The sequence below is a fragment of the Lepeophtheirus salmonis genome, chromosome 5, assembly GCF_016086655.4.
Source record: "Lepeophtheirus salmonis chromosome 5, UVic_Lsal_1.4, whole genome shotgun sequence".
Taxonomy (NCBI): Eukaryota; Metazoa; Arthropoda; class Copepoda; order Siphonostomatoida; family Caligidae; genus Lepeophtheirus; species Lepeophtheirus salmonis.
The window spans coordinates 21502947-21765264 of NC_052135.2; the positions used below are offsets into that span (position 1 = coordinate 21502947).

The 262318-nt window shown below is 30.3% G+C and overlaps 2 protein-coding genes and 2 long non-coding RNA genes across 7 annotated transcripts; 3 read left to right on the forward strand and 1 right to left on the reverse strand.

Moving 5' to 3' along the window:
• Positions 1-26364: 26364 nt before the first annotated feature.
• Positions 26365-30969, forward strand: LOC121119007 (uncharacterized). The gene is made up of 4 exons (XR_005864644.2): positions 26365-28345; positions 28867-28969; positions 29035-29323; positions 29384-30969. It is a non-coding gene; the product is annotated as an uncharacterized lncRNA (long non-coding RNA).
• A 57805-nt stretch (positions 30970-88774) lies between these two features.
• LOC121118415 (pikachurin) lies at positions 88775-181181 on the forward strand. The gene is made up of 13 exons (XM_040712999.2): positions 88775-89268; positions 142978-143094; positions 151897-152442; positions 152515-152716; positions 162154-162298; positions 162647-162839; positions 162893-163032; positions 175753-175976; positions 176046-176298; positions 176364-176659; positions 177361-177600; positions 177659-177762; positions 178145-181181. The coding sequence occupies exons 1-13, from the start codon at positions 89178-89180 to the stop codon at positions 178312-178314; spliced, it is 2721 nt and encodes a 906-aa protein (XP_040568933.1). The 5' UTR covers positions 88775-89177; the 3' UTR covers positions 178315-181181.
• Positions 181182-197991: 16810 nt separating this feature from the next.
• On the reverse strand, positions 197992-202100 carry LOC121117750 (uncharacterized). 3 transcript variants are annotated; one of them, XR_005864238.2, is made up of 3 exons: positions 199315-202100; positions 198741-199258; positions 197992-198332 (listed from the first exon to the last, which is right to left on the reverse strand). XR_005864238.2 is itself a non-coding variant. In XM_071888383.1 (3 exons), the coding sequence occupies exons 2-3, from the start codon at positions 201110-201112 to the stop codon at positions 198807-198809; spliced, it is 2250 nt and encodes a 749-aa protein (XP_071744484.1). In that variant the 5' UTR covers positions 201113-201762; positions 201821-202078; the 3' UTR covers positions 197992-198806. The 3 variants fall into 3 exon arrangements, 2 of the variants coding, with proteins under 2 accessions (XP_071744484.1, XP_040568169.1); XM_071888383.1 differs by having other exon boundaries at positions 197992-199258; positions 199315-201762; positions 201821-202078; XM_040712235.2 differs by having other exon boundaries at positions 197992-199258.
• Positions 202101-202241: 141 nt separating this feature from the next.
• LOC139905374 (uncharacterized) lies at positions 202242-204459 on the forward strand. 2 transcript variants are annotated; one of them, XR_011780049.1, is made up of 3 exons: positions 202271-202781; positions 202864-203510; positions 203566-204459. It is a non-coding gene; the product is annotated as an uncharacterized lncRNA (long non-coding RNA). The 2 variants fall into 2 exon arrangements; XR_011780048.1 differs by having other exon boundaries at positions 202242-203510.
• The last annotated feature ends 57859 nt before the right edge of the window (positions 204460-262318 follow it).

The following is a 262318-nucleotide window of genomic DNA, read 5'->3' on the forward strand; positions in this document are numbered from 1 at the left end:
TACTCTAAAATGTCTCTTAAGTATCTTGTATTTCTCAAGAGTAGTTCTAGACCGTTATTGAGTCACTAAGTGAACTTAAACAAAATGAGGGATAAGAACAGAGATAATAATCGGATTGATGAATAATTACCTTTCACTAAAAAGCTGTAAGTTTCAAATGAAGGGATTTTTTCATACTCTAAATAATCTTTACAAGCCAATTCCATTCTTTGTCTCAATTTCTTTAAGTAAGCTGAAGTAGCCGTAGATACGGGTGGTCTCCTTGATGTTAAGAGAGCTGGAATGGATAAATAGCTGGGTTAGTTTGGGTTAAATGGAAGTAAAGGCATTTTCTTTAAACCGCGGCCTTTTCACTTTCCCATCTCGGATTTCCTTTTTCTTTCTACTAGAATTCGAGTCATTTGACTCATAAGTGAAATCATAAAGGGGGGAAATGAAGTGAACACACGATTATATGTATATCTTTTAAATCTTCTTGATAATCCTAATTGTACCGAACTTAATTAATGGCACCAATCCACTTTCGTTTTCGAATTGGAATTATTGAAACTGGTACGTTGAAACATGGTGTGAGATTTTCTTCCTCGGCTTACCCACAACACAATTAGGGGCAGCACAGGTGTTTGGCATTGTTAATCTATCACCTTAATTAATAATTATAACATAGGTCTTTATTCAAACAATTAAAATTGATGCCGCTTGAACTTTAACATAATACTAGAGTAGGTTTTCCCGGCGTTGCCTGGGACATTAAGAAATTATAATTAATTCTGAACTCTTCTACTTCATAAAAAACAAAAAATAAAGACCGTAAAGTTGTATAAGTTATTTTCTCTCTATGTTGGTATCTTTGTACACTTTTTTTTACCCTTTCTCATCAACAGGACACTTGGATCCCATATTTTAATTCATTTGTCATTGCATTATTCCTCATAATATTTTTAAAATATTAGAAAGAGTAATAGCAGATCACTATAATTTATAAAAAGCATTTTATCATAGAACTATGCTCGTGCTATATAAGTCTTCAAACTATGCAATTTTTTGGAATTCAATAAAATAACATTTTACCTATCATAGTTAAAATTTTTGATTGTTTATTTAATATTTGTCTTGTCTAAGGAATAATTGCTACAAGTTTCGCTTTGTTTCGATAAAAAGTGTAAAAATTATGGCAATTTAAAGTCGTTAACACACTGGTGTCCCTCTGGGTTAGAAAGTTATAATTTTCTCTTTTTTATCAGATTGAAAAATTTGTTCAAGGTTAGACACGTATGTTTTATTTTTTTGAAGGTAGTAGATGATCAGTGATCACTACCTTGGTTCATTTAGAATTTAGAGTACACTTTATTAGTGGTACAAACATAAAAGAAACTCCAACAATTATACATATATTTTTTATGAAATGAATACTATATTATTGAATGAAGAGTTGTTCCTAAACTAAATAATGAAAAGAACAAGGTATTTTAATATTTTTACAGGATTAATAGTGACATAATTTTTAGCATTTTAGAGGAAGTAGACATTGCTGATCAACAACAGATTAACAATTTATTAAATAACTATGATATATGTCAGATAGGTGATGAAAAAGTTAGCCCAGAAACGAATGCATAAGATGTTTTATCGAGTCCTGAAGCCAACATTCACGTCGTTATAAATGATACTACGAAATCTCCACTTTTATAATAATCTCAAAGATGATAAGTGTGAATGAGAATACAAAGTAAGACCACGTACTGATAGTCTATCAGAACGAATATTCACAAAATTATTTTACATAATTTTAAAAGCAATATATACAATAAAAGCATATGGGAGTCGATTTCCTGTATCAAATAAGCAATATATTTTCTAAATATAGCAAGTATAACTAGCTATATCATTTAAAACTTTAAACATCCAAATAAATGATCGCTTCTTGACTAAAAAGTTTTAATTGGGAAGAGTCTGATTTTTTATTTGTGTTTATTTCTTTCTTACACTTAAATACCGATACGTAAAAAAATATATAAATAACCATTACAGTTTAAAATTAAATCTTCGGGGTAAGATTACATCGCAATTTTACTAAAATTTACAAAAAAAATACGAACTGGTAAAGTAAAAAAAAAAAAAATACGGCATTCACAATAAAACAAAGATAGTGTATGAAAATATTAAAAACAAGTCTCAAATTTAAATTTTAGATTGTCATCAAATCTTTTTTTAAAGCCTTTAAATGGTATGTTGAACTTGACGGAAGGTACTTAATTTCTTCTCCAGCCAAAGTCCATGAATTATTCCCCAGAGACGGGACTTTAATGGAAAGAGCAGCATATCTTACTGCTCCAGCAATATCATTTGCTCTCAGCTCCTGAGGATGCAACACATCATTATTTGTTACTCTGTTAGCTATTTAGTCTTTAGAGTTTAGTAAAGCAAAATCTAAAGTCTCGGTTTCAGATGACACTCCTCTGTTCCTTTTGGAAATCCAGAAAAAAATCTTACCTTTTGCAACTTTAGTATTAACATGTTCTAAGCCTTTTATATTTAACTTTACCAGGGACTTTAAGATACCCAAAAGCGGGACAATCAACGAAAGCATGTAGTATAATCTTGGATCTATATGCAGAAATTGTGACATTAACTATAGAAGCTAACTCGGAGCCCCAGTTAATCAAAAGGATAGAAGTTAGAAGTTCTGTTTAGTTTATTTACCATGTTTAGAAGGATATCTGGGCTGGATCTGATTAAACATTATGAAGGGCGTCAAAGGGCAGACCAATCATCTAGAACAGCGAAAATCAAAAACTGTTTCCCTTATAATGGACAATATGGTGGATATTTACTGGAGTTTGAACAAAAAATAAAAGATGTGTCTATTGTGCAAGCAAAAATATAGAAAATCGAAGTTTTGTCATTTGTATCGGTTGTAATCTCGCTTTATGCTGGATAAGAGATAAGAAACGCTTCGTTATGTTTCATATGTAAAACATTTATTATATTAATATTTTTCAATTGTCCTAGTTAGAATAATAAATAAAAAGTATATCAAAATAGTGAATAACTATAAATAATTTTACTCTATGGCGTAACTTTAGTCTTTTGTTTATACATAATAAAAATTTCCGCTCATACCCAGAGGGATACCAGTGGCCCATCAAATTCTGGGGAACCTATTCAAGTTTTTTTTTTACATAATTTGATCAAAAAGGTCAAGAATTGACTATAATTATGTTTGATTTTCTTTTCAATTCCTTGTGAGTTTGAAAGGGTTAAAGGAAACTATAAGGTTTAAAGAAGAAAAATATTTTAGTTGAATTGCCGTTCGCTCAATGTGGTGGATGATAAAAGTGAGTCTAAGATTCTAAGGAATTTAACTCAAAATGTAAGATTTGCTACTTGTAAACTGGGGCTGGGACTATATAAAAGTGAAATAGCATCTTATTTTTATACTATGCCCTTGTAGATAAGAAAAATAAAAAAGAGGTTCTATCTACTATCTATCTATCTACACTTATGAATATAAGACGGTAGACTACTACTACTATTAGTTGCCTTTTAACTTTGAACAACTGCATCTAATCATTTATGAATATTTTTCTATTTTCTTTAGATAGGGGATATCCGTCATTATCAAAACATTAGGCATATTTTTATTATACAAAAAAACCATCAGTATAGCAAACAAAATCAATAATATATTAAGACTATGTGGATATTACAGTTGAGCTCAAAAGATTCTAACCCGTTCAATAATTACCATATCTATATCAAAAATCTTTAACAATTGTTTTTAATTTTCATTTTAGTACTGTTTTTCATAATAATTACTATTTATTGACTAAAAATATCAACTTCAGCCGCTGGGTAATTTAACCGTTGACCCCATGTACAACAAACAAAATCCATGGGTGGTATGCTCTGGCAAGGCTGACAACTGCATCAGGGCAGTCAACAAGACCAAACATCCGGCTTCTGTGATGATGTTGGGGGTTGTGGCATCAGCTGTAGAATAAATGCCTCCAATTTGGTTTCCTGTTGGATACCAGTTATCTGAGGCCGACTACTTGATGTTGTTGAAGGAAAATGTGGTCTCATAGATCACCAAGACCTGAAGAAGTCCATCAAAGCAACGTACGTATTTCAGCAGGACGGGGTTCCGGACCATACTGCTAATATTGTACAAGAGTTGATGGTTAGCAGCATGAACTTCTGGCCCAAGAACCTTTGGCCCCTCAGAGCCCAGATCTAAATCCACCGGATTACACAATTCGGTGAAAAATTGAGAAGAAAGCCTGCAAAGTCCGCCACTCGAATATTGATGCCCTGCAGATCTCCGTTAACCAGCAGTGGAGCATCATGAAATGAAAATGGACTACGTTGCCAATGTGTGCAAGGGGTTCTGTAGGCAGTTGGAGGCTATCATTGAGGCTGATAGTATCCAGATTCATAATTAATGTGCATTTTTATAGTAAAAAATATTATAAAATAAAATTTTCCATGTACTACAGCATTCTGATCAATTATGAGTATTTTAATGACTACTTAGAGGCAGGTCTCAGTATTTTTCTACACACAGTATGTCATTCATTCATGCATCTAAGTGTGAATACTCTGTGCACCGAGTGGTTCATTAAAATCTGAACCCTTGGAGTTTTTACTTAAATAAGATATACTTTATTAATTAAGGATAGAATTTCAACAAAATTAATAGTATAAATAGGTGTGTATCTGAGCTTTCTTAATCATTCATGTATCCACATTTAGAAGCAATGACGGCTTTTGGCGGCGGTGGAAGGGCTGGCACCCGCTACAGATTTATTCCTTTGCGTGGCGTCCTAGTGCTGGCTGACAGTATCTTTGAGGGCCTCTAGGCGTGGGTGACGGACACAACAGGCATTTGCCTCGACATACAATCAGAAGGTATAGTCGAGGGGGGTGGCATCAGGGCTTTAGGGTAGGGAGGGGGGGGGGAATGTCATAAAATAGTTCAAAAGAACTCAAAAGACTAATTCAATAGAGTCTTGCAGGGGATAAGATAGGTTTCTTTCATTGCTGGTGTCAAAAGTAGTCTCTCCACCCTCACAAGGTTCTTTCCATCCACTTTTTTGATAACTCTCAGGATAGTCTGATGTGAAATCCCGAGATCTTTTGCTTTGATTTTATGGACTTGAGGGGATTGACCTGGGCTGTTTTCTTTAACTCCTCCGGTTCAGTTTGGCCTTTCTGATAGACCCCTTCTTCCTTTCCAACGTTTCAGACTTGCTGACGGCGTAGACGGTGGTCCTGGAGACATCCAACCTCGATTAGGGTGGGCGAATAGAGAGTATTCGATCATGTTCAAGTGCCATTTTCTCGACTTGTAGGTAAGGTAGAGTGCTCAAGTTTTTTTAAAAACTTTTTTGCTCATGTGCGTTTTAGATTCCACATAATTTTTTAGAAGTTTCTTAAAAGCTCAACATTCTAAGTAAATACAAGGATCCCTTAAGATTTCCATTAAGTTTTTATATGGGAAGGTCCACTAAATCTACGCTTTAGTACGAACCTTGTTAGATCCTTCACGGTACGCAGTTTGGTTTTCTACGGTATAAAAGTAAAATGTTTTTTTTAAAAGAATGAATGTAGTTTTTCAAGTTTTTTCGATATTTTATTCTTTAGTCATTTCTTTTCTGTACAAATAAATTATTCTTAAATATACTTAACTTCTCTAAAAAAAGCTTGATATAAAATATGGACGGGTATTATTTAAAAAAAAAAAAAAAAATTCGCAAAAAGGTGACCTTGTCTACATTTTCTCGTAATAAACAAGACCGATTAGCAGTCGAAAAAATTATTTAGCTTGATAAAGATAAGCCTATAGCTCAAAGGTATCGTAAAGCTAACTTTAAACATTGGGAAATTTATCTAAATTATCATTTCACCATACCACTGGGTTTATGTCAACTGGGATGCATTTTATCATTTTGTAAGTCAATTTTTTATTTCTTTTGACTCAGATTCATAAGTATCACTGAATATTTCTGCTATGATTTTTTTTTTTAGTAGGCGGTGATCTATCATATACTTCACCAGGAGGATGAAGTATTGTCGAATTGACTTCTTCAGGTTTTGATTGATGGATCTGTTTAGTGAAAAAAGGATTAAATACATAAATTATTTTTTATATAAAAGGATGTTTATTGATTAAAATCTTACCCCACTATCTAAATGTATGAATTCGTTGGTTAAAGATTGATAAATTTAATTAATGTTTTGTTCATCTGGGTCAAAGGGTGTACATTTATAGAGATTATTTTGAATATCAGGGTCTCAATATCAACTTGCAAATTTGGCTTTTTTATTGTCTCTGAATTGTCCTGTCTAGGTCTCATAGATTGGAATAATTTTTTTAGCGGAATCATGGTAGATACAGAAGATGTCATTTCAGTGCTCATAATTGTTTTAATTTGTTGAAATGTTCGGATAATTGTTAAAAAGTAATGAGATTAATTTTCAATTAAGATAATAAAGCCACCGATTTTATATATTTTTGACGTCTGCTTCCATTAATTTTGTATGAATTGGGGATTGTTGTTCCAAATATCACTCGAGCATATCATAAGTTGTATTCCATCGTGTTGGAATATTGTGAATTAATTTGTGTTGAAGTAACAATCATAGTTTTTGTTCATTTTTGAAAATTTGACTAACAGTTGTGCTTGTAAGAAAAAAAAATTACAACACTCCTTACCTTGCAAAGGAGTCACGAAACACTATTTAGAGATATCATATCTTTAGAAGAGAAGTTTAATGTATGTGAAAAGGAGCTAATCTTTGATGGCATTGATAATGTTTTTAAGATTGTCCGTTGTCACAGGTATTGTGAGATTTGATCCCTCTAATTTCTATTCTTCTTGACTTCTTTAAAAACCAAAGAAAGATTCACACTAGAATATCTTTTATGTAGAGGTCTTGTCTAGAAAACGGATTATTTTAAATACCAATTCAAAGTAATATAGAGTGCAGTGACAGTTAAATAGCTCTCGGTTTCTTTAGAGGTCCATCCATCGCTTGTCAAGGATATATATTTTGAGATAGCGAGAACTTCTCTGGCAGATCCTATTAATTTCACTGATAATATTAATTATATTATAAATTATTATATTGCACTTAGGTAGACGGCGAACTATCCTCTAATAAATAATCAATCGTTTGCAACCTACCTTAGTGAATTATAAATGTAATAATAGAGATTAGCTACACCAGTAAATATGACAGGTTCTCCACTAAGGAATTTAGTATTGAATAATAATGCTGATACATTTTACTAGAATAAAGTTAGTATGTTTTGTGAGTCTAAGTAATTAAGAGTACTTATTGAAACAGTCAATTTGGTGACCCTGACGAGATGGCTAGAAGTGGGCGAGTTGTAGAAGTCCCTCAAGTAGTAGGGCAATTTAAAATTATCCCCTTTGGCCGGAAAACCCCAAGTCCTGGTTTCGCCGACTGGAGGCTCAATTTGGAGTGTGTAAGGCCTCAAAAGAGCTTGAAAATTTTACCATTTGCTGTTGGCAGTGGACGACAAAATTCTTGATGTCTTCGACGATGAGGAGGAGAGTTGGGGTGATACTCCTTACTCCGATCTAAAGTCTAAAATTCTCAAAGAATACTAGATATTAACTCAGGACAAGATGGAAAGACTTTTTAAACTGATAATCCTGGTGCTCCCTCTGTGACTGAGAGTTGTTAATCATGTGATAAATTATCTCTCGAACATAACCAATCTGTGGGAAGCTATAATCAAACAGATTCTCGTTAGGAGTATTCTATATACCCGAAGGAGTTTACTCTTAGAGCAGTTCGTGGATTTGAGCTTAGATGAATTTATAAGAATTGTAAAACTCAATTCAAGCACGGCAAAGACCTCCAGCATATTAATCACGATCAAAGATAATCAGAAGCCCTAACATCGTCGAACTGGTAAGGAAAAAGAATTTGTCTATCATAAAGAATTGGGGAAGAGGGCATTGAAGTGTGAGACCCACATAAGTGTCACAAACTCCTGTTTCAGAAAATACTAATATGTTGTCGGGAAATCGTCCCGACGTTAATCTCTAAAATTCTCCTAGCAAACTTGTCTTTATGACTAGAAACGGAATCAAATTTCTCAATGATACGGGATCACAGTAGTCTAAGCTTTCAATACCATTTGCTCCTGATAAACTAGTATTTCTTCAACAATGGTGATCCAGTTGAAACGTATGGAGTGAGAAATCTCTGTGTTAGGCTCGACCTATAGGTATAATGGGAGTTTATTGTCGCCGATGTCGGTTATGGTATCATCGGAGTGGATTTTCTAATTCCCTTTAAACTCTGTGTGAACATAGAGCTCTGTTCGTTAGAGATTAGTGGATCACTATAATCTTCAATAGGAGTGAGTTATTACATTGTTAAGGAGATAGTTTCTCAGTTCGCTACTCCTTAGTCAGAGGATTAATTTTGTCAATGTTGCGTCTTGACGAGGGAGAGACGCAAGCTTATTTCTAATAGGAGAGATCCAGGATGACCGGGAGAGATGAGAGGAAGAAGGACGTGGAGGAATGATACTACACTAGATCATGTGTGTTCTAATTATACTCTAAATATATTTACAAAAGACGACACTATTTATAATACATAAAACTCAGTACTTAAATACATAAACGAATATACAGGAAGATAACAACCAGAAAGGACATATTAAATACATAACAGTCAACAACTCCATCAAAGAGTCAACCATGAGATATGTACTAAAGGAGCTCCTTGCTTCCCCCCATACGCGTCGTCTTACCCCTGAGAAGGAGGAAATTGTTATAAAGGAAATATCGAAAATCTTGAAAATAATACTTTTTGAAAGTCACAGAATCAATAATCTTGACGAAACTAGAATCACATCAACTCCAAAAATGGCCAAACTCATTGCCAAAAAAGGATGCTCAATTTGGACAAGTTGTGTATCGAGGCCCTTTTCTCGAGGCAATTGTTACTATGGTTGATATTGTAAGTGCAAGTGGGACTTGTATACCTCCTGTATTTGTTTTTTCCACAATAAAATTTGATAAAACAAAAATTATGTCCGGGCGACTAGTGAGTCATTGGGACTCCTACACAAATCTAGTTGGAAGACACCTGAAAACTTTGTATTAGTTATTAAACACTTGATCAAATATTTCCATGCATCAGAAAGCAGAAGAAACAGTCAATCACGTTTTGAACTGCAGATATGACAAATTTATTGTAGCACCACAGGAGGAAGTCCAGTACATTTTCAGGACAAAAAATTCGTCCCAAACAATGTGCTTGGGAGTCATGACCTCTTATGGGACAAAAATGGATCATTTGTTCTTCAAACACAATAAAAAATCGGAGCTGAGACCTACTATAAGGGCCAGAGGTGGCAAATCTCGCCTGGCTGAAGGATAACTATCCTGAAAACAACTATTTGTGGACCCAAGACGGTGACCCCACCATATGGTCCTGATGATACATAATATTTGTAAGGATCCCTTTGCTGACTGATGGGACAAGACCTTCTGGCCCTCTTTCAGTCCTGATCTCAATCCCCTTGACCTCAGTGTGTGGAGTGTCATAGAGAGCAAGGATGAGAAATCATCAAACAGAAATGTACAAAAGCCTAAGGCCAGCATCAAAAAGTAGAAGGCCAATATGTCCACCAATTATATTGTGGTAGCCTGTGTCAAGTTCAGACCTCGTGTGGAGGCTGTGATAGAGGCTGAAGGCGGCCATATTGACTAATTATTTCCAATATTGATTGCTAAAAGTTTTCTTCAATAACATTTTTCATTATACTTTTCAAATAAAAAGTTACTAAGGTTTTACTTTTTGATCCCAGAAAATTTCCCTGTTGTACTCTGTAGAACAGACCTGCTTTGCTCAATACACATCCGTCACATTAAAACTTTGATTTGCTTATAAACATATTTTTGTTATTTGTTTTTGAGTCTAAATTTTGACTTTATTTACCGCAAAAATTTAGAACTGGTCACAAGTAGTACAGATATCGCTGATTTTATATCTACAGCATATTCGATTACTCCGTCGTTTTATTTTTTATATTTTTCATTGTATGTAGATTGAAAATCTTTATTTTTGATCAATATAGTCAAATAACTATTATTATTTGCTTCTAGATTGAACTTTATAGGCTCGATATAGCCATTAAGTAATCTCTTTGCATAAAATTGACTCCAAAATTTATATTCATCTCTCAATGAGAGATGTAGGGATCGTACATTGACTAGCCACATATTTTAAGGGCCGAACTCAAAAAAGTTTGGGAACCACTGCTTTAAAGTAGTTCGGGTTGAGCCATTCTCAAAGAAAAAAACGGTCTAAATCGGTTTCATCTAAAATTCGGTCTAGACCATAGAATTTTAGACACATAAAATGCATGCGGCTTAGCTTGAAACCGGTCTATGTATTGATACCAAAAAAAAAAAAAAAAAAATAGGCTAACGATTAAATATCGGTCCCGTCTCTAAGATCCAGATCTTGATCGAAATAGCGTTCCAAGTCGATCTAAAAAAATCACTTAAAACCGAACCTCAAAAAAATTGGTTTATGACCGAGTCTCAATTCTAGTATGTATGTATTTATAAATAAGAGAAAGCCTGAAGTGAGTAATGAAATTAACAAAATAGGCAATAATCCTCATCTTCATATTCCATGGGTACTTATAGTATATTTAAGTACTTAATATGTACAGTATACATAGAATAGATTTCTCATTAAAAAAATCCCATAAAATAATTGTTTTCATTTGTCAACCAGAACTAATCTCTTGTGACTTTTATGTAGTTACAAATGCTTAAAACCCTAAATAACTTTTTGTAATCTTTTAAGGTGCATTTTAAATTACTTTGTTGTGCATTCAGGCTTTTAATTTTTGCCCTTCTCTTTGAAATCTAAATAAATACACAAAGACATGCATTGCACATGTACATGTAATGAATGTGATTCCGTGCATAAAACATATGTACATACAGGGAATTGATCTAGGGGAGACTGGGGATAGTTGGAGCAAGGAACGGTTGCAATTTTCCCTTTTGTCGAACATCAAAAAAGTTACTACGGTCAATTTAAATCACAATATTATAATATAATGCAATTTATTGATAAAAAAATATGTCCATTTTTCTTCTAGATATTGGGTAAAAACTGTTATTGAGGGATAAAAATAGTTTTATTAGCGATCATTCTTTTCGTAATAATACAGTCTGTTTTTCATTGTTACATCCGCCAACGAAGTAATCAATTCCGTTTGTTTATTTGTAAGCAGGATTACAAAAAAAGTTAAGGATTTTGGTAAAAAATTGTAGGAAGATTATAGAAGTTATCAGTAAGAGGCCATTAAATTTTCAGAGGTAAAATTAACTAAAATTTAACGAGTCTAACTAAAACTAGTTCCGAGTAATTGAGCCAAAAAAACAACATTTTGGAACTGTCCCCGGTCTACCCAACCTACGACACATACTATTAAAATAATACTCGTTGGTAGGTATTTTTTATACATTTCATAAATTTTTTGAAATAACATGATTCAATACGTAATCAAAGGAGGACGGAAGAAAGGAAATAATAAATTTAATTAATTTCTAAGGTCTGCATATTTACATTAGTAAAGAGTCTCTTATTAGTTGTTATACTTTGGTCATACTCTTGTTAGTCTTACGTTTCGGCCTGAGACCCTTAAAATTTTTGATGAACTGAACCGAAGCTTGAAAATCATTGTAAGTTAGTAGAGTAGAGGAATAAACATCTACTGTTATTTGAGCAATTAATAAAAATATTGACACACGACAATGCTGACCTTTCCAAAGAATCCAAATGAAATTGTCAATTGATCATTATTGGGTGTATAATTCAATCTATAATTTAAATTGTGTAAAGAAGGAAGCTGATGAAAATAATGACCTCACTCATTACATAAAGCATGAATGTGCAGCCAACATATACCATATATTAATATACTCTCACGCCTTCTTGCTAAGTCTCTTTTTTGGTTGAGGCAGTTAGCAAAAGTGTTGAGTGCAAAAATGTACACATAATGCATATATATAAATATACTAGTGGGAGTACCTGGCATTGGTCGGACTTATTAGAGGTCGATGAACCGACAAAAAGAAATACAAACTTTGCTTTAATAATATAGATATGAGGAAATGATGTCATCAGTGGAAACTGAATCTAAGAACGTCTCCGATAGCCTTAATAACAGAACCGTAATGTAGTCGTGAATGCAGTCCATGGTAAATCTGGATCAACACCAAGGCCTGCAATCTGCATTCAAACTGATAATCATTTGCATGCCTGGTTTGTTCCAGAACTTTCTAAAAAAGATGTCTGCTGAGTATTCCTTAAGATGGACTAGTCTTATACGTATATTTGTCCAAGTATATCTTTATCAATTGCTATCAGTTGAGAACAAGAAAAACCTAAGTCTCATTGAACAATCTGAACATTTAAAAAACCTCTGCTTGTGGCCATGGATTCTAATGCTCACAACCGTATTTGGGGTAGTATATATTTGGACACAATAGGAGAAATTCTGGTGTTCGATATTGAGAAAATAATCTTGGAGGAAGGATGAAGGAAATGAACCTACCTTAGTTACACAGTGAGCCAGTTCGACCATCGATATTATAATTATAAATCAATATCCCTTTAAAAAGTTTAAGATGACAGGATAGCATGTGGATCTTTGACCATCAATGTCAGATCATCGATATACAGTATTTTACTTTGAAAAATACAAATCAATTGCTGAAAATTCGAGAAACTTGAACAATGCAGACTGGAACACTTTCAGACGCCACACAGAAAACCAAAATACTATCAGAAATACTTCCCAACCCAAGTGTGATAGACCAATGCGCGGAATCACTAAATAAAGTTTGACTTTTCCTGCCCCATGAAAAAACAAGATCAGTAGACAAAAATATTGCCAGCTTAAGCCGAGCGAAATCACAACTTACATAGGGAAGAGTAATTAACTACAAAAAAACAACAAATATGTATATTGTAAAGCACTCAGGAAAGAGAAGAATGATTCATGGATACATTTCTGCAATAAGGCTGAAAGTCTTAAAGATATTTCAAAATTAATTAAAGTGCAGAAACCAATTGCTGTCTCAACTAGTCTCCTCAAAACACAAAATGGATAGGCACAATCACCTGTTGAACCCTTACAAATACTCATGGAAACTCGCTTCCCAGAATTTAGATGTGATTCCACACCTATAATACCTTTGCAATCCACCAACTTTGACATATAATTCGTGGAACGTAGCTAGCTCTGGGAATCTTTCAAATCTTTTAGCTCACTTAAAAGTTCATGAACCGATGGATTTAAACCAGCTGTTCTACAACAACTTTGGGATAACATAACCTGATACATTTCAAAACTTTATAAAGTTATTCAAAGCACTGGCTATGTGCCAAGGAGTTGGCGAGAGATCAATATGAGTTTCCTTTAAAATCCTACAGGTCTCTCAAATTTTATACCTAAAAGACTTGAGAGAATTGTACAATGAAAAACGGATGAAGTTATTCCCATATTTCCCTCTAAATATGCCTACACTAAGGCTCTATCAACTGAGATGGCTTTGTCACAAGCAATATACATAATCGAAAAGTGTATTTACATACAAAAATGTACACTTGCAGTCAGTTTTGACTGCACTGGTGAGTTTAACTATATACAATTATCCTCAGCAGACATATCAATAGCAAAACTTGGAGTACATAGAACATCAGATCCTGGTATAACAACCTTCTAAGAATTTGAACAGTTGCAGCTGAGCTAAAAGTTAAAAAAATCTCGTCAATCCTACGCGTGGCAATCCTCAAGGGGGAGTACTATCGCCAGTTGTCTGGAATATAATCATGAACACTTTTGATACTCCCCTACTTGATATATACATCAAAGAAAAAGGAACAAAATTAAGATGTAGAACAAAATACTTTCTAAGGGACACCTAAATGGGCATTTCGTGAAATGGAGGCTATACAGTATTGAATTCTTAGTAATTGTCTATATTTTTGAATTCACATTGAGATCCACTTTTTGTCTTGGAACAGTCCTCTCCCATTTGGATTCAAGTTCCAAATTAGCAGACACATTGAAACCAAGAAAACTATTGTATAAGATTTTAGGATTCTTGCGGGTGCCGTCATAACCTTGACGACATCCGGGGGTACTGCACTTCCGTCCCATCACCTTAAACTTAACAGTCACGGTCGGAATCCTGAAGCTATAACTACTCAAAACAATGACTAATAAATTTTAAAAACAAGCCATGTCTCAGAGCCGGTGCTCTTTTTTATTCATCTGCCTGTAGTTCAGATAGCTCTAGAGTCCATGGCACAACATTAAATTAGATTATAAGGATGAGTCAAAATTGATGTTGGTATGATTAGCTTCTTAACTGGCTGATCTGTACTTATTATGATTATTATTTTTTCAATGTTTCTACGTAATTGTTATATTGATATAAATTATAATTTTTAATATATTTTCACCCTGAATTCCCCGATTTTTTCTTCATCTATTAACAATATCTCTGATATCCGAGGTTTGAACCAGGGAAACGTCACATTTCTTGATGTGAATGTAGAAGGAATTGAAAGGTATCTCAGAATGGTTGTTCATGTTTTCTAGGAATATTGGATCTATTAAGAAACAAAAATCTTTGTTTTAATGGGTTTGATTACGAATGTGATTCTTATGGCAGAATCAATGTCTACTATGTCTCTTTTGAGTCATGAAGCCTATGTGTCTGGATATTTTGGTGCCTTGGATAGGGAAGAACAAAACATAAAATTCAAAAAATTAGTGGATGGAGCGTTTGTCTTACAATTTTTTCTTTCCTCATGGATATGGCAAAAACAGAGTTTATGGTCTTCGCACTCTTTAGTTGAAAAATAAGCTAACACATAAACAACATAGGTTGACTGAAAATACAACTAAAAATTCGTACAATCGAAATATTCATGTAAGAAGAGAAGGTATTAAAAATTATATGGGGAACCTAACGAATGACTCATGGTATTTTTGTACCAGGAAATGTTGGATCTTAAAATTTATCTTAAAACAATTCAATTAATTGAAATAGGTAATTTGTGCATAATAAATATAAATAATCATATTTTGATCAAGAGGACCAAATATTGCAGTATATCCACTTTTATTAGTCATTTGAAGTCTGTTTGTCCCGAAGCAGGTATTATGGGACGGCGAAGGGATTTTTGCCATATTTGTTATGATCATTCTCAAGAATAGATCTCATTATTTAAAGAATATATGCAATAAAATCCTTTGGTTGATTGGACATTACATAATAACGACTGTATTAAGGATCACATGCACCATGTCCAAAGTGAACACAGAGATTACAATATGAGGATTGAATCATCAAGAATTTGTTACGTTTGGACATTAACTATGGACTTTTTTGAAGCTAAATCAATTTCTTACTCGTCAATTTTATTAGGAAAGACACATTTCATTTCTCTTTATTAAGTTAACTTTTTGCTATTGAGAATGAAGGAAGAAGAACATTGAATATAATTTTTTTTTTGAAGAACTGAGCAGGTACATTTTTATCTGATGTTTTCAGCCTTTGTAATCTTGTTCCAAAATAATTTTAGGAAACTATTAAGGAAGACTCAAATTGTGTGCCATCTCTCTTATATTATTAAGCATATAAGTGGTTGAAATTCAATAAAATATTTGTTGGTGAGAAAGTAAGAATAAGATTGGAAGTTCTTCTACTTTTAACAATTAATTTCCTTTACAGAGGCTACAATAAAAATTAAATCATTATTCCTTTTGTAGCATACATGGCTTCAAATCTACTTCTGGAGTTGTACACGTCAAATGATGGTCAGATATTTAATAACCTCTTTCTGTGAATTTTTTCAAGTGAATCGCCTCTCTCGATTCCTGAAGAGTATATACTAAAGTTAAAAAAAACTTATCAGATGAAAGAATGGAATATCTTATAAAAAATGTCGTTCCTTTACTTTCTAGTAATGAAAAGTAACAACCTTTTCTAAAATATATAATAAAATAAAACGAACTTATTCAACACATAATCAATAAATGTTCATGTCACTTTATTCAAAGATTCTTCATCAGTTTTATCTTCCCCATCTAATTATAATGGAGAAGATACTCCATCAAAATTATTGGGTAATTTATTACAAGGTATCACTAAATATTAAGTTGTTTTTTATTTCATAAATTTGTAATCCACACTTTTTCTATTGTCCGACTCAGGATGCTATTTTGATTGTACAAATAACTTATCAAACCATTTTGATCCAAAACAAGGACTCCGCCATGAATATGCAGCTGATGGGCTTAAATTACATGCGAAGGATGTGATTTGCACAGTGAATATTTGTAACAGGATATTAAAAAAATGTGAAACTTGTAAACATTGCCAGGAAATATATTTTAAAAATCCTGCAAAAGATGTTTATGTACAAAATACAACTGATAATCTCTAGATGAAATTAATGTACATATAGTTTTTTGTCTTATCGGAGGAAATTTTTAATAATTTGCAATTTAAAAACTATTTCTAAAGAATTACTTCTATATTTCGAATTTTCAACAAATGCCATTTATCCCTCTATATCAGAGTGTTTGTTTTTTTCTCTTCATCTACATATTCTACGTCAATTCTAACCTAGTTTAAAAAATGGTAACCATTTTTTCATGATTACTGACATATTGTGATTGACGATTTGCTTGGTATGAGGTAGTTTAAATGATTGAGATTGGTCGTAAGCTAGTTCTATATAAATTATTAATACAAGGAAAATTACACTTAAATTTGCTTCTAACATTTCATAATATAATAATTAACTCATTAACTCCATAATTAATTATTTTTTTAATTTATTTTAATAGCAAATATGCAAAGGAAAAATAACATTAATAGTAAATATCGAAAAAAATACACATTTTTTTAATATTATGAATGATTAATTTACTTAAATCCATTGAGAGGTTAATATTTTAAGGGAATTCTAGCAATTCTAAATATAGTATTTTTAATGAAGGAATTAAAATGTATAAGACAAATTCTAAAAATATTTTTTCCTTTGTTATTTTTGTTGTGATAGTAACAGTACAAATTTTTTAGTACATATATATATTTTTATCACGTTTAAAATAATATATTTAGTTGTTTTAATAATAAATCAAACATTGATTTATTTGTATTGTTTATTTTTGTTTTATTTTTAAATTTATGTGTATTTTTTTAAAATCCAAGAATATACCTATTATGAATAAGTAATAATTATTGAATAGTTTATCTAAATCAATTTAGTGTTTCACCTAAAGGCTGGTTACACTTAAATTATATTGTCATACTAAAAAAATATGGAAATTAAGATAATCATTCCATACATATATTTTCTAACAGGTCACAAGATGTAACTTTGTAAATCTAAACGTAACATACCAACTAATTAATTAATATGATGGCTCATGTTAAAATTGGGTTTAATGATCTGAAATTTATCTTAACTTATGAATCATTATCAGTAATAAAGATTCATCTTTTCCAAACAAACATAAACATTAATTAAAACTGGATTACAGAATAATATATTCTATTATTATTTTAATAATAAAATATAAAAACATTTATGAAGATATTACCAATGTTACAAATGAATTATGTTCTGAATTCATAATGCAAGTTTAAGTAATAATGTGACTAGTAAGTAGCGATTCTATATTTAGTGAATAAAATTACCATTCTGAACCTTCAAATTCTCTATTAGGCAGTATTCATACCTAGTTGTTAACTCTATTACTAAATTCAAATATTAATTGAAGAGATAACACTAATAATGTCAATTTACTGAACTCAGAGAGGTAATTTTATATTTTACTTGTAATATAATTTAAGATTGATATGCATGAAATGATATAATTTAAAAAAGTAAACACTTTAAATTAAATAGGATTAGTTACAAATGTTAGGTCATATCCCTTTTATTCATTATATTTTATATATAGGGATTCCATTATTCTTAGAATTGTATTTAAAGTTAAAAATAATGTATCACAATTTTGGGAGAGAGGAGGCTCAGGCGACGATTTACATGAGATCTTTCCAGTTCGGAGCACGGATTATTTTTAATCAAAAGCATACTATAATAATTAATATTAATAATATATATATATTAATATTATTAATAACTTTTACTGAGAAGCAAAAACCATCCGAAATATCTCTCAACAACTTGGAAACAAATTTTGGACCAGATAACAGATAATCTCATTGCAAGGCACATCCATATTTTATTTTAATTCAAAACAAAATGACTTGGCACAAATTTAATTGACGAATTTGAAAAATTATGGTGAAATTTGAGATTTTTTGCAGTTCAATTCAACTCAGATTTAAAAAGACTTGTTGTTATTACTCGCAAATATAATGTAGGCACCTCCCATTACGTTCAGCTGTACTAACTATTATTGCTACATTTTGTTTGTGGCATATTTTAATAATAATTAATCCTAATTTGCGCACAGAGGGTTAATTAAAATATTTATATGATAGAAATTGTTGAACATTATACAAAGAATAGTAAACTAACATCGACTTAATTTTACGAAAAACAATCGTATCTAGCTTTCCTATAGTTTTGCCTCACATATATAAAAGAGAGATTGTGTGTACATGTCCTTTATACGTTCCCACGCCGTTGAACCTATAAAGATGAAATTTTGTATACCCCCCTTTGAGCTTGGACATGCTAAGACGGGGGTGTCGATTTTTGGGGAGGTAATATAGGGAGGGGGGCTATACACAAAACCCAAAAACCGTTTTTTGTAGCTCAAGGACTCCTAGATAAGGGGTTGAGTTATTTATCAAAAAGTGATTGTTGCTTAAAAAAACTATACGAATAACTACGTTTTCTAAATTTATTCACACTCAAAAAGATTATGGGCTATAAAGAAATCGGGGAAAAGTGCAATTTCGTTTATTTCAGTTTAAAAAAAAAAATAATAATTTCCAATGAAATATGGGGATTAGTCATAGAGTTTGTAGAAATTTGTGCAGAGATTCGTTTGGATATAAATTTACCGAATAAAAATTGATGTTTAATTGAAATATCTGTCATTTTCTGAATAATTTTTCATTTTTCTCTCTTTTTCCCCATTTTTTCATTGAACATTAATTTTCAGTTTTTTAAGAAGACAATGCTTCTTGCACAAGAAAAATGGCAAAAATTGTAATTGTATGTATGCATGTTCTCCCCACCCTTTTTTAAATATGACGCTCTGAGTTTTAACTAAATAGGCTCATTGATAAAAATGAGTTATCCACTGACAAACAGAGAGACAACGACACTTTGGTATACTAGTATAGACTAATCCTGGGAAGGGACAAATTGGAGCTCCAAAAAATGTCGAGGAAAATATATTCCTCCGGTAACAGAACACATGGCCCTGTCATTCCATTACCTAGGGACATTCATAATTTGGTTAGGTAATTAATACATTTTTAATAATTTGATTCTAAATGATAGCCCAAATAGCATGTAAGACATTGTCGATTATCCTGATTTTATGTCAACGGACCAAAACATCCTAAAATCATAGGTTAAAACGAAATCCTTGATGAAAAAATCAAATTTGTAGATATTTAAATGTTGAGTAAAGAGAATATCGCACTTTTATCCGGAATAAGAAAGTCTCCAAATGACCAAAAAGATCATTCGATGTACAAACTAAAAAAATGAATAAACAATTATGAGACAGTAATTCTAATCGATTTAAAATCAAACAGAAAAGAAGTGTAATACAATATTTCTGATTAAACCAGCGTATCGGTTTGTGGCTCTGGTCAAATTCACAACTTAATTAAATGTTATTATTTATGACTGCTGAAATTACTATAAATAATTATTTTGGCATAGTTTAGTATTAAAAGGATGCCAATGCTAATAACTTTAAAGTCAATCGCAGTGAGAGATAATTAATAAAATATCAAAGCCCAGTCAGTTATTGGGTATCTTAACTCATCCCAAAAATCTGAATACAAAGCCTCTAGTTGGCTAAAATATATCTATCATATATTGGGCTGTATGTACATTGTACATATTTATGAAGTAAAAAAATGAACTGGGATTTTCTCCTTTTTTGATTTTTGTTCAATATTTTTTCATGTTGACGTATCACAAGTAAAATTAGTGAAGTAATGTTTTTATATCTCCCTTTAATCTACTTCATACATAATATGTAAGTGCAATAGTATCCAAGTTTTAATATTTACCTAAATTTGTTCTAAGTAGGTCTAATATATGTACAATGTACATAGATTGATAATGATAATTATAGTTTTACTCGATTGTACAGGGGCAGACTATTAGAAAAAGGGGGGCGGAGGTAGGTTTTTTAATTGTTTATGTTTTTTTACCTTCAAGTAGTACGAGGCATACATAATAATGAGAGCCACTAATGAGACTTTTGACACAGATTTCATAAGTTCCTCTTTATGAAAGTGTCATTGACATTTCTAACTATGGGATATTCATATATATATATTAATGTAATTAATCCATGTTAAAAAATGGCTTATACGTGTAGGAGAGTTGATTTTTTATATCATCTTGAAAAATACATTCCTTGATACAGATAAAAAAAGTTATGGATACCTTTTTTTTTATAAAAATACTTTTGATGACCTTTTAAAAAAACGAAATTTTTACGATGACTTTAATTTTCATGATGACATTTAATTTAACTTTTTTAAAGAATTCTTTTTCAAAATATATTCATGCAGTTGATTGAGTAAATTAAGAAAAACATGATTTTTATGTTATCAAGGAAAGACACCTGAAAAACAATTTGTGATAGGTGTAATTCGCTCTAATTTTATTCATTATGTTCTCCTTCATATGCAATAACAGGCACACCACGCCGGAAAAAAGATTGGCAGCTCTTGACAATGAAGACTGTGTCCATGGCGTACCAAGCTGTCATGATGGCAGCTCGGAGCGAACACAAATTTGGATGAGATGTACACCAGGCATTCTTTTTTAAGACGTTCCAAACTGGAAAGTCCTTGGGGTCAAGGTCAGGGGTGGAGGAGAGCAATATAAAGGCAGCAAAAAGTTAGCCCTATTGTTGTAGCGTATGTTTGGTCCTTCTTGGCTGTATATGGATATAATTGACTTTTCTATGTTGTGGGCAGGCAGAATGGAGATGCAATCGGTCATGGATCGCAAGCCAGATATGACTCTTTTGATGACTGTGTCTGGCTGGCAGATAAATCTAAAATAGGGGTAGAATTATTTTAAGGATTTTTTATCCGGGCAAATTATGGAGGAAGGTGATTTTTTAAATCCAAAAGCCAAGCCCAAAAAAAAAATCCTGCAGATACCCCTACATATAGTTCTGATATCCTATTGTGTGAATACGGCATGCATGTTATGCACTTTATTAATAAGAATTAAGAGACTTATTATACTTTAAAACGGTTGGTCTTATATAAAATGCACACAAAGTGCTGAAGATATTGTGTGGGGCTCTCACGGAATTACATTTTAAGATATGTGACGTTCATGGTTCCCTCAGCCAGAAATGTGCCTAATTCTTACTTAGAGACATGGGATGAAAACAAAAATGTTTATTTTGTTTCAGCTGTCGTTTGGTTGCGTATTGAAACATCGTAATTAAAATAGCGGGATAATATCGTAATTAAATGTTATTGTAAGTTTGTGGTCCCTACTCTGTATACATGCTATTTGCCCAGAAATATAAGTATATTTATAGTTCTCACAGAATTGGCCAACGTTTCCAATGCCTATGCTTATAGACGCATGTAAAAACATGTTGTTTTTTTTTGGCAAAATCATTTCCAAAACGTATGAAAGCTGTTTAATACTTTTTGAATATTTATATGTATGGATTTTGAGATTTAAAAAAAAAAAATCTCCGGCCGTTATTAATGAAATGATATTTTATATCCAATTTTCCATTTTTTTTGAAAGAAAAGTTTGAGCTTCAAATTAATTAAATTTAATTAATTTCTACTCAAATTTTTTTTAGATTCAATGTGTAGTACTGCGTTATTACTAAATGATTTTAACCTTGTTAGAAAAAATATGTTTAAGTTTTAACTTCATTAAAGTTTTTATTTGTATTTTCTAGGTGTAATTAGGTATTTTTGTTAAAAAACACAATGAAGTCAAATGGAATTTTCGAAAAAATAAGTATTGTAGAACTGAACATAATTTGCCCTAAATATTATTCATGCTTTATCTCAAAAATTGTTTCTTCCTATTCAAAAAATGATTAGAACTATACAGATTTTTTGAATTAGTGAACATGGAAAAAATAGTCATTGTTTAGTTTTAAATTTATATTCATTTGTATATAAACATTAATATTTTTCATTTCATAACATTAATTTTTGTTAATTTTACTTTTTCTCTTCATTCTTTCTTATGGACCAATCCATTTCAATTTTTTATTTTTTCAAAGTTCTATCTTAGACTATTCTTAAAATTATATTTTATATCAAAACCATATTCTTTTGAAACATTAATTCGAGAAGGAAGTGTAATATATTCACCATTTAACAATTAACTGCCAAGGTATTATGCTTCTTTGGGCTATTATGGAATTACGACAAGCTCAAATTACTTTTTTAACATTTAGCTAGTTTTTGGAAATTTTGTATTTAATCAGAAAACTGTCTGGATATATTTTTGATCTTTTTCTTTTTTTTTTTGAAGGTCATAAAATGTTTTATATCGGAACAGTAACTACCTAAATCGATAGAATTTGAAATTCAAATTTTGTTCAAGTGGACAATTGCTCGAGATTTTTGATTTTTTTTATAGATTTATGATAAAAACTTGACTATATAACATGTTTGTCATTCACAAGATAGTGACTTTATTCATAACTTGAATTTTATTGTGATTATATGGCCAACAAATAAAACTTTAATGTATACGATTCTAAATAATTTTCTTTTGTTAGTTATTTAATGAATGCTTTTAACATAAACAAACTATTTATATTTCAAATAATTTCATGATATAAGTTAATTACTTGATGCCATTTTTGCTAAACTCAGATACTGCAAATCCAAACAGATATAAATAATATTATCCTTCAAGTTTTTGTAGGTACAATCAGTACCTCATTTTGATAATTAAATGTTAAAAATATTCTACAAACAACCTAGTTTTGAAATTGTTGTATTTAAATTATGTTCGAATACGGTTTGACAGGTTCGGTCTCCGCGATATAATATAAATTGGACAGTTGCAAAATACATTTAAATTTCAAATTCCATTCAAACCTTTTATAAATTTTCTTTCCATAAGATCAAAATGCTGGCAAGCTATTTAAAAAGTGATACCTTCGATCTAGGTACAAAAATGGGCAGTATCGATCTTTCTATTTCTCAATCAATCCATTAATATCCATTATTCAATGATATACTTTGGGCATTGATGGTCCAATATACAATATTTAAAAATAATATGTTCATACACATGTATTATATTATATATATGTATTTATATTGAGTTGGGAATATGATGAATATATCCTTATCTCATGCATCTATTCATCCATCAATCAAACGAATATGTACATAAAAATCCTTATTATTCTTATTAGTTTATTTAAACAATTGTGTCTCTTCTAGATCCATTCATCCATTAAATTAAGTCTACAAAAGAATACATAACTTTGTTTAGAGTACTACTATGTAGCATCAGCCTTTTTGAAAGGTTTTGTCTTTTTGCCATTGAATCTCATTGTCTGTTCTTCATCTTTTTTTAGATTGTTATTGGAACAAACAAATTTAGTCCTTTGAAGAAGTTTGCTTTTAACCGGCCTCTAAAAAAAAAGATCAGTCCCAAAGAAGAAATCGGTCAATAAGTCTCATATAAAACTCGGACTAGACTGATTCTATAAATAAATTTTTGATGACGTCATCTATAATTCAAAATGGTTGCATTAATTTTAATTTTACTGCTCATAAATTAGGAAGATGGGAGGAAATCAGTCCCAAACATATTGAGATCCAAAAAAATTGTCCCACAATTTCATAAGATTACATTTCTGTTTAAAATCGCGGTCTGAGTGGAAATATCGTCCAAAATTGGTATATAAAAAATCACTTTAGACAGAACTGAAAAAAAAGAAAAAGATCGGTCTTGAACCGAATCTCAACACTAATACCTATTTTACCTCAAAACACTAACTTATAAAGTTGTTTATGAGATAGATATGTACAATAAATAGAAATGCATCTTTATGCAGACAAACTATGTAAATATTCGTTAAGAAATGTTTACATTTCATTTAATTTTTTTTTACCTTGAATAAAATTTTTACTGAAGCAATTCCATTGTCCAACTGACGTGTGTAGGTAATTCAATTTAATCTATGTAGTCCGTGAAAACAAAAAGAAGCTACAATAATTCATCTAAAAATAGAGTGGGATTACATATGTACTCTTCGACGAATTATTGTCAACTTCTATTTAAAACTATTCTTATTAACCCTTTGAAGACGTCACAAATAACACTAAAAGTAGCAAAAATTCAACGGCACAAAGAAAGAGTAAGAGAAAAATAGATATATCGCACGATTGAAAGGCTATATTGGGGCCATTATAAGTATCTTAAATTAAATAAAGGTTCTAAAATATAGCCAAAATGCTTAACTATCTAAACCCATATCACAAATTTGAATGCACACCTTATAATTGATTCTAATATGTATATTAAATATTCGGTTGTAAGACCAATCAATATATGAAGTAAAAATTAAATAGGGATTTTTGTTCCAGATTGTATTTTGTTGACATTTGTGAAAAGAGTGAAAAATGACCAAATTGCTAAATAACTTTAAGTTTGATTTTAAGAAAAACGAATTAACAGACAAATCTTGTCTGAATAACCTTTTTTTAGACGATGACAAATTTAAAAAAATAGTTTTTGAGCAGTTTGACAGAAAATATCATTTTAAGAAAGATAATATTTTGAATACAGAAAATTCTTCATTTTAAATTTCACGATTCTGACCAAGGAAAATAAAATTTATAAAACTTTTTTTATACTACAAATTTGACAACAAGCTACAACTATAGGAAGATATAAGGAGTTTACCACCCCCACTGTTAAGAATATCATGTAAGAGCCATTTTAATTAGTAGCCATGGGACTTTTTCAAGAACTGATAACAAGATTGGGACTTTCCAAATTTTTTATAACCTCATCTCAGGTCAAATTTACTCACCTGAATTCTTTTTTTTTTTAAATTTTAAAATAATATTTCATTTTCTCGTGTAGACGTAAGCAAAATATCACTTATGGCTAATTGTGAAACTTTCTTGAAATGACTAATTAACGATCTATTTCTAAGGGTTTTACTGCATGACTTTCAACTGAAAAAAAAAAGGAATAGATTTTTACATCAACTAGACAAATGTATTTCATTCCAAACACGTGCTTTTCTATTCCAGGGCTCCTTAACCTTACCAGTTCTGTTTCTAGGTGTGCTGTAAACAATTCTTAAGTGTGTTGCATTGATTAGGTATAGGTAAGCATTATAGTTAGGGATAATGGTTAAATGGAGGTGAATGAAAAAAAAAAAAAAGTCTAAGAAAAATTTCATCTTGTCAATTTGAAGAATATTCGAGAGGAGAGTAGCTTAGCTATCATGACGTTTTATTAGATTAGTTGTAATCAGCTATGAGAGGAAGAAATAAGCACAAATCAACAATAACTATAGCTGTAAAAGATAGCACCTGATTAGGGGTTATAACATTTTCCAAAGCGGTCATAATTATTCCTTAATTCCTGAGTAGGAAACATCTAATTATAAAGTGTATGAGTTCATGGATAATGGAGAGGTACACTCAGAATTGGTTGGGTAGTTATAAGTGTAAGTCATTGAAGGCCACGGAGTAGGGTGAAGATAGACATCGTAGTAATTTCTGCCTTTATCCTTGCTAGGTCAGAGTGGGACTTGTGTTCTGACCTAGTGGATAAAATTGATTAATCTATGAATTGATATCAAGAGAATTACTTCTCCTGATCGAGTTCTCCTCTATACTTTGTCGATCCATACCATTTTATTAAACTGTCGATTTTTTTACAACGTGACTCAATAAAACAAACTGACGAAATGAACCTTTTTACTTCAGGAGATTTCCTTGGCTACAATAAAACTTTTTTTTTTTTTACAAATTACCTTTTGAGAACCACAGATGATGTTATAACTTTATCCTTTTTTATCATGACGTATATCATTATCTCTTCCCTTTTCAGAATTTACCTTGTTAACTCAATTGTAAGGGCGAATTCATGGACAAAAAAGTATTATTGTAGACAAATAAATTTTAACGAAAATTGATCACGTGGTCATCATTTCACCACTTGGTTTTTACCTTAGATGTCCTTTGACCCGTACTTACGGCAACATTTTTAAAGTGGTACTGTATTTCTTTTATTCGGATTCTACAAGTTTTGCGTCCACTGGTTCGGGTGGTTAAGATCCTCCCTGATATTAGTCTCAGTGTCTAGGGAACATTCCCCGGTCGCTTCAGGACGCTATGGATTATTGTGTGCTCATCAAACAAAATACGCGGCGCTTCTGGTCGATCTCGAAAAAACCTTTGACATATTGTCTCATAAGTTCATAATTTTTAGGTAAGATTTCCTTTTTGGTGTCGTAAAAATGGTTTCAGCAATTCTGCGAAGTGCTTCGTCAAAGATTGATTTACCAGGAGCCGAGTAGCTCAACAAATTTTTGATCGGAAGGGGAGCTTGGCAGGGTGAGCTACTTTCACTATCCCTCTTCATCATATCAATGAACAGAATATACGAGATGCTTATGAATGATTCGAGTATTGAAGGTCTAAAAACGGGAAACATGTCGTTAAAATGCTTGCGGTATGCAAACGACCTTACTGTATTTCTTACAGGGTACGAAAATGACTTACTTAAATCTATTAACTCTTCCATGGAGGTGCTCCAGATTTTCTGTAGGAAGTCAGGACTTACAATTAATCTGGGGAAGACAGAAATTTTGTCGAACTGTGAAGAATTCCTTAGGCCACACTTTGGTAACTTTGTGTTCGTTACGTCAACCTCTCTACTTGGAATTGAAGTCACTTTGTCCAGCCATGAGTCTAGAAGCAATAACGAAAATAAAATAATGAATATGCTCCTAATAAGTATCATGATTTATAGGATCACTCCTCTCCCTAGGTACGAAGCAATGTTAGCATAGAACATTAACACCCTTCCAAAAGTTTTTCATCTAATGACGTACCTCCCATTCTCAGTCGAACTGTGTGGTTAAGTATATAAGATTAGAACAATCTAGCTTGGAAGCTTTCGAGGGCTTACATAGCAGAAGATAGAGCTAATACTCCAACAAACGGCTGGGGACTTGGATTAGTCATTAAGTCAATGTGGCAAACATTAAACTTCTCCTGGATCAAAATACTCCTTGACTGTGAAGATTTCTGGGCTAAAAGAATTAAAGAAAAGTTTATCGAAGTTACTAAATACAACTTTTTGGGCAGAGTATGTATAGGGCCAACGAACTCCCTTCAGTGACCAAAAAATTGGACGGTATTGGCGATACATGGGATCATCATGGGCCGGTATTTTCAATTCCGTAGTTCCCCTTCTCGGCCCTAACGAGCCATTAAATTTTAACCCGAGACTGAGGAGTGGAGATGAGTTTGCCAACGAGGTCTACTTATATTCAGGTTGTTAATTCCTCTGCCAGGGGGTAGTGGATTTGAAGGACTTTATTCTATCATGGAGGGCTCGAAAGAGTTTTTCACAGCTTGGGGGCCATGTGTCAAACGGGCCCCCGATTCCATTCTTCTTCGCTGTGAGCTGTCTGAAAAATCAGAAAATTAGAAGAACCGTATTCAACAGTCAAAGAAGTACTAACCCCGAAGTCCACGAGAGGAGAAGAATGGAGATGCTTGGTCTAGACTGGAACTCTTCAAATGTGAGTCCGCGTGTGGTTTTTTCGCAACACAAAGCAAAAATGTTTTATATATGAATTAGCAACATCATCTATCTTTACCAACAAGATCGAGACCCCCTGAGGAGTGGCTTTGTCATTTTTGTGGAACTATCACCGAGAATTCCTTTCAACTCTTTTATTTTTGCACTCGTATAACCCCTATGGTGAAGGTAGTAGAGGCTGAGATCTGGGTCATTATAAGAAGAGATTGAGAATTCCGTGCCTTACAATAGGAGAGTCTGGACATTCTACAGATGAAACGTAAGCTGAAAATATCTATAAAACTCTAGTTTAAAAGAATAAAATTAATTGCTTATTAAAAGGAATAATTTTTTGTAATGTGAAAATGCCTGCTTGTGCTACTTTTGGATGCCAGAGTTAGTATTTTCCATGCACGGATATACCTTTTTTTTTGTTTTCCAAAAGATTTACACCAAAATTATGCATGGTTACGTGTTCTGAGGCGGAAGAACTACGAACCAAAAGGCTCGCATGTGTTATGTTATCCTCACTTAAAAGAGGAAGATATTTTCATTTAATAAATCGAAAACAGATGCATTTAATACCTTTAATTTAAATAGTTAATTTTCATAGACTTCGAAATTAACTTTAATTTAACTATTTATAAAAAAATAAAATAATAATTAACTTTAACTTAACTAGTGAAAAAGATAAGTTAACTTGCCCATCACTGGTATTGACATCTTATAAAATGTATAAATTGTTTATATAAATTTAATTTTTAATTATTTATTACTAACACTGAATTTTATTTTTAATAGTGGAACCAGTTTCCAAAATGACAACAACTCAAACTACTGAATTCTAGCCTGATATACGATAGTGTTTCACACAAACTGACGAATTCTGGCCTAATTCAGGGGAGTATGTCACATCGACTGTTCATTCTTTAGGTAAAATGAACACAAATTGTTTTTTTTTTGTCATAGCTATACATGCATATGTACATATTAAAGACATAAATGAGGCAATTCATCGTATACTCAATTTTAATGATGAAAAGCTAAGTTATCTGTGCAATAATATCAAAAATATAGCCGCCTGGTTTCCTTGCACCATAAGAAAGCATTGCAACCCCAAAATGGCTTGTGGTACCACAAGATACGAGATGCTACTTCGACGAGAATTTCCTGTACAAAATTTAAGGACCTTGAGAAGACGGTTGGAAGTTGTGAACTTCAATCCTGGTACTTTAGAGGACGTAATTACTTTGTTGAAGTTAGTTTTAAATTTAATGTATCATATATTTAGTTTACAGTCTTTTTATACTTTTTTAAGTTGAAAGCTCAAAGTTTCCCTACTAATGAACACCATTGTTCTTTATAACCATCTCCACTTCTAGAAGACAATCTAAGTATGCGTTTAATGTCAGAATATAAAGAGAACATGGATTTACATTATACCTTCCGAGATCTTTTTGCTAAGTTACACATTAATGGCTATGTTGGATGAAAGAGATAAAAATAAAAACTTGAAGGTGCCTCAAATTTCTTAGTGGTAAGTAATGCAATCTGGTTATTAGTGTTTTATACGCTAAAACGTTAAGCTTTAAATTAGCTCTTGTAAAGAAGTAAACAATTTCTTACTATGCAAAAAGAATTATGGAAAAATATTCTCACAGTAAGAAGAATTGACTTACTAATTTGAACTACCGACTGAATTTGGGTCTAAAATGTATTAATTTTTTTGGAAGAAAGGGACAAGAAATACAAACAATATAACATTTTGATAGAGAAATAGAAGGTGGAAAAATAATAATAATAAATACAATATATGCACAGTTTAAGAACTTTTCAACTACATATTATACAAATAAATGAAAAAAAAGAACAAAGTCTTAAGAAAAAACTTTAAAATATGTGGGGTGCATCAATATATAAATAATTTTGCTTTGTGTTGACGGTCCAAATATGTAATATCTATTATTTTGGCCGCTTAGAGAAAACTATGTTAATATCCTGCATATTTATTATAAAGGAATATATTTTATTTCCAAATGAGAGATTTTATATTTTCGCATAAAATTTGGATAATTAATAAAATGAGAATTTAAAAAAATATAATCTTTTAAAATACATTTTTGTAGCATTTATGTATATTTCTTGACTGTTTCCATGCGATACCCATTAAGTCCAATGAATTCTTAAAATTATAGAAAATTACTTCATTATGTAGGATGCATAATAAATTCAACATTAATACATAGTAATAATATGAAGGAAAGAAAATGTAGGTACTAATATAAACAAGAAATATATTAAAAATTTAATTATTAATACTAACATTGTGATGTTTTACTATGAATACTTATTGAATATGGATTGTGTCAATCACACTGCAGGTATGGAAAAATGAAATAACTTTTTGTCACAAAAAAATATTTTCTATTTTTAAAAAAACGTTTACTTACTTTCACATAATATATTTGGCCCGTCAAGACAAAAGCAAGCTGGAAGGTTTTCTCAAATTTGAGTCTAGATCACATTTGTATTCTTCGAAAAATTATCTTTTATATCTATGAACTAATTATTCCTATTATCCCTTTGGGTGTCCCGCAAATTAAACTTAGAGTAGCAAGAATTGATTATTGTCACAATAAAAGAATGAAAAATTGATAGATTTTATGAACTTGAAAGGCTATATTAGGGTCAATATAAAACTCTTAAATTAAATTATGGTTTTTAAATATAGTTAAAATTATTGGGTAATTCTGTCCAAATTAACAACAAATCCCCTAAAGAAATTTTCTAGTCACGGTATTGGATATATTATAATATACAATTTAATTTTGGCCGAATATCGGACATGAATATCATTCTGTAGGAAAACAAAATAAATCCACTATCAAATAGAAAATAAAAAGTCATTGTTTTGGAATATTTATTTATACATTCAAGAATTATCAAAACGCTGATAATAATCATATTTTGAAATATCGGGTAGTATAAACTAAACAAGTTCTTCATATTCAATTCAATGAAAAATAAAGTAGAAAGTAGCTAAGGTTCGAAAATATTCTATTAATATATACTAGGTTGCTACTACATAGCTTCTAATATATCTATTCCATAACTAAAGTATATTATATCTATAACAGATTAGATATCAGGTTAAAACAATTTGTATGTACATACAATGTACACACATATATATATATATATATGTGTGTACATCACAACTTGTATAATAACTGCGTACTAAAAATACTCATTTTTACTCCGCGTTTTTAAGAAAATCAAAAAAATCCGTCAAATAGGGATAGCGACCGTCGAAACTGCCATTAAAAAATTTATTGAGAAATTAGGAAGGGAGAGGGTTTTTATGGTTCTTGAAACGGCGGTGATAGTTTCAAAACATCTGTTTTCGGGTCGTACATAGTTATCCTACAAAAATCCCATATCCCTGGGTCTGCAATTTGTGAAATTAGGAGGGGGATTTTATTGTTGTCAATCTGCAGATTGAAAAATTATCAAGAAATCCTTAGATGGGTCAGAGCCATCTGTAGATGAGACAGATCGGTGGATGAATGTCCATAAATGTAGAATAAATGCGGGTATTTTTTATGGTAATATTCCGTAGGCAATTTTCTTGTGGGCAATCCACCTCGCACTGTTTTATGCAATATTTTTTTTGGAGATGTGCCACGTGTAAAACTCGTGAATTACTAATTGATTTTATGAAGTAAATAAAAAAAGACAGAAAAAACTCGGCTCGTAGGCATACAAGATCCTCTTTAAGGATCAATGTGTAAAAAATAAATATTAGCCGACTAAAAACTTTAATTTTTCTACATGTTATCATATGCATTCATATTAATAAGCATCAGTTCCATTAAAAACATATTGTTTATAAGTTATAACCAGACTATAGTAAAATATTGATGTTTAGACTATACATATAAACTGGTGAATTATGCTTACTACCACGATTTAAACAAGTTCAACTAATTTTTGATTTAATCTTGGAAAATAAATTTCGAAAACAATTTTTTAATTACAAGTTTCAATATTTAAAAAAAAAGAAGAAGATTATTAGTTTTTTTTTTTTATGTTCCTTAAATTGGTTAGATGGAGTGGCACTGATTAAGTATTACAATTGCTCCTTCTGACCGAGGAAATCCAAATACATAAAGTATATTTCTTTCTCTAGGAATCACCGGGGGACGAACGTACAGACTTTAAGTTCAAGAGAAATGGTTATTTTTGTCTGACGAGTTTTTAGTTTTCAGTCAAAAAAAAAAAAAAAAAAAACTTTTGGTGGTGCATTTACGTGCATTTCAGTTCTCCTTGATATCAGTTTTATTTTATTGGATGGACAAAACTCTGGTTACGCTAAGTAGTAGTAAATAATCATGTACGTTTATCATAGTATCCATTTATGTCACTAAAATACATTATAGTTGAGATTAAGGCAAATACAACAGTTTTTATCCGTGGGACTTTTTAGTCACATCTGCTGTACCAACTGACAATTTTTACTTTTATAAATGTAAATTTTTCCCGACTGTCAAGAAAAGAAAAAAAAATACAAATATGAACTATAAACACCACAATATATACATGTTCCAATAATTTAAAAAAAATATAGTGTTATTTAAAATTTAATTGAGGGTGTTGAGGGTTAAAGTGAGGATACTCCACTATTTCATAACAAAACTTATTGTTATGAATTCTCAATAAATTAGATGGCAAACCCATTTTTTAAATATTGAAGAATGTCATATCTACTAATTGGTAAGAAAATGGATTAAGTTTAATAACTTAAAAAATCATTATTAAAGCAGATTTTTTAATCACTTCAAATCCCAAGAGTAGAACTTTTTCAAATGTATTCATAGCTGCAATAGAAAAGACTTTAGATTATAAAACATAATATATGTAACTTCAGTTAGATCTGACATTCTTCTAATTTGTAAAGTTATCCTCACTAAGTAAGCCGAATATCATTTTGTATTTGAAGCTTTATAAAATCTGACGTCATATGTATTTTGTTTAAATTCTTAATATTGCATAAGTTTTGTAATGGCACAAATCAAAAAGTCTAAAGTCTTTTTCACAGTTTTGAAATTGGGATCAGTGCCATACTATTTAGATTAAAGTTAATGAAAGGAAACAAAATAATATTCATTCGTCCTAAACACAGCTATAAATCAAGTGTGAAACAAAGACTATGATTATGATTATGATGTGTCAATATAAAAGTAATCTCGAATAAAAATCAAGAACAAAAGAAAATCCCAATCTATTTTTGTACTTCTTATATAATCTTTCTATGAAGTAGTTAGTTTAGCAACACTTTTTTCTCTGGTAGGGCATTGAGTAAACTTGAATATTACACTATAACTATGGACGTAGCTTCACGAATTCAACATTTTAAATTAATTAACAAGGTGATTTCTACGAAGAGAAACAAAATTACACACGGCATAATGGAAAATGACACAAAAGGTAAAAGTGACGTCATCTGTGGTATCATAAAAAGTGTCATCTTTATTAAAAATATTTCAAAAGCAAGGAATCTACTCAAGCTAACAGGTGCGTTTCACTACTTTGTTTATAAGCTTTAGCCCTGATCAACTCTTATTGGGGCATCATTTATTACTTAACATGGGCAAAACCTAGAAAACAAAACCCAGTTTCAAGATGAAAACCAAAAAAGAAAAATAGCTGGTGCTATCATTCTTTTTTTTTTAAATTCTTTTGTAGGTCGTCGGGGGGGATAATATATATCTCTTTGAATGATGAATTCCAACCTATTTTTGCTTTCATTTAAAATAAATGCATACATACATATATGGTATGTTACAGTATAATTTTACAATATTTTTCCTCAAGTAATGCTATTTAAGAAGTAGACAGTTCTTCTCATTATAGCAGTAATTCCTTTTCTCCTACGAAAAGTTCTTTACATTTTTTCGTTTTATTTGACAATAGAATTAGCGTAGTTATGATTATCTGATTTAGATCAAATAGGCACTGTTTTATTGGATAACTGTTGTCCCTTTTAAAGGCAAATTCATAATTCTGTGATTGAAGAAGTCTTCGTGCCTTATCATAAAAAAACTTGACCAGCTCATTTTCACAAACCTCTCTTTAATCCAGTTTTGAACCATTAAGAAAATTTTGTAAATGCTGGAAAAGGTAATAATAGCTTCGTGCTAGGTCTGGATTATACGACGGATGCAATAGAACCTCCCATCCAAGCTCTCTGCCGTTAAAGATGTGTGTGACCTGGCGTTGTCTAGATGGAATACAACACCTTTTTTATGGGGCAATTCTGATCGATTGCCTGCTTCAATCTGATTCGTTGTTAATAATATAAGTCTGAATTGCGTGTATTGCCCGATAGGAGCAGCTCATAGTGGATGATTCCATTTTAGTCTCCCCAAACATGAACCATAACCTTCTTGGCTGTTAATTCGGGCTTGGCGATCAATTGAGCGGTTAATTGTGCTTTGACCACGATCTTTTTTGGCTGTTGTTTTTGTATATAACCCCTTTTTCATCGCTAATTACTTACAACTTCAAAAATGGATCGATTTTGTTACGTTTCAGAAAAGAGTCGCAATCATCAATTCGATCCAAAGGGTTCTTTTGTGTCAATTCTTGTTGCACCCATACTCCGAAATATCCATCCTAGTTTTTTTACATTATATTTGTAAAATTATACTATCATTAAAGTATCTTATTAATTCTTTAATTACCGTGATCCACAAGTCAACTTTTTGATCAAAAGTTAACTATAGTTCTTCATCTTTTAGAAAATTGTTTATATATATTATAACTGAAACTTGGGTAATTTTATTAATGGATAAAAAAAAATGTGGATTTCTTCATCTAAAGGTATGAATAGTTTCCCAATTTTCGTCCATACATTCATTTTCTGATCAATGATCAGGCTACACGATATTTTTGGATAATGATTTACCATCAAAATATTGTAAAATAAAATAATAAATAAAAAATATGACCGAGATATTTTCTGAAAATTCTTGAATGTTTTTTGATCAAACTATAAAGTTTTTATTTGAAATTTCTTTCTCCATCCTCTTGATTAAACTTTTAAGTATATTTACAAATATCGTTCATTTTTCTCATTTTTTCTATCTAAGGGTAGTTGTATTTTGAGTATAAATTGTTTAGTATTGAAGATGAAATATTGTAGGAGATCTTCAAAAGGTGATTTTTTTTTTCAAAAAACATTAAGAAAGACTATAGGATAATATATCACACTTAAATTTCTTCATCTAAATATAGGAGGAAAAGACAATGATAGGTCTTATAATTTACTTTTTTTTTTCAAATTTACCGACTGAGATTTCATAAAGAAATTGTCTATTTATTTTGTTAAAGGTGTTTACAAAATTCGTTAAAATGTTTTTTTATGTTATTATATGATTAATCTCAGAATATACCCATTTAGTGACTCCGATACTCTATGTCACCTCCCCCCTGGCAACGGCTCTGATTGAAGCCGCATTTTTAAGTTTTCATGCAAGAATTTTTTCACTTATTCATTTATTAGTGGGGGTTTTAATCTTTTTAGAAAGAAATTTATTAAATATTTATTCAAATAATTTGAGGCATTTCCCTTTAAAAACAGTATTTAACAAATTATTCATTTATTTTTAAAATATTTTTTTAGATCTATTGATTACCTTATTCGATTAAATCATAGATTAATAAATATATATATAGGCAACAATTTGATCTAAGTTTCAGCTATTAACAAACATGCATATTGGAGAGAAGATACCGGGAAAGAGAAGAGTTGAATAAGAGAAGACTGTATAAACGAGTTAATAATTCAATAGAGCATTTTCACTTGCCGTCATAATTTTGGTGTCCTAAACAACCAAGTTTTATAACAATAAAAATCCTTTTTTCATTAATATTAAAGAACATAGTAAACTATTGGATATCAAAATAGGAACAACAATATAAGGGACTTTAGCTTAAAAACCTATAATTTTTTTTCTTGCTGAATTGCTATGTTTCATTATATATATGATGCTAAAATCCATTAAAAATATGTTAATAAATCGTTATATTACTTCGTTTGCATGAAGTAATATTCAATACAAGATTTAATTATGTTTTTATTCGTAAAGCCTTTTGATGGAGTTTTATCAAGGTTTATGGAAAATCTGTAGTCTGTAAATCTAGTAAAAATGTCCATTTTAAATCCCTAAGATGGCGTCTCCTTCAATTATAATGCAATTAATGAGGTCATTAAAAATGATCTGTTGGAAGTTAAATTTTTTCTTGTTTTTAAGATATTGGTTTGGCCAATCATTTAATCAACCAAAATAACTCAGCTGATATATACATATATGAAATGATTAGGTTTAACGTTGAATATTCCAAACTTGTTTCCTTGAAACTAAGGACATTCATAACCGATTTCTTTTTATAGCTGCTGAATTCTTCCTGCCGAGCTTTATATTAAGAAATATCTGTTTCGCTAATTCAAACTTCCTTCAAAATAACTTGATACCTCTCATCGGAGCTCAGATATTTTTGATTTGTAGCTTTAAACAGTTGTTGGTATTTTGCTTGGATTTTTGTAGCTATTTCTTAATACGAACGAATAAAAATCTCTAAATTATAGGTACTTTTTTTTAGATTCGTCTAAAATGATTTTTTCTAGACGAATTTTGACCGATATTTTGTTCCAGACTGCAACAACGTCAGACTGTGACACCAAAATTTAATCGTTTTCAAATTGTGAACCGATTTTCTTCATTATTCGAGTTCTATAAATGAAATCATTAATGCAATACATTTAATTTCATATGACGTTATTGTAGGTCAATATCTAATATTTTGAAATACAAGTGACGTCATCAATAATTCATCTATAGAATCAGTCTAGACCAAATTTTAAATGCGACCCATCAAGACCAAGTTTTTTAGACCTATCCAGACCAAACTTCTATAAAAACCGAATGAGTTGTGTCCACTAAAAATTAAAACGGTCTCAGACCCGTCTTGAATATTCATGCCGAAACACAACTCTAGTAGATACCATATTATTACCTGTGAACAGGCAGTTTCATACATATGTAAGTAGTGGTGAAGCAATCATGAACCACTTGGTATTAACCCAGCTTTATATATGATGTTTTCTAAATTATTCAAATTTTTGTCGTCCTTGAAAGCAAATTTGGAAAGAGGAGAGAGAGAGAGAAAGAGAGGCTCAAAGTCTTCTTTAAGGGCATTATTACCTTCATTGGACTATATTTGTATATTATATACGTACATACATTTGAGGGGGGACTTTTATTAGAAAGCCATATTTCATAGTCTATTGCTCTAACTCTATTAAGTCCTTTATTAGTTTTACATATGCCCTTAGTTGTATTATTAATACAGCTATGTATAATATGCCAACCAATTTTTTCAACTTTAAAAAATTTCAATTACGCCTAGATCGGAAAACTTTGCATAGGGTTAGGGAATAACCTATGCAAAATTTGATTTTCCCTGCAATGTCATCTTTAGGTAGTACATCTAGTTTCAAGTTTGAAATGAGACAAAAGTTCTTTACTTCGTCAATAATTATTAAAATACAGCATTAACCATTATTTTACCTTAATTAATCATGATGAAATTTATTCTAACCCAATTATTAATAAAGTTTTTTTCTGAGGCTACCCTATGGACATAAGAAAAATTTGATCTTTCCTTTCTGAAAATGTAAAAAATTATGTGTGCTATACGCAGATCACCAAATTTTCCTAACTTTTCTCTCTTTTTTAGCTCAATTCTAGAAAAAAGCTTATTAAATATTTTTTATAGGTTAAAAATATAAATCAAGATTATTTTATGGCAAATAATGAAAAATGTCTTTGTAGTATCAATATTCACTAAGTAAAGAGTTTTAGTTGTTTTTTCATAATTTGATCGAGATGTGCAACCTAAAGAGGATGAGCTCATGGGAGAATGACATTTTGCATCGTTAATGTCATTCCATATCACAAATTTTCCACTCTACGTATTATCGAAACTCGAAAAAAGTTGAAAATCAAACTGCCCTTATGTATGACTACTATGTGAAATTATACCTTGTCCCCCTCAGTATATTTATTATTTACCAAAATCCTGTTTTTTTTGTTGTCCTTGGTGTTTTTGAACTTTCTTACCTTAATAAATGAATTTACGACTTTAAACTATTATACAGCAATGTATCTGAGTGGACAACGTATTTGAGAGAAATTGATTTCTTAGTCTCAATATACGTAGATTCAAAGGGGAATAAAGAAAATCAATAGTAAACAAAATATAGACTGGGATTTTTTAAATTATTTTTTTGTGTGCAGAGTACAAATATATTTTGATATAATTATTATTTATTCAATACAACCTTCAATCATATAAAAGGTATACCTTTCTAGTAGCCTAGCCCCTAGTGGCCTTTAATAAGGCACACGGTAGATTTTGGTAGCCCGTAATAAAATTAACTGGCAAATATTTTATTTTTAATGCAATCAAGTGATGATAAGTTTAACCTAATTAACATTTTTGGAACTTTTATCGACTCAGAACAAGAAAATGAATTATTCTGGCAAATGAGAAAGTTCCAGTTGTTGCTAGAAGAACAGTTTCATCATCTCTAAACGTTTCATTTTGTGTTACAGACTCCTCTCCTTATTGTTTGTTAAGGAGCCTGTCGGACAGGGAGTGTAAAATTTTAGAAGCCCAAGTAAAAAAAAATTAAATTGCCCCGGGACTTTGGGCTTTTAATTTTGCAATCTCATAGATCATATCTTTAAATTGCTTGTAGATTAGTTGAAATTACTGAATAATATCGGGAGTATCCGGCACTTGCTTGGAGTCAAATTATCGTTATTCTAATGAACAGGCAACTAGACAGACACACCTTTATATATTGATGTTCATAGTTGTAATAAGGATATTGCACCTAAGTGTACCTATATTATATATATTTTATACAAAATGATCGTGTAAAGTAATAATATAGTGTATAGTTTTAATATAGACCACGATGGAGCAAGGTACATAAGTTTTACTCTTAAAGATTATTATATGGCGCAGTTAGTAGTTTTAGAAGAATATTAAAGAAGACAGACCCGTGGATTCCTAAGAACGCGACAAGATGTCGACTGAAGAGAATAATGCCATGTTATTAATTGTTAGAACCATTAACACACCTGATGAAATTAAAGAAGGAATTTGTATGGGACGATATACATACCAAAGCTATGGAAGAAGTGAAGGACATATTGACGAATAGTCCTGTCCTCGCCATTTTTGATCTGAAGAAGGAAACCCCCCTCGAGACGGATGGATCTAGATTGAAAGGTCTTGGATTTGATCTATTAAAAAAACTTGATGAAAGATGGAGTTTTGTTGAGTGTGGTTCAAGATTTGTTAACGATGCAGAATCACGGTAAGCAATGGTAGAGTTGGAATCTTTTGCGATTAAATGAGCATTTAAAAAGTGCCACATTTACTTGAGTAGATTACCAAAGTTTGAAGTCGTCACTGATCATCAGAGAATTACTATGACAAAGAGACGTGTACGAGCCTCGTTTTACTGCCCTGGAATTAATAATAAAACCGAAATGATAATTGAAAAATGGGATTCATGTTTAACTCAAAGAGCAAGTCAATGCAAAGAGGAATTATTGACAGATGTAATTCCTTAAATCAATGTATAAAAAGGATCTTAATACTGAACAAATTATTGATACGTTTTCTAGGTGGTTTAAAGATTTTGGATACCCTAAAAATTTAAGATAAGATCAGGGTAGTGTTTATACATAGAAAAATTTCAAAAAATGTTAAAAAGAAATGATATTATTTGGTCACCTTCAAGCACGTATTATCCTATATCTAGTAATTCCTGATTATCCTCAAAGCATTGGTATGACAGAAGTAGCTGTAAAAAATATGAAGAGTTTACTTGATAAGTGCAACACTCAAACAATCAACTCCAATGACGGACTTTTAAAATACCTTAATACACCTCGTTAGAGTGTGTATTCACCATATCAAATCGTTTATTGCAAGAATTTGAGATCCCATATTCTACTTTAAATTATACTATGATGAAACCATTAGAAAATCAAAATGTAAAAGAAGCATTGCAATTGGAGAGAGAGAGAAAAAAATAAATGATAAACACTCTAAGTGTTTACTAGTTCTAGAAGTTGGAGGACAGTATGGATTCAAAGTTCCATTTCAAAGAAGTGAAACAATAACGATAAAATCATAAAACGAAATAATAGAAACTATCAAATTTGTCTCGATAATGGGAGAACTAATAGGAAGAATAAGGAGTTTCTACGTTTGTTTAGTGGAGAAAAGGAGAAAAAAGACAGTAAGGGAGAATGTGAAAATATTAATGATGAAATGAAATTGGGAAACAACCCAAAAAAACGGATCATGTTTTGTAAATAATGTATAATCGTTCAAGAAAAAGGGGTTGTTATATATTGATGTTCATAGTTGTAATAAGGATATTGCGTCTATGTGTATTTATATGATATGTATATGTTATATAAGATGATCATGTAAAGTTATAATAAAGTGTACAGTTTTAATATACCCCACGATGGAGCAAGGTGCATAAGACTTACTCTGAAAGATTATTATACAAACTTTGCTATAATAAAAAAGATATGTGATACCTTTTCCTATTTTTTTTTTAATATGACGCATTGAGCTTTAGCTACACACAGTCGTTATCTAAGGTTACATTTATTTAAGCACTCCTCTTTTCTTTATGAATATGACACCCTAACCTTTAACTTAACACCGTTGTTGTTAAAAAGGAGTTATCCAAAGACAAATTAACTTTGCTTGATTATCATCAAGATATCATTTATATTAATAAAACAAAGTTTTTCTGAGTTCACACAGACTCTTAGATATTTATAAAAATATCAAATCTTGCTTCCTTCAATCTATGAGGACGTTCCATTTAAAAAATTAGGGCATTTCATTATGTGACCATGGGATACAATTCAAGTATTCAGTGAATGGATACAATTTGACTGAATTGAGTTATTTGTCGTGGAAAAGTCATTAAAAAGTGACATTTATAAAACTTAAAAGCCATTTAGCGAGTAAAAAAATAAGTATATACATATGTATGACGTAGCAAGATTTATAAAATATGTTAAATTACCCAACATTGTCATACTTTGTGATACAAGATGCAATTTGGAGAACCATAACTATATTCAACATTGTCAAAAATGCTAAGCTTAATAAATCCCGTGGGCCATCTAGCTTTACGTTCGAATTTTACAAAAGAATACGCTGATATTCAGAATTGACTAACAGAATAAATAGTATGACGGACGCATATATGATCACATCCCAGTACAGATTTCTGAAAGGTAAACTTATGGACAACATTTCCTTCTCTCACCAATATATGGTACACCATCAATGATAGGTCGTCATCGTTGCTTCATAAGTTTCTTGAAAAGCCGTACCTGGTATACTTGCAGTGTTTTGTGTAATCCACAGACAGTATCTGGCAATATAAAATTTTTAGAGGTCAACTTCACAAATCAATTAATATTGGTATCATAGTAGTAAATAAGATACTGGCACATTCCCTCAATTCCAGAGTTTTTCAACAGCTTGGCATTGATAATGATGAAGAGTTTTAACGTTTATTCCTACACACAGAAGTTACATGGATACCAAAGTGAAAATTCCCGAAACTTTTTATTATTTTTCGAGTCTAAAACTGGGCTTTGTGATGATCTAAGAAACATCAAGGATTGTCAGGTATGTTCACAAAAATCAATGAAATTAATTTGGAAGGAAATTATACAAATCTTTTCTAAGTTATATCTGTTATCTCAACCTTTCTATCTAATTGTGAGTTATTCAAATAAAATTTAGCTCTATGAACTTTACCAGTTTATTTGCTGCTGTTAATTGGAAAAGTTTATCATATCGTAATAAGATTTTTGCTATAAAAAAGTCTTTGACCTCTATCCAGTATTGTGAAATAAGGTGAAAATATACTTTATTGCCTTTAAATCACAATATTTAGTAGAACGGGCCTTTTGTGTCATTGCCTTGTTTTTTCAATCAAATTAACAAGCTTAGAATGGGTAAATGTGGGGATTTATGATCAATTTATTCCTTTTAGTAAGTTTAAACCTGATGTGGAAGAGCTAATATTACTATCCCAAAACAAAATACACCCCTACCATTATTTTCCTTTTGGAAGAAAAACTTGTATGTATTTATGGGGGGGCACTAGAAGTTTATTTTGAAGCCAAGGGGGCGTCCGCTTAAAAAAGTTTGGGAAACCCTGATGTAAATGATGCACCACGTACTGGTAGGCCTATCGTCGAAAATATTGATAAAATAAATAAAATTTTGTCTGTTCGTCGACACCTAATAACTCTGGGCAATGCTAGTTACTACCGCTAGAAAGGATAGATTATAACGATCCATATGAATAGAAATTTGGAGAGGCTTACACTTATCAATCAATCTGGTTATTTACATAATTGATCATATTTGAAACAAAATAAAAAGGACATGGAGAACAAAAGAAATCGATATTATTTCATTCATTTATTCGTTCTCACTATCTGAAATGAAATAAAAATAAAATAAAATAAAAACACTATTAGATAATTGAATTATTAAACCGAAAAAGAAAAGAGAAATAGGTTTGGAATTTAACAACTTTTATTTTTATATCTGTATAAATGTATTTCACATTCTTAAAATGAATTTTATTCAAAGTTTTTCTACTTGAGTAAAAGGTTATAGAAGTTGTCTGTGCTATGTAGGTATATTTTTAAATTAAATAGTCGTAGATTGAAAACCAACAGGAAAAGAAGAAAAAGTCTCGTTTGAACCCTACCTACAAACATACCTATGCAAGTATATTAATGGTATATTGACACGAAATGGCTTAGAATTTAGATGAATAAATTCTATTAGGTGTAATGGATAAAACGAATACATCTTGCCTGATTTATAAATAGTTAAAACAACAGATTAAGTATAGGTATTATGAGTCACAATAATTTTTTCGGTTCAGTCCCGATATTTCGATCCAGACTGTGATTTCTGGCTGTAGACCAAAATTTAATCGTTTCAAATCGTAGACCAATGTTTTTGGTCTCCATTTATGGACCAATTTTCTCCTTTGTCCTGATTTATGAGTTGTTATGTTATTGTAGGTCGATGGCCACAATTATGAAATATACATGATGACATCTACAATTCATTTAAAGAATAGTTCTAGAGCGAATTATAAATAATATCGATCATCACCTATTTTTTTTTTTGTAAGACCGATCTAGACCACACTTCTTTAAAGGATCGAATTAGTTTCTTCCACTAGAAATCATAACGGTCTCATACTGGTATAGGATTTTAGAACGAAATCAAACACTAATAAGTACATGAGTCTATTCAGCAAATCTCCGGAAGTCGTCGGTAATTCCCTCTAGGAGGAGTGTCAGGAAGCAATGCAGTGCAGTTACGAATCAATTTTCCCTACAAAAAATAACTAAAGCCATGTAAAGGCGTCTTACCACATCTATCATGTGTGTGCACTCTACACACAATTTCTTTTCAGGAACTTTGCATATTATAATCTTCAAACCTTAACAACTCTCCCTGTCAAAGTACAGAGGTTCTGTGATTTAATTGTTTCTTGTTTGGAGGAAAGAAAATGCCAAAATGGTAATTTTTGTGCATCCAAAATTTAAAATGTCATTGTATTTTCCCTCCTACAAACAAGATACATTTAAAATCCCATAACTTCTACATTTTAAAATGCTTAAAGATTAAAATTTGCAAAGTTTTTAGAAATAAATTATCGAAAAACATATAACGTTTAGACGCTTGATAGAAATTTCTTTTAGATTTCATTTAATTATCTAATTATTATCTGTATATGGAATTGCTTGGAAAGATTTCAAGTGGATTATATTTCACTTCATTGTTCATTGTTCAAGGATTATCGGTTGAAAATTGAAGTTGAAGGTTAAAGATGTAAATTTTACAACTTTATAGAAAAAAAGTTTATCTAAAAAGTCGAAATTTGGTCCAAATAGGGAAATTATTTTCCAAAAGGAACATTTTTGGACTATTTCGATAAAAAAAACTATTTTTAGAACTAGTATAATTGAGTTATGTGACGTGTCAACATAAAATCCGGCTGCAATTATTTTCGAGAAAATCGATCAGTATGCTGAAGTAATCAATAAAGTTATGTTCTTTAAATTTTATTAACACATTTTTTGATTCATTGGATAAAAGCCACAATTTTTAACCATATCACTGAAATTCAATATATACCTAATGTTGAAATAGATTGGCTTAGAATAAAAAAACCTGCTACTTATGATATTTTCTGGGCATTTGAAGTCCAAAGGAATCTGATTTGACCGAAATAAAATCTCCTCTCCCTTCACTTTTTCAATATATATTTTCTTCTCACTGTCACGTCGTTTCCTTTATTGTATTACGCAACCTTTCCTTCAAAAAGGAAATAGAACAAAGGGTTAAAACCATCTGATAGTTAGCCAAATAAGTCAATCATACCAACTGCCATTTATATCAAATGTATTCCCAGACTATCAGTGTCATATTATTTCTTCATCATTTTTAAAATTGTTTATATATTATTAAAATCTAAATAATAATTTGTTCGATACTGTATTATAATATTGTTTAGTTATATTTTATTAAAATAATTGTATTCGTTTGTGTTGGTGTATTTCTTGATATAAATAATAAAATGGGCATTATATATTATATAAATGATGAGGAATCAACAAAAAATTGTATTCCTATCCTTTTAAAAATGGAGCACAGGTATAGAATCACTTATTACTTTCTTTATTTATAGATAAAAGTAAATTATAAAATAGCAATGACGTAACAAGTAAGAGGAGGAATCGATAGCTGACAACAAAATACAAAGGTATTTTGGTGTTAGCGATGTAAAGTGTTGTCTCTCTCCTATTCTCTTTTATCTCATCCCTCTGTCACTTTCTACATTCCTCTCTCTGTCTCTTTTCTTCTATCTTCATTTTTTGTTTCTATTCCCCTCTATTCAGCCCTACAAAGCGGACATTCTCTGCTAGTATATTATAAAGATGATTGGTACCATTACTTGCTAGAATGGTGTTTTAAATCAAATAAGACAAGTCTAGCTAGAGAAACTGAGGGTTTTATTAGATTTCATCTGAAATTCCCTTCTCTTCTGTGGAAGGAATAATTTAAAAAACTCATTGAGTTTGGTAGTGTTATAATACTTTGATTGATGGTTCATACGTTCAATTTTATAGATGTAAATTTTTGGTGCATGGGCACTTAAGACTTGTTAATAAACAAATGTATTTTGAAATGTAACTAAATTTAATCTCACGGAAAATAATTTCAAAATTCCAAAACCATTTTTAAAATGCCTTTATCATGCTTAGAACTCCAATTGCCCGTTTTTAAAAGGTGAAAATAAGTGCATTTTTATCAAACTCATTGCTCCCAGAAAATGTAGTTAGAAAGTTTAAAAAAAATAATAGTTGAATTTGTGAACTTTAATTAAAAAAACAAAACAACAACATTTAAAAATATTCTATAGCCTTGTCAATTTGAGATAAGGCTAACACTATATTTGAAGGATAAATATTTTTAAATGGATCTTATAAGAAAAGTACACTTATTTAACAGGCCATTGGAAGAAAAGAGAAAATGAAGAGAGTGAGGAAGTGGCAGAACAAAGAAAACTCCTCATGAGAGTGGAATCCATAATCGCTCTTCATCATTGAAGAAGTATTTATTTAAAAATTCAACTACTTCCGCACTATGTGGGACGGAATTCCCTACTCAACTCAAAACCTTGCTCAAATGAAAGTCGCTATAATAAAACTCGCTGAAAATACCATCGCTCCAATAAGCGGATTTAGTATGAAGTAATAGAGCTAGTGAAATAAAATTATTTTTCACAATTTCTTCTTTTTTTATGCCAGTCTCCTTCTGTATTGACACGTCACATATACATTTGGTATTAAATCACAAAAGAGAAGAGAGAAAAAAATGTTCATTCAATCTATATACGTATGGATGCAGTATTGAAAGCAATCGTTCTTAAGTGCATCTTACAAATCAATCCTGCATATCAACATTAACAACTCGAGCAATTTATGGTGCATACAGAGTTATGACATATAATACAAGGGATAACAATACAATTTTCTGTGCACTTAATAATTTATTTTTTTCATAATCTCATCTAATAATATACATGTATAAACATATTTATGGAATATGTAATTTAAACAACTATATTTCAAAAACAATGTTGATCTCGTCTTGATGTATATTCATTGTACATGCAATTACTGTTGAAAGTAAGTATATGAGTAGAGTTGTACTAAATATGACATTGGGCGAGGGCAATACTTTTTGTAATTACAACACTAACATCATTTTTATTTTTCTAGCTGTTATCATTAGTCTTTTATTCTTGAAGCAAGAACATCTTAGTATAAAGTGTGACTGTTCATGAATGATGGAGGGAAGTATAAGTTCTTGTTGGAATTGAAGCAAAATGACAGCAAAGCTGCTCTTCTTCAAAAAAAAAAAAAAAAGAAAAAAATCGTCAAGGTTACCTTATCTTTTTTTAGATCCTTTAAGAGGTAAGCAATATTTTATACAACTCTATATAATGATGTAGTCAAGATTGGGAACAGTTACAACACTTAGTCTGTATAATAGCTGTATAAATAATTTATATACATGGTTATATCTGAATCAAGATGTCTTTGTAGCTGAAGGGAGAGGGGGGATAAGAATAACCTACATATTTGGTACAAAATTTCAAAGCAAGTTTTTAAAGGAAGGAATCGTTCAATGGGATTATATTTCTAGGTTTTTGGATTATGAAAAAAATCTTGTTTAATGCAAAAAGGATTGAGTTTAAATTAAAAAAAAATACATTTACTACATGTGTACGTACATACATAAATATTTATTTAAAAAATTTAATGCGTCAACAAAAAACAATCTTGGAAAATGAGAAAAATCCCTATATAATTTTTACTTGATAACTACATACAGCCCAATATTTCATAGACATGTTTGAGTCAATTGCTGCCTTATTATTCTTATTTGTGGGATGAGTTAAAATACCTAAAATTTTTAGATATACCTAGTTGATAACCTACACTTGATTTAAGATACTTATAATGGTCCCTGTATGGTACATTTCAAATCATATCTGTTAATGTATCATTCTTATATTGTGAAGCTCCATTTTGGCTACTTTCAGTGCAGTTTACAGCACCTCCAAAGTCTTGATAAGGATTATTTGTTGAGCGAAATGAACGATAATTTGTTTGAACATTCAAAAGTTATCCATACTTAATTTGGAAAAAAAATATTGTAGCTTGCTTTTGTGTTGACGAGCCATATATATATATAACTGGATGATAAAGAAATTGAGTAATTATTGAATACTAGCAAAAGTAACTGGTATAGTTTTGAGTTATTAGGCGTCGTAGATCAACATACATAAAGATCGGCAATATTTGTTTATAAATATAGATTTGTACTCTCAGGTTATTTTTTAAAAGGATGTACTGAGCTTTAGTTTCATACACTCGATGCTACATTCTTACTTTTTAAATCAAGTAATTAACCCGTTCTAAGGTATCAAACAGAAAGACTTAGGAATTTTGCGAACTTTTTAGTACATATAAATTTAGGAACTTTTTTATGGTATACGTCAAATTATTGTATATAGATTGGAAATGTATTGTTGCTAAATAAGAATTATAAATAGTTTATTTATAAACATGCGAAAAAAATCCTTCCTGGATAACTTCGATGACTCCAAAATTATGCCGGTTGGCAAGCTATAATATGTATATATACATATATAAGACTGTAAATCGTAAGTATGCCATGCAGTTTCATTAAATTTGTTTGAAGCAGCAGTTAGATTAAGGAAATAAACACAAGTCCCTCTCCGTATCAAGCAATATCTAGACTACGAGGTCGATCCCCGACTCTACTTTGAGTCCAAAAATGCCTTATAGGGGGTTACCACATTTATTTTGCGTGTACATACAATTTTTGTTGGATCGAAAAATATAGATGGATATCGAGCGAAATCAAAATTGTTTATTGGTTTGTATTTTACCCATGATTACCTATAAATAACAGGAGAAAATGGATTTTTTATTATTGAATTTAAGCCAATGATGGAATTAATCATTGACAGCAAATTCAGTTTTTCTTTAAATCCTATAGTTCATGAAATATCTGGGTTTACAGTAATTCGAGAATTAATATTGTGCTTGTTTTCAAATGATAGATTTTTCTTTTGAATTGGCCAATGCCAAATTCCACACCCTCTTTCAGACACCACAATAATAATTGAGTAGGTTAAAAGACTTAATATCATACGTAAATATAATAAAATTATAGATGCATTACTCAGAATTATCAAAACATGAGTACGATACTGATAAACTAATTATAAAATTTAAAAATAACACAAAATCATTTAAGTAAATGGAGAGACAACTTTTAAATATAGAAGTATATTCATTTGCTTAAATCGATCATTGATGATGGTAAAACTTCCAAGTTCTTTATTAATGAAGAAAATATAATCGTTTAATTCCGATATTTACGGGGATGACAGAATGAAAATTTATCCGAGGAAGTCAACCAAATCAAGCTATTCTACGCCTTAAAGAAAGTAGAGTCGACTCCTTCCTTTCTTGTGAATTTTTATAAACATTAACCATATATAACAATATATATATTACAGGGTTTAAACTATTAACTATGAAAATATCAATTCACTTTCATCATTCAATTAGATATGAGGAACTTCTATGTTCTTCAAAAATAATGACAAAGGGAAAATGGAGGGACTCTTAAGAAGATACTTCTAATTTAATCATCCATTTCAATAGATGCTCCAATTCGGATATCCGTATTTTACAGGGACGACAAGATGAAAATCCATACGAAAAAAGATAGCCAAACCAAGCTAAGCCTAATAAAAGAGTAGAGTCGACCCCTTCTCTGGGAAGGATATTCCAGAATGGCAACAATAGAGGTATACATTCACGGAGAGTAGGGAATTTAAATATTTGATATAAGATTATTATATTTGAATGTGTATGAAGAAATGTTCCCACTCGTATTGCGACTCAGTCCAAGGTCGATTTTTTATTCGATTTAGCCTTTGTTGATCTATTCTATACTGATATTTTGATCCAAATCGCGATCTCAGGCCGTAGACAGATAAATTTCTGTCTCTATATATAGACCAATGATTTTTGATCTCAATTTATGGATCGATTTTGTCCCTTATCCTGATTTAACTTCATAGGACGTTATTGTAGGTTGATGTTCACAATTTGGAAGAACAACCAACGTTATCAACAATTCATTTATAGAATCGATTTAGACTGATCCAGACAAAACTCCTTTAAAGAACTGAATTATTTTGGTTCAATAAAAAACTTTGCGGTCATAACCTGGTCTAGGATTTTCATACCGAAAAAGAACAGTAGTTCTGACCCTTATTTAAGACTGGCCAGCATATCAGCTGAACTTACGTGTCTTAAAACTACCATATTTATTAAGATATCCTAAATAGGTCCTTTTCACATCTCTAATTATATTAATTATAATTTTTTTTCAAGTACCATAAATAACACATTGTATTTAGAGAAGGAGGGGAAAAATAGATTTTCCAGAAATATAACACATAAGAATATATTACATAGTATAGTATAAGTATCTAAAAGGTAATAATCTATGGAAAAAAGGCATGTTGTAGAGTGTACATCTATAAATACATTTATTGATAGGGAATAATTATCATATTGATGATTTATAATTTATGTTTTACATAATATTGATTTTCAATATTTCATAATAATCAGAAAATAAATTAAATGTATGTATATTGAATATATTCTACATTAATTATAGTGAAAGGTGATTTTAAAATCCCCCGTTTTACCTTTTGAATATACCTATTAGTGTTGGGGTTGGTCTGAAAATCATAGACCGGCCTGAGACCGTTATGATATTTAGTGGGCCGAACTAATTCAGTCCTTAAAACAAGTTAAAAATGTGGTCTTTATTGGTCTTATAAAAAGATGGGTCTTATTTAAAATAAGGTCTAGATCGATTCTATTTATGAGTTGTTGACGATGTCATGTGTGGTTTAAAATTGTGAACATTGACCTACAATAAGATCATATGAAGTTCAATGTCTTGTATATATCATATTTCTGTAACTCAAAAATCAGAATAGAGTAGAAAATCAGTTCATAGATTGAGACTCACAAAAATGGGTAACGTCGTTACATTTATTGTATCACGCAAAATTTCTCCCGAAAAAAAGTAGAAAAAAGGCCCAAAATAATTTGGTATTTAGCCAAATAGGTCAACCTTACCAACTTCTATTTATCTCTTAAGTCATGGATTCTCACCTCTTTTTTAGTGATGCACACCTTGTAAAATATTTATTTGACCCAAGTACCCCTAACGACCATAAAACATTTTAAGTTTCAATTTAGGGCATCGGCAGGATTCTGTTTTTTTTTTTTTTTTTTTTGGGGGTGAGGTTAAGAAGTTTTTGAAAAACTTCAAAAATTAAATTTTCCCAAAAAAAAAATTCAAAAATCCACAGCTATTTACAATAAATTTTTAATCATACATTTCTATTCTCAAAAAATTTACATAAACTTTTAATTATCTTATTTTTTGAAAATAATTTGAAATATTGAATTTAAATTAAAATACATATATATATATAAATATTTTTTATATATATGGACCCTGAAAATGGATTCTAAAAAAAGGCTAAAAAACGTGATTATTTGTATTCTTTTGACATAATATCACAAAATCAATGGCTTATTGTATAGCATTGATATGGGTATCACAAGTAAACTAGGCAATCGGCAGCACATAGCAAAACACATAGTATATTTTTGTGTTTGCAAGGTAACGTTGTGATATATTGCGATCATGGTTTGGACTGACATATCAGTCGAAATCCGTTTTGAAAAATGATTTGTCTCTATACATATTCATGACTGTCTTGGATCGAGTTTCAACATTAATACCATGGTGTATTTTTGTATAATGTAGGGCAGTTTATGTGTGAATTTTTTTCGAATTTCGATTAGGACTAGTGCGGAGAAGTTGTCATATGGCAAGAAAATAACTTATGCAAAATGTCATTGTTCTATGAGATCATCTTTTTTACATCTCGATGAAAAGTTTGAGAAAAGATTATACGTGCATAATTTGTTATATTACATAAAATCTTGTCATATTTATTTTTCTAACCTATAGCAAATATTAATAAACATTATGAAGTCAAAAATGGAATAACTTAAGAAAATTGGGAACAATTTTGATTTTTACTCTCTGGAAATGTATTTAAAAAAAATGCACACTATATGCGGTTGGGATTGCCTGGTTGATTCTTCTAACTTTGGATGACCATATATCTGATATTAATGATTCAATTGCTCTCAAACTTTCAAAAACGACATGTAGTAAAAAAATTAGCTATTTTTGAGATACGTGGTTAATTCTCGTTGTCTTTTTGACGAAGAAAGACCTTTAATTTATTTTCTTTTTTTGCATTATGGATTAACTTTGGAAAAAAACTTTATTATTATTTGTTTATAGGTTTAAAAAACAATCAAAACAATTTAAATTAAACTAAAGAATGATGATTATTGACAAGATAAATAACATTAGGGACATCCTTAAGATGACATCATAGTAGCAAAATTACATTTTACGTAGATTATTTTGTTAATACATGACAAATTTTTCACACTATCCATAATATCAATTTAAAAAAAAAAAATGACAAAGGAGCGGCACTAATGTACATTCATACATACATGGGGTTTGGCTCGTTCTGAAAATCCTAGTCTCTTCTTTTAAAGAAGTTTATATCTGGAACGATCTCAAAGTAAAATTCACTTTGGATCGTTTTTTTTTTTTTAAAAGGTCTCATTTAAAATATAGAAATATAAATTGTGGATGACGTCATGTGTGTTTTGAAACTTTGAACAGTGACCTACAATAATATCAAATGGATTTAAATTGGTTACATAAATTATATTTGTAGTGATAGGGGAGAAATTATAGAGTGAGCTTTGAAAAATCTCTCCACAATTTGAAAACGATTAAATTTTAGTCTAGAAAAAAATGGGATGGGTAAAACGTAGAGGAAAATAACAGTTTACAGATTTGAAAGGGAATCACGGTTTGTGCTGTAGTTCCTTTTTATTTATTCTTTTAATAGATCATTGTGGCGTTTACATCTTGCTCTAGAGGATTAATTCTCGTCTACTCTTAGGGTATTTTCAAGGACGTTCTCAGGATGATATTTTTTGGGCGAAGCTTTTTTTTTTTTTTTTTTTTTTTTTTGGAAAAATTTATAATTTTCCTCTGCTGCATAATTTGATAGAATTACCTTTTTTAAAAATAAATCATTAAAAGAATGATATATCTACTATTTTCTCATAAATTTATTTCCTTCCAGATCGATAATTTTTCAAAAATTCCTTCATGTGGGGGGAGGCTACAATCCCTCCAGTCCACCCACTGCGGACCTCTTGATATTTAAAAAATGTAAAACAAAATAATCATAGATAGAGTGTTTTCACTGTCGTCATTAATTGTATGATAATTGATCAGCAACCTGCTCTGTGCACCAACGAGCCACACTCACATCCTTACTTTGTATTTAAATGATTTAAACATGGTTACAACAACAATGAAATACCATATCTGAGATGACCTTGGTATGTATTCTAACAAATTGATTAGGCAACAGCACCTGTCAAGTAAGTCAAGGCTAAAAGACTTGAGAGAACCCATGCCATTCTTGTTAAGTGATGAGAAGATTTTCTCTTTGGAACAGGCTTTTAACCCTCCAAATGATAAGATTCTGGCCAAAAAAAAGTGACCTGGGTGACTATGGAGTCTACAAAGTGAACAGAAGTCTCAGACTGTGATGGTTTGGGCGGCCGTGACTGAAGTCCCCTTGATGTTTGTGCCGACAGGGGTGACGATCAACACCTCCAAGTACAGGGTTCGGATGTAAAACGTGGACTGTTAATAAATGCTAAGTATGTAATTGAAATAAAGAGGTTTTGTAATTTGTTACTGCATATTCCGAATTTCCTGTTCTTTCTGCATAAGTAAACAATAATAAACATTTCTCGAATCTTTCCTCATGAGTGAGCAAGAAGCAAAAAGGCAGAGGATCTCATACTTTCTGTATGCCAAAATTGAGGTGGTTGAGATTATGGACATTGTGAAGTACTCCAGGAGCCTCATTTTCAAGATGGCCATGATGAAAAAGGATGGAAAATACCTCTCAAGGAAAGAAAGAAGTGGGGGACACAATTTGAAAAGGGATTTTGAGTTTCTTGGGGACCTGAAGAAGAAGATCAAGGAAGACCCCACAAAATCGCTTCTCTAACGAATTTGACGTAGACGAGGGGACAATCAGGAGGGCTGTGAAAGAGGACTTGGGGTTTTCCTCTTACACAAGGACCCCATGCCACCTGTTGACGGATACTCTGAAGGAAAGGAGACTGCAGAGGTGCAAGTAAGTTCGTGTGTGGATTAAGGCAAATGGTTCCACAGTAAAAAATTTCTCAACGAGAAGATTTTCACCGTTGACCAGGTCTACAACCGTCAGAACGACTGTTGGCTCGGGGATCACCAGAGAAGGTCAAGAGGGTGTTCCATACAAAATATCCAGCTCAAGCAATGGTCCTGGGGGAGGCGTCGACGGCAAGAAGATGCATCCCTTCTTTTTTAAGTCTGGGGCGAAAATCGGCCGGAGACCTACTACAAGGTGCTGAGGTTCACCATACTGCCATGTCTCAAGGCCACCTACTCAGAGGACAACTATGCGTGGCCCCAAGAGGGTGTACCCTCACACACATCGGTAAAATACCATAAGTTCTGCAAAGACAACATGGCTGATTTTGGCCCAAGTTCATGTAGCCATCATCTTCGCCGGATTTGAACCCGTTGGACTTTACTGTGTAGGGCACTTTGGAGAGGGAGACTAACTGGATATATCATCCGAACGTAGACTCCCTGAAGGCAGCCATTGTGAAGGAGTGGAAAAACTTGTATGAAAAGTGCATCATTAACTCGTGCAAGGATTACTGCTGAGGCGGCCATATTGAGTGAACATGTTCACAAAAGTGGAGTCTCAAAGTTTTGTTAAAAAAATTTCAAAATTATTTATTAAAAAATAAAATTATTGACATTTTTCTAAAATCAGGCATTCAGTCTACGTTTTTATATTTTGCACCTTGTTTTTAATAGTTTGAGGTTATAAAATATGCTCAATGATTTGCAGTTTGCCCGTTTGATCAAACATCCCAAAATTTCAATTTCAACCAGTTTAAGATATAATTATCGAACAAAAAGGAGGTCCATTATCTTGTGTATTGTTTGATAAAACAGGGAACCCCCAAATCATTAATCACATCTGAGTATATCCCTTAAATTAATAAAAAAACAAGGTTTACAATATATATATGTATATAAATATTCATCTAATTGGTCAGATTTGCGCTGATGAAGTAAAAGACAACATTATAGTATTAAAATTACTCCCTTTGACCCAGAAATTGCCTTTTAAGTTCATATACATAATGCATATCCTTCTTTAAGAACATTATGAATCGAGTCTACACACATTGAGTTCAAAAGAATAATCAAGTTTTCTTCTGAGCTACGTCCCTCCAAAACGATATCTTTAACTGATAAATCCAATAGTACAAAATATTAAAAACTACAATTTTTTCACTCATAACATGTATTAAAAATGGCCAACTAAAAGTATTGAACTTTCCTCTGGACTACTGGCTGTAAATAATAATACGTCATTGAAGGTTTTATAAATTTTTTAACAATGAAGTTAATTTGTTAGTATGAACTATTTGAGGGACAAAATATTAAAATCTATTACATCATTGCAATTAGGTCCAGCTGTGCTTTTATCGAAGTAAACACTGCATAGCTTCAGTATGGTAAAGTCCACAATAATTTTATGGTCTCAGAAGGAAGCTAAATCATGACTATTTTTTGTAAGAATGCGCAAGAAAGATAATGAAGAGAGGCATCGACATAACCGGACGCAAAATGGAAGAATGTTTGCTGAATGACGTTATTATAGTCAAATATTATGGTCACCAATTCATCTCATTTTTACAAACGAATTCATGTGATAAACTGGAATATGATATTTGTGATATTGATACCTTGCAGAGGTTGCCTTAAAAAGTTTTTCAAGAATTAATTAAGGGACGGTAAATTATGGAAGAAGTGGGAAGATCCAATTTAAAATCCTATATTAAGGATTGATTCAAACCCAGTCTTGTGTGAGAAATCATTTAATAATAATCTCATTTAAAAAGAAAACCATATTTGATTTACTTTGAGCAAATCTTTATTTTCTTCATGTACATGTCAATTTAATCATTAATAAAATGCTTACTAGGTTTAAAATAGATTATGTCATGAGTCAAATTATGTAATCTTAATTAATTACAAAGTTTATTACAGAATATGCATCAACAATTCCATAACTTCATCTTAGTCATTCGTAACATATATCCATGTCACGTTGTTACCGTTATTGTATCCCACTCCAAAAAGAAACAGAAAAGGTCCAAAATCAGTTGACAGTTACCCAATTCTTCCCAACAATGGAATTATTATTAAATAATCGTAGAGAATAGTATACAGTTTAACAAGAGGTAATTCTAATTAAATCAATTGACGTTCAAAACCCTAAACAGGGTAAAAGAAACAGACGCCAAATATAATGTATATTTTTATGTAAATGAAGTAAAGTCGTAATGTACAAGATTTAAAGAAATAATGATGTATTTATTTTAGAAATAAGGTTTTTTTTAAATTTCAAAATAGATGGAATTAATTTATGTGAATGTTTTTTTTTTTTTTTTTTTTTTAAAATAAACATTTATGTTTGTTCATAAAATATATGAACTAATTACATTTACCCTTATTTAATTTAATAAATGATAATTTTTTCAAAAGGTGGTTTTTCCATCATTTCAACAAATTTCAAGTACCTTATTTAATTAATTTAGTTTTTTATACTATATAGAGATAGATACGTGCGTGTATATATGAGTATGTAGTAGGGCAGACCGGGAAAAGTTGCAAAAAATACCTTTTTTCGAACATCAAAAAAGCTATAGCCACAAAATTTACTTTGCAATTGTATCATATAATTAGTGTTGTGTTTTGGTCCGAAAATACAAAGACCGTCATATTTTTTAAGTGGACCGAACAAATTTGATCTTTTAAATAAGTTTGGTCTGGGCTGTTCTCAAAGAAAATGTCCAGTTTGGACCAGTCCGACAGAAACATTTTGTGTGGATGGGTCTCATTGTATATATAAATTGTTGATTACGTCATGCCAGGTTCAAAGTTGTGACCTATAATAAAGACAAATGAAGTTAAATGAGTCATAGTTGTACAACTCATTATGGACCAGGATAGGGATAAAACGGTCCATATGTAGTTGTTGAGACCGAAAACAAATTTGGTCTCAACAGTAAATATAATGTAGATTTTTGTGAAAAAAAAATCAATTATTTGTCTCAACTTTCAGATATTGGGCAATAACTTATATGGAATTTTTGATGGGAACAATATTTTTGTAGTGATGGGGGTCAGTTACTCCTTATTTTTCTTGTTAATTAGATCGTTTGAATAATTAATTATTTTGTTATTAGTTGATATATTTTTATCTAAGTTCGAAAATTGCCAATTAATAAGAAATGGGAGATATTTTAACACTCAGATCAAAGAGGCCAGTAGCAACAAGTGCTACAATTGTATTGTTTATTTTTATACATTTATTAGTATGACACTAGAACGAAGAGAGCATTGCACTTTCTTTTACAGACTACTGATTGCAATATGAACCTGGAATGTAAATTTATCGACAAAATTATTTCGAAATTTAAAAACAGATTTTATGAACATTCTAAATTTCTTTCTAACAAATTATAGCAAATTCACAAAACGACAACGATGGTATAGCACCTCCCTTCCCTGACTGCTGGTATCAACAGTGATTATACCAAAGTTTCAAAACTATACTGGGCACAAAAAAATGATGTTGTAGTCTGTTCTGACTGATATAGTTACAGTAAACGTATTAACTTGCTGCTTAACATCAAAAGAATGGATTCCTATATGTCTGATTATACGCCACAAAAACAACAAAAAATAGATTGCTTCAAAAATGGGTTGATTATCTCTGATGTGCTAAATATTAACACTGCATATGTAGTCATGATGTTTGATAGTTATACCAGAGCTCTGAAGAAAGTTTTGAGAGTGAATTTCTCCAATCTACAATAATACTCAATTATCTTATATAATTAAAATAATTTATGTGTGTGTTTGTGTGTGTGATGGACGTCCCCTTAGAAAAACAATGATAAAAACAAATTTATTTCAAAAACGGAGACAGACAAAGACTTTACACATAAATTAAAAAGTTGTTCAGAATTCTGAGTTACGTAAGCAAGGTCATATTCCATTCTGATCAGACCAGATTCTAGGGCACTGCAGGGCAAGTTTTTTTTTGATAATAAGTTGATTTTTTTCATAAAACAAGATCGATTCCCCTTATCTAAAATTTTTTAAAGGTATGGATTGTTGATTTAAAAATGCAACAAAAAATTAAAAATCCAAAAAACGAATTATTGAAGTTACGGGAAAAGAGAGAACGTATATTCAGTACAAATAAAAAAAGGAATTAGTTGAATGAAGAAAGATGAAGAAGATCAGCAAGTTAATCTAAGTATATATCTTCAATTTTTATTTTGGTTGACGAAGGAACATGAGAAGCTAGCAATGTCAATGACAATAAATATACCACAAGGTCAAAAATTTGAAAAAATACTTTATATTTACTAAAATCAGTATTTTCACAATTTATATGTTAGATTTTCAAGAGTGTCAAAAGGGGGAGCAAGTTTGATTATATTTTAATCAAATGAGCAGAAAACAACAAAAAATGTTGTTTGCTAGAATGTTTCACAATATAATTTTACCTATTACATAATTATAGTTTATAGTAAATAGTTTTAGTTTAGAATTTTAACATAAACAAGTTAAATATAAATAAAATCGTTTTAATTGGCTATCTTTAAAATAGCGTGGTCGAGCTAGTCTATATATAAAATAATATAATATTATTATGTTTTGAAAAGACTCAACAAATAAAATAATGTGATCTGCCGGTTTTGCTAAAAAGAGAAACTAAAAATGGTAACCCTGACAATTAGAAGAATTTTTGAGAGAAGAGCAGATTAGCTGCCATTTCCTTCATTAAATTAGCTGCTCACAGCTAATTTAATGAAGGAAATGAACTCAAACTCCACTCTGTATATACCAATGATATGAACAGGAATTATTCCGATGTTGATCCTCAAATCTACTCGGCAAAAAGATACACTTATAATTCTCCAAAAATCTTTAGTTTTACTCTTTGTCTTTTACTCACTCTTGATTACTTTATATCTGCTTTGGAAAATAAGCTTTCTAGGTTCCAAGTACAAAAAGACGTTCCCTTTTCTTTTCTTTTTAATATGACGTGATAAGCCAGAGTACTTTATTCTTTTGAGTGCTTCTTGAATAAGCTTTATCTACACACGCTCGTTGTTATATTTAATCTAAAGTCCCATTCATTACTTTTATTTTATGTAATTCCATTTCCTTTTCTTTTTTAATAGCTACATACACGCGTTTTTAAAGATGAGTACTTACTAAGACAATCAAACAGACAAACTTTGCTTTATTAATCCCTAATTAGCTAAGACATATTTTACTTCAGGTCCGGAATGACTCACACTACATCAAGAAGTGCATGCTGTTTTCTTTAGTTATACATAAAAGTGAAGTTAAGAATATATTATTAAGTTTATTGGGTCATAAATTAATTATGTAATTATAACTAACTAATCATAATTTTGGACTAGAACTCAAATTGCACTTAACTTTGATTAAATTGGGACTTCAGACTCCACGAGAACTTGACATTTACTAAAAAAAGTAATTTAAGATTTGAAGAGGCTCGCTGTGAAAGACTCGTAACCTTACTAGAATTCGACTTCCGGTCAATAAGGTTAAGATTTAATAAGACCCAAGGCTCAAAACTCATTATCAAAGAAGTGTCCTAGGACTTGTGACTTGACTTGAATTCACATTTGGAAATATTGGAAGTTTTTATTGAGACTCTAATAGGGGCTGTAAAAATTACATCTCATAGCTTAATCACATACAATAGCTAAAATGAACGGAATTCTATTTTTTCTTTCATTTGAATAGATAATAGGCAGGTTTGAAGGCAAGCCATTTGATTGACTGAATGAGGGGGGAAAAATATTGCCCTTGTTTTATCATCATTCATAATTTCCAAATAAAGTTTTACGTCAAAGACACAAGATAAATAAACAGTTTAAGAAAGTAAAACTAATCCACCTCAATTATTCATATCTAATAAATCTTCCTTCTAACGATTGAGCTCTATCAACAAGCTCTCTTCACTGAACAAATCAAAAATTACTGGCAGATCACTCAACTTTAACAGTTTATAGCATTCCTGGTAATTTGTGACTTTTATAATGGATTTTGTCATACAACTCCCTTAACAGTGTCGTTTAAGTCAATATTTGAGAGCGCTTAATTCACTATTTGTACAAGTTTATCAAGATCTTATGCTTGAATGAATAAATATGACCACTTAACAATCTAAGTATTGATCACTAAATAAGTTAAGGGTTTATTAATAAAAACAGATACCCAAACTACCAAAATGAAAATAAACAACAATGGGGAAATAGTGTGTTCATATTATCTTATATTTGATCTTTGTTATCAATTCTAAACGATATGAGAAATAGTTGTCAAAGTATTCTGTGTCTTTTTTTTTTTTTTTTTTTTTTTTTTGGTACATTCTTAGTTTTCCAGAATGTTCATCATACTCGTACAAACACAAAGGATGTACAAAGTATAAATACATACATAAATGGTCCCTCACAACAAAAACAAGATAGAATGATTGGCATAAAATCTAGTCTGGATTAAATTTATATTCTCCCACAAATTATCGTCGATTTATATAAACAAATTATTCTTGGGTGCATTGGAAATATCCCTTGAAGTGGCTAAAATTGATAATCATAATTAAAAATGATAAACTGATAGATTTTGTTTGAAAGGGACCATATCGGGGCTTAAATATAACAAAGACTCTAAACTATACCTTAAATGTGTATCCATTAAAATTAAATAGTATTTATTAGTAATATAACTGTGGGTATTTGAACTTTACAGTGTCCTACATAATACATATATTTTATTAATGTATGTTAAAATGATCAATAATTACATTATTAATATATCGATCATCTACGGAATATTCCATTATTGCATTATCGTCAACCTTAGCTCTGTGAATCCTGATTTAAAGTTATTATCTATTTTTTTGGTTGCAACTTGTACATTTTTTTACATTTTAATTATACTATTTACAACTTCTATAAATTGCAACTTGTGCACAACATACCGAGTGTTCCATTGAAATCTAAACACTTATTAATTCAATAATTAATAAATGTTGAGTTATTGAAATTAATTCATATTTCAAGATATTAAAGCATAAACAGTTAGTTTCAAAACAGAACAAACCTGACTTCTCTAGCTTACGTTCAAGTAAAAAAAAAGACACTTGAAAGTGATCAAAGAATTTCCATTCGCACACTCCAAGCAGTTGGCGTCTCCAGGACCACTGTTTACACCATCATCAAATCTGAAACGTAGGAGAGGAAGAAGGGATATGTCAAAAAGGCAAAACTGGACCTAGAGGAGTTAAAGAAAACAGCACAGGCCGATCTCCTCAAGTCCATGAGGGCTCATACAAGAGATCTCGTAGTTTTACACCAGATTGTCTAGAGAGCAATAAAAAAAGTGGGTAGAAAGAGCCATGTGAGGATGGAGAGGCCACTTTTGATACCAGTGCTGTATAAAATCCATCTCCTCCGTTGAAAGACTCATTTAAGTTATTTTGAACTTTTTTTTGACACTATTCGCACCCTATAGTCCTGCCATGGACCACTCAGAATATATTCGTATATGAAGTAAATTAATAAATTGTCTCCTTTCCTTGATTTTTTTTTTCAAAATCATTTTATGTTGACGCACCACATATGTATTGTATATAGAAGAAAGACCCTGCTTATTTTGTGTCATTATTTGTGCCAAATGCCGTATCCACTTTTAACATAAAACTACGTTAAAATGAGTCTTTCCTCGATCACATTACTGCAATAAGCAATACATAAATTGTATTTATTCTCTTGCCAAGATTTTAGATTAAATTTCCTCTTTAAAAGTAATAGGACGTGTTAAGCCACTTAAAGTCTTTTAAAGAGCAAACGAGAAAACAAGCTTGAATGAGGTAACATCTGTGTTCATGTAATATTCGTTTTTCACTATACCTTTTATGGGTTGTTTATGTACATTTGGTTGCAATTACGATGGATTTCCACAGAACTGTATTCAACAACTTAATAAGTAAGAGACCGTTCCCCTAAACGAAACTTACGTCTAGGGTCGGTTTTAACTAACAATTTTTATTTTACTATAAAAGGTGAAGAATAAGTTTATTTCTGATATAATGGAAAATTATTCAATATTACTGAATAACTAGTTAAGATTTTACATTCAACGATGCAAAGTTAGAAGCTCTGTTTCATATTAATATACTTCATTATTGTTAATATGTAAAAAAAACTTATATTTTATAATTTAAAAAAACTAATAAATGACTTAAAAAAAAGCTAAGATGTAGTAGAAATGAGTTTTTGAAGAGTAAAACTCTATATTAGTTTATAATTAATATTCATCTAATCATGATTCTATGTAAGAAACTCGCAAAATTGATTGCAGCCTTGTTAATCTTTTAATGATAAAAAAAAATATGTATGAAGTCAAGTAATATTGTAACCCTTGATTCTAAATAATAAGTGTTATAAATTACTTTTTCATTGAGTAATATATAACTTATTATTCAACTAAGGAATATTACCCATCACTGCTCATCACTAAAGTTAATCTTTTAGAGTATAGTTCAAGAGTAACAATCTTTATAGGATTATGTGACAAATAATAATTATTCCGACACGTATCCAAATTAAATTGTTTAAAGTATGATACTACTTCAAGTCCGGAGAATGGAGTACTACAACTATGGGGTTTCATATAATCCCCCAAACAACTAAAGTGTATTGGTGTACGTATTCAAACATAATTAAACTAAGATGTTATATAAATTCCTACAAATCAAGTAGATTTATAGAAAAGTTTTAAGGGTTTCTTCTAGGTATCAAACATCTTTTTGAGAATAGTATTTTTACTCTTTTAAATTTTTTGGTTTGAACCAGTTTTAAATATGAATAAAATATTAATTTACACAAAATAGTTGTCCTTTTTTTGTAAATTATATGCGAATTTTATGTTTGAGCTAATATTTTACATGCGATCTTCCAATTTTGAAAAAATACAATCTAAAATTTAAAAAATTACCATATTTTAGAGGTTTTTTAATAAAAGAACTAATTTGAAGTTTGATTAACCTTAACTTTGATTATTGATTTTTTTATACTCAAAAGTATAAAAAGGGTAAACAAACTCAAAAATTTCAACTTCTTTTAAACTAGATATGATATGATATGAAAAAACTAATTACATATCTTGAATTAACTTGTCAACTACGACTAGAATTGAATATCAAATTGGGTGAGTTGTTTAAATACTCGTTTTGGGCTCTTTTTGATCGAAGATTTTTTGGACAAAAATGTAAATTGGATTATAATTTATCTTCGATAAAAAAAACAAAAAAACGGAGAGAGAAATAATATAGGTACTCAAAACCACAAACTTCTCGAAAAATTCTGTCTATATTTTTTAATTCACAAATCCTTTATGGGTTTTGGCTATTTTTCTCTTCATAATTTGGAGCTAAATACTTTGTATGAATTACCCCATTCATCAAGAATTTTCACTATACACGTATATAATAATTTCTTTATTCTAACTTTGCATATTAGAGTCTTAAATCTCATCAATTTTCCCTCCAAAATGACGAGGTTCTTTGATTATTAATGTGTCTTATTTGAAGATTTAAAAAAATGTTGTGATAAATGGGGTTTTGGATGCACAAAAACTACTAAATTCTTGAGGTTCGAAAATTATAGCAGGCAAGTTCATATAAACTCTCGAGGAGAGGACATCCAACCACGAGTATGCAAGCTCATAAATGACGAAGAGTAACGCGTAGTATTTATTGGGGAGTTATGAATGTAAATCCCTGTTGCACTTTGAGGGTTTAAAACGGAGAAGATCCTTCCTATCTCCTTGCTTCCTAGAGATTGAGGCTCGTGTTTATTTCATTCATCTCACATCTAATTAAATAAAAATCCACGACAGCTAATCTGCTACCCTTTAAAACATTTTTCAAATCGTCAGGGTTAGCATGTTAATTTTTGGTTTTCTTTTTTACACGCCCAAAATTATTACAATTGACAAACCTTATGGTGTATTAAAGAATGAACAAAAAAGGAAAAATGACATATGCTCCAACTGTTTTTCCTTTTTTAATCATACACTGTGCTTTTCTCTACAAAATCATATCCCTTTGTATGAGCCTGTGTTAAAATGATATTGGAAGAAGGATATGAAAAAAACAGTATTTCACTGTTCTATCATTTATTGTAAAAAAATAGTACTCAAAGTTATTTATGAAGAGAGGAAAAAAACCCATTAAAATAACAAAACAAGGCAAGAAACTTTTTTATCCTATGAGATTGATGAATACTGCTATTACTTTCAGCCCCCTTGCTTACTAAAGTATGTATAATGTTTTATATATCTACATATATAGACATCAGAGTAATATGTATTTTAATAGTACAACAAGAATGGGGAAAAACAACATAAGAATAAATAATTAACTTCTAGGAAAAAAAAAAAAAACACTTTTCAGCTTTGAAATAAAAAGTTGAAAGAAGTTAAATTGGCTGCAGTACAAAAGCTCTCACCTACTATTTATTCATTTATTTACAATACATATATATACTTACATCCAAGCATATATAAATGCAAAAAGAATAAAGATATATTTTTAGTGGTGTGACTCGGTTCAAGACCGATTTTTTTTTCGATTCGGTGTTGAGTTATTATTCTTATACCGATGTGGACCTATATTTTGGTCCAGAGAGTAGAACGAAATTTATGGGGTTTCAAAGGGAGGACGGATTTATTTGGTTTCAATATTATATTTACCATTTTTTTTGGTCTCAATCGATCGACTAATTTTCTTCCCTATCCTGACTTATGAGTTGTGCAAATAAAATTGAGACAACAGAATTAACTTGACATGATGTTATTGTGCCAATGATTACAATTTTAAAACACACATGGTGTACCTACTACATACCGAATTAAAACACACATGGTGTCCCTACCACATACAGTCCATACCAAATATTCTTTGAGACTGGTCCAGACCGAACTTCTTTATAAGAACAAATCAATTCGGTCCACTAAAAATTATAAGGGTTCGAGACCGGTCTAAGATTTTCAAACTGAAACCTAACACAAATAGTTATATATGCATTTATATATATGAGATGAAAAAAGTTAGTAAGACCCATCAGCATTAATGCACTTGCATAATAATTATACTTTAGCGTATAAATGAAGTTGTAAATTCTAAGCTCAAATGGTATATAAAAAACCAAGCTTTTGATGAATGTTTAGGAGAAGAGCAGTTTAGTTGTCATGATTTTTTAGTTAATTATCTACAAACAGTAGGAATTACTATGTTGATCCTAAACAAGTGCTTACACAATACACATATTACTAGGGTGATAAAATTCTACAAAATTGATTGTGCTACTTTTGTGTTGTTGGCAACTTGAAATATGTTTTTTATCTTCCTAAGATCTTATACTTATTCTTTAACTTTTGAGGTGAGAAAATCTAATATTCACTTTGCATCTTCTCTTCCTCAGCCAATAATATTCTTCTTTCACTTCGTGTCCCTACGCTTGTCGTACCTAAGCTATTTCCTTATTAATGAAAGGTTGCAAGAATTGAATTTCAATTATCCTCTGTCGCTGTCTCCAATTTCGAGATAGAAAGATAAAGTATGAATTGTGGGCAAATTTATAAAGTGTACCTGGGTCAACTGTAACATTGATTTGACATAATTCATACTTGATTTATAATATTGCTGAGTAGATAGATTGGCAATGAAGTGATATGTAACTGTTTCCCTTTCATGTTCGTCTGGAGATGTATTCAAACTTCTACAGATGAATATTTTATCTCATATTGGATAACTCTCATTACACAAAAAAAAAAAGATTCTTACTTCTTCAGCCTTCATCATGGATATAACGTTATACATCACACATGAAAGTGGTACTATCAAACATGATATATGATGGGATTTGTCTCTTTAGTACCTAAAAATGAAGGTTACCAAATATTTAATTAAGTTTCTTGTACATATATGTATCAAGTCATCAATAAAAAAATACAGCCTCTTGTTTTTGAATGTGCTGAGAAATCCGACCAATTTACAAAATTGGCCTATGGAACTTTCAATAGGTAATATTCCATAAGAGTTAGGTTATTCGATGATCCCTTATTATACTGAACTCATCTCGTGTTATATTATAAATATTGGTTCTTCTCTGTTTACAAATGGTCCTGTTTGAGTGAGTCTTTCTTTTTGGATCTTTAATGCCAGTCAATGGAGGAGCGTTTATAGAATTTCCATCGAGGAAAAATGTCACCACGAATATAAAAATCGAAAACTATATCATATGTGTCATGAATAAATATTAATTACCCTATTTGGGAACTACGACTTCCTTAGTCCCATGATTTGTAAACACTAAACTCACCTAGTATATTATTTACGTAAATAATTAAGATATAGACTTTTCATGATAAAAACAATCGGAGTCCATTTTCACTTATTGTTATATTAATATTACTAATTAGTTATTAGCGTCATCAGAGTTAGCCGGCTCATAAATAATGACTTCACATCAAAATGTATATGTTCTTAATTATTTTCAATAACTCCTTGACATAACTGGTGTTAATCTGTATCGATATTCTCAATTAATATCAATAACTATATGTATTGATAAGTATCGCAATATATTATGATATATATATATATATATACTTTTTGACAGCCCTAACAATTACTCAATATTCAAAGTAAGACTTGATTAATTCATTTTTTATAAGATACGATAGGGAGTTTACTCAAAAGTCTTCAAGGTACTCTTTTTTGGCTCACCTAAAATTTTGGGGTTATATTTTTTGTCCAAAAAATATAAATGAATCATCCATCAGAAACATTAAGAAACATAGTATTGAATCAAGAAAAAGTTTTTTTCTGTGCCTAGTATGGAAAGGGTTAACACTAAAATGCCTCTGTTATCGCTCATCTCTTTACGAATTGCAGGTATCAAAAATGATCCCACCTGTTTATAAGCACTGCAAATGAGTAAATTTGAAAAATCCTAAATATATGTGCCCCATTTTTTTTTCCTTTTTCATATGTCGTGCTGAGCTTTAGCTATAGAATGCTCGTTGCTAAACCTCATCTAAGTCACATTCATTATTTCATTTCAAAATATGTACTTCCTTTTTCTTTTCTTTTTTTAATATAAAATCAGTGTCTATAGCTCAACATGCTCGTTTTTAAAAAAAACGGAGTCCTACTCAGACAATCAGAAATGTCTTTCTTTGTCCCATGTATTTAATAGGATTACCATATTTTTTATAAATCATTTGAACAAAGACTATTAAATTGTTGCTTCAAATGTTGACTAGTTTTTACAACTTTTTTCCATTTATAAAATACTTAAAAAGCTTTGACATACTTTGTACAATAAATAAAAAAGTTAAAAAAAGAAAAATTTATTTTGTATTTTGAATGATTTGTAAATGTTACTTTATTATAAGTACATAAAATACTAGTGATAGGTTTCATTCTGAACCTGTTATGATTTTTAATTGACTGAACTAATTCGTTCCTTTAACGAGGTTGTGTCTCGAATGCTCTAAAAAGTAAAATTCTGTTTTGATCTGTCCCAAAGAAAAATTTGTTCTGGATCAGTCTGATAAAAAAAATATGTCTGGATCGGCCTTATTTAAAATTACATACAGGTGGATTCTATAGATGAATTGTTGATGACTTCAGTTGTGTTTAAAAATTGTAGCCACTGAGCTACAACAACGTCATATGAAGCTAAATGTGGCCCATTTATTATATTTATACAACTCAAAGAAAAAGATAGGGATAAAATGGTTTTATATATTGAGATCGAAAACAATTGGTCCACTATTTGAAAATATTAAATTTTGCTTTTCTGGTCTGAGATTGCGGTCTCGGCCGAAATATTGGCCTAAATCAGTCTTGAACCATGTTTGAAAACTAATACATACATACTCTTTAAAATTTTTTGTATCTAAGCTTCTTTGTATGTGCGTCGTAAATAAGAAAAGGGGAACATCGAATTGACCTCGTTTAAAAAAACAAAAAAACTTTTTCAAATTTTATATTTTTGTTTGTTTCATTATCCGTGTTGACCTTTATTAACATGTTTTGAACGGTTTTATGAATGAGTACTCCATAGAGAAATAAATATATAGAGACGACAAATCTATGACACATTATATGGGTCCACTTTTCTTTCACTCGTATAAACTATAGAGCGAAAAAATAATACATGGAGACGACGAAGAGATTTTGATAGGGATTTAGGCATGATAAGTTTGTTGTAAATTAAAATCTTTAGTCTGCAGCAATGAACTTCAGCTATGGTAAGTGAGTTAGTAGAGAGTACTCCATAGAAAAAGACATACATTGAGGCAACGAAATGCTGATGGTGTGATAAAAAGTTAAACTATCAAATTATTTCCTTTAGCTGATGTTGAAATTATAATACACCTTAATATCCAGAGTTAAAAGTAATTAATAATTGTGCGAGGTATAAAGAAAATACTTGGAAAATGGTCTGAGATATTTAACAAGATGAATAACAAAAGAAATGGAGCAAAATTTCTTTATTGCTAATACATTCATAAGTTTCTGAACATAATTTATGCAGTCGTAACCGATGAACAACAATACACACAGCATCTCACTGCAATGTTACACTTTACTCTGATGGAATTGACTACTCATAAGACTAAGGAATGAATTAGCATGGCTAATGCTTATGCTCTACCCAACATAATAATTTAGACTTGAGAGATGTTCTGGAATTCTGATTTTATAGAACATAGTGCATGTGTAAAATTTGCAAGGTAAACTTATAAATGACTTAACTTCCAAGTTTCATAAATTAATAGTACTTAAACCCTATATGGTATAACCTATTAGAAAAAAACTTTACAAAGACTTAATGTTAGCCTTAGATCATAAATAAGTTAAATCTACATAAATTGTAATAATTTTTGTTGCTGAAGTTGGAGTGGGTAAAAATTTTTCGATTCCACACTCCGATTCCAACTCCACATCCCTAACTTATACTTTTAAACTAGTAGATCTACACGGGATCCATATCCCTATTTTACCAGTGTTTTAATGTGTGTCTACTTCGTAATAATATCTTTTATCGGTACATGGTCAGTTTATTGTCAGTGTGTCTTCTTTAATATAGTCCACGACGTACCTTTATTCTTCGTACATCTTTATTTAACTACTCCGTAGTGCCACTCAAAAGGGAACGAGTCGGAATACTAGCATAATCTCTTAAACATTATTTAGTGTTTAAACATTACAGTAATACTTTGAACCATAATTTTAATTCATTCCTGGACCGCTATTCATGAGTTAAAGCAATTTATCCCCAACAGAAATAACTAAAAAAAATATATTATAAAGATGCACTCGTGTTCTATCGCCAACCAGCTCGTATCTAAATAAATATTTGTATGTAGTGGCATTTGTACCTCAATGTATTACGGTATCTTTTTTTAACCCTTTACTGTAGCTGTCATTCAAAACTGCTGACTGAAGATTATATTCTATAGAGAAGTACAAAGTAAACACTAGTACGTGTACTCATGAATATCGGAGAGAAAAACTGGAGAGGTGTCAGTGTAAGTCTCTGTTGAACCACCTATAGCAGAATTGAGGATCACCATCGGAGTAATTCCTGCCTTTGTCCTTGTAATATACAAAGTCGGACTTCTGTTTACCTCCTTCATCTGATTGATACTCACACATAATCTAATTAAACGACATGACAGTTAAGCTGCTCTTTTCTAAATACTTTTCCAGTATTACCATGTTGATTTTTTTTTTTTTTTTTTTTTTTTTTGCCATACCGACAGGTAATATTTTTTAAAACTCTATAAATCTAATACATCCTTACCTTACCCAACTGCCAATGGAAATGTCTTTGTTATCTCTATGTATTTCTTCCTCTGTAGTTCACAAGAGTGCGAGAACAGTGGACCATTTGACCGTATAATGTGTCACAAATTACTTCTATAATTAAAATATCGAACATCTAATGGAATTTCAATCATTTCATTAAACATACCCCAAGTCTGTGTGGGGAAAACTTCCTTGAGGAAAATTGACATCGAGGAAAATAGCCAGTTAGGAAAATTGCCTGTATTTTGTTTAAGCTTCATGATGAATAATAACACATTATAAATTCGCTTAATATTATCTACATAAAATATCTATACATACCTATTTGTTTTTACAATCCCCCAAGGGAGTACCTTAAGTATGAGTGATATTATTGTAATACAATTTCCTTGCAATTTTTTAAAATCAATCCAATCTTCTAAGAAATGGATAGAGAGGATTGTTAATGAGGAGTGGGGGGTAATAAATAAAAGAACTGAGGTAATGCCAGAACCATCTTATAGATTGTAAAAAATATAGAATACTGTCGTTACTCAACGAAAGGGCGTTACGATTTTAATCTTAAATTTTTTTTCCAAAATAATGATATTGTATATGCCATGAAGGATGGTTAAAAAAAAATTCAACAATATGTGCTTGCTGAAGTAATATTATAGAAGTATACATAGAACCAACTTGGCCTATAAGATTATACATTTTTTTGAAGCAAACTATTTTTTGGTATTACATGGGTTCCTTGGATGTATGTGACACTTAGACGGTAGTTCTTAAGGATACAGCCAATTCATCCCAGGAACCCCATTAATACAATGAAATAGTTCCAACCCATCGAGCTGCGCGGGGTATTTGTGGGTACCCTTGGATCCTTAAAAACTACAACCAATTCATCCAAAGAATCCCTCTAAAACAACAAACTAGTTAAAAACCCTCGGAATACCCTAGTATAAGGGGGGGTAGTGTGGGATAATTAAAAAAAAACACTTGCAACGCATCTGAGGAACCCCTCAAATATCAAAAAATAGTTGAAGCACTTAGAGTACTTAAGGGTACATCTGTATCCTTAAAAATTACCGCCAAAGTATCATATATATCCAAGGAACCTTCTAATACTAAAAAATAGTTTGCTGATTTTTTAATAATCTTATGACACATTTATAATGTGTTATTATTCACCGAGAAGTTTGAATAAAAAAGTCTGCAGGCTTTTTTTTCCCGGGGGTAGGTAACTTTTGTTTTTGGACTAAATTGGAACAAATAACCCTTTTGAACAAGCTCGGGGTGTTGTTTTAGAACAAGAAAAGTACCAGGAAGTACGATATATATATATATATATATTTAAAATAATTATAATAATAAATGTGACTTTAGATCAGGTTTAGCAGCTATCATGTGTAGCGACATATTAAAAAAGAAAAGATATGGGAAGTACACATAATTAGGGTTGTACATCCTTTTTGTTGTTCGCAACCTGAACAACAAATTTGACTTGATAATTGTTGTGAAAAAGTCTTTAAATGTAACATTGATTCAATTTTGAGGACAAAAAATGTGAGTTTTAGTATGCTCATGCAAAACAGATATTAACACTGAGGATTAGATAGGGAGTTATTTTTTATATTAACAAAGGAAATTTAGATAAAAATTTCATAAAAAAAGGTTAATTTTTTATCTTTTGTCTTCTTATTTATGAATTCTTCTTAGTGTATACATTTATATTCTTAAGAAATTATATCTTGCATGAGGCTCCAAATCAAGAACAGTGTCCCTCCTCACAACATCCCGATGTCAACCCCATGTTGTCAGATCGGTTGATTGAATAATGTGGCTAAACAATAAAATTTGATAAATAAAATCTAAAGGGAAGTTATATTTTCCATATTTAAGTAGCAGCTGGAACGTGGGATAATTTTGTTAAAAAACGTTCAATAACAATATAATCGTATAACATTTTTTCTCTGAATGTAATCTAATAATATCGTTATATCTCTATTATGCAATTATCACCATAGGTTTGATACATGTGAATAATAATAACAATAATAATACGTGCCCATATGCGTACACTAGTGTTGGGATTTGGTTCATAATCCTCGATTAGTCAAAGACCGTTATCATTTTTATTGGACATAACTAGCTCGGTTATGTGGATTGATACCAAAAAACAAAAATCGGTCTCATTTAAGTTTAGTCTAGAAATACCTTGTTGATAACGTTATGTATGTTTGAAAATTGTTAATTTTCGCAAAATAACATCATATAGAGTTAAATGTGTTGTATAAATAATATTTGTTCAACTCAAAGATCAGAAGAACAGAGAAAATCGGTCGAAAGATTGAGAATGAAAAAATAGGTCAACGATTTGAATACACTTAAATATCGGTCCACGGTCTATGATTGCGGTATGAAGCAAAAGTATTGCATAAATGACATGGTCTACATTTTTAAATAATTTTCCGTATGCATTGAGTTTCTTGTATGTATGTAATTAACTCATTTTTATTAGTTGAGTATTAAGTATCAGGGATGAATAAAAAAACATGTTTGAAGCTATTTATGTAGTTATAAGTATGTGGGTTTATATTTAAAACACTAAGTGCACTTCATTTCCTTTTATGAGGAAGAATATATTTAGAAAGTCTTGTATTATTTAGTATTTTTTCTTGTTTTAATGGGCCAAAGGTTTTATTTTATGTATGTACAAAATACATACAATTTTTCATTCCCCTTTTAAAAAAAAAATAATAAATGTACATTTTTTAAGGAATCATTTAGGTAAATTCTACTATTAGTTCTCAAAATTGAATCTGGATTACCTTTGTATTCTTCTAGGAATAATTGTGCGCCGCAAATGCAACTTAAAGCAGAGATGTGAGCTCGAGTCAAACTCGAGTAATTAATATGATGACTTTGGTGCCAGTCTAATTTGAACTGAAGTGACTTGTGACTAAACTTAGAATCGGGGAAAAGAATGATTTGTGACTCGAATCAAACTTGAATATAAAGGACTTGCAACTCGTAGATGATTAAATGATATATATTGTTAATGTATCTATCTCAACAAGTCTACAAAAGAAAAATATTTTGATATAATGAATGGGGAGAAGAAAAGGTGTTTCAAATTATGAAAAGTGAAATCAGTTAAAGAAAGGACTTCTAGAGAGTGGAACCAGAATTTAGATGGCTTTTATGAGAAAAAATCATTCAGGTAAATGATTGATGGCTGCAATCATTTTACTTTTACTCAACTCAACTGAAAGAGGGAGGTGAGAGAAGAGAAGAGTTGGATCTGCATGGAAATATATTTCAATTTATGGCAATTTAGTTCGAACGATCAATTCGGATAAATGGATCTGCTTTTACGTTTTTAGAAGTTCATACTTTTCAATTTATATATCCTAGCCACACACTTTCTGATCCTCTCTTTAACTTTATTTTCTGTTCAAGCAATCTCGTCTCTCTATCTCTCAGTCTGTGGATTTCATCTTCTTTAATGGAAGAATAGTTCATTACGCAAATCCCACTTCACTTCAAGGTATGTAATATTTACTTCAAACCTTGTTAATAATTGGCTCTATACATAAAACCCTATAAATGTTCTAAAGAATTATCGTATACTTCTATAAAAATTTAAGAGTTCCATCAAAAGACATAATAAATGGACTCAAAGTGGTCAGTGAGGAAATGAGAGAGTTTTTATAGTCCATCTAAGGCTCTTTCATTAAAATTATCAAGTCCATTACTCTTTAAGCCAACTCGTACCTTACCCTAGAAAAAAACTATTATATTGATAAGAGTTCTTTAGTGTCCTTGATATTTATAAATCAGTAATCACACATCTCAATCTGTACAAAGCATATTCTATTCTGTTATAAAATATAAATAGTTATTGGAAAAGGTTATGTGATTTAAAAAACGTGATCTCTTAACTTCTCTAGTTTTCTATTTGAATTTCTGAATGTCGTCCTTTCTTAAATGATTGATTCTAGATTCATCTTGTATTCCTTTATTGTTATTTAGACAACGTCAAATACTTTATTTATTAATTGATATATATATTTATATATAAAATAAATTATGCATATTCATGTTCAATTTCTTGATTTAAATTAAAACTATATTTGGATTACATATCTTATAAAACATTTTATTAATCAAAAAATATTTACTAAATTTGATTCATGATGTGCATTCATTTCCGAAAAAGCTTTATTCATACATAATAAATATTTACAATTTGTACATAATTCATTTTTCTTGTATTAAGAATCAAGACTTCTTCAACTGTCAATAACACAGGGGAACAAATAAAAGCCTGGTAGTTTTCCTCAGAAGATTTTTTAACCCGTCGTCCTTCGTGGAATACGGAGTTCCGAATGAGAGTATCTCCTGAGATGGATAATAAAGTTAGATGTATCTTCCTTCGATTCCATCTACCTAGCTTGGTTCTCACTCTTGGAGAACAATGTAGCTCACTTCTTCCAGATTTAATGAATCTTAAGTCTTAACAATTCTCAAAACTAAAATTACATCTAAATTTCAAATAGTTAAATATTTTAGTTTTATCGTTATAAATTGATAATGTTGTATTACCTAATTAACATATCTTTATTTTATAATTCACATTCAGAGCATTTTATCTGAATCTGAAAATAAATCGATTCCGTCATAGTTTCAATACTTGAATTTATTCCTTGTTATATATGAATGGATAGATTCCTATCCAAGGAAGGAGTCGACTATATTCTCGTAAGAGGCTTAGCTTGGTTTAGTCTTCTTCCTCTGTTAAGTTTTATTCGGTCATCTTCCACGTATATATCGCAATAAAAATACCTCTTGTTCAGGATAAAGTATCGGACCTCTTTTTTTTTTGTTCTAATTCTTTGAGAATATCTAAGCAAATGAAAAAAAAAAAAACTTTTAAAATTTGTTTCTCAATTCACTCAAATGTTTTTGTATGTTATTTTAAATGTAATTACATTTTATGATTATAGCTGAAGTATCATACTAATGTTATGTTATTACTTAATATTTTACTTAATTATATTAACATATGCAACATCAAGTCTCTTATTTAATTCAATTAGAATGGTAGTATTTGGCAGTGGAAGTATGACTTGACATTGGCAAATGTAACATCTCTATATTATCATTTAATAATAGATATAACATTTAACACTTTGTAAATCCTCTTTACCAACTATATTTTGAGTTAATAGGTTAGAAAAATATATCATATGAACGCAAGGATATCTCAGATACACTAACAGCAACACTAATTTAATTTTGAAAATAGTGCAGATATTTTAATAGTCTAATAATGTAATTTATTGTCAATTTTGAAAAAAATAATTTGATATTTCTTTTGTGTTTACATATTGAAATGAAATCATGAGAGAATGAAAAAATTTTCTGGTTCATTATTCTTCAGAAAAGGTGCATAACTACAAAAAAAAAAAAATTACCCGCTAACAAACATTTTTTTCCATTATCTTGAAGAAAAGTTGACAAAAATACTTAATTTTTTAGAGAAAAATCTACATTATATTATATAACTAGAGATAGTACACGGAATTTCTCGGAGTCATTAGAGTCACTCAACAGAAAAAATGTTTATTTTGGTAATATACATTGGCTTTATTAATGCACACATATAGTTGCTCAATACTATGATATCTCTCTTAAGAATAAAACAATAATGAAAAACGACAAAAAAACTCGCCCGTTAAAAATGCAACTGATTTACAGCCTTATATACGCTATTTGTTTAACCTAATCTAAAAAATTGTGGTGTATGATTCTAATGCTGTAGTTTTGTTGTTGTAAGAGAAAAAGGGAGTTTTGTAAATCTTGTTGTCTTGGTCCTTATTTATGAAGTCCAGTACCATAAGTCAATTCTTAAAGCATGTAAAATTTTTCCTTATTTTAATAATTCCGTTATACAGGTAATCGAATACAGGGTTCGAAAACAAAACAAGGACTGAATGACTGATTTTAGAAAAATGATAATAATTTTATTTTTTGATAAATAATTTTTAACAAAACTTTGAGACACGACCCTTGTGAACATGTTCACTCAATATGGCCACCCTCAGCAGCAATCACAGCCTCTGCACGGCGACGGAAAGCCTATCAGAAGTTGATGATGAACTTCTCGGACAAGTTGATCCACTTCTTTACCATGGCGGCCTTCAGGGAGTCCACATTCGGGTGAGATGTCCAGTTAGACTCCCTCTCCAAAGCGTCCCCAAACAGCAAAGTCCAACGGGTTCAAATCCGAAGAAGATGATGGCCAAATGTTCTTGGGCCGAAAATTAGCCATGTTGTCGACACATAACTTCTGGTATTTAGCCAATGTGTTTGGGGGTGCACCATCTTGGGGTCACACATAGATGTCCTCTGGGTAAGTGGCCTTGAGCCATAGCAGTATGGTGAACCTCATTACCTTGTTAGTAGGCCTTTTGGCCGATTTTCTCACCAGCTTTAAAAAAGAAGGAAGTCATTTTTTTGCTGTCGGACGCCACAACCCCCAGAACTATTGTATGGGCTGGATGTTTTGTACGGAAAACCCCCTTGACCTCCTCTAGTTGTAGACCTGGTCAAGGGTGAAAATCTTCTCGTTAGAGAAATTTTTTACTGTGGATCCATCTGCCTTAATCCACGCACAAACTTTCTTGCACTTCTGCAATCTCCTTTCCTTCAGAGTGTCTGTCAAAAGGGGGGGGGGATCCTTGTGTAAGAATAAATCGGACCAAGACAATACTAGGTACAAATGTTAAGTGTTGTAGCTGTTTCTGGTACGGTTAATCAACCACAATCTGAGCAAGGAGAAGGACTTGGATATCAATTTTTTTGTACATAATATATTCTCAAGTTCTTTGTGTATAAGTCCATACAAACCTATCGAAGGAAGGAAGGAACAAACTAAAAAAAAATGAAATGCATAGATCCATATGTATTATGTAGTACGTTCATACTACATACATACATTTATATTAATAAATTGTCATAAATCTTCATATGTCTGTCTTTTTATAGTTAGTATGTGTGTACTTTAAACGAAGAAAAAAAAATGTACAAACTTTATATTTTTCCCCATCTTTTTTTCTCTTTTATATCTCCCTTTCCCAGTTTTTTTTGATTAAAACATAGTTTTTCATATCATCAGATGATGTTTTCTTTGTCCTTGTTTTTGACTTGCATCTGTGTTTAACAAGTTGTAAAAAAAAAATTATGGGAAGAGTATTATTAACAATTACCCACTTGATCGCACACAAACACCATACTCTGAAAAATAACCCCTTATTTTATAATTCCAAATTCTAAATTGATTTTTCGTTCCTGTTTTTAATAGTAGACCAATAGACGTCCTATTTTTTTTTCCTGTCAACACTTCCAATGTTCTCATTGTGGAAATGTTAACCCACATAATATTAAAAAATCGAGAATCAAATAATAAATTATATTCGGAATATGAAAATAATGGTCTTTGATCAGACCTCATAAATACCAGATATCTTTTAACATCTTTTCAATTTAATTTTTGAAGGGATTAATGATATTTTATGACAAAGTTGCATAAATAAAAAGAGTAAAGCCAGTTTACTTAGCTTCAAGTCAAAGTTATTAAGTATACCTTTAACCCACTTAAAAAAAGAAGATGCAGATAAAGATTTCATGTTGTAACTTTGATCCGTGGTGGCAAGAGCACTCCCAACATTTCAAATAGCTGGAGATCAGCGGTTTATTGAGAAGACAAAAAATTTATTAAAAGAAAACCCAGGAATGTCCATTGTCAAGCTTGCACAGAAGAAGTCCTTGTTCCCTGCCAGTGTGTACCATTATAACAAAGGTACTGGGGTAAAGTCCCTGATATATTTATAGAAGCCTTTCCTGTCTTAAAAGCACAACAAACTTTGATTTGAACTTTACATGTGCTTATTGAATTTTTTTTAAATTATTTTTTGGCTTGATTTTTCTCGGACAAAAAGACATTATACATTAATCTAGTCATCATTTGCCAAAATAATCGGGTCAAGGTTAGTTCTAATGAAATTTGCTCCATATACAGAACAAAATATCTTACATGAGTCATGATGTTAGGTGGTCTAGCACAAAATACACAAATCTAGTTTGATTACAGATGCCGATTAATTGCAGCCGATTACTTTGTTATCTTGGAGATAAAGGTAGATAGATTTACAAAATTACTAGGAAGTCTTGAAAGTTTATTTTAGTATTATCATACTTCTCTTACTGCAAATATTTTTCAACAGGGAGTTGCAAAAAGTATGAAAATTTGATAGAAACAACTTGGGCCTCCACAGAGCTCCGACCTCAACCCATTGGACTACTCTATATGGTGGCAAATAAAGTCATGAGGCTGCCAAATACGCCTTAGTATAATTAAGGATCTGAAGTCATCTTTTAACAAAGGATGAATAAATTTGACTAGGTCCTTATTTTTCAGGTTTGTATGACTTTTCTGCCTCCTTGTAGATCATTACTGAGATCAAAATAGATCATATTAATCATTAAAGATGATTTGTATATGTTTGATATATTTTGATAGAAATAAAACTGTTTCCAACTTCATGAAGGTGATTTAGGGTTAAAATATTGATATGATAGTGAAGTGTTAAAATACTTTTTAAACGCTTGGTGCCATCAATAAAGTTTCAGATCTTCCCTCCAGCAAAATGAGAAGACGTTAAGGATGGTCATAGTTCTATTGCCCAATATCTCTAATATCTCTTATGAGCTGTGCAGTAAGGCTGGTTTTAGTGGGACACCTACCCTAGGCTCTAAATTGCGTATAATTTTGATTATACATACACTTTTAAAAAGAGCATACATTTATTTAATAAAGGTCTTTTTATGCTTTGCCCTTTTTAAAAAAAAAATAACGTTATAACAATAATGAAATAAAACACTTTTAAACGTAATTTGAAAAATATTATCAAAACATTATTGAAAAAAACGCCATTTGAAAAAAAGAAAAGGCTCTGCAATTTATTTTCAAAGAAAAGTGAAAAAAAAAAATGTGTTTGAGCGATAATTAGCAAAGTTAAGCTAATTATAAAATAAAATGAATATACCTTTTTGAAAGTGTGGAATTATAAACTTTCAATGCATTATAACCTATCAGGATATTATAGATTACGTGTTGTAATTGATACCTGTGTACTGGGCGTTATGATATCTCAAATTTCTCCTCCTTAAGTGAGTTTTGAAGTTCGATTTATTATATCAACTGATAGGAAAGTATTTATCCATTGTCATTTTTTGATGTTTTGTAAAAGTGCCTGATGCAACTGTTCCCGCTCTTCCCTATCTTGTAGAGTAAATATCTTAATTAATATATGAAGGGAAATCCTCCTTAATCGCAGTGTATTACTTTATATAACATAATTAATTGAAAAAAATGTATAATGCATTCTATCCTTTGAGAGTTAACTCATTTAAAAAAAGGAATCTCAAATCGTTAAGAAAACCATATATTTGAATTATATCTAGTGACGAGGCTCTAGAGATGGGGTTTTGAATAGTTTCGACCCCTTGAAAGTCTTGTTTCTGTTGTCAATACAACTGTTGTTTTTTGTTTTGAATGTACTATGCCAGTGTGAAAATATTAGGATTTTTAGGGGGCCAAAATAAAGCATTTAAATTCGTTGAGTAAAACTTTTTTGTCTTTTATGCACGAGAAAAGTTTGACATTATTTCTAAAACTATCCTTCGTTTTAATTTATTCGTTTGTTATTATAATAAGCACTTGATGCTTATTTAGCTAGGATGATGATGACTTCATCGGTTGAAATCTATGATGATTAGGGATGTTAATCCTAATCACTTTTTAATGTGCTAGATAATTGGTTGTTGGCCTTCTGAAAATTGTTTTTCTTATTTTCTAAAGTCGTTATAACTCAACTCATCTTGGTAAGGGCAGATGCAACTTAATCTGATGTCAAGTGGGCTGCTCAGTAAAATAAATTCAAAATTAAATACTACTAAGAATAAGACTATGTTTTTTCTTTGTATTAATCACTTTTTCTAATAATTTGTACAAAATATAAACCATTTATTAAAATCTTTGATACATGATTTTTCCTTTTATTAAATACATTATGAGTAGCCCAAGAACTCAAAAAAGTATGTGCAATATTAACAACCCTTTTGCTCAGTTAAACGTTTATTTAGGTATGATATGCATAAATAATCTCAGTGGTCAAAACAATGTTGCAAAACATCTGGTCAAATGTTTGTGGTAAATTAAAGCACTGTTATGTCAACATCGAGAAAGTACTTTGAACATATGAATAGCTTCCACAGCCATTTGTTATCTCAGTTCTCCCTGCAAGCTTTTATATGTTTTCGCTGAGTTTCATAATGGCCCAGAATATTGTATTCTTTAAGCAACGAAACTTGATGCTGTCATACAAAGTACACAGGTTTTTCATCCACCTCTGTTAACATATAAGAAAATATCCGATCTTATTGAAAAATCCTACACTCTGTGTCCACTTTTCTCCTTTTTGAAAAACATATTTCGCCAGTGAGGGTGGGTGGCGAAATGAAAAAGTTACTGATGCTAAACAGAATCAAATGCTAGTGGTGTTAGTTCTGCCACAGTTTTACTTCCATGTGGTCTACGAGTACTAATACACTGCGTCCCTGACGGACAATATAGGAGTAACAGATTTTACAGTGGATTCATATATTAATTTTAATAATGCAGATTTACTTCCCGGGACTTGGGTCAAAGATAAATGTGTCATTTATCTTACTTTCCTTTTATAAAATGATTATAGAAAATAATTCTTTTATTCTGGAAGAGTATAGGTCTAAGTATTAAGTAATTAAAAGTACGTGAGCTTATGAAAAATGGAGAGTAACGCTAATGAGCTGTTGTGCATTTATTAGATTAAGTTCTTATTCGACTAAGAGTAGAATTGATGATTGAAATTGTAGTAATTCCTGCCTATTTCCTTATTTATGCCATTTTTCGGGTTCTTTTATTTTTACCTTCCAATAGGTCATATCTAACAGTTTAAATGCACTTACAGGGACACTCGCTAGATTTGAGTGGAGGGTAATAAGGCTTAAGTTAAATTTTTTATAAAAATCATTTTTTTAGGTATTGATCAAAAATAAACCTTTTTTGTCTGATTCCGTATTTAATTCATCCTTCGAATTTCAATTTTTCATTTGTTATGTTGGTGAATATGTCTGTAAAGTTTGTACTCTTAGTTTATTTTTGAAGGATAAAAGTGTTACACGTCCTTTGGCGTGGTCTGCAATTTTCTACTATTGATAAAATGATAAAAAAAAACTAATTTCTGGAAAAAATATTAAGGAACTTTTAAAAAATTGTTTATTCTTAAAAAAGTAAAAAAACTACTTTAGAAGAATAAGTAGTCTTTCAAAAGTGTTAAAATAATTTTTCTCAACTAAAATACATCTAATTTTTTTATATATCAAAATTAATTAAGGATACAAAATGTTAACGATATTGTTGACATTTGTACCTACATAATGAAAAAATAAATTTGGGAATCAAAATGAAATGGAGCTCGAAATAAAAAAGTAAAAGTTTCTTTTTGATCAGAGTAGTACATATCTGAATTAGAGAAGGAGATCTTTATACTGGGAAGAGTATATGAATTATTATAATAATTAACTTTACATATATATATATACCTATGTTTATTTAACTATTGTTTGTATATTACATAAACATGCAACCATATGTAAGTATGGTTACTTAAAGTGAAAGCAACCAAGGAAAGAACGGAAGAGATGAAGAAAAAAATAAATGAAATCTGATAGCATATAAATCTTCCACAAGGGAATTCATTAGTCCTATTAAAAAGTATGTGTTGAAATATCCTTCAGACATAAATATTTATAACAATAAAGAATATAAACTACCAAAGAATGTATAAATTTCTAAAGAAAGACTATAAATAAATATGTTTGACACAAAAGAAGCCCACTGCCCTAAAAACCCTAATTAACTATACATTGTACATATAATATCAGATGCATTTATTCCTATTAGAAAGCCAGACAAGTTCAGATACACAATTGTTGTTTTATCCTTCTTTTTTCTATGTATGTACGTCTGAGCATTCTTACATAATAGCCTTTTATAGTATTATCTATCTCTCAATCCAATTATTATTATATATGTTTTTATATCCTTCATTTGAAATAGAAGAACAAGGGGGGGGGGAAGGAGGAAAAACATGATTTATCATTCTGTTTATGAGGTTTTTATCGGGAATTTTACATACATGATTGGAAAAGGGCAACATTACTTTTATTCATTCTTAGATATCTACTTTTTATTATTTCATTGATCCCATCAGACGCATCATCATGAGTCCGGAATCTATTAAAGACATATATCGGGTTACGAATAAGTCTTCCACTACCTCTTTCAATATATTTTTGAGAAGTGTACAGTTAGAAAAGCTGTTCTTGTCATCTTTTAAAAGATATATTGCAAACAAATATATAACACTTCTGGATAATGATGGGAATAAAAAGACTGGAGACTGCAACTTAAGTCTGAACAGGCCATGTGATATATCGGGCATCGTCAAAAGGCTTGAGGTCAACCACCATACCATACACGGCCTTCTGAGTGCGTTTGGGCCAATTGTAGCCTAGTTCACAAATATCATTTTTGGTAATGAAAGCTATTGAATAAAACTCTTATTGATGTCTACAATGTCCGAGTTCATTTGACTTTACTCATATTAAAATGAAGTACAGTATGCCATGTAGTGCTTATTCACTATATATTTATTCGTATTTTATAGTAATTGAACAGAGATGCATGTGTACTAGGAAAATATCAGTTCCAAAATCTTCCGTCTCATAAAACAAACTACATTGCTCAATGACATTATCATTAAGGTTATAAATTGTAAGCATTTTTAGTATGTAAAACGAACATTAAACTGAAATTTGTCTTGATAACCCTGGCAATATGAAGAAGAGCAGCTTAGACGTTTTATTAAATCAGATGAAAGCAGGTGTGAGTGGAAGGAAATAAACAAAAGTACTGTACCGCAGCATGGAAGTCATGAAAGGCATGGTAGAGGAGGAATAAGGCAAAATTCCGGCAGACATCCTCAAGAAAGTTTGTCGTAAGTTTCGAAGCCGCTTGGAGCTCTGTATTGTGGCAGAGATCGAAATTTTTGAAAAATGATAGAAATTAAAATATTCTTCATCTCCTTTTTATTAATTTTTTTTGTATAATTAATATAAAGCCTAGATTTTTCGTTCTTTCTAATAAAGTCAAAATGTACAAGGACTTATGATGCACACAGTATAAAGAGCGCTCATTGCTACATTTTTATTTCTTAAATCAAGTAGTCACACAGTTCTAAGGTAGTAAGTGAACACACAATAATGATACCTCGACCGACAGACAGACAAACTTTACTTAATTAATTTAGAAGATAGTCAGTTATTTATCTTTGTTTTTTTTTCTGAGGAAGATTGATTAAATATTTTTTAAATTAGGTTTTGATATAATGAATGAATGAAAAGATAAGCTTTATTCAAAATTGTTTTACGTTGACTTACCACATATCTTTGTTTTTTTCGATTTGATTGTATTGCTTTTATTTACTATTTATGTTTTGATTCACAATTTTAATTCCAATGTTACCATTTATTTATAAAAGTCATAAGAAGAATTGATGTTATTCGGTACTCTTAGCTACTAGTTCATTGATAAATGAATAAATATCGCGCATATGGCAGTTTAAAAAGCTACCATGAATTTTAATTAATTTCTATATTAATGAATAAGGAAATACTAATCTTATAGAAAATGCCCCAAAGCATTGGAAAAAAATATGAATAAAAAGCAGCTTAAGACACTATTTATTGTGATAAGAAATGCACAGGAAGAAAAAGAAATTAAAACCCACATTCCTATTGACTTTGCAAACCTATACATTTCTCAAAATATTAATTATATATGTGTTGTTAAAATAAGGATTTTTGGGAGGGAAAATCAATTGACAACATCTACAAGTATAAAATTATATTTTGCATTCCGTCGAAAAAATTTATATTTGTTCTATATTTTGTATTTTTACTATGTAAATCTTTGTTTATTAATTTATTAGTGCTGGCTGTATTTCGGTTTGAAAAGCCTTGACCGGACTGAAAGTGTTAGGATTTTTAATGAAACAAACTAATTCAGTCGGAATGGGCACAAAGAACAATTTGGTCTAGATTGGTCCCAAAAATTTTTTATCTTGATCGGTCTTACAAAAAAATCGGAAGAAAATTAATCCATTGATAGAGAACATAAAAATTGGTCAACAATTAGAAAACGATTAAATTTCGGTTTTTCGTCCGAGATCGTGGTTTGGATCTAAATATAGGTCTAAATAGATGTTCAAAGAATCACTTATAGCAGGGGCGTTGTTAGCTCCTTTTTAAAAGAGCTTCAGCCCCAAAATATTCATCAAATATATATATATATAAACCTATTTATATAAGTATTAAGGTGTTACTAATTGATGGGGCTGAGCCCCCTCCGCCCCCCTTTGATGAAAGTCTAGCAATCTTCCTTGTTAAAACTATGCAAATCTAGGTCCAACTCCATCATTTATCTATCTCCATCGAGAGATCTTGCCCACAACTATAGAATTAAATAGGGCCTTGAAGAAGCTCTTCCTTTGACACAGTGAGATTTTAAATCATGACGGACAAACTATCAACAAATAATTTAAAATGACTAAAGGACTGGTGTTCATTCATAAATATTCAAACAAAAGAAATCAATATCTCTCAATTAAGGCCAATGATCATGCGTGGATCCTTTTAACCCCGAACCCGGAAAACATCGATTTTGGATCGAGTTTCAACACTAACATTTATGTTAGAAAAGGTAATTTGAATTTTACAAATATATTTTTTTCATTGCAAAAAGCATTTTTCTAAAACTATTTGTAAAGTAGTATAAATTGCAAAAATAAAATAAATTCTAATAATAACATCCTTGAAGTGTATTGATTGACAGGTAGTACTTAACTACCAACCTACATAAGACAAAATAAAAAATCATGAGGAAGTACATTTATGTTCAGTGGATTCAATATAGTTCAAAAATCCTTAATTTGCAGAGACAATTATCAATTGTCTTTTCGATTAAATATATTTGAAACCATGGATAAAGGAATATATAGAAATAAACAAGGGTTATAGAAATGCTAGGTGAAACCAAAACATGTGTACGACTAATATTTGATTCCTACCCGGTTTTTAATAGTGACATCATAGAATATGATGGCTGTATGTTTTGTCAAAATATGTCTGCCTTGTCCAGCAGTCGTTACGATACATCAAATTACAAATGCTGGCAAGCACTATTACATGATCGTATAGCTTGGTATTTCTATTAACCTTAGAAACAAGTTATTTCTGATAGCAGTTTGACATTTGAGGTAAACGTTTTATTGAATATAAAGCTTGAGTAGAAGAATTTAGCTACTCTAAAAAGAGATTGGTTAGGCATGTCCTTGGTTTAAAGAATAAGTCTTAAAATATATCCATAAATAAAATAAAAACTCCTTATTATGATTATTAACTCGTTAAACTGTGTCTGTGTTCCCTTTTCCAACTCTCCTCTTCCTCTGTTCTACTAGATCCCTCTTTGCTACCAGCTGAAATTTAGACCAAGCTTATTTCCAATTTGTTACCTCTATATGTTTCTTTCTCTATGCTTAAAACAAAGAGATTAATATAATTAAAATGGTAAATTATATGTATTTTTAGCGTGTGAGTTTTGTTGGCTAGCTCAACAGGTATTTTATGTATTTTCTAATGATGTTAACATTATTCTTTAATTTTTGTTGAGACAGGGCCTCAATATAAAGTAATCACAAGTGTGTGTAACTCATCAAATATAAAGAGCAACACTGAGAAAGTGTTAGGTAGTTGTAATTGGATGTCTTTGTTGGACTCCGTATATAATTCTGGATCAACAGAAATACCATGTCATTTTTCCAATTATTTTATTTGCTCAAACCGAACAGTCTTATCTTGTTCAACTCTTACAATTCCCGTGCACTTACCGGGATGTTCGTAGGGCTTTTTGTTTCTTTTTTTCGGCGTTCCGAAAGGGATACCGGTCTACAATTCTAAATATAAACCCTTTATGTAGAATTGCCTATTTTATATTTATCCATTTAGTAAATAAATCATGAAATGTGCAAATCAGATCATCATATAAATGAATGAAAGAGATTTCTTTAATAAAAATATTCTCCCCTCGTTATAATTATTTCCCTGTTTATCCCTTTTATATTTGTGGACCTTCAACACAAAAGCAAGCTAGAATGATTTGTATAAAATTAAGTGTCAACTACATTTGTATTCTTCGACAAATTATAATCAACTTCTATCATTAAAAAAAAAAATCTTATTATTCCTTTGGAGAAGCTGCAAATGGCACTTAAAGTGGCTCAAATTGATCACCACCATAAAAAAATATGAAATTGATACATAATATTTGAAAGGGGTCATTTTTTTTAGTTGAATAATTTATTGCTGCTTTCCATATACATGCACTATAATAAAACAATACAAACATAAGGCAATGAACATGGCCAGACAAAGGGTGCTACTACGGTAGCTCCTTAAAATTATTTGATGTTAAAGTTATTCACAATAATTTTTTTCATCATTATACATTTCATAAATTTTAAAATATAAAGTTCTTCGGCTTCTTTTTTTATTGTTTGATGTCTATCATATGAGAAAGTGGGAGATCTTTTGATGAAGTGGTCTGCACATTGTGGCTCTTTGAAACACACATTGAACTTGTATTTAAAAGGGGCCATACGAGGCCAATATAAGTTTCTTAATAAAAAAAAAAGTTTCTAAACTATAGCTATAGTATTTGGGTATCTAAATTCATATCACAAGGTTGTTTGGAATAATAAGGCTATAATTGCATCAAATATGTCTGTATTTATGTATGTATAGTAATGATTTTTTTTGCTTGCACGTTTTTTTGGAGTTGGAAAACTGAAGTGTAAATTTTCTTATCCTTAGCTCTTGTCAATATTTTTTAATACCGGAGATGTTTACTTTCTTTTTCTGTTACATTAAATAACCAGGTGGGACGAGTAGCTGGTGCACGACTTTGGCACCCCATAACTTTTTCACCAAATTGTCACAGAAAGCTCAAATCTTGCTAGGTTGATTGAAAGCTTAATTAATGTTTCGTAGAAAATAAGTTTGTTTTGATTTTGCCTCCTTATTGAGATATTTGATGATGGAGTAGTTGTGTGAATAAATTGCAGAGGGTATCTTGGCTGAAGAGGAAAACAGGAGCATTGCAAGGACATTTGGAGTCCACAGAAACACTGTTTAGAAAATCAAGAAAAGGCTGGACAATAAGGATCTAATTTTAAATATCTCCCACAGCCTGGACAGTCTCGTACAATAAGTACACCTGCAAAAATTGCCTCAATGGATGCCAATCCTTCTACAAGTGCATAAAGCTTGCTCGAAACCATGCGATACCACCTAAGACAATGATTAACCTTTTGGGCGATGATTTGAGCCTCAAGTATCTTACAAACACAAGAATTAAATTCTTAACCCCAGAACAGCGCAAAAAGAGGCGATAATGGTATTTAAAGATGTAGAACAAATTCAAGAAGAAATCTGAGGGCCAAGTTCTTGTCTTTTTCGGACTAAAAACGTTTTTGGTTGACAGGTGGTAGATTTGTGAGCAAATCAAAGCATTCTGCGGGAAAATGATGCTCGGTTTTGTTGGGAGGGAGGGGCAAGCTTTTTCTCCCATTGGGTTAATCGGGAGAGTCAATGCTTAGAGCTACAAGCAAGTACTCCAGAGTCAAGTTATTCCACATCAAATGCTGTTCAGTAGTATCTTTTCAAGAAGCTAGGCTGGAAGGGGTTTTTGCAAAGAGGTTTTGCCTCTGTCTTCACCAAACCTGAACCCCATTGATTTCAGCATTTGGGGATAAATTGAGACGGTTGCCAGTGCTAAATTCCACCCAAGTTTGGAGTCATGGAGGGATTGGGCCAATATATCTACCAGCTTTGTCAAGAAGGCCTGTGCTACTTTCAGAACAAGAATTTATATGTTGTATGAATTCATTTCTGGCCTTGGCAGTACTTTTAATGTTGTGCGTCTTGTGTGCACCAGCAAATCATCCCCACCCGGTATATTTCAAACCTAATTGAACATTTTAGTGTGCTCATTAAGACAGAGAGTAACCTTGAAGATTTAATGCAGAGTTGTAATTGTAAGTCCTTATTGGACTAAGAATAGAATTGAGGATGGATATTTTAATAATTCTTGCCAATGCCCTTGTTTATTTCATTATCCCCTCCTAACAGCTGCTTGTAGCTGGTCTAATGAATCATCATGACAGCTCAGCTGCTCACTCCTAATACATTCTTCAAATTATCATGTTGATTTTAGGTTTCTTCTTTTCTAAAATACCCAAAATGCTCAATTAGCATAATTGAATATGTACAAAATAAAATAAATTGTGATTTTCATTTCCTTGATTTTTGTTCCAGATTATATTTATGTTGAGGCTCCACAATTTCATATTTAGTATTCGCATATTTGAAGGACGAAAATGTGATATTACCACTATTTAACCCCATGATCAAGACGACAGCATGGAATGCAAAATACAAATCTCAATGAAGAGAAGGAAAATCTCTAGAAAAAATCTACCAAAAAAAAGAAAAATAGAAAGGCTCTATAGTAGGTGAGTTAAATAGGTAGGTACGTTTGGAAAATCTTTTTCTTAATTAATCTATTGATTAAGATTTTGAAGATTTACTAACTATATAAAATCAAGTACATCAGAACTACATAATTGAATTAATTATTGTGTTAATTTAACAATAAATAATTACATTTATATTATTTTTGCTCCTTCCTTCCTCTATTTTTCTTTTATTTTTCTCTCTCGCACTCTCTTTCTCTTTCCTTTTCCCCCTCTCCCTGTTCTTCTTTTTTTTTCTCTCCCATTTTGAAAAAAAAAAAAAAAAAAACTCTCTTATATATATTTAGGGACTTAGAAAGGAGAAGGAGAAATAAAGAGACTTTATATATCGTAGAGAACCTCACGACGTTTGTGTATATATCTGCTTATATTGAAAAATATTAAAGTGGTAGTGTTTATGAAAACTTGAAAGGCTTCCAAGTTAACCAGACATATCTTTGTAGTTTTTACTTAAAAAGTTCGTGAAAAAGAAAATAATCAAGGGATTTGTGAACATCATCTATTATTTTAGTAACGGAGAGAGAGATAAAAAAAAAATAACACAAAATAAGAAATGTATAATAAAAAAAACGGTCGAAAGAAAAAATAATACATTTTTTGTTAAATTTTCAATTACTACCGGAAAAACTTTTTGGATTTTTGGCCATATCAGGATTTAACAAGAGACTTTGAGTTGAACTTAGAGAAGAATGAGGACCAAAGTCTTATTGATATACTTATTTTGCTTTGTTCCTTCAGTCGTCCTACCCAATGCTATTCCATTAGAGGCAGCATTTCAAGGTAAGCTAATGAAACGTTTCTTCTTTGTGTAATACCTGCTCATGAAGAATAGTATATAAACCACATTGACGCAATACTTACTCATATGTTGTGCATCAACATAAAACAAAATTAAAAAAGAAGGAGAAAATTCAAAATTAATTTTTTCATTTCATATACATACAGTCCAGTATTTCATTGACAGTTTTTTGAGTCAACCTACTGAAATGAGTCAAGATACCCAGGAATTTAATCTATAGTTTATTAGCTTTATTTTTTTCAAGAGCCTTATTTTGGCCTGATATGATCCTTCAAATAAAATGAAAATTTATTATTCTGTAACTGTCAATATCCATTTTTCCCAAAGGGTTAATCAGGATGATTTATTTATATCCATTCACGGTAATTATTGTTACCTTGCTTTTGTGCTTATATACAACATAAATTATATTATTTTACATTGTTGTAGTAAAGGCATTCAAGTAAAAAGGATTGGAGTGTATAAAGTTTAAATACAAATTCAAATATTTTAAGTTCACTATTCCAAGAGCCTATTTGCTCATCAAATATATAAATATTGACTCAACGTGATTCCAGAAATTACATATTCATATTGAATACACTTAAGTTTATAGATTTTCAATATCCTTCAATTTTTGATTCTCTTTTTCGACTTTTAAAAAGAATTCACTACAAGGGACTGGACTAGAGCTTTATCTGCTATTTTTTAAATTTTCAATATGTGGAAACCTTAGGAAAAAAAAAAAGTAGTAATTCAATTATAGAATGTGTCTCACACTACTGGTTTCAATCCTCTCATTTTTATTTTATAATCAGTACCTCACTTTTGTATTGTATCCCAAGGGTTATTTAAAAAGCAAAAAAATCCATCTGAATCTCCTGATTGACGTAACCCGCAAATCTAGCATTCTGATACTAACATATTTGCTCAAACAGTTAAAAAAATGATCCATGTGATATAATTAAAAGAAAGTTTAAACAATTATTTCCTACTGAGAAGTAAAATAGGAAAAGTCACAACAGGTCATATGCATAACCAGATTTTTAAAACCTATTTGTTGGCGAATAAAACTCAGTACATAATTAATTCAACATCAAACTTATCATATGTACACAACGAATTACGTCACGAACACAAAAATAGACAGTGTTTATGTTGTAAGCTGTCTATTTTTCATCTTCTTCTCCTCTGATCAGTGTTGTTAACATTGATATAGTGAGTTTGAACAGGTTTTTTTTTAGATGTGAACAATTCAGAACAACGATTTAATTATAATTTTATAGTTGGAAATAATTTACCTAGAATTAGCATGGTACCAACTGATTTTGCTACTTTATTCTGTTCTGAGATAGAGCAAAAGTAATTTAATTAAGATATCTAAAGGTTTATGTTTTTAGAAAGACTAATGCTATGAAAATATTAGAAAGCTTTTGGAATATGGGTTTAAGAAAAGTGGCCTCTCTATAAATACTATGGGTTTCAGATGGAAAGTAGTTCAAAATATTTCAAATATAGCTTATTCCTATGTCCATATATAAAAAAATAATTCTGATATTAATCAAGCAATTAACTAATACTTGAAATTCTCTGAATAGTTGAGTAATCTTAAATTTAAATTTAAAATGGAGTTACGTGTCCTTAAATTGGATGTATTACATAAATTTATTCAATCCACTTAATTATTAGAATTTCTTATAATAAGTATTTATCTCTCTATGCGTATATTTTATCAACGGCTTGTTCAAACAAGGTAAACTCCAAAATATCCACAGGTTAATGAGAGATTTGAAAAAAAAAAGCATATTTGTTCAAATCACAAATTAAATAGCTGAAATTAAACAAAAATTTAGTTGAGTCCAAAATTTTATAAACCAAGGTTTCTCAAACTGTTGTATACAAACTCCACTTTAGTGGTACACGGAGTTTTCAGTAGGATGGAAAAGAGGGGTTATAAAGAAAAAATTATGGCAAAAATCCAAAATTTTGCATAACTTTATATCAAAAATTAAAATTAAGAAAAGCCTTCAATTACGGTGGGTCATGGAGATTTTTATAGTTCCTCAGATAGTAACTAATATAAAATCTTTTAGTACGACTGTTCTAAGCTATTTGTTAGTCTTCTAGAATTACAAATATAGTTTATTTCCTTCAAAGGTGGGTTGTTACCACATTTATTATGCAGATACACGTAATTTGTTTGCAAGAACTTTTATAATCTTGTAACCTCATAAACTCTATTTGTTCTGTGATTTGAAATGTCTTTTGTTTTGATAAGAGAAAATTGCAAGTTGGTAATTTTCCGGCGTCTAAATTTTTTATTTATTTTATAACATTTTCGCTCCTACAAACCAGATACATTCTAGATTAATACACCTTTGTTTATTTTTTTGTTCACTTATATACGTGTACAGTACACATATAATAGATATTCACTTAAATATTAATATATAAGTGAATATCAACTAAATTGTAGTGAGGGACAATACAGAAAAAATATATTTTGGTAAGAGCCAAATATGAAGATTCCTATTAATTATTCATCCTTTTTTTGAAAATTCTTACTTATTAGTGATCAAGGAGCACTATAGTTTATTGTAATCTCTGCCAGCAGATACGTGGTCTCTTAAAATTATGATATTTTTTATAACCTGTCCTATGGCGTGGGTTTTACGCTCACCGCAATTTAAATAGTATTCTCATACCTCGTGGTAACCCAAATCAATTTCTAAAATCTATTGTTGAATATGAAAAACGTACGGGAGAGCACAACATTACTCGGAATTATTGGGGGCCGAGGAAAAAAAGAAATGAGTAAATTAAGGAGATATATTACCTATATCATGTCTCTAAACTATCACATTATCCTTGAAGCATGTTAACATTCTCAGAGTATTATGTAGTATATATCCATATTTTTTGTAATTATAGTTATTTTTTTGTTTTTATTTTTTGGAGAAAGGGTGCAAGGCACATAAAATTAATATATGTATGTTTGTAGGATAAAAATGCTAGTGTTGGGTTTCGGTCTGAAAACCTAAGACTAGTTTGTGTCCGTTATGATTTTTAGTGAACAAAACTAAATTGGTCTGGACCGGCCTCAAAGGGAAATTCGGTCTAGATCGGTTCGAAAGTAAAAATTCGATATGGATCTGTCTGATTTAAAATTCGGTACACACCAGTTCTCTAGATGAATATTTATTGCTGACATCAGTTTTGTTTCAAAATTGTGGACATGGACCTACAATGACATTAGATGTATGTAGATAAATGTGTTGCATAATAAACAAATAGACTAATTAATATATAAATATAACCATTGAACATTGAAAAGATAAATGTTTTTTCTTTATTGTTAGCAATACTACTAATGATAATAATATGTAGTCGAAGTAGAAAACTATCTAATAATTTAAGCCTATAGGGTTTTGCAATCATTTTACAAAAATATAAAATAGGGAAATAATTGTTATTATTACATATAATTTTAATAGACTAAGTAGGAGGAGGGGGGAGGGTAGACTTAATATCCTATGATATTAGGCTTTCATGATATTCAATAGATGAAAAAAATAGACTATTAATACTCCCATACATATGTATGACTATTATTTCTTCATTTGGTATTCATCACATTTATGCAATGGCATTCCATTTTATTAAGCACGCAATTATTTCATTAAACTTAATCAATATTCTTGAATTATAATGATTACTCAGAATCTAAATTTACTTAATTTATTTAGTGCGGCAATATAAAAGCAATATTCAAGAAAAGGAAGAAGTCCTAATTATTTTTTTTTACTATATATATATGTATAGCCTTCAATGGGTTATTAAAAATAATTTGTTAATGAATAATATAAATTTAGTCAAGACACCATTTAAAGAAAAAAAAATTATAACATGATTTTGTATTAACGGGCCAAACATATGAGTACAATATACACTGTTATTGGCTTAATCCTGAAGAGTAAAAGTTAGTTATTTCTTGACCATTTTCCAACAACCATTTCCTATTTCCCGACTCCTCCTTAAAGTGATTTTTTATGTGCCTTTTTAATTTTCCGCCACAAACAGTCAAACACCATTTTTAATCAAATTTGATTAATTTGTGTTCGAATTAGGTTTTTTTAAGAATATGATATGTATATACTTTTTTATAGTGTACATTTTGTAAGAAATTTTTTTCATATGTGCCCCAAAGTTTGTTAAAAAGTTTAAAAAAAAATTGATAACTAATTTTAGACTATCCCAATCCTAATGACTCCGATACTCCATGGGGAGAGGTGATCTCACCTCTCCCATGGCACTGACTCTGAGCTACACAATGGGATTTTCTTTTAGAACCCTCAGAAGGTGAAAAAGTTCTGTTATAATAATTTACTATAATATACTAATGTAACTATTAATTAGTATTGACTTTCGTTCTAAAATGTTATAGATCTGTCTTAGACCGTTATGATTATAAGTAGACCCAACTAATGCGATTTTATAAAGAAATTTGGTTTGGACCAGTCTCAAAGAAAAGTTCGGTCATGAAATATATTTGTACAACTCAAAAATGAGAGTAGGGGAGAAAATCAGTCAATAGATTGAGACTGAAAAAATGAGTCCACGATTTGAAAACGATTGAATTTCGATTTACAGTCTGAGTTCACGGTCTGGACACAAATATCGGAGAGAATCGGCATTAAAAAAATCACTTAACAGCAAGCGAATACAAAATGTTTGGTTGACAAAGAGTGATTGAATGTAGTACAGGTAATAAAAACACATGTACACTAGTATACAGGTAATAAAATCATGCTGTCCCTTTATGATGGAGCTGAGTCGTAGTATTTCTACTATCCTTTATTGATAATACACCTTTAAATAAGGAGTGGGTGATAAAGAAAAACAGTATAATAAAATTTCGATATCTTGTAACTGCCTTCTTAAATAACGATGATATATATATATATGTTTATTATTATTTTTTTCGGGGAAAGGAAGAGAAGAAAAATGACGATGAAGGGGGGTACTCTTGGGAAAAGGGCTACCTATAGTATATCCTTTTTATCTCTTCATTCAGCTTAACCCTCAAAGAAAAGCTTATATTTTAAAAAACAACAATCGAAAACTCATATATTTCATTATAATATTCTGTAAAATTATAAATAATAAGTAGCCCGTCAACACAAAAGTAAGCTAAAATACTTTATTTTCAAAATTGAATGCAGATTATATATATATATTCTTGGGCGAGTTACCTTATCAACCCCTTGAATGTATTGAAAATTATACTTACAGTAGCTAAAATTCATCTACACATTTGAAAAATATAAAATGTATTGAGAAAATTTTATAGGGATATATCAGGTCCAATATAAGTCTCTTAAACTAAATAAAGGCTCTAATTTATAGCTAAAATTTTAAGGTATCTTAACTCATTCCCCAAATTCGAATATAAAGAATAATTTATTTTTGGTATTTTCTCCTTTGCTTGATTATTGTTCAAGGTTGTTTTTATGTTGACGTACAACATTTACATTTTCCCCCATTTTATTTATTTATTTTTTATAGTGCTTATTGACCGATAATCAATAAACATATATCTATATATGGATATCGATGTTATATTTAAATATATATGAAAACTATCGATGAATAGGGCAACATCTTGTGGAATTTTTGTATCCTTCATATATATTGTATACATATATATATTTTGTAGAACCCTCTGCCTCATAAATCTATAGCTCAGAAAATAATGCCTTTAATATACTTACGAAGTCAGGAGAAAAGTTAAATAAAAATTATTTATTAAAAATTTCCCTTTAAACATCAAAAACAATAAATTTTAATTAATTTATTTTCTTTAAATTAAGGCAAAGGAAAAAACAAAACAAAATTAATTTGTTTACAACTTATACACACATAGCACATATATGAATATGAAAGGTTGTGTTATTCAACTTTGTATTGTATAGTGGAAACTGGGAGATATTTTATCATGGAGTACACAAGAGAAGAATGCAGTAAGAAGAGAAAATATTTTTCTGTGTGCTATAGTCTAGTTGTCAAACTTAAACTTAACTTAACATATATACATACTCCCTTGAATAATGTAAGATTGAGAAGGTTAATTATTATAAGAGCTGTTTCACTCTTAAAATTGATTAAACTTTGATTTTTGTGCGAGCACATTGTATTACTCCGTGATATAGAACAGGTTATCCGGGCTGTGAAAAACGTAAAATTTGTTCCCAATACTTCCCGATAATAGGTAAAGGCCCTCAAAAAAAGTTTGGGCCAATTAGACTTATCCTTCAAATACTAAGAAATCTGTACTGCTGAATTACATAAAATATGTAATAGAGGTCATCAGAAATATGTATATGTATGTTTTTTTTTTTTGGAAGTAATTTTTATGAAATACGTTTTGAAAAACCATATCCTCCAAATATTATCTATGAATTAAGAAAATAATCAATCTTTATTCGCTGCTGCCACTACTCATCAAATGGAGGTAAAAAATCAAAATATCAAGGAAAATACCCATTTGGTCATAATTTCTGTAACAAAGCAAATATAATTACTAGGAAAATGGTCTCTGTATCATGATACATTTTGTTACAGAAAAAATAAATCATGTCCGACAAAGTGATGTGTATAAAAACTTCAATAGGAAAGATTGTACTATTAGTCAAAGAAACATATCTAACTTGAAGGGTACATTATAATTTTTTTTGGGCATATTTTAGATAAGTCTAATATTATTGGTTAAAATTGTTTCTATTATTTTTGTTTTTCCGTAATTTATATTTTTTTATTTTCTATACAAATAATAACTAGTATCATGTTTGTAATTATGATTAACATATGTGTTTATTTTTACTATTCAATTTTTTGTTAGCTGTTAATGTTATTAGTTAATTCAGCCTCTATTTGATACAAAAATAACTATTTAAAAGAGATATTTCCAATATTGTAATATTTATTACTTCACTCATCAGTGATGGTTTATATAATATACTCTTATAACATTCGTTCATAATCCATTGAATTTTATTAAACTTATAGATATAATAGGAAAACAACTTTATTAATGTTATTATAAATTCAATCAGTAGTAATAAGTGTAACAACGATCATTTCATCAATGGTGAATTAGGTGGCTTAAATCAAATTAGATTAATGGTTTTAAAGGTAACCATTTTTTTTAAATTCCTGCTTATACCCTTGATAAATACGGAGTAGTGGGATTTGTGTTTATTTCCTTCTTCCTCTAGCTGCTCACAGCTAATCTAATCAAAAAAAAAAATTCGAATGGTCAAGATTACGTGTTTTTTTTAGTACATATAACAGAAGGACATATTTCTTACAAAGATTTATTTCTTCCCACTTCTCTTACTTTGATGATATAATTACATAATGTTTTTATCTAAAAAAGAAATGTTTTTGTCGCTTGAATTTACATAATTTTCTATTTTATTATAAATATATTTACAAAATAATAATTAAAGCAATTTGAAAACCTCAGCTATCTTGAAAGTAAAAATATAATCGACACTTATGTTGTATACTTCTCATCTACTATTATGAAAGAAAAACACGTGAATAGATCCATCTAGAGAACCTCTTAAATAGACTTATAATATAATATAAATTTCAATCTGATAGCTTTTATTTTATTTTATTTTTATAACCATTTATATTATGAAATATTCCATCTTTTCTACTACCTATTGTAAGGATTTGTATTCACTCCATCTTTAGTATTTTTTCAAGATGACGACGTGTGAAAAGGATTGGCGTATACATACATACTTATGTAGAAATTTAGAAAAAGAAAGAATCAAATCAGATTTTCATCACTTGCATAATAACATAATACCTACCATATTTATTAGGGTGGTTCTTATTGTGTACTTCAAAAATTAATTTTTGTGATGTCCTTTTATGAACCTTTCAATCAGTTCATTATAAAAATATATTTCATGCTTAAAATTGTAATATTTCAGCCACATTTAGAGGCTACCCTTTGCTCCTAAACTTTCTTCTGAAGTTTTAAATTTATCTACATGTGCGCACATTTTTATATAAAATATTTATAAATAAGTAGAAGGTAAAATAAATAAATTTTAACACTATCAAGAAGAGTACACTAAATAATCATTTGTTTTTTAGATAAAGTACTTTGAAATACAACCAATATTAAATAGTAATCTAATTAATGCAGAATATTGAAACTACAGGCAAAGTTGGTTTTGTAACTTTACGTTATTATATATTGAATCTTTTTACGCCTAATTTTTCATTTTAATATGTTAAATATTGCATTTTAATTAAAGTCAAAAATGTTTTGCAAAGTGGAGATGAAAGATGAGACAAATAAAAATAAAGCATTGATTTTTAAGGGACACCCTAATGGATGTATCAATCTACATAATTATTTTCTTCTTCCTAAAGAAAATTTAAATATCTATATTCTATTCTATTATTCATATATATACATACATTTTGAATAAGCATTCAAACTGAGCATATATAAATATATGAAATGATACTATAAGAAATATAATGTCTATCTTGATGATGATAGCATTTTGACAACTTTTAAATGGGATATAAACATTAATACATACATATATTAGAATCCGTCGTAATTAAACTCTGAGTCTATTTATAAATACATAAATTGTTGTGTTGAGATGTATAAAATATGAGTTAGTTCTGTACAAAAAAAAATAATAATAGGAAAACGAAAATCAACATGTTAATCCTGTCAATTTGAAGAATGGTTTGGAGGAGGGTATGCCATTGGGCAAGTTGAGGATTTGTTGTGGTGTTATAAGTGTAGGTAATTGTTTGACAAGGAGTAATTCCTGCCTATATAGTATTCCTAAACTTGTGTTTATTTCCTTTCTTTGATAGATGCTTAATAAAACGTTCTGACAGCTAAGCTGCTCTCCCCCAGCAATTCTTTCAATTGTCAGGTTTTTTTAGAGAGACTATTGCTGATAAAATTTATCTGTTTAAAAATACATTTAAAAAAAATGGAATATAGATTTATGAGGAACAAAAGGAATTTCACACTGTATTTGCAAATATGCCCTTCTCTGCTTATTTGGCCGTTTTAGTTACATTTTTCTAACGTATACACGGTATTGGAAAAGAGTCCACCTTTATCGTTATATTCATGTTTATTGCTGACATACTCTTGTTCCTAGCTATCCTTCTGAGCATGCGGTAGGGATTTCATATAATCTGATTTGTGATGGTGTTTACGACAGTCTTTATGCAAATTACTCTTCCTTCCCGGATATGACTTCCACAAATTTTATGGATGCTTATAATTTGGTAAACTGACGTTCTGTTGATGGAAAAATCCCGACTGATATCCTGCAGGAGGACATTTGAACTACAATTTTTCTTCTTGCTTCTATTTCGACTACATTGTCGATAGGTTTAAAAAACAAAACTAAAAAAACAACAAATTCAGAGTGCGTCATCCTTATCACGCAACCCCATGAATACAAGAACCCGCTTCCACTTATTAAAATATTTCATTTTGAAAATGCGTTGTTTTAAATATGGAGCATGGGGTATGTTTTCATTTAAATCAACTTTGTTATATTTTTAACATTTGCCTAGTGTTGAAGAAAGTACACATATATATAGGAGGAGGGAGAAGAAACAAATCCCTAGAACCCAAGAACTAACAAACCAAGAAGCAGCAAAAGTAGGATATAATTTCATGGAGGAAGCCTATTACAACCTATTTAAATATAAATATATATTTGCTTTCTTCCTCATTTTTTATGTATGTATACATTTTACTATTTTATTCTACCAAATTTGTTTTTCATGTATGTATAGAAAACATTCAAGAAAATCAAAAGGGGCAAGATGGTGATATAGTATGAAATTTACATTAGACTGTTCTTTTTCGGGTTAATATTTCTTTCCCCCCGGCACAAAGGATTATTCCTCAGAGGACAATCCAAAAATTGACTTTGGAAAAGTCTCTAAGGCTATTTTTGGGCATCTTGCATCCTGTACAAAATATGATGTCATGAGTAATAAATTAAGGTGTCCACTAAGTTATGCTCTAGACATGGGCTGATGTCAAAATATTTTCCGATCTGATATTTTACAAATGATTAGATGTACCCCTATCCATAAAAGCGTTTATTTTGTTTCGTCACAATAGGATTAATTTCCTATGGATACAATATTTACAAGTAACGAAAGTAAATATTTTTAGTTACATTTCATTTATAGACCGTTTATTAGGCCCTTTGACTGGTTATTTTGTAGTTGTAATAATTTAAGGAAATGTTGCTCAATCATCTTGTTCTAGCGCTTCTTGGTTAATGATTTACTTGATCAAAAAGCTCATTCCTGAGAGACAAATTTATTTGAACAAAAATATTTGATTTATAATTAAGGGACAAATCGGAGCAAATATCGGAGAAATTGCTAAGAACTTTCTCTGATACCGATACCATGCAAATATTAAATATTTTGCCCGATATATCGGTTTTCCGATTTCGATCTGATATATCAGTGCACGTCTAATATGCTCAATTATTTTCAGTTTCCCTCTTTCATCAAACATAGCACTAGTTAATGTTCCTCCTTAAGTTTAAAAACTATTATTTATATCGATGTTATAGTTTGATATTTCATTATTTTTAATAAAACCCCAAATCATTGGGCAAATCTTAGGTCCTTTAAATGATTGAAAACAAGGATAATCAGTTAATTTTTAACTGATTAACCGTTACAAGAGACCGAAAAATGACCAATTTTTACCCAAAACACTATTTTTCATAACTAAAAAAAACAGTCCTTTAATTGTCTTTAGTTGAAAAGGTTTTTGTACAGAAGGGTTTTTTAAGGCAGTACAGTACAGTCTAATCTATACTGTACATATGTATATTTGGAGCTAAACAATATACACAGGTAGAAAGAAAGAAATACGAAGAGGTATAAGTATAATATATAGTAATGAAGGGATTGCGTGAGCAGACAAACACTAAAATAAATACTCAAAGAGTAAGAGAGAGAGAGGGGGGAGGGGAGCAAAATGATTAAAATGAATTGAAAAGGTTGTTATTATGTGTGTACGGAGTGGTCCAGAATCATTGTTCCATTAATTTTAACGTCTGTAATCAAAAGTATCAATTGTGTGTAGAGATTTCGTTACCCTTTTGTTGGAAAGATTCCAAAAACAGGTCGGGATCCCAGACATACCACAAACAAGTTTTGAACACTTTTACAACCAACATTTTTTTATTCAAGTGATATCAACTACTTTGAATTTAGTATGTTTGAAGGGGAGGCCCAGGTAGTTCACAGGCTCAAGAAAAACTCCCTGTCGAAAGAAAATTTTCACGCAACGTTGTGCATACTAGCTGCAAGCCAGTGACGAGGCGTCTCTGCCATGTTGTTCAGAGTATGGACCATTATTGGACAAAAGTAAGCTTGTGATAAGTATTAATATCTATTGTATTACAAACTATAATCTGTAATTAAACATTTTTTAAGGGAATCTAATTCTGGACCACCCTGTATGTACATTATACCTATAATTTGGTTGTAAAAAGAAAAGGGTAGAGTAAAGTGGAGAAATAGAGAGAATCACTCACTCAGGAAAGACTGGTCCTAAAATATAGATTCTATCATGCAATACATGGACATATTGAGTTGGAATATAAACGATTCTAAATAAGTTTGAATATAAATGACTAAATGAGTAGGAATATAAATGACTCAATGATTTGGATGTTTGACCCTCTTTGAGATACCTGCTTTCTTTTTACTCTCTCCCTACTTATTTTGTCTACATAAATGAGATGACAGGTGGATATACGAAAAAGTACTAGGAAATGTCTTACTACTTTTTTTACTATAATAAAATATACTTAGGGATATGTATTTTATTGGGCCTCTAATATCATTTTCATTATTCCTGTGATGTCTTTTTGTATGTAATGTTCATATGTATATGGGATGTAGGGCCTAAACGGGAGATAAAGAGAAAGGGTCATACAATCCATGTGTCTTAAGAACCGTTCTGTTTATGTAGTTAAATTATTTATTTATTTCTTATTTCCAATATACATTTATTTAAGAAACAATATTTTATTGTTTTGACCTATTAAAAGTTTTTCCCTAGAAACACTTTTGATGGGTCATCTAATTAAAATAGTTTAAATTTAAAAATGTATAAGGATCTTTATTTATTGGTGGGTACCCCCCGGTATTTATCATATATATATATATATATCATTATTGAAAGTTAATTCGAACATTCCCCTCTATGTTGTCATACATGGGACACACAATCTTTGGTTTCTTTCCTTCTAAATCATCACTAGAGGCACCGGTAACATATTCAAAAGTAAGGAACTGGAGGCAATTATATGAATAGGGCGTCATATTATTATATTTCTTAAAGTTTTTCTGTAATTAAGGTTACAGTAATCTTAATTACAGTAAAACTTTAATTTGCAACTTCATATACCAATAACTTATGGGTCTATGTAGTTACATATTATTCCTGGGTATTACAGTACGAAGTAAAAAATATTGGTAAATTGGGGAGTTTTTATTTTCTTGATATTTATTTAACACTAAATAGACAAAAATAATTAGTATATTTTTTTGGTAATAAATTATTGATAATGTAATTTTACTTAAACTAACTTAGAGGAACCAAATCTTTCATCCCAAATCAAATTTAACTATTTTTTTCATGAAGTATCAAACCTGCCTTTTTAAAAGTAAAATTTAACAAAAAAACTTTTTTAAATTTAATTTCATATTATCTCTGCTGCATACGATATAATATATATATATATCTTGTATAAGAGATAACATTGGCGTAGTGGATAACTAATTTACCTCGTCTCCAAGTATCTTGGTATTATTTGTATCTCAAGTTAGTAAAGTACTTCCTTGAAGGGAAAAGCTATATTCACTTTATACTCTGATTTGTTTCCCTCCCCATCTAAATTTTATAACAAATATAAATTGTGGTATTAATTTTCATTCAGGGAAGTACTTTGGTAACTTTTGATACAAATCATACCAAGATAATGAGAGACAAGGAGAGTTAGCCATCAATTTTTTTACGGCGCCAATAAGAGTTGATCTAAGGAAGATACATTTAATTTATCTTCGTCTCTGCATTTATGTGATGTATAAACCAAATATGTACAACTAATAAGACAAGCAGATAGGGAAAAAATTAGTCAATATATGGAGACCGAAAAATTCGTCAATGATTCTATAACTATTTAATTTCTGTCTACGATCCTTGATTTTGTTCAGGACGGAAATATCAGTCCAAATCGATCAAGTAAAAATCATTACATAAAACTCTATTGAAAAAAAAAAAAAAAAAAAAAAAAAAAAAAATCAGTCTCAGACCGATTCTCAATACTAGTAAAACCAAAGAAAGAGTATTACAATGAGATACGAGGGCCACAACATTCAAAATTTTATTAAGATTAGAGCTGTTCCAGAGCTGACAAAGCTACACAAAATCCACTTCAAGTTTAACTATTTTTGAGGTATTTCTTCTGGGATATATTCCTTTTGACTTACGGCTCCAGTCCAAGAATGAAGCAAGCTTGTATATCAAGTGTATATTATTTTATCTTAGAGTATAAAAGTGTGTTATAGTTCCAACGTTAGCTAAAGGTAATAAGTTGATTGGTTCACCTTTTATAACGTAGTCTGAAAAAAATATCCTGTCTCTAGTAGTAATTTCTCGTTAATGCTTAATTTAAGGTGTAAAAAAAATCCAAATTTGACGTCATGTTATACCTCTTTGGTCGGCTGATACTTTAACTCAATCATTCGCACATATTGTTGCCTCTAGCTAACAGAATAATTTCTCTATGGTTACATCCATTACTAGTCCTATACACTCATCATCTTTAAATAAAGTTTCATAAATAGGCTCATTATGCATTGTTTTGTATATGTGACGGAAGGAAGTGAGATAGGAGGGAGGGGGGCAGATTCCTGTTAATTAATGGGGCTTAAAAGAGTCCTGCATACATACATAAATTCATCAAAGGAACTTTAATTGTACATATTGACTAAGCATTCATTCCCTTTTATAATAATGAGTAGTTAAAAGAGTAAATGGGTAGTAATAAAAAAAATCTATTGAGTGGAATTGTTTAATAGCTTTTTCTGTAAAATTTATGTTTTTATATTAACAAAGTCACTTTAGAAATGAGGGAAATAATTAATATTAGGAAAAGAAAAATTAAAGTGAATTTAAAGATTGAATGATCACTTTTGTTAATGGATCAGACTTTTAGTAAATTGTTTACCAGATGGATGTGTAGAATATCACTATTATTTATATGATCCCTCTTAAGTTATTACTAAAACAAAGTAAATTATCAATTAAGAGTATAAAAAATTGGTATTTATTTGAGCATTATAATATATTTAATAAAATCATTTAAAAAAATAAATGTGACTGTTTCATTAGCCCAATCATAAGACAGGAAACTTCATTAGGGATGGCCATTCCAAACGGTTTTAGTAATTCCGGGATTTCAGGATAATTACTATATTCGGAGTTGGTTTGTATTTATTTCCTTGCAGCTGCTTGAGGCTAATATAATAAACATCATAACAGCTAAGCTGCTTCCATCCTAAAAAATTTTAAATTGTCAGGATGATCACGTATATTTTCGGTCTTTTTATTTTAACTAGACCGGTATGACAAGTCATATCTTATACATCTCTAGTTAAAGGCTTAAAAATATGACCTTAGACAAGTGCAAACCTTTTTGTAGTCGCAACTTGAATAGGTGTGTTTATTGCTTAATGCTGTTATCATTGTTCTTTCATTCTTGAGGAGGAAACTTCTAAGTATAAATTGTGTGAGCGACTCACGGAGAGAGGGACACTACAGATTGGTTGTAGAGTTATTTGTGTAAGTCCGTGTTGAACTTGGAGTAAAGTTGAGGATCTACTCGGATTAATTCCACTCTATATCTTTCCTAGATACAAAGTGGGATTTCTGCTTAATCCTTCCTTTCACGGATGATTTCATTATTAACACTAATAAGAATATACGCTAGACAATCAAACCTTTTATTAAGCGTTCAGGAAAGGAGATTTGAAAAAAGTGCCCTCTTAGTGCAGGTGAGCTTATGAAGGAAGTTACCCATTTTGTAACAGATCTTAATAATAAAAAATAGATACATCCCCTTAGTCTGGCCCAGGTTTGTATGTATGTATTAGTGATGTGAGTGTTGGGCTGTGTATTTTATTTCATCACATATTAATGAAGTCTCATAAATGTTGGTTAGAATATCTACTCTCATGTCGAGGAGGGATAATTCTAAGTCTTGTTGAACTCAGAGTATAATTGAAAATCTACATCGGAGTAGTTCCAGCCTATATGTCCTTGCTATATAACGATTGAGGTTTGTGGGTTTTTTTTTAATAGGTGCTTGCAGTTAATTTAATGAAACGTCATGACAGTTAAGCTGCTCTCTTCCCCAACATTCTTCAAATTGTCAGGGTGATAACGTTGATGTTCCGTCTCTTTTTTTACTATACAGATTTCCACATACAACTATATGTCTAGGTATATAGATACGAAAGGAAGGAAGAGAAAGCCAGATCCCTTATTCAATTGTACATATAAATATACATTGTAGGTAAGTACATAAAGGATAGTAAATAAAAATAAACAAAAAAAAAAAAAAATCACAGTTTCCTGATCCAGCAGTATAAAGTACCTACAGCTTTTTTTCATAGTTAAAATATATACATAATATTATTATACGATACAAGTATAACTCAATATATGTACTATGTATGTAATAACGAAGATAAACAAAAACGATAGCAATAATAATAATAATGGTAAACTGGCACGTGCTACATAAAGTGATTTGAAAAGAAAAGCTCAGGCGGAATCAGAAACATAAATCTCCGCCTTCCAACTCATATAAAATCATCAAAAAAGTTGAAGGACCCCTTCTTCGGGGAGCATCCTCTATCTTAATTAAATAAATAATAATCTCTATTGCATCAATCAACCTTTCCTCAAATAAAAAATTAGAAAAAAAATCAAAAAGCAGTTGGTGGTTGTGGGGGTTCCCAATGAAGTATTAGACTCCATTGAAAAAAAAAAAAAATTGAAGATCTCTCAGAAATTTAACTTATTTACGCAGTGACTTTAAAAAATTGAAATGAAGGTCTTTGAGGGAATAAGAATATCTTTCTATAAAAAATATTTTTTAGAAATAGATAAAGATATGACTTTTTTACAAAAGGTAATTAAACAAATATTAGAGGCAGTCTAGGAAAAGATGCACAAAAAAACAATTTAAAAAAATGTATTTAATTATAATGCAAGCTCAGAAAATCAATGCTCAGCAAAGCGTTAGTGAGCTAACAATAAAAAATACAGTGTACTTTGTTGACAGTTGTCCATGTGTATTCTTTTTTTCTCCTAATCAGTTTTCTGAAAGTTAATTGGTCGAATTAGAATGATCTCTGGATAGTTCTCAACAATTATTGTATAATAATTCCATAGATGTGAAAAATTGACTAATTACCAACTGATTTGAGGGGTTTTTCTGTTTCTTTTCAAAGGAAAGATTGCATTATTCAATAAAAGTTACGACGTGTTAGAGTACTAAAAACAAGAAATAGAAGTAGACAATTGACAGTTGACGAAAATATACATGATCAATCATTTTAAATATACAAGGGGGGAAGGGGGAGAGCCAAACACATGCGCAGTGTGATTAGCACACATTTTCTCATTTTCTTTTATTCAGAAATAAATTAATCTAAAATAAAAGTTGTCAAAAAAATAAAGGAGAGAAAATAAATATACGTACATAAAAAATTCAACATTTTTAATATGAAAATAAAATAATATATAAATGTTGGAAGTACTCTAATATGTGTAAGTTCGTGTCGAATATTTAAAGAGGGGGTAATATATGCATCATATCCTTCCACTGCTATTAGAGAAAATTACTATTAGTGTTGGAGTTTGGTCTAAAAATTCTAGACCGTTATTAATTTTAGTGGACCGAACTAATTTGGTCCTTTCAACATAATAGGTCTAGATCGGTAGAAAAGAAAAAATCGCAATGGATATGTGTCTTTTAAAATTCTGTTTTTACTAATTCTAGAGATGAAATGTCGATGAAATCATATGTTTCATGATGAAGAAAAAAAAACTGGTCTATATATTGAGACCAAAAAAAAAAAAAAAAAATTGGTCCACACATTGAAACAATTAAATTTCGGTCTAGGATCTGGATCGAAATATATATAGGTCCAAATCTGTCTACAAAAATAGACTTAAGAAAGAAAAGGAAAAAAAACATCAACGACTTCGAAGCAAGGATCCACAACTAGCTAATTTATATAACCTATATTAAGTGGTCAGACAAGAGCAATTGAAAAAGCAAACGCTTGGTGCAGATGACCTATTAAACCAGTCTTCCTATTTTTTTACATTTCTAAATTTGAAAATGGATATGGCCACTTAGTGGACTTAATTAGGTTTGATCGAATGTATTAGTGATGTGCATGTCGGCCTCTATTAAACCTTGCATCCGTTATTGTTAGTAGTTATGTCTTCTTTTTTTTAACCCATATTAATGATATATTTCTTACTAAACTAAAGTATCACCAAAACTAACATATATATAGGATAAAAAATAGAAAAATCTATCCTCATATAGGGGAGTTATAAGTCCCAATCCTGTTGAACTCAGCAAAAAATAATAATGGGTGGACATGGTAGTAACTTCTTCCTATATCCTTGCTAAATACGGAGTGGGATTTGTGTTTATTTCCTTCATCTTATAACTGCTCGGACCTAATTTAATAAAACGACATGAATGCTATGTTGTTCTTCTCCAGAGGGGCTGGTACTGTTTTTTTTGTTTTTTTTAATATAAGTGTAATACTTTTATAATAAAATTATCAGGTTATACACCCTACTTACTACTACATTTGGGTGCCGCTGCTCTTCTCCCAAACATTTGTCAAGTTGCCAGAGTAACCACGTTATTTTTCAGTCTCTTTTATTTAAGATTAAGACAAGGCATATTTTATACGACTCTATGTATTTTAACTGCTCTATTTTAATATAATAACAATATTAGAATTGACAAATTTATTATATGTACATGTGTAACTTGAATATATATTGAAATAGATTCAAAATGTCTTGATGCATAAAATATGTATAATTTCATAAAATGCAAAAAACAATGAATTTACTACATTAGATGTACTTCATAAGCACAAAACACTCAGTCAAATATATCGCATCATCTCTCTTATTTATTCTACCTCCATGTATGTGATGTGTCAATATAAAAGAAGGCTGGCATAAAAAATAAGAAATTGAGAAGAAATGCTTTTATTTTTTCTAGTTTTTGTACTCCATAAGAAAGAATTATATGAATTTTACAGGCCATTATGCAACCTTATATCAGTTAAATATTATTTGTGGGTATAGGGTTATTATAGATAAGGCTTTTAACTTTTCATGATGCTCCTCAATTGAAATTTAAGGCCTTAAAACTTGCTGTTTTTTAATCAAAGCTAATCTATTTCTATGTTCAACAGTTTTGGTCACGACTTTCACCCAACAAATTAAAAATTGTTTTTATCCTTTAAAAAACAGAAATTATTTTAGCTTACAGATTGATTTTCACAAATAAAAATTCCAGCCTACTTTTTGTTGACATGTCGCAAATATTAGTCTTCTTGTTCAGCCCGGAAATCTGAGATAGGTCTAAGACCGTTACAATTTTTACTGTGGATCAAAATTATTATGTTTTTAAAGAAGTTCACTCTGTATTGGTCTCACAAAAAAATACAGTCTAGACCCATTATATAGAGGAATGGTTGATAACGTCATTTGTTTTTTAAATTGTGAACATTGGCACAGTGACGTAAAATCAATTTGTTTGTTATTAGTTAATCTTTTTGTCTTTGTCTTTGTCGACCCCGGGTAAAAATTTTGATCAGGGCCAACACACCACTAATTACATAAACAATTGTTAAGATGGAGAATTACGATGTTTATTAAATCGTAGCGTCTTATATAAAAATATCGTTGTCATCATAAAGAAAGATCCATTATTTCTATAAATGTTCTTTGTATCTGTCATTCATAATATGTCATCTATTTGAGTATTCTCATTGGAGGGGGATGTATATTGAAAATCAATCATTCTCTGTATTCAAAAAAAATAATATCAAATAATTTTTTATTATTTCTAGAAAGGATATCTTTTTATCAGCATCAAATGTTTAAGTATATACAATATAAATGAACATTTGATACTCTGATCAATCCTCATCACTAACATTTGTTCATTAAACTATCCTGTTTTGGGCTGATATTCTAACGTATAAAGCAAGGGCCACTATAGCTTTTATTGATCTATATCAGCAGATACATTATTACCATATTGTTTATACCCTTTTTTGAGACATGGTTTTTAAGCTCACTCAATAATCACACCTTAAGTTCATGTCAGTTCCTTAACAAAATGGTTATTCCATAGAAAATTGAGTGTTTTTATTTGGAGTTTTATTGCATAGTGTTATTAAATATAAGACACTTTAATGAATTAAAAATATGTTATTACATCGTTAAACAATTTTATTTCCATATTGTAAATAAAAATAAACTATTTCAATAGAATATGTTATCATGGGTATGAAGTAGTATTCATACCAACAACTATGTATTTTTTTTATTCTTAAAGTCATTTTATAAAATTTCAACTAGATTTTCTGGGAATTTTGTCTATTTGATATAAACTTTGAGCTCTCAAGATAACATCTCCTTCAATTATAATGCAACTTATAAAGTCAGTGAAAACACTCAATACTCTATACGTAGAATCCAAAGATGTTTTTAGTGATGAAAATCAATTTTAATTTATAAGGTAACCCATTTTTTTTAGTATTGGTAATCTAAATAAGTATTTTTCAATTCCTCAGCTCTGTTGTCATTATTTTTAAATTCTGTATACTTAATTTCCTTTTCTATTGCAATTATATTCAAAAAGTGATTGAATATTTGTGAGTGAATATAAATGACAAACAGTAACGTTTAGTTGCAGATTTATAATTTTAGGTTCTTGTTGGAGTCAGAGTGGAATTGAGGATGGACATCGGAGCCCTTCTTGCTAATGTCCTTGTTTATTTCCTTCTTCTCCTCGTCATAGCTGACCTAATGAAATGTCATGACAGCTAAGCTGCTCTACTCCAAAACGTATTTCAAACTGTGAGGGTTGCCATATTGATTTTCGATTTTTCCTTAACATGCCCAAAATACACGCTATTTTCATATCTGGAGGTCTTTACCCCAAGACATCGGAAAAAAATAAATCGAGTGCAAATATAAATTAAGTGAACTATGGTACTTTGGTACATACATTTACCTCAAGTAAAATAAACTGCTTCAGATACCATTTATGTTGAAAATATATTTCTGATGAGTCCTTTAAAAAAAGAACTTTCTAAATCGACAAAATTCTTAAAACACTTCATAGTATAAATCCACACATTCAAATTTTTCTTCGATATCCTGGGGTAGAAAGATGCCTTTGAGGGGCATAAGTACTGTTTTTCTGAACTCTTTTTTTTTTTTTTTCAATCTATGAGGGTGGGTTCATGAGTTCGGTTAAATCAAACTCTAGCATAAAAAATATAATAATGACATTTTCTTTGAGTTTGTTTAAACCTCATCACAACCAAACATGTGCTTAATCCAATTTTACCTACCTACCTTACCAATCTATCTCTTACAAAAGAATTTTTTTTACTTTAATTTATTAAATAGTAAGTAAATATGAAATAAAAGAGAAAATTGAATTAAAACAATAAATGTATGAATGAAAAAAAATAACTTTATTTAATTATTATTATTTTCTGATAATAAATAACTATAATGAATCAATAAATTTTTTGAAGACATTCATCACAAGTTTGTTTTAATTAAATTCTCTTTTTCAATTCATAACTATTCTACTAGTAGTGAAATATTCTTTAATAGATACGAAAGAAAGGACAACAATAGAATATGCATTTTATATTCATTGCATATATTATTTATATAACTTTGGTTTCAAATATATTAAAACTCAATCAAATGAATATTTCTTATGTGATAAGTAGAACATATATGTGGTCCATCAACATAAAACTAAGCTAGAATGATTTTTCTTTCCCAAAATTGAATTTATTCTTGACAAATTATCTACAAATTTATAACATTAGTCGTCCGAATAAAAAACGAGATAAAGTTATCATTTGAAAAATCATATCGAATCCAAATTAAGTCTCTTAAATCAAATAAATGTTCAAAACTATGAATACAATCCTTGAGTATCTTAACACCCCAACAAATTTGAATACAGACCCCATAACTGACTCAAATATGTCTCTGGAATATGTTGTTTATTGTAATTTTCTTCTTTTCTTAATCTTTGTTTAAGATTTTTGTTATGTTTACTTCGATATAAACTGGTCAAGGAGACATCATATTTTAATATGTAGTTTCTCTCATTAATTGCACGAATCAAAGAGTAAAATATAAATGGACACATTTTGAACGATGTTGCCCCCGGTCAAGTTGGCCTCCTTGAAAACGAGTGAAGCAGAACTAGCCAGAAAGACAGGCTCCTCCCTCAAGAGATCCTCCAGCAATTTTAACAGCATCTTTTCCAGATTGATTTTTGAGATGCGTTATCTCACCACTAAAAATTGAAAAAAAAGTAATTAGGGATAGCAGAATGGCAAAAAAAAAAGGAAAAAAAAAAAGAATGGATTACCATTTATTAAACTAATAAAAATTTGAATGTGTCAAACTTTTGGTACATACATTTACATCAAGTATAATAAAGTGCTTCAGATACCATTTATGTAGAAAATATATTTCAAATGAGTCCTTTAAAAAAATAACTTTCTAAATGACATTATTCTTAAAATACTTCATAGTGTCCTCAAACATGCTATTTTTAATAGAATCATCAAAATAAATTATATATCAAAACATTAAATGTAACTTTTATGTGAATGTATACCAAATGTGATTTATGGTTCACCTCTCATTCATTTTCCGTGAGGGGAAACAAATTACTAAATTTATATTTATTTGTTCTATTTGAACTCCTTATATTCTTTCTTGTTTATGGTTATGAGTGTATTTTGTACTTTTCTGATGGTTGAATCCAATATTGTTCATGGGCCAATGAACAAAATGCAAAAAAAAAAAGAAAAAAGTTTTTTAAAACTTTCTTTTCTTTTTTTCTTTTAAATTGGACGAAAGCCATACTATTATAACTTTTTGAAAATGAGTTTTCAAAATCTTAGTATTAATGTTTTCTTCATTTACTTCGTGGTGTTCTACTTTTTACTTTATTTTCGTAAAAATTATGATGTAGTAAAAAAGGGGAGCCTTTTAAAAAAAGGCTCGTTTTCCTTTCACTTGCCTGTCAAGGATGAGATTTTGTGACCTGTCGACACAAAACAATGTGTTTTCTCAAAACGAAGTATATTTTGATGTGAGTATCTTACATACGCTTACTACTCTGCAACAAATTCTTCGTTTTACTTTTGGTCTTTCACGTAACACTGATTATTTTATACTCTTTAAGAATAAAATAATAATGAGGACAGCTTTGAGAAATCAAAATAAAACCTTTTTTAAGTTCCAACTACAAAAAAAAAGTTCCCTCGTTCATTATCATATTTTTTTATCCCTGAGTATAAACATGGAAAACGAATAATATAAATATATGTACAACAAGTTGAAAGGCTTTTGAATGTGAAAGAGAGGGATTTGTGTATACCTTGAGCAAAGGTTTTTATGGCTTGATGAAGGAAGGAGCACAAAAAAGGAAATGAAAAAGCATAAACACCAAATTCCCTCTCGAGACCCATACCATTAGATAGAAATGATGCAATAAAGAGAGGGAGGAAGGAGTGTTTGTGGATGTACTCATACATTGTATGTAGATATATAACGAGAAGGAATGGGGAGGGAGAAATGTAATGGGACTGATTATTAATTTATGGTTCATTCCTTTGTCCAAAGACCATTCAGGGAAAAAATAGTACAAAACGAAACAAAGGGAAAGGAGAGTGTTGTGGATATAATGCACGGTGCTTCAACATAAAAACAATCAGGAAAGTTATAAATTGTGTACTCATAATCTAAAATTGTAGCTGTAGAAAAAGATGTTTAGTTTTGTAACCCATAGAAGATAAATTATTTTTAAAGTATTATCTAATAAGACAGAATAATTGTCACTCCCATTCAATCTCTTTTATTCATATTTATCCTTATAGTATAAAAATGATAAGAGCGATAATTATTTCCAGTATTTGTTTATCATGCAGAAACTAATCAGTACCGTTCAAAAAAAAAAAAAAAAAATGGATACAGGAAGTACCTGTACCATGATAAATTAAAAGTTGAGCAAGAATATAATAGACCCAATATATTATAGTCTCTGGGGTGGATAAATACTTCAAAGATGTAACGGAGGGGGATAAATACAAAAGTTTACTCCCCTAAAAAAGATACAAGTCATTTTTACTGAATTTATTTTTTTAACAGGGTCTCCTTGTACCTCTACATACTTACCCCAGCGATGCTTCCATCTTAATAAACACGTTAAAATAGTACTCGGCGTTTTTCTCTCCAAAAGAATTATTCACAAAGGTGATTAATTGCCTCTTCATTTGACGAAAATCCTTGCAGTTCACTGTTTGAACTATATTTTTGTTTTGGGGCGATCCACGTTTTATCAATTGTAATTAATCAGCGTCAAAACTCAGATTTATTGCACCAACAGAGCAATACTCAATTCTATCCATTTTCACAAGAACACTGACATTCACTCAATCAAACGACTGTTACAAAACAACTGAGCGTCCAAAAGGGCTTACACTTTCGTGAGTAACTGCTGTCAACAAATTCTAGAAAGATGTGACAAGCTTTTATTTACAAGTCCTGCAATCTTCACGTAGAGATCGGAAACTTTCCAGACCACCCTCCTATATATATATATTCATTCCATGTAAAATTTACACTCGTTTTTATTTTATCATCTGATCTGAATTAAAATCTTGATGTCAAACTATGTATTATTGGGAAGCTTAAGAATGAATTTTCAGGTCTGTAACTCAATCCAGCTCTGAGTTCTGAGTTATTTTTTATGAATATGTTCAAAAATTGTCCTGAGCACCAATCAATACGTTTGGGATTGTAGTTCGTACAGGACTTAACAAATGAATGCAGATAATACATCATTTAATAGCATTGGAGCTTCGTAACTCAAATATTTCTTCATTTTTTTGTCATATTATAAAAAAATACAATTCATCTCGAACATATTTTAGGATTAGAGTGGAAGTTCTATGAGCTTGTGAGATATCAGAAGTTTAATATATCATATATAAAAATGATATGTATATATAATAAAATTTCATACATAATAGGATTTATAGGTGTAATGCTTATAAAGTGATTTTAAACCCATTCACGTCCAATTTTCTTTCTCATAAATGGTCAAAGTTATAACTTATTTAGTACCCAAAAAAATGTTTTAACTAAATCATATATATATTTACAACCCAAAATATTAAAAATTGGATTATAAAATAGTCGGAGAATACAAAATTACTTATTGGATAGTTTTTTAAAAGTATGTTTTGATATAAAACATAATAAGGTACATAGATAACCTTGACAGAAGATTTTTTTTAATATCCCCCCTCCTCCACTCTGAGCATCATCTAAATAAATATAAACTTCATTTCCTTATGCTACAACATGTCTTATGTACATAAATATATAAGCACTAAGCAGTGAATATCAAATATGTAACGTCTACAAAATAAAAGAACACACATATTTTCTCTTTTCAGTGCGTACAATATGCTTAGTTATATATATGTATATCCAACATATTTTATATTTATAGTAGATATATATATATGCATGTATTTATATCTATAGGTATTTACCCTTCTCTAAAAAAAAATAATAATACTAACAACAAAAAAAACCGAAAATATACGAAGCATATTCAAAGAATTCTCATGTTACCATTAATAAGTCATTTCTCTTAAAAAATAAAATACTTTTTTTGGGGGGAAATGCTTATTTCTTCCTTTCCAGGTATAAATCCTCTCTTTTTAATCAAATTTAAAAAAATCAATATTGTTTGTTCCTAAAGAATAATTCAATTTGTTTCATTTAAAATTCAGCCTACAAAAAATATCTTAAGACCGAACTGAAAAAAAAAAAGATAGGTCTTGGACCGAGTCTCAACACTACTAGGTAGTTACTAATATAGAGTTTCGGTCTTAAAATCCTATACTGTTATGAGTTTTAGTAAACATAACTAATTTAATACATTAAAATAGTTCGTTCTGGACCATTCTTAGAGTAAAACTCAGTCTAGATGGGTCCCAAAGAAATATTTGGTTTTGATTGATCAAATAAAAAAATTGGTCTAATTTAAAATTCAGTGTAAACTCATTCTATAAATGAATTGTTGATTACGTTGGTTTTATTATAAAGTATACTGTATCAAGCTACAATATTTGTCGTATTGCATCAATCGTATTTGTACAAATGAGGGAGAAAATCAGTTCATTGGTTGAGACACAAAAAAATTGAAAAAGAAAACTATTTGAAAAAGATTAAATATCGTGTTCAGTCTGAGATTGCTTCTGAACCGGATATATTGGTACAAATTGGTTTAAAAAAATCCATTACGAGCAAACAAGAAATAAAATCTGTCTTGGAACGAGTCACACACTAGTATTTACTTTAATTACATTTTAATCTTATTATTAACAAAAAGTGCGGAAACGTTGCAAAAAAATCTTTTGTATTCTACTTGACAAACTCATTAATTATATTAATAATAATAATTAGAAAAAAAACCAATAAAACAGGGCCAAAAAAGAAAAAAAAGTGATTGATGATTTTGAAAAGAATCAAATATATGTACGTACATTTACAAAATGAGAGAAAAAGATGTTTAAATATCCCCTTCTTCTATTAAAAATGAAGGAAAATAAATAAACAAGTTTGCTAGAGAAAGTCTAGAGTGTTTAAGTTAGCAAAGTATACAATATTTATTTAAATATGCATGCATAAATAGCCAGGTTCTAGGAATACTGCTACTTGAACATTGCCCTCTGTAATATTGTCACCAAAAAATTGTCTGCAATTATGGTATATAAAGTATAAAGTGATTTATCTCCAAATACTTTTCCCATCTGCAGAAAAAAACGTTGAACATAGATAGTAATCGTCGAAGCGAGAGGCCGTTTATGGCTTTCTAAGAGGCGGTGGGGATTTTTAATATGACTCAAGGCCCCAAGTTTATACTACACAACCAGTTGAACTGGACCATCAGCGATTTTTTAGATTTCTTAAAAAGTTGTCAGCGGTGTTTTTAACTTGTTAGGAGGTCCCACAGCTATCTTAGCCACATTCTGTGCCTCTGGACCACAATATGATCAATTAGAAGGTTTATTTTAATGTATCCATTTGAAGATATGACAATTATTTACATCGACAGATCCTTAAGTAGGTCAGGAATATTTGTAGATGGGATAGATCCGTAGATAAGGAACCAAATAAGAAAAAAGGAAATACAGAAAAACACTAAATAAAAGCAGATACATTACGGTGAGGGAGGGAGTCATAAGAAAAAGAAAAGTTTATTAAGTCTATGTTTTTTGGTAGAAAAATTATACTTATTTATTTTCTGTATAAAATAATTTATTTATTCTTTAAAAATATTCCTTTGGGGCAAATCATTATATAAATAAATATACATACATACCTATAAGTTCTAAATTGTTAAAATACAGATATATCTACATTCTACATATGTATACAATAGGTAGCTATAAAAGTAAGCATAATGTGGAAAATAAGTATAGCAAAAGGTGCAAATAGCACATAGGTATCCTTGGATCTGCACTAAAATGCCGTCAGTGGTGAAAGCAAAATAATAGATTTCATTCGTAAATCTAAATTTACAACCAATATAACTTATTGTCAAGATACAAGAATTCAATTATATTTGCAAATGGATGAATTGATATTGAACTTGTAGTAATCCTCTCACTCTATTGTATTGCTCATCAGAAAACAGAAAGATCGACTCATGACAATTCAGAGAGATATATCTGTTTATGTAAATCATAGAAGAACTCATACATTTCTACAATCACATAAAACAAGTGCAATAGGCCATTTGTTGTCCATTTGTCATATTTTAAAGGGGGAAAACTAATCATTAGATTTAAATACTCAAATATATATACAGGTTCTAAACCTTTTTAAATTTTATATATTAAGTGATAGATTGATCGTAGAGAAAAACACTTTAACTTATTATTTTGGAAAATTTATTAAATTTTATTCCATATTTTATAACTGCCGCCATTTAGACAAGATTGAAATGCTTCACATGCTGCACCCACTATTGATTTGGGAATTTTTGTCCATTCCATCGAAATTGAGGCACGAAGATCTTCCAAATTTAAATATTGACGAGTTTTTACCTTTGACTAGAGATAACCATACACAAAGTAGTCGAGGGGGTTAAGATCTGGAATTGAAGGGGGCACATAGATTTTGTTGCAAAACGGGATATTTGGTTTAAGCCACCCCTGGCATTGAACGCTGGTATGTATTGGAGCTCCATCTTGCTGAAAGGTTACCTTAATAGTTTTAGATAAATTAGTTTTAAGCCATGGAAGGACCACAGGCTCCAAATCATATAAAATGAGACCAGGATTCGGGTGTTTTGACGATTGATTTTTTGATCCAGGTCCCATTTCTTCTCATCCGGAAAGGTAATATTTCCTCTAGGCGTGCAAAGTTCTAATAACGTTTTACCTCTTAGAATTCTTTTCCTCCGTGCATCTTCCGATAGATTTTGACCGTAACGAAACTTCAGAGAAACCATCTGTTATGTATTTAATATGTCCTTTCTGGTTTTTATCTTCTTATATAAGTACTGTGTTTTACGTATTATAAATAGTGTCGTCTTTGTAAATATATCAGAGTATAGTTAGAATACACATGAGCGTATAAACAGTGTGTAGTTTCATTCCTCCACGTCCTTCTTCCTCTCATCTCTCCCGGTCATCCTGGATCTCTCCTATTATAAATAAGATTGTGTCTCTCCCTCGTCAAGACGCAACACCATCCCTAGGTCCTTATGGATGATTCAATTCATCGAAGTCTTGACACGTTGATCTCAGTAGCCATTTTTGGCAATGCTCTGTTGGTGTTTCTGTATACTTTTAATTGAACTTTACAGACGATTTTCGGGTTCCGAGTGGACCTTTGGCGTACACTTCTTGGTTTATCATCAATGATTCTAGTCTCTCGAATCGTATTAACGTTATATTCAACAGAACTGAGACTGATTGAAGGTCTCAATATCTGATCAATTTTTTAAGGAATGATTTTCCAGCACGATGAAGACTTTCTACTGCTTTTCTTAGATGATGTATCTTGACAAATAAAAATATCTTTAATGGTCTTCTTTTTATATCAGAAAAGAGGGATAGAACTCAGATTGCGTAACAATCAATCGGATGGTGGGTAAAAATTTTCCCACCAAATCAAAGAGATGTAAGGCTTTTTAGACACCCCTGTATACTTAAATATATAAAATCAGAGCTGTTATATTCATAAATCACAATTTTTATGATACTATTTAATTCCAATATCAACCCTATCATAGCCCTCTTTTTTGGGTATGGTTATACATATGATAGTTTGAATCTAATAAATGGGTTTTTTAATAAAAATATCTCAAATGATTTCATGAACTTATGTTATGTCATTGTGTTATTTATCAGTTCTTCCACCACATATGTAGCGCTCACGATTGAGCCTTTGCTTACAGGTTTCTAATATTATATAATTAACTGATGTGGAAAAATTAATTATCAATGCCGAACTGCCGTCCAAAGTATATTGTCGTCTCTGTATATTTCTTACTCTATGGCCCTTACATTTATAGTGTAATATCCACTTCAAATTATCCTATTTCTATACCTATGCCATCAAGAGGAGGAGTTAATTTTTACACGCCAAATATGCTCATTTTCCCATTTCTACATATTACATATGTCTATAATGTGTCCTTTATTTATTAACATGAATATATAATGCATAGGTAAGTATGTATAATCTACATAGACATAAAACCAACAAACTAAAAGATGAAAGAGAATTGACCAAATAAGTTAATCATAAATATTCTATAACTCTCTTTCTGAAAAATTTGATTTATGCATTCATAAAGTATATTCGAAAGCAACAAAAAATATATTCCCATATATATTAATCTCCTATATGTATTGTGGGTCTACTAGGATAATCTATCTACGTATTGTATGTAGATATACCTATATGATTTGTGCAACACATTTAACTTCATATGACGTCATTTAATGTCAATATTCAAAATTTTGAAAAACAACTAACGACATCAGTAATTCGTCTTTTGAATCGGTCACCACGTTCTTACTTTTATTTCATCATGCAACCTTTCCTCGGAAAAGAAACGGAGAGGGAAGGCTCGAAATCAATCGGAACGAGTCAGCCAATTCATTTTCACAACTATGAAATTATTATTTAATAACTCTTTGGAATTATTCCCTTCTGGAAAGGAGATTAAACTTTTTGAACCAATTAACGTTTATAAGGTAATTACTAACTCTACCTATATCTACTATAGAAAACATTGATTTGCCATAATCGACTTGAAGCATTATGAGGCATTAAATATACATTAAAAGGGTTTTTTAATATTTTACTTTTTGAAAAAAGGAGGTACATGTACATTGTACGTACATATATATGTAAAGAGCTGACGCTTGTGGAATACATAATCATTTAATAAATAGATTTAACCTCAAATAAAAAAAAGTAAAAACCCAATCATTTCAAAAAATATATTTCTTTAAAACTTTTCTTGCAGATGTTACTTTCATAACTATGTGTTTGAAATTATAAAAGTCGATATTGTAGGTATATCTATATAATATTTATGAAAAGGGTCACAAATTCCCTTCTTCTTCTTAGTTTGACCTTCCAAGAAATGATTTGATTTTTAGACAAATTTGTGGTTGAAAAGTTGACTCGTTTACTTCAATTTGAATTTAATTTTATTGGGGAAAGAATCAATAATGGGTAAACTACATTGTTTATTTATTTATATTTGAATTGATGTATTTCCTTTTGTAAACAGTATAATTCGTTATCACGGAATTTCAAAAATTTAAAGACTTATTTTTTTTAACAATATTGAATGAAACACACTTTTGTAAACTCATTTGGTCCAGGGTTTGCTCAGTGTCCAGAAGGATTCCAGTTTGATCCCAGTTTTCCAAACATTTGTCTTGAAGTAATAACATTGTGTATGTATTACTGTAAAAGAGTGTCAAATTTTCAAAATAAAACGATGCAATAATTTTATGAGTCCATGTGCATGCGATAGTTTACGAAGACTCGTGCTTACTAATAAATATAAATAAAAGATGACTATGGTTATTTAATAAAAATTCTATGTAATATCGCAGTTAAGTTATACAAGAATGTATTAATCCTTTGTTTTAAAACTACCTTGTAATTTGAAAGAGATAGAAAAAAGGATAAATTTTGCAAACTCCTGTTCATCATAATATACCTTAAATAATTCACACTAGTGGACTAAAATAGAGCGCCCTTGAGAGCAGAATAGCTATAAAATGGATGAAGGAATTTAATGAAAACAATTGTATAATGAATGACTTAAGATATTAAAGTATCTTTCTTGTTTTTTTGGGTTGATCTATTAATTTTTTTATCATCAGAATAATAAATAATATAAAAGTTATTTGAATTCCTTATAACATTCATTCAACGATTGTTTTAATTTAATTCCCTCCTTGATTTATCACTATTTTTTTAGTTGTATAACATGTGATGTATAACTAAAAGAAACTGAAAAATGACATCGTAGTTCTGACAGCTAAAGGAGTAACTTTTGGGAATCTTTTCTTATGAGAGTAAGGAAATAAACACAATGAGCACTTTATATATATAGCAAAGAAATATTTAAAACGGAATTACTCCGATATTGATCTTCAATTCGACTTTGAGCTGATAATGATAATTATAAAATGTTTGGAAAATAAAACACTCTTCTAACAGACAACAAGAAATAAAATCTAGTTTACGATATATAAAATATATCTACAACACTAACTATTCTACAAAAAAAAAGTGGACATGTTATATTTATAGAAAACTCCTAGGTTCAACTATATTTCTATAAAATGAATAACTGCCTATAATTAAAAACATTGAACTCTTTATTAAAGAAAATAAATTAAATGGTACTGTACATAATTTATTCTTTCTTATGTTAAATTTATAATAGACTGTTATACAATTACATATATATTTAATAAAATAGTTCAAACTTTGTAAAGTTATTTTGTAATTTCGTTTATTTATTACAAATATGCAAAGTCATCCATATATTTTATATTATATTACATTGTATATGATTTTTCTCAATTTCTTCTTCTTTTTCTATTTTTCTGTGGGGACCCCTATGAAGTATCACAGTCCCAAAAATAAGATATTCTATAATTAGTAGCACAATTTTTAAGAGAAAACTTGCTAATAAATTATTGGAGTTCCTTAAGAAAAAATAAACAGTTTAGGAAAATGAAAACAAAAAGCTTAACCGTTTTCGAAAAAAGTTCATTAAAAAAATGTATAACGACTAAAAGTGAACTAAATTTTATTTTCCAAAACAAAATACCTCATAATAGACTCGGAAATTTTTCTAAAAGCCAATCCTCCCTGCACTAGCCCGGGACAATAATTTTTAAAATAAAATAGTTAAAAGTTCACATTTAAAATATATGTATACGTATTACAAATACAGTTTTGGTTTTACTCCAAGTCTTTCCAATACTCACCGACTCCAAAGACTATAATTGACCATAAAATTAGTTTGGAGCAAAATTAAAATCAATGTATTATCGCAACCTCTTACTAAAATGAGCCAAAATCCTTAAAATGTCCGTGTATAGTATTAAGAGTAAAGTTAAAGAATGTTTCGAAAGAGAACCACTTAGCTCCCATGACGTTTTATTAGATTAGCTACACGCAACAGCTATGAGAGGAAGTAAATAAACACAAGCCTCGCTCTGTATCAAACAAGGGCATTAGTGTTGGATCAGCCCTGGGACTGATCGCCTTATCAGTCTTTTTTTAATATCAGTCTTATCTTTTTTTTACTATTATACATCTGTCTTTCGGTCCTAGCTATCTTTTTATTTTTGTAACTCATAGAAGAACATAAGAAGTAAGAAAATAATGAATGATAGCGAGATCGTATGACAAAACGTTCTTGTCAGCGTCTTTGTAATTCAGCAGTACAGTCACTCATGGTTCCACTATATTCTTAGATGTTCTCGCATCAAGGATGAAAGAATAATAATAGCAGATTTAGAAAATAAACAAACACTCTTCAGATTGCCAACAACAATAACAAAACTAACAAGCTAAAAAATATTTAGGATTTTTAAACCTAGCTATTTGTATTTATATATTGGAATAAGTAGATTTAAGTTGAAGAGGGCTCTACTCACATTTCAAATATTTATACATACATATATTGTGAGTTGACAAATAATTCCAAGAATTCCTGGGAAATTAAAAAAAAGAAAGGATATTTCAAAGAACAAAACAACAATGTAATTTGTAAACAAACGTTAAATGTAAAAAAAAAAAAACAACGGCAAATCTAAGCAATACAACGTGTACCTAAATATGTAGGCCACCAACACAAAATCAAGCTAGATTTATTTTTCCCAAATTGGAGTCTGGATTACATTTGTAATCCTCGACGAATTATGCTCACTTTCTATCAACAGATTATTTATATTAAAATAATAAATAATGCTCATTTAACGATTTGGTGATAGAAAATTTCATAAAAAGGATACGATCCTGTAAGCGTAGCTGTGGCGGCCATTTGACTGGTATTGTTGTCCATTATTAATGGCTTAACTTTCTCTTTACGTTGAAATAAACATCCCATCATTTAACTCAAAAAATGCCATTTTGCTTTGAATATCAAAATAACACCTCTTATTGGAAAAAACCTTTAGTTAGCTACGATTAACTTTTGTTCATTTTCTTTTAGCAGAAAAAATTGAGGGATTTACATCGTGATATATGTATGTATGACGTAGCTAATAAATATCCGTAGATACTTTTCTTACTTACAACGCACAAATCTTCAAATTAAAAATCTGCATAATATGTATGTATGTAGGAACTAGTGCTAGGTTTTGATCTGAAAATCAAAGATTGGTCTGATACCTTTTGACTTTTAGTTGACTGAACTTATTCGGCCCTTCAAGGAAGTTCTTTCTTGATCGTTCTCAAACAAAAATTTGGTCACACACATCGGTACGAAAGAAAAAATAATCTAGACAAATTCGAAGGATGAGTCGTTGATGACGTCATTTGTGTTTTACAATTATGAACAATGACATCATATCCAGTTAAATTTGTTTAATAAATCATATGTATACAGCTCATAGATCAGGATAGAGGAGAAAATAGGTAAATATTTGAGACCTAAAAAATCGGTCCATGATTTGAAAACGATTAAATTGTTGTCTGGACGTAAATAGCGGTCCAAATTGGCCTAGAAATAATGAATTCAAACCGAGCCAAACAAAATTTGGTCTTCGACTGAGTCTCAACACTATTCTTGACCAAGTTAACATACCATTTAATTTCATTAGTAAGTATTTCTGAGACTTATTTACTTTCTGCTAACATACATGAAAGATTAAAAAAGATCCTTTTATTGATAGAGTTTAGATTTCTTTTATGGTTGTATCCCTCTCTCTCTCCCTCCATCTTTCTTGATTTTCTTGAGTTTTCTGCCTCTTTATTGTTCTATAAATGGTAAAAAAGCAGAAGAAGAAGAAGAGATAAGCCTTAAAATGGAGGGAAAAAAAAATAGAATACAAAATGAAAAAATATAGGGGAAGTGTTTGAAGAGGTTTTTAAGGTCAGGGACTCATGGGTTGTTATTGTATTTAAATATAGACAATTCCATACAGAAGAGTCACAAGGGAATTCAGAGTTAGTTTAAGACAAATAGTTCTCGGGATATGCACGTTTGTTAGGGTGAAAGCTGAAGGTAAAAAAAAATTAATTATTCATTTGTTGGACAATAAAGAGTGGGGGGGGGGATACATAATGTATAAGCTGGGAAAGATGACCATAGATACATATTGGGTGACTACATACTTTAAATTAGTCTATGTATGGTATATGTGTTAGAGAAATATAAGTTTGTTTTCTACATAGGCAGTTGAAAAAGGTATTAGAAGTGAAAGCACCCTATAACAAACTTAAAATGCTTATTGGAATAATCATAAATGTACTTTTTACAACTGAAAAGTGAAGACGTAAGCAAGTTATAATTATTTTTTTCTAAATAGAGTGTGGACGACATTTGTATTTTATAAGAAACAGTCTTCAATTTCGATCAATTAATTATTGTAATTAACCCGATGGATACGCTGATAATTGCAATTGAAGCATCCAAAATTGATTATCAGAATAAAAGCATAAAAAATTTATATATTTGATTCGATAGTGCCATATTGGTACCAATAAAAGTATCTTCAATCAAAAAAAGGCTTTAAGCTATAGTAAAAATTATTGGGTCCATTAATTTTACTACGAGTCCTATATTTAACTCAACAATGTGTATGAATTATTGCTTGTACGTATATATGAAACCAATCAGTATATTGGAATTTTCTCCTTTTCTTGATTTTTATATACGGTTATTTTTATGTTGATACACGAAAAATATACATATTGTATGGGAAAGGTTCATTGAGAAAAATATATAGACATAATTTTGAGACGAACAGTGTGGAGATTTGCATAGGGAGACAAGATTATTTTTGAAAATATAGGCTGCTGAGCTTAAAATAGTTCATGTATCTTTAAAATATACATACTTATAAGACAAAAGGATAATTACTTTCTATTCATAAATATCAAGTTAGAAAGATATAGAATTATAAAATATATGTACTTTCGGTATGTAATAACGGATTTAATAAGGTATGCCAATTAGTAGCAGCCGACTAGTTGTTGTTATTTGAGAAAAAAACTATCCCATAGATATACAAAATTACTGATTAGTCTCAAAGTCCAGTTAGGCATTCTAGTACTACAAATATTGCTCCGAAGTGAATGCTAAAAATAAGAAAATTTGATTCAAACTTCGACCTCAACAGAACCCTGACATCAACCCATTGGAGTACTCAATATGGTGGCACATATTGTCCACAGTCTTTCGAATCCGCCATAGTAATGATGAAGACGTGAAGTATTTTTTCAACCAGGGGTGGAGAACAATGCAAAGGGCTATAATTATAAAATCTGTATGACTTTTGAGGCTCACCTGTAGGTCCTTATTGGGGCAAATGAAGATCATATTAATGATTATAGATGTTTTAAATATTATGTCAAATAAGCTTCAATAAGAATAAAACTGTATTTTTTTCAAATCTATATTACTTTTGAAAAAAAACAAAACACTATTTACTATTAATCAATTTCCACTCGACTAAATGCTTAGAATTTACAGTTTTTGACTTAAATGATGACCTAAAAACAAAGGAAAAAACAATTAACTGAATCCATAAAATTGGATGGATACCGTGATAAACAAAGCCTTATCTAAATATAACTACAATGTAATACAAATTTATAGTTCATAATATGTAGGGTCAGCTGTTTTAAATCATACAACACGCCTTGACCTTTATTGAATCTAGCAACTTTTTCTCTGAAAGGAAACAGAGGAAAGCCCAAAATCAGTTAAAAATTGTAAATTCTTCTCAACTCAAAGAAATATTATTCAACTAGCAGTAGGTGCCAGCATTGAGTTATTAGGCGTAGCCGAACAGACGCACTTTACTTCAATTATATACGTAAAAAATCCCAAGGTAATTATCAGTGTCATTCTACAATGATGATGAGAATTAAAACTTGGGATTACCCTGTATACTCAGATGTTCTCTCCTCATGAATGAAAGAAGAATAATTGCCGCATGAGGGGGAAAACCCCCTTCTTTAGTTTGACAACTACAAAATATTTGCACACTAAAAAATGATCATGACTTACAACCCTAAATATTTGTAGTCCCTGTTAATTTTTTTAATATGCGGGGCTGGGTTTTAGCAACACTCTTTTGTTGGTAAATCTCATCTAAAGACACATTCATTATTTAATATGTTATATAGAATGTACTTCCCTTTTCTTTATAATTGGAAACGCTGAGCTCTACTTACACACCCACTTGGTTAAAAATGAGTCTTCCTCAGTCAGCCATACTTTGTACAAGGACGTCTATATTATATGGACTGCCCGAGAGGGAAAGAAAATAACGCCTATTCTAAAATGTGGCTGTAACGAAATACTCTAAGTCAAGAAAAAACATGTCGGTTAAAATAATATGTAGAAAGAAATAATTGAGAAGCGTTTTTCTTCAATTGGTAACAGAAAATCAATAATGTCCGCAGATCGTAGTTTTCAGGGAAAAAATTAGACATTTTTACGAGCACAAAAGTGTGTTGTTGAATGAAACTATAGAAACAATGAATAAAATATTGTTGACACATGTTGAAATAAGCACTTAGATTTTTGGACCGGTTTATAATGTCTAACTGGCGACACCTAGGGACCAATATCCAAAAGTCTAATTTTATAGGCGCATATCTAGTATGTACATTTATATATAATGTATCATATTTGTATATATCAAAGAGAAAGCCAATGAAAATTTGTTTCCTTTTTTTTTCTCAATCATAATTTATAATTCAAATATAGAGCCTTCTTTGATCAAAGAATTTGAGCTTGCCTGTATGTACAAATATATATTTTTAGGTAGGTAGGTACTAGTGCTGGATTTTGGTCTGGAAATTCTAGAGCGGTCTGAGACCGGAAGGACTTTTATTTTTAGTGAACTGAACTTACTCGAGTCCGTAGAAGAAGTTCGGTTTGGACAGGTCTCAAAGAAAAATCAAATGCCGATTCTAAAGATAAATTATTGATGAGGTCATGTGTCTTTAAAATTGTGAACATCGGAAATATAACGTCATATGCAGTGAATTGTCTTGTATAAATCATATTACTAAATAAGGGGAAGGGAGATAATTTGTCTATAGATTGATACCAAAAAGAACGGTTTAGAACTTGAGAACGATTTAATTTGTTAATATAAAGGATATATACTCTCTTATCATTTTAGTCTTCAATATTATGACATGAGTTTAACGTACACAGGCTCTATGTTAATTAAAGAGTCATCAACAGATAAACAAATGTTGCTTTATTACTAATTATTGAATTGCTAAATTTCCCAGAAATTTACTGTTAGGTGCAAAGCCCTGAGAAATACCTAGTATCTAACAATGTTTGTTTGTTTTTACCTAGGTTAATATAGGTACATATATATACTCATAATAAAGAAGAAGGGAATTTGTAGCGAAGATGGGGGGGGGGTTATTGCTCTCTCGGGATTTGTATTTCCAGAGGATGAAATGTATACATAAAAACATGAAACAGGGAGTGTATTTATTATTATTATATTAGTTCCTTTTTCTTCTTAATTTTGTTTTCTCTGGCATTCTCTAATTTATTAAGGCAGTAGCACTAAAACATTGTAGCTACTCTGATCAAAATAGAGCAGGTACTCTCTAAATTCAAATACAACTCTCAATCTATTCTCAAATTTATTTTTTATTATGGTGGTACAATTGTCCATAACATATGCTGAAAATATCAGCCATTTTCTATACGACAATGTCTATACCAAATTTATTAATTGGAGTGTAACTTGGAGAATGCCTATAAATATTAATAAATGTGTCCTACTTCCTTTCTCCAAAAAAGAGTTCCTCCACCCAAGTCTTAAGATGGTAGATATTACTTGGACTAAGGAATCTACACCTCTTGTAATTTGAAACTTAAGAGGCATATACAATACATTATAAAGAAGGCAAATTGAAACCATGGAAATATTAAAAGAAGCTTCAAAACTCATGACCCTTTATTTTAGGTAAAACTATATAAACTTTATGTCCTCCCGATTTTAATGTATGGATTTGAGATCTGGAATCCTTCAAGAAACTACTTAATTGATTCCGTAGAGAAGGTGCGAGCCAGGTTTGTGTCGTTTTTTCCTTCATTTGGGAGATAACGAGAACTACAAATACAAAATCAAAAGACTTAGCCTCATCACTTTGTCTCATGGACATACAATTAAAGATATAATTATACTACACCGAATTTTAAGTAAAAAGATTAACATATCTACCCCAACCTCGATACTAAATGAAGGCTATCTGTTCCACAAAACGAGACTCTCCACTCAAAATACCATCTACCTACCAAAATCAAAGATTGCCATTTATAAGCATAGTTCCTATTACAAATCTATTATTGTTTGAAACACAATACCTTTTTGCCCTTGTCAGGGAAGTGACTCTGCCCTCAAGCGAGTTTTAGTATATTCTTTTTTAGTGTGATACTTTTTTTGTTTTATTTTTTTCTCTGCACTGTCACGTTTTTTTTTATGTTTTTGTCTTTTATATTTTAATATTTGTATTATAAATGCATCACTATCATTAAGAACGATAGTTTTTATATTTTATAAAATAAGTTGACCTTTATATGCTTTGTTTATCGCCACTGGTCGAACTAAATAATAAATTTTAGTTAAAAAAAAAGATATAAAAAATTGTTTTTTTTTAGTATGTTGCGTATGTGCAACAAAGAACATATAAGACATAAGTTTGAGCCATATTAATCCATCTTTATAAGTTGCTCATCATAGCTTTTGAAGTTTCTAAGCTTTATCATTTGTAGAAAAAAATAACACTTTTACCAATAAAAAAAACTCCAATTGGAGCTCAAGATATAATATATAACTATTTTAAATGAATAAACTATATTTAAAAAGTTTAACAAAAAATGAAAGTTCTGTTCGAAACGTTGATAAATATGACTCAAACTTTATATTTCTTAAATTTTGAATTAATATTTTGAAAAAGCCAAAATTAAGAACCAATCTAAAGCATATATAATTATATGATATTTACTTTCTCCATTTACCTTTCCTATTACCTTGTTTTTTTATTATAAAAAATAGCTGTAGCTTATACGTACCTGTATCAAACATGAATTTTTAGAGTAAACAACCTGGTTGGTTATTTAATCAAATGACTTTCGAAAAGAAAGCACTTAGCTTTATTTAAAAGTAATTTTGTCGTATGTATGACTCGACATTTCCATACATCATACCTTCATAACATTTGTGCAAACTTAAATACATAAATGTATTTGCATTGGGTCTTTTATTAAGCATAACATGAAATGGCATGTTGTATTTGATCATATTAGTTGATACATAAATGTATTAAATTATGTACAAATTCACAATTCATGTGAAATGTTTCTAAATCATTTTACAAAAAAAAAATATATATATATATATCAAGAATAAAACAAAGACAATATTATGTAAAAAAAATAGATCGTCTCTAAAGTGACTCTCGCATTATTAGTAGAATAGCCAAACTAATAAAGAGTTTAACATTCTAAGAATTTAATCGCATGTACATTTTTTGGAAATTATTCTGTAATCATTTGGGTTGTAAATTTCAAGCATTATTTAACGTAATATTTTTGTTACTGTTGTTCTTGTTTAAGGCCATTATCATTATTATTTCATTCTTTAAGAGAGAACAGCTAAGTGTCAAGTATAACCACGTTTTTGTGTGCTCATGAATGGTGGAGAGTAAGGCTGATGATTTGTTAGGAAATTATTGGACTCAAAGTAGAATTGAAGGTCAATATCAAAGTAATTTTTGCAAAAGTTTGTGCTCATTTCCTTCATCTCATAGCTAATTTAATGGAACGTCATGACAGCTAAATTACCCTTTTCATAAGTATCCTTCAAATTTATGGGGTTTCATGTTAATTTCGTAAAAGTTATACATATGTGGATATTAGTGCGGTCATTCATTACTGCCCAATTCTTTTATATATGTCTCTTTTGTGCCCAGTTTTTTCAGGACAGCTCATTTTTCGCATGACCTTTTCCAGCACAATCCACTTGTTTCTATTTTTTTGTTGATTTTCTTACGTAAATGAAAACAATATTGATAACTTAAACTTTTTTACTTTCTTATAAAGTTTATGTTCCATTATTATATAATAACTTTTGACTGAATATTATTCCGATTTGAAAATAATATAGTATCATTCATTTTTACTTTTCTTATTTTGTATCAACTAAGGATAGTATTAAATGTTTTTTTAATGTAAATAATATACATAAAGGTATATTTAGGTTGCTTGTAGTTGTTTTCTAAAAGAAAATATAGCTCTGTCATTATATTTAAATATGACCAAAGCTACCAACATTTAAGATATAAATATATTTATATAACCCCGAAATAATACTGCGCCTAAAGGCAGCTAGCTGAAATAATCTGCACCAAAAATATGCACCCTATAAAAAAGGATCTTAGAAATAAATAAAAAGGCAATATTCTGTAGAAAAATAAGAACTTGATCGTTTGCTACGTGACTCAAATATTCTCTATAGACTTATATAGATTTGTAAAATGTAGGTATTTACTTGCATGTAATTTTTTTTTGAAATTATTATTTTTTTCATTCTTGAAGAAAGAAAAAATTAAGAAAAAGTAACCACTATTGTTAGATATGTGAAAACTGTAGATATGTTCATGGGTATATATTTGAATAAAGTATAGATGTGTTTGTAAACTGCTAGATATAGTTTTTATTACTAATTATTTCTCCTTATTTTGAAAATTCAACCTTATTAGTGAATTTAGAGCAATTTCAGTCAGAAGATATGTTGTCTTTCAATATTACCAACATATACCTTTTTTTGTATTAATTTACATTCACGAGTATTATGAAAATTTTCATAATACTCGTGAAAGAGGGAGAGAGTAAGACTGATGATTTACTGGGGAGTTATAAGCGTAACTCATTGTTGGAGTTTGAGTAGATTTGAAGATTGAAATCCTATGTTATATGTATAGTATTGTATAAAATGACTTGCCAGATTGTGAAAAAAAAAAAAAAAAAAAAAAAAAAAAAGACTCGGTAAGTTTTACAATCCGTTTGGGAGAAAGCGGCTTAGCTGTCATAACCTTTTATTAGGTTACAATGACCATATTCATTCAATTCTACTCTGATTCAAACGAGGACTTACAGCTATAACTCGGCAACAAATCATCATTTTATTTAGATGTTCCCTGTTCAAGAAATAAGCAATAATGAACACAGCTTTGGAAAATAAAATAAAACGACAGCTCCCAAACATTCCTCAAGGGTTAACATGTTGTTTTTTGGTTTCTTTTTTTTAACATATTGTACAACTTTACTACATAAATATCTTTATTTTGTGGCCAAGTGTATATGTATATAAATATTCATTTTCATTTGGTTTAAAATAGCTCTATTAGAATATAATATACATAAAATATTTTACAATTCCTCTTCCCCTTCTACAAAATACTGCTTTATTTCATATTATTTTATAATTTTGTTGGCTTATCTCAAAGAAAAACAAAAGGAACCTACGTGTGTGCAATGAACTAAGCTTTTGAACCTTTGCTTCTTTTTTGTTTTTATACACATACAATTTTTGTTTACTCAAATAAATGCATACATACATATATTTATTCTTAGTGGTTGGATAGTTGTTTTGTTGGTTGGTTGTTTGGAGGTAACAGAAAAGTAGAATTAAGAGGGGGGGTGAAGAGAAAATGTTACCTTGCGCACACATACACACATAAAACCAACATAAAAAAAGGCCTTTAGAATATTAATGAAGTACAAACTGTTACTGTTATGCTTTTCCTTGTTATTGTTGCTATTTCCATTATTGGTTTTTGAATAATTATATATTAGGGCTCGGAGTAAGACTTAATTAATTTTTAAATCTCTCTGTACACGTCAAGGTTTTTTATTCACTCACTACTTTGACTGTTAAACGGGAAAGGAAACATTTGAAGGAAAAAAACGGCTAACCTTCTCTATTTTTCTGATTGCCAACTGTTAATTACATATAAAAATAAATATATTGAGAAGAAAAGATGCTCGAATGATTCAGCAAAGCTATTTGCTGATAAAAGGACTATAACATGACGTCACATTTACTTAATTTTTCTTACATTTTATGAGTTTATTAAATGAATTTGGAGTCAATTGCTTTAAATCAAACAAGAGTAAAAAAAGCAAAAGGAAAAATACATATATATATGATTTTTGTTGACTAATACGAACACTTTCCATTTGTACAAACTTTTATATATATATATATATTTATTTGACTCTTTAAGAATCATAAATTTGACTCTTTCTACGCATTAGAAACTGTTGTCTCGATTATGGTTTTGTAAATGGGTCGTAAAGAGGAAGGGAGAGAGGGGGGGGGGGGAGAAGATATGAAAAGTGTTTCATTTGTACTTACCCTTTTAATAAATTTAAATCTTTGGCCGTCCATACAAATGCAAGATTTAATATTTTTATCCCAAATGAGTACGATTACTATTTATATTCTTTCACTTTTCATCGCTAATTTCTATCAACAAAAGGGTGTAATTAATCTTTTGGTTTGCGTCAAATCTACTTGAAGTAACCAAAGTTTATCTGCACAACTAAAGAATAAAAAATTGATAGATTTTATGTATTTGAAAGGTCATGTTAGGGCCAATATACGTTTCTTAAATATAATAAAGGTTTTAAACTCTGGGGTAGTTTAACTCTCCCCATAAATTTGAATAGAATGCATATAATTGACTTAAATATTTATGGTTAATAATAAGCTGTATTTATAGATGAAGTGAACAAATAAATAGTAATTTTCTCTCATTCTTGATTTCTGTTCAGGATAGTTTTTATTTTGACACGCCACATATACTTAATAATATCCTAAACTATTGATATAATATTAATTTTTATCTCTTTACTCATGTATGTACCATTTCTAAAAAGCCGATTACTTACATCCAAACAATATCATCCATCCATCATCTATGTTCAATATTGTACATAGTCACTCCCTAAATACCCTTAATAATAATAAAAACATCTTTCTTTTTTTGATCAATTTATTACATTTCTACAATTATGAGTCTTTTCCTTCTATGTTCACCTCTCCTCCTTTCTCTTTTGTATGGTATATATACATTGCTATATTAGCTTACAGTAGGGCTAATTTAATTATATCATCTTTTTCCAAGATTCATTTTTGAATTTTCCTTTCTTTTTTTAGTACAAAATATTATGTAACACACACTCTATGAAATTGGAGGCTACATAATATTAGTAAATAAATTGATCATTATCGTTGAGAGCTTTCCTATAACTCTAATTTAACAAATAATTATTATTGGTTCAGGACCGTGAGTGGGAGATTGCCCTCGGCAATGTTACTGGCAATTATACTACAATTGTTAGTAATTCCTCTACCAATCCGTCTCATCTACAGATGGGGGTGACTCATATAAGGATCTGTTGATAGTTTTCCCATCTCAGTATGGCCAACAATAAATAACCATCCTAATTTCCCAAATTTATACCTGATACATGAAATTTGAGTAGGATAACCGCACGACTAGATTAAAAACCACCACTTCTAGCTTAAAAATAAAACCTATTGAATCTCTATAGTACTGGTTCTATACTGCACTGATGGGCCTCGAGACATCTTATAAATAACTTCTTCAAAAACATAAAACACCCCTCCTAAAATGTAATCTTTTTTTACAATGGCAGCTTCGACAGGCAGAATCAATTTTTAATAGGTTTTCTGCAGAGGGGAAAACTTTCTTATTTGTAACTAAATATATTGTATAATTGTAGTCGTTTTTCCACTAATGGCATTTATCCCGGAGGTAATTTTCTTCTGATGGAAATTTTCATAGATACAAATAATATCACTAGTTAAGAATGTTAAATAATTTGAATCTTATTATTAGAGAAAGGTATAAAACCACATTTGGCGTGAAAAAAATGGCTCCTCCTCTTAATGTGTAAAATTTGCTCATACAAACTACAGCATGTTGAAATCGTAGTAGCTCATGAACAATGCACTTGGGAGGAATTATTCTCTTGAACTCAATGTGAATAGGTTCGTGCACAGGTGATTATAAGGGAAAGAAATATACTTTATGTATATTCCACCAAAAGATTCATAGGTTAGATGCACGTATAATAGAAATATAAGGTTAGACCATAATATAATTAGGCTTGCTAGAATTTTCAATCTGAGGTGTTGTACCAACTGCTGGTAAGACAGGCAGATTTTACCAAAAAACGCAACCCCTTATTGTCAGTGATGTCACTATTGTTAGAATTTTCAATATAATGTATCATACCGACTTTTGGGCAAGAAAAGCAGATTTTGACAAAACACACAACCACTCATCTACTATGACATCAATATGAAAAGAATGGTGAATGTCAAACATCAGTTGTATATGCATCATGGTATAACCTTGTTTTTATATTAACCTTGGTTAGATGGAGTAAATTTAATACTATAATGTTTACTTTTACTTAATCAGTGCAACCAATTAAAGGAACATTAAAAAAATTGTTCACGCTATTTACACGTAAACAGCGTTGTGAAATTTTTCCACTCTAGAAGCCATTTAAAAAAAAAAGAAGATCGTTTCACGTTAACAGAACAAGGGCCTCGTGTGGATGCAAGCCCAAAACTCGTTTTGTTCTGTAATTCTACAGATGATGGACATCTTTGAAATAAAATAGTGGAAGTTGCCTTTTAAAAGTACGGATGTGGCATATCTGATGATTTAAAAAAAAATCTGATATCTAAGTCTTCCTAAAGCTACACACTGTAATTTTGAAGATTTTAGTTAATTTTAGTATATGGTGGTAATGATAATGTGATTTTAGATAGTCCCGGAAAAATGAACTTTGAAGAAAGAAGCATTTCCCATGGTTCAAATCAAATTGAAACAATATTAGTGAGTAATCAAAACTTTCATATATAATTAGCTATTTGTTCATTATCAGACGATTTGACAATGTGACTAAGTTGCCCTCACACATCGACATAGTTGAATATTATTCTCTAAATATCTCAAAACAATATTTTCTCGCAACCTCATACTAAAATTAAGCAAAACCTTAAAAATGGGTTTTGGCTAATTTTGGACTGAGTTATTGAACAAGAAAAAACTTTCTTTATAATCCTTTGACATGCTTAAAATAGGCACTTTAAATTTTAGAAAGTAAATTACCCAAAAATAATTGCTATTCTTTTTACTCCATTAAAATAAAACCTCCGTCAGAGAATAAATATATTTCAAAGTAAAATATTAATTAATTATTCATCATTGCTCTTCCTTTCCCCAAAGTACAGGTATACATTATATCCAAGAACAAAAAATATTAAATAATATAAGTAATTTAACTTATAAATACTCCTTAGTACTACAAATGTATTAATTTCATTAGCAATAAATTCTTATTAATTCTACCATAATTGCTTCTTTAAAGTATTGCATACAATCTTTGTATACAAAGTAGGGTGCTTCAATACTAGTGTTGGGTTTTGGTCTGAAAATCCTAGAAAGTTCTGAGATCTTTATATTTTTTGTTGGACTAAGCTAATTCAGTCCAGCAAAAAAGGTTGGTCTAGACAGGTCTCATAGAAAATGGTGTCTAGATCGGTCTGAAAGAAAAATTTGATCTAGATTGGTCCTAAGGAAAAAATAGCCCCAGTTCGGTCCCAAAAAAACTTTATATCAATTTTCAAGTACAATGACGTCATACAAAGTTTAAACAGAGATAGCTGGGATGAATTTTAATCCCGTCGTCCCTCGTGGAATACATAATTATGAATTCGAGCATATCTTGAGCTCACGTTAAAAATATTTCCCTTCGATTCCCTCTATCTTACTTTGGTCATAACTCTTACAGAATATGAAAATTCACTTCTTCCGGTCATAATTAATTGATCTTAGGCCTTAGTAATTGTCAAATTAAAATCACATATAAATTTCAAATTGTCATATATTTTAGTTGTATGGTTATAATTTCATATTACATAATTAACATATCTTTTTTTATATTTCACATTCAGAGCCTTCTATCTGAAAGTGAATCGATACTTTTAAAATTTATATCTTTAAATATATTTATTGTTATCTATGGATGTATGGATTCCCAGTTCCCATCTAAGGAAGGGTTCGACTCTATTCTCTTATGAGGCTTAGCTTGTTTTGTTTTTCTTCTTCGGTCCATCGGAAAGAACCAAAAAATTGGTCCATAAATTGAGACCGAAAAAAAAAATGTTCCACAAAGTGAGACCGAAAAAAATGGTCTGTGGTCAGGACCGAAATCGGCCAATAAAAAATAACTTAAGACCAAACCTGAAGAAAAATCAGAACTGGATTGAATCTTACCGCTATTAAATACAGAGGAATGAAATATCAAAAATGATAGAAGGTTCATGCTAACTCAAAGACCTGAGGGTTTTTTTTTACCCAAAAAACAAATCTGAACAAATATCAGTTTCAATGAAATAAATTTAGGGAGAGACGAGAAATGATTTACCGTATATATTAATGATGAGACTAATACATAATTTGTTTTTGATTCGGTCTTAAAAGATTTTTGTAGACCGATTTGTTCCAATATTTCGGCCCAACCCGCTTTATTCAACCGTCGACTGAACTTTTATCGTGACCTCATCAACAATTCATCAAAACAATTGGTCTAGACCGAATTTTAAATGAGACCAATTTTTTTTTTGTATGACTTATCTTTACGGATTTTTACATTGGGGCCGATGGACATCAAATTTTTCTTTGAGAAAGGTCTAAACTGCATATGAAATTAGGCTAATTTTTTTGTATGACCTTCCATGACCGTTTTTTTTTTTTTTTTTTGAGACCGAGCCAGACTAAGTTTTCTTAATTTGTTTTATATAGTTTGCTCCACTGAATATTATAAAAGGATGGGAGAGAAAATTGGTCTATTGGTTCGGACCAAAAGAATCAATTAATTTTTTGAAAACATTTATATTTTGGTTGTAATCAAATCAGTATAAAAAAAAGTCGCACCGAAAAAAAAAAGTTAAATCTGGACGGAGTCTCAACACTAATATGTCTATAATGTATAATTGCATATATTTATTTCTTAATATATGTATACATTTCTTTTGGTGCATTGATGATGGGGTCATTACATGTTATCTAAGAGTTATACAAACTCTACTCATATACAACATACATTATATTATACTATATATTTAGAAAGCAAATTGTTGTATAAAAAAAGAAAAGTAAAATAATCGAATAAATACGAACATACAACAAAGGGTAAAGCAAGGTGAAATTATAATACCTTTCAATACCAAACAATAAAAAACAATCCTTAATTTACATAACATATCCAGGTACTTTGGTTTCAATATTTGCAGGTAGACCTACAGACACATATTCTTTACACAAAAAAAAAAGAATAGTCTGTATTTGTGGGGTTGTAAATCTGTATGGTAAAAATAAATCGAACTCTGACATCTTGAAGAATGTGAAGGAGCTTAGTTTTCATGACGTTGTATTAGATAAGCTGCAAGAAAAAATAAATACAAATCTCACTCCGTTGTCGATACTCAATTCTACTTTGAGTACAATAAGGCTTACACTTACAGCTAGTGTTGTGTTAATACTTATTATTAAGTCATAGGACCGGTCCTATTAGCTCTTGGGTCTGTCAGTACAAGAACTGATAAAAGAAGAAGAATTAGTGTTTTAGTGACGCCATCAAGGATCAAACTTTATAAGTTGTGTGACCGATATGCAGTACTGAACTGAACCAAACCAAAACTTAACTGGCCTGGACTGGAGTCTCCAGTCCTAAATAAGGATGGACACAACACTAAATACTTACCACTCCTCAGCGTTACTCTACTTCATTCAAGAGCATACATACACACTCATGTTTATATCTTATAGTGAGATGTCTTATCCTGGAGAACGAAAGAATAATATTAACGGCTTTACAAAATAAAACTGTTAAGGTGATGAATAATAACAAAACTTCCACACAGAAAAAGGTTTAGGATTTACAACCATGGGTATTATTAACGTTCATGAGATTTTGTTCTAGTCGGAAATCTGAAGATTATTTATTTAATTTAAAAGCCATTATACTTATTTTTTAATCACTAATGAGGGAATATCCAAGTATTAAGTAATCACGAGTGTTTATGTTCATAAACAACGAACACTAACGCTGAAGATTTGGTGTAGAGTTATAAGAGTAAATCTTTTTTGGACTTGTTATTGAGGATCGACATGGAAAAAATATCTGTCTCTGTCCTTTCTAGATCCAATGAGACCTCATGACTGCAAATTTTCACTTTTATCTTTTGTTTGTTTTGTCATCCAATTTATGAGCTAGCCATCACTCCAACCCAAAATCCTACGGACACCTCTGTAACTGCGTATCAATTTCCCCGAATGATATTTTTGTTTTATACTTTTAATCGAAAAAGTATTCAAATCACCGGAATGTCAGACCGACAATATTGGTATCGTGAACATGAATATGATCTCTATTCTTTTATCATTCGTTTGAATGTACAAAATGAATTAGAAAATTTAGTCATGCAACTTTTAGTTTGTCTACGTTTTATTTATCATTATTTTTTCTTTCAAAGGAAGGAAATACAAAAGTATAAGGAGATAAGACAGAAACAGTGAGGGAGGGAAAGATAATAAAAAAAACCTTTTTACTTTGTTTGTGGCTTCTCTTTGAATTAATTCTTCCCCATAAAACTCTTAGATTCATCAATATAATATGAAGATAAAAAAAAAGTCTGTAACAAAGTTAAAAGACAATTTAATCTTGGGAAAGGAATAATTACGATATAAAATCTTTTAATATTATTATTATTAAGAGGGAGATGTGCGTCAGATGTTTTTGAGTAGGTTCTTCTTCTTCTTCTTTTTATCTATCATGTAGGTACGTACGTCATAAGATTATTATTATAATAAATATGAAATAAAAGATTAGAAAAGAAAAGTTTTGATTGACGTTTTGATTGGACATGGCTACTATAAACTTGTATAATGAACCCTCAGGTCCTAAAGAAAGGTGGATAAATATAATTAAATTTGTATAAAATATTAAGCCCGAGCAATATATTATTTGCAAGGTGGTCTGATAGTCTTTAGTTTAAATTAGTCGTTTAAAAGAATGGCTCGAGCGGAGAAGAATTTTCACAGCGCCATCTATGTGAGTAAAAACGAGTTATTTGGTTAAGTCCATGTTGCATTCAAAATAGAATTAAGGATTGAAATCGGAGCAATTCCTTCCTTTATCCCTTCTAAATACGGAGTGAGGTTTGTGCTTATTTATGATTCGCAACTGATATAGTAAAATTTCAAGACACCTAAGCTGCTCTCCTCCCTAACATTCTTCCAATTGTCGAGATGACCACATTATTATTTCTTTTTTAAGGATATCCTCAGATTATAGTGGTATGTAGTGTTGGATTCGAGTTATAAATATTGAATCCTAGCAATTAAATATTGAGCCAAGTCGAATGAGAGTTTGTGACCATATCTCAATAAAAACATGATAATGACCTTTATAACTCCAAATTTATGGTTTATAGCTTACAGAGTTTCCCTTTTTTTTATTATTAAATTATATTTTACGCCTTGAAGATCTAAATAAAAGGTTAAATATAGTTAATAGATACATTTGAAAGTTATTTAAGATATGTTGCTTGAAAAAGTATTTCTGTAAATGTATTAGGTTATTGAGTCTTAACAATATCATGTAATATCTTGCTCTCTGTAGAATACAGAAACATAAATTTTGGGCTTTAATTGATATTTTCATATTTGTCAAGGTAAAAGCAATCAGGAACATAACATTTCAATCTAATGTGTCAAAAACTTGTTGATTAGTGTAATTGAATGCCTAATAGGGCATGATCAAGTTTTAAAAAATACATCAATATTTGCAAGGCAGCACAGATCTACATATAATGCTTTTGTAATAAACAAATAAGTACCCAAACTACAAATAAGCAATAATAAATGCAAGGTGGCACCACTGTCCTCGAATATGTAAACAAACTGCTAATAAGCAAGCAATGCTTATGATCCATTCTTTAAAATAGATTATATCAATTCAATTCCCCACTTGTGGAAAAGATCCTCCTACTCGACACCAAGTTGCTGGAATTGATACGTATTTCCTGACTTACACAAACAAGTTTGAAAATGCATTTTTTCCTTCACAGTTCTACCACTTGAATGAGTATTCTGATCGTTCCATGCAGAGAAATTTTAGAAAGAACAGGAGATGATATCAATCTACACTCAAATATTTTGAGTTAAGTCAAGTTTTCAAAGACGAGTACATGAAGGTGTCGAGTTGAGGTAAATCCAGTTTTTTTCGAGTTTGTTTAATAATACACAAACATCTACAATGATCTTTGCACTCATAACTCATTTTATAATGAGTCGTTTATTCAAAGCCTTCTAATTATATACATTCCCTTCTATCTTAATGTTGCTGTTAGTTTTATATTAAGACACCCTTTTAATGAGTAAAATATTATACAATTATAATCTTCTTAGACAAAGGAGAGAATTCATTAACTTAATCTCCTTATCAGAATCTGAACTTAATTAGTCTAGTATGTTCATGCATAGATATACATATAAAATACGTACCCTACAATTGATGTACTTTGCTTTAAGCAACATTGTATATTTATAATTTCGTTATATGTTGTGTGTCAACATAAAAACAATATTGAACAAAAATCAGGATAAAGAGAAATTGTTTTGTCTTCATATAAACTCACAACCACTAATTTTATTGACATATTTAAGTCAATTATAGGATTGGTGTTCAAATTTGTATGAAAAGCCATAATACCCAAGACCTTTATTAAATTTAAGGGATCTATATGGATCCCAATATGGGCCCTTTCAAATGAAATCTACTAATTTCTCATTTTTTATTGGATACTTTAATTGTAATTTGCGGCACATCCAAAGGGTTAATAAGAGCAATTTGCACAAAGAAATGTACGAGGAAATGTGGAAGAATACAAATTTAATCCACACTCAATTTGGAAAACAAAAACCATTCTAGCTTTCTTTTATGTTGACGGACCACATATATATGTGTACGTACATACATATACATATTTACATCCCTGTTGAGATTCCTTTTTCCAGATGATCGCCTTTTATGTGAGTCACGTTCAGTTTGAAAAAAATTAGATTTATAAACTTCAAAGCGAAGAAAAAGGGACTTTTTATTCAGGTCATTAAGGAGGAAAGCAAAACATGGCCCAAAAACACATTTATAGTATGTAAGTAGAATTATAGTAAAAAAACCTCATTTCCTCAAAAACAAAGGGAACGACCAGGGATGACGCTGAAAGAGTTATTTCTTCAACAGTAAATACCAGTTCATAATTGAGATAAAAGGAGCATGACTTGCTTTTTTTAAAATAAATAAATAGTTCAAGTCAAAATAAAAAAAAATATTTTATTCTGATTTTAAATAATTTTTTATTTCGATTTGTGTGGTATTTTTACCCTTTTTATAGGTCTGAGACAACTTTTGAGAAATAACAAACAGACAAATAATAACACACAAAAAATTAATATATTCTTATTTCAAATACATTATTATATTTATATGCATTTATCCAATCTTAAGAAAATGCAATTTAAAGATTAAAATATCACCATATTTTAAAACTTTTGTTTACTTAAGGCCTTTAATTATTTTTCCGCCAAAAGATCATTTGAAGCGTAAAGTCATTCCTTAAAACATTGGTACAAAAAATGTGACTTTTCTAAATCATAAAACATGTCCAAATCAGATATAATTTCCCTCATATTGAACAAATATTGTTATATGTGATCATTATTAATCTTCTTTGGGAGATCTCATTATACATAGGTACATCCAATATTTATCTACGAAATAAACTTTTGACTTTGAACTCACAAATAATAAATTTTATCATTCAGGGAGTTGTAATAAATTACTCCAAGACTTTCAATAACTTTGACGAATAAATGTAAACAATGATCGACATGCTCTATTGATACGCTCAAGTATCTTATCATAATATGATAAAAATAAGGCATTATATATGTACTGAAAGACGGTTTTCAAGAATAGAACATGATAGTTTCATATTAAGAACCACGACGAACTTTGTTGTCCACTCGCAACCACGACTTGACAAAAATTTATGGTAGCTAATGTTGTATTGATCCATAATTAGGACTGAAGACTGCCGTCCCATCCAATTTCTTCTCAGTGCAGTCCAGTTCAGTTTGCCATATCTGTCCAACAACTAATAAAGTTATGTCATTCAACTGTATTTATTCTCTTTTTAATGAGTTCTAGTTCTGACCGTTCAAAGAAACGGTCCTAAGAATGGAATAGACTAAATAAATAATGGTACTAATGGTAGCTATATGAAATTTTGGTGTACTAAGATACTTTCGGACTTTGACCTTTTATATTTTTAAATTTTGAATATGGAAATTTAACTACTTTAAATAAGAAAAAGGATGACAAAAACAGCTGAAGAGAAAATGCATTGTATTTATTTAGTCTTGAATACAACCAATATACTTAGGATATCTATAATTGCAGCACAGTTTTGAAAAAAATATTCATTAAACATGAGGACAACCATGGATCTGTACCTCCCTTCACAAACTACTGTTTTCAAAAATGATCCCAAAACGTATTAAACAATTCAAATTATTAAATATGACTACAAAAAATTTCCTAACTAACTAAAAAAAAGATTAAATAAACATTTTGAATTTTTAAAACCAAAAATCCTAGTGAATCCACACGGTAATATATAACCTGCATTCGCAACTGCTCGTACCAAAAATGCTTCTGCCATGGTGAAAGTTTTAAAAACATACTAGCTTGAAAAGAATTATGTTTGAGTGTGTTCTAATGAACATAGTTACAACACAAGTAATAACTACTTGCTGCAGAATATGTCTGAGTACATGCTTGAGCAAGAAAAAATCGGATGGTGCAAAAGTGATTCCACAGCCATCTAGGTGGAATAAACTATTTTAGGGATCCTTAAAAGATTCATGACTCCGTCACTTTGTCTATACATATTGTTCACATGATTAATACAAATAAAATTATTTTTGGAAGGCTAGCATTTGTATATATGTTATATATTATACGAATACTAATAACTATTAAATATATTGATTGGATCTTCATGCTAAAATTGGTTCATTGACTTTTCATTTCTTAGAATAAATAAAATTCTCTTTGCCAGATTATTATCGAAAATATACTTTTAAATTTCTTTTTTATTATTTGGGCCTCTATTTATTTATTTTTCATGAGCTATGTTTTAATATAGGATCTTATCATTTTTTACTATATTTCTATGTTTTCTATATATAGGTCGGTGTGAGAATGGGCACCCATGTGATCAAAACTGTTTTAATATCCATAATGGAATGTACGAATGTGATTGCAATGAGGGCTATGTTTTGTTAGCGAATGGATACAACTGTAGACGTAAGTTTTATAAATATTGAAAAATGTGGGATTGGGTTTTGTGTTAAAAAGCTTAAGAAAATAAATTCCCCCACCCCAATTTTATCACACAACTTCTATAAGGATTAAAGAGAAACACTTTGACTCAGAAAAATAACTTATTCTCCGTCGTTTTTTCATTTTCTATATAAATGTTAATAAATGAATTAAATTAAAAAAAGAAAAAGGAACGACCATATGGTTCCAGAACAAAAATCTTTTGAATTAACAATGGGTTTTCTAAAGATGAACTATTATTATATAATTCATTTTTTCCCTCATTTTATAAAAAAGAAATTATAATTGGATTTAGTATGAGTTAAATTCACTTATATGTACGAGTATACCCCTGCTCTTCCTTTTTTATGAATAACAGCTTCAAATTTTATATAATTAACAAAAAATATATTGTGTCAACATAAACACAAATTTGCACAAAAATATGTAATATTTTTTTCATGCATACCTACATTCAACCCAATATTTCATAGGCATATTCAAGACAATTATAGTCTTATTATTCACATTTATGGGATAAGTTAAGATAACCAAGAACATTATCTATAGGTTATAATCTTTATTTGATTGATGAGGGTGATGTGATATGGCCTTTCAAGTAAAACCTATCTATTTTTCATTCTTTTATTGGGATGATCAATTTTGGTAACCTAAATTGCAATTTGTGGCACACCCAAAGTGGTAATAATTATAGTTTTTTGATAGAAATTGAGGATAATTTGCCAAAAAATACAAAGATAGTCCACACTCAATTTTGAGAAAAACGATTCTAGCTTACTTTTGTAGTGATATAAAAATTATTATTTTTTTACAATGTAAATAAATAAATGATTCACAGCGTTAGAAGGAATGACTTCTCTTGTTTTTTGGAATGTGGCCTCCAACCAGACTCCGCGACAGATAGATTACATAAATAATAAATACATCTCAAAAATGCTACAGGGTTCCGCAGTGAAAAAAAGGTTGGGAATCATTGCCTTAGGAAGTAAACCTTTAATGTCTTACCAACTCCAATTCATATGACTAGGAAAATGTAAGCTGTTTCACAGTTAATTTATTCTTGAATAGAATAACATGAAAATTTTAAGTAAAACTTCAACAACGCTTTCTTTTAAAATTAATAGGTTTAGTGATTTTTTGGGGGAGAAAAATGTCATAATAAATTAAATTTTGGAAGTGCGAAAATTAATAGCATGGCATCCTGTAAAAAAGAAAGGTTTTATATCACAGAACCATTTTATTTTGACAGAAGTTGTTGAGTTTGTTGAGATTTGGAAACTTTAAAATCCAAAGTTCTTAGAAATAAATTGGATGTACACCCATAGATTTATACAAATTTTGACTGGCTAATATGCTAAAAAACAACAACAGAAAATCAATATGTTTTATAGTGACATATTGTATTACGTGTACATACATAATAGATGTGGTGATCCACATTTTGTTATAACAAGTTTTTATAATGTTTTAGAACATTTTCTTCAAAATTTGAAAAAAAAAAAACATTTCAAAAAGATTTAAAAATGTTGTTAAAATTAAACTTTTTAGTTCGGGGCTTTTAATATTCTTTTCATTTCGTTAGTGAGTAGACAAACTGGCGTAAATACAAAAGCATTAGATTTTAAATTTTAGCAAACAACACATATTTAAGATATTTATAATTTTCAAAAAAAATAAAAAAAATTTCTTTGTAAAAGTGGTTTCATTAACGAATGAATGAAAGGAACTGGCCCACTACTAACTGATTTTGGGACTTTTATAAAAATATCATTTTCAATGGTAAAATAATTGAATAAAATCCAATTCTAGGTTTTGATACAGTTATTATGATCTCATAATGTAAGAAACACATTAAAAAAAAGCTTTTGCTGAACTTAGTCCTTCAATCAAAATATAATTAATAAAAAAACAGAGTGTTATTTTTTCTGAGTAAAAAATAAATATAAAAATAATAAACATATCAGCTACTCTAAGTAGTAAATATCATGTTTATTTGTAGAAAATACTTAGAAAAAACCATCAAATATCGTTTTGGTGGCAATATTTTTAGTGATAAACTACAAACAAAACATATTTGAGTCATCAAATAAAATGAAAATGACATTTGAACCGAAAATTTTGGTCAGTTGAATAATAAAATTTAACTGTAACTTGGGATTGCATGTAAAATAAGTTATACATTAAATGAATATCATCTAATTAAATAGTTTCTTAACTCGAGTTTTCAAGTTTATTACTTAAAACGGACTTTTTATTGTTCAACATACTATTGAATCGGTTATTATTATTTATTTATTTTTGAAAATAATGACTTTTTTCTAGATAAAAGTATCTAATAATATTACCAGAAGATATTTATGCCTTTCCTCTTAAAAATATGTATAAAATATGTTAATTAATTACTAGGCTTTTAAAGCTACATAGTTGAAGAGAATTAGACTACTCAAGAAATCATGAGTACACTTCCGCTCAGTTACTAATTTTGTGAGCCCCTTTTTCGCTTCCGCTCATTTTTTATAGCTATTAGCTCGATCTCACTCAATTAAAAATAAGCAGTTCTAAATTTTTCGAATCTGAATTAATGAACAGAGATTGTCAAATTTAAATATTGACGAGTTTTTTTCCTTTGACTCTAGATAACCCTACACAAAGTAGTCGAGGGGGTTAAGATCTGGACTGAACATAGATTTGTCCCAAAAAGGAATATTTGCTTTAAGACATTTTAGCATTGAACATTTGTATGTATTGGAGCTCCATCTAGCTGAAAGGGCACCTTAATCGTTTTAGATGAATTGAGTTTAAACCACAGAAGGACCACATTTCTTCTCATCTGAAGTGACAATATTTCCTCTCCACTTGCAAAGTTCGAATAACGTTTTACTTCTTTGTATCAAATTCATCCGTGCATCTTCTGCGACATTCTTACCGTTACAAAACATCAGAGAAACTATCTACAGGTCCTTATGGATGATTTGATTAATCGAAGTCCTTGAGACGTTGATCTCCTTAGGCATTTTTGGAATTGATCTGTTAGGGTATCCGTATATTTTTGTTTAACTTTCTGTACATTATTCGGGTTCCAAGTGCACCTTGGTTGTCCACTTCTTGGTTTATCATCAACATTTCCAGTCTCTTGAATCGTTTTAACGTTATATTTAACAGAACGGAGACTGATTGAAGGTCTCAAAATCTGATAAATTTGAATTTTCCAGCACGATGAAGACTCTCTACTTCTTTTTTTAGATGATGTATCTTGACTAATAAAAATATCTTTAATGTTCCTCTTTTTATATCGGAAGGGAGGGATGGCACTCAGACTGTATAACAACCAATCAGATTGACTTTACAGTCCAAAATTTTCACAACAAAATTTAGAGGTTTAACAAATTTTGGAGACCCTTGTATATTATTTATTCCAAAAAATGAAGAAAAATAAAGTACAAGAATGAATAAAACTTACAGATTTATAATTATATTTAAAATAAAATAAATCCATAAAATGAATAATCCAATGTTTTAACTATTAAATATTTGACTCAAAAGTATTTTTTTTTTTTATTTTCATCTTTTAAAATCTTACAACTATCCATAAATAATTGAGCACCTTTAGAAAATACTCTCTAAACGATAGTTGAGAACAGCAGTGTATCAATCAGAAGGTAATATTATTGCTTGATTAGATCTAAAGGCAATTCTACCAAATATTCAAAATACTATTAATAACAATTATTAATAGGATAGAATTCACATTACTAAATACAAATCCAAATCAGATAATATTAAGTGCTAATGGGTAATGGTTCCCGAACAGTGTGCCTTGAGGCAATTTCAAGTGTGCCGTACGTTTTGTGACGAACATACATTATTTGCAATACCTTATAATCATCCAAATAATTGGTTTAATTAAAATTGTTGTGCCAATAAATTTTTATTTGGATTTTGGGCACAAAAAGATTGGGGAACGCTCTCTGAGGATACATGTAACTACAAGGTTTCGTGCACTATCATCCAGTTAAGCATGATATTTAGTTTGAGCTTGAGCACAAAGTTCTCAAGTTTTATTACTTTCGTAATATTTTGAGATCTTGTGTCCTTTTAATACATAAAAATATAAGAAAATCGTGTTTCAATTGGGAAAATTTGATAAAAAAACAGAAAGATTTATCTTGCTTCATTTGTGTCAGAGCTGTTGGTGTCTCGTAGGGAACTTATGCCCGAGTCTTCTTAGTGTGGCCAGTTACATGAGAAACAAAGTCGTACACCGAAGACAGCAGAGAGCCGCAGATGCAGAATGGAAAAAGTAATGCACTACAAGTTGATATAAATGAGCGGAAATTTGAGGGATTTTATCGCTCTTCTAAAATAACAAGAGCGCTCCCCCTCTTGTTCAAGAATTTGGAGCGGCGCTCGGAGTGGCCCTCAATTAAGAGCCACAGCACTAACTTTGCATAGTGCTAATAAAGTAAAATTCTTCAATTTAGTGAAAAGATTACTTGTGTTCGCACCTTTATTGTCCCTCCCACTTATATCCCACTATTAATATACTTAGGCTTTGTCACAACATTGTTTGTAGTTGTTAATTTTAATATTGTCACAATAGCAAATAAACTAATGAAAGATAATCCGTTGAGAAATCTGTTCGTGTTGCTCCTTCCTTTCTTTTATTTTTTCAAGGAAAAATATATAACGCCAACACAATAAGTGTTCCTTTTAAAGGATTTTCTTGATGAAGGGAAGAAAATAAAATATGGAAAAATGATTTCAAACAAAGAGTAAGAAGAACAAAGAAGAATGGAAGAGATTTTTACGGTCAATCTCCTATTTATAAATTGAGGTGCGTCAACATAAAAAGAATCTTAATAAAAATCAAGAAAAAAAGGAAATCTGAATATTTAAATGTGAGTCAATTGTAGGCTTTGCATTCAAATTTGTGGAATGGGTTAAGATACTCAAGAATTTAAATATATTTATATATATGTATATAATTTAATATATATACATTTAACACAATATTTGACTGACATATTTGAGTCATTTATAGAATTTATACAAATTTGTAGGATTTGACTAAATTTTTTACATATTTTGTCCCTGATATGGCCTTTTTTAAATAAAATATATCATATTTATAATTTTGTATTGTAAATATCAATTTGTACTACTTATAGTGCAATGCGTGACGCAGCCAAAGGTTTAATGAAAATAATTCGTCCAAGAATACAAATGTAATTCATTCTCAATTTTAAAATAAATAAAAATATTCTAGCTTCCTTTGTGTTGACGGGAAATATATGTATTTTTAATTTAAATCATACTTTTTTTTTTTCTTTTTTTTTTGTATGAATGTAGAACCTAATTTTCCCGTCAACACAAAGGAAGCTAGAATATTTGTTGAGAAAGGTCTACAAATATACATAAAAGTGTGTATGACATTTTATATCTCTACTAGTCCTCCCTCCACTGTCCAGTCTGCCCATCTTTTGAACCCTACCTCGATTCACTCTTCACCAAAGCTACAAAACCCATACGATGACGTATTCAATTTTTATCCAAGATAATACTTTTTTATCCATTAGAGGGCGTACAATGAATTATTCTATAAATAATCTCCATGAATTTACCCTTTTAATTGAATTCACAAGATGAATTCTTCAAAGGAGAGGGGGAACATACTTAAGTTTTTACATTCAAAATTCAATATGTAAAATACAGTACAACAGCTTTTGGTACTTTTCTTCTCATATTATGGGGTTTTTAATACATATTTATAACAAATCTTTTTTATCATATTTTTCCGACCTCTAGTGGTGAGTAACGTCCCTGATAAAGTGACCATTATAATAAAACTTTATATAATATAATAATACAAGTTAAACTTCAATATTTAATAACCCTTTCATTAGATGAATTACATAAAGAAAGTTTATACTTGAACTGTAAATCCTAAGCACTTTTCATCTTGCTATTTTGGTTTTGTTTAGAACATGAAGAATGTTTAATATTTCAATTTCTAAAGTACATCTCATAATTCTTTCATTCTTGAAAAGAGAGCATCTATGTGTAATTTTTATTATAATTATTTTATATAATGCAATCAGAAGAAAGGTTGGAACTGAAATTAAATTGTTGTTCAATTATTGTAGACAATAATGCCTAATACACAGAATACGAATACTTCGATGAAATAATGAATACATTTGTTATAACTATGGATGCCATTTTTGTACAGAATCAAACAAAGCGTATGGTATTACTGAATAAAAACACTTGTTATTAGCTGTTTATGGTATAATCTTAGTGCGAGAACATGAATTACTGCTATAAAAAGGAGCAATTTCCACATTTAAAATAGCATTAGTGCTGTTAAATATTAAAATTATATTTAAAATAATATATGTTTGTTTTATAATGTATTTTTAAAACAATTTACCATAAAGATAGGCTGGAACCTTACTTCTGAGGGAGAAGTGAGCATAACAAATATCCATTAAATAATTAATTAAGAAGAAGAAAGGTACAGAAAACAACCGTTTTTCTTTTTCAATTTCTAAACTTAGTTTTTTCCTTATAAAAATATCAATCCCAGTTATGACTTATGTATTTCTTGAAAGAGTGCAGCCAAAGTTTGCCCCCCGGTCATTACATTAGGTATAAAACCTTTCCATAAAATTTCTATAAAAATTACTAAGTTATTTTCAAAACAGCAATCTTGCTAAAATTACTAAACCAATATCAAATAACTTCATAACCAAAATATTTTTTATTCAAACAAATGATTTCAAGGATACATGAGAAATCCAATCATTTGTAAAATATGAGATTGTTTCGGAATATGTTTTAATGATATCGAATCGGCAAATATTTTGATATCTCCCCATGTGTAGTGTTTATATAGTAAAGCAGATGATTTGTAAGGCATTGAGTATCGAATAAAGCGTACAATTTACAACTCTGCCTATATGCATGATGAAATAATCAGATCCGAGATTACATGAGAAAATTTTTTTTTTTGTTAATTTCTCGTGGGTAAAAACAACCGATAAGTCTGGGAAGAGAAACTCTAATTGGTATATCAGGCATGTTTGTGTTTTTACATTAATAGTGCTTAAAAAATATATTATCAATCAATTTCTATGTATTGTACATGATACACGGAATAAACTCAAAAATATATTTTTAAGTTTTAAAAAAAAAAAAAACTTTATTTGTCTTTCAATTATTTTTTCCATATTATTTTGTACAGTTATGCTTACTTGGATATTTTGAGTTTATGCTTCTTTTTACCATTAATGAGAAACCCTTGCACAAAAACAAGAAAATAAAAATAGGAAATATATATATTTTTATAATTATCCAAAAAGACCATAAAGATAATTTATTTATTTTAATATACTTCTACATTGGTAAATCTTAGTACATATATTTTCTTCATAAGAAATATCTATCAGAGCAGAGGATGTCATTTTTTGTTTTTTGTAAATACAATTTTTTTTGTATATAAGACGAAGTATATGTATCTCGAAGATTTCAAAACTATTTTTAAAATTAAAATGAAACACTATTTAGCTACAGGTCTTGAAGGTGTTGACTATGCTTTCGGTCGTTGTATCCACCATCAGTAGGGATTCATCCCAACTTGTAATTAACCTGTCTAGAAAGGTGAAAATAAATTTATAACCTTTCGTGAGAGGAAGTAGTCCCACCAACTCATCGTGGATCAACCTATATCTGGCAGGATTCTTATCGAATGGTGTTGCTCCTGTAGGTTTAGGATAAATACTAAAAGTGTTAATTTCTTGATGCATTTAAGTTTAAAGTTTTACTTATCTCTCGAAGAACGGATAATTGTTTACCTCTTTCAAAGATCCTGAGGTCATTTTGACATAAAATTACAAGATTTATATCTGCCAAATTAGGCAAGTTATTAAGTACTTGCACTCGTCAACGTCTTGAACTAACTATAGGGGAATATAGCCTAGCCATTTTATCAATGCTTTCTACTCCAGACTTTAATTTATTAGAATATATTATCTACCTAGTACAGTTTTAGTATATATGTCTTTTTTAAGCTATCCGTCTTTCTAGGTGAAACTGGGGATATACATTTTATATATAAACATTCTGATTTCAAAACTGTACTTTATTGGTTTGATTTCAAAACTTAAATTTATCATTTTGAGTATTAAAAATACAAATCAAAAAGTGTTAATAAATATCTATCAAGTTTGTGGCTTATATTTAAAAATCAAAAGTGAAAATGGGTCAAATTGACCTTTTCGTCTTTTTAGTGTTAAATAAAAAAGAGCGGTTGTGTGATAATTTCTTTGAAAGTATATTATACTCTTTAGAAAGAATATAAATCTATTAATGCTACAAAATTAAAAAGGTTAGATACATATATGACCCTACTTACTTCTAACTATTTGAACTCATTAGCAGGTTCATAAATGCAAGTATAAACAGCAACCTCAGAAAATATTTTCTCTCTTAATAAGCGGTTTTTTTTTGGTTTTATAAGAAAAAGTGTAATAATAAGACGGCAATTATTAAGTATTTTATATAGTGTGTCTGAGTTTCTGGCACTACTTAAGGGCATCTTTGACCATTCATTTTAATGTATGTACATACGTATGTAAATATTGTGCTCACTATAAAACAATATGTATCCAAGTTGTTTTATGGGCCTCACTACTTTTTAAATGTTTCTCTCTCTCTTTCATGCATCGAATACTAAACAATATTTATATATACATATTTAATCCACAGACATTAATGGGACATCAAATCCATCCCAGGATTCACTCTCACCCTTATCCTACTCAGTTTCAAGATCATCATCAAGGAACAAGATTCCTTCGAGCAAAGAAGAATACGCGTCAAAAACTTCATCATCTTCTAATTCGTCCATTGCCATCCAAATTGAAGTAGACATCGATCCTCCTCAACGAGGGAAAAATGATCTATCAGAAGCTGAAATGAAATCCCTAGGACTTCCTTCTCATCACGTCCATTATACATCATCATCCATAGAGACCCTCGGATCTTCGTCTCCCATCAAGGAAGAGCTACTAGAACCGGGTGATATTCAAGTCACATATGAAAACGATGATGATAAGTCCGAGGAAGGCCGATTAAATGAGGGTGAAGAAGAAGAGTTCTATAGAGATAAAATGTTTGAAATTGATGCGTACTGCAACATGGATTGTGGAGATCGGGGATCTTGCTTCATGGAGCGCGTACAAAAGGAAGAGGAAGTGATTATGAAGCGATGTCTTTGTCCACTCGGGAAGCATGGCGAAAAGTGCAGGAGAGGTAAGACTCGCATATTACATTAATATATTTGCTTATGAATAATGGTCCATAACATATTTAATCTCCTATTAGACAATGACATAGTCAGTCCTTCATTCAGCGGACACTCCTACTTATCACTCCCAGTTTTAACCAATGCATACTCTGATTTACAACTTACCATGGAGTTTCGACCCAAAGTGGATCATGGCATCCTTTTACTCACAGGAGAGAACGAGGAAATGACAGGAGACTACTTAGCACTCGTTATCATTGATAGGCATATTGAGCTCAGGTAGGAAAGTCTTAATTTTTAAACGCACAAGTAACTGCATCAGAAAATGTACGGAGTTATTAGGGGTCGATGAACAGACCAACCATGATTTATTCATATATAAGATATATACTTATTTTTGAATATGAAGCTTCAGCTACAATCGTTCGTTTCACGTTATTATTTTGTACATATTTTCTAAGATATCGTACACTCAAAAATTAGGGATCCTCAGGAAAAACTTGTCTCTATTAATATAAATATATTGCTTGTCTGGGTAGTGGATAGTGGGTACTCATTATGAAAAAGTATATGCAATTTATTTTGATAATGGTATAAAGTCATTAAGTAAATGGGAAAAAGGGGAAATTGCAAGATTTGATGTTTTTAATTATCAAATTAATGTATAATTACTATGCATATACTTAATATTTCAAGGTTTATTACAATTTAATTATAATCAAGTCCGAATTGAGGGGCCTGGGGATGGAAATGTCCCAATCCCCTCTTTTGATTAGGTTCCTGCACTAAGGAGAATTTATAATATGCATATACACCAAAAATGTGTAAATAAAAAGGAACGACCTTTTATAAAGAAGAAAGTCATTCAATAAAATATTCACTAAATTTATTTAAAGAAGGTCAATTTAAAAATAAACTAAATCATTCATCGACGCCCGATAATTCCGAGCAATGCGGGTATTATAGCTATTGATAATATGTGTATTGTTAACAAAAAAAAAAAAAAAAAAATGGGAAAGCAAGAAAAACAAACATGAAATTATAAACTTGTTATCTATTTTGTTCCTCTAATCATAGTGCTCGTACATATGAATTAATTACGTACATACTAATTAAACTCGATTCCCCTCTTTCTTCATATGCGATGTACTTATTTATGCAAAAAAAAACTTTCTTCTTCAGCTTATTTTTCTTGGTACTTTTTATCATTTTTTAATTAAGATATTCTTTCTATTATTTTTCATTTAATTTATTTGAAAAAAAAAAAAGTTTTTCTCCTAATATAATATTGTAAAAAGAACACATATTTATGAACGTACTTATTAGTGTTGGGGTTCGGTCTGAAAATCCTAGACCCTTATAAGTTTTAGTAATTTGGTCCTGTTAAGAATTTTGGTCTAGACTGGTCTCAAGGAAAAAATTGGTCTGGATTGGTATTATTTAAAATTCGGTCTTGAATAATTCTACAGATGAAATGTTGATGACGTCATACGTATTTCAAAATTATGAACATATACCTACAATTACGTCATATTCAGTTAAATATGATGCATAAATCATATTTGTACAACTCATAAATCATGATAGGAGTGAAAATCGTTTTACAATTTGAAAAGATCAAATTTTGCACAGTGCGAAATCACGGGTTGGACTTAAATATCGGTCCAAATCGGTCTAGAAAAAATCCCTTAAGAGCAAATCAGAAAATAAATTCGTTCCTGGACCAAGTCTCAACACTATTATTCATGCTAAATGGCTATTGAAAAAGAAATGGCAGACGGAAAGAATATATAAAAAAGTTATACATAATATAAAACATATATTTCGAAATATGATCCCCCAAAAAACTTTTTAATTTTTTGAAGAATAAAACTTTATACAAATATATAGAGAGGTTGGTAAGTCAATATATGTTCCCTCATTTTCCCAGTACTTTGACCCTAAAATAACAAGTCTTTCAATGCGGTACGAATAAAATAAACCCAATTATTGAGACAACTATCCTTAAAATGAGACCTATGAACTTTTCTGTTCCTGTTATCGGCTCTGAACAAAATTATCTAATTTTTAAGTACAAAACATCATCATATTATGATATAAGAAGGAAAGTAAAGCTGATGATTTGTTGGGGAACCATAATTGTAAGTCCCTGTTGGACAGCCAGAGTAGAATTGAGGATAACATTGAAGTAACGTCTGCTTAAATTTTTACTAGACACGGAACTTGGGATTTGTATATATTTCCTTCCTCTTACGACTGTTGTAGCCAATTCAATAAAAAGGGATGACATCTAATCTGCTCTTCTCCCAAAGATTTTTCATATGGCCAGTGTTACAATGTAATCTTTGGGTGTCTTTTATTTTTTCATAGAGGCAGTACTCTACTAATGAATATTAAACTACTATGTGCAATACAAAAAGATCAATACATATTTGAAAAGAACTTTTATTGCACAAATACTTATGCATAAAATACTATGGCAACTTTACTAGTTACTTGTAAGTACTCTTACCTACAAGATAACATAACTTACATTGAGCCTCTCATAACTTAATGCATAAATCGAATGGTTGAATATATTGCACATAGACACGACTCTGTTTAACATAAATTACTCACAGAGAGATAATCTAAATTGGCTTGTAGCTTGAAAAAAGTATATTTATCAACTCATGTATGTGCCTAGATACGTATGAGAAAGGGATACAGACGAATGAAAGAAAGAAATTAAGTTACAAATATGCACAAAACTACTTAAAATTTAATATAATATCCTAAATACAATTTTTATATTGTTTTTTCTCCTTCTTTTTGAAAAAATAACTTTTATTTTATTTTGCAACGATATAACTTTTAATAACAATCAAAATCTATTCATTTAAATTATGTACATACATAGAAATTGATGTCTATAATATGATTTAGAATCATAAATTTTATAATTATAGTGTCTTCTAGAGCCATCTGGAAATGTTAAAAAAAGAAACCCAAAATAAATTTGTTAGTCCTGCTAATTTTAAGAATGTTTATGAGGAGAGCAGATTAGCTATAATGAAGTATTATTAGATTAGCTACCTACTCTAGCTATAAACACTAGTTCCACTCCGTATCATCTAAGATCATTGGCCCGAATTACTCCATTTTCGATCTTCAATTCTACTCAGTGTCAAATAAGGAAATGCCAGCTATAACTTCACAAAAAATCCTGAGTATTACTCTCTGTAAATTGTCAGCAAACACACTCCTGCTTGGATCTTTTCCTCTTGTCAATTAACTATAATGATAGTAACTTTGTAAAATAAAACAATCTTATGATGACCATGGAAAAAAAACTTGAATGCGTTAAATTCATATTTTGAAGAACTAAATATATGTATAACATTTGACCTAGAACGCATGCAAGATTTTTTCTAGTTGCCAATCTGAACAAAAAAAAATTACTTTTCAAAGTTATTAGAATAATCTTTAATCACTTACTAGCGCACCCGCAAATGAATGAAAGTTCTTAGGGAGTTATTAGTGTAAGTCCTCATTGGTCTCGGAGTAGAATTAAGGATTAACATTCGAGTTATCACTACATGTCAAGGCCATTGCTAAATACGGAAGGGGATATGAGTTTATTTACATCCTCACATGGCTGCTTGCAGCTTATTTATAAAATGCTTCTCACCTCCTAAACATTCTTTAAGTTGACAAATTATTCATTTCATTTTTCGTTTTTTTTTTCTGGAAATTATATATCAATCTGAGCCCCATATACTTCATTCAGTCTAGGTTCTGTCTGAACCAATCTCTTCATAAAATATCGGTCTATAAAAATCGGGTTTTATCTGGCCAGTTTACTTTTTTGAAAATAAATTTGGGGGAATCATTTATTTTTACATTCGGTTTATGATTTGAATTTTGGTCTATGTCCAAGAAAAAGTCATTTTACAACTAATGAAGAATAAATCGGTCTTGGAACGGAACTCAACGCAACTATATATATTTATATATTTGAAGATTCAAACTATAAATAGGGTAGTAAATCGTAAGCATTTTTGGTATGTTAAAAAATGAGACTGAAAGCCAATGAAGACAATTTGAAGAATTTTTTGTAGGAGAACAGCTACGATGTCATGGAATTTCATTAGATTAGCTAGGGCTATGAAATGAAGAAAATTAACACAAATAAAACTAACAATATAATACAATCTTAATTTTAAGAGAAATTCGTAATTGCTAGTTATGATAAATAGCTTGTTCAAAGCCTTTATCCATATCAAATCCATGAATGGTTACCTTATAGGGAAAGAGTGTTTCCAAGAAAAATAAGAAGATATTAATGCAGTGTTTTTTTTTAAATATACATACCTACCTAAGAGAAGGAAATTCGAATAAAGGGTTTTTTAAGAATACCTATTTATCACAGTCAGTCGAAGGAAAATAGAAAATATTGTATGAAGAATGTAGGGCTTAGGTTACTGTCAATAAAAAAATAAATAATGTGAATGGTTTTTTAAAAGAAGGAGTTTAGACAGTGTGACGTAAATAAATGTAATATCTATCAGCTTACATTTTAAATAAAGTTTCTGTTTCTAACTATATATGTGAGCTACCGAAATAAAATAATCTTAAACTCAGAAAAAAAAAACCCCGTTGATTATTCTTTGAATAATGTATTTCAATTGATTTTAGAGACATATTTCAATGAATCTTTTGTAAAATGTACAAATTAGGATAAATTATTATCTAAACGTCAAGCAAAAAATAATGGAGCTAAAATAAGTGGTACAAGTCAACAAAATGCAAGGTGCCTTTATTATAAATGCGAGGGACAACAAAAGGTTTTTTACGATCTGAGTTGAGTGGAATTGTAAAGAATCTCAAATTTTACGAAAATTGTTCAATTGCGTCAATGAAATTTTTGCCAAGTCATTCTGCTTTGAAATAATAGAATATGGGTGTGCCAAAGAATTATGGATACATCTTAATATATAGAATTATCTAGAATTTCATGTATGTGCCTTGCACAAAGAATATACGTTATTTTGTTCAAAGTTTGTTTCCACGCTTTCAAAGACAACAATATTTATATTTGCATATGACTATTAGATTTTGCATCTTAATATTTCATTTCTTCCAGAATCGAAACATTAGATGAAAAATAATCTGTACTTTTTACTGCAAAAGTCTCATAAAAATCGTCATCTGAGCCTCCTCTTTTCAAGATTATGAGATATTATTCCTTATTTTACATTTAAAGAAATTTATAATAATAATATCATTCCTAAAAAGCATCAAATGGATATGACCTAACATTTGAAACTTCTCCAATTGAATTTAAAATGTATAGTTTTCCAAATTATGATATTTCATGTATGTATATCTATCCTAAATTATATGTACAGTGAATATAATTTTAGCTCTCTGAGCTCAATTAATTAATCTTATTAGTATTATCTTTACATTGAATAATTAAACTTTGTAATAAAGTTGACAACGAGGAATGGATTCTGCCTAAGAGATAATTTTAATTTGGAGGCTCGAAATGTAAATTCCCCCCCCCCCATTATTTTATAGATTTGTAAAGTATATTTTTGTGTTATATTGCCTTAGCTTAAATAACAATTATTTTAGTAACTCGCTAAACACACTTCATTACTGAAACGTGCATTACATAACCCAAAATATTTTACTCGAATGCTTGTAAAAATTTGAAAAGTATGGTAATATACTTCAAAATAAAAATATTAATAGAATAAAATATGATTTATTTTTTGCTAATATAATGCTACGTTTCTTTTAAACCACTCTACTCTAATCTAATTTAAATTAATATTGACGATTGTTTGCCAAAGATAGGGGCTATTGGTTAGTAATGATAATGATATATCAGTTAGTTTAGTATTTAAGACCCAACTTTAACATGAGTCATCATATTAATTAAATAGTTGATACGTTAAGTTTAAATTTAAAAAATTCCATAAATATCAATGATTTGTTGGATTCTAGCAAAATTTGTGGAAAATACAAAATTGACAAGGATTTTAGTTATTTGCCGTAAGTAAAATAATTAGGGTGTCATTGTTGATTCATTTCTTAGTAGAAATGATTTCTGACAATAAATTAGTAGATAATTAATTAAACTTTTGGATTAATTCTGCTCAAAAATCAATCATTCCTTTTGTTTTATTCTGTAATATTTATCATTTATATTTTATTATTCATTGAATAAACTGTCTTAGAAATAGGTTATATGCATACATAGTTCATTTATAACTTTTTTATTAAACGTTTGACATGAATAGAATAAAGAATTTATGAGGTGCCGGATTGGAAAATAATGAAAATTAATTATCGTATTTTACTAGAACAATTTTGAACTAAATGTTTGAAATTTTACCTTGGTAGTAAGTATTTTATAGCAAAATTTTAAAAGTGACACAATTGGCTAACTACTAGTTTATTTCCAGGCTCTTTTCCCTTTTTCAATAAAATATTATATGTATAATAACAATTACATAATGATGTGTGTCCTGTATATGTTGACTCCAAGTTGAAATCAAGAAATGGGATTAATAATTTTAAATGAATACTTGCAGCAAGGATAACAAAATAATTAGTGTTAGGTTTCTGTCTCAAAATCCTATACCTGTCCGAGACTGTTATGATTCTTAGTGAACCAAACTAGTTTGACCCTTTAAAAAAGTTTGGTCTAGACCTGTCTCAAAGAAAAATTCGGTCTGGATCGGTCTTAAAAAAAAATCAGTTTCATTAAAAATTTAGTCTAGTCAATTCGGAAGATGAATTCTTGATTACCTCATGTACTTTAAAAAATTGTAAATATCATTGGCCTAATAACGTCATATAAAGCTATATGTGTCGTATATTTCATAAATGTACAATTCATAATTCAGAATAGGTGAGAAAATCGGTCTATCATTTGAGACAGAAATCAATCGGCCAACATAATATTGAGACCAAAAAATTGTTCTAAATTTTGAAAACGATAAAATTTATTTTTACATTCTGAGATCATTTAAGACCGAACAAAAGAAAGCTCTTTGACAGAGTCTCAACACTAAAAATAATGATGTTATTTTTTGACTTTTAAAAAATAAAAATTACAAATGGATATGGTTCCTGTGGTTATAAAATAGTTAACGGGTCCACAGTTAGCTTACTTGTAAATATATCATAACCAAATCAAGTGTAATTATAATGAGTTATTTTTTAATTAAATAAGGCAATCTGAAACGTTGTACTAATCATAGAATCTTGTAGAATCCCCTTATACTAGTTACAAATTGAGCACAAGTAAATCCCCCTACGCCCCCTCCTTTATGTAGTTTATTGTCAAATTTGTTGAGGAAAAAATATTTTTTATTCATTATATTTTTTTGTTATCACAATTGTGAAATTAAAAAGTTAATTTTTTCTCCTTTAAATGAATATTTTTTATAGTCAAATTGCTCAAAAAAGTACCTCTTTTAATTTTAAAAAGTTATAAATGCCAAATATTTAAAAAATGTCCCTTTTCAAAAAAAGAAATGAAAGAAGATTATTCGGTGATTTCTAATTTTTTCCTACAAAAAAAAAAAAATTATTTTGTCATTTGTCAGTTTTTACATTTTACTTTAATAAAAAAATATTTCGAAGATTTCTCTAAAATCCCAACACCCCTTAAATAAAAATTATAGTAACGGCCTTGCATGTACACAATAATTGTTATTACTATGAAAACTTAATATTGGAGAAAACTAAAATATTTTATTAATAATTTTGAAGAAAGGGAAATAAAATTTGTCACATTTTCATACTATCAATTAAAATATTCTTTGATCAAACAAAAAAGGTTAGACTTAGTTATTGAAATCTGACAATTAAAATGTTTTTTGTTGTTTCATATTAGCTATAATTTATATTATACCCAAAGAGAAAGGAATATATACAAGCGGCAATTGGGAAATAAGTTTGGTCTAAATTTCACTTTTAACGAAGAGGAATGTAGAGAAGATAGGGAGAAAGCGAATAGTTGGAAAAGAGAAGTCAGTGAACGAGTTAATCATCCCAATATGGTATTTTTATCAATCAGGGCGTCTTGTTGGCTGATAACCAGCGCTAGTATTAAGGAAAAACTTATAGGATTTAAAACAATAATTAAGTAACAAGAAAATGATGCCACAGAGTAATTTAAATTTAGTTAGAGGAAATTCTGAATTCCTCTAAGTGTTTATAATTTGAGATTATGTGAGTTTTTTAATTGGCCAGAGGATGCTCTAAATGTCATTATTGTGCATCAAACAGTCCCAATTGGTGGTTAACGTTTTTCTACCTTTTTAAAATATTGTTTTTGGCCAATTATTTAATAAATTCAATTAATATAGCTGATGTAAAAAATGAGTTATCATCCAAACTTGTTCTTTAAATCAAGGACAACCTTACGCAAACTATTTTTGTAGAAGCTGAATTTTTCTATTCGAGGTTTATTAAAAAACCTCATCTTCACAATACCAAACTGCCATCGAAATTGTCGTCTTTCTCCATATATATTTTTCTATGTTCAGACACTATTTAATTATTTGCCTATTATACCATTTAACGCTCACATGAAATATACAAAAATAAAATAAAAATGGCCATAAATAATAATAAACATAGCATTGTTGATATCGATAAATTATCCTTAAAACTTGGCCTCAAATATATAATGCTCCTTTTTTCTCTACAATTTCTGTTAAGTTATTATTTGGCTAAACATTATATTATAACCATTAGTATGTATTCTATAATATGAAATATCTGTGGAAGGAAAACGAAGTATTTTTATGGGTTCCTTCTGATTGGTTTTCATCTTTAAGTACTATAAATGGTAAAATTGTAATTCTAAGTTTGGGAAATGATTTTTTTTTCCTTGAAAAAATATTATATACAAGTGTATGAATGTTGAATGTACCTATTGTATAGCATATATGACCCGTCAGTAGAAAAACAAGCTAGAATGATTTTTTTCATAAATTTAACTTGTATTAAACTTTTATTCTTCGAAGAATTATCGTCAATTTCAATCAACAAATTATTTTTATTAAACCTTTGGGTGTTGTGCAAATTGCATTTAAACTAGCCAAAATATATTATCACAATAAATTTTTTAAAACCAAATCGGGGCAAATAAAGGTTTAAAAACGATAACTAAAATTAGTTTTCCCACAAATTTTGACACAAATATGCCTATGAAATACTGGGATGTATGTATACCTACATATATGAAATAAATTTAAAAAATGGGATTTTCTCCTTGTACTGATTTTTGTTCAAAATTATTTTTATGTTGACACATCAAATATATTCATGAATTATTTTATCTTATTTCAAGAAATATTTTTTGTTAGATTAAAAATATATGAGTATGTATGTATGTTTATACAAAATTTATTGCACTGAGTATTATTCGTTTGGACATATTATTTGACCAAGAAATATATTTGAGAAACATAAATAAAGATAACAGGGTACATATATTTTAATATCTCTTTTTCTGACCATTTAAAAAAAATATATGATGTTGGAGGGATTTTCTATCCTTAAAGAATGAAGACATGTATATATGTACTACCAACATGAATATTGTTAGTAGAGTATCTGATACTTAATCATTAATTTTTTATTATACAAGTACATAATATCTATGGTTAAAATATTCATATAAAGCTTCTTTTTATCATATGAATTAGATTGGACTGTGGAACTGGACCTGGGATCGTGAGAACCTCTGCTCAAATACATTTGAACCGTTGGAATAAAATCACAGTCTATAGGCACGATTGGGGTGTCTGGGTTCAGCTAAATGATGGTGAACATGAGGAAGGACGCTCTCAGGTAAAATGATAAACAAATAAGTGATTATAGAGAATGGGAAATTAGCTGTTTAAAAATTATATCCTCCTCTTAATTTTACTATCTTCTTGTGCAATTAGTAACCTGTATAATTGTACAATTTCATCTTTGCACCTAGACCAGTCTGAAATGGTATTATTTTTAGTGGACTGGACTAATTCGGTTCTTTAAAGAAGCTTGATGAGGGCTGGTCTAAAAAAAAATCGGTTCAAATCGCTATATATAAAATTCCTAAAGACCGACCCGAAAATTAGTCAATCTTGAACCGAGTCTTTACATTAATATATAGGTATCCATCAAATGGGTTAATTGTTTTTGTATTCTCTCCAGGGCCTCTTCTCTCGTATCACTTTTGCAAAACCTGTTATACTAGGTGGAGCTGGATATTTTCGTAATTATGGTCATTATTTGGGAGTCGAAACTGGGTTTTCCGGCTGTATTAAACGTTTGGAAATCAATAATAAAGTGTATGACTTCAGATCTAAGGAACATGGTGGAGATTCCCAATTTGGAATGGACATTAGTATGTTATTGTTTTTTTACTGAATACTATCAATTCCATTATTTTTCTTGTAGCTGAATGCCCTGAGGATAATTGTGTATTGATTCCTTGTCAGCACAATGGTAAATGTGTTCCATTGGAATCTGGTCATAACATTTGTCAGTGTCCACTTGGATTTGGTGGAGAGTTTTGTGAGAAGGCAGTGGACGTAAAGGTATGTATATTCATAATGAATCAGTGTTAGGTAATAACCCGTTTGTTAGTAATATATTTGCTTGCAATAAAATTACTCTTACATTAACTAATTTATAACGATATTACTTTTTGATTGACTAATAACTAATAATTTGTTACATATTACTTCATTAATTATGTTCTAAAAAAATGTTTTAATCTTATCAGAAAACGAGCAATAAAAAATTCAAAGAAATTCATTCTCTGATTCTATGAATCCAAACATAATAGAGAACATGAGTATATGTACAGGGTGGACAAGGTAAATCCTGAATCACTTTAAAGGCTAATTATGAGACTTGAATAACTTGATTACTTTTATGCATTTGAAAGTCACATTAAATCTAAGATGATTATTCATAATGAAAGCCTTCGTTCTCGATAACGATCTGTATACGGCGTCTAAATGCGAGGTATGACTTTGCTACCTCCTGATGATCCATGTCCTTCATGTTATTGACGATGTAGGTCTTCAAGACCTCAAATGAGGCATCATTATTCTTACAGACAATCCTCTCTTTTTTTACTTTTATACTTGGCGTCAATGGTGAAGATTTTCTCGTTCGAAAAAAACCTACAGGTAAACCACCATTGCTCTTCATTTGGTTAATAAGAATCTTGTCTTTGCTCATTCTATCTGCCTTATTCTGCTCTGTTAGCTGATGCTTTGAGGCTCTGAACCTAGACACGAGTCGCTGGTCAATCCTGATCAAATTTTTGATGTTCCCTTGGCTCACGTTACAGTCCTTGGGCAGCCTAGCAATTGGTGTATCTAGATGAGTGTCAATGGATCGTTTCAAGCCAGTTATGAGCTTGTCTGTGCTTTGTCTGGATTTTATCAGAATTTGTTGAATGAGCTACTCTTTCAGTCTTTCCCTCCTCATCAAAGGCCTTAATCACGTCGTAAACTGTTGATTTCGGATATTTGAAGAAGGAAATTATCTCCTGTGCAGAGTGTCCCACGCGGCGAGCTTCGATGATGGAAATTCTTCTGACTATTTCCATGGGGGATCGACGAGTTACTCAAAAACCTGTCATTAAATTCGACAGCTAACACATTTAGCTTGACACAGGTATGTAGCTTGGTAGGAATGTTCACTCTCAAGCTTGATATACCCGAATCCTTCCCAAAGTCACTTATTTAATCTTCTAATGAGATTGAGTCGGAAGAATTAGAAATGGAGATTAAATGAGCAACAAATAATGTCAAATCTTCCCATTTAGGGGAACTCTTATTTGAACCACTATGATACTACTATTTTCCTCCCTTTGGTCACATCGGAACCAAGATACTTAGAGCAGAACTCACTGGGATATATCAATAAACACTATTAAGAATAACTCATTAATTTATAATGTCATTATTAACCTAAAGTGGGGATATTTGTGAGGGCACAAACGCGTGGACACACCCAAAAAAACGGGAACGTCTGGTTAACCTACTATGAAATACTTTTATCCAAAATAAATTGAAGAAACAATGGTATAGTTTTAAATTCTTAGCCCAACTTTTAACAAGCACATTATAAACCGAATCCAAGCTTGTTTAACACTCTAAGTTAATGTAAAAAACTTACAAAATTGGTTTAAGCATTGTTCATACCTTATGGAGGTGTCAAAAAAAGTAATATTATTACTCTTGATTCTAAGTCATAAGTAATATATCTAAATTACTTATCCACGATGTAATATGAAATAAGTAACTTATTACTCAATTAAGGTATATTACACAACACTGTTACCCATGCATAGTTATATATACATAGGAGGGTAATAACTAATAAGTAACATAGAACATATATCATAATATCCAAAGAGTAATAAAATTAATGACATTCCCTAATGGTATTTCTCTAATTTGTGTGTTTGTAATTATGAACCATTTAGTTATTGCAGTTATGGATATAAACATCTATAAAATTTTATTGTTTCTTAATAATATTATCTCAAAATTAGTTGTATTAAACGGATTTTCTATATATAGGAAGGTTAAAATCTTCCATGCTAATACTCACAATGAAAAGAAATCAAACATAAAGGAAAAAAATCCTTTAGGAAGGGCTTGCAAAGTTTCATCATCCCTATTTGTCCTTTGGATTTAGTTGTCAATGACTACAAATGGGGGGGGGGGAGGGTCAGTAAACATCCCTACAATCCCCATAGTTGTGAAATTGCTTGGTCTCAAATATGGTGAAGAGAAAAAGAAATTGTTAAAAAATTTTACTTGTCAAAATTATTAAATTTGAAATTTTTCTGACTAGTGTTGCCTCCCTTCAAAAAATATTGTATGTCAATTTGCTTAAAAAAGTATTTTTTCAAATGTGTCTTCTAAAAAATGATAAGTGCGAAATTCTAAATTAGTTTCCTTATAATAGTTTTTTTTCGAGCCAAATTTTGACTGTTTCGAAAAAAAATACTGTCAAATTTTTGGAAAAAGTTTTTTTCTAAATTTGACTGCTCTAACATAAGAAGTTATTTGACAATTTTGTCATTGGTCACTTTTTTTAATGTTTCCTTAATTGGTCCGATAGAGTTACACAGATTAAGTATAAGTAAATATTATAGTATTACAATTACTCAATCTCACCTAGGAATCTTATTTGAAGTCCATATAAATAATTTATAGTTCCTTCCTTAGGAACTACCGGAGCGCGAACCTATGCGTATTGAGTTTAATGTTTTTATTTGTCAAATTTGGCATGCATTAAAAAACATTATGTCAAAAGCCTCGATAGAAAATCCTATTTACAGTCCCACCCAAAATTAAATGAACTGGTCAGTTTTTGCTTTTAATAGAATTAAGTGATAACAAGTTTATCCTGATTAAATTTTTTGAAACTTAAATTAATACAGAATAAGAACAAGAAAATTGATTCTTCTGGCAAATGGGAAAATGCAAGTTGTTGGTAAGGAAAAGTCTTATCATTTTCAGGCTTTTTCTTCTGTGCCACAGTCTCCTCTTCTTTTTTCTGTTTTGTGCAAAACTTGTTTTCTACCCTTTGTACTCAACATCTGAAATGAATTGATGTCGAATGACAAAGGGATTCAACTGATTCCCCAATTATGGAAGTGTGCATAAGGACATTCATTGTTTCAGCTTGGTGACTTTTGCAATATACTTTTCCAAACGTTTTATAGAGGACAATCCTGTCTCATATATATATATTTGTAAGAAGTATGGTCTTAAATATTTGAGATACTTTTTATGTATTAGCAACCAGAAAAAGGTTTTAACTATTTTCCAAAACTACTATAATAATTATTCTTTAATTCTTGAGAAGATAATCGTATTAGTTAGTGAGTTATAAGTAGTGATGAGAATAGAAGCAGGTATTTTTCCTGGAATTAGAATCGGCATCGGGAAAATAATGTTTAATTTGCGATTCCAATTTTTATTTATTACTGGTATTTCACTATTTATTACTTTTTTAAGTTATGAATAAAAAGCCCCCCAAATAAAAATAAAATAAATAAAAACTAAGGAATTTTTCCTCTTCACTAGAATAGTTTCTTTGAATAAGTATGTATTTTTTAAATTTTTCCAAAAAATTTAATATTGAATTTTTTTTTAAAGAACGGCTTTGTTGTAATTAGCTGTGGGGTTTGAAAATAATTGAAATATCAAATGGTATATTTGAAAAATTTAAATTTTGGCTATTTTTTTCTAAATAATTCCCAATAATCATGCACCCTAAAATGTATTTGAAAAAAATAATTTGATTTAAAATATTGGAAATCTATATAAACTAAAAAATAAACAAAATTCATTAAAATCGAAAGTGTGTTTAAAATATTAAAAACTTGTCTTCCTTATTTTTACAAGAAATCGGTAGTATATTTTTTTAAATCAATGTTATAAGTGCAAGTCTTTGTGGTCTTGAAGTATAATTGAAGATGCGCAGTAATTCTTGCATATATCCTTGCTAGATACGGAGTGGGGATTTGGTTTTAATGTCTTCCTGATTTCTGCTAATCTAATAAAACATCATTAGATTTTGGAAGTTAATTTTCCATTTCCTTATTTAAAATAAGAGCAGGTCATATTATTTTTACAGGTAAATAATTTATTCAATAAAATTTATCGGATATAATTTTAATTAAATAAAAAGTGTAAAATTTTAGTAACCTGAGAGAAAAAATACATTTCTCCAGGACGTGGGGTTAATTATTTTGTGGCCCTGTTGAAAGTATATTTTATTTTTGATTTTCTTTTCTTCTAACTCATTTTCTGCCAATTGTATCTATAACAAAGTTTTAAGCTATACATAAGCCAAATATTTTGATATTGATGTTATATTGGTCTATATCAAACTAAAAATAAATTGCGCAAAATTCATTAATTGTCGAAAGTGTGTTCAGAGTATAAAACTTGTCTTCCTTATTAGGAACTAGTAAAATATCAAACTCAGTTTACTTTTGAAGATGCAACTTATACTGAGAACGCATTTCCGACATTTTAGATTTTTGGAAGAAAATGAAATATTTACTATTTCTAAAATATCTGGAATATTCTTTATTAAACAGTTGTACTTCAATATTAAATTTCAACTTTTTGTATTCATTGTTGATTTTCCTAAGATATGATTTAGTTAATTAAATATTGATTCATAAATTGAATTACAATCCTTGGAATTATAAAAAATACAGATGATGATTTCCTGGTCAATCGATGAATGCGATCGTTGATAGTATCGACATTTGCGTTCCCTTCAACAAACTACAGTATACCAGCTATACACGGTGCAACGAATAGATTTTAAAATAATATATTTTTTTAAATAATACAGTAAATAAATGTTTTGGGATTTTCTCCTGTTCTTGATTTTTGTTCAAATTCGATTTTATGTTTACAGGCCACCTGGTATATTTTTTTAATTATAAAAAATGCAAACCTGTTTTCCAATAGAAAGGGCAGGACTGGGTTATATATATAAGTAAAATTTAACTTTAATTAAGTGTAATTATTATTTTTTTTTTTTTAATGAAATGGGGAAACATAAATTATTGAATAGTACAGACGCGGATATCCAGGACAAGGAAAATATGGTTTATCAACTACAGCGAAACATTTATTTAAATAAAATCAAAAAATACATCACTTGGCAAAAATAGAATATATGTGTCCCGTATGAAATTGACTTTTCCTTAAAATTGATTGCAGACTACATTTGTTTTCTTTGAAGAATTATCGTCAGCTTCTATCAACGAATTATTATAATTAACCCTTTGGGTTTTTGCAAATGACAATTAAAACTTAGCTAAAATGACTTAATAGGAGTTAATTATTTCTCGAGCGCCTTCTACCTTTTCTTCAGTTCATAATATGTGCAAACAAACACGCAAGGCTTGTTTGATCAGTCAGAATTATTGGAGAAAACAATGATTGAGTAAATATTATAATTACATTATGCTCTAAATATGTATGTAGTTGTTTTATAGGGATATACACCCATAAGCAAAAGGAAATATAATCGAGTTTCCTCTCATATGTAAGCTGTTCTAAATTACAAACACTCACACATTATTACCTTTCCAAAAAAAGGACAAAACTTTAATCTTTAAAGTAATGCATCCATCATTATTCCTGAGGGAATAATATTTGGTATATAAATATTATAAATACAAATATCAATAGAGTTGCCATAATATGTATGAAGTTGCTGTATTTCATTTTGTAATGGATTATATATTTATATTTCATAATACTTTTGAAATATAGAGGTATCGAGAATGGTTTGTCATTTTATTGGTAACAAACCTTTTCTTTAATGGCGTATTTACTGCAACTCTACTACACATGTAGGAAGAGTGGAGGTAAGCTATAAAGTGTAAACCAAGTAGCAAAACGGAGATCACGTGATGAATATTTGTACACTTTTTTTAATCTGCTAGCCACGGTGTTACCTCACTAACACAAATATATAAAGTACATTTTGTTGTTATCTGTGACTGTGTCTGGTTCTATTCTCATAATCAACAGTCTGAAAGTTAATAGGTGGAATTATAATTAGTTCCTTTTAGGTTTTAAAAAAATTTCAACAATAAATTAATAACAATTGTATAGTAAGAAAGAATTCACTAACTACCAATTGATTTTAGGCCTTTTTCGCGTTTCTCTTCGAAAAAAAGGTTGTTTTGTACAATAAAGTAAACGACGTGTTGAATATTATCTTACAAGTAGACAAGGGGATTTTGAAAAAAAAAAAACTATGTATAGCAATTAGAAAAGGATACACATTTTGTTGTGCTTTTTTTATTTTTTGTTCATTATTTGATAGATCATCGTTGTATTAACATCTCCCTCAGAAAGAAGAATTATCACCTAACTTTGGTGTAAATTATTTTAAAAATGAATGATAAAATAAATATATACATGGGTATTTAAAAATTATAATATTTTCCATGTACTAATGCCATTTTAAAAGTAGAAAGTTTTCCTCTTTTTAGCAGTTTTTTGTTTTCTCCGCCAAAATCACGCAATATGCAGTTGATATAAAGAAGGAATTTGTATTCAGTAATACTATAAGTCCCGCTTCTACTTACGCTTCCTAGTAATCCCATCCCTACACATATATAATCTTTAACAACGCAACATCCATGAATTCACCTTTTAATCAAATTAACAAGGTAAATTCTGCAAAGGGAAGAAAAAGTTGCGTACAACATTAGGGAAAATGGAATCATAAAAACTGACGTTTTAGGTGGGGTAAAAGATTTCACAACGACCATATATCTCATCAATCTAAAAGGTGCGTTTTTTCACTTTGTTTTAAAGCTTTAGCGGTAGGGGTTTTTGATATTGCAAACTCAACACATAATATTACATTATGTGTACCAAATGTGGAGGACGGGGAAAAAAAAAGGTCAAAAACTTGTTTACATACTTTTTACATGGCACATAAATCAAAATTTCAACCTATAAAACACATTTAAGGAATGTGCCTGTTACTTTGAGATTTATACATATATATGTATATATATTTTTTCTTTTTTTTTGGCTATGTGAAAATTTTACTACCCAGAAGATGTTATTTTTTATGATACTGTACTTTACTTTTCCTCGTGACTTATACAATTTTTTCTTCCTTTTGTAGAATTAACCTTGTTATTTTATTTAAAAGTCAAATAGATTCTGGGGTATAAAATGTGTCTTGTTTCAAGGAGTGAACATTTTGAAGACACAAAAATTACTAATTGTGTGTTATATTAAACTTTTATTGTACAATTGTCCTGGGATTAGAACTAATGTAAAATTACTAAGCAGGGTTTTTTAATACTTTATTTGTATTCGTAATTTAAAAAGGATGATGATACAAAAAATATTTTCATATTTAAATAAACAACACAATAAATTTTTTTATATACCATACAAGCAAAAATAAATAAACATTTTAAATGTATGCATATATGTACAGAAAAACAACCATTGATATACCAAATAATTATATATATATATTTATAGGGTGGGCCATTAATTGTGGAACATTGTCAATTTCGTTAAGAAAAGGAATCATTAGCAAAAATGTTTGTTGCGACAGAACGTTTATTGGATATAATATTATAATATTATTAATGGGAAAATATTCATTTTTTATTCAAAAACTGCTCGCTTTGCCACGATGCAAGCCTCCTCTTGATCCCAAAAGACCTTACAAGATTTATCAATCTAGTACTCCTTCATCATGCCCCATTTATTCTCAACCGATCTATTGAGGCTTTAAATATTGCAGTGTTGGTTCTATTAAGCTTTTTTTTTTGGTTTAATTGCATCTGGAAGTAATATTATTAGAGATAGCTTAGGTTTAGGAGATGAGCATTGACACATTTCCTTCTTCCAAACTTTATGCTGATGTACACCACAGCCGAAGTGGTTGCTTCATATTCAGCTCCTTTATTTTAATTTGTGGATTTTGAAATATCTTAGACATGAAAAAGCCAACAAGGCCCTTGGATCAAACAGTTTGGGGGTTTCCTTGGCATTGGCTTACCTTCACGATGTCAAACTTATGATATGTGGGTCTAAACATCGTAAGCATTTTCGGTATGTAAATGAAAAACTCGAAAATGAACATGGTAATTTGAAAAATGATTGAGAGGAGATCAGTTAAGCTCTCATAAGCATTCATTAATTTAGCTGTGGGCAGATATAATATGAGGGAAATAAACACAAGCTCTTCTCTATATCAAGTAAGGACACAGACCAGAATTACTCTGTTTTCAATTCTCCATTCTACTCTGAGTCCAAGAGTGACTTACACCTACAATTCCCCAACAAATCCTCACATCCTCACTTTCCACACCATTATTCATAAGTACTTTTTACTTAAGATAAATTCCGTCAACACAAAAGCAATTAATGCAAATTAAATTGGTATTCTTCGACAAATTTTAGTTTAGATCTATGAACAAATTATTCTTATTAATCTTTTGGGTGTGTCAAAAATTGCACTTAATGTAGCCAAAATTGATCGTTACAATAAAAGAATGAAAAATTGATATAAAGTCCATATAGGGGCCAATATAAGTCGCTTAAGTCAAATAAATGCTTTGAATAATAGCTTAAATTCTGAAATATTTTAATTCATTCCACAAATTTTACTACAGAGCCTGTAGCTGACTCAAATATGTCTATGAAATATTAATCTGTATCTATATATAAAGAAAATAAAAAAATTACAATTTTCTCCTTTTCTTGATTTGTGTTCAAGATTGTTTTTATGTTGTCGCACTACAAATATTCAACCACAAATTGTGAACTGGTTATACAGATTAAACTTTGAATAATTAAATCCCTCGAGTTCACTTATGTATATGTATATTTACAGAATTCTCAACATATGGCTTATTCATACTTTTTTTTCTTTGTGTTTAAATGAGGGATTGCTATGGTTTTTATACTCATTCATCATGACACCGAGCTATATGACAGCTGAATAAAGTTTTTCTCTCCCTCCCTCTTTTCCATTTTTTGTTCTTATTAAATAGAACAGTTTCCTTTCTAAAAAGAGAAAAGCAACAAGATTTTTAGTTAATGAGATATTTAAATTATGAAAGTCTTTTCTAAAGAAAAATGTTGATTTTTTTAGTGATTAAAATAAGTTTTTCAAGGTTCTTTGAGGTAATGAATAAAATTATTGAGACACAATTTTTTGTGGTATATGGTGCCTGTCAACACACAAGAAAGATAGTATAGCCTTTCTTAAAATTCAGTTTGTATACATTGATCCCACTCCTTGCATACGATTCCCCATTTCTATGAATAAATTATTCTTATTAATCCTTATGAGACGCTCCATATTGCACTTAGAGAGCATTCACAAGCCATGTGGCAACATAAAGAAAGAGAGTAAGACCTGGCACCACGTCTATCCTCATTGGGAAGGGGAATCAACTAAAAATCACGTAGAATTAAACAATATACCAAAATGATATAAATGACGTCATAAAAAACAATTTGAAAAATAGATAAAGGATCGACTTTTTCAAAAGAAGTTAAGTTTAGAAAATATAAAGAAATAATGGTTTTGTATAAAAAAGTTCAGCTTAAAAATTAAACAAAAGAATAATAATACGTAGGTTTTTTATTTGGGGGGTAAAACTATGTGAAAAAAGAACAACGTGGATATTCCCCCCCCCCCTTCGATTATATGATTAGAAATTCATAGAAGTTCTATTAGAAAGACCATATCAGCGCAAAATTTAGTCTTATAAATCAAATGAAGATTATGGTTTTTATTCCTGGTTATCTCAACTCATCCAAGAAATTTAAAAAGTTGTAAAGCCTATAATGAACTGAAATATGTCTATGAAATCCTGGGATTAGGAATAAAGGGTGTGACTTTATTATGCTTATCACATTTTAATCAGTTATTACGGCTAAATGCGCGGACAATGTGAATTTTTATTAGGTGATCCCCAGTTGACTTATATAAAGGGCTCTCTTATCAATTTTGGCGTCATTTGAAATCAAGATGTCGAAGCAAGAGGTTAAACAAAGCAAGATTATCCATTTGTTAAACGCAGAAATTTCAACAGGGAAAATTTACCGAATAGGTGTCGCCAATAAGACTCTTACAGAAGTGATTACAGGAAGGGGGTAAGAAAGCATAATCGAAATAACCCCTATCCTCCCCTGATCTAAATCCCTTGGATTTTTATTTTTGACGTGAAATCAAGAGGAGGCTTCCCGTAATCATACAAATATTAATTACCTCAAGACTGATATCTCGAAAAATTGGCTAAAATCACCCCAGATCAAATTTTTAGAGCAAGTCGAAGCTTCTTGCCCCGTCTCAAAAAATATGTCATTGAAAAATGTGTATATTTAATTTTTAATTAATTATCCATCATTTATAGTTAAAAGATCCAATATCTCTATTAAGGGAGCTCATTTATCAAAGACAAAGCTCCGTAATATTGGATTGCTCTCTTGGGAGCATTATGTTTCCATGTTGACTAAATTCATTGTAGCAACTTTAACATTTCAACCTAAGAGAGTGATACTTAAGATTGTAAATCCTAAGCATTATTTAATTTGTAAAAAAAAAAAACACTGTAAATATTAATGAAATACTTATTGCTATGGGCAAATGTGAATACTTTTATACAATAATCCTATCTATTTTGAAAATTATAACTTATCAGCATGCAAGGAATAATATTGTTTCTAGTGATCTCTGTCAGTAGATATGTTTACATTTATAGCTCCTCAACACCACCTAATACTTCATCAGCACACACACGCGTCGTTACACTTTATAGTTTGATTTTCTCTCCTCAAGAATGAAATAATAATGATAGCGGCTTTATAAACTTTAAAAAATACACTTTAGTTTGACAATAACAAAAAAACTCGCCCCAAAAATGTTTATAATTTACATCCCTAGATATACTCGTATGTAAATAAAATAAAGTGGGTCGAAAATCAGAATTTGAAAATCAATAAATTTGTAATTCTATAAAAGACTATTTCGTTCCAAATTTCAGGACAATTGAACTTATTTTGGAGATGATTCAATTCAGTTGAAAGTTTGTTTATACCTGTTTTGTAGATTTTTAAATTTTTTTTTTCATTACTACATATTATGTTCAGAAATTTGATTCCTGGAGGAACTTGGCTGGTATTTTTAAATTATTGTAATCAAATGGATCAAGTTTTGTTCCTATTGAACAAAAAAATATAGTTGGTTCCAAAAATCAAAATTTATATTTTCTATAGAAAATTTAACGATAAAGTAATTACGTGTGAGTGTTCTCATCAAAAACGAGCAATAAGACTCATGATTTATGGAGGAGTTATCTTCTATATCAATGAAGCAAATTTACATTATTAAAGAAAAGTTAGTTTGTTCATGGATGCCTAATAATTCGAGGCATTGTCTGATACTAGTAATATACATAATATATATGTTATATAGATACTTAATGAAATGAGTTGATTAGTATTTTATTTTCAATTCCCAAAACACCATAATTTGCACACAAGAGACTTAAATATTCGAAAATATGTATCCCAATTTTTATTTATAGATAATAGTGGCTTACATACTAATACCCTGTATTGGATGCAGATTATGATTTTTATCAACATAATATATCGTTGTCAACAAATAGAGACAGTCTTTATGACAACGAATTTTGGGTGATATTACTTTTTTTTAAGTAATAAGTTACTTATTATATATTACTCCGTGGAAAAGTAAATTATTACTTTTTAATTTGAACAAAGAGTAACACTATTACTTTTCTTTCGATATCTATTTAAGAGATGAACACTGTAGAATCAATTTGACGTGTTTCTTACATTGAATAATGATGAAGTGAATATTTGTAAATTAATGGACAATGCTACTCTTAAAAACTAATTTCTATTACAATTTTGGTATTCACATTTTTTTAAATCATTTGATTATATTGGATCCTGGATTCTCAGAATAAAACTTCAAAATATAGCTTCTTACACATGAAAAAATAGGTCAATATGAAGCCTACTTTGCATCATTAAATTGTCAGTCTTAACTTATTCTTTAATAAGATAGTTCAATTATGATTTTTTCTCTGGTTCATAGAGAGTTTAAAATTTAGTTTTTGAACAAATAATAAAATATAGCAGCAGACGCTTTAATTTTTTAACTTTATGCTTATTTTAGTTAAGAAAATATAAAAATAATTTCTGGAAATATATGTTATCCATGATACTTGTATACCTACGATCAGAGGCTTAGTTACTTTGATTGGATTAATACATTTCATTGATAAGTAATGACAGATTCAATGAAGTAATATAAAATAAGTGAGTTTACTCAATATTACTCAATTAAAAAGTCATTTTGTTATATTATTTCTTTAGCAAAGTAATCTTATTGCATGAATACCATATTACTAATTAAGCGTTTCTACACAATACAGATGTCTTTACCACACCAATAACAAATTTTTCGTATGTATGTTAGATGATGTAATCGTTCTTTCTAAACATAACAAAGGAAAGGCCATTTTTAATGTTTTATCATCTTATTTAATTATTTCTTATAATTTTGATAAATATCATTTTTTTTAAAGAGCTCTCCAAAATTTTTTGTTTAAATCTACATTTCAAAAAAATTTAAAACGTTTGTAACAAAAAGAAAATAAATTTAAACTTTGATAGAATATTTCATAAAATGGAAAAAAGTAATTAATTTCATTATTTTGTAATTAGGTTCCATCCTTCAATGGGACATCGTACCTTGTATATACGGGAATTGGAGACTCATCCCCCTTATGGACAGAGATTGAGCTTGTATTCCAATCCTCAGCTGAAGATGGTCTCATATTTTATAATGGTCAAAGAAACGATGGAACAGATGATTTCATAGCTATACTTCTGAGTCGAAACTATGTGGAATTCGCCTATGATCTAGGGGATGGAATCACTGTTGTTCGGTATTGCCTTAGAATAACTCTGATCGCGATGGAATACATTTCATTCTTTCTTTTCTATTTGTTTGATAGGTCCGCCTCCCCAATTTCTTTACACGTTTGGTATACGGTTGTCATTTCCAGAACAGGTCGACTAGCAGAGATGGAAGTGATTCGTGGAAAAAGAGAGGATCCACTTAAAATGCCTGTTTCAAGTCGAGTCTCTAATGGAGCCTTTTCTCAGCTCACTCTTGAGCAAAACCTTTACTTGGGAGGAGTTCCTACCTTCGACTTAGTCTCTGCATATCTTCCCATTCGAAGATCTTTTTTTGGGTGTATTCAAAAGGTATTCAATACATCTACTTTTTTAAGAGAACAAAATTAACAACTATTTCTTATCTCCTGAATTAGTTGACTATAAATGACGTTGAAATCAATCTTGTCAATTCTGCTATTTCTGGAGTTGATGTAGGCAGTTGTGATCATCCCTGTAATACACCCTCTTCATCTTCTTCTAACGAATTTCCACAACATCCATGTGGTGTGCATGGAAATTGTAAACCTGTTTTAGATGGATTTAAATGTGACTGTCCTCATGGACTTACAGGAAATTCATGTCAAAAGATTACAGGAGAGTCTAACAATCCTTTACCAAGGTTCAAAAGTAATAGTTTCCTGCATTTCAAAAATGAGGAAATTGCTAAAAAGTAAGAATATATTTGTAAGAGTATATCTGCTGTGTTCACATATTATAACCTGTGTGCAGATGAGTGTTCTTTGGAAAATTACCATCGATAAAAAATTCCCTATTGGAAAATTGCTATCTCTGGAATATTGCCAGAAAATAATTCAAAATTTTTAGTGATTCGTATACTGATCTTCCCATCTACAGAGGGTTCTGACAGATCTCTTAATAGCTTCCCCATGGGCAGAGGGGTGGCAATAATATAACCCTCCTAATTTTCCAAATTGCGTCCCAGACACACAAGATTTGTGTAGGATAATCCTAGGACCTCAAGCCACCTTTGCCATTTCAGAGAACCCCCATAGATCCTCCGATGCTCCTAGCCAACGAGTAGTGTAGCATAAACATGGGCTTGGCCCGGATTAAAACCATTACTCCCACTTTACGAACAATAAATTACTCCTCCCAATTTCTCAATAACTTTTTACAATGACAGCTTTGACATCTGTTATCTATATCCAACGGTTTTTCCAAAGATGGGGGAACAATCTAGGGATTCTAAGATAGGTCAGTCCCATTTGTAGATAGAACATATCAGTAGATAAATCACTACATATATAGTTCATTTTCTTGCAGGCAATGTTCTACTGATAACAGTTTTCTAATGATAATATTAATGCAGACAATCTTCCTAGAACCATCTTAACCATGTTTATTTTACAGTATAATGGGATACTTTAACATGGTCAATTTGCGAGTTAAAACAGAGTCCAAGAATGCATTAATTTTCTGGGCAGGAAATGGACGAAATTTTAAGAAAGGAATAGTGGGAGACTATATCGCCCTGGGGATTTACAACGGTAGACTTCAGCTCAAATATAATCTAGGTAGTGGCGAGGCTTCTATCACGTATAATTGGACAAGGATCAATGATGGGAAATGGCATCGTATTCGACTCACCAGGTGTGTATTAATAACGAATTAGACATAAAATTGGTGTAAATTCCAATAAATATTTCAGAAACGAGCTTACCGCATCTTTGCGAATGGACAATGGCCCTATATATACCACAATGTCTCCTGGGAAGTTAAAGCAATTAAATGCAAACGGAGAGGTTTATTTAGGTAATATTCTTTTTTATATCACAATCGTAGTAAGTCGAAGGGAAGAAGAGACAAGACGGTTAAATTTATAATTATCAAAAATTGACTTGGTATCTGGATTTTTTTAGAATGCATGGAAAATAAAAGTCTCACGTATTTCTACATAATCCCATCCCTAATGCAAATCAAAAGATGAACATAGCGCACTAGTGCAATTTTAAACCTACATGAATTCAATGTCAAACTGCCATCAAAAATAACTAATCGCCTACATATATTTATTTCCTTATGATGCAGGGTCATAGCTTTTTTCCCAAGTGATATGTTCGTCGCTTCTTCCCTAAGAGTATTTTTAAGTTTTTCTACATACATACCAACGAAAAAGTTTGTTTCTGTTTTATAGGCGGCGCAGAGTATATGAAGAGCCTACCCATCCAGCACTTCAGAGAAGGATTCACTGGCTGTATCGCAGAGCTATCTATAGGAAAAATCAGCTCAATAAATCTAATGCATGAAGCAGCTTCTGGTCGGAACATTGAGAATTGTGAGAATCCATTCCAAGAGCATCCTTAGGATGTAATGATGGATTCCCTTAGTTCTACACGGAAGATAAACTGCAGCAAATAGACATTCACGTTTTTATTTTATAAAATCCGTAATACCAACACAATACACGTATAGATAACTATAATTATGTATTTAATTGTAACTTAATACATAATTAAATACCAAACGATTTTCGCACTACATTGGGTTTCTGACGCCTCTTAAATTATACCCACGTTGGAAGTACTATGTACATACATTTTAAATGAACACTCATCGTGTCACTCAAAAATATTTATCACGCACTTGCACCATCACAAAACCTCCTTCGAGGAATATCGTACATCCATCGGATTTTTTTTTTTTTTTAATTTATATATTTATTTATCATTGGTATTATAACTAATATTATTATTTATGTCCTCATTGTATTCTAAATTGTGGATATATTGGGTCATTCCAAGAGAAATTTTCACGAAAAAACAGATTTGAATCAAATTTGATTTGCAGTATCATTGATAGTAGACCTTCTCAGAAAGGAAATATTGGATCCGTACCTCAATCAACTCTTAGTTCTGAGGTCTTCTAGATGAATAAATCATTATTTATTTGTGATATATAGTAAACCAATACAAAGATAGGGTAGTATTATACATCATTGAAAAGCTTTGTTAGCTTAAAAAACTTATGTAATAGATTTTTAAAAATTTCGAAATGAAAAAAAAAGTAAAACATGACCTCAAATTTTTTAAGGTTGGTACTTTTTCATTCTTTTTAAATTCCAAATATCCAAAAATAAAACAGGAATAAATCTTTGATTTATAAAAGTAATAACTTCATTTATATGGAACTTTCGGTACATTTATTCAATTTTACCATAATGGGGTATGATAAATGAAACCTTATTTTCTTTTTTTACTGTATAAATTATGTTAGGATTTTTATAAATGATACCATTACTCCTAATTCCATGACTTTACTACTCTACTCTTTTTTTGGAAAGATTTATTAGTGTTTTATCTTTGTATATTTAAAACTTCAAAAAAATAATAGAGTACCAACCTTGAAAAATGTTTAGTTATGGTTAATACTAATTTTTCATAAATTAAGATTAAAAAGTTATTACATAATTTTTTTAGCTACTTAATGTATCCTCAATCTAAAATTAATAAAACTGTGTATGTCTTCATCTTTAAGACCTTTACACTCTGAGTTGAATTTATTTATGGACCCAATATTTTATTATTGAGTCCGGCTACTATCAATGATGCTACTAATCAGATTTAAGGCAAATCCGTTTCCTCGAGGAATAACCCATATATTTATATCTGATGTTAATTTTCTTACAAACAAAAGTTGTTATAGCGTTTCAAGTTAAACATATGAGTATTAATATTATATTCTTTATTTGATGATAGATTCGGTCTCCTTTTTATTTCCATTCCTCCCAAACGTGTGTTTTGATGAATGATAAAGAATACCTTTTGATGGATCAAATATCTATGTTTACAATTGTAAGTGCCTTAGCTTTTTAGATTCTATGGCAAGAATTTGAGTATCTCTCTTTAAAAAAATTGAAGGACATTCAAAAGGTCATTTTTTATTCAAATCTCTTCTTGGAACCACACAGTAAAAAAAATTAATTTTGATAAATGAAGCAAATAAATTCATAAATATCATATTACCATTATTATATGTTAAATCATATCATTTTTTATATTTAAAAGAATATTATCATGTTTTAGGAGCACTTATATATTTGAGTCCCTTTAAATCTAATAATTTTATTATTATTACTACTATTAAAATACTTTTGTTTACATGTTGAATATATAAGAAACTACATTTATGTGTAATTGTTTAGTCTGTGTAATAATCTCTGTGACTTATATACTCGCAAACTTTGAAGGATAAAAAAGTATTCAAAACACATATCTACATACATAATAATTCAATTGATTTTGAATAACCTAAAAATCTTCTTTTTTTATAATTCATCAAATATCATTCACATATTATTTATATTGTAATAAACTAATTATATTTTGATATAAATACTTAATTATATAAATTATAAATTGCACAAGTCAACAAAATTTTAAATTTTTTTTCAACTTTATATTCAATTTTAGTATAACTCTTCTACGTGACCACGAATCTGTAATTAGGTTTTTCTTATAAAGTCTATTTTTCTAAATTTTTAAATTTAATTTAAAAAAACAAACATTTTCTTTATAAAGTTTGATTAACTTTTGAGTGGGGAAAAAAAATCAGAAATCCAGATAAAAATTATTTTATTCTTTGCAAAATGGTATACAAATTTTAAATGTAGAACTATATTTTATATGGAAATTTCTCAATCTTTATAAAATGGAATATAAAGGTTAAAGAATCTCCATATTTCTAGGTTTTTGTTTGAAAATTAATAACGTCTCAAAACGATCAATTGTGGCGCCGTCTTGCGTCAAAAATATAGTTTTTATTTAATATATCTATTATTTGTAAATTCAAATTCAAAATTATATTTGTTGAGAGACATAAATTAAAATGGAATACCCTTTTTATTGATATGTATTTATGTTGGACCGCCAAGCAACATACCGTGGCACCACCTCGTGGAAGACTTTTTTTTAAAGGTTGCCCATGATCCATTGATTTTACACTAAAGGAGTTTATTTGAAATAGAAAAAGTACTATTAAAATTGAATATTGAATTTAAAAGTTGTTTTTTTTGTTGACTTGGGGTGTTATACAAATCTCTAAAGAAGTTACATCTTTTCGAGAAAAATAATAAATACTTAGATACACATATAATAATTCACAATTTATGTATTTATTTTTAAAAACCATGTTGTTTGATTGAATAATAAAAAAAGACACAAAATAGAAAAAAATGTATCTGATCATGATTGAATGTTTTACTTTAAGGAACGGTGTTATACTACTATCATACTAATAAAGGTATGTACATTTTTCTGTCTGCTGTCAATTTTACTACAACTTCTGCACTTTCTTTGTGTTCTGAATATGGATTGGTTGAACTAAAACTATCCGTAGTGAAACATTCTTTAATGTTAAATAAATGAATAATAGTTAGAGTTGATAAAAAATAGCAACCAAAAATGGACATAGTAGTCCTTACAATATGAAGAATGATGTTTTGAAGGAGAACAGCTTAGCTGTCATGTCGTTTTATTATATTTGCTACTAGCAACCATGAGTAGAAGGAAATAACGTAAATCCCACGATGGAGCTATGTAGCTCAGGAAACAATGTGCTTAGGATAAATTATTCTATAGAACGCAATGTGTGTAGGTTTGATACTGGATCGCTCATAGAAAAGGAAATATAAATATGTATAAGGACTTCTATGACAATTTCTAGGCCAGATTGAGTCACTGTAGTACTATAATATTTACTTATACTTAATCTGGGCAACTCCATCTGACCATTTAAGAAACAAACAAAAAATTTGAAATTTAAAAAATACCAAAACGTATAAAGAAGAAGGATAACAGCGGGGGGGGGGGATATAGCCACCCCCTTTTTGCGAATTTACATGTATCAAATGCCTAGGGTGACCATTTTTTAATTTCCAAAAAAGAGAACATATGGCTCAATTAGTGTCAGTTTTCAGAGGGAAGTGGTAAATATTTTGAAGTTAGTAAAATTTAGATTATATTAAATTAGGGAGACCATCCGTAAACTTTTGCGCTAACATGTTCTTCTTTTGTATCGTGAAAAACAACTTAACCCATAAAAACCCTGCCAATTTATTAATTGATAAAATGGTCTCATTGACGCTCTAGACAAGATATAAAAAGAAGAAATTTAATATTTTCCTTATCAAGTAGAAGTCTCCTTTTTTACTCTCCATCATTCGTGAGCACACATACTCCTGGCTATATATATACTTATGTAGATCTTCTCATCTCAAGAATTAAAAAAATAGCTGCTTTCAAAAATAAAAACAATATTCAGATTGCCAAATATAATATTTTTTATAACTCAAAGAATTGAGGATATTTGCAAATTACCAACTGATTTTGTACCTTCTCCATTCTCTATTTCCCGAAGAAAGGTAAAATACAAGATAAAATACAAATAACGTATCTCAATTAATTTTTAGAGAAGTTACAATTTTTTTTTTAAATATTCCATATTTTTCTTCTTCCGCATAACCTACGAGTATGACTTATTTTAAAAAGGATATGTTTTGTAAAGATTTAAAGAAAACTATTAATGTAATCGTTGGCTTAAAGGTCTACCCACGGATTAATTCAATTATGGATATTATAAAAACAATAATTTCTCTTTTTAGGGACTTTTCAATTATAAAGACTCCTTTATTTACTGAATCAAATGCACTATTTCCTTTTATATATATATAAAAGAATTTGGATGTTCCTAGAAACAAAGGTTTTGTTAATAATTAATTCCAAATACTTGTTATTAGGAGTAAAAATACCATGATAACTTTGATGCCTGAAAATTAATAACGTGGTAGTTTCACCTCCCCCCAAACAAGAAACATTTTTAATCACAAGGCTTCCTTGGAATGGAAAGTATAAATGATGTGTAACCAAGAGTGTCTGTGCTCATAAATGATGGACAGTAACTGTCAGGATTTGATGGAGAGTTATAAATGTCCCTAATGGACTGGGAGCAGAATTAAGGATCGACATGGTACGTGGTTATTCCAGCATATATCCTTACTAGTTACGGAATGGGATTTAAGTATGTGTCTTTAATGATGTAATGCCAGCTAAGATGCTTTTCTCAAAAACATTATTTAAATTGTACAGATTACCATATTAATATTCAGTTTTTATTTACATGCTTAGGATTTACATCCCTATTTATAAGTACACCAAGATATTTAGCACCATACATCATATTCCCCAATGAAAATTAAAATGAGGAGATGAGGGGAAAAGAAAGTTTTCAAGGGAATTAATATTAATGAATTAATTAAAAATTGATTAATGGAATTTAGGAAAGTTGGGAAGAAATTGAGGTATCCTCATAAAAAAACTAAAATTAAAGTGGAAAAAACTTCATTTTGATTACATACCTTTAAAAATTAGTACATCCTACATAAATATTCTATTTAGCTAACTTTGTATAATCATATATATTTTATAATATTCTTACGGATATGCAAATTAGGTAAATATTTGAGAAAAAAAAGAATGGATACATAAGAATTATAATATAGATATCTACTATCTCGCCCACGGGTTATTAGAGCTTATGTTGGGTCGAGCAGCGTATTTTTAAACTGCAGTTATCACACAAATAAGATAGTTCATAACTTAGCAGTTTAGATATTTTAATCCTTAAACTTTCATATTTATTACAAAACAAATGCCCTCATTCCATGATTCTCATCTCTCAAAGTATATGCTAAAAAATTAAGGTAATCCAGCCTAACTCAGACTTCTATACTACACATTGAATTTTGTGGACATTTTTTCAAACATAGAAAAGTTACCATGATTGGTAACTGATGATAGGAGAATCTTTTTTTGGAAACAAATATTAGACGTAAGGAGACATTCACAAACCACGTGATTGTAGAGAGTAAGACCTAAAATTACGTCTATCCTCGTTGGCGAGGGTCAATTTAAAACCACGTATACTGTAAAACTGTGTCAAGATGACATGCGTGATATCATATGGGACAAAAATTTGAAAGAAAAAAAAGGAAACATGACCAATCTTTTTCTTTTTTGAAAAATACATAGCGTTTTAAAAAATAAAAAAAAAGAATGAAAAGGGCCTTTCATTTTTTTGGAAGGGGAGGCCCAAAGAAAAGAACCGTGTAAGTCCACATATAGGTATGAGGTTAAAAATTATATGAATACAAAAACACATGGCTTATAAAAAATTTTAAGGTGGCGGCGGGTTCTGCTCAATCTGTGACAAGTTATTTCATAAATGTTGGGGAAAGGTAAAATATTCTACTTAAAAACAATAAAAAATAATTTAGAAGGTAATTTAATTGGGAGTTAAAATGCTAATGGAGAATTTGGTTGGTACAATTCTAAATTTTAATTGAATGCATTGAATTAATATTAGTGATGGGAAAATCTACTCCTTTTACTTTCATTCACAAAAATTTACGACTCTTCATATAAAGTTCAATCTGTTTTCTTTTTTTTTAATCAGAAAACTCATTTATGTATTAACACTATTTTACGATTTATATAACTCAAGAAAATCAGGATATAACACTTTTTGTTGAATAATTCAAAATTAAAATTTGTAAAGTGATAGTAATTTTTATTTTACTATTTACAGGTATTGGGTATTACAGGTATTTACATATAATATGTATATTAGACATACAAACTTATAAACAAACTTAAGAAATTCATATAAAAGTTGTTTTTTAATAGTTTTTTGTAATTTTAAATTGATCTTAGATCAGTTTGACATTTGGAAATAGTATCTCACGGATGTTTACCGTTAGTCAATACCTTTTTGTACATTTTTAATTTAATTGAACGAATTGATCATTTTAAGGACACGTTTTCTAAACTAATTCTATTGGTCTCAATATGCAGACTGATTTTTTCCCCGTTCCAATCTATGGACCACCATTTTTTTTTTGCTCTATCCTGATTGATTACTTGTACAAATATAATGTATTTAACTTCATTTGACGTTATCGTTGGTTGATGTTCACCGTTTTGCAACTCACATGACATCATTAGTAAATTATCTATAGAATCGGTCTAATCTTAATTTCAAATAAGACCGATCCAGACCAATTTTTTAGTATGTCCGATTCAGACCAAAAGTTTTATTTGGACAAATGTAGACATAATTTGTTTTATACCGGTCAGTTTGAACTCTTTAAAGGACCAAAATAGTTCAGTCCACAAAAAATCTTACCAGGCTCAGATCGGTCAGATTTTCGGAAACCAAACACTAATATTTATAAAGTTATTCGTCGATGTAGAGATTTTTTATAATGTTGAATACTAATAATGTATGAACAAAGTAAATAATAACTATTCTTATATTACCATCATAGTTATATCAGATATACATAAAAATATAGTGTCAAACGATTAAAATGGTTTTTCTTTTATTAAAAAACTAAAATTGATCTGGAACATTTAGGTAGGAACACTACTTTTTAAACTGTAGTATCTCCAATCTTATTTTTCTACAGCACAAAAGAAAAGCTATAACAATTTTTAAGAAAATTGAGTTATGATTACATTTGTATTCTTATGCGAATTATTATCGCATATTTCCGTCTACAAATTATTTTTAATTACCTTTGGAGGAAATTTGAATTACAGTTAAAGTATTTAAAATTTATTGTTGTAATATAATAATTAAAAATTGATAGATTTTATATGAAAGGGCTATATCGGGCCAATAATAATATCCGAAATCATTGTCAGGTTCTAAACTACAGCTAAAATGCTTGAATTAAGTAACTCATCCTACAAATTTGAATACAAATTCTATAATAGAATCAAATATGTATGTGAAATATTTGACTGTATGTAAATATATTTATGAAGTAAAAAAATAAATTAGGGGTTTCTCCTTTTCTTGATTTCTGTTCTTGATTTCCTTAATGTTGACGCATCACATATCTACATTTTTGATTAGAATATGCTCTAATGATCTCAAATTTTTCATGCATAGTAAATAAGTATAAATTATTTAATTCCTGTCATAAAGATTGGTAATTCTGAGTTATATTGTGATGTTTTTGATCTTTTTTGACGTTAGTTTGTTGCTTAAAAATGTTCTCGTAAATTTTGTTTAATTAATCAATTAATTATATTTTTCAATGGAAAATTTTCAAGTTTATACTTTAACAATGTTTGAAATAGATAATTTCTTTTTTTCCATTCAGTTTTTCTGCCTCTAATTTAGTTCGGCATTGAATGAACAAGTATAATCGATCAGTTTTGAAATAAACAAAGATGCAAACAAAGATTTCCTTCCACCTATTTTCATTCATTTTCATGAGTTGACTCTTGTATGATTCAGACCAGCTGACTTGACGTATTATGAACGCAAAAAGTGTATTATAAAGATTTTGATTTTTATACTAATTGTATATCAATAAAAGATTTCAATTTACTACATTTAATATTAATAAATAATGAAATATTTCTTTCTCTATGATAATATCTAAATAATAAATATGCCAATATTTTTTACATTCTATATATATATATATACTTTGATACAACTATATCTCTACTTATTATCATATTGAACACTAATTTTAATTTTTGGGCATATTAAATACAATATTATTGTAAAATCTTTAAGCATCTGAGTTCTTGTGCTTCTAAATTAATAAATAGGAAATTGTACCTTTGCTGTAATATTTCATCCTGATTTGAGCCGGTGTAAAAATATGAAAAAAAAAATTAAGCCCAAGGCTCAATTTTAACTTTAAAAAATCAAAATTACTTGGTCCATTATACTAACTATATGAGTATATTTGAACAAAAAATGTTTGGATATCTCCAGTGATTTTATACAAAGAAACATGATCTCCTTTCCAATGTTATACAATAAAAACTGCATAAGGTTAACACTCTGTACTTCAACCAAAATTAGGAATGGTCTATCATCCTATTAAGCCCTTCGAGTTTATCCCCAACTAAGGCTTTAAAGCCAACATTATTTTTTTCTTCTTTATCTAATTTAAAAATTGATTTCTTTTTGATTTACTCACTAAAAATATTATCAACCTATAGTTTCCTATCATTTTCATATAATTAAAAAACTATCCCTGGGGCCAATTTATCTTCTTTTACAGACAACTTTCTTTAAAATTAATTATCTTTCCAACAATTTCATTTACTGTAAACTCATCATTTTTATTAAAAACTCTCTCAAGAATCATAATCCTTCTTTTTATTGAAGTATATGATATATATGCCAATCTGCCATATTGTAAGACTAGTTCCTGCCATTCAATTCTGTCTAAAAAAAAAAATAATAACTAATTCCCCATTAACTGCTTCATTTTTTTATCTTTAGTCATCTGTATAAGTATGAGTGGGCCGTTGCCTCTCTCCCCTCTATTCCAGTGCTCATTATTTCAAGGAACGTTGGTTCCAGGATTTTATTCCATGTAAAATTCTTATCAAAAAATTGTTGGAACTACGTAAAAAGGATCGGGTTTCAAAAACTTTTCAAGCTTAATAAATCAAATATCCCTAATTTCTTGTGGAATTTAATACGGGTCCAAGATATCCTACTGCTTCTTCCTTCCGTTGCTAAAAAATTATCACATATTTCCAATAATTGTTAATAATAATAAATATACGGCTAGCTTATATTTGTTCTTTTCAAATTTTTCCTTTCCCTTTTGTCTATCGAGGTTGCGTAGGGCTAAAAAAGCTTGACGTGAGAGTTCAATATTCTATATAATACAATCTGTCAAATAAAACTATAATTAACAATAAACAGAGGAGACATTGGCAGAGTCTAATAATTATTATAAAAGCTATAAATGGTAATTAAAAAATTATAAATAGGTTGCAAAATTATTAAAAGATGAGATGGTGTGATTTAGTAAAATCATGATGGTCGCAGATGGCATCACTATTTTGTTTATTTTTTGGTTTTTTTTTGAAATTTTCTTAACTATAAAATTGCATAAAGGATTAATAAATAGTAGATTAGTGAGTTGTTAAAAGAAGGACCTTAAACCCCAAAATTAACATAGTAATCCTCAATGATAATAATAATACAAGGTTATGCCATCATTAATCGGGCTTGACATAATTTTCCATTTGATCTACCGTACCGACTGTTTGGAAAGACAGACAAATTTGACCGTCATAGAGTATATCAGTGGTACTCTCACAGTACAGTAACAGTCAAAGAATGCTATATATAGCTCTTGGTAACAGTTATACTCTTTGACGTCACTATTAAAAAGTATGGTGGAATACAAATATCAGCCTGAAAAGCGTTATGATATAACCTTAGCTATCATGACGTTTTTATAATATTTACTCTAAGCACCTGTACCTAAAATGAAGGGAATAAAAACAAATCCCACTCATTATATATCATAAACATATCAATTCTACTCTAAATCCAACAATAGCTTACACTCCAGAGCAAATCCTCAGAGTTACTCTTCGTCTTTCACGCACTAATAAGTATTTTATACATAGATGTCATCACTTCAAGAATGATGATAATAGCTATGAAAAATTAATAAATACTGTTCAGGTTCCAACTAAAAAAGTATTGTGCTCGACTTAGGTCATATTTTCTACAACTGTAGGGATAAGCTCCCTCTACATTGTTAAAATATAAATTGTAACGTATTTTTTTAGTCTGATATTTCATCAATGTTTTCTTCAGACTAACAGGAAGAGGAGTTGATCCGAAGGCATAAAATATTATTTCTTAGAAGAGCAAGAACTTATCACAAAATTATTGGCGGATAGTTTTTATGTCTAATCCTTAATGAAAAAAATAGCTGTAATAAATGTATACAAATTATAAATGGAATTTACAAAATAATTTATTAACTTAAAAAAAATTAATACTTTTTTTTCTTCTTTTTAAATAATTTTTTATTAATTAAATCTTCCTCTTCTTTCTTTTCGGTTGAAAAACGGTATTTGGGAACAGTTTGTGTCCATTTTTACTTTTTATCATCTTTTTAAACCTTTATCGCAAAAAATTGTTATTATTACAACGTGCCTTCATTTGCAAAGAAATATTACATAATAAAGGTACATATATATATGGATGAACTGATGCATTTCCAAAAAAAAAAAAAAAAAATAGCGTTTTAGTAGATTATTTTTGTTGTAAATAGATCGAATTACTTATTGTCTAAGGAATATGAAATTAACTATTGGAGCTTATTGGAAAAACGTTTGCATATTTCAGCCTTTATTTTTTGTCAAAATGGGAACTTATATTACTCTACTTATTATCTACTTAATTCAAAGTTTTGTTGAATAGTTGTGTAGCGTTTACTCTCTCCATTGGTATTATATACCCCAAAAAAACAGCCCCAACATTCGGACAGTAACAAGGGTGTGGGAAGGGACCTTATTGGTAGTTTATATAGGAGTGGTGGTTGTATATTTCAGGTATAGGAAATGTTTGAATAGGATATATTGCAATACCATTTGAAGGAGCCCCTTATTTTATATTCTAATGTTGATGTTGTGTCGGTCGACGTTTTATTCACGCACCATATAAAATTGTTAGACAATTTTGAATTTAAATTTGAAAAAACGCGGTTTCCACACAACGAATAAAATAAAATGTTAATATGATGTACATAAAGACCATTATTGATAAATTTTCAAGAAAACAATTCCTGCCAGTTTTTATGTTGGCATATCTCATATTTAGTAAATATAAAATCAAACTAAGGAAATAAAAAAAACTTTTTGTTCGTTTAATGTCTAGAGATACAAACAAAGTCATAAAAGTGTGGTTAGCTGAGACCAAAATTTAAAAAATAAATTAAATGGATTTAATGGTATTTTAAGGGGTTTAATGCCATGGAGAATGAGCAAATAAAAAATATATATATTATCCGCAAGGTCGGATGACGATATATAGTTTGGGGTCGCAATGTAAATAAATGAAAAATAGTATTCCTTCTTAATATATTTTTCTTGTGCCCAAAATACAACTTTGATTTTAAATTTACAAATAATTAATATATTAAATAATTTCATCATCCAGAGAGTTGAAGTATTCTCGATCGTTGTGTAAGCAAACAAACATAAGTAAATAACGTTCATACCATATTAAATGGCTTGTAACTAACAGAATCATTTTGAGGCACTGGTACCTTATTGATTTATTGATGGACATTTTGGGTGTAAAAACTATATCACTCAACTTCATTTCTTTCAATAATGAAATCAATCTACAAATAATAAGAAGTCACTTTTTTATTGTGCCACAGATGAGGTCACTTGATCCTTATTTTAAATTTTCCCTTATGTTCTATTCAACTTTTCATCCCTTCGCAGAATTTACCTTGGTCAACTCAGTTAAAAAGGTTAATTTGAAGTAATATTCAACGTTCTTAGTGCACAAAAATGTGTCGCTAAGAATGGCTCTGTTACTCTGCCACCTATTCCATTTGTACCAGTTAATCAATTTATCCAGATGACAGTATAAATTGTTCATTCTATAACGGGTAAATGACACACTTTAATTTCTCCATTAATATAAATGTGTGAGGGGAAAATAAGGACAATCTTCAAGTTAAGACCTCAATAGAAGATTGGGTACTTGCTACTAACCCGAAACTCCCTAGACTCCTTCAGCAATAGGGCATTATTAACAATTTAAAAAAAGTATCATATTGCAGCTGCTTTAACAGGAAACCAATTCCAACAAGATTAGAGTATATTTGTAATAAGAAACTCTTCATATTGGAATATTTACCGTACAATGAAAACTGCATTTAAAACAAAACTTTTTATCAAAGGACAAAATTATATTGTTCATGCATTGTGAAAATTCATAATGTGACTATGGTTTTTGTTGAGAAAAAAGACATATTACTAATTAGAAAAGAAAAAACAATTGATGCTTGTACTCTTTTTTTCTTTTTTGTTCATTATTTAATAGGTTGTTGTGGTGTTAATTTATCTTTCAGAAGTAAGCATTCTCGCCTATCTTTAGTATAAATAGTTTTACAAATGCATAATAAAATAGCAATATATATATGGCAACAATATTTTCTTTGTCCTCAAGCTATTTTAAATGTGAAAGGCTCTTCTTTTTATAACAGTAATTCTTCCTAAAAATCATAAAACAAGCAGTAAGACTATAAGTTTTACTCCACCTTCCCCTCATGCTCTCCAAAAATATCATCCCTCATCATTAACTTTAAGCAAATCGGGACAAAGGCCACTATAAACATAGGTAGCAGTTGTTACAGTGGCCTTTTTACTTCCAATAAGTATCATGGTCTATTGAAGAAAAAAAAAGAAATAATTTATTTCCCAAAAAAACCATTATAAAATAATGGCAATATATTCTATAATAAAAACTTCATTCAATAAAATATTGACAACATCTATGTAAAAGAGCCCAAAGAAGGCTTGACATTTCCTTAAAAAAAGTTTATTATAAAAAATAAAAAAACATTAATTTCCCAAAAAAAAGTCAATTGATATAAAAGTTGTTATTGAAAAACGCTATTTTAAAATAAAAAAGGCTAGTCTTCATCTCAAACGTTTTAAAAAAGGGACCATTAAGCTGTCATGGCGTTTCATTAGATCAGCTACAATCAGCTGTGACGAGGGAGGAGGGAGAGAAGGAAATAAACAAAGAGACTGACAAGAATTATTCCTCAAGTCTACTATGAGTCCAACAAGGACTTACAATTATAATTCCTCGACAAATCTTCAAGGTTGTTTCAATTATTTAATATTATCTTTGGAGTCTAATTAGTTTTACATACCTATTGTATATCTTTACAACAAATAAGTTGAAAACAAATTCTATCATAATTTATATACTTTATTTATTTTATTTAATATGGAATATATATCCTTTTTCTGAGGTTAGTTCTAAACACTTCATAAATTTCAAAATCAATAACGGCCTCTTCTGTAGGCTCCTCTTGAAGGTTCCATCAATATCTTTCACATGTAGTGCATTCCCTTTGCAACCCAGTATTGAGCTGTCCCAACTTCTGATTTAAACTCATGAATTTCCATCAATTTCTCCTCCTCCCGAGAGACCCCAACAAATTATTGTATGACGGATTTAAAGATGGAGTCTTGAATATTGAAGAATCGTCAGTGAAAAAAAAATGGCTAGAAATAATAACAAAATACTGCCTTTGGTGGACAAAAAAAAATTCTCACCAGGACATTTTTCACCAGTTGATTATTTTTTCCTCTTTTCGCTACTTGATTTAGAGCTTTAGGTAGAAGAAAACAGACCGTGAGAGGAATGTAGAACGAGACAGAGGAGAAGAAAGCAACATAAAGAATAGAAATGAGATTTTACTTTGGTCAAAAACAGCCTTATAATCACTTCGGAGGCCCCAAAAAAGTAATATCGTTCTATGTATAAATTATTTAGCAAAGTAATATCGTTACACTATTAGTAACTAGAAAAGTAATGTTATTACTCAAATATATTACTGCATAGTACTGGGGGTGTTACACTTACACACTTTAGTATTCGGCGTCTGTACAGGGGGTAAATGTTTTTTATTACGTTACCACTTATTAGAAATTCCCCTAAAACTTTTATATCACGACTTACTTTTTCCATAATATAAGTTTAAAATTTATGAGGTTAAAGGTACATATTCAAGCATATCTCCTCTCTCTCTATATATATATATACAAGGGAGGATAAGGCATCTTTTATAATAAATTCTTCAAAAATGAACCACAAACATATACTCATCTTAAAAATCAAATCAGAAACACTATTTTCAACACTTCTAATCAATTAGAAAAGGAAAATCCATTACAAGTGATGAGACATGAATGAATTAATGTGAAGTCATCTATAGATAAAAACAGGTCCATCAAGAGACATTCTTCTCCAATACAAGATAAATATGATCAATGATGAAAATCCTGTGTAGAATGGGCATGTTAAAAAAAAACGAAAATCAACCTCAACCCTGACAATTTTGAAGAATGTTTTGGAGGAGATAAAGAATAATGCTCAGAACGTTTAATTATATCGGCTGCAATCAGTTGTGACAAGAGAGGAAGGAGAAAAGGATATACACAAGGACATTTGCTAAAATTACGCTGATGTCAATCCCACTTATACAATTGAGTCTAACAAGGACTTAAATTTTATAGCTCAGCAACAAATCCTCAGGGTTAGTTTTCGTCTTTTATTAGCACACACAAACGTTCAATCAGGTTTTGAATATAATTGAATCTATTTAGGAAAGGATGCCCACTACATAGGAATAAAATAACAATTAGAACTGCTAAGGGAAAAAATCCTTTTTTATATAACAAATCAATGAACCAGCTAAAAAAGACAACGGATTTACATAATTGAATATGAAGGAACTGACAATCTCGCGCCATTGCTATGGATATTCTATAAAAAAGGTCTACCTTCGATGTGGTCCTTCCTTCATACTCACTAATAATGACAATCTGCAATTAAAAGTTAGATCTGAAAGAAATGAAAGGAAATCTTGTATAAAAAATTCGATATTTCATCGACAGAATTGAATCATACTTGATAATTGCCTTTGGAGGACTCTTTCAAGTTTTACCTACAAAAAATAAAAATGTCCGACAAAATCTTTAACCAAACGATCCACAGTTCCATGATTGATTACTTTGAACACAAATGAGGGTTTTAATATACGATCGGATGTACTATCTCTGCGTTCATGATTCATCACTTTTAAACAAGAATTAATTATTCTCTTCTACAATTGATATTTAATAGAATAATTATTTATTTTAAAGGGTCCCGTAACGAGGTTGCGTGGCTTGTGTCGGTCCAGATGTTCAGTAATTTATGGTTATAGGGGAATTTGTAGGCATAAGTAAGGGTGATAATTTTGGTAAGAATAGAAAAGCGTGCGAGGAGAAAAGAAGAATTACTTATGGCATCATTGATTAAATAATATACATCTTCTTCTATCAATCATGAACGTTATCATTCCCGCCTTTATTATTCAAAATTAATATAATATGAGATGGTGATAGTCGATAGAGAACTGAATAAAATCCCCAAAATGACGTCGCCTTCTATCTGGATTTATGAAAATGGAGGCCCAGGAATTTGGAAAATACTTACCGGATGAGAAACAGATGGTTTGTCTGATTTGTCGATATAAATGTGCCTTTAGTCCCCTGTCTAGAATTACACGCCACTCATTCTCCTCATATCATAACAAGAGTATGGATATTCATCTATAAAATCAATTTGACGATGAATACATCACGTCAGACTTTAACTTTGATCTCACAACTATGCTTATTGCATGTAATATAACCTTATCCATTGCTAATCATCTACGTTCAAAAAATTTATGGAGAAATACAAGGGTAAACCTATCCCTTCCCGAGAAACCATCATTAAATTAAAGGAGGATGTTGGTACTGATGTCATTTATAGAAATACATATAAAAATGTTTTGAGTAATCCACACCAAATGATGATCAGGTTATCAGTAAAAAGTATTTACGAATATCGAAATGGAACTCTGAATTTTGTACTATCTCACAGTAAGTATTCAATTTTTTTTAAATCTAACCATAAAATATGATTTTATTTTATCTAAACATATCAAGAATTATGATACACAACTCAGTAAAGGGCAAAAACAACTGCTTAAATGGTCACAACAACGGGGGTAGTAGCTTTGGATGGTTCGCAACTAGTTTGTCTGAGACTACTTACTTCGCTTTAAGACTTGGGTATGATAATTAGGTTTTCCAATATTATATAGTCAATAAATATTACTTTTTTATCACTAAAGGCTTAGCTATGGTTGATGGGCTCCAAGAAATGGTGTTCAGAAAACTCATAAAAGGCAAAAACAACTGTTTAAATGGTCACAACAACGAGGGTAGTTACATTGGGTGTTGCAGTATAATTAACAATTGTGTATATCCATCATGATAATAGTATGTTTTTATATAAGCATACCTAAATAACGGGGAAAAATCTTTTATGATGCTCTTAATAGGGAGTAATATCGCCGGACATTACTACATAATTAGCTTTTACTCTAAATCTTTACGATGAATTTATTTATAACATTTTTTTATTAGTATATTTATTGTCTAATTTTATGATTTTGACATTTACTTTATTATTAATAATTAGTTAGATCTCATCGGTAGAGATATATCTATCCTGTGCACAATTGTATATAGCAACTTCCACATGAAGAAGAGGGGTGATTATCTTTTGATTAAACTCCACGTCTCGCTTGTGTTTTGCAACCTAAAGTTATGACATATTTAACTGAATTCCGATGTTAAAACAAGAAAAAATTATCAATCTATTATTTCAATATTCTGTATTTATAATTTATTATTATTAGTAGTTATATGATTTTAATTGTTTAATTTTGTATATTTAACTTAAATGTTTAATGTTTTATTTTTTAGTATGTAGATTATATTTAATTAAAGCCTTCTTTTTTAAACTTTGAGCTTCAAATATATTTCAAATACTCTACTTTGTCGTTTCATTAGCTATTATTCTGAGAATAAGGTTCATAATGAATTACAATTTCATGGAGTGTGACGTTTTCAAATCTACTGTAACGGATAAAAAACGTCGAAGTCAATTATACGTAGTATATCTTCATTAAATATTTTGCTAATAAATACATTCGTTATACCCTCAAAAATCATAATAAAGCAGGCAGATGATAATCACATCAGTATTTTAAACAATGATACCATATGTCTTTTTTCCCCCTCCTCCTTGCACGCGTTTTTCTCTACAATATTATCAACTATAGGCATAACTTAAATGTGTACTGATGAATGATGCAGCAACACATTTTTGTCGCGGGTATCATCAATAAGACCTACATAGTAATATAAATATAAGAAACAAAATATTAAGATATATATTTTTAATATCATATCGTATCTACCTATATTCATAATTCCCATTAATTATTTTGCATCTTCATCTAGATCCTCTTCATATTCCATAAATAATTATTAATTACACATTTTAAATATAATTAAAGAAAAGTAAACATCCAATACTCTGAGCTGTATTTGAGTCCACCTTTTCAGTGTTCAGCTCAAATGTGAGTCCTCATGCTCCGGGTCTTTCTGATCCCAAGTCCTCGTGCTCAGGGTTTTCTGGTTCCTACTACAATTCCTCATGCTCCGAATCCACGGAAAAATAACTAATGTCTTGATCTACCAGCAGTCTCGTCTAACGCAAGATATCCTTTCCCACATGTTATTCCTTAACAACACTAATTTATTTTTGTACTCCATTGACTTTGTGATGGTGTAGAAGGAGAAAAAGGAATAAAAGAATAATGATGACAGCTTTGGTAAGTAAAAACATATATTAAGGCAGAGAGCATTCTCCTTGAATCAGGTAACAACTACAAAAATCCGGGCCTTCTTTTATAATAGCTTTTTGAACCTCTCTGATTATAATATAGCACCTGTAAATTATATGAAATGTATTATGTATAATTAAAAAAAATGAGTTACAAACACTTGCAAAACCAAAATAGTTACAGAGAATAATCTTGTCGAAAAAATAATCATCGATAATTGGTTCATTTTTGCAAAAAGGTTTAGATTTATAATTTTATGTCCAAAATCCATCATTTTGTGGTATTTCTTCATAAAAATTGAAATTGACATTTGTTGATAAAAAGGGGAAAAAATGAATAAATTATTCAGAAAATCACAAATATTTCTGCTAAACATCAATTTTTATGTGTCAAATTAATATGCAAACCAATCTCCAGAAAAAGTTTTAGAACTTTTTTTTATCTACGAATCCACTATTTCATTCTAAATCCTTTTTTTTGCACCTGGAAAAAACAAAACTAGAAATTTCACCTATTTATTTTTGTGCCCACAACTTTTTTGATATACGAATTAGAAAACATCCGTATTCGTATAGTTGGTTTTTGGGACGCCAGTCACTTTTTGATTTATAAGTTTAGACATTAAAGGAGGGTCTATATAGCTGTGAACTCGTTATAACATGTTTATTTGAAATGTTGTTAAATATAATAAAGTTGACTTTTAAAAAATAGCAGTGAAATCATTGAGTTTGTACCACAAAAAAATTATCTCAATTATTTTTATAAAAATAAGATATTTATGAAATATTGAACTCGATTTGCAATAATTTTGAAAATTAAAAATTATTGGATTTGTTTGGATAGTTTAAAATTCCCACCAAACTATGACTATTCCAAAAATAAAAACCAATAATAAACTGTATAATAATACACGCTTACATGTATGATTATAATTTGTATTTACTCTTGTCTTAAGACATTTAAATTTAACGTACAAGTGGAGAGGAAATCCAATTTTTGAACAGGCCAAAAAAGGGAGTATAAAATGTTGAGAACCCCTGGGTTACCTATTATTACTCAAAGGCTGTAAGATTCATCCGTTCCTGCCGATGTTTTCACAATTTAAATGGCACGTTAGATAAACGTTTATTTCAGTTAGGTATATTTCCAATTTAAAAAATAAAATGAGGTCCAGACCTCCCTACGATCCTAATAACACTTACTTTTCTTCAATCCATGTACAAATTAAAACTATGAAATGGAAAAGATTGTTTAAGTATATTGAATTGCATGGTGCATCGCTGCAAATAACAGCCGGTCACTGATCTACGGAAATACACTCGTGATATATTTATACTTTATACCTCGATCATCATGACCGGTAGAATATAAATACTTTTCTTAACACACATTTCAGTGATCACTAAGATCGATGGGTATGAAATAATTATATACACCGCTTGAGTGTAATTCCCTCATTGAACGAAGTTGAATCATACTACAACTCAAGACACTTGATCGCCAAATCAACTGAAAGAGGTTAAGAGAACCTTGTAGCTATATTAAAATCATTCTTAAAACATAAGAAAAACCCAGATAGAATGTTTAGACTACTAAACTTGCCTTTAGTTATAATTGGAAAGTTTAGTCTCTATATTTAAATTAATTATCGTACTGAAGAATGCTGATATTATTATTTATTTGACTACAAAAATACATCATCAAAATATATTCATCTCTATACGTGTAAATAATATATATTTAAAAAACTAAACAAGAATTAAAAATAAATAACTAGTAACTACTAATCAGACTCATTAGTACACTTAATAACGTAGTTCTATCAAGTAAAAGCAAAATGTTGATTCACAATTCATTCTCAGAGCATTTAATTATTAGAGTAACTGAAAGGAACACTATATTATGTAGAACAATATTATTTATGCAAGCTCAAAATAGCATATTGATACATCAAACGATATTAAAATATTCCTAACAAGAAGTATTTCATCCTCGATGAGATCTTAGATATCACAGTAGTAAATTTATGGTGCGTCAACAAAAAAACAGTATCAAACAAAAATCAAAACTTATATTTTACTTCATGTATACAAATAGCCTAATATGTTATTGACATATTTGAGTCAATTATAAGCTTCGTATTCAAATTTAAGAGATGGATTAAGATATCCAAGAATTTTAGCTATAGTTTGGACCTTGATGTGATATTGGCCCCGATACAGCCCATTAAACTAAAATATATCAATTTTGCTTGCTTCAAGTGCAATTTGTGGTAAGGGTTGATAAGAATTATTTGCTGACATAAGTTGAGGATAATTCGTCCATAAATACAAATGTAATCCACGCTAAATTTTGATAAAAATCACTCAAGCTTGTTTTTGTGTTGACGGCCACATTTATTTATAAGTACATATATAAACTATTGAGGAAAAACAGTGCAAAATTAAAAAAATGAGCTTTTGTACAAGCTATTCCGTCATTCGGTATTGATAGAATGGAGATGCGAATGACTATCAATGTTCGTGAGAGAATTATCATCCATCAAGGAATTATAACTTTGTTGTTGCTCTTGAGGAACGTAAAGTGTTCCAGGAACTGTGTGCTGCTGATTACATAATATTTCCTTACTTTTTGAGGTCACTGGTGCTAAATACGAGGGAGTTTCCTTCCTTACTAAAGTACATCCTTTTTCATGAACATTTTTGGCCCCTATTTGAATAAAGCCCTTTTTACATTTACTACATTGGTATGGTTTTTCGCCCGTATGGGTACGTAGATGACGTTTGTGAGCAGATACATCTGAGAAGCGCTTGTCACATTGAGAACATTGATAAGGTTTTTCTCCAGTGTGGACTCGTATGTGAAGTTTAAAATTGTTACTCCGAGTGAACTTTTTACCACATACTTCACAAACGTATGGCTTATCCCCTTTAATTAAAAAACTTATATATTTTATTGTCCTTCCTTTGAGTAAATGTACTTACCGGTGTGCGTTCTCAAATGAATCTCCATAGTTGACTGCTTTGAGAACATCATATTACACTCCGAGCAATTATAAGTCTTCCACTTCTTTGAGTTCTCGATTTCTCTTGCCTTGTCCCGGTCAAAGATATCATCAGGAGAAAGAGAATGCACTTTAACAAAATGGGCATTCAGTGTTTCCTTCCTATGAAATAATTTTTGACATAAGTGACAAGTATACTTTTTACTTCCTTCCATATGTTTTTCTTTATAATGTCTCCTATACGTGGATCGGTCTCCAAATACTTTGGAACATACATCACACTCATGAGTTTTTCGATTTTCATGTGTATACATATGTCTCTTTAGTGATCTTCCATCCATGAAGGATTTATTACATTTATCGCAAGTGAAGGGTTTTTCCCCTGAGTGGATTCTCAAATGTACTGCTAAATTACCTTTGCTAGCAATAGACTTGCCACAAACATTACAGGAAAAAGGCTTCCTCTCCTCATGAAGGCTCTCATGGACATGCAAACTCTCTTGAGTATAAAATTTGGATTGACAACGGGTGCAACTAAATGCTTTTTTCTTTACACGACCTTCTATGACTTCAATTGGATAGCTCAAATCCGAATTAGAAGATATTAAGTTATTCGGACTATTTGATGTAGTCCCAGCACTTACGCCCCCAGGTGCAGGCTGCATCTCAGTCAATTGGTCAACATCGGAAGTTCTTAACGTTGACTGGGGACAAGAAACATTAAATGAAGATGACTGTTCTTTCTCTTCCTCCGCTTCTTGGGATTGAGGAAGTGGAGGTGGTTGTTCTATAGATGAAACAGAGGGATCGCCTCCATTGAAATAGACAGAGTCGATTTCCGTATTGGATAAATGAGGTAAATCTCCCGTGACTGGGTCTAGTGGACCTAAATCCGGAGTAGAGTCCAATATGATACTACTATTTTCATACGCTTGATTTAATGAGAGTGTGAGCTCATCAAGGCGTCCAATGAGACTCGATACCCCTAAGGAGGTACATAGCTCACGTAGAGGTAACACATTATCCCGTTCAGCAATTGTTACTTGCCCAGTATACAAAAAGCTAACCATCATTTGTACATGGATGTATTTGACATTAGGGAGGATGATGAGAGAGTCCTCTGATTCTGCTATATCCAAGCCGTTATTAATGAGAATTTGTCTCAGGAAGGTTGAGTGTGAGGCGAGAATGGATTTGTGAGCATGGATGAGTTGTGATTGCGCCACTAGAGTAACATCTGTAAATGACATTGAGATAGAAATCCCTTTCATCATGTCGTCAATGTGGTAAAGGACTGATGGACTGGGTTGGTAACCCCCTTGAGGTGTAGTGGGGAAGGAGTGAGTTACAAGAGGCAATGGTGGGAGGGGTAGAGGTGGCGGAAGAGTTGGGGGAAGGGAGAGGGGGTTACCTGCTAAACTACTCCCGCTAGTAGATGCAACATAGTCGCCCAGATTTCCGTAGTCCTCTGAATTGAAGCAGCTATAGCTGGACCCTTTAAAGAATTCAGAGTAGTCCTCAACACCGCCTCCATTTGTTGCAGCACTAGGATTGGGCACAGAATGAGTCGAGTCCAGACCTACTCCACCATTATTGGGATAATACATATCATTGTAACGAAAAGAGCGATCACTGTCCATACCAAACCCCAAATCTGGAACATAATCACCTAAACTGTTCTGTCGGATGTCCATAAATTCGTTTCCTCCGCCTGAGGGACCCGGAGCTCCAGAAGCGACTCCCTTCGGGCCAGAAGTCGACGGAAGGACATTCAGCATCTTTAGTAGAGGCTGATTAATCTAGTCTTTAACACACTCACTCCTTGTCCTATGATTCACAGATACGATCATACATACATTTTATTAATTAATTATTCTATTCCACTTTTTTCAAATTTATCCTTTATTTTTTTTCTTTCTCATCCTCCTTATTTTCATGTTTATAATCTTTCTTTCGATTATAAACAATGGTGCCATCACATCAATGTTACTACTAGAAAAGGTTAGGCCACAAAAAAATGGCTGGGGAAGCGCAGCAGATTTATAATGTGAATCTCTCTCTTATTATTTCAGGTGACGTCATTAGGTCTCTTACTTACTAATAATAACCAAATCATTGATATATAACATTAATAATATATTTTATAAATATTACTAATAAAAGTTAATACATACATTTAAAAAGTAAAAATATAGTTTATAACTTATCATTACCATAATAGTGATTGCTCGAAATTACTTAAACAATATTTTACTAAATATAATGGCAATGGTAAGTGTTGAAGTTGGAGCCAAATTCACATTCTAAATTGAAATGAATGAATATATGGAGTTGTAATATTCATATTCTTTGATAAATCACGTCGTTATCTTTATTCTATGACGCAGCCTTTCCTCCCAAAAGAAACAGAAAAAAGGCCCGAAATCATCTAGTAGTTGTCCAAATAATTCAAGCATATAATCACTATTTATATCTGATATACTCACAGACTATCACTGTCAATTGTCATATTATTTTTTTACCAATTTTAAAATAAATTACATATCATTAATGTTGTGTCTATGACGAAGTTGAGAGATACAATCTATTTAGTACCAGGAATCTAGGACGACCGAGAGAAACGAGGAAAAGACGTGGAGGAATAATGTAAGGATTATTCTGATAGGAACACATGTATATTCCTATTAGATACATTAATCAACACTACTCTGAAAATCATAATCCATACAGGCATTTTATACTGATAAATGATAACACTGTACTTTACATACATCTTAAATAATCACAATAATATTAAGAACATAAGATGAATAATAAGAGGGGGGGGGGGAGAAGGAAGGAAAGAAGAGACAATTAAAATCTACATAGAACTTTATTCGATACTGTATTATAATATTGCTTAGTAATATTTCATTAAAAGAGTAGTTAGGATTGTTATTAATTAATTATTATATTATTTCTATGAAGAAATAGCCTAAATTTCTTCATAGAAATGGCATATTTATATTAAATAAACGATGAGGGATCAACAAGAAATTATATTCCTGTTCTTTTGGAAACAGAGCATATTTTAGAATAACCTGCCTATATAATATAGGTCGGTGAGAATAACTTATTATTTTGTGTATTTATGAAAACGAATAAATTATGAAATAGTGATGACGTATGAAGGGAGAAGAGGGAATTGACAGCTCACAACAAAATACTAAGGGTATTCTTGTGTTACTGAGGTAACGCCGTGAAATATCACTAGAGACCATTATTATTTATTACAAATGTATTTACATATTCAAATATCCTTTATCATACTAAAAAACGCATAAACATTCTTTAATAGAGCATACACACTCTTGTTATAGTTCTTATAACTTGGCTTGATACATTTGAAGTATGAATTGACAGTTCTAGATAAACAACTTCGAGAGTTCAAGTCCTTAAGCTAACTACGTAATGCAACCTAATTTCTTCTATTTGTACAAGAAAGAAGGTTTTTGAAGAGACAAAAACCATAGTTCTATTATAATTTCAGATTGTTCCAACTGTACGGAGCTTTACAGTTTTCCTTGCACTCCAACAACTCGACCTTTGACTACCTGCCCAATCCTTTCGGTGGTTTGTCGCGCCACAGCCAAACATCCCGTTGCATAACCGATAGTGGTATCCTGTATAAGTTTGCCCGCACGTCATACTTTTTCTTTCTATAACAACGATAGAAGAAAGGTGAAATTAAATTATTGCAACCTTTGAATAATAAGTAAGGGTGATAATTTTTGTCGATATAAATGTGCCTTTAGTCCCCTGTCTAGAATTCCACGCCACTCATTATCCTCATCTCATATCAAGAGCATGAATATTCATCCAAAAATCCAGTTAATTATGAATACATCAAGTTTGACTTTAACTCTGACCTCACAAAGATGCTTATTGCATGTAATGTAACCTTATCCATTGCTAATCATATACGTTAAAAAAATGTATTGATAAATACACGGGTAAACCTATCCCTTCCCGAGGAACCATCATTAAATTAATGGAGGATGTTGGTACTGATGTCATTTATATAAATGGTATAAATGGTTTGAGTCATCCACACCAAATGACGATCAAGTTATCAGTAGAAAGTATAAAATATTTACTAATTTCGAAATGGAACTCTGAATTTTGTACTATCTAACAGTAAGTATTCATTTTTTTAAATCTAACCCTAAAATATGATTCTATTTTATCTAAGCATACCAAGAATTATGATACACAACGCATTAAATGGCAAAAACAACTGCTTAAATGGTCACAACAACGAGGGTAGTAGGTTTGGATGGTTCGCAACTAGTTTGTCTGAGACTAGTTTGTTCGCTTAAAGACTTTGGGTTTTCCAATATTACATAGTCAATAAATATTACTTTTTTATTACTTAAGGCTTAGCTATGGTTGATAGTCTCCAAGAAATGGTGTTCAGAAAACTCATAAAAGGCAAAAACAACTGCTTAAATGGTCACAACAACGGGGATAGTTACATTGGGTGTAGCATTATAATTAGCAATTGTGTATATCCTTCAGGATAATAGTATGTCGTTATATAAGCATAAATAACGGGGAAAATATCTTTTTTGATGCTCTTAATAAGGAGTAATACCGCCGGACATTACTACATAATTAGCTTTTGCTCTAAATCTTTAAAATGGATTTATTTCTAACATTTTTTTATTAGTATATTTATTGTCTAATTTTATGATTTTGACATTTACTTTATTATTAATAATTAGTTAGATCTCATCGGTAGAGATATATCTATCCTGTGCACAATTGTATATAGCAACTTCCACATGAAGAAGAGGGGTGATTATCTTTTTGATTAAACTCCACGTCTCGCTTATGTTTTGCAACCTAAAGTTATGACATATTTAACTGGATTCCGATGTCAGAACAAGAAAATATTATTTGGATCAATCTATTATTTCAATATTCTGTATATATAATTTATTGTTATTAGTTATATGATTACAATTGTTTAATTTTGTATATTTAATATAAATGTATGATGGTATATTTTTTAGGATGTAGATTATATTTAATGAAAGCCTTTTTTTTTAAACTTAGAACTTCAAATATATTTCGAAATACTCTACTTTGTTGTTTCATTAGCTATTATTCTGAGAATAAGGTTCATAATGAATTACAATTTTATGGAGTATGACGTTCTCAAATCTACTGTAACGGATAAAAAACGTCTAAGTCAATTATACATAGTATATCTTCATTAAACATTTTGCTAGTAAATACTTTCGTTATACCCTCAAAAATCATAATAAAGCAGGCAGATGATAATCACATCAGTATTTTAAACAATGATGCCATATGTATTTTTTCCCCTTCTCCTTGCACGCGTTTTTCTCTACATTATTATCAACTTATTAGTTATTATTTATTAATAAGTAAATAACTTCCGTACGTTAAGCGAAGGAACGCGAAGTAAAGAATATTTAGCTGATGAAGAGAAGGATCTCGACTTTTTCGGGATATTCGGATAATTAGCACATCGAAGGGTCGTAAGTCAAAGTGTAGCATAAATTAATTTTAAAAAAAAAATGAAAAAAATATGAAAAAGCATCATGTAGGATATTGGCTCATAAGAATTCTATAAAAAGAACTAATATCCTTGAGACACTTCCTCCACATATACTCCTTGACATATTTCTAAAAAAACTCTAGAGGTATTCATTAATCCTAATTGTCTGAGATGAAATGACTCCAAAAAAGACTCGATCGTCTGAGTAAGAGCTCGAGTTAATGGATCCACAAAGTTATACATATGCACAAAAGTAAAGTGTGCCATATCTAACTAATTCCCAAGGTTGCGATAGGCTGCCCAATCGTCAGAAATGACAGTTGTTCCCGGTAAAACATAAAAACTTATTCAAACAATTCTGATCGATAAAATTATAACACAACTTCATATAGGTAACAAACAAATAATTAAGTTTCAACATGGGACATAATTATAGACTGTAAACTAAGTGTCAAAATGATAAAAATATGATTTGTTCTTATCTTTTAAATAAGAAACTTAAATTACATTATTAATAATAGACGTGTTTATTTTTTAGTTATTGCTTATTTACTATTATTTTATAGTTCTTAGGTATAGAAATACAGAGTAAAAGCTCCTATGATTCTATAATCCTTCCTGTAAACTTATTCAACAATAATGATCGATATTGAGACTTATTATTAGGTAACAAATAATTAAGTTTGAATAAGGATCATGATTATACACTGTAAACTAAGCTTAAAAATAATTCAATTAGGCCTTGAATTCACTCTTATCCCAGTTTATTGATGTACAAGAAGAAAAACGCTACTACAAATTTGCCAACTACGACTCCCATGCCAAGTATTCCTGAAAGTATATCATAGTACTATCATAGATTCATGGTAGATATAAGAAAAAATCATAACGTCTTACATAATTAGATATGATCTCCTCTGGCCTCATTCCTCAGTCAACGGATGGACTCCGAGAGAACTCACCCCCCCTACCCTCCTTCGAATACTCTATAAGAGCCAAATTCACAACTTCTTCCACATAATCATACTTTCCATTTAATTTCATGGCCCTTTGAAGTGCCAATTATCCGAATAACTCGAAAAAGTCGACATCCTTCTCTTCATCCGTCAAAATATTCTTCACTTCGCGTTCCTTCGCTTAACGTACAGTAATTATTATTAAAAGGTTACGAAAATTTAATTTCATCTATCCTCTGTCGCTGTCTCCAGTTTTGAGAGAGAAAAATAAAGTATGACTTGCGGGCAAACTTATACAGGATACCCGAATGAAGCACGAATATTGAAATCGCACAGCCTCGTTTTTGATGAGGGGAAACCTTCAATAAATAAATCTTTAATATTATGCTTGATTTGTATTATTTTCTTAGAACAACTATAGGACTTCAATAAAATAACATCTATAATGTAGAGAATAATTCATTAACATTATATAAACAAGTTAATAATATATTTAAGAATCCAGTTTAAAAAAAAATATATGGATGTGATTTTTTTATATATCCTCACAGAAAAAAAAAATTAGTGCAGTATAAAAAATATTTCACCCTGAATACAGACAATTAATTAAAAATACATTTGACAATTTATTCACTCTTCTATTTGCTCCAGGATTACTAGTGTTTTGCGTTTCCTATTTTCTTGCACATCAACAGAGGGAACGCAGCTTTTAACTATGAAATTATACATTTCTAAGCTATTAATTCAATCAATTCAAAAATCATCATAATTTTACAACTTATATAGCACTTATACACAAGGTCCATTGTATATATTAGTCTTCCTCTATCCTTATTGATGGTGAAGATAGCAAAATTCGCAAATTATAACTTATTGGGATACGAAAAATTAGAAAAAATAAATTTCTCTATTTTGGTAATCATCTCTTATGGTTCCAGATTTATAGTCTTCCTACCCAAGAATATCTGTAAATCGAATCAATAATTCTACTATAGTATAGATTGCAATCCTATTCTCTCCTAGGACAAATTACAATTTTATAGAGGGAGATAGTATCATTGAATGTTTAAAGAGGTTGCCTGTTTTCGAAAATATAACGCCAAGTCATACCCTCTATGGTACTGTGACCGGTAATTTTATTCCTATCAAATCGATCTCCTGGCTTTTCATTCGTAGTAATTTTATTGCCAATAGATTCCTTCCTGTAAATTTTATTCCCACTTTGTAGAGGAATATTTAGTGACGTAATACTGTTTATGTTTCTACATTAGTTAGTAGTTTTTGTTTTGGGCTGTTGATGGAGGGCTTGGCAGGGGGGAGTCGGTACTGGAGATTAGTGATGTAAGGAGACGGATACGAATGAGTTATGGAGTTTATGGATTAGAAATGACGTTATGATACATCTTTAATAGTGAGTAGAAATGGAATCTCAATCCGTTGATATTATTTATACCTTGTGAAGTTCAAGTAAATCCCGTCATTGTTCCTCCTCATTTTTACTGTCTATTACTACTATTATAACAATAACCATAATCAAATTACTCCGGCCTTTAACTCCCTTCTCCAGAATCAATTACTCCCCCCTGCTTCAAGCTCAATTCTGGATTGAATCTTGCAAGTTACAACAATCATCATCATTCATAAGATCATGCTGGGATTCGTTATAGATTTATACAACTGTTCAAACTTCAATATGTAGGTTTAAAAGCATTTTGAATGAATCACGGAATACTACTACTATGTTCCATTTTGAGGAAAATCAAATTGTTGCACAAATAACTATTTCGGATACATAAACGATCACAAACACTGTACTGACCTCCAAATCGATTCAAATAAGTATTTGTGTCGATAGATTATATACATGATAGGCTGTCAGAAGCCCCCTTCTATTTATAATACAGTTCATTGTGATATATTTAACCTTTACTTCTATTAAAAGAAGCTGTATTAAATCATTGGAAGTAACCGCTCATTTACTTCAATTTTATAAATAATTTATAATACAAATAAATTTCTTTAATATGTATAAAATATACATTTAAAAAACATAGTACATTATTGATTACTACATTACGGTATTCATTTTCATCAAACTACATTTAATCCAAATTAGTAATAAGGAATACAAGCTGACTTTAGTTATGCTCAGTTCAACATTCCTTATATCCTAAAACTTTTATATCGCATAAATAAGGATATAACATCTTTAACTTGTCTTCTAGTTAGCCCAATATTGTTTTAAGCGTTCATTTTAGTTAATAAATTACTTTTAGTTAAGAAAACTTGCACATCCGGTAGGCCGGGATGTATTTCTGGATATTATATGGGATTTATGATGTACAGGGAAGCGACTGTGAAAGAATTTTTCATTCAATAGTGTTATGTATTTAATATGTCCTTTCTGGTTTTTATCTTCCTGTATATTCGTTTATGTATTTAAGTACTGAGTTTTATGTATTATAAATAGTGTCGTCTTATGTAAATATATTTAGAGTATAGTTAGAATACACAGTGTTACATTATTCCTCCACGTGAATTCTTCTCCTCATTTCTCTCCGTCATCCTGGATCTCTCCTATTATAAATAAGCTTGCGTCTCTCCCTCGTCAAGACGCAACAAATAGTTAGAGTGGACTCAAGTGAACTTCTACTTGAATGTACGAAATACGAATAATCTGTAAAGGATTCAGTTTTTCTAAAGATTAAAGTGAATCAGTTCTTCTGATTAGAACAGTTCAGTTGGTGGGTTCGTGACTTTGCAGTTGTTCATATGCACAAATAAGAGTGACCTCAAAGTAGCAAGCTACCGTACGATACACAAATATATGCTTCTTTACTTGAATATATTCATAAATCATAATAACTTCACAAAGTTGTCAAAGTAGATAGAAATATTTGATTGAGGTTGAGTGATATATTTTATACATAGGAAACTTACGGTATAAACGAATGAATCATTTATGCAACTTACTACGTTAACAAAAAAGGGTCGTTCAAAAGAACGAGTCGTTTGCGAACCACACAACACTAGTCAAGGACTATTAGAAGAAATACACTAGTACACAAACTCAAAGAGGCTAATATGATGTAAATGATTAACTATTACAAGCACGAACACGCTATCTTAAAGATGAAAAGTGAAGAGATTCTATTTATATTTAGCTTATTTATTTTAAAATTCTTAACCTAAACGATTTACTATTAACTGTGATTATAATATAGGTAAATTAGAGAGTATAACTTGGCGTCATCTTTTCGAAAACAGGCAACCTCTTTAAACATTCAATGCTATTATCTCCCTCTATAAAATTGTAATTTGTCCTATGAGAGAATAGGATTGTAATCTCTACTAGTAGAATTATTTATTTTCCAGTATTTCAATCTCTACTGTGACATATATATATATTTAATCCCCCTTTTTTATAAAATTTTAATATAATATGCTGGGCCTTAGCAGTTGCCAAAGCTCATATAAAGTCACATTCAATATTTTTTTAATTTTATATATGTGGCCCGTCAAAACAAAGGAAAGCTAGAATATATTTTCTGATAATTAAGCTTGAATTACATTTATATTAATCGACAAATTATGGGCAATTTCTATCAAAAAATTATTCTTATTAACTCTTTGGATGTGTGGCAAATTGTATTTAAATAGCCTAAAATGATTATCATAATAAAGGAAAAAGACATTGAAAGATTTTATTTGAAAGACCAAATCGGGCCAATATAAATCTTTTAAATTTAATAAAGGTTCTAAAATATAGTTCAAATTCTGTGGTATTTTGATTGTGTTTGTTGTGTGGTAAACTTGTATTAAATTAGCCAACCCCATTGTATAGACTCTTAGTAAAAAATAGTTATTTTAAACTATAAATAGTGAAAACTAAAATGAACGCCGTTCATTTTTCCCCCATTCACTTCTTCAAAAATGAACGGAAAGTGTGAATGCCATTCATTTTCCCGTTCAATCTCCAAACCTACTTTTATGATTATGATTACTTGTAAACTAAATTTTTACTTTTTAAATTTATGTATTAACTATTATTATTTATAACTAAGTAAGGTTCCTAATGACGTCACCAGAAATAGAAAGAGATAGATTTACTTAATAAATCCGCCCTGCTTACCCAGCCATTTTCTTGTGGCCTAACCTTTTCTAGTAACATTGGGTGCCATACGATATGACTTCATTCAGTTCATATATTAGTTAAGTTCTTAGTATAAATTATTAATAATAATAATGTCTCTAACTTGTTGGAAAAGTACTCAGTTCATAATTATGGAAGCGTATACTTGATATATTTTCTATGGGAAAAAGGTTGTATTAATTATGCTCTTATGTATCCTATGTATACATTATATTGATAAATAATAATTATTGATTGATAAGTATAAAATGGATAAAAAAATGAACACTTGACAATGAAGTTTAATTAAGGTAACGAAACGAAGAGATGGTAAAAAAACTTATTTTAAATTACCCATCTCCTTTAAATATACTTTTTTTAATTGCTTAAAAATAATAGATTGAAAACTAGAAATTTTGTAAAACTTTGGCTTTCAACTGAACTAATATTAGATTTGTTTACTAGTGAGATCTTCAAAACTATAATTATCTAACAATATCAATATTAGATTTGCTTATCAATGAGATCTTCAGACCATAAAAACTAGAATTTTTTAAAATATTTACAAATATATCACAGGTAGGATGACCAACCTTCGAACTCCCCTTCCCCTTTCAAAATAACTCCTTGCAACCTGTTTTCTTTTAGAGCATTAAAACACGTATTTCTGTATACGTTAAAGTTAAGTTGAAAAATCAATTCCATCTCACAAAAAGGCATATTATTATTGAAACATACATCAGGGCTCTCAAGTCTCACACAATCGGTGCAATACTTACGCATTTAATTTTCTTCATCTCACACTCACATAAGCAAGAGATTTATAAGACCACTTATTTATATATAAATAACAAAGTATCAATTTTCTCTATAGTTGAAATAGTTAAAACCAATTTTTTACTGCATTTTTTTAATTTTCTTCGCGAATTTCGATTTAGCAATTTTTGACAAAAATAAAGAATTGACTTCTCATTTAGACAAATATTTTCATGCATATATGATACTATGTTATTTGAAGTTTATAACACAATTTTTTAAATTCATAGTAGTACATTTCATATATGATATAGAGGCGGGAAATTACAATTTATAAAGCCCGTAAGAATGTCCTAACGCTCGACTGTATTGAAAGATTATAAAAATTAAGAAGAAATAGCATTGACCATTGTGAATGTGATTTTCCGCTCCCTCCTTGGCCTGAGCAATCCCGGGTAACCCTTTTCTAGTAACTTATAGGCGTAAGTCCTTGTTGGACTCAGAGTATAAATGAGGATCGAAAACAGAGTAATTCCTGCTGGTGTACTTGCTTTCATGTTTATTTCCTTTTTGCACAGCTACATGCATCCAATACAAAGAAATGTCATGCTCTCAAACATTCTGCTAATTGTCATGATAACCAGTTTAATTATCGTTCTTTTTTACATACTGGAAGTGCGTACAATATACAACTCTATTGATAACGCTAATTTATTACCACTATGTTTCAAATGGTAGGTAATAAGTCCAGTTATTTGAAGTCTATAAAAAAACCAAGCACTTTTATGAAACTCACATATCATGTAATGTTTTTTCTGAAGCCAATGTTTAATGAATATATTGTCTACGGGGATTATCGTTCTTTTTTCAGGCTCTAATATCATCTGAGGACTCGAAGAAAATCTTGAAAGATTTGGACTTATGAGCAAAAGCATGAGACTCTACTTGGACTTACAGTGTTATGACTTTTTCTCACCTCTTTTTAAAAACCTTATTCACACATAACTTTTGATGAAAATATTCTTAATTAAAGTATTCGAGAGTTTAAGCTACCATGCAATTATAGTTGTATGTGGTCAAATAAACAATTACAGCGTTTTCACAGTCGTTATAAATTGCTTCATAATTGAAGGAAGCGTCACCTTGGGGATCAAAATTGATATTTTTTCTTCTTAAATGGACAAATTTCTAATAAATATTTGTTAAACTCCAACAAATGGTTTTAAGAATGAAAATTACTTAACATCTGCATTAATTACTACTTGATGCCAATGATAAACACTTATATCTGAATTAAAACAAAGTTATATATTATACAGAAATTCCCTCAGAAATCTTTAAATATATATATATATATTGAGCTTTTAGATCAATTAGGGAAGAAAAAGGTAGATTTATTAGACAAAAATATCTTCTTCTTTCCATTGTAAAAGTTAATTTTTATCTACAACTTAGAAATAAGATTGTACAACAGTGTAATAATATATTTTTATTACTTTTTAGGGTAAGATATATAACAAAATTAGGCAAAAGAGGAATAGATTTTTGATCAATAGGAAAGTGCAAGTCTTTTTTAGTTGTTGATCCCATTTTGATTTCTAATAATTCACTATTTTTCTTCATATTAATGAAAAAAGGATATTTACAATGGTGGTACATGGAGATCTTGATATTTTCTCATGTGCTACAGAATGTAAAAAAATACAAAACCACTGGTTTAGTTAAGGAACAATTTTTACTTGTAGACATGTACAAAGTATGTATGTAAGTTGGAGGGGTGGAAAGAGGTTTCAAAGTTACAATCATTGCTATAACAAGAAACTTACATTATTGTACACATGGCCCATGGCATACACTTACAAGTTGCTTCATATTGATTGCCGGAGGAACTTGATCTTTACTCTGATAGTGTCAGGGAGCCTCCTTTGAGAACTAGGTTTTAATATTTTTAGCACAATTATTGGTGAATATTAGCGTTCAAATGAGCTACAACTGACTAAAATCAGGTCATTCATTGTCGAGGTGGAGGTCAAAAGGCCAAGTATAGCCAATTTGATTCACACCCAGTACAGTAACATGGAATAGTTGAGAAACTCAAGGAACAAACGCTACCTCACAAACGTTGTAAATTAGGTTCCGCTGGTCAGCCAGAAAGAATTCCCAGCCTCTGCTTGGAATCGTGGCATCAGACGGGAAGAGGATGCTACTGTATTGGTTCCCGAAAGGCCTGTAAATCGGGGTCAAGGAGTACCAGGACGTCCTCAAGGCAAATGGTATTGCCCTGGGTCCAACAAGACCGAGGGAAACTATGCCTTCCAGCAGGACATTACTGCGGCCCTCGCAATAAACGAAACCAGAATTTATTATTTTTAGGGGCCCAATTGCTTACATTCACAGCCAAATAATGAGTCTCAGCTACATAATTAGTAATTATTGAACTGGTCAAGTTCATATGTTCGAGCTAAGGTAGAGTACTAGAAACTTTCATGTTCGATACGACCCTTCAAAAGAGCCCCCTCAGTCCTCTCCCTTGTGCCACGTCCATAAAACAGGTTTTCCAAGTGAAGTGTTTGTCTTTGCTTAATTTAAGAAAATAATAATTTTTTAAATTTTTATTGAAAAAAAAGACAATCTTTCGAATTAAAAAAAAATAATTTGGAATTTTTTTTCCAAAAACAAACCCCCCAAATATAATCCTGCGGACACCCCTGATAGTATGTATTTTTGAGTTTGTTCTTATCCCATTGATTTATCTGTCTGATTGTATTTAATTTCATATAAGAAATTTTTAAATTATGATATCTAAATTTTTTGATGAAAATTTTTATGTATTCAAACGAATTGGGTCGTTAAAGGTGTTAGGTCGGAACCGATCTCATAAAAAAATTTGGTCTAGATTGATCTTATAGAAAAATTTGGTCTGGATCGGTCTTATTTTAAAATCAATTTGGACCGATTAAATAGATGAATTGTTAAAGATACATCAATCATATTTGTATAACACAAAATCATGATAGGATAGAAAATCAATCCATTCTTTGATACCGAAAAAAATCAGCCAATATATTAAGAATGAAAAAATATGTCCACTATTTGAAAACGATTAAATATTGGTCTGGGAAGTCGTTACTTCCTTACAATGTATTTTGTTGTCAGCTGTTGATGTTTCTACTTCTTTTCTCGCAATCAGTGTTCTGAACGTTGATTGGTTGAATTAGAATTAGCTGTTTTTTCTCTGTGAACAATTCCCAATAATTATTGAGCAATACTTCTATCGTTGGAAAAAATAGACTACCAACAGATTTTAGACATCCCCCCCCCGTTTCTTTTCGGAGGGAAAGTTGAGTGATCTCATTAAGGTTATGACTTCTTCATAATAATTTTGTTATTCTTCATTGAAAAGTATGGAGCTCTAATTATTAATGAGTGTGTTCATACTCGCAAATAAAAAAGTTCAATTATTCATAATTAATGGGTCATTTAAAAGTAAACAATTATTATTTGTCCTAAATTCATATCAATTAATATTAATAATTAATGTACTAAATGACATGAAATCATTTAATATAAATTAAAGAGAAATGAATGAAGGATTGGTTTTAGAACTAACTATTAATATTAAGCATAAAAAGAAAGAGGAAGCATTAAATTCCCTTCAGTGTATAGAAAGTATAAATAATAAATTATTTTTATTGATTTAAATAGGTTAATAAATCATTATTTTAAACATATGAAGCATGGTTGAATATTTAATTAAATTATTATGCCTCTATGTTAACTCAAAAAAAAAAAAAAATGTTTCTGTTTCTTTATATGTATTTAAATTGGGAGTTGATGAATATACCTATGTTAGGGTGACCAAATTTGAGTTTGTAAAAAAGAAGACACTTTGTTGCAGGTGGGGGGGGGGGCAGATGTTGTGTATAGTAAGGCGCACCTTGACCATATGACTACAAATGTAACAAATAAAATAACGCAAATGACTATATGAGCAACTATATATTGAAGTTTAACAAAATTGAAAAGTGTTAATGGAAAACAATTTTTTGCCGCATTTAAATGTGTCACTAATGATGAAAAATAAAATATTCTAAAGAATTAATCATTCATATGGGCACATATTAAAATAAAGAAATTTTTCAGTCATCCTCGTTTGGTAGACCGTATTTCTTTGAAGTATGAATCTTACCTAGAAATTGATGATAGATCAATTTGTAATTGACCAAATAGATACGAAAGTCCTTGCAAGTTATGTTTTATAAATTTTACACAGATACACAAAATACCCTTAGTGATTCAACAGACAACCGATTCCTTAGTCCATTGGACTGGCGTCAGTGAAAAAATTCAATCAGCATTTGTATTATGTGCAGGTATTGCAAAAAAAAAATGAAAACTGTCCCATCTTGAGCAACTCTGAATAAAAGTCTACACTATTGGATTTTTCCAAAAATTTAGTCCACCTTTGGTGTGCTTGAAGTTAACTGAATTCTTTATTGTTTTTATTTCTCTAAATGCATCTCTTAAGATTAAGGTGACCAGATCGAAGCACTTGGCATCATCAATTACTACTCTCTTTTTCAGGTAGGTGTCAAATACATTCCAGTCATGTATCTCACTTGGATATATCCACATGAAAGTAGAGAGCTCCTCCCTGGGCGCCATCCATCTCTCTGTGGAACTAAGACACACACTGTACAGATCCTCTACTTCAGCACTGAAATGGTAACACCTTTGACCAAACCCATTCTTTTTGTGCTAGCATGCTCTTGACTTTAAGAGGCATGAAGTTGTTTGTCTTCCATTCATAAGCATGCTTTGGACCTAGTCAACAACTTCTTTAACTTCAACAACTGAATTGTTGTTCCTCTTCATTTCCGGAATATGCGTCTGAAATATACACTCATAGGTCAATCTCGCGTAACTCATCTTCAAAAAATATTTGAGCAACATGGGTGGATATTCCTGAGACAAAAGGAAAGTTTTCAAGGCTGGATACATCTGCAGCAATTTCTTGATACCTGGTAAAAATAAAAGCCACCGTGTCTTGCTGTGAGAGAGGAAAGTTCTGTACTCAACATCAACCAACTTACAGTACTCCTTCAGCTTCACAGTATAAATATAAAAATTTTGAATATGAACATTTTAAATATGATGTTCTCAATGTCAACATCTAGTAAGTATGTTCCATGGGGAACACAATTTTCACCCTTCCTCTGGGTGCCAGATTCTCCCAAAGTTGTTATTGTAGTTTTCTCCTGTAAATGCAATACATTTCGGAAATATCCATTTCTTTTACAGTGTTTGTCAGATGTATTCTTTAATGGTTTCAGCTGATTCATTTGGGGATGCTTTTAATTTCAATTAATTTACTTTGCAGACCACCATTCTTCCAATCAAAATATTGTATGAGCAGAGGGAATCTTTTCTCAGCTCCATAATTGCTGCTATCAAAAGACATGTCACAGTATGGGATTTAATTGAGTGCTTTCAGAGCAACTTGACAGGGGTGTCACGGCATTAACAATTGCTTCTGTCTTGAGAGTTTTTGAGCTGTCATCGAATCTGGGAAAATCTTTATTATCAAACTAGAAGTGTATTCCATTGATCGGTCGATGTTGTGATGCTTTATTTTGTGAAAAGCAAGAGTACCCTCTGCAACCGTAACAGAAGTGTCGGTTTTACTTACAAAAAATATTTTCATAAACACGACAAGATCTCTCCTCTGGCTGCAGTTTTGTGTTTTGCAGAGTGTATGTGAGCTTCCTAATCACTGCCAGCTTTATTTTTCACTGGCACATAAGTACCTACTCTCCATTTCATGCACTTAGCTTCCGAAGCATAACGGCCGAGGCGAAACCTTGGTTATTATTTTAGTTCGTCCGTGAACTTACATTTACGTCTAAGCATGGTAAACAGCCCATGGAGTGGAATCTGTAAGGTGGTCAATGTAAATAGAAAGCTATGAGAAATACTAAGAAACTCAAATATGCGACGAGGCAAAATAAAAAAAAATTAATATTTGTTTCTTGCGACGTGGCAAAATACCAGATGTTTTTGGAATCCCTGCCGGACTTATTTTTTAGTTCTCTAAAAGAGGAATTCTGGTAACCCTAAACTATGTCACTTAACACAAAAGTAAGATAGAAAGGGTTTTCTAAAAAGGAATCTGGAAGACAATCCAGTGTTCATGTAACAGCAGCATTCTTAATATCGGCCATTCTGGGGACCCTAACAACCAAATGGTATAACAAGAAAACACTTTTTTTCTTTCAAATAAAGGAAACTAGTGGAGTATTGGAGATCAAAATGGGACAAACATATAAAAATACTTAAACCTTCCTGTCTATCAAAAATTTATCTCCCTATTGCATAGTTTTATTGTATATGTCCTAACCCTATTATATATTAAATTTTTTATTACATCTGGATTGACGTCACTCAATTTATTTGCCGATTGATACCTATTTTTTCTTCCATCCTTATAAAATATATGTAATAATACTAACTGTGTACTTGGTAATGTTGGAAAAGGGACTCTGTTAAAGGTATGCATAAATTTAATAAAGTATATATACATTATTAATGTCGTTTTATTATAACAGTTAGTAAAAGAGTCAAATGGGATGAGTATCAAAGATTTGAGTCTCCTCATTCTAACAATCTTATTTCTATGGTATAATATTGTTAAACATTAACTATTGCAATGGAAAGAATAAGCAGTTACTTTTCTCACCCTAGTCGATAACAATACAAAAATATATTTATACATTTGATAGGGATTTTCAGTTGGCCATATTACTTTGATTTAGTTTCAAATATTAGTGTTTATCATTGTCATCAAGTAGTATTCAATATAGGTCTTAAGTATTTTTTTTTAATTCTTAAAACCTCTTTACGCAGTTTATTATATTTTATATTTGAAATATAATTTTTCATGCGGCGTTCGTAGGATTATTCAAATTGGTTTTTTGAATTAAAAAAATTAAAATATTTAGGAAAACATTTCCAAAATTACAAATTCAAAAATTAAAATATTAAATTTTTTGGAAAAATAATTTCAAAATTCACTGGTATTAACAGAAAGTTAAAAAAATTTGAAATATTATATTTTTTCCCGGCAATTTAAAATAATTCAAAAATTCATAGTTATTCTCAAAAAAAATCAAAAAATTAGAGTTAAAATATTAAACTATGTGGAGAAAAATTTCAAAAATCAATAGTTATTAAAAAAAAAGAAATATTTTTGAAAAAAATCGAAAAATTTAACTTTTTGGAAAAAAAAATTATATAAAATTTTTAAGTAAAAAGGGAAATTTTCCTCATTTTTTTTGGGGAGGGGGTGGTGGGCTACAGTCCACTCCCCTACGGACGCCCCTGATTACATTGGTATTTTGATTCTTATAATTCAATTTTTTTCAAATTTTCTTTTGAGAATAAAACCCTCCCATAATCAAAACTTGTTTAGAGAAACCAGGCATAAAATTAGAAGTTAAGACTGAACTTCAAAGGCTCATAATTATTTATTCTTTTTTTATTATTATCAAAAGAGCTCCAGAAAGGTAAAATATTACTCAATCAGAATTTTATTCTGGCCCTCACTTTGTGTAAGTGTGCAACACCTCCATGACTTGCTGTCAATTTTGCCGTAAAGAATTAGCTTTTTCAATTATTTTTTGTTGTTCAGAACTTTGGAATTAACAATATTCTGTATTAAATATAGAGCCTTCCATTAAAATTTTCTCTTTTGTCGAAATGATCAAAAAAGTGAACGTTGCGTTTAAAAAATGTAACTCTAAATTGTTTTAAAAAGGTTTTTTTTGTCAAATTTTGTCATATATCACTTTTCTGAAAATTTATCCGTCCAATTTGGTATTTATAAAAAAAAAATCTCTCAAATTTGCCAAAGAAAAATTCTAGTCTTGGCACTGACTTTACCATAAACTTTATCCTAAAATAATATTCATAATTAAATGTCAATAGTATATCGTGTGTTCTAATCATCTTAAGAGCTTATTTTATCAATTTTTCATTCATTTGGTTCATTATAATTTGGCTTACGTTAAAACTGCATATAATTCTGTATACCATTTAATTCCATGAGTACCTTTACTTACAGCATTATTTTTAATACAAAAAGTAATATCTTGTAATGGAATACATTCCAATATAAAGTATATTTTTCAACACAAATCTATTTTTTTTATTGCTATTCCTCCTAGGAGTTGCTTGAAACTTTTAAAGCAACCTCTCATTTTTTCATAATTTCTCTATCTAATAAATAATACTAATTTATTTCAATAAACATAAGCAGCGGATGTTTATAATTAACTGTTAAGACAAAATCCACGAGAAATTTGATGGCAATCATTAATTAAATCTAAAATAATTTATTGATTATATTTGAATATGTCATAATCAAAAGTTATGATATGGTTCTTTTTTATATAAGAGTCTACTTTTAATTTTAAATATTTCGTCAGACCATTTTCTTCAAGAACAGAACTATACTTCAAATATGCGTACAAGCGTCTACTCATTTGTACACAGAAAAATTTATATTCCCGCACAGTTTAAGTAACTTATTCATCATGAGTAAAGCAAAACAGATACATTTCTTAGCTCGCAAGTTGTTGTTGTTTTTTTGTTTTATTGGGAGTTGTTAAACTGAAAAGTTAATTTTCTTTTCCTAAGCTGTTGTCTATATTATTTAATTTTCCGAGGATTTGACTTTCTTTTCTACTACATATCAATAATGATTCCCAGAAAATTCCCTGCTGCTGAATTCCCCCCGGTGAATTCCCATCTATATTAATAAACCAGTTTCTAATAAAAAGAAAGTAAGTCGATTTTTTTTTTGCATATCTATTTTCTATTAACTGTGTATTTTCTATATATTTTCTAAATTAACAACAATTATAAATATAACATAATAAAAACCATAAACATATATCAATTTTATAATTATATTCCTGATTCTCATAATCATTTAAAATAGTCACAATATGTTGGTTACAATCAAAATATCGTCTTCTTTGAAAAGGTGGAGGATGACCTGTAAGTTGTTGAATGATCTCTATGCACATTAAGTTTTCTTCATCTGTTAAATGTTTGAGAAACTTTTAGAGAACTGGATGCCATGAATCAACTTGCGAGGAAAATAGACGGTACCATCCTTCAAATTACAAGTATATTAATAACCTATATTAATTGCATAGAGATAATTTAACAGCTTGCAGGTTCAAAGAAGACGATGTCATGATTGTAACCAACATATTGTAACTATTCTAATTAATTATGATAATCGTGATAAGTTAATAGAAAATGGATATGCAAAAAAATCGACTTAATCTTTTTGTCCTTTTATTTAACATTGGTTTATTAATATAGGTGAAAATTCACAAAGGGGGAATTCAATGACGGGGGGGGATTCTTCAGGTGATAATTCCTCGTAGAGGAACTTTCCAGAGGGGGAGATATCCGGATACAATCAATAATATATATGAAACCGGATATAGCATATTTGCTCATAACAGACAGAGAGTAACATTGAGGATTTGTTGCGGAGTAATATTTGGAGCTCTGGACTCAGAATAGAATTGAGGATCAACATGGGAGTAATTCTTGCTTATGTCCTTCTTCCTCGTCACAGCTGCTTGAAGCTGATCTAATGAAACGTCATAACAGCTAAGTCGCTCTCCTATAAATCATTTTTCGAATTGTCAAGGTTACTATATTGATTTTCGGGATTTTTTTTCGTAATATGCCCAAAATACTCCTAATTAGCATCACTGCTCATCATTCTCCGCACACTCTATTCTTCTTCCCTTCAGTTAAGTAGAACCGAGGATCTTGACACACGTCCAAAATATTCAGAGTTCAATGCAAAATGGTGAGAAAACTTTGCTCTGAGCTCAAATTTAACTTTGTTGTTCTATTTTAGACTGAAACATATACATAGTTGAAATATATAATATAAATTTTGGCCTATTTTTTCAAAATTTATGTTCATAAAGTATAATAACTGAAAACGGACTAAACGAATTTGGAATATTTTTATTACGAAAGTTAATTCGAAACACAACTACATCCCTTCTGTAACGAACGAAATCGAAAATTTACATGGTAACCCTGCCCAATGACGTATAATATATAATACACCTATTTATACAAGTAATTACATTATGGTGTTGATAATTTTTAGGGATAGGCCCCTCTCCCCACTGATGAAGCTAGCAATACTCCTGGCCCTGACAATTTAAAATAATGTTTTTGAGTAGAGCATCTTAGCTGTCAAGATGTTTCATCAAGAAGCTATTGGATGAAGGAAATAAACTCAAGCCCACTCCGTATCAAGCAAAAACATAAAAAGGAATTAATCCGTTTTCGATCCTCCATTAAACTCTTAGTCCAATATATACTTACAACATTAAAAACTTCCCATCAAATCCTCAGGGTTACTCTCTGTCGTTCATGAGCTCAAAAACTTGTGCTTAGATTTTATACTTCGATGTTATCTCCTCAAGAATAAAATAAAAGTCCTAGCCACTTTCCAAATGAAAAAAACAAACACTCTTTAGATTGTTTTTATACAACAACAAAACTCGCACTTTAAAAAATGCTTAGGATTTAGAGCCCGTGGGATATCTATGCCTAGTCCCGGTCGATAAGTGGTATGGGATTGACTTATTCCTCCATCAAAACTGGAAATTGGGCCTCTAAATATTAGATTGCACTTGGTATATAGAATTATGATACAGGGTTTACTTTATTTTTATGACTATATGTTACAATATATACTTTTCAACTATTTTGAGATTTTTTAGTGGGAGCTTATTTTTGCAGCCACTCTCTTGTCACTTAGGGAATGCATTTGTTAAGGCCGGTTCATGGATGGTTCTCAAACATACAACATAATAATCTTGTACAAACACGAACTGAAGTTATTACTTTATTTTTGAAGGACGAATTCTTCAGTTTAAATAATCCTACATAGTATTAAAATAATTTTTGTGAGTGTGATGTACGTCCCGCTTAGAGTACAGATGATAAAAATGCATTTATTTCAAAACCAGAGACATAAACATACTTTTCAAATAGTTTTGAAAAATTTGTTCAGAATTTTGATTAATGTTCGTTAGGCTATGTTTAATTCTGATCAGATCAGATTCCTGGGCTATATTTGATTTTTCACTAATAAGTTGATTTTTTTCATAAAGCAGGATCGATTTCCCGTGTCTCAAAGTTTTTTTAAGGTGTGGATTGTCGATTCGAAAGTGCATGAAAAAATTAAAATCCAATAAATGAATTATTGTATCAATAGAAAAAGGGAGAACGTACCTTTGTTATATACGAATTATAAAAGGGAATGAGGAAGAGGATTAGAGAGTTAACCTTAGAAAGTATCTTTAATTTTCATTCTGGTTGAGGAAAGAACATGGCAAGTTAACAATGGCAATGACAATAAATAAATCACAAGGTCAAACATTTGAGTAAATTGCGTCATATTTACCAAAATAAGTATTTATACTGGTTGTATTTTATATGTTGCATTTTCAGGAGTGTCAAAAGGGGGTGCAGGTTTATTATATTTACATAAAATGGACAAAAAACAATAAAAAATGTTGTAAACAAGGAGGTTTTACTACAGAAATTAACCTATTACGTATATAGTTATTATAGTTTAAAGAAGATTGTTTTAGTTTATAATTTTAACATAAATAGCTTAATATAAATATAATCTTTTTAATTTTTCATTGGCTATCTTTAAGATAGTGTGTTCGTCCTAGTTAATATAATCATTTTTTTGTAAACTTACTTTAAAAAACCCTTCAACGTATATATATATGATTATGAATATTCAGTCTGCCCATCACCTTTTACTTGAGAACAATCTTAAGGATTTTAAATATTACCCTAAAATGGAAGTGTAGTTTAAAATAACATGTGAGAATGTGTGATTCATAGTACATACATAGTCTATGAATTAATATGTTAGTTTCACTTCTAAAATTCATTAAATTTTAATTTTTGTATGAATAGCAGATCGTTGTATTACCCCATGATGTAGAACAGACTATCCGGATTGTGAAAGAACGGATAACATATAATATTCCCATTAGTTCCCATCGAATCTCATGAGTTGAGAAATAGATAAAGCTCATCAGTTAGAGCCAATTTGATTAATTATCATTCAAATATCAAGAAACTACTAATGTTGAATGTATAGTAGTTTTATTAACAACCAATTTCTATGAAGAAATTCGGGAAAACCATAAACAATAACGATTGAATTTCAATTCCCAAAAAAGGCTACAAAACAAATACATAAGGTACAGTTTTTCATTGTTATCTTTATAATTCATTTTGTTTAAGAAATTCATTGAGAATAATGAAATTTTATTAATCATTTACTAGTATAATAATATGTCAAATTAGGGGAAATATACATTGCACGAATAATTTTAAGTTAGAGCTCTTAAAAAAGGTTTATATAACATAAAAATTTATGGTTTAACAGTTATTTATAGAAATGTTTAATACATTTAAACTATACAATGATTTGTAATTATAAACGTGAGAGTTAGAAAGTGTTTCTTCACATTTTTTAATAATTTGAAGAAATTATATTAATTTTATTGATTATGGAAATACTTTGGATTAAATGATAAGATCAAATTGATACTCAATGAATCCCTGGAGTTCTTAATGGAAAATGAAAAGTATTATTCTTCTACATTATTAAAGATAGATACGTAGGACAAAGCTGCAAGCACAATTGCATATAAATTCCCTAGTAGCATACTTTAAATTTCTTTGTTACATTATTCAATAGATTCAATGGCGTCTAAGAGCTTAAGACCTTCAATGGCACAGTCATACTAAATATTGGTAAATAAACCAACTCTACTTACTAAAACACTCATATTTTATTGATACATAAGTGATCAAGAATCATAAAAACCCATTTTTATTAATAATTCATACTTAAATGATAGTCTCTGGATTTCATTCGGAATGATTAATCGTTTTCTAATTTGATCTCAAGGATCATATCATAATTCAACAAATATATATACCTTTCAAACGTGATTAAGTTTCAAGTGTCCATTTGTTATAATGATTTATGTAAAATAAGCAGGTCACTTTAAAATAATAGGAAAATTATTTAATAAATGAACCCATAAATTGTCTTTATGAGGATAATGATAAACATAGTTTTTTTTTTAAATTTTCTTTTATACAAATATTTTTTATTTCTAATATAAAATTTTTATCGACAAATCTAGTATTAGTTATAATAATATAATTGAAGAAGATAACACACATTTAATAATCAGTGCTGAAAAACACATGTGGAATGGGCATGTTAAAAAAAAGAAACCGAAAATCAACATGGTTACCCTGAAAATTTGAGGAATATTTTGGAGGATATAGCTACAATCAGCTGTGACAAGGTAAGAGGGGAGAAGGAAACAAACAATGACATGTACAAAAATTACTCTGATATCGATACCCAATTTTACTCTGAGTTCAACAAGGACTTCCAATTATTAAAAATATATCATCAGGGTAAAGCTCCGTGTTATATGAACACACAAAAGGTTTTTTCTCGATTTGAATCTATTTAGGAAAGGAAGTTCACTACTCAGGAATTAAATTATAATGACAACTGCTAAGGAAAAGAAAATTCATTTTTAAAATTATCAATTTAAAAAAACGGCCCAACTAAACAATTTACAGTTTTTAGTCACATACCCATAACATAACATAAGTTTCATATGTTATTTTTACAAATATGGTGTGAAAATATACATCAGAAAGACATTTTCTGAAAAATGATTGAAAATAATATTGAATTGGTTACAAAAATAAATTAAATGTTACATACGTGAAACAATAAGAGGTGCATAGACCTCTCCCCAAAGAATAGGTAGCTTAGGTAAAACTTGATTTTTATAAAAATGTTCATGAAAATGAATTTCTTCCATAAAAACATAATTGAAGGTCCAAGTAACAAGGTAAAATTTATGGCGCTTTGTGATAGCCATTTGACGCATAACTTGATACATCTAGTAATGTATTTTTTAAATTTAATTCTACCGTTAACACTTTCAAGAAAATATAAAGAATTGAGATTTTCTTCATTGAATTTTGCTTCTCAACCAATGTAAGGACATTTAACTTCTATCAACGAACCGTCGTTTACAATGCCGTGAGGAGTGGATCCTAAAAAGTTGAAGTCCAGGTCGAAAAACAAACCACAAGGCTTGACTCTCACTTTCTTATGCGATTCAAAGGTTTTTATGTCTGTTTTTTCGTTCGCATGACCGTGAGCTAATGCTGTAGAAATTAGCGTGGGGGGATCCAGAAATAATTCACACATTTTTTCCGTATCACGACGATTGGTCATTTTTCTAAATATCTCCAAACATTGAAGAAGTTAGTCTATATTCTCAGTGTAGAAACTAATTTGAGGAGCGAGATTGGTTTCTAGTAGTCTTTTCTAGTTGCTCAACTTTGTTTTTGTCCACTTCAATGGTCTTTTCGATCTAGTAGTCCACATAAGGCTTTGGAAGGTACCAATGATCGTAGATGGTTACCTGCAGATTTACTTTCCCATATTGATATCTCACTGAAATATCCTTTCCAGACATATAAACATAGTTTGTTGTCAAGGAGTTCACGTTGGAAGTATAGCATTTGTTTCCTCTGAACTTCAACGGCCTTGGATAAGAATCTATATTCCAAGTCCTGTGCTAAATGAATATGCCTTAACAGGTGATGCTGAGCGAAGTCTCTATGGTGTATTGAAAATCTCCGTACAGCTTTTTTGCAAGGTCAAATCTCCATAATTAGTGAAATCCTCTAATAAAAAAAGGACTGCCACTATATCTTTGCAGGTTGGGTGCGCCCCAATCCCAGCTGAACACTCACAGGAGCTGTTTTGAATCTCAACATTTGCATTAATGACTAATTTTATGTAATATTTCTTGATTTTTTTCATCTCCCCTGACACGATCCCTGTGAAAAAGATCGTAGAGTTGGATGGGCTTGAGGTCTTGTTGAGGCTCAAGGCTTCCATTGTTCTCCCATTTTTCATTCTTTGACCTTTTACTAGAGATCTTCTTTCAGTATGGGATTTTTTATCATGAGCTTGCCTAAAGAGGACATATTGCTCAATTTGGCCTTTTTAAATTATTGGAAATTCCCTTAAACTGGCTTCAGTAACTGTCCTGAATATACTAATGTCAGGAAAAAGAGGCATAGTATCCACAGTAGGCACTGGAGCACTTGAGATCGATCTGAAATTACAGTTCCTATCGATAAATTGCAGTACATTTGCATGCTAATGTTTCCGGCCTGAAGTACAAGCATTTCGACGCTTTAATTCAGAACAAAGGTCCTTAAGCGTCCAGTTAGTGTAGTTTTCAATTGTTTTTCTTCGGTTTATAAGGAAAAATTAATAGAAACAAGGTCAATGAGACTGTCCAACCGGAGTAAAGATTCACAAGTTGGAAATTTATGATGACGAATTTATGTTGTAATGTTCTTGTTTACCTCTTACCATACCATCTGGCGGGGAAATCTGGCAACTTGGTTAACATCCTCATTATATTACTATGCAACAAATTCAGGTCTTGGAACGCCCACCGGCTAAAATCAACACATTTGTTGATGGCAAATGGCACATAGAACTTTTTTTAAATCATATTTTTAGAGTATAATTTCGATTCAAAGCCACATTTTGACGTGGAATAACTATATAGATGAAAATAAAATTTAAAGTAAATTGATAAAGACATTGCAGAATATGAAAAATTAATGGTTTATTATGCTATCTTGATAAAAAAATTCCTAAAAAATTTGTGTGTAATCATTTAAAATAAAGTATAAAATGAAGGATCTTATTAGGAAGCTAATATTTTTTGCAATTGCTTAAAATAATAACTAAAAGTAAAGAATAAACATTATATTTTAACTTAAAAACATTTGTTGCAAACAAAAAGGAGTCAATTTCGATGGTCTTCTCAGAGTAACTTTTAATCTATGTTAATAAAGCAAAGTTTATCTCTATAAATGTTTATATGTATGAGAAACAGTCACAAGGTGCATTGAATATAGTGCTCCCTGATGTATATCTAGAAATGGCATTTGTTTAAGAGTGTGAGAAGAAGGAGGAAGCATGATATAGAGCATTGATGTATGAAGACCCTTGCTCATATCAGCTACCTTTTATTTGATGTGGGAGGGGAGGATATGAATTACTGCCCTAAAGAGGAAGACTTTTTACATTTAAATAGCATTACTGAAAGGAAAATATTATAATTAAATTTAAACTCATTTATATATTTATTTTATTATGTATGTACTTCTTAATCAATTTACACCAGAAATAGGTGATAATTCTTATTTTAAAGGAATATGTCAACAATACCACAGCTTATTGACGTTATAATGAACATAAAAAGGGTACATAAATCAACTGCTTTTTCAATTCTAATCGCTATACTTAATTTTTTTTTCTTTACATTGCTCCCACACAGAAAAGCTAGTATAATATACGGGGAGCACTGTATAAAATGAATTTTATCTTGCAGGTGTTTAGTTCAACTTATATTAAAAAAAGAAAAAAAGGGAAATACTTTATAAACAATTTAAAAAAATGAATCTGACTTTAAATCAGGCTTAGAAACGCGTTAAAGTACTCCTTGGCTCAACAAATCATATTGATAAAACAAAATATCTACTTGCTTTTATAACTTTATTATGAACAAAAAGACAAGATCTAAATATTGAATGAGTAGTTGTGTGTGAGTATGTTCATGAAAAACAGAGGGTAACACTGAGGATTTGTTGGGGAGTGCTCTTTAGTGATGCATCGCGTTTGTACTTTAAAACATGTCTTTTTTTTTAATTGGTAATCTGAAGAATGGATTTACTTTTCTTTAGCTGTTGTCATTATTATTTAACCTTCGAGTAATGAACTTTCTTTACTACTAAATTAAATTTTATTCAAAGGCTGATTGAACCTTCGAGTGTGTTCATAAAGGGCAGAGAGTAACCTTGAAGATCTGTTACCATTAGAGTTATTTTTGCTAGTGTCATTGTTTATTCTCTCTTGTTACAGCTGGTTGAAGCTGATCTAATGAAACGTCACAAGAACTATTCTTTCTCTCCTCCAAATTGTTTGGATACCATGTTGATTTTTGGTTGTTTTTTTTTGTCATCCCTATTTATAAGTGGTGATACAAATCGCTTTTTTATATACTGTATTGGTATTTGATATACACAGACTTGACATTTTGGAAATGAACAACTACTTTTAAAAATTAGAAAAGGAAAAACAGGTCTTGTGTGTGCTCTTTAATAATTTTTGGTCATTATTTAATCGGGCATCGTAGTGTTGACTCTTAAATATTCATAATTACCTATCTTTTTTGTAAATTTTAAAAAATGGGATGGGATTTTTGTATAAAAAAGCAAGGTTCCGAGATTAGAAAATAACCTTTCTATAATAATTTACAGTCGACTTTATTTTTTATCTGATTGGAATATAATTTGGTAAGTCAAGTTATCAATTATTAAGAAACTCAAAAAAGGAAATTTCTGATCTTTAACTATAATCCTAAAGCGAAGATCTTCAAGACAATTTTTGATCAAACTTAATATGAAAAGGAGCTTCCCATTAAGTTATAATTGAGTTACAGATGTGAAATTATGTTTTGTTTTGAATATTAATAAATCATTTAACGTACAAAAGTAGAATTACATAAATGTATATATAATTATAATAGATTGCCTTCGCTAATACTATTAGATATAGAAGGTTCTGTTCCTTATAGGGAATAATCCATCCCCCCCCCCTTCCCCCATCCAAATAACTCAGTAACGATAAGTCTCACTCTCAGCATATCCTTGCACTCTTAAAAAATTCACTCCGGGTGTATCACGTGTCGTACATAAATCTATCATAATCCCATATAATTTGATAATACGAATTGATTACAATTTACATTCATTTACAATCTCTTGACATATCACTAAGGAGCTTAAGAAAGATTTAGTTATAAATAGTACGAATAATTATTACGTCATATGTGCGTGATAACTATTTGTAGATATCATTAGAATTACTGACCTTTTGAAGGACTTTCTAAGATTGGGTAAAACAATGATTATGAATAAATGATAGAATATTATTATTGCAATAATTAAATCAATTTTATGGTTTCTCTTTATAATGCAAATAAATGCTATTAAATACTTTTTTCGAAAAATTAGTGTAAAATGTTTTTTTTAATTTTCTTCGAGAATTTCAAATTGGCAAATTTTCACGAGGAAGGAGATTAAACTCAAATTTGGTATGTGGTATTATTAACAGTAGACTTGAACATAAATAAATTTTTTGGAGTTGCTCTTAATTCAACCCTGACTTCTAAGGTATGAAATATGACAACACTAGGAAAGGTTTACTCAGTGTTGCTCGGGTCAAGGAGGGAGCAGGAAATCACATTAACAATGTTCAATGCAATCTTCTTAATGTTTAGAACCCTCCGATGCCAGAGCGGGGAGGCGGGAAGCGTTAGGGTATTCTATAATGCATTTTAAAATAGTAGCTGTATATTAAATGTATTATTATGAATTTAAAAAATAAATTGTGTTATAAAATTCAAAAAACATAGCAACATATATGGATGGAAAAATTTGTCTAAATCAAAAGCCATCTTGTATTTTTGTCAAAAAATTGCCAAATCGAAATTCTTGAAGAAAATTAGAAAAACGTTTTTGACTAATTTTTCGAAAAAAGTATTTATTTGCATTGTAAAGAGAAACACAAACCTACCAAGGTTTTTTTTCGTACATGCAAAACCAAAAAAGTTATGGAGACTAATATTGTAAAAAAAATACCCTCTATAACTGGTTCATTTTATCATATATGGGGAAAATTATGTTATGAAATGTTACAGAAATTGAAAATTTTATGTTCAAAATGCAGTGTTTTGTGGCATTTCTTATTAAAAAATTATCGTTTAATGTCAAAAATAAATCAATCAAAAAATGACAGATTTTTTAGTTTAAAATTAATTTTTATCTATCAAATGTATATTTAAGCGAATTTTCATACAAATTTTTACTAATTTTTTTTTGTCTACGAGTTCTATATTTCATTGGAAATCCATTTTTTTTGCACCTGAAAATAAAAAATGCAATTTTTGCTGCTTTATTATTTAGCTCATAATTTTTTTGATTTTGAATAAATTAACAAAACGTCGTCATAGTTATGTTGTAAAACGGTAGCCACTTTTTTATTAATAGTTTTAATCCCCTATCTAATCTCCTTGAGTCCCAAAAAACAATTTTTGTGTATTGGTAATAGAATAATTTAACCAATGTCCAACAGTGTAGGCACCTATAAAAGAAACACAAACACTAACTCTGATAGACGTATACAGATTAGCATTTGATGAAATTCTGATTTGGGATATCTTGTAAATCAATGCAATGATAGGCAGTATAATACATCAATAAAAAGCTTTCAAATGGCTAAACAAAACTTATGAATATGCTAGCACCATGGAATTCTAGATATTCAAGCATCTAGAATCCCGTGGCTATCACCATGGGTGGTACTGCCAATTAAGTGGTGGAAATTATTATATTATTGTGAGGCAAATTCTAGAGGTTAAAAAAATAGTTTTGTCATCTGATATGAACATCTCCAATATAACAGAGCTTATGGGTGATTATACCCTGTCTTACAATGACAATATTATCACCGAATGGTCACCTATGGAGTTGGAGACTATCACAACCATTGGAGAGAGCTATTCATTTTACTCTTTCGTAGGATATGTTTCTTTTTCATTCTGTAAAAAAGTGCAATGTCTATCATGCCGGGCATCCTTAGCTACAAACTACAAAGGTTCATTGAAATTGTAAATTGAAGAATTATTTCGACACCTTCGGACATGCTATTCCTCTCATGTTTTTATGGATTTTCGCCATTTGATTTTATTTCTAATCATGCCCAGGAGAAACATTGCCTCTTTAACAACTAAAATCCAAGAGCAACATTCGTCTCTACGTTCATCGGGAGAATGCTTGGTAGTTCGGTGACAGCTGTAGAGGCAATAATGAGGTCATTTTTCTCCAGATGATTATCTGAGATATCTCAAAAATGAGCTAAAACGGTCTCCCACTTATCAAAATACTTAATAAGGGCCTTAGTCATTCCTTCATTCCTTTAATATACCTAGTCATGCATTAAACATAGACTCTGCAATCGAACATGCACGCGAAGAACATTATAAAAATGCAAAAAGTAAGTTCTCGAAAACACTATGTCAGTTAGTTTCACAGTACTAGAGGGAGAGAAAGAAAACAGACCGCGCAAAAATATACGGATAACTAATGATAAAAGCCCATTCTGGGGAAAAAAATGAAGCAATTAATGGAGAATTGACGGAAAATGTTTTAGAAAGAATGGAATGGCAGGAACCAGTTTTAGAGAATAGCAGATTGGTATGTATATATATATCGGATACGTCAATCAAAAGGAAGATATCGTGCTTAGGAGAGGTTCTTGATAAAAATTGTGAATTTACGGCAATTGAGATTTTAGAATGAGGAATAATTTTAAAGAGGTTGGTTTTTAAGAGAAGAGAAATTGGCGAAAGGGATAGTTATTTTTAATTGTATTAAAATGATAGGAAACAATAGGTTTCAGCCTTTTTCTTTTGTTGGCAAATCAAATAAAGAAGAAGAAAAATAGGGTTGCCTTTAATGCCTCGGTCGGGGAGATAATCAGAGGCTTTAATAGGTTTAGGCTATTCATTATTTTGGATGAAATACCAACTTACTAACCTAAGGTAATTTATATGCTAAAAAAACATCGGAAGAGAGAACATTTTTCTTCTGTAAATAATCACTGAAGACATCCTAACATTTTTTATTCGAGTGTACGCATATAAGTAATATAATGGATCAAGTGATTGAGTGTTTTTTTTTTTTTGCAATTTTAAGTTACATCTTGTGCATAAAGATTTTTCTTATTTTTATACCGGCCCAATCAAGCGGAAATTAATTACATAACTGCAAAAGTAGAAGTTCTCTTATATAAATTTAGATGCACAATAACACCATTGCTTAAGGATTTGAATGTAATATTGAAGAATATTGTATTTAATATGTTAAAAAAATTAAAACTGTTGTTTTTATAAAATAATAAGTAAAAATATAGTTGTACTGAGGTACAAAAAAAGAAAGAAAAAAAAAATATGGAAGCTATCAATTTTTTATGATTTTAATAAGTCTATGGATAAGGATTTATTTAGTTTCATGATCCTGAAGCTAGAAGGAGCAGGATTAAAAGTTTATGCAATATTGTTTCATGTCGGAAACCATATCTTGATAAAAAAAAACTTTCACTAATTACTTCAGATAAATTTTTATTCGTGAATCCAGTGGATGCTTCCCGACAAATATTTATATTTCCTGATGCCCCTCATCTAGTTAAATTCATTCGAAACCATCTCTTGGACAAAGGTTTTCAATTTCCTGATGAAAATGGGAATTTTTTTTCATTGAGAAAGGATAACTTTAGATTCATTAAGACTGAGATGAAAGAGAGTTTAAGATCCATCCTATTTTATCCATTGAGCATCATAGTGTCACTGGAACTGGACAGCAACAAGTCAGTATAGCTTGTCAGCTTCTCTCGAGGACATCTGCATGTGTTATATCTTACTTTCATGGAGATCAGAAGCCAATCCAAGCAAGTGCAATCTATATTATCAATGATTAGCTCGATTGTATGAATAGTCGTATTGTCAGTGATACTAATATGTTAAAAGGTGGATTTGGACGACATTTATGTGAACCAAGAGATGCTCTCTAAAAAATGAAAAAATAAATTTGAGCATGAGGATAAATGGTGTATCAAAACTACTTCATTGGAAAAAAGGAAATTTTAATGTCAATTAAATCTACTTTAACCATCTATAAAAACTTACAAACCGAAGGACTTTAATATTGTCTTACTGCTTGCCTTAGTCTAGACATTTGAAAAACTTTTCCTCAAGAATAAAAGCTCTGGGTGGAGAGAAATCTCACCCATCTTCCTCAAAATTTATTCAGAGATTTGGGATTCACACATTGGAAAAAATTACAAACTACTTATTAAAAGACTTGTAGTGGAACTTGAGTCTGTAATGGATGAACCTACTTATATGTCCCAAGCAATAGTGCAGTACATGGGTAAGGAATGTCAAATTCAACAGCTATTCCAAAGTAACTCTTAATTTTTGAATATTGAGGAAAATGACTTTGTAATGAGTGAATAGGAAATTTTAGTTGATTCTAAGACATGTCCAGAAACTCATGGTTCTAAAACAACAGAATTAACTGGTATTTCTAATTTAAAATGGGATACCAGCGCTCAAGGCCTAGCAGACGTTGCTAGATAGATTGCATCAAGACTTAAAAATACTTATCCCTCACTTGGAACTAAGACTTGTATGAATATCCATGGAATTTCAACATCCTCTTCGTGGATTCGTGGTTATCTATTCTACGGTGGCCTGATGGTTCCTTCAGATTATTATTTATCCTTATGCATAAAATTGGATGATATTTGTTGTGCATTTCACGATTAGGAAATTAATGGGGGAAAAAATATCATCGAGCGGTTCTTTGATCTGCAAGGTTAAGCATTCAGTATGCCTGAAGAAATCTTATTGAAGTTTGCACAAGTTCGTACTTTTATTCGAATATTTTCACTTAATAAAAAGATAAAGTTTGACACTGCTTCTAATAAAATTAGAGAACTAAAAAAACAGCTCAGTTGATGTATTCAATTATTTTTGTTCGAAATTTCCGAATAGTACATTATTCCTACTAAATTAATCTTTGTAAACTTTATTCCTCATAAAAATTATCAATATTTTATAATAAAGTTATGAATATTAGTTTCATCCATTTAATTATTATTTTTTCATAAATTTTCCTTAGATATTGTTCTTATCAATATAACGTAATATCTTTAATTTTATCATTATATTAAGATAGTTCTTAATAGTAATATGATTATCCCTTCTCTATTCTAATAATGCCACTCTAGTTGTGCGCCTGAGAATTATCATCATTCCCTTTTTCTAGTGTCTAGACCTTGTATTAGTGAAGCATCCACATATTTCAAAGCTCCCTTCGACAAAAGTTGAAAAGTATGTACGCACTCATAATATATTACTGTGATACAAAAAGATGCATTAAATTGCTTTTAATGCTAATGGCCTAAAGATATGTACATATATAGAATTACATTTTGATTGCAAAAGCAAAGTGTATATGCTTGGCTTAGGGAGGCTCTTATTGTGTACTTAAAAAATCTATGTTTGTATGTTAATTCTCTCACCCTTTCAATATATATTTTTGTGGCAAAATTCGTAGAATTTCAAAGACATTCAAATTTTTTGCACTAAATGTGTAAATTTTGCAACATTTGTTAATATTGTTACTTTTGGACACAAATGAAATATAGAATTAATTAAAATATGAGCACTATTAAAAGATCTGAGAAGAGTGCACCAAATAATGACTCGTTTTGTACATAAAGTAACTTGTAATACAATGAACATTAAATAATCTAACTGTCTACTCTATTTGCAAATTTATATAAATCCACCCTTAGTGATAGAGTTTGCACTTTCTCTTAATTATAAAATATTACTTCCCTCCACCTCTTCAACGATTGTCATCGGTATAGATCTTTCATTTGAAAAATAAACTATATAATCTTCAAGTATTTTCAATTCAAACCTCAAAGAACAGGATGACCATAGTCAAACAGAAGAGCCCCAGTCATTTAAAAGTAGAGCATATTATAGCAAAAGTCACATTTCAGGATCACAAGGTCACTCTCCATCAACTATATCTGTAATCTTGGTGGAACGGAATATTGGTCTTCCCAAATGGTATAAATATCTGCAAATAATTGAAAAAAAGTCTCCCTTAGATATTGTTTTGGAGCAAGTTTGTTGTCTCTTTCCTCTCTTCATAGCTTCTCTTCTTGATCTAAGTCATAGCGTTACCTCTCTGGTATATTGCGACCTTTCCTTGAAAAAAAATCCGAAAAAAGGCCCAAAATCAGTTGGTAGTTAGCCAGTTCTTAACAAATAAGTATTTTTATGAAAGAATTATTGAAAATCGTTTACATCTGAACAAGAGTTAATTATATCCAGAAGGCTAGTTAGAGAAAAGAAACGGATATATCCACCAATGATAACAAAGAAAGGCGTACGCAGGAGGTGGCTGGAGGTACTTTAGCCCCCCTCCCTCCTAAATTTCGTGTTACTTTTCTTTTCTAAAAAGAACATTTGTTAAAATTCTAACTCGACCATCAAATTTTAACTTTAATATTTTTGGAAAAAGTTTTTTGTCTCTTTAAAATTAAGCCATGTTCCTCCACCCCCCCAAAAAAAAAAAAAGAAAGAAAAGAAATAATAATATCCTGGAAACGCTCCTGACAGTGTAAATAAGGTATGAGGAAACTAAAAACTACAAAGTATCCGCAAGGTGTTGTGACTTTCAGTAACCTGGGTATAGATTGCTTGATGGTGTTGGCCTCTCTTCTATGTGATAATGATAATCATCATTCAGGGAGCTGTTACATTTTATGTCAGTGAGGTAGGGTTGTGAATTATCAGTTACATAACTTTCTCACCTTTTGTGTTCAACTCTTTATTTTAATCCTGTCGAGCTTTTGTTTTTTTATAACTCTACGTTAACTTATAAAGAGTTTATCTTAAGCATTTCGACATTTAAAAATAAAAATATGTTGAAAAATAAACATAAAAACTCAGACAATTTGAAGAATATTTTGGAGGAGTGTGGTGTAGCTGTCACGACGATGCAAGCAACTGTGAGACAAAGGAAATACACAAAATACCACTTCGTATCAAGCAATGAAATAAAAACAGGAATTATTCGGAGGTTAACTTCTCAACAAATCCTAATTATAAAAATTACTCTTCGTCTTTCACGAGAACTCACACTCGTGGTTCCACAAAATATTTAGATGTTCTATCATCAAGAATGAAAGAATAATGATAACAGCTTTAAAAAACAATGTCGGGTTACCAAAAAAAAAAAAAAAATTACTTGCACTTTAAAATATCTTTTAAGATTCACAATCGTAGATTTAAGTAGATAGGTTATGTAGTGTGATGATGCTTTTAAGTATAAGAGCAAGCTTATAGACCATTGATAATGATAGTAATATGAAACTACTAAATCAATTTAGGTATTCAGGGCGCCTGCAAGAGGAAGGGGGGCTTTCAAGGAATTTTTGATTTTTTTTTCGAAAAAATTTCAAAAAATAAATAAATAGGCATTATGTCAATCATTCGTTGCGTGCAGACGTGTTCCTTCCTGCTGCATTTATTGTATTTAGTGTTAGTGGATAATGAATATTCTGTGTATGCCTGACACTGAAGATGACTTCTTTTGTTTTTTCTTTTCTAAAAGAACATCTCGGGACGTGATTTGGAATTCCTCCCTGTTATCCGGAGAATCAATCTAAGGAATCAATTAATTGATATCTATCACTATTTAGTTCCTCCATTTTGAAAGGGAGGGTTTGTTAGACCTCGTCTCCTTTTTTTTCGTTTCTTTTTCTTTTCTATCTTACAAGTTTGAAGAAGCGCCTTCTGTACTTCATATTCATCTCTTGTTAAGATGCCCGATGAAACAACAGACAAATCCCCTGATAAAAAGTTCACTCTTTGTACTCTCAACGATGGCAATATGGCACCGTCCTTAAACGGGGGTACAGCATTGATAAAGATAAAGATATTCTAATTAATTTGAGTTGCGACTTCAAGTGGGAAATTTTTGTTCTCATTCTTGAAGATTTTGATAGAAAGGCTTTCAGAGCAGATAATGGAAAAATTGTCAGAGGAAAAAATGGAGAGAAAGGTGGAAAAAGAAAAAGTCCAACGTATTGCCTTAAAAGTTGAAACATACAAAATACTCTTCAGCTACGTCAATGAGGGAATTAGGAACAGAGGAAGAAATTAAACTAAACCATCGGATATTTTGGAGGCATTCCAGAAACATTTCCAAGATATTATCAGTATTCAAGGTTCGGGGTTTTCAAGGAGAAGAAAAGTAATTTCCGAGGCCGTTTTCACCTATGCAAACATTTTTGAGTATGTTGATAAGTTTTTCCATGGAGATAAAGCGTCAGGTCCTGATGGTGTGGGGGAACTCTTTAAGACTTTTATAGAGGAAACTACTTCCTATCTTTTATCAATCGGTAAGTCAATGAAAAAGGTTGGATAACTCCCAAATTCAGTAATAAGAGTACGAATTGTTCTAATTCCCAAGAAAGGTAATGGCTGTGATGTAAATGATTGCAGACCCATTACAGTACTGAATGCGACTTATATAATACTCTCAGGGGTAATTGCCAAGCAAATTGAACTAATTTTGAGCAAAAGAATCGGACTACATCAGAAGGGTTTCCTAAAAAATAGAAAAACAACTGATATTTCTCGTAACATTCAATTTGTGATTGAGTCTGTTAATTATAGAAAGAAATTTGGTGGGATTTAAAAAAAAAAAAAGATGTATATGTTACTCGGTTTTATGAGTATTTTTAATTTAGAAAGTAATTTTAATTGTTTGTTTCGAGCTGTATCAATGTTTGCATATTTTTTATGAAAACTATTTTTTGGTGTTTTATGTTTCAAAGGAAACCAAATGTGATGGTGGGCTATAATGTTTATTTATGATTTTTATTTTCGTATTCCCTCTTAATTTTTTTTTTTTCATAATGTTATATATGTTATATATTTTTATGAAATAAATCCCATAAAAAAAATATATATATAATCCATCGGAAGCCCCTGGTATTGGTATTAACATAAAATTTATTTAAGCTTACAACAAAACGTATTGTAGATAACTCTATTTTATTAGACAAAATTTGAGATATGTGGGCCACCATTTAATATTAATTAAAGCCAACAGCGAAGTTTTATTATGAAGGGAAGTAAATGAAAGAGTGAGACAATTGAAAGAAAAACATATATATTTTTAAGAGCCACACTAGTGTATATATATAAAGTTGGGTATTGAAGAACATTTTTATGTCTACAAATTAGCTTTTAATGTTTAGCCTCTTGAGAAAATGATTTTTAAATTTTTTTTTTTCTTCTTCTTTTTTGACAAAAAAATAAATAAAATTAAAAATACACATACTTCAAAGGAAGCCTTAATCCCCTCCACATAAACATTTTAATCTTTTCCCATTGAGTAAACTCAATTTCAATCTGTTGTTTTATAGTTGAGTGAACTATGAATTATGATTGAAGTCAGGATTGAAAAGGGGGATACTTATTGTTTGTAAAATGTACATCTATGTAACAGGTCGTGGGTGGAACTGCGGAGCTATTGCACATCCAAATGTTTTTATTGGTAGTTACAGAATACTCAGCCGTATAATCGTATAAAATATGACAATGGACGAGCGCAGTAATTTTTCTTGTCAGTAGTCTGAGGAGTGTTGTTTATTTTCCAAAGCAGTTATCATTATTGTTTTTATTCTTGAATCAAGAACAATACTTATAAAGTAATCACTAATGCGTGTAAGTCAAAGAGTTTGCTAAATACGTGTGGGATTTGTGTATATATCCATCCTCACCCTCTCATAGCCAATAAAACGTCACGATAGCTAAGCTATTCTCCTCTCAAATATTCTTCAAAATATCAAGTTGACCACTTTTATTTCCAGGTTTTTTTAACATACTGACAGACCATATGTTTTAAAACTATAAATTTTACTATATACTCGTAAGCGTAGGCTCAAGCACCCTTTCTACAAAGCGGCAAAAACTAAGAAGTTACTACAGAACATAAGTTCCAAAGGGTGTTTGTCAAATTTTTATTGAAAAAAATGTATCTATTAGATTTAAATAGGCCTATATACAAAATGAGGTCTGTAAAAGTCATAAATTACAGTTCCTTTGGAATTACTTATTTTCAATAATATTCCTATGACAGTTCTCTAATATACATATATATAAATATATAACTAGACATAATACATATACATACATCCAGAGTAAAATTAAGTGTGGGGACCGAAATTTCCTTTTCTAAAAAAGGGTCGATGGCCTGGGACCGGATCATGATCTACTCGTATATTCTTGTAAACACATTTTACTACGATTAGGACTTTAGTTTTTGCGAAAGAGTTACAATTATAAGAGTCTGAGACAGGTCTATGATTTTCCAGACCGAAGCACAATATTAATATAATAAGTTTTGTTTGTTTAACTAATAGACATACTTCCCCTCCCCCTCTTTCTAGAAATTATAATCACAAGCTATCATATGCTGGACTATTCAGAGAAAAAATTTCCGAAATTCTGTACATGGGTAAGAAAAAAAATGACCTCAGATATGTTAATAAATGCGATTGCATATTTTAATTTTTTTTTAAATGATATTTTGATAAATATCTCTTAACTTTACTAATTATTCCTCCCAACAAGTTGAACGGAGTTTATATTTTCGCCTCGGTTTTTTTATTTGTCTATTTATAAACTGGATTACGGAAAACGTTCCTGCCTTAACTTTGAATCAAATTGAAATACATAACTCAAATTAAACTTTGAGAGATCAAGGTCACAAAAAACGTTAAAAATGATAACTTAAAAAAAAATTTATATACATACATAACGAATATGAATGTTAATTTTTAGAGAAGAAGGCTTTAAACCAAGTTTGACACTCTACTGAGGGCCCATTCTAGTTTACTATAACACAATCAATATATTTCATGTCCTATATGCAAAATTCTTTTGTAGAAATACATATTTTTTTAATATTTATATATATTATTATCATTATATAATAAGAACATATTGGCATGTAGTTTGAATCCTAAGGCTACTTTTGTTACTTTTTGGCTAGGTGTTAAAAAAAAAAGTTATCTTCCCAGAATTATTCCTCCTCATTTTCTTATTTGCTTGTTGGTGTATAAATACCTTTAATTTCGATCAGACTCCTGTTCAAGAGACAAAATAGAGATATAATGGTGATGTCATGATACACTTACAATTTTATTATCTCTCTATTACACATAGTCTAAAAAAAGTATATAATGTCTCATATGGCTCCGCTCCCACTCATATACAATATCAGGGGACGTTCACTGTTCTCAAAAAAAAATTGAGAAAATAACTAGGGTTGCCTTGGAGATAAAGTAACTTATTGTGTTTATTTAACAAATATTAGTGAATAGAATTAATACAAAAATATTATTCTTCAAAAGAACAGTCATTCATATAGGACATATATAGCATATACAAGTAAACAATACCTTTTGTCCCAAATTATTCTTTGGTAGACATGTTTTCATCGAATAATTTGCTCGCGTATATTAATAATTTTGTAACTATACCGGTAGTTGCATAAATACGCGGGCTATTTGTGGCAAATAATTAAATGTTAAATAAAATTCGTATGACGTATTTTTTTGAGAATTATATAATAGATAATTTATTTTGGTATAAAATTTAATATAATAACTGAATATAACCACCATCAGCTGCTATGCCACCCTCCAAGCGCCCGTGGAAGGCCTTGCACACATTGATGATGTAATGGTCTTCCATGGCTGCCCATTGCTCATTGACGCTGGCCTTCAATGAGTCCAAATTCGGGTGTCCTTCTCCTCAATTTGCCACCACCCACTGTAGTCAAGGGAATTCAAATCAGGTGATTGAGGTGGCCAAATGTTTTTGTTCCAAAATGGCATGTTGGCAGCAAGCCAATCCTGAGTCATTCCAGAGGTATGGGCAGGTCTTTCAGATCTTTTCCCTCCTTGACAAGCTTCTGGACCTTGAACACAGTAGTCCTGGATAGTCCAGTGTCCTTGATTATCTCTTTGACAGACCTACCGGCGCGGAGGAGAGTGGCAACCATATGACGTTTGGCCTCGTCATTCATCGTAAACGACTTTGTTTGATGCGAGTATGAAAAACAAAAACAAAGCCAAAAGATTTACCGAGTTACTTGTGCTGCAATTTTTTATTTCCGGCGGTTTGGTATTGTATTGATTTTATTTTAAAAGATTCAAAATAAAAATTTTGCTCAACCACAATAATTTGGTCGAATTATCTTTTTTTTCGGAAAATAAATCCTTAAAAAAATTAACCCTTATTTTCTCATTTTCAATGCGGTTGTTCCTTACCCCCATTGGTTTTGACAATTTAGTCATTATTGTGGGAAAATTGGACTTGCAGTTGTAGCCTTTCTTTAAAAAAGGAGGAGAAAAGGATGGTGTAAATTGTGTATTTGATATTTTCTTCATCATTTTTCATGATAATATGAACTATATGATATATTTTATTTCTTATTATTATCAATTTATAATTTCATTCATTATAAACTAATGCAAGAAATAAATTTGTATTTTTATTATTACAGTTATAATTTAAGGTTTTTTTGAATATTTATTACTTGAATATCTTTTGTTATTAATAATTAATTTGATACGGTATAGATATCCTTGCTACGGAACCATAATCTGAAAAATGGTAAAGAGTTATGGAAACGGAACCATCTAGTTTAATGGTAAGGATAGTAACCAAAAAATTTATTACGCTGCCCACCTCTGAAGATTACATAAATTGCTCCAAATATTCTTTGGAATTATCATATACTTCTATAAGAGTGGTTCTTAACCTGTGAGCAATTCCCCAATTCTCTGGGGAATCGCAGGGTTTTCAGTTGCGAATATACCTTAAAAAAGAATAGTTTCAAGAGGGAAATTTTTTATTGTTGAAAAAAAAAAAAAAAAAACATTTGATCTTCAAATTGGGAATCATAATTACAGCATGAATCATCATCAAATATATTTTTGTTTTAGCAAAGTAGTCATTCGCCAATGTATTCATTTAGCAAAATGTATTGTGTTCACGGATGCTTTTTTTTATCAACAAAAAGTTTGCAGCGAGAAACAAAACTATGAACTTCATTTCAACGGATGAAAAAAGTGCAGTGAATTTTCCACAACCCCAAGTGATATTATCAGGGGTTTACACAGATGGAGGGACTGGATTCCCCGTTACAAATAACCTCTACGGTTCTATCCTCTAAAAAAGTCCCCTTCTCCAAAAAAAAAAAATCTCTAATTTTTGTATTGATTAATTCGAATTTTCTGACTAATTTGATCTTTTAGTTATTTATAAATGAGAAAGTCAGTTCTGTATTCAAAGTATCCAAACAAGTATAAGCCCTAGTTCTGAAAATCAGCATGAAAAAAAGTAGTCGTATAGAAGGCTGTAGTTACTTGCCTTATGGACAAACTAAAAAAAATAATTATTTAGTAATTTTAAATGGGAGTTGTAGCCCGTGGGTAAAATATAAAAACGTTGCAATTATTGAACAAAAAAATATTTCACTAATGATTTTAGATAATATAATAGCTTATAAATGTCTTTAATAATCTATATATATATCAATTTGCTGGAATTATTGTTATAAAATTAATAATTTTTCTAATTTTTACTCTAATATAACAGGTAAATTGAAAAATCCGCAGCCTACTATATTAAAACACATTTTTTTGGCAAAATTTAGTTTTTTTATTCAATATAATTCTCTTCAAGGGATACACTGATTATAGTGATCCTTTAACTTTTCGATACCATTTTTGTAGTACGATTTGTCCTTTGCTTCAAAATAGTCCTCAGTTTCGGCGATCCCCTCTTCATTCGACGAAAATTTCTTCCAAGCGAGCATTCTTTTGAGATCCGAGAACAGGAAATAGTCACTGGGGGAAGATTTGGAGAATACGGTGGTTGAGGAATTAATTTGAAGAACAATTCATGGATTTTTGCCATCGTTCTCACCGACTTGTCACAAGGTGCATTGTCTTGGTTAAGGAGCACTTTCTTTTTCTTCAACTTTGGCTGTTTTTCGTCAATTTCGCCTTTCAAACGATCCAATAACACTATATAATAGTCGTTGTTGATAAACCTTCCTTTTTCAAGATAGTCAATGAAAATTATTCCATGTGCATCCCAAAATACAGACGCCATAAGCTTGCCAGCCGACTGTTGCATTTTCCCACGCTTTGAAGCGGGCTCATCGTGTGCAGTCCACTCGGATGACTGTCGATTGTACTTTGGAATGAAATGATGGATCCATGTTTCATCCATTGTCATATATGGATGCAAAAACTCGGGTTTATTACGCCTGATCATCTTCAAACGTTGCTCCGAATCCTCAACTCGTCGTTGTTTTTGTTTAAAAGTGAGCTCGCGCGGCACCCACTTTACAATGAGCTTTCTCATACCCAAAATATTAGTGAATCATCTGATGTACACGTTCAGCTGATATCTTTAGAGTGTCTGCTATTTCATTCAATTTCAATTTACGGTCATTCAAAATCATTTTGTGGACTTTTTTTTTAATGTTTCCGTCGGTGACAACTTCTTTTGGGCGTCCACTGCCTTCACCGTCTTCTGTGCTCATTTCACCACGTCTAAACTTAGCATACCCATCCTTGATGGTTGATTTTAATGGGAAGTGTCCGGAAACTCGGCATCAAGCCAAGTTTTTGCTTCAAACTTTATTTTTCCCCTTCAAAAAGCAATATTGTTATAACACGGGAAATTTATTTTTCTCCATTTTTTCACAATAACAAAAGTTGCTTCCCTCAAAATGCTATAATTCAGAAACTAATTATCAGACAGCTGTCAAATGTTTGTATGCATCTTTTGAGGGTTAGGACTAACTAAAAAACTTTTTTTTTTAAATTCTATTAGCGCCATCTATATGTTAGGCCTGGGACTTCTCAATTGACTTAGTATAATACCAGGTTATAACTAGAACATGTATATAACTGTCAGTAGTGATTTTAAATAATAGGTATAAACATTTTCTAAAGCTTGAGGAGAAGGCAGTAGCGAGACGGATAAGTATTTCTTAACATTAGCTGCCTGTTATACAATTTTGGAGGCTTATGGTGCAATGGCTATGGTCAATGGGCATCTGTAAAATATGACGAGTGTCAAGTCGCCTACAATTTTTATAATTTCATATTAGACGTCGTTATCTAAAGATGATAGCTGGACGCCTTGGAGCATAAAGAAGCAGTAATGAAAATAATAGAATTTACCGATATGATTAAAATACAAATCAGAAAACTATCGTAGTCACGTTGACAATTAGAAGAACGTTTGGGTGAAGAGCAACTTAATTGTCATAATGTTGCATTAAATTAATTACTAGCAGCTATGGGATGAAGGAAACAAAGAAAACCCCTACTCCGTATTTAGCAATGGTATGGAGAAGAATGACTCTTATGTCGATCCTCAATTCCACTAGGAGTCCAACAAGTAACATACAAAGAGACAGTATTATCATTTTTTTTTCATCCCTGCTTATAAATCCATATGGTTTCGAATAAATGCAAAGTCTATAAAAAATAACTCAACTTCGAGAAGCATAGTTTTAAGTAGATAAAAAATAAAGGAAACATATAAATATTTGAGACCATGAATAGTTAATTTTGAAAGCAAGCGAGTTAGATACAATACAAATATTGGAAACTGTTAGGTTAATTTTTTCTCCCTGCCATAATAAACGAGTTGGCTACGTGTTGGAACAAGAACGATTTATGCTCCCCATCTCTTACAAAGGTATAGTTTAAGAGTCGATCATAATTTTCACAACCATTGGAAGTGTACAGGATCATTATTATTGATTTTATAACGGATCAGTGGAAAAGGTATTTCTAAGAACATTTCTAACCACATCAGGTCTCCTTTTTAAAATGAAGAGGTTCTGCGCTTTAAAACGTTTCTTGTTTCAAGGAATGAAAATAGTACAATAAATTAAATTTTGACAAATCTTCCTAGATACAAAGATGAACGATTTCAAATCATAGAACCTCTTCCTTTTAAGAAAAAGAATTGTTGAAGTTTGAAGATTATAATATGTAGAGCTCTTAGAAATAAATTGTCTATTACAGAATACATCATGTAGTCTACACGTCCAATTCTAAATTAAAATGGAGTCTGGACTTGATTTCAAGTCTTCCTTTATTTCTTAACTTAATGTTTCAGCTACTTTTCCAGTATTCATACTTAAATAATCTTTTCAGAATAAATTATTATTAATTGATAAAAAATAAAGTAATAATAATTTTTTGACTGGATACTCTGTATACACTCACATACTAACACATGAGCCCGTCTGTGCGAAAATTACAGGCTTATATGTTTGGAAAGTGAAAAAAAAAAAATAATAAAATAAATGATAGGATATTATCGTGAGAAAACTAGAATATTCCCATAGATCTTCTTTACGAATTCAAAAAGTAAAAAGACATGAATAGATTGCTATAAATAAGTGCGAGGAGAAGGCAAGAGTGAGACATATGGTATTAAAACACTTGTTAACATCAACTGCATATTAAATGGGTATGAAGGGAGAAACTAGTACCACATTTAAAATAGTATTATCTTAAGGAAAATATTATCAACATGATGGTTTAGCGAATGAGTAATTTCGGTTTTTTCACTTTATTCAATTGCTTTATTAGAAGTGTTACAATCATCTGATTAATCAAAGTATGCCCTGTTCTGTTTGATAACTAGCTTTCAACGAGAATCTAACTTCATAATTTGTATGATTATAAATGGTTAAACACTTTGTTCTAGAAAAATCTTTTGATTGAGTTCTACCACATACTATGAAGTTTTTTTCTCGTTTTCTTTTTGAAAGTATATTAAAACTTTTATCTGCATTCAAAGAGAATGTTTAATAACATTATTGAGGAATAAACTTTAAATCTTTTTGAGTAAGGTCAATTTACATAATTAAATGGATGTATGGTTTATGAAAAAAATATTTATAATACCATTTAATGCATTTTTCATTAACTCAAATTAAAATAATGATAATAAACAAAAAACCATTAAAAAAAAGGAGGAAAGTTAATGGCACCGAAGACATAATTTTTTTAATTTATTTATGTACTGTGTGATAAAGGGTATTAAAAGACGTTAAGTTTTAAAACAGTGTTACCTAATAAACACAGAATTCTACTCGATATTTTGTTGTTAACTGTTGATGTTATTGCTTATTTTCTCCTAATTAGTGTTATGAACCTTCATTGGGCAAATTACAATGAACTGTCAAGAATTTCCAAAACTTATTGAATATTAATCTCATAATTGAGAATAATTGACTAACCACCAAGTGAATCTGGTCTTTTTTTTCTGTTTTGTTTGAGAGGAAAGGTTGAACGGTAGAATTAAGAAATGACGAGTTAAATGTCTTAAAAACAACATAAGATTATAATTAGTATTTATTTTTTTGCAAGATATGTACAATTTTTTGAATATTTATCTGATATATCGTATTTGGCAACTTTTCTCAACTTCTTTGTATGATAGCTAAAACTAAAGAATAAACATTATATTACAACTTAAAAGGATTTAACTTTTAAAAAATGTCCGTTTTGATTGATTTTTTTATATAATCTCATTTAACCTATCAAATTTGCACTTTTACAACGGTTCTAACAATCCTAACTATATGATAATGAATAGGATCGTGGGTGCACTGTATATAGTACTCCCTGATGTAAATCATACAAACATTTTTGATATATACAGGGAGGGATGTGCAGTTAAATTGGAACATTTTTTAATTGGCTTTAACTCCCCAAATGTTAATTTTACAGTTTTTTAAGTGTTTTTTTTCTAAAGTTGTTCATCCATCGATGGAGAAAATGATTATTCGATGTGTCCACCATTGGCAGCAACCTTGTCGAGGCGAGTCCGGAAGGAGGAGGAGGCCGAGACGACGTATGTGGGATTTACATTAGACCAGTACTTCACGATAGATTTCTTGAGGTTGGTAAAACTATTGTAGGGCCTCGAGCAGACTTGCTTCTCTAAATCCCTTAGTAGTCCTTAGGGGTCAAATTGGAGAGTTAGAGGGTCAAGTCTGCAGGCACCAGAAGTCGACGTTTTTCTCCTTGAGCAAGTCGATGGTCTTCTTGGTCTTGTGAGCGGGGGCTGAGCCCTGCTGGAAGGTGAGCCCGTGCCCCCATCGTTGGCTTCATCCAAGTGATGACTTTGACCTTCAACACCGCGCAGTAAGTTTCAGCGTCACCCTATCTTTTTGGTCGAAGAAGATCGCCGGCATCACCGTCCCGTTGGATCTGATGACATCCAACGTCATGATCAAGATCGGAAACTTGGTTGTGTATACTATAGGATCTACTCCTTCTTGTCAGCAAAGAAGCAATCGTTTTGGCTGTTGTTTACCCTGCTTACTTTTCACTGAAGAAAGTTACAGGACGATGCTTATCCTTGAGGAGGTTCAATAATTTGTGGTTCCTGGTCAACTTGAGGTCAGCTTTTAATTCCCTCTGGAATATATGTGTTCTGACTCCGCTGTTTTTATGCGTGTTCGACTCAATCGTTCGTTTGAGGCCCGCCCGCCAGAAACGTGATATTCCTCTTCTTGTCGTTTCTTGCCTTGCGGGACTTCTGTTCGGACTACACGGTTAGTTTCCACTGGTCGTATATCTTTTAGAATGCCAACCTGGGGTACCATAGCGTCTTGGCGATCACAGAAGGCTTGTGTCCGCGCGAATCATTTCGAAAACGGCCGACATTTTCCCTTGTTCCATGTATGTTTGTTAATCTATTTGAATGAAACTTTTTGTACTTAAACTAGACACACAACCTCACATTTCTTGTAAAAAAAATAGCATTTCCATAAATTTCCCAATTTACCCACACATCCCTGTAAAATAATATTGCAGGCGTATGCTTACAACAAGAGCACTATTTATGTTTTTTGTGTTAATTTTTCTGTTATGTATACTGTATATTCATAATTTATGTGCAAATATGTTAAGATTTGAATAAAATATAAAAGCTAGTGTGATAAAATAAATTTTGTTTGGGATCGCTACTCAGAATAGGAGAGTCTGGACATTTGACAGCTGAAACCTCAGTTGAATCAAATAAAAAAATATGAATACGTTCGTATTTTCTTTTAAGGAAATTTATTACGGGGTTTACGGATAACTGAACTTAATGGGGATATTAGTTGTAGAAATATTTGACTATAGAGTTTTATCTATAAAGTAGCCATTTTTTTAAATAGCTTTTAATTGATATTTTTATTTAATAAATCGAAATGGAGGCATTTAAGACCCATTCCCCAGCAAATCTTCCTATTCTAAAGAAGCACACCCCCAAAAAAATACTCCATTCCATGAAGTCGCAAGATCAATTGCTGTTTATCTCAGATAAAGCCTCGGTGTCCACTTACATTTTTTCTCAAGCACGAGAAGTTGGAGAGACTTCATCTGAAAATGTCACAGAGCCCGGACGTTATAAATTCCTTAAACACTCTTATGCCAACTAAACACGTATTCTATTGACATCATATGATCTTATAAAATGTATGTTCATGAAATTTAACTTGTATAGATGGTAATATGGTATGTATTACTTATTTTTTTTATTTCACCTATTTTACAAAATAACGGATACTCAAACTATTGAATTCAAGCCTGATGTAGGAGTGTGTTCCACACAAACTACTGATGAGCTCCAGTCTAATTCAGAGGAGTATATCACATCAACTGTTCATTTTTTAGGTAGAATTGACTCAATTTTTTTTTGGTCATAACTATACGTACATACATATTACTGATATCAATGAGCTAATTCATCGTTTATTTAGTGATGACCAGCTACGTTATCTGTGCAATAATACAAAAAAATATATCTCTGTTTTTTCTTTTTACACCATAAAAAAAGCATTGCAGCAACGAATTGCTTGTGTTACCACAGGAAACGAGATGCTAGTTCGACAATGATTCCCTCTACCAAGTCCAAGGACATTGAGAAGACGGTTGGAAGTTTTGGACTTCAATCCTGGTACTTTAGAGGACGTAATTACTTTGTTGAAGGTAGTTTTAAATTAAATTTATAATATATTTATTTGACAGTCTTTTTATATTTTAAAGTGAAAGTTCAAAGATGAATCCGTGTTCCTCACTGATCTGGAGGAGATATTTCAACAGTTTCCTAGAACAGAGAAATTTAACACTTATTAAAATAAAATATTTGTTTTCCTGAACTCGAATACCTCAAAAAATTGTCGTTAACTCACTTGGGAGGTAATTGCATTCCCAGAACTATCAAGTCGTCATGTATCCAATGTTTAAAGTATTATACTAAGGACTTAAATGATTGCTCTTCTTTAAATTTACTTTCAAAAGGAAAGTCTTTTCCGGAAAAATCTTTAACTTAATGTAGGGATTCTTCAATTTCATTGTTTGAAAAAACTAGCTATATATTTGAAGCTACAATCTAAGAATATATAAGATGAACAATCCTTTTGATGAAATATCTTCGTCAATCGTAAAATATACTTAAAACATGAGTCGTCGTTAGAAAATTATGGCCCAGGAAACTACAATAGATACAAACGGGGCTGAAGCTACCTCTTATATAGAATACGTTGTGTCCCAAGTTCCAGCAAGGACCCCGAAAACTAAGGTTGCTTAAAACCAGGGGTAGGCATCCTTTTGGAGAGTAGGGGGTAAGCAGCTATCGCTGCAGAGTCATGTCGGCTAAACCATGTTATTGAATATATAATTGATTTTCTGGGTGTTTAGAGAAAACAAAGATTGAATATAATTTTACTTAAACAATTGACTTATTTACTACAAGAATTATAATGAAGAAATGAAATATAAACCCAATTTAAAAGAGAAATCTACACTTAACAAAAAAAAAAATACAAATTATTGAATAAGACAGTTTTTTTCTGCTTATTTTATGATATATTTTCTATATCAGGTGAAATTTGTGGTCGTCAAGCAATTTTGTTATCAAATTACTTTTAGTATATTTCATTTTGGGAAAAGTTGTTAATAAGCATATGTGCTTCCAAACAATGACATCATCAGCTTTTTGTTGTTCATAATATTTTTATATTTTCCAGTTGGTAATACATATTTCTTGTGGAGTCACAAGTGGACTAAAATGAAATTTCGATTTCAAAGATTTATTACATTGCAAGTCAATTAATTTCAACGGATATTCTTCGGGCAAATGCTCCACCTATGTTTTGTAAGGAGTAACAAATATGTGAAATATAATTTTATGTTTCCGGAAGTCAGTAAAAAGGGAAAAAAGAGGGTAAATCTCTTTTCTCAAATCATTAATAAAGCTTACAAAGATATCTGTTATTATATCACTCTTGTGATTTTGGAGACTTGGGAAATGAAAGTAGTTTCCTTTTTGGAGCTGTGATTCCCGAAGCTGAAGTTTTCTCTCAAAAGCAAATAACTTTTAAAATTTGAAAGAAAAATTCCCAAAATTATGACATATATTATTTTTTTAGACATTAAAAAAATATATAGATATATATATTCCAATAAGTATAAAAATTTCCCGAAAAAACAAATTGGAGTTAACCAAATAAGATTCTTATATATCTCTTATGCACTCCCAGACTATCACTATCATATAATTTCTTCACCATTTTTAAATGAATTACATTTATACTCGTAAATATTTCGTAATATTAAAATCTTCATAGTATTTTATTCGATACTTTATTATAATATTGCTCAGTAATACTCTATGAAAGCCTAGCTACAAATTTGTATTTGTATATGAAAGCCAAAATTTCTTCATATTAATAATAAAATGGTCAATATTTAGATTATTTAAACGAGCAGGGATCTACAAGAAATTGTAAACTTGTCCTTTTAGAGAAGGAACATAACTATAGATTAACATATTTTTTTGTTTATTTATCAAAAAGAATCCATTATTAAATAGCCATGACCTATCATGCGAGATGAAGGAATTGACAGGTAACAACATAAAACATAGGGTATGTTTGTGTTAGCGAGGTAACACTGTGTTGGGAAATCATGATAAGCATACATGTAAATCCGGTGTGTTAATTCCGTTAATTTGTTATTGGTAGTATAAAGAACGAGTTTTATTTTCCTAAGCAGTTGACATTATTATTTAATTACTGAGTAGTGAACATAATTTCCTAAATAGATTCACTTATATTGGAAACCTGTTTGAGTGTTCGTGTGTGCCAATAAAAGACGGAACAGAACCCAGAGGATTTGTTGTGGAGATATAATTGTTGTACTCAAAGTAGAATTGGGGATCGACATCGGAGTAAAAATAGCAAATGTCATTGTTTGTATCCTTTTTTCCTTCCTCTCTTGTCACAACCGATTGTAGCTGGTTAATGAAAAGTTTCATTTTTTTAATATGCCCATTACACAATGGATTTTCACCTTGTTCGCCAAGGAGGGAGTGGTAAATCACATTAAAAATGTGAATGGTCAATGTTATTTATTTTTTATTTTTGTTAATGTTTAGAGGCCTTCAGTGCGGGCAAGCAATAAGTAATATATCATGGGCGTCTCGAGCACCTGGGCAACAGAGTAGAAAACGTGCGCTCCAAGGGCTGGCTTAGAAGAAGTTCACGAATATGTTATTTTTTTAATATGACTTTTAAATGCAGATTGTATGAGTTAAAATCTATAAATATTTATTCATAATAGGACATGTAATAAGACTAAATAAGATGCAATATATCACCAATATAATTTACATTAATTATTTCAAAATAGATACAGAACCCGAAAAATTAATGTGCAAAACTTAAACATTATCAGATAGAAGTTTGCCAAACATTCTAGATTTTAGTTAATTTTCAGATTATCTTTTTCTGCCTTCCTGTCGGATGTTGTCATTGAGTTGAGAAACCAAATTTTTCCCCATCATATTCAAGAGGATTTGTAAAATCTTGCCAAGAATGCTTGCCCATTTGTGACCTTGATCACACACAGTATCAACTATTACTTCGATTGTAGTTTCTGAGCTCTTTTTGACTCTTTATCATGAATTTCTTTGTTATGAGCGAAGTTAGGGATTAATGATGCTTTAACTCCTTGACGGTCCAGAAGAATGCTGAAATATTCTTGGCATTGGAAGCAGTTATAAATATTTTTTTTAAATTGTGTACCGTTTCGAATATGAAATGAACTTTTCTATTGATGTTGTGCGGGTGAGGAATTGAAGTCTGGGGTTCACCACCACAAAAAAAATGATTGAAGAACTTCTTTTTGACTACATAGGTGGTTATCAACTAATACAGTAAATCTGATTTGATAGAGGGTTTTCATAATTAGAGTATATTTGCTGTAGAGGAATTCAGCGTTTAATTTGACAACCGGTATAAGTTAGTTTCCTCGAAACGGATTTGATCATAAATGTAAGGATTGTTTTAGTTGTGTGGTTGTTTTCGGAGCCCAAGAACTTAACTCTAACAAATTTGACTCTTCCAGCGAAGTAGACCTCATCGATTATAAGATTGGCATTACGCTCTCTGCTGTTAAGGTGTTTGATCCTTGTTCCAAGATATTTAACTATAGATGACGGTAGTTTAGTCTCTACGGTAACTGCAAGAGATAGAGTTCTATGATACTTGGGACATGGAACAGTAAGCCAATTCGACTTGAAGATTTGATCATAGAGGGTCGACTAACATTTTGCCTCAGAGGACAAACAGAGAGGAGACAAGGTGAAAATCTCCTTCTGTTGGGTTTCTTGAAGAGTAATGTCATCTGTTCTATGATGAAAAACAATTTTGAAGAATGAATTGGCTCCGAGTCTGGGAATGTAAGTAATTTTTTCAATAAGCTCATGATGATTTCATAAGTCTCTTCATTACTCAAGAACTCTTTTTATTTTAAGTACGCAGAAATGTTGATTACTTCCGTCACTGATTTGAGGACATTAGCCTTTGTGGTAAGACAGTAGGAGACTGCAATATTGCTTAGCGTCTGATACATATGAAAAATTCGAAAGGTACGGTCTTCTTGGATTTCCAGGCTATCTTTAATACAAGGCCCCTCTCTTCAGTCGCTTCCAGCTAAACAAGGGCCAATTTTGGGGGATTCAATTAGTATAAGTTTTGACGGTAATGTTTCAAGTAACAACTTAACATAAAGCTCGGTAACGGTAAGCACCTCTACTTCCTCAAACATTTTGAATTCCAAGATTTCCTAATGCTCGTTTTCGAGCTGGAGTCCTAGGCCACTAGTGGATTCTCAGGTGGGTCTAGGACGAGGGGGAGGAGATGAGAGGTAGAGCAGAAGGTTTGGCCACAGTGAAGACACAGCATCCTTATTAAATATATATATATATATATAATGATGAAAATCCTGTGTAGAATTGGTGTGTTAAAAAAATCAAAATGGTAACCCAGACAATTTAAAGAATGTTTGTTTGAGATAAGTTTGTGACGTTTTATTAGATCAGCTACAATCAGCTGTGACAAGGGAGGAAGGAGAAAATATATCAACTAGGACGTTTGCTAGAATTATTTCGATGTGGATCCCCAATTCTACTTTGAATCCAACAAGTCCTTACAAGTTACAATTATAACTCCGAAACAAATCCTCAGGGTTATGCTCCGTCTTTTATGAGCACACAAGAAAGTCCAATTAGGTTTTGAATATAACCTAATCTATTTAGGAAAGGATGATCACTACTAAGGAATTAAAGAAGAATGAAAACTACTAAGGAAAATAAATTTCCTACTTCAGACTACCAATTCCAAAAAACGGGCCAGCTAAAAAACACACCAAATTTACATCATGATATATGTATGATTATGAATTTTTAAAAAAAGGTGATATAAACTTCAAATAACATACTAACATAAAAAAATTCAAGATAAGAAATCCATCTTTATGTTCGAATCAAAGTTTGGGAAAAAATTCCTTTAAAATGTTTTCCACTAATTTTACCAAAAAAAAACAACCCAGGTAGTTAATAGCATTTATTGGGATTGTAAAGAGAAACAAGCCTACCAAGGGTGCTTTTTTTTTGTACTTGCAAAACCCAAAAAGATATGGAGAATAATGTTGTTAAAAATAACCCTCGATAACTAATTCATTTTTGCAAATATATTTTATATATATACAGATACTCCTTTATATGCAAAATTAGTAGAGGAGATCTAAAAACCAAGTGATGTCATTGATCTTTTTGAACAACATCTCCATAAACTTTTACTTTATAATTCTCAAATACAGAAGAACGGATTTTTATTTTATATTTTGTGACTCCAATAATTGTTTTTGTAAAATTTGTACAAAGATCTCTGACTTCAAATCAAACTACAGCATGGTTTCAGAAATTGTCACGCTGCAAAGTCAATCAATTTAGTAATTTTTTAATCCGCTTCCCTGAGATTCTCATATCCGAAAATAGACCCCAACACTCAGGTTGTGCAGGTGAAATGCTAAGTCTTAAGCAGTTTAAACTACACCACCACCACGAATCAAAGTATAAAAGACCCCTACTAATATGATATAACCCACCTCAGGTTGTGTAAGGGATATACTGGGCCCCAAAGCAGTGTAAATTGTTCCATCAACGCTTCCTTGAGCATCAAGGAGCCTTTAGAATATCCCAAAATACAACTCAGACCATGGATAGTGCAAGTGAACTACTGGTCTTAAAGGTAGGTTCAATTTTGTGTTCGGACACCGCTTCTTTAAACATCAAGGACCCCTTCTATTATCCAAAGATACACAACAGCCTATGGATTGTGCAGGTGCACCCCTAGGATCCCAGGCCAAATCTCTTTAATAATTTTAAAATAACCTTGTTAATTTATAATAATCAAGGACTCTTCTAATATGCGATAAATTACCCCAAATTTATTGGGTGTGCATTATGTAAGTGAACTCGGATGCTCCCAGGCCAAATTCGTTTTAGATCTTTATGTTTAAAAGAAGATTTTAACTTGCGTTTGGGCCCAAAAGTTCACCTGCTCTTCCCGTGAGCCGAGTTTTAATTTGAAATATTTGAAGCGTTCTTGGATGCTCAGGGAAGGAGCGCTGTATTAGAATACATAAAAAATGGTCTTTGATGCTTAGGAACGAGGCAATGACAAAGTATAAACTGCTTTGGGCCAAGCAATTTATCTGTACAACCTGAGGATGGGTTGTATTTTTGGATATACAAAAGATGATCAGGAAAATGGTTACGGAGAAAATTAACCTGTTCCAGGCCCAGCATTTTACCTACACAACCGTGGCCGGATGTATTGTAGTATTTTCATCGATGCTTTGAAACGCAGTTTTACTCTTGTATGAATCCTAGCTTGGTTTGGTTCTCTTCTTAGGATGATTCTCATCCTACCATCATCCCCGTATATCGTCTTCCGAATAAAGAACATCAATAATGTTGGGCCCGAATTCATGTTGGATTCCTTGAACATCATGGACCCCTTGTAATATGCCAAAATATAACCTGGACCTAGGGTTATATAGGCTTAAGTACTAGGCCCTAAGGCAGTTTAAACTCCACCGCTGCCGAATTTATAAGTATCAATGACCTTTTCTAATATGCTCTTGCACAACCTGTGGGCCGGATGGTATTATATGATATTAGAAGGGTTTTTATACTAAGAAATACGGTGGAGGTGGAGTTTAAGCTCTTCACATGTAAAACCAGAGGACTTTGTGTTATTTTTTTATATTAGAAGGAGTCCATGATGTACAGGGAAGCAGCTGATGTGGGATTTTTGGTATCATTCAATAGTTGAATTGCCCAAATATAACATAATTGTAAGGAAAATACAGACGAAAATAATGCCTTACAATGAAACTATTCAGGATACTATTGCTCACAGTTATGTTGCTTCACGATGCAATTTTGTCTTACAATGATTATGTCCACCACGATATTATCGCAAATTGCACTAAAATTAACCATAAATTACCTGTCACAATAAAAGATATAAAAGTTCATAGTTTTTATGTATTTGACAGGTATAATCTGGAGCAATAAAAGTTTCTTATATCAAATAAAGGATCCAAACTATAGCTAAGATTATTGTGTATCTTTACTCTTCACACAAGTTTGAATTTAAAGCCAATAATTGAGCCATATATTTTTTTGAAATATTAGGCTGCATTTATAAACTATATAAATGAACTTAAAAAATAAATTGAAATTACTAGTTTTCTTGAATAGTGTTCAAGATTGTTTTTATGTTCACGCAACATATATTTATATATTTGAGTGAAAGAAGGAGAGAACAAAGATAGTAGCAAACATTTTTTGTTTTTGGCTAAATTACTAGGGGCTAGTGTAATTTAGACTAGCCGAATCTTAACAAAACATACATATATGTGTTTGCAATTGTTTAAATCTATTTAAAAGTAATATGAGGCAATAGTTTTTCCACAAATTGCATTATAATGCGACTCATCAAATGTTGCAACTGTCCCCGTAGATAGCTAACACTGTAAAAATTAAAAATAAATAATTTTAATTAGAAATTTAAAAAAAATATATTGTATAATATTTTTTTATGATGTTGGATTATTGTATTTCAACTTATTATATTAGGTTTAAATATTATAATATTTATATAATAAACGACTAATTACATTCTTAGATCGGATAAATTCACTCTCAAAAAACTCTCTAGGGTCCTGATTTGACTAAAAACATGCTTCAGAGGGTGTCTAATCGTATAAAATAATAAAAAAGAATGAACTCTTGTTACAATTGTCTTCTTTGCACTAAGCCGTACAATATCTCAAATTTCTCCTAAATGAGTGAGTTTTGAATGTTGATAAATTTATATCAACTGATAGTAAAATAAGTAATGATTGAAATGATATAAGCTACAGGAATCACTTTGAAAAATAAATAGTGATGGGACGATTAATCAGAGAATCGGGTGTATTTTCTGAAAACGGAATCGGGGAAAATAATATTTAATTTGAAATTCGATTTCTAATTTATTATTATTTATAAATGGTATTTAACTATTTATTACTTTTCTAATTTATGAAAAAAAAAAAAAAGAAAAAAATCTCCTCCCCCAAATTAAATAAATTTTCTGTGAATAACTATGTATTAAAGATAATTTTCTCGACAAAATTTAATATTTAAATTTTTTATTTTTTATTAGAAATTTGATTTTTGAAATTTTTTATAAATAATTCTATTTTTGAAATTTTTCCTCGAAAAATTTAATATTTTGTCAATAGTTGTGGACTTTTGAAAAAACCGTGAATATCAAATTGTATATTTGAAATTTCTTTCTAAAAATAATATTTGAATTTTTGGATTTTTTTCAACAATATAATATTTAAAATTTCGGGATTCCCCCCCGCCTCAAAAAAAAATAAATAAATACGTGGACGCCCTGATAGCAAAATGGTATATTTTAATTATTATTTAAAATATGAGAGTATCGGAATCGGCTTTGACATGTTTTTTGGAATCGTCCCATCCCTAAAAATAATGCTCTTCAAAAACATTAACTTTTACTCTCCTAATAATTAGTTTTTATTCAATATTTCAAAATTAGGTTGACCAAAATTATTGATTTTGTTCAACAATAATCTGTATTGTACCTATTAAACAATGTTTATGTAAATTTTATTATTGCAGCCTTTTAATGTTTGAGAAAAAGGGGTTTCTACAACTGTCCCCTGTTCAAACTATCTCCAACCACCCACCCCCTAAATTTGAAAAAATAAGAAATTAACTTATCCGTGTATTAAATGCCCTTCATCAAAAAATTGATTGTTATTGGTTGTTTCTGATTTGATACATATTATTTCTTTTTTCATCTTTTAAAATGTTTCCTTTTAAAAGGATAAAAATATAAGTATTGATGGGGAAAAACATTCTAAGGTAATTTGTACCTTTCTAAATATGATTTCATTTTTTCTTTTCTTGATGAAGTATAATACATATTGCATATATGAAGAGCTTACATGTACTTTATTTAAATTATTCCTTTTATCTCAAATCTTATTACAATGTACATTACCTGTAGTGTATATGATAAAAAATAAATTATGTTCCTATTTCAATTGCTTTCTTCTTTTCCAATTATTTATAAATCGTTTTCAGATGGCTATATCAATCATGCATGTACTCTGAGTATAGTTTTTGTACTATAAGTGGACCAGGTTATTCCCTGAACACATCTCTAGACCCTACTTGTGGACTTGTACCCCAAATATCCATATAAACTATACCCCGATATTTAAAGCAAAAATGGCATAATGGCATATCGGCGGGTAAAATTTAAAAAAAAAGTATCGCGATATTTATTTATTGGGGGATACCCATTTTGAAATTGAGCCATTATGCTTCAAGTATATTTTGCATTAATATATATAAAACTAAAGCTTATACTTTGTTATTGTTTATTTTTGGTTGAAATTGATGTTCCCTTTGAATATGCATTAAATGTTTGTTTTTGTTGTAAAAATGATGGAACTATTATGATCTTGTCTCATATTATCCTTGGTTCTCAATCCATAAATATTTTCTAATATAAATAATCCATTATGTCTAATGATGATTACTAACAAAGAAGGGATTAGCAATTCTTCTATTCGAATAATAGGCGTGTTTATTTTTATTTTTTTTCTTATTATACTAATTTTATTACCTATTTTGTTTCTGGTTGGAATTCATTACAAAGTGAGATTTTGTTGTTTTATGCATTAAAATTTTGGAGCATAATTACATCATTTTTCCAACAGAAAACAACCAATTAAATGTGTAAACATTACATATTTTGATTCAAACATTCCAAGTGACCATCAATTTTAGCCAAAATTAATAAAACGATGTATGAATCTCACTTATTTATATATTAAGGCAATCATTGAGGCCAAATGAGTTTTTGTCAATGTCCCCTGTTGTAGTGTCTAAGAAGAATAACCGTTTACCAATATGAAAAGGACAATCGTTTTTTTTTTTTTTTTTTTTTTTTTTTTTTTTTTTTTGCATTCATTCATAGATTGTCATGGTGTTAGCATCTCTCTTTGACTGACAGATCTAAACCTTCTTTTAGTTTAATTTTTTTAAATTCATAGTAAAATAATTTATATATATATAAAAGAGAAATTGTGTGTGTGTGTGTGTGTAGATGTCCTTTATACGTTCCCACACCGTTGAACCTAGGCGGCTGAAATTTATTATGGATCCCTCTTTTGAGCTCGGACGTGCTAAAATGGAGGTGTTTTTTTTTTTTTTTTTTTTTGGGGGGTCATATAAAAGTGGCCTTATGCTATGCCTGAAACACAAAAGCCTCTTTTTGCAGCTCATGGAGACTATATAAGGGTTTAAATAATTAATAATTTATCAAAAAGGGATTGGCGTTTCAAACAACAACTATACGAATAACTACGTTTTCTAAATTTTATTGAAAAGGAATCGGTGAAAATTGCAATTTCGTTTATTTCAGGTGGAAAAAAATGAACTTTCAATGGAATATGGGATTAGTAAATAGAATAAAGTTTGTAGAAATTTGTCTGGGGATTGGTTTGCATATAAATCTACCAAATAAAAATTGAAGTTTAATTGCAATATTTGTCCTTTTCTGAATAATTTTTCAATTTTTGTCATTTTTTCTCTTTTTCCTCCCATTTTTTCATCGAACGTTTTTTAATAAAAAATATCAATATTTTTAAAAGAAATGCCACAAAACGATATATTTGGGACATAACAATTGAAACTATAACCATTCAATTAAATATTTTCAATTTCCGGAACATATTGTTACATAATTTTGGCCATATTTGCAAAAATGAGCCAGTTATCGAGGGTTATTTTTTGGACAACATTATTCTTCATAACTTTTGTATTTACAAGTAGAAAAAGTATTGGTAGGTTTGTGTTTCTTTTGCAATTCCAATAAATGCTATTAACTTTTTTTTGCAAAAAATTAGTGTAAAAAAGTTTTTGTAATTTACTTCTCGAGTAAATAGAAAATGGACTTCTCAATTAGACAATTTTTTAGAGACGTATATGTTATTATTAATAATACTAAGGTTACAAGAGACAATAATTAGATTATTTTTTCTTTCCGGGGTAGGGAGGTGTTGCCATGATGAGACGTTGTAAATTATCTTACTTAACCGAATTTATATAGTTTGAAGAATCTATGAGAAATAGAATTAGGGTCATTAGAATATTTTTCGACAACAACGAAACATCATATTATAATTATTAGTATATAGAAGTATTTTCTGAATATTTTTTTTAATTTTCTTAATTAATTTGAATATTTTTATTGGGATTTCTTTCTGCCTCCTTAGACCGAGCATCACCAGGTAATCCTTAGGTAGAAATATATATATTTTAATGTAATTTTACAAACTTTTCCCTGGAACAATGATATTTTTAATGTGGAAGGTTGTCGTTTCTATAGGAGTAATACAGTGTCAACTTCCAAATTTATAGAACCCCTGATGTAAACGTGGGTTTAAATTCAGTTGTTCTATAGGTACAGATGTGAATATTGGAAAAATTGCAGTGAGTATAAATTTAAAAATTAAATATTTGTTGGAAAGAGTAAAGAATAACTACTTTAATTAAATATTCCTCCTTATTTCAAAATTTCTAATATTTCAGCAAACAAGGTGCAATATATATAGTTTAGTGTGATCTCTGTCTAGAGACATGTCGTATCTCAAAGTCACCATATTTTTATGACATTATCACAGGCATGGTTTTTACATTCATTTTAATTTATGCTATACCATACCTAACTATACCTTCACTCCTGCCTTCTCCTTGAGCTCCACGGAATACCCATTCCTTCTCATCGGGGATTTAGTTATTGAAATTCATTATTTTCTATGTTTAAAGGTTGTTGTTTTTTAAATTAAGGCTGTATGGCTACAAATTACTTGCAAGTATTAAAGTATCAGACTCAGTCGTCCAATGTTCAATTAACTATGTCTCTCAGGTACCAAAAAATACTTACAAACCATCCCTAATTTTTACTCCCAAAAATATATTTGTAACAGTAGGAGCGTGAAGTCAAAAAAGACATACCTACATCTATGGAAATCAAAAAAGTTTCCATAAAATATCAAAGTTTTTTTTGTATAATACATAGCTTCAAAAACAAAGTTAAAACTCTTTGAAGAACAACAATAGTATTTCACCTTCATAAAAAATTTACAACGAGGGTATATACATATTTTATAAATTTTTGTCTTAGCCTTTTGTTCATGATACCTGACAACTACATACATACATAAACTCACTTTCAAAAATACATAATTATCAGAACAAACTTTTTCGGCTTTTTTTCTAAGCATTTAAATATCTTTAACACTAGAACAACGGGGTACCTGGATATAGCACATCTCTTTGTAGACTTCTGATACCAAAAATGATCCAAGCCAAGTTTGAAAACCACACCCTCCAACAAAAGAACGATGTTTGTGTCTCTTCTGATTAATATATCGAGTGGCCCATAAAAATCTGAGCATTTTTAGTTTTAAACTTTAACAAGATATAATTTATTAATTAAAAATAGAATTTCAACAAAAAATAATACTATAAAGAGATGTGTGTTTGAGCTCTCTTCATCATTAGCGGCAATGATGGCTTCCAGACAACGGCAGAAGCCCTGGCACCCACTGCGTATGTAGTTCTCTCTCAAGGCGTCCCAGTGCTGACGGACATTGACTTTGAGGGAATCGGTAATGGATTGATAGATACTTCAGGCCTTCCCCCCCTCAACATGCACACAAAAGGTGTGGTTGAGTGGGGGGCATCAGGGCTATAGGGGGGCAAAAGTGTCAAAAATAGTTCAAAAGACTCATTTAACAGGGTCTTGCAACGGATCAAATGGGTAGCTTTCATTGCTGGTGTCAAAAGTTTCCTGTCTACCCTTACAAGTATCTTTCCACCACTTTTTGATAGCTCTTTAACAGTTTAGTGTGAAACCCCGAGATCTCTTGTATAGGCCCTTATGGACTTGAGAAAATCGGCCTGGGCTGTTTTTGAGTCCAGTTTGACCTTTTTGACATATCCATTCTTCCAGTTTTTCAGACTGGCTGACGGCGTAAACAGTGGTCCTGGAGACCCCCCTCAACTGTGCACGAAGGGAATTTCATCAATTACGTTCAAGTGTAATTTTCTCGACTTTTTCCTTAGGGTAGAAAGCTCAGGTTTGCTTATGCTTAAATATTTATAAATATGAATTAATTTCAATCACTCAACTTTGATTAATTATTGAATTAGGAATTGTTCCTATTTCAAAGGACCGCCTAGTATTTACAACACAACTATTAACTTGCTGCAAAAAATGTCTGGGTACATGGTTGAATAAGTCAAAATTGATCGGTATTAAAATCATTCCTCCGTCCACTGAGGTAGCATAAACTGTTTGTAGGGATGATTAAAATTCATATAGCTCCATAACTTTGTCTATAAGTATTGTTCACATGCTAAATAAAATATATTTATTTTTAGAAGGCTTAAGTTGGATTATTTGATAATATTTTAAGGCAAAGTCAAAATTCTATTAAAAATATGACACTATTCGTTTTTGTATTAAAACAAGATTTTACATTGTAATACAAATTTTTGTTATTTTTCACTTATTATTACTCTCCCACTTG

Excerpts from the sequence above, each read along its gene's own strand:
- LOC121117750 (XM_040712235.2), bottom strand. The coding sequence starts at position 201,112 with ATGCTGAATGTCCTTCCGTCGACTTCTGGCCCGAAGGGAGTCGCTTCT. Across the intron at positions 199,259-199,314 it reads TCATTTGAGAACGCACACCG|GGGATAAGCCATACGTTTGT; the intron begins GTAAGTACATTT and ends TTTTAATTAAAG.
- LOC121118415 (XM_040712999.2), top strand. The coding sequence starts at position 89,178 with ATGAGGACCAAAGTCTTATTGATATACTTATTTTGCTTTGTTCCTTCA. Across the intron at positions 176,299-176,363 it reads TTTTTGGGTGTATTCAAAAG|TTGACTATAAATGACGTTGA; the intron begins GTATTCAATACA and ends CTCCTGAATTAG. Across the intron at positions 177,763-178,144 it reads AAACGGAGAGGTTTATTTAG|GCGGCGCAGAGTATATGAAG; the intron begins GTAATATTCTTT and ends TCTGTTTTATAG.